Here is a 272,957-nt window from a genome sequence, read left to right on the forward strand (position 1 = left end):
CCCTGAGGTTGGAGGGCCGAATCCCGCCCTCGCCCTGTGTGTGCAGACTTTACATGTTTTCTCTGTGCTCTGGGGTTTCCTCCCCCAGTCCAAAGACATGCGTTGTAGGCTGATTGGCATTTCCAAATTGTCCATGGTGTGTGAGTGTGCGTGCGATTGTGCTCTGTGATGGGTTAGTACATCATCCAGGGTGTCCTCCACCTTGTACCCTGAGTTCCCTGGGATAGGCTCCAGGCTCCAGGCTCCCTGCGACCCTGTGTAGGATAAGTGGTACAGAAAATGGATGGATGGATGGATGGATGGATAGTTTACAGTGATCTTCAGAGTCATCATGTAATATGTAAGTAATTATAATCAAATTATGGACCCCTTCGTTATGATGGACTCCACTTTGAGAACCATGACTCTACACACAAAGCTTTAAACTAGATATAGATTTTGCATTATATTACACAAGAAAAGGTGATGGACAGTATTTTATTTATTTATTTATTTATTTTTGTGCTGTAGAACATCATTACCGAATCTATCGCTGTTAGAGGAAACCAGTTCTGCATATACTAAAAACAACTACTACACACAGCATTACTGTGTATATACTGATGTGTATGGTCAGAGATTCAGTTATATATATTCAGAGATATAGTTGCCATACTGCGTCCCTCAAAACCCCATGCGACCGCAAAGAATGCTAAGTAATGCGTAAATTAAAATGGTATTTGTTGTGGAGCTGAGCATTAAACAAACTGAGTCTTACTGTATAAACACCACCTCCATGTTGCTAGTAAAGATCCGTGAATAAACATTTTGCAACAGAAATCAGGGTTCCACTGGTCCAGTTTTTTTTTTAAATGCTGTGTTCTCTAACACCAAAAACTCTTTACAAAAAGAGTTCTGTACTATGTTTTCCCATGTAGTTAGGCACACAGGCTTTCATTTTCCAGTCCACAGCACCTGAAGTTATTTAATTAAATGGCAGCGCTCCAGAGAACAAAGTGATGGGCAGATCGAGGGAGCGAGAGAGACCGTGAGAGAGGCAGAGAGTGAGAGAGAGAGAGAGAGAGAGAGAGAGAGAGAGAGAGAGAGCAGGTGTTTCCCTCTCATTCTGCCCACCTGGTTCATGCTCATAGTATTGGTGCCCCTCTAATTATCAGAGCTATAACACACACACACAGAGACACACACATGCATGCACACACTCACACACACACACACACACGCAGACAAACATACAAAAGTGCTGAAGGAGGAATTAAATAGAATGACACAAGCAAATTATATGTTCAAGGAGGAAAACATAACAGCCTCTAAAAACAATAAGTGCTCTCTCCTTATTCTAGTGCCACTAGTATTTCCCAAGCTTTACGAACTAAAAGAATACTGTAAATCTATAAATAGTTTAAAAGTTGTCTGTACACGGATAGAAATATACTTTTATAGATTACATGGCACATAGCAGGCAGTACAGTACTGCAGCATATACCATTTCCACCTAACAGCTCTATGATCCCCAGCTCCATCCTGAGCTCAGGTTACTGTCCCTGCAGAGTTCTGCATGTTTCTCTGTACCGGCATGGGTTTCCTCTGTGTTCTCTAGTTTCTTTCCCCCTCCCAAAAACATGCCAGTAGGTGGATTGTGTATGCGATGCTTATAATTGGTATTGCCCTTAGTTATGAATGTGTGTATGGACTGGCATCCTTCCAGGGTGTATTACTGCCTCATGCCTAGTGTTCCTGGCATAGGCTCTGGATCCACCACAAGTCTGACCAGGATAAAGTCGATACTGAAGATGAATTAAAGTAAAGCACATAGTGTTGGACTACCTTAACTCCTAACTCACTAAATGCATTTGCATACATGATTAATGCATTGCAGATAATAGATTTTGTAGTGTAGACATGACTGCCAAAGCTTAACCTACTTCACGTCTCAGCGTTTTGCAGCAGTGACTCCGCACTAACCTGCGTCTGCCCGACATCTGTTGACCTTTGAGCTCTGTTCTTAGAGTGGACTAACGATAAGCATCAGGGGTCAGCACATTATTAGAACTCGGAAGTCTAGAGTCAGTCTGTTAATGCAACACACACATTCACTTATAAACGCGAAACTAGCCCACACAGCAGAGGAAGATATGAGGGGATTGGTATGTCTTTAACAAGACAATGAAGGAAGCAATGGATAGCTGTCACATATTTGGTTGAAAGAAAAGCGAGTGCCCTTAGAGGGCTGAGGCAGAGAGAGAAAGAGGGACGATGTCCTTTTATCCTTAAGAGTGGCCCTCTCAGTTCATTAGTTTAGTTCACTAAGTCTCGGGACAAAGTGACTTCCTGCTTCTTTTATGGGCTGAGAACAGGCCACCGGTTGTCTTGGAAACGCCCTACCAATTACTCTCAGCTCAGTGTCATTTAGTTAATCTCAGTTTTGGATGAAGGGCAACTAAATCACCCCCCCCCCCCACCCGCCCCCTGCCGCCGCCAAATAATAACCATATTGATGCACACACTGTTCTTTGGATAGTGCTACATAGAACCTTTAACAGGGACAGGCTAAAGATTTAACCTTAGAAAAGTTTAACCTTGTTTTAGGCTTTTGCATAGAACCTTTAAGGGGTTACACAAAATCAAAGGACCCTTAGGCTGTTCCATGACATCTTTTTTTAACAAGAGTAATCAAAAAGAAAGTTTAGGTTTGATTTAATTGAATTTAATTATTATTATAATACTTTTTACAGAATTCATAATTGCAAAGTAGTCAAACTTTCTAAGATTTAAATCCAAAGCTGGATCCTTAAGAGATTTGGAGAGTAGAACAAGTTGTTCCATTAATTTAATGCTTACGTGAAGTCTTACAAATGAACCCAGTCCTAATTTCCTAGACAACTTGGCTATGTAAAGTGTCTGCATCTGATAATATTCACAGTAAGCAGAAAGGCAGACATGTTGTGTCTTTTACAAAGCTCTAATCTGAGCACCTGAACACACAGGAAACCCAGCAGGCCGGGCCGGAGAGACGTGAGCAGACAAGCCAGGGATTCAGATCTGCAGAGATAACACAGTGAGGATATTCTTCATCTTAGCACCAGAGCCATGGGGATAAAGGATTTTGGTGATTGATGATTTTACTTGCTTTATAAATCGATATTAGAAATAAAGTAATATAGATATAATCACAAATGATATAAAGACATTTAAAAGGCATACAAACAAAAGAGAGATATCAGATTGGATACTGGATTGGATCCCGTTGTGAGAACATGACCATAATACCTGCACACCTGTTCAGTTCAGTTTCAAAGACACACTACAGCTAGCTCACTAACTTAACTGAATGAATGAATGAAAGAAGTGCAAACTTCTTATGAACCACAAATTTAAATACCTTGAAACTCTACACAGAAACATATTAAACATGTTTATATCGAAATATTTGTGATGTGCTCAACAATTTGTTGGTCAGTGTTGTATTTTGGTGATTCTAATGAGGCGTTTAAGTGATAAAATGTAAATGATCTCAAACATAACTTGTAATGGTCAGGTTGCGACATTAGCTCCCAAAAACCAAAGGGCAAGAGCTTCTTTTCACGTTCACCAATTTCCAGTGACGTTCAATTTCATATCCATGAGGAATCCGGTGTAGAAGTAGTGGAGACAGCTAACATTGTAGACAGCTAACGTTGTTCTCCAAGTTCTAGAATGGATTGCACCACTGTATATGACACACAGTTTTGCTGTGTTACGCCAGAGAGATAGTTTGGCAAGTTGGTGGTCTACGAGATGATTAGCATGATGGTGTTAATGGCTGAAACTTTGGAACCCGATCTGGTTGAGCAGAGTGTACAGATGAGGAGGTGAGAGAGCTGAACAGACTAAAGGACTAAAGCGATGCTGCATTGCTCTGTTCAAGCAGAAAAGAAAAGGAGCGAGAGCACCACTACTGGCAGGCAGTCATATGGCATTATGTAAAACTGCTAAAACAGACCAACATGTTGAAGAAAAAAATTAAATAAAATAAAAAAGTAAACTCAGAATTTCATTTGATGAATATGCAAGTTGTTCAGGGTGGATTGTTAATTTCAATACGTTTAAAATGTTCATCTCCAGTGCATTATTTATGTGCTTTTGTAATATATAGACAGTCATGATGGCTGATTCTGAAGCGTGTTCAGTATTTAAAGAGTTGTGTGAATAGTGATTATACACAGGCATTAAAAGGAAGGATCTATGCTAGGTAAATATACAGGTAGAAATATTGATATGATATTGTGCTTACTGTATATGAAAATCCCCTCAAAACTCTGTCATTTCATGTAAAACAAACAAATAAATAAATAAATAAATTCTTGAGCTGAAGTCATACAGGGCTATGAAAAAATCTACAAACCCCTGATAAAATTGTAAGTTTTTGTGATGTAAAAAAATTAAATAAATAATAAACGAAGACTGATCATGTCAGATCTTTTCCCACCTTTTCTATATTTCTCACCAAAAAAAACCCAGACAAACAAAACAACAACAACAACAAGCTTACCTAAATCACCCCAAACCATGTGACAAAAGGTACATATTATGGTTTGATGAGACCAAGGCAGAACATTTTGGGCATAATTGTAAAATATATGTTTGGCATAAAAACAAGACAGCTTAGCACTCAGTGGACACCATACACACTGTGAAGCATGGTGGTGGCAGCATCATTCTATGAGGCTGCTTGTCTTCAGCTGGAACTGGGGCTCTAGACAAGATAGAGGGAGTCATGGATAGCTCGAAATACCAATGTGTTTGGGCACAAAATCTTCAGGCCTCTGTTAGACAGCTGAACAGGAAAAAGTTTTTCCCTTCAAGCACGACAACGACCCAAAACATAACTCCAAGTTTACAATGAAGCGGTTTCAAAAGAAGAAGATCACTGTTTTGGAATGGCCCAGTCAGAGCCCAGATATGAAATCTCATCGAGCATTTTTGTATGCTTAGGGGCGCAGAATTTAACAAATCAAGATGTATAAAGTTGGTATACTCTTACCCAAAATGACTGAGTGCTGCATTATGAGCAAAAGGTGCTTTAACAAAGTATTAGTTAAAGGGTGTTCACACATATGCAGCCAGCTTATTGCAAGTTTTTTCCTTGCATGCTTGTTTTTCCATTTGAATCTTCTTGTATGCTATATCCGCCTTTAGTGTTAAAGGCGGAAAAAGCTTTAACATGATTCATCTAGGTTTTTTTTTTTTTTTTACATCTCAAAAGCCTGCAAATATAACAGAAGTGTGTAGCCTTTTTTATATCTAATGTATGTGAGAGGACCGAAAGAACTGATGGAAAATTCATTATCTGAAAGAGACAGAAAATACAGGAGGAGGTGAGAGAAATGGACAACAGTATAACAAAACATGACAGGAACACCTGCTGCATCTGTCACACATACCTCATTAACAGGAAACAATAAAACCTGACCTAATATTTACCCAATACCTAATATTAATATGTCATAAAAAAATATTTTTATGGCATTCAGCACTGATAATCATCCCTCTCTTTAGATGCCGAAGCGGAAGCTCCCACAGCAGCCATGTGTAGCATCATTGAACTATGGTAAAAGCTTTGAGCTCTTAAAAGAGGTAGCGATATACAGTAAACATGATAAAAGAGCTTGTTTTAGTTTAATATAACTAAATATAATGTTTATTGCTTTCATGCATCACATAAAATTATGACTAAAAATTACCACTGTTTTTTTTTTGCTTTGAAAAGAACCACACTGAAGGAACCTTAAAGTACATTCTTTTCATCCCTTCATTTGGGAACGGCCCTACAAATGGGTGCTGTGGCTGCGCTTCCTTCGGTGAGCCCTGTGTAGGGTTCATCACTTCAGTATCGACTGCAGCAAATGAGTAGTTGGAGGTATTTCTACTTACAGGAGCAACAAAATAAATAAAAATCGATCAAATAGATTAATATAGCACTTGCAATTCAATTTTCTAAACATGAGTGACTTTGGGAATGGTGATTCAATCCTTTATTCATTTTTAGTAAGCTCTTTATCCTGGTCAGGGTCGCAGTGGATCCCAAGCATTCCCTGAGAACATGTACATGAACATGAACACCAGACCATTGCAGATAACCTTGCAGACACACTTTCACATCGAGAGGCAATTTAGTGTCACTAATCCACTTACTGGTCAATTTTGGGGAAGGATACCAGAGAACCTGGAAAAGAAACCCACATTAAGACAGGTAGAATATACACAAATCCACACAGACAGTAACCCGAGCACAGGATAGAACCAAGAGCCCTGGAAGGGTGAGACAGCAACACTACTCACTATGCCATCATCCCCACAGTTTGCATGTTCTCCCCGTACTTCGGGGGTTTCCTCCGAGTACTCCGGTTTCCTCCCTAATCCAAAGACATGCGTTGTAGGCTGATTGGCATGTCCAAATTGTCCGTAGTGTGTGAATCTATGTGCGAACATGTGTGTGATTGTGCCCTGCGATGGCTTGGCAGTCCGTCTAGGGTGTCCCATACCTTGTTCCTGAGTTCCCTGGGATAGGCTCCAGGCTCCCCGTGAAACTGTGTAGGATAAGCGGTGCAGAAAATGAATGGATGGATGGATGTACCTTTGTGTTTTAAATGTGTTTTAACATCTTAATGCATGGTTCCTTGTGCTGTTGTAGTGGTGTGTATGGTTCATTAGCACTTTGAGCTACAGAGGAAAAAGAGATGGGATGGTGTTTTATGCACCAAGGAGCATTGTATACCCAAAACAAAAGACACTCCACTTGCCCTCTCCAAGACTCAAGTGTCTCACAAGATGTCAGCAAACTGGTTTGAACAACAACAACTTCCATGTAAATTTGGTAAAAATAGCAATTTTAGAAAATCAGAATTGATTATTAAAATGTGGAAGGGCCACACACCTTCCTCACATATTTGATATGTGTAGTTGTATTCATCTTAACTGGGTTTTTTTTTCTGTAGATATGACACTCTGAATGCACAATCAATGAGTTTGACATGTTCTCTGCATATATGAACTCTTTCACTCTCTTTGAAGAGGAGATGAGCTCTAGCTGACTCAGTGAGTGCACACACTCACCAAGGCCTTTTGTCACATTCCCAAATTTGCTTTTGTCTCCTTTCAGATGCATCAAGCTTCAAAGAGAGAGAGGGAGGAAGAAGAAAAAAGAGACAGGAAAGATAGCAGAAGTGGTGGAGGACAAGCACAAAGCCCAAACACAACATGCAGGTACCTGCTCTGCCGGCCAGACATCAAAGAGTCCACACAAGCTACTTCTCACACACACACACACACACACACACACACACACACACACACACACTTTGTTAGAATAGATTTGATGACTGCTGTAATAGATCTCACTCCATAGATAACATGCCATGGTTCCACTTCATCATTGTGTTGATTAATGGTTTAACATAAAATTAAATATAAAATACAATAAAGTCTTGCTATGGAATAAATAACATTGTTATATTCCACTGTATAGTAGCCATAGACCAAATAAAAAGAATAGGCCTATGTATTCTCAGTATATTTTATTGCGCATGTATTACTCACGAATCTCAGAAATTTACGAACAGGCACATGTGCATTCCAAACTGTTAAATTCTGCCAGAAGTAACGCAAGGTTTTGGCACCACAGACAAAAAGTTAGTGTAGAATTTTAGCCTTTCTTATATGACATACACTGTTAGATTAAAGCAAGGAGTGGGGAGTGAGGGAGAAAGACAGGGAGAGAAACACTGTAGAACTTTAAATACAGCTCTGGGTCACAGTGTTCATTCTCAAGTTAATAGTGGTGTACACGTCCACTAGTTCCCTAAACGTAGAACACTTAACCTCATGGTTCTAGTTAATGGTCTTATTTAGTCATGAGAAAAAGAATGTACCCCCTCCTTCAACATTATGTTTTTCTTTATCAGAGCCTAAATAACAATTATGTGGAACTCAACAACTTCTATACACAAACAAATAGCCTCAAGTGACAACCAAAAAAACCACAACAGATTTTAATATGTGAAAATCTCCCAAAACTCAGAAACCAGGTAGGAAAAAATAAGTACGCCCTATAATTCAGTAGTGTTGAATCAATAACTTGTTTTGGATCAGTTTTGGCTCACTCTTCCTTAAAGCATTGCTTCAGTTCATTGATGTTTGAGGTCATTTGTTTATGCACAGCTCTCTTAAGATCCTGCCACAGCATCTCAATGGAGTGGAGGTCTGGACTTTGTCTCTTTGTATTGAGCCATTCAGATGTCGATTTGCTGGTGTGCTTGGGATGATTTTCCTGTTGCATGACCCAATTTCAGCCCAAGTGTAGCTGCTGGATATATGGCCTGCTGTGTTTGTTTTTCACCAAACATGGTGCTGTGCATGAAGATCAAACATCTCCACCTTGGTCTCATTAGTCCAAAGGATATTGTTCCAGAACTGTTGTGGTTTGTTTAGATGCAATTCTGCAAACCCAAATGTGCTCCATATTTATGTTTTTTGGAGAGAAGCCCCCCCCAAGACACTCTTCCATGAAAGCTATGCTTGTTCAGTTTTTTTTAGGTAGGGAACAATGTATCTGAACATTTAACGGTCTGAATTTGCTGGGATCCCCACTCCTGGTAATATTCGCAACTCCCAGGCTCTCCGTTTGTAAATAATATTTCTCACTGTAGAATGGTGAATTGCTTCTCTGAGGTCATGGCGATTTCTTCTTGGCATGATGTAGACACACCTGAGGGCTCCAGAACACCAAACTGCCAAAAGTTCGACTTTTATAGAGGTAGTCACCTTATGGCACTGGTTGCGTTGACAATGAATCCACCAACTGCCACCATAGAGTCCTGGGAAATAGAACATACACCTTCCTTCAACTCTATATTTTTATTTATCAGGGCCTAAGGGTCTGCTTTTATAGAGGTAGTCACATTTCTTGATGATTATCTAAACTTGTGCATTTCATTAGTAACACCTGGCTGCTAATTACTCTCTTAATAACTGTGTAGGTAGGAAGGGTGTACTTACTTATTCCATATGGTTTCTGAATGTTGGTTTATTTTTTATTGACTACATATTGAATTCTGTTGTATTTTGTTGTCACTTGATGTTATTTGTTTGATTATAGAAATTGACGAGAACCACACAATTGTTATTTAGGCCTATAATGCCTGATGAGGTTGGAGAATACATGGCAAGGGATCTGAGACCATTCCTCCATACAGAATCTCTCCAGACCCTTCACTTTTCGAGGTCCACGCTGGTGAACTCTCTTCTTCAGTTCACCCCACAGGTTTTCTAAGGTTTTACAAGTCAGGGGACTGGGATGGCCATGGCAGGACCTTGATTTTGTGGTCAGTAAACCATTTTTGTGTTGATTCTGATGTATGTTTTGGATCATTGTCCTGCTGGAAGATCCAACCACGACCCATTTTAAGCTTTCTGGCAGAGGCAGTCAGGTTTTCATTTAATATCTGTTGATATTTGATAGAGTTCATGATGCCATGTATCCTAACAAAATGTCCAGGTCCTCTGGTAGAAAAACAGCCCCAAAACATTAAAGAGCCACCACCATATTTAACCGTGGACATGAGGTACATTTCCATATGACTACCTCTCTGTGTGCACCAAAACCACCTCTGGTGTTTATTGACAAAAAGCTCTATTTTGTTTTCATCTGACCATAGAACCTGATCCCATTTGAAGTTCCAGTAGTGTTTGGCAAACTGAAAGTTCTTGAGATTGTTTTTTGATGAGAGTAGAGGCTTTTTTCTTGAAACCCTTCCTAACAACTTGTGAAGGTGAATTCAGATTGTAGTTTTAGAGACTTTCTGACCCCAAGACACAACTAATTCTGCAATTCTCCAGCTGTGATCCTTGGAGATTTTTTGGCCACTCGATCCATCCTCTTCACAGTGCGTTGAGACAATATAGACACACGTCCAATTCCAGGTTTATTCATAACATTTCCAGTTGACTGGAACTTCTGGATTATTGCAATGATGGTGGAAATGGGCATTTTCAATGCTTGTGCTATTTACTTATAGCCACTTCCCATTTTGTGAAGCTCAACAACCTTTTGTCGCACAAGGGAATTTGGTCTTCATATTTATACCACTGTGAAAAGGAAGCCATGGTTGAACATTTTCCTGTTCCTCATCACTAAAAAAATGTTAAATGTCAACGCAAATATACTTCAAATTTATTTTTCCCATATGAATCCACAGAGGTGCCAATAATTGTTGCACACCTATATTTAACAAAGATTTTTTTTATATAAACCTGTGCTTTGTTTGCAATTGTTTGATATCATTGAAAGCAGGGTATTTTTTTGTGAATATTTTGAACAAAATATCAAAAGGTTAAACAATAAAGACAATTTTTCACAGCCTTCTTCGCTCATATTTACCAAGGGTGCCAATATTAGTGGAGGGCACTGTATATGTTTTTAAAATAAATTGTTGTGTATGCTAAATTGCACCTAGGTATGATAGACTAATAATTGCACATAGGCTGTTTTCCTGAGCTCATGCCCAGTATTCCCAGGATAGACTCTGGATCTACTGTGATCCTAAACAGGATAAAGAGCTTACAGAAGACTGAATGAATGAATGAATGAATGAATGAATGAATGAATGTTGTAGGGTGCCTTTTACTGTGTCTGCACCTTACAGTTAGTTTTCCCTTATCTCTCCACTAGTCTTTAATATCCACAAAGCAGCTCATTGACCTGTGTGTGTTTAAATCCTGTCAGACAACTTTTTTTTTAATGCAGATTGACAGGGCAATTGGAGGATTGCCACCATTACTCTTAGACTATGCAGAGTTTTGGGGAACAACTGGAAATAACAGTTCTCCAGGATCTTTTTTCACTACTCATTTTGAGTTTGTGTTATCAATGCTTCTAATAATATACACTATATGGCCAAAAGTATGTGGACACCTGACCATCACACCCATGTGTGGACCTTCCGCACACTGTTGCCACAAAGACAGAAGCAAACAATGTCTAGAATGTCTTTGTATGTTGTAGTATTAAGATTTCCCTTCACTGGAACTAAGGGGCCCAAACCTGTTCCAGCATGACAATGCCCCTGTGCACAATGTGAGCTCCATGAAGACATGGTTTCAAAGGTAGGTATGCAAGTACACAACTGGCCTGCACAGAGCCCTGATCTCTACCCTAGTGAACATCTTTGGGATGAACTGGACCGCCGACTGCACCCCCAGGCTTCCTCACCTACTCCTCACTAATGCTCTTGTGGCTGAATGAGCAAATGCCCACAACCACATTTCAAAATCTACTGTAAAGCCTTCCCAGAAGAATGGAGGAAATTATAAGAGCAAAGAGGGGACCACATCTGGAATGGGATGTTCAACAAGCACATATGAGTGTTGTGGTCAGGTGTCCACAAACATTTTGACCATATAGTGTATATAGCTGTGTATATTTCTCCAAATCACATACTAATGTACTAAATAGTATGTAAAAATAGTGTGTCACTTGGTGTTATTTTATGTGGTGGACTATTTTGAATGACAGTATACCACTTAGAATAAGGATGTAGTATCAATACTTCCTAATATAAAAAATATATATAATAATATAAAAATATTAATACTGTGTGCTTATGCTTTATCAAACTGAATGGGACCGTGTCACCAGCTAGTTCATTTTATACACACAAAAGTAATAGCAACTGAGGTATTCATATGCATCTCCTGGTACAAGCTCACTTGTGCTGTATGTTCATTTCAGCCATGGACCAATCACACAAAACTATTCAAATAAATCTCTTGATGCAAATCATAGTTTCCCAATCCTGGTCCTGGAGAAGCTCCTGTCCTGCATATTTTAGTGTTCTTCTGTTCCCAACACACCTGATTCAACTAATCAGCTTATTAACAGCCCTTCCTAAGTTGAAGAAGTGTGTTAGAACTGGAAAAACGCTATGCAAAACAGGGTAGCCATTTAAAGTCTTTTGAAGAGTGTGTAACATTAGGGAAAGTTTTTGTTACTGCTTGAAAGAAGAATCGATTTTTTTCAGTTGGCGCAAGTCATGAACTGGAGTTCGGCACTGTTTAATTCATCAGCTAAATACAGGCCCCTTCATCAGGGCTGGATCTGGTGTGTTATCTTTGTCAAGTTGTGGCCCTCCTTTGACAATCCTGCTACAGACTGTAAGAGACATTTAAAGTGCAGAGCTAATATTGCATGCCAGCACACAGGATGACAGATACTTGGAGGGAAGGAAAGGGAACAGAGAATAACTTTTGGAAAGGTTTTGTACACTAGCCAGTAAACATTACTTAAATTTATTGAAGATGGAGATTAGACGTGGCTAAGTTGTTCTGTGATCCAGCTGTTCTTCCTCACTGATAACTGTTTAGACTTTACATGTCACTGTAAGCTCTCTCATTGACCTCGGAACCCTGCTATTAGTGTGCTCTTGCATCTGCTCATCAACAGCTAGCTCTCTTCCTCACTTTACAAAGAGTTGAGAAAGCTGGAGCATTTTTGTCCCCTGACTTAATATTCTCATTTATACAAAACCTACGTCCAGGTTTGCAAACCAAATCGCCTGATTTTCAAACTGAAGGTGCGATAATGCAGACTTTTACTGCCCCCGTCTGGAAAAATGAGGCTTACACAGCTTACATGAATAATACAGTCAAATCACTAAGGTTTCTACAAAGGAATGCTTTTTTCTGTATTTACTTATTAGGCCTTGTCATGACATGTATTTAATGTGAAAAATATATATTTCTGTTAAATAACATTAAAAACATAACATTTAATATTGTAACTTTTCAGCACTTTTCTGATGCTGAATCATGTTTGGTCAAATCATGCATGCACTATATGGGACCAAAATTAATGTATTGTATATTTATAGCCCATACAGTGGTGGGTGCGAATTATTTTCAAGAAAAAAACACAGACAGGGCATCACTTGTGTATTTGTGTACATTTGTGTATTTTATTGCTTTTCAAATAGAATGTGCATAAATGAAAAACCCCGTGTTCCCTCTCACTCTGCATTTTCTTTTTTCTGGGGAGAGGCAGAGCTTAGCCTGCCTTTTATCTAGCTGTCAGTGCAGACCAGTGTTGCCAGCTTAGTGACTTTTCAGACCCTTTTAGGGACTTTTTTTTTGCACAAAAAAAAGCACCTATCAACAAATCTAGAGACTTTTTGGACAAACCTTAGCAATTTTACAAATATCACCAGTACTGTCCTGCAAGTGTGAGGTCTTGCTTTCCCGCTTATCTCTCACCTCTCTCTGCGTCTGCTCTGTTCAGTGAGGGGCTGAGAGCCGGAGATTTAACAATGTCATGGACAACGAGACGTGCCCTTCATCCCAATTTACATCATTCACATGCGAATGTTTTTAGAATGTAAGACAAATGTAATACAACATGTTTTACGTGTAAAATAGTTCACGTTATTACAGCCTAGTTCTCTTGTTCAAAGTAGTTATAGTGTTCAGAAATATTTGATATCATTCTTGTTCTACACCTGTCCGTTATATAGTTTTAAAAAAGTTATTTTAAAAAATCACAAGTTATGAACAGTAATTAAAAAAGTACAAAAACCACAAAAACCCCCAAAAACCTATCTATCTATCTATCTATCTATCTATCTATCTATCTATCTATCTATCTATCAATCAAAAACAGATTATAGATTAGATAGATAGATAGATAGATAGATAGATAGATAGATAGATAGATAGATAGATAGATAGATTTTATATAGAATAGATAATGATTATACTCGGTATCCTCCAATATGGGGGGGGGGGGGGGGGGGGGGGTCTGCCACATGATAGGGAAGGCTTGGGGGGGCTTTAGTTACAAAAGGTTGAGAACCTCTGGCCTATACATACTCATATTTAGAGCTTGTAGAAGATCTAGTGACAAGCATTATTTCTTGGTTCTTGGTGGTTTGTAATGGTTAGTAACTGTTAGTAGCAGGGTTTTATGGTTTCCACAGAGCATTGATATTACAAGTGTAAATGGTACTAATGCTTTAACAGGTCATCTCTTTGACCCCTGATCTATGCTATGGTCTATTGTCTTTCAAGTCAATCTGATGAGTCAGTTGACACTCAGTGAAAAGTATTCAACAGATAACTGATCCACTGTTGGCTCATCGTTGAGCACCTGTGGTTTAGTCATTTAATTAATTAATAATTTGCTAAATAATCTCTCCTCATATTTCAGTTACAGAGAGAGTGCAAATGTCACTGTAAACAGTCACCATTTATAAAACAATGATTTCAATGAAGTTATTGAGCCAGTGCTTGCCATGCCAATGTTTTACTTCACTAAACCAGTGATATTTTCTTATGATCACTAATGTGGTTTATCATAGACCTCATCTCATGCAGGCCACCTTTTCCCTGCAGTTGTGTCTCATCTGATTTTAACATTAATTTATTTTCTAAACCATGTTAGTGTTGTTATTCTTAAATAAAAGTGAATTATAGAATGTTACTTAGGCCACGTTTTAAGAGGTATTGTACTGTGTTCATACAATATTGGAATATGTTAAGGATGAATTGAATTTTTTTTTTTCAAATCCTACAACTGAAATTTGATTTGATATCATGAATAAATATGACACAAACAAATAATGTTTTTATTTAAATGGGCCATAAAATGGTGTTCAGTCAGTTTTGACTAAAAGGTTAAGCCATGCTTGTTTAGAATATGCGATAAATGTTTTTGTCCTTCGAGTTGAGGATTTCAGAAATGTGTCGTATCTTGGGGATTTTGTTTGATTAATTGCAGTTGGAAAATTGGAAAGTAAACCAAACACATTCTAGCGTAAAATTGGGTTGCATAATAATAATAATAATAATAATAATAATAATAATAATAATAATAATAATAATAATAATATACTGCAAAACAGCTGCAGTTTATTACTCGAAAAAGATCATGAAAAAGATTCATTCATAACTCAGAGGCACCTTGAGTGAAAGCTACAGCACATATAATGTCTTTAAAAAAAGAAAAAAGAAAAACATTTTAATTAAAAACATGATTATTGAGTCTGGGGACAGAAAACACTCTAAATGCTATGAGATTCCTTGACAATACTGTAATAGCAAACCACTGTGAGGGTTATCAGGGCTGTTGGGTTGCAAATAATTTGTACAGGAAAGAAGTCCCAAACTGTTATTCCTGTTAACTCTTAATCTGTATAAAATCCTTAAATACAGAACACTGTGGCTAAACTGCACACTTAAACTTAAACTTAAACTTTCTTGAATGGCTTGGGGATGTGTAGAATCAAGTTTTGCTTTTGCAAAGTCTTTCCCATGACACTCTAACACCATATAATTCAGATAATCATCCTTTAAATATAAAGGCAATCTATTATATTGATGTATACTAAAATATACAACATATACTAAATACCCCAAGAATAAAACTGGAAGAAACTGGATAGATAAAGTGAGCTCCGAGTGCTTGCAAAGTTTGAACTAACTGGTGGGGTACAAGTTTAAGCAGCATAGACAACTGTTTCTTTGTATGTGAAAGAGACGAAATCATATGATTGACCCTCTTAGTACTGGCCTCTTTCATCATAGACCCCTCCATGAGGCACAATGTTTCAGCCCAGAGGCATTTCTTTTCATAGTGAGGCTCTCAAAACATTCCACCAGCACTCCCAGAACACACTGCCCTGTAGGCGTGTGGGTGTATTAGCATTTGACACTGCATGTGGGGTGTGTGCATGTATATCTGATGCACTGTGGCAACACCCAAAGCATGCAAAATAGCATGATTATAAATATAGATATCTGACCTACACAGAGTGTATGCCAATTTTTCCAAAGCCTTAAAGCATCATCATAAAGCACATCTTTGCAGACTATTATCTCGACCATGAAAACATTTGTAAACTCAGCAAAAAAAGAGAGAAATGTCCCATTTTTCAGGAGACTATATTTTAAAGATAAATTTCTAAAATCCAAATAAGCTTTACAGATCTTTATTGGAAAGGGTTTAAACAATGTATTTCATGCTTGTTCAATGAATCATAAAGAATTATTGCACATGCACCTGTGGAACAGTCCTTAAGACCCTAACAGTTTACAGGCGGTAGGCAATTAAGGTCACAATTACAATAACTTAGGACACTAAAGAGACCTTTCTACTGACTCTGAAAAACACCAGAGGAAAGATGTCTAGGGTTCCTGCTCACCTGCGTGAACATGCCATAGGCCTGCAGATGTGTCCAGAGCAATAAACTGCAATGTCTGTAATGTAAGACGCCTAAGACAGTGCTACAGGGAGACAGGAAGGACAGCTGATAGTCCTTGCAGTGGAAAATTACATGTAACCATGTGTTCCCTAGACATGATCGAGAACTTTAGCAGCAATAACTGCAACCAAATGCTTTATATAAACTGGAGATCGGTCTTTCACTTACTTCTATAACTAGCACTTACTCCTATGCTTTGGATCATTGTCTTACTACATAATCCAGTTGTGCTTGAGTTTCAACTTACGGACTGAAGATTAGACAATCTCCTTTAGGATTTTCTGATAGAGAGCAGAATTCATGTTTCCCTCAATTATTGCAAGTTGCCTAGACCCTGAAGCAGCAAAGCATCCCCACACCATCACACTTCCACCACCATGCTTGACTGTAGGTATGATGTTCTTTTTGTGGAATTTAGTGTTTGGTTTACACCAGATGTAACCGCACCCCTGTCTTCCAAACAGTTCCACTTTTGAATCATCAGTCCACAGAACATTCTCCCAAAAGGTTTGAGGATCATTAAGGTGTGTTTTAGCAGACGAGCCTTAATGTTCTTCTGGGTTAGCAGTGGTTTTCACCTCGCCACACTTCCATGGATGCCCAGTGTCTTTCTGATAATAGACTGTGACCTTTATTGATGTAAGACAGGCCTGTAATTCCTCTGATGTCCTTAGATCTTTTGTGACTTCCTGGATGTGTAGTTGCTGTGCTCTTGGAGGAATTTGGAAGGTCGGCCACTTCTGGGAAGGTTCACTACCTAGTTTTTCCATTTGGAGGTAATGGCTCTCACTGTAGTTCTTTGGAGTTCCAGAGCCTTTGAAATAGCTTTGTAACCCTTCCCAGACTGATGTATTCAATCACCTTCATCCTCATAATTTCTGGAATTTCTTTAAATTTTGCCATAGTGTGTTACTGGCTAAGACCTTATAACCAACTTCATGCTGTTGAAAAAGTTCTATTTAAGTGTTGATTTGAGTGAACAGGGTTTGCAGTAATCAAGTCTGGTTGTGTCTAGTCCAGCTGAACCCCATTATGAATGCTGTTTCATAGATTTGGGGAATGAATAACTACGGGGGCAAATACATTTTCACACAGGCCCAGTTGGTACTGGAAAACTTTTTTTAAATTCAATAAATAACATTTATCATTTAAAAATTGTATTTTGTGTTTACTCAGGTTGCCTTTGCTTTATCTTAGATTTTTTTTTTTTTAATTTCTGAAACAATTTAGTATGAGATACACACAAATACTTTTCACAGCACTGTAGCTGTGAAGGGTATTTATGGGTGTGGGGGAATTTTGGTGTAAGGAGTCTTTAAGGTTGTGGGGCGTTTATGGGGGTATTTATGGGTGTGGTGCATTTAGCTTTGGGGTATTTATAGGTGTGGGGACATACAGTAGCTCAGGGGAGGAATGATCAGTGTGGGTGGGTTTGCTTTTGATTCAACAGAGAAAGGCAGCTGTACTTTGTTGATTTTTCTTTAAAGAACAAAGTGGAAGAACTCAAGTGGCCTGCACAAAGCTCTGACATCAACCCTGGTGAACACATTTGGGATGAATTGGAATACAGACTGCACCCAGTCCTCTTCACCCAACATCAGTGCCTGACCTGATTAATGCGCTTATGGCTGAATGACCACAAATTCCCACAACCACGCTCTAGTGGTTCTAGATTTCTAGTGGAAATCAAATGGAAAGCCTTCCCCAAAGAGTGGAGTTTATTATAACAGTATGAAACAATCATTAATTAAAAATGTAATAGTTAAACATTTGTACACAATCACTTCCAGTCAAATAATAGACCAAACTACTTATAAGTGCATTCTAATAAATAAAAAAAATCTCAACAAATCTACATTTTTAAAATATAACTTTCTATAATATAAATATCTAAAATAAATTAGAAAACTTTAAACAAAAGTAAAAAAAAAAAATTAATATTCTAACATTTATCAAATAATATAAATATAATAAGATATAAAATGACACATACACAGTTAAACAGAACATTAAGCACAATTGAGGCTATAAAACATTGTCACGTGTTGGAAATTTGCCAGGAATCAGATCCTGAGCACTCTGTACCCTCACAGTGAGGGGGATTTTGAAGGAGGGAAAATAGAGCCCAGGGATGGCAGTGTTAGATGGCAGTGTTTGTGGTTGTCCAGTATCAAAATCAACAAGCTGTTTGGAAGCTTTGCAAGAAACAAGCTCTTCCTGTGAACATCTCACTAAATGCAAAAAAGGCATTAGAACTGCAGTTGGCCTTTTTGAATGATTGTATTAAATCCACTAAATTGTCTACATTTTGGGGGGAAGGGGTCTTAATCTTTAGCATGTTTGCCTCCCACCTCTGGGGTTGGATGTTTGAATCCTGACTCTGCGCTGTATGTGTGTGTGTGCGTGTGTGTGGAGTTTGCATGTTCTCACTGTGCTTCCAGGTTTCCTCCCCCAAAGACATGCGTAGGCGGATTGACATTTCCAGATAGTGTCTGTTGTGTGTGTGTATGTGCTTTTTGCATTTGTACCTGGTTAATACCTAGAATGTAGGACGCTGTAAAAGGAAGGTCTAGTGTTTTGAGTCATTTAAAAAAAAAAGTTAAATAAATAAATAAATTTGAAAAAACACTCTGAAGGAGGTAGGTGTATCATTATCAAAGTCTATAATCAAGAGATGCCTTCATGAATGGAAAGGCAAACCATGAACAGAAAGAACAGATTAGACTCTTAAAAAAATCTTGACTAGATCTGATGTAAGATTAACTTGTACCAAAATGAAGGAATGAGAAGAGTATGGAGAAGGAACGGAAGGGCTCATGATCCAAAGCATACCACATAATCTGTCAAACATACAGTGGAGGCAGTGTTATGGCATGGGCATGTATGGCTGCTAATGGAACTGAATCACTGGTGTTTATTGATGATGTGACTGCTGATAGAAGTAGCAGGATGAATTCTGAAGCATATAGAGCTTTCCCTCTGCTCAGAATCAGTCAAATCCTGCAAAACTGACAAGAAGGCACTTCACAGTACAGATGGATAATGAGCTTCTTAAGGCAAAGACATCAAATGTTCTTAAATGTCCGATAGCTTCAACTCAATCGAGCATTCTTTTCATTTACTGAAGACAAAACTGAAGACAGAAAGACCCACAAACAAGCAGCAACTAAAGGTAAAGGTGTGGCAAAGCATCTCAAGGGAGGAAACTCAGCATTTGGCGATTTCCATGGGTTCCAGACGTCAGGTAGTCATTAAAAAGATTTGCATCCAAGTATTAAAAAGAACCCTAATATTTATGCTTGTTAGTTTACGTTTAACCTTTGAGCTTGTGAAAATGGAGGGACTCCATTTAAAAAGTGGTTGTAATTCCATGCAGTATTTTTGTTAAACCCCTTGAATTTAAAGCTGAAAGTCCACACTTCATTCACATCTCAAGTGCGTTTTTAAATTATTATAATATTTTTTACCGCAGACACCCTTATCCAGAGCAACTTACAATGATCTCAGAGCAGTTTAAGGTTAAGGGCCTTGCTCAAGGGTCCAGCAATGGCAGCTTGGTGGTGCTGGGATTTGAACTCATGACCTTCCCAATCACAAGTCCATCGTCTTAACCACCAAGCTACAACTTCCCTCATGGCTTCATTTCAAATGGCAGTGTACCGAGGCAAAATTACAAAAATTGGCGCTGTCCAAATACTTATGGAGCTGGCAGTGTATAATTCAAAAAGAGCAGAGACGCAATGGAAAGAACAGCTTATCAGTACACACATGTAATACTGTTTTATTTGTAAGAAACTGATGATGGCAAATACAGTTTAAAAAGGAGAAATTCCACACACCCAAGTACACAAAAAAAGAGCTTGGACCAGAGAAGAACATTGTAAAAATAAAAAATTCAAATTAAGCGGGTAAGTACACAAGCCGCAATAAGCTCACAGTGTAGAAGTCATCTCTGTAGATGATCCTGAAGTCCAAAGAACAAAAAGATCAAGATTGAATATTCGGAGAAGAGAGAGCACCACTGCGATTTGGTTACTTTCCATTTTTAAACCTGGATACATTACACAGCATTTTACCATCATACAGCACAAACAAAAGAGGAACATCAGATTGATTATGTAATATATCCCAGAACGTTTTTTATTTTGATTGCTACTTTTATTACAGCACTCTGTTCTTTGGAGTGTCTTTATCAGCGACCCAGGTTCCAAAAACCACTGCACGTTAGCATCTCATGGTGATACCAAGTTTACTTCACTTTTGACCGACACAAAAACAAACAAACCAACAAAAAAAACAAACCTTCAGTGAACGGAACTGTTTATTCGCTGATGTTGAAGGATCAGTCAAGGCATTAGACTAATAACAGTCAGGCAGTGTTGCAAGAGCAAGAACCTTGACAGTGTTGGACATTGGGCATAACAGTGCCAAGAACTAAAGAAGTTGAACATTTCAGTGTATAAAGCCAAAACCCAAATATATTTGAATAACCAGCTAATAAAAGCAGAAGTTCTGTTCCATTACTGCTACATGAGAAGATACAGTAAGCATAGTGATCAACAATCATCAGGAAAAAGTCTCTACGTTATCTAAGCCCTAGTCCAAACAACTGACCAGAAATTAAATTAATGGATGTGATGTGTTGGGATTTCTTTAGATACAACTTAAAAAGTAAGAATTACATACTACAGGAGGTGCAATGTTCTGCTTGTTTTTTTTCTTCTTACACTAGCAGAAGTGGCCTCTTCTTATTGCCCAACTGGAATGTAATGTAATCTACAATTTGGGTTTAAAAAAAAAAAAAAAAAAAAAAAGCATTTTAAAAATCGATCACAATATTTTTGTAGATATACCATTCTACATAAACATTAACGTATTTGAAAATACACTACAAGGCCAAAAGTATATGGACACCTGACCGTCACACCCATATGTGAGCCTTCCCCAAACTCAACCCCACTGAACATATATCTGATGAACTGGAATGCCGACCGTGCGCCAGGTCTCCTCGCACATCAGTGCCTGATCTCATTAATACTGTTGTGGCTGAATGGGCTAATCCCCACAGACACGCTCCAAAGCCTACTGGAAAGCCTTTCCAGAACATTGGAGGTTACTAAAATAGCAAAAATGGGATGTTCAAAAAGCACATATTGCTGTGATGGAACTTGTGAACTTTTGGCCTTATAGATGAATCCTAGTAACCTACTACCTTCCATGCACAATTTGTTGGGGAGAAAAGGAAGACTGAACGTCTGCACCTGAAAGCCTTACAGTTATTTCAGAACCAAAAACATCAATGAAAAAAATAAGCAAATGTTCAAACATTTCTTTAATTTGATTTAAACACTTGCCAATACAGAATGCGAGTTCTACCAAGGCAGAGATTAAAAGGTGTGAAATGGTAAAATGACATTAAATATTAAGTAGTAAAAAAAAATTAAAAAAATCTATGCACCCCAAGTGCAAAAATGTGGAATATGTCTTGCTATTTCTTAATTTGGCCTGAATCCACCGCTGTAGCGGACAATGAATTAAGAATGATTATTTTTTTCTCCACAAACAAATCAAATATTAAGAATGATTATGTCGCAGAGGATGTTTTTTTTTTTTTTTTTTGCAACTATGCTGATATCACAGTTAGAAAAAACATCCCAAACGACCACCGAGAAAGTTTACGATCACAATCGTGGCAGTTTGCGGCCGATTTTGGAACGATCATAAACGAAATCAACCCTCTTTGCTGCAAAAAACGTACTTCCTAGACCATGAGAAAATTATTCTGACACACAAAGACGAACACAGACATCAGACTGGTCTCCCTCCACTCAGTCTATAAGGCACAGTCACAGGATCAAAGCTGGAGAAAAGGTGACTGCTACAAGCCTTTCACAAAAATAATCGCATAGGAATAAAAAGCAATGTAAACTGATGTGGATTTTTTTTGTTTGTTTTTTTAAAAGGATTTTTCACTAATTCACATCTGAACCCAAGGCAAAAACTAAGATTTTGTGAAGGAAGTACATTTTTAAATATAAAAAAAAATCATTAGTATAGCATTATTATGATGACGTACATGCCACCCATTGTGTGAGGGAAAGAGGACATCCCCTTTATTCACACCCTGGCAAAAAGAAAACGGTCAAAGATGAATATCTAACAATGAAAAAATTTGCAAGTTCCACTGAAGTTGCAGGAACGTTACGCGATACTGAATTTTTAGAGACGAAATGCTCCAACTCTCCTGAACCCAGCGAGATCAGCTGAGCGGCCGCGTTGTGCTCTTCTCTAAGAAGGCATCAGAGGAGGTTCTTCTAATGTAGCTACTTTAACTCTGTATGCATCCCAAATTACTTTCCATACAGTGTTCATTGAGTCCAAAATGCGTAACGTTGATCTGAGACAGCAGGAGGGCGTGAATGTGTAGAGATGAGGGAGGAGACAAGGACACAGCTGGATCTAGTAATAGGCATTAGAACTCCTCCTGGTCCTCTGCTTCAGCATCTGGTATGACAAAGCCCTCCTACAGGAGAGACAGAAGAGACACTGTCATGGAACGGAATGATTCTCTTAAACTACACTATGTTTAGAATTTCAACGTGCTACATACATTAGGTAATGTTTAGCTTAAAAAAAAACACCGCCGATTTGGACGGGGAAATGAAATGTCTTCGTTTTTGATGTGCTTTTCGTCCCTTCGTCAAATTATTTATGAGAAATCTATTCGCTTTACAGTGCTATCCATCTGTCTCAGAAGATATTAAATTACCATTTCAATACAAGAACTAAAGAAAACTAAAACTTAGGCCGCCCAATTGCAGCTCAGCTAAATTAAGCTCTTAGGACAGAAACAAATAAATAAATAAAATCTATCACGTTTAAAACAGGTCAATATTTAGAACTATATACACATTTATTGGTACTATATCCACATGAAAGGCTCTCCCATGTTCTAAATCCCATGCCTCACCCACCACTTTCTCCCTCCAATTTGGTCATTTGCTAATTCCCACCCATTAGTTGACGCTCGCATAACATTTCCCCTGAGACACACGAAGCCAGCCTCCCCATCTTACTGAATAGCTGCATCATCAAATGCTGTGTCAGTGCTGTGTAAAACACTTGCCCTCTTCCGCACACGTGAGCTCACAGACATCGACAGGGGAGAGAGAGCAAGGCCAATTTTGCCCTGTAACATTGTCTGAATTCAAACTTGTGATCTCCTGATGGTAGGGTGAACATCTTTACGTTGCCCAATTTTACTTCGGATGCAAAATCAGTACCACGCTGTGACCGGTTCTCCAAATGAAAACATTTTACAGATCTATGGTAGTCCCAAGAAGAAACTTGCAGGACAAGGCCAAAGACACAGAATAAGAGTCAAACGGTTAGCGTAGACCTTACTAGCTTGGAGGTGTTCGAAATTCGAGCCTTTAGAAAATGTAGTGTAACTTTAAATTCATTGGTCAGCTCATATCGGTTTACGATGTAGCTACTATAAATACACACAGAGCCACAGCTGTGAATGTATTAGTGTCAACAAATTCTGCTCTCTACTCACATCTGTGGCATAGAGAATATCCACAATCCTCTGCAGGGTGGGGTCTCCCTCACTCTCCTTCTCCTGACAGATCAGCTCAATGTTCCTCAATTTACCAAAGTAAAAGTCTCGCTCCTTCTCCATGTCCTGGATCGTGGACTTCAGAATATTCACCTGAGAAAGGGGAGACATGGATATTATGCATTTAAATGAAAAGGGGGAAAAAAAAGTCTCTCCTTTGGTAGAAAAGAACACATACATGTAGTGAGTATCAATATTTGAGAATAAAAAAAAAGCTGTATGTTTTCTTGTATGTTGTGTCTTGGGTTGTGTGCATTACTATTATTATTATTACTACTACTACAAACCACTCCAGTAATATAGGGCTTTCGAGAAGCTACATATATAAATGAAATGTATTATTTTTACTCTAGCATCAATACTTAAAAACACCTCTTGTATAAGCTCCGCCCTTTCGTCGTCACCACCGGCCCCTGGCCTCCGTGCGGAACTAGGAGTCATCTTGGGTGCTACCTTGGCAACAGCTGCTCTTTGCGGCGCTGAAATAAACAAAGCAACAGTTATAGAAATGACAGATATTTGAGGTTTTTAGGGAAGACCAAGAACAAAAATTCCATCTGCGTGTGTGTCAGGTAAAATATCAGAAAATGTAAAACGTCAGACGCAATATGAGAAAAATGCATGATATTTGTGAAAGCTGTCAGCTAACACTACTATTCACCACATAATGCAAAAACACTGTCCATTACACAGTCTTTCCCTAAGGTGCACCCTCACTGTTTCAGTATGATCAGCTGAGATATATATTTTATATATATATATATATATATATAAATATATATATATATATATATATATATATATATATATATATATATATATATATATATATATATATATATATATATATATATATATATATATATTTATATATATATATATTTATATATATATATATATATATATATATATATAAATATATATATAAATATATAAATATATATATATATATATATATATATATATATATATATATATATATATATATATATATATATATATAAATATATATATATATATATATAAATATATATATATAAATATATATATATATATATATATATAAATATATATATATATATATATATATATATATATATATATATATATATATATATATATATATATATAAATAATAGCCTATAAATAGCCGGATGAAAGTTCAGTACATCTGGTGGGAATTCATATTTCAGTTATTGCTTTACATCCGTGTAGGTTCTGACAGATTGAATTGATGAAGTATGCACTATGGGCAGGGCAAGCCATTTAAACACAATTCATTATGGCAAAGACATTTAAAGAAAACTAAATAAACATGTACCTATTTCTGGTTAACTAGTTTCAGACTGTATTTAATCAAAAGAAAAAGTCAGTTTGTTAATCAGAACCTCAGAAAAATACTAGTTTAAAAAAAAACGCACAATACTACAGGTCATGATCACACGTGATAATTATCATTATTATACACTCATGATAAATCCAGTGACCCTTCACTGTACATTTCCACCAAGCGCAAACTGTACTGACTTTAACTATAAGAATTGTACTTGGGGAACTTTTTCATATTTACAAGCATCATGAAGTTTGCTATGACATTTGCTATGGCTATATTTCCGTAAGTAACGCATCAGATACTATGAAAACATGCAACAAATTTATTTCTGATGCAGTGAAAATCTTTATCTATATGATTTATACTATTTTTACAATTATAGTAGCTGGTTGTGTTATCTTTTTAGAAGTGTAACCGTTTTCTGTAAAAAGACGAATAAAGAGTTTATATTTAGAAAAAGAATGGCAAAACAAACAAACAAACAAACAAAAAAAACACCACCCTCAACATCTATTATCAATACATCTACAGCACACATTAGAAACAGTCAGCAGAAAACACCAAGGTGTGGTAAGACACTGTGAGCAAGCTCTGCAGAGTTTCATGAAAATACTTGTAAAAGTTAACAGACGAAACCTTGACCTGTTGCGTATGAGAAAGGAAGGAACTCATTGGGCTGCTGCTTTACAAGTCACAGCATGTTAAAACTCATCCAAATCAACCAACCTGCGTTCAGGATCTTTTTGGGCTTGTTGAGAGCAGGCATGACTGGGTTGGGCACAGGCATTGTGTCCTGCCCTTGGCGTGCCTCCACCGGGTCGTAGTCTTTCCCGTCGTAGTTGGCATCAAAAAACTTCTTAAACCACTGCACGAACTCAAAGTTGTCCTGGAACTTGCCCTTTATCAACTTGTCGACAGGGATGATCTAAAGCAGGGAGGAGATTATTAAACAGTAAACTGACCATGATGCTATGGAATAACGCTAGGGAACAAATTCTGAAGGCGGACGAGTGAAGTGAGAATAACGGACATGCGAATAACGGTTGAGGACATGCGCACTGCACAGCGGCTTAACTTTTATCTGAGGCACAGATAAAGCGCAGACACTTATCTGATCTCTCAGGAAAATTACACATACATTCTTCCTCCACAAAGATGAACCTAGCAACTAAATCTCTAACTGCCGATGCTATAAACAAATACGAGACTGTTTGTTTAGTAATCCACACACATGCGGGTCAATCAGCATAGTGCAGCTATAGCAGGTGTGTATATTTTTTTATATACAGTATCTCACAAAAGTGAGTACACCCCTCACATTTTTGTAAATATTTGATTATATCTTTTCATGTGACAACATTGAAGAAATGACACTGTGCTACAATGTAAAGTAGTGAGTGTACAGCTTGTATAACAGTGTAAATCTGCTGTTCCCTCAAAATAACTCAACACACAGCCATTAATGTCTAAACCGCTGGCAACAAAAGTGAGTACACCCCTAAGTGAAAATGTCCAAATTGGGCCCAAAGTGTAAATATTTTGTGTGGCCACCATTATTTTCCAGCACTGCCTTAACCCTCTTGGGCATGGAGTTCACCAGAGCTTCACAGGTTGCCACTGGAGTCCTCTTCCACACCTCCATGACGACATCATGGAGCTGGTGGATGTTAGAGACCTTGTACTTCTCCACCTTCCATTTGAGGATGCCCCACAGATGTTCAATAGGGTTTAGGTCTGGAGACATGCTTGGCCAGTCCAACACCTTCACCCTCAGCTTCTTTAGCAAGGCAGTGGTCGTCTTGAAAGTGTGTTTGGATTCGTTATCATGCTTCTCAGAAGGGAGGGGATCATGCTCTGCTTCAGTACGTCACAGTACATGTTGGCATTCATGGTTCCCTCAATGAACTGTAGCTCCCCAGTGCCGGCAGCACTCATGCAGCCCCAGACCATGACACTCCCACCACCATGCTTGACTGTAGGCAAGACACACTTGTCTTTGTACTCCTCATCTGGTTGCCTCCACACACGCTTGACACCACCTGAACCAAATAAGTTTATCTTGGTCTCATCAGACCACAGGATATGGTTCCAGTATTCCAAGTAGTCTGCTTGTCTTCAGCAAACTGTTTGCGGGCTTTCTTTTGCATCATCTTTAGAAGAGTCTTCCTTCTGGAACGACAGCTATGCAGACCAATTTGATGCAGTGTGCGGTGTATGGCCTGAGCACTGACAGGCTGACCCCCCACCCCTTCAACCTCTGCAGCAATGCTGGCAGCACTCATACGTCTATTTCCCAAAGACAACTTCTGGATATGATGCTGAGCACGTGCACTCAACTTCTTTGGTTGACCATGGCGAGGCCTGTTCTGAGTGGAACCTGTCCTGTTAAACCGCTGTATGGTCTTGGCCACCATGCAGCAGCTCAGTGTCAGGGTCTTGGCAATCTTCTTATAGCCTAGGCCATCTTCATGTAGAGCAACAATTCTTTTTTTCATTTGCTCAGAGAGTTCTTTGTCATGAGGTGCCATGTTGAACTTCCAGTGACCAGTACAAGGGAGTGTGAGAGCGATGACACCAAATTTAACACACCTGCTCCCCATTCGCACCTGAGACCTAATTGGGCCCAATTTGGACATTTTCACTTAGGGGTGTACTCACTTCTGTCGCCAGCGGTTTAGACATTAATGGCTGTGTGTTGAGTTATTTTGAGGGGACAGCAAATCTACACTGTTACACAAGCTGTACACTCACTACTTTACATTGTAGCACAATGTCATTTCTTCAGTGTGGTCACATGAAAAGATATAATCAAATATTTACAAAAATGTGAGTGTACTCACTTTTGTGAGATACTGTATATTTATATATATTTATATATATATATATATATATATATATATATATATATATATATATATATATATATATATATATATATATATATATATATATATATACACACACACACACACATACACACACACACGCGCAAGATATGTAGAGTACAAACTGGGGATCACTGAAGGCTACTCACTTTGTCAACACCCATTCTCTTGAATCCAGCTTGCAAGATCTTAAAATTGTGAATGTATTCATGCTCTAACTTCGCTGAAAATTTGACTTTCTTCAACGGCACACAGCCAGGAAAGAGCATGTCCATAAACTGACAGTAGGCAGCACCTGTGTGTGTAGGGGGGAATAATTAAGACATTAAAACAATTTTATGCTTAAACTGAAAAAGCGATGCTCTAGATATACGCAATAAACATCTACTGACAAGATAAGGACGAGTATGCTTCAGGAGACATGAGAAAAATTCCCTGCTATTCAGGATACTACACAGGCTACTTTTCTAACAGCGACTAGCACACTGCAACAATTACTCTTAAAATATTCATTTATATTATTTGAATAAGTAGGCACTGAATGTTTTTCTGTATACATAACATGATCAAGCAGCTCATTGTTCTAATATTATACCCTCGCCGCCCACTTTAATAGGAGCACCTGTACACAAGCTCATGTATGCAGTCGTCTGATCAGCCAATCATGTGGCAGCTGTGCAATGCATAAAAATCAAGTCAAGAGCTTCAGTTAATCTTCACATCAAAATGGGACATAAGATTGTTCACAGATGAGCTGCTTTGAGTATTTCAGAAACTGCTCATCTCCTGAGATTTACACACACACACACACACACACACACACAAGTCTCTACAGTTTAAGCAGAATGGTGTGAAACACTAAAAACATCAAGTGATCAATAGTTCTGTGGGTGGAAAACAGCCAGGAAAGCCATAGTAACTCATGTAATCGCCCTTTACAACCACGGTGAGCAGAAAAGCATCTCAGAATGCAGAAAACATTGAACCTTCAGGAGGATGGGATGCTACAACAGGAGACGGCCACATCAGGTTCCACTCCTGTCAACCAAGAACAAGAATCTGAGGCAATCATGCACAGACTCACACAAACTGCACAGTTGAAGATTAGGGAAAAAAAGAAAAAGAAAATCACCTGGTCTTTTTCCAGTCTTCAACTGTCCAGTTTGGGTGAATCAGTTTCTTGTTCTTGGTTGACAGGAGTGGAACCTGATGTGGCCGTCTCCTGTTTTAGCATCCCATCCTCTTCAAGGTTCAATGTTTTCTGCGTTCTGAGATGCTTTTCTGCTCACCGTGGTTGTAAAGGGCGATTACATGAGTTACTACGTCCTTCCTGGCTGCTTAAACCAGTCTGGCCATTTTCCTCTGACCTCTCTCATCAAGCAGGCGTTTCCACCCACAGGACTGTCGCTCGCGCAATGTTTTATGTGTTTTGCACCATTCTGCTTAAACTCTAAAGACTGATGTGTGGGAAATTCCCAAGAGAGTTCAGTAGTTTCAGAAGTAATCAAACAGCTCATCTGGTACCCACAACCATGCCACGGTTAAAGTCACAGAGATCAAATTTCCCCCTATTCTGATGTCTGACGTGAACATTAACTGAAGCTCTTGACCTGTACCCGCAGGATTTTATGCACTGTTCAGGTGTACCTCACCTGAACATAGCAGCTCGATCTTTGTGAGGTTCATCTGTAAAGACTCGTTGATCCATGCGAGCATGTCATGGCGACTCAGGTTGTCGCTCGTCACTGAAGTGGAGTACACATTTACAGCCATGTCCTAGAATTAGACAGGGGCGCAGAAACATTACATTAAACAAACCAGTAATATCTAATCAGTACATGATGGCAAGCTGGAAACATAACAGTGCGAATGGGAGTAAAAAACAGGGGTAGCTGAATCACTTCCTGGGACTCAGGAGGTGTGGCCCGAAGTTTAAAGGTCGCACTGTTGTGATTCAGACTGGAACATTTGAATTCAATTACTCGTTTATTTGATTTCTATATACTTGGTACAGACTCGTGACTTTTGAGGCGAGAGCAGAAAACCGGACGCTGAGTGGTAACTCTGTGGTTACTGTGCTACAGGTCATAAGCTCGTGAGTTTCAGCACCACTCCTGGGCCTTTTAAGTAGCAACAAAATAGCATGAGAGATGCAATTTGATTCTGTATGTTGACGTATTTCCTTTTAAAACAGGAAGTCGGGGGGGCACCCCACCTCCTACTGAATCGAAACAACAACGTAGCAATCTGGATAAATAAGAGGTCACAAGTCGTGTAGGATTACTCTCTGCCGATTTACGTGTTCAGCATCCTAGAGCACAGACGTTCAGCCACCGCAAGTCGGTCCAAGGCCGTGGCTTGTTTGTTTCCCGCAGCAGTGACAGCATTAGGCTCCCCACAGGAGAGAGGGGTAGAAAGACTGCCATTTAATACAAGGCAATATAATAAAACTGTATAGAGAAACAAGATTTTTGCACAACACACTCTCTCTCTCACACACAAAACAGACAAAGAACCTTGCCTTACTGTGTTCAAATGCTTGCTCGCTGTTTCCTGCGCACCCATTATCTGTATCACAACATACAGACCTTTTCAGTTCGTGCAGCCAGCAACGGTTGCACACGCTTGAGCAGAGATCGTGATTTTGGAAATGAGTACAGGCGTGCATAGCTTGAGATTGCTCGAAAGGAGAATAACATGAACGACGCTGCATGACCTCAACTACACCGACGACTCATGTTGGAGCCTTATTAGATGCTGCTGTACAGTGATTTGTCCTGCCCAAGTTATTTAAAGTCCCCGGGGAAGTGCCTTGAAAAGCACAGCACTATTCGATGCGTTACCACATGCGTAATTTCCACTGAAACAGCGAGTCAGGGCGGGACACATTGAATGGCTCCACACAGTTTTTTAAAAATCGTCAATTGCCGAACAACGGCAACTTCGACAAGGTGAATTTAAGAACATCAGGGGCGGGACACTTCAGATTCTAGAGAAGCATTTGATTGGATAGAAAATCTGATGAGAAGCTGACATGCAGAATGATGTCATCAAAACTGTTGATCCCGTTTGATGGTAGAGAAAGACTGTAAATTTTGAACACATATCTTCTAAATGCGAATTTTGTCATTGTTTTGGAGCAACACTAGCTTACAGCAGTCCATAGGACTTTGTGGAGTTTTTTTTGTGATAGTTGTGGCCAAAAGTGCTCGATTTTGCTGAGGCTATATATATTTAAAAAAAAATTATTTGCGATGCAACTGTTTTTTTGTGCTTTTTGCAGAAAACTTCTTGAATTGGCAAAATTTTAGTCGCACAAAATTGGTGTCTTTCGCAGTGATGTTTGTTGGTAAATAAGACTTTGTAGCTGTTCTCATGTTTGATGCCCATGAATCGAAGAGGGCTTTGATTGAATGCGCGTTGTGATGGTGTCACATGACAAGTCTTGCCGCAAATCTACGGAAACTCTGCTGTGATTTTGACGAATACTGCGGCGATCGCTTGACTGTTACAACTGCAAAACCCTGGAGGGACTGCTATCAATAACCCTAAGGCTAACAATCATAGGAAAACCCACAAAATTTCAAATTTGATTTCATAGGGACTTTAAAAAAGCAGGAGAAATGTGTTTTAGAGAATATTTGCTTGGATGAAAATTGGACAAGTACACAACTTTTTTGCATCGCTTCCCTGGAAATTATAACAGTAATTTGTAAATTTTATTTATTTATTACAAATATCTACAAAAACCGACATACTGACCTATTTTTGTCTAGAGCAGCTAGAGAGTAGTACAAAAAACCCTAAAACAAATTTCATGGGGGTTTCTTGGGGACCATGACCTTAACCTTCATCTGCTCAGATGAATTATGAGTGGCTTTGGATAAAAACATGTCTAACAATCAGTACGTTTACATGGACAACAATAATTCGACAATGTGACTAAAACAGGAATACTCCACATCTTAATTAGATTTGTGTTTACTTCGAGTATGACTTTAGCCAGATTAAGGTCATCGATAATCACTGTTTACATGCTAGTTTCTTAATCGGGTTAATATTGGATTAGTGTTATCCATGTAAACATACCCACTGTTAAGGTTGTGTGGGAGTTTTCACCGCATTTTGCGACAGGACACGCTCACACACGGCAGTGTTCAACCGTTTGACGGCAAACGAGAGAGCACAGCTGCGTCCGAAATCGCGTACTTACCTACTATATAGTAGAAGAAATACATGTACTTCGGTAAATATGCGGTTTGGGACCCAGCCCACAGCTTCAAGCAGTCGTCTATTTGCACGTATAGCATGACAAATAATTAAGTGCACTTGAAGCTTTCGTAAAATTAAAAATTAAATACAGAACTGTATACGGGACCATAACGAAGACCGACTGTATGTCGATACGTGAAATTCTGGAGGGATGTCGAACGGCGTGGCGTGGGGACGTAATGACGTGTGTAATCGCTCTATGTTCTAGAACACGTAAAACGGGAACATTAAAGGAATATTCTAAAAGCAACTCATCTAATATTATCTTATGCAGAATAAGGTCAATAATTAGATTACTGCAGTCCACGTACACGTACTGAGTGAGGGTGTGGAACAGAAGCCAGGCCGCTGATTACTCCTGCACTGTGGGCCACAGAGTACTCTGGCTTCCTCACAGTTAAGGATCAGCTCAGAATACGGTACTCAGAGTACTGTACTGGTCACTAGCACGCACTTCATGTCGCGATGCTTTTTGTTCCTCCTCATATTTATTACGGGTGTAGATGTGTACGCTATCGTTTCTTGTTTCCCTGCAGCACAATCACACCGACGTGATATAGCAGGACCTAACGCTATATATATTCAGACATGACTGAACATAATCACGCTTATCGGCAAATTAACCAGTTATGGCGAAATAATTGACTAAATTTCATTATAAATTGCGCTGTAATTCAGCGCTTTGTCGACCGAAGAGCCGACACATCTTCCGACCCCGAGAAAGGGAAGTAACGTTAGCAACGAGCCTAGCAAAGCCGGCTAATACATAGCTGGCTAACTGAACAGACCAGCTAGCTAGCTAATCCTGAGTAAATAACGGGGCTACCGGTTAGCGATATATACTGTTTCGCTCAAGTATCGTACAGTAAGACAAGCTAACTAAACTGATTAAACGGCAATAGGCAAGATTTACGATGATTATTTATTAAAAAAGGGGGGCGTATTTAGTTAGCTAATATAATTCATGCGCGCTTACTATTCGGACTCCGTATAAACGCTTTGTCTCATTCCACCGAGCCGCTAGCAATCTCACAACTTCCTACACCGAGCCGTCTACATTTACACTCACGCATTCTCTCCCGTTCTTCCACGCGCGAGAACATGTGTGTTCTTTAAAAACAGCTTTTATAATCATTTAAAACGCATGTCTGACTAATAAGCCGAGCTCATTTGAAACGTAGTGCTGTATTTATTACCTCCTCTTTGCCGGCGCTCCCTTTTCTGTGAATTTGCGTCGGTTTGTTCAGACAGATGTTGACGTCATGGCGTAACAGTGTGAACCGGAAGTAAAGTGGGAAGAAGGTCGCATGGGGGACTGCGCGCGTGCCAAATGAAAAGACTTTGGCTGCGTCCGAAACCACATACTTACCTACTATATCGAAGGCGAAAAGCAGTACGCCAGAGGGGTAGTATGTCCGAATTCCAAGTCTGCGAGAAATACCCGGATGGTGTACTGCTTCCGTTAAGATTTTGCAGTACGCAACCGACGCATACTACGCGAGTCAAACAATCCCATGATGCAACGGGACGGGTGCGGATGAGCTCAGGATAGAAAGAAAAGAAGAAAACGCGGAAGACATTGTCGGCTCTTTTTTAAGTGTTAAACCTTGGTTAAATATGACTTGTTTAACAATACCCGAATAAATTGTTAACTTATTTAAGATTTTAGTGTTTGTGATGACGTTGAAGGTCACATGATAATGCTCATACGGCGGATGTAGTATGTGCGGGATTGTAGTCATAACACACACATACTGATTAGTACGTACTACCATAGTATGCGATTTCGGACGTAGTACCTTGTAACGAGCCCCGAGGACTCAAACGGGCTCTGTGGATCTCCTAAATACCCTCACTTCCTAAAAACAGTTTATGCTCAAGTTTCACACTTGCTTCAGTTGATAGTCTCACCTGGATACCGTAGACTTTTACCTAAGAAATGCTGCTGTAATCATAAATACTATGATGCTCATACTGTAGCCTACTGAACATCCTTTCAGCACACTCAGTACTGTTTGACATTATAGATAGACAATACTTTTTTTTTATTATTATTATTTTTTTTTACAATAAACCTGGCGTCACTCAGAACAGTTCCCCTTTGAATGTAGTTCCGCTGAAGGGTTCCTTATGCCGTCTCAGGGAGTTTTTCCTTGCCACTGGTGCCTCTGGACACCTGACCATCACACCCAAGCTCCAAGCTATTGCCACAAAGTTGGAAGCACACAACTGTCTAGAATGTCTTTGTATTCTGTAGCATTAAGATTTCCCTTCACTGGAGCTAAGGGGTCCAAACCTGTTCCAGCATGACAATGCCCCTGTGCACAAAGCGAGGTCCACGAAGATATAGTTTGCCAAGGTTGGAGTGGAAGACCTTGACTGACCTGCACAGAACAGAGCTCAACCCTACTGAAAATATTTGGGATGAATTGGAACATGGACTGCACCCCAGACCTCCTTTCCTGAAATCAGTGCCCGACCACGCTAATACATTTGTGGCTGAATGAGCACAAATCCCCATAGACACACTCCAAAATCGAGTGCAAATCCTTCTCAGAGGAGTGGAGGTTATAATAACAGCAAAGGGAGACTAATCTGGAATGGGATGTTCAAAAAGCACATATGGGTGTGAATACGTTTGGCTATAGAGAATATATAAATTTATACATACACACAGTGGTCACTTTATTAGTTACACCTTTTACAAACACATATCAGTCATTTACTTTTAGTCTGCATGTAGGCTACGTGCACTAGATATCCAATTATAAGTATACTATGTTACAGTTTGTAAGCCTCCTCTATCTCATCCATCAGCAGGAATGGACCACCGTAGGACCATTATTTGGGTGGTGGACCATTCTCAGCACAGCAGCAGAAACACTGGCATGGTAGCGGTATTGTAGTGTGTGGCACTGGTATATTTTTCTGTTCCTACTGATAAGAATTCCAACCAACAGCAGTTAATAAAGGTTTAGAGGATAATTAGGACACACTATGCATAAACAAAACAGCACTGCTATACCTGATACACTCACATCTGTGTAACACCAGCTGTCAGTGTCACTGCTGTACTGAGTATAATTCACCACCCAAATAACACCCGGGTAGTGGTGGTCCTATGGTGGTTCCCTTCCAGTAATTAACTGGGTAGAGGTAATGCATAGAGCAACACACTGGCTGAAGTGCTCAGAAGTTATGTACCCACAAAGTGCATGTTTGTTATCAATTAAATGATTAAAATATAGGTATAATATGGGTGTATCTAATAAAGTGACCACGACAACATCTATTCTTGGTTTAAACTGGATAGGTCATGCAGGTAGTTAGATTTGTTTGCTGGTGAGGACTCAGTGGAATATGTTTTATCTATTTGTTTTGCCTGACTGCTTTATATGAAAGAGGGCGGTGTGTTCATGCACACCCATGTTTCAAGAAGTTTGCCACTAGATGTTGCTGTCACTCCATTAAAAGGAGAGCAACATGAAATGAAGACATGATTTGCTCAGGAATGGTTACAGTAATCTTGTCTAATGCATTTAACTGCATGCAATGTGACTGCATGTAAAATGAACACTCAACCCTGATGTTTCATTAAAAGAGCTTTATTTGCCTTTTTTTAAAATTTATTTTTAATTTGTATTTGATTACTGGTTTTTGACTCTCAGAAAGGATTATAGAAATGCAAGACAACTCATGACTTTTAATTTCAGATGGGAGCTGATTTTATTTCTTACAGATAGTTGTCTCCTTTTAATTCTTTAATTATTTACAATATGTAAACAAGTGAAGACCTGAAGTGAAATACAAATACAACATAGATCAACTCTGCTTTTGTCGGCTTTAAATCAAGCAATATCTGCAGGATGAATGACCTCAGTAAGATGGCTACATAGAATGTCTTTGATGGGTCATGTAGTGAGAATCAAACCTTAAACATGTTGCGAATTAATAAATCCCACTGTTTCAAAAGATCCACCATAAAAATAAAAATAACAATAATAACAATAATAATAATAAAGTAACCATCTCTCTGGAGGCACTGGTAAGTGCAGCGGGTACATAAAAAAAAACAGACAAATTAATTTGATCTGCACTGTATAAAACGCAAGTGTGTGTGTAAAGTAAAAATAATAATAATTAAAAAAAATACAGTATTACATGAGCATATTTTATATGAAAGGGTCAGACTTTGTACAAATGAATTTTATGTAGTCTAAAAACATTAAATGCCTTAGAAATGTATATATATATATATATATAAAAAAATGAACCATTTTCTTACATCCTCAGGGTGTTGTGAACTGGGCAGGTGAGGAGCGCAAGTTTAATATGTCTTTGCTTTGAGCTTTGAGAAGAAGAAGAAGAAGAAGAAGTAAGAAGAAAGCACAACTTGCAGACCCCAGTCCAAAAGCATCCAGGTTGGTGACCATGGAGAAATGATAGAGAAGTTCTGGTTAGGACACAGAAACTGTGGCGCTTGCTTTAGTGTTGTCTGCTTTGGGTGAAGGAGTTTTGTGTGTTGGTGAACTTTTGCTGGCAGGAGATGAATGCTGGGCTTTGGGTGATTGTCCTGAGGTTTTTGGTACTGGAACTGCAGAGGCCTCCTCCTCTGGCTCTTGCTGAGATGCTGTGGCTAGAAAGAAAAAACAAAACAAGTTAAATGCTTCATTAGAATGTTTGCGAGTGTTGAATGTATATGTGGAGAGATGAGTGGTTTTGCAGTCAGCGAGTTGTAAGCATGTTGTTATTGTGAATGCTTTACAATACAGCAATTCCCTTGCATTTATATTCATTCATCCCTTCATTTATCTTCAGTAGCGACTTTATCTTGGTCAGAGCCATAGTGGATTCATTGCCAGGTCATTGTAAGGCACTGTGCACACACATTCACACCTATGAGCAAGGAGAAACTCATGTGGGCACATGGAGAACATGTGAAATGCCACACAGACAGTAAACCAAGGTCAGGATTGTACCTGGGACCTGAGCTGTGAGGCAGCAATGTTACCCACTGCACCCCCATGCCACATTTGCATTAATAATTCTGTTTCAATTTATGAGCTTTGTCTCATTCTTTAAATATGTTGCGCACTATATGGCGCAAAAGTATGTGAACACCTGACCGATAACACCCATATATGCTTTCTGAATATCCCATTCCAGAATTAGTCCCTGTTTTGGTGCACACGGTGTTCCAGTTCATACCAAAGGTATCGAATGGGGTTGAGGTCAGAACAGTGGAGTTCCTCTGCTCCAACCTTGGCAAACCATGTCTTATGGAGCTCACTTTGTGTACAGGGACATACTGGAACAGGCTTGGGGCTGTTAGTTCCACTGAAGGGAAATTTTAATTCTACAGCATACAAAGTCATCCTATACAATTGTTTGCTTTCCAACTTTTTTGGAAGGCCCACATATGATAGTCATATGTCCACAAACTTTTGCCCATATAGTGTATATGCTCCATTGATAATTTGGGATAATTATTAGTAATAATTATTAATTAAGGAATGAAGAAAACCAGTTTGTTAAGGTTATTATTTAGAACAATAAAGCAATCATTTTGTTATAATATCCTGTACTGTTAGAAAAGGATAGGCAATTATTGTGATATTGTTTAGCACAAGATCAGTACATGTCTGGTACATGTCTCTCTCATACCTGACTGCGTGCAGGATTTCATGTGTTCAGGCCAGTGTGCTTGTTGGCAGGGATAATCACAGTAGCTGGTATTCCAACAGCAGTAGAAAATGGCCTCCTTCTTACAGTTGGCACACCACTGCTTCTTCTTCGTTTCGTCCACAGCCTGCTGTTTCTCCACCTCCATCTGCTTCTTTACCTCTGAAACGAGCCTCTCCCTCTCTTGCTCCAAACTCTGCCTCATCTCCGCCATAGTCAGTTCTACATGCAGATATACAGCACAATCATGTACCGTCAATACATAGTGAATGTACAGACTAATGTGTGCAGTTAAACATGTTTGCAAGGACAAAATACCCAGATTATGTTTCATCTCTGAAAGCTCTTGCTGATGCAACCACTGGAGCTTCTCAATCTCGATCCTTAATCTCCGTATCTGATTCACAGAATTAATGTAAAACGGGTCATTAGTGAAGAACAATGACTATTATTTGACTGTATGGGAAAACAAAGCTGTATTCAGCAGTGTACAGTGTTGCAAAAAACTTCACAAAACCATCAAAGGAGATGTGCGTATCAATAAGGCCAACCTCAGCAACAGTGTTTCCTGTTGTGCTTTTGGAAAGGTCATTATATATCTCAGTCATTGTTCCTTTAATAGCATCCATTATCTACAAAGAAAAAAAGCATGACTTTAGCTTTAATTTAGGTGTCAGTAACTATAACTGCTGAAAAATAAACAAGCATTTCATGCTGGCTGTGTATTTGGGCTGTTATGTTTACTTACATTGTGTTTACTTACTTTAGAGGTGTACTTGGCAATGTCAGCTGCCACATCAGCAGAGGCAGGTGGGGTGAGGAAGTCCCCAGTCAGGACTGAACTAGAGGACCCAGACAAGGGCTCCTTTTGCTGGACAGCTGGTTAAGAACACAAATCAAATTAGAGAGAGAGAGAGAGAGAGAGAACCCTACATAAAGTATTTACATTGGCATACTGAATGTTCCTACACTGACCTGCCTAATGTAATTCCCATGGAAAATTGCGTTTCTGATCCTTGGACTGTGTTCAGAAAGAATATTAGCAACACAAAGAGCTCTCCCAAGTGGCACATAACATTCCTAATTAAGAGTTTCTCCTTAAAACCCATTCACAAAATTGCTGAGAGGAACTTTCAGTAAGAAATTTCTAGATAAGAAGGAAGCCTAGGTCGATATGCCTTCATTTTTATCAGTGATGTGGTCGTAGATTGTGCAGTAACCTCAAATGAAACATACCCATATAAATTAAATAAATTAAAGAAAATGAAACTGCTGCTGATTTCATACTTGAAAAAAAAATAAAATAATAATCATATCCACGTGAAGTATAATTTTAGCAAACTGTCAAGGTATCGAGTTATATAGTCCCCAATAGCAGACCACACTGTAGTGCATTTATGGCCTTTAAGTTTGTAGAAGAAAACAAACATATTCGACCCGTCAGCCTTTAGATTTTTGTTTCCACATAGTATGAAGTCTTTCATTTTCTTTTTCATTTTCATTTTCAGCACTTTCATTTTCTTTTTGTAATCATAATATGATGTTTTCATTCACAAGTTTATTGTGAAGACCCCAACCTAAACCAGTCACTGTAGATATTGAGTAATGACATCATTGACTATGTGTACATGGACAGCAATAATCTAATTATTGACCTTATTCTGAATAAGACAATATTATGATTAAGGTGTTTTAGAATATTCCTTTCATGTTCCTGTTTTACATGTTATAATATAGAACATAGAGCAATTAACGGCACACGTCATTACGTCCCCACGCCACGCCGTCCGACGTTCCCTCCAGAATTTCACGTATCAACATATAGTTCGTCTTCGTTATGGTACCGTATACAGTTTTGGGTGTTTTTATTTAAAATTTTTATGAAAGCTTCAAGTGCAGTTAATTATTTGTCATGCTATATGTGCAAATAGACAACTGATTGAAGCTGTGGGCTGCATCAAAAACCACGTATTTACCTACTATGTAGTAGCTGAGATACATGTATTTAACCTACTATATAGTAGGTAAGTACGCGGTTTCGGATGCAGCCGTGGTCTCGTTTGCCGTCAAACGGTTGAGCACTGCCGTGTGTGATCGTGTCCTGTCACAAAATGCGGTGAAAACTCTCACACGTCGTTAATAGTGTGATTAAGGTGTGTAAATGTCTGTAATGCACTTCTATAATGCGACTAAAATAGGTATACTCCACAGGTCTTAATTCGATTTATGTTTACTTAGAGTATGACTTTAGCCGGATTAAGGTCATCAATAATCGCTGTTTACATGTTAGTGTCTTAATCAGAGTATCGTCTTAATCAGATTAATATCGGAATGCTGTTGTCCATGTAAATGTACTGATTGTCAGTAGCAACTGCTGAATAGCAAAAGCAGTCTGGAGAGCAATTTTTAAAGCCCTGTTCACACCGGGACGATTTGTCAGTGTGAAAAACTGTCCGTTTAAAGCCCCAATGGCTGTAAAAGAGTGTTCACAACCAGGCGTAAAAACACGTGGCGTCAAAGTGTCAAATTTTTTAACGTCGAGGAGTTCATCTTTTTGGACGCGCCACGTGAAAAACTAGCCAACCAATGAGATTCGTGCTTTTGTTCACATTCCCGGAGCCGCTGAAGTTACGTAAAAGTACGATTTGATGGCGTTCAAGTACACAACTGTCTTAGCGACAAAGAAGATGCCAGCACCCTCCATTTAATGATAGAGTGCACAAGTGACATAGCCGAAGTAAAATCCTTCTGCCTACACACATAAACAAGGTGTCCTCTGAACGCACCAGATTCAGATTTACACACTAAATACTACACACACACACACACACACACACATATTTATTAGTACTTATTATGCTGTGGCTATTTTTTTTTGGATGACACTGAAATGCAAGAATATATTCTAATGATCAATTTAATTCTTTTAGTGTTTTTTCTACACTAAATAGCATTGTTTGTTTCTTTATCTCTTCCCTACAAATGATACTCCGCTGATTGTTAGTCCACTGTAATATATAAGTATTCTTGACCTCTTATTCAAATAGCTAAGTGCCCCATTATTGTGTCATTGTATACAGTTATGCAAGAGAAGAAAAAAAAACTATTCATATTCAACACTTCATCAAAGTGCAGGAATATTAATTTTTTTTTAGCAAAACAATAATTGCCCTATACCCAAACCCTCAAAAACAATGCTATTTTTATTTTTATTTTTTTAAAAACAACAACATTATTTGGGTCTTCCCATAAGCTTGTGAATGCTATTGCTGAGAACTTTATGGATTTAGCTTTAAATAAGTATTTGTTGCAGTGGCCAAATCACCAAATACCTTATATTTCACCAAAGTGCATACGTGCTTTAGCGTGTTTGTAAAAAGGGTGTGAACAGCTTATAGACGTCAATACTGTCTCTCTTCTACTTCTCAGTGATAAGCGGGTGTCAGAAACGGAAAGTTGTGCAGCGCCACCTTATGTATCGGAGTATTTCTGTTTTTCAATTAGCACCATCTACAGTCAGGGAGTGAATCTGCACTTTCATTCAGCGCTTGGCCCGAGTTTAACAGCTGGGTGTGAACACACACACACACACACACACACACACACAAAAACTCAGCGAAAAAAAGTCCGGTGTGAACAGGCCCTTAATCAACAGGCTAACTTTTTAAAGTTCGTTGACATTAAATATATTAAAAACACACGAACACGATCGCACCATTTATATTGCTCACGATTCAGTCATCAGTGACTTCTCTGGACTACCCCTCAGGTTTTATTTAGGATCTGCTTTTAGTGCTAAAATGCTAACATTTCTCAATTAGTCTTAAACTGAAAATATTTTAGATGTCTTAATGTTGGGATTAACACAACAATTTTTAAGATTTACTACTAAATCAGCCAATTAAGGGATACTTAATATTCTTTATGGCTCCTGTCCTGGTATGTACTGTAAAAATTAGGAGGTCTACTTAAGACATAAAATATTCTTAGAAAAAGGCTTAAAGTAATGATCTGTTATACTGTATAACTTCTCAGAACCAATCTTAGAGAGAATTAGGAGTTAATCCTAGGAGTAAATAAAGTGAATGACAGTTCCATCACTGTAACTTGATCAAGGACACCCCATGACCCCATGTCTGTAGTACCTGCTTTGAACCTGCTATTAGTGTTAATAATATTTTTTAAAAAGATTTATAAATGACAAAAGAAGTTTTACTTATTAGATTAACACTCCCATTTTAAAGCATTTCCCCTGAATCAGCTAGTTAGGAGCTACTTTTAACCTTAAAATTCTATGTGAAAGTGTTGTCCAATTTCTTAGAATTTTCTGGAACTTCTTACATCTTATACACCAACCCTGATCTCCTGTGTATCTTATAACTCTTCACTGTCAACATGACATGTATAAACATGAAGTGTTTACTTTAGGGTTTGTGCTACAGACTTTTTAGTCTCGGGTGGAAGTGGAAGTTTCAGTCACCTTTAACAGACTGCCTAGTCTGGTAGCGGGTGCTGGCATTGCTGGAAGCCACTGGGCTTTGAGACTGTGAGCCATGTTGCTGCTTCTGAACCTTCTGCACATGCCACTTTGGAGAGGACGTATGGATCTTATTCCCAGTCTGGTTCCAAACCACTGATGTCTGACCAGACTGTGCTGTCTCCTTGGGCAGCAGAGGGCGCTGTTTCTTTACCACAGTGGACATGGAGGAATTTGTTGCTGAAGTGGTTCCTGGTACAGAGGTGGTGCTGGTGGAGGTGACGGGTGGGGCAGAGGTGGTGTTTGGTGGCTTTAAGACTGGCTGGGTTGAATCTCTTGTGCTGGGGTTGGAGGATGAAGCAGGGGGTACTGTGGATGGAGAGGCTGACGGGCTGGCAGTGGCCAGAGCCTTTCCTGAGAAGAGATATAGAGATATATGAAATCAATTGCTCAAAACACACACACACACACACACACACACACACACACACACACTCTTAGAAAAAAGACAGCACCTTCACTTTTGACGGCTGCATTGGCTTTGGTTATAGAGTTGGAGATTGTTGAAGCCTCTCTCTTTGGTTTCTTCCTCTCTTTGCCTCCCTGCTCCTCACCAAGGTCTATCACAAGTTCTCTTTCCGAGTCTGAATCTGCATCCACAACTCCAGCCTTTCCTTCATGCCCAGCTGAAGGCCTCTCTCTCTGTGACTGCGTCTGCTGGTTTGCCCTGGGCTTTTCCTGGGCTTCCTTCTCTGAAATGCCACTGGCTCTCTTTTTTAGCGGTGGTTCCGAGGCCACCTTCTCGGTCACATTTTGAGACTGGTTCTTATTGCTTTGTGGTTGTGAAGATGTAGGTCTGGGTCTTTTTTTGTTTTTAAAGACAGCATCCTCATGGTCTTCATTCTTTGTTGCGTTTTTCAGTTCCTGCTCCTCTTCACTCGCATACTCGCTGTCACTGGAGTCAGACTTGTCAGAATCATCAGAGTCACTGTGATCCACGCCTTGGTACACATCCTCAGAGATTTCATTGATGCCTATATGCAGTATAAGGAGACAGTTACATCATTTATGTACCTCTAAGAATGAATGTGTTGTTATACTGCATATAGGCATCAATGAAATCTCTGAGGATGTGTACCAAGGCGTGGATCACAGTGACTCTGATGATTCTGACAAGTCTGACTCCAGTGACAGCGAGTATGCGAGTGAAGAGGAGCAGGAACTGGAGTCAGACTTGTCAGAATCATCACAGTGACTCTGATGATTCTGACAAGTCTGACTCCAGTTCCTGCTCCTCTTCACTCGCATACTCGCTGTCACTGGAGTCAGACTTGTCAGAATCATCAGAGTCACTGTGATCCACGCCTTGGTACACATCCTCAGAGATTTCATTGATGCCTATATGCAGTATAAGGAGACAGTTACATCATTTATGTACCTCTAAGAATGAATGTGTTGTATATGATAAGCTACATGTGAAATACCTAGTTGGGCCTTGCAGCTCTCTATGGTCTTATCTAGACTTCTGGTGGGTTTCTTTGGGGAGGTAAGGAGTACAGATGGGCTTTGCTGCTGCTGTTGAAGTACAGTCTCACTCAGCTCCTTTAGGTCCATTTCTGCCTTAATGCGGTCTGAGAGCACATCCAATAATCATCCCCATTTTGCAATAGCAAGCCCCTAATAAAATTGCTAGAGGACTTTGCTAAAGGACATTGATGATCTTTTGACATTACTCAATTAAATTTTATTTGTGTAGAGGTTTTTACAGTACACATTGCCACAAACAAGCTTTATTGGAATCTGGGTTCATAAGCTGACAAAGTGAAAAACATCCATGACATGACTGGACATACAAAGGCATTTTTGTAAAGCTCACCAAGATTTAGGTTGAGGATGCTGGCTGTATGCTGCATTCTCTCCTGTTTAACAGGTGTTGGTGGGATGGGTTTTGGACTACCTGTGGTCTTCAGACATGCTGGTGATGCTGTAGCAAAAAAAATTAAGTGTCTGTTAATGTTCCATATAAAAAGTATTGTGTGCAGGAGATAGTGACATCAGTCTATTAAGCAACAACACAAGATGATCTAGAAGAACACTGTAGGGCTGTCTACCTGTGCAGTCCATAGAGTCTTCCCCTGTACTACAGTGGCTAGATGGGATTCTTGTTCCTTTTTCTGATGCATCCTGCTCAAGGTCTGACCCTGTGTGGACTGAGGAATTGGTGCTCATTGGAGACCTGGGAATGTCACTCATCCTCTGTCCCACACTCTTGCCCAGGGGTGCCCTGGGAGATGCAGTCATGTCAAAGTTTAACTTGATCTTGTCCTGTTTCTCTTGCAGAACTGTACCTTTCCTGGGGTTACTTGGGTCCAGCAACATCTGGAACAGGTTGTTGGGTGTATATGCTGTTCTGAATGGGGCATAATTAAACACGCCATGTTTCTTGCGTACATTTTCCACATAAACTTCCATCTCTTGCATTGCACTGTTGAAGATGCTCTTCGTCTTCTTCACAGAGAAGGGAATCTCTTTTGACATGAGGTAGCAGTTGTTAATGGGCACCCAGGCTCTGAAAAAAAAAAGATAACTCAATGTAATGACAATATATAAAAATAATCCTAGGCTTAATTTCTTTTCAGAGACATTTACACTCAACAACCACTGTCACTGTCTAAGCTTTTAACATTATGTTTAGTAAACTGGACATGCAAATGTAGTTCAGTCTTGTCAAATGAGTTGAAATCATGTGCGAATTTGCCTCTGCAGTAAATACTGCAAGCTCACCTGTCATGTTGGCCAAAGAAGCGAGCATCTACCTGGCCATCTTTGTCTCTCAGTGCTTTAGCAGGCCAGAACGGAAAACCTTTCAGCTTAGCCCACACCAGTGGATGGGGTTGAGACTGCATACAACAAAACAAGCAGTTGTATCTGATCATGCATTCAGTATTAAATTGCCCATTACTTCAAGTTCAAGAACGTTAAACGTTGTAGGTATTTGTGCAAAAAGATATCAGAGTCTGATCTACTCACACATGGTTCACAAAACCAGTTGTCTCTCTTTTGACAAGCGGACAGGTAGCACTCCGGACAAACTTCAATTTCATTCATCTGGAGATGGAAACCAGACAAGGTCTCTCACTGCAAGTATTGTGATCTTCCCTAAACAACTACACTTTAAATAACATTTACTATACCAGTCCCTAAGTATGAAACTCACCTCATGTTCACAGATCTTGACAATAACCTTTGCAGTTGCAGTAAGTTTATGATTCCCTGCACAAGACCCACAAACAGTCAAATACAAACCACATCGTGTTTTAACTCAAACATTTTAAATGGGAACTAACCTCCATTATAAATAATACAGTTGTGTAAGATCCATTTAGCGTCTGCCAAAAATGCCTCGGTGCAGCCATACATCTTCTTTTTGATATTCTGTGGACAAAGCACTGTTCAAGTCTTCTGGGGGTAAGTCATTCAGAGCATCTTCTCAAATTCATTTGTTTTTTGCCTATTGCAAGAATACAATCAAAAGCAGAACTCGTTTTGAGTTACCTTCTCTAAGGTGCATAGGTCCATGGGGTTGAAGATATACTCTGCATAGTCAGGATGCTGCTCCAGAGACACTGGTTTCTGAAATGGCTCTGTCTACACAATGTGAAAGTTGGGAATGATTATTAACTACATATGATCTGGGAAGGTCTGATTCTATTCATGGGTTAATATAATATAATAACAATGGAGATTGCCAAATGGCAATAGGTTTTATTAAGGCCTGAGACACGAATAAATGCCAACCCATGTACCACAAACACAAAAGCTATATTATTCAAAACAAGCACTTAGCCATGGCAAAAGGTACGTCACCATTTTAAATTAAGTAAAGAAAAATTTAAAACGTATTACCCCTGGCTGCTTCATTTTCTGCAGGGCAAACTTCAACAGGTAGGACAGCTGTTCCAAATTTAGCATGGTCATGGCTTTGCTTTGAGTCTCAATGCATTCTGCTACTGTTATTTTCTGAAACAAACAAGAGTTTGTAATATAGCAGCATGGTAACTAAGCTTTCCTTGACTCAAACGCATGGGATAAATCATCTACTGCATTTTAGATTAACAAGGGTTTGCAGTGTGAACCATATACCATGTTTAATAGCATATTGTAGGGTTGACACATATTTAATTTTAAGCTGGATATATATTTCACTGATGCAAAGTAGAGGTAGGAATGCAAGTTTGTGATTTTTATAATCTCTTTAGCAAATTTCTCCCTGACTAAATATCCACTGCATAGGACCTGGCTGGGGGGTGGGGGGTTAATTGACCGTAGCAGTTCTTAACATGTTTTGAATGTTTACAACCAGAAAAGGTGCACAAATGTCCTTGGAAATACCACTGTTGAATCCTACATTATAGGCCTTCCTCCAGACCCTACACGTCACACCCATCTAGCAGTTACCTCACACTCTGGACAGAACCAGTCGCCTTCAGGCTCGGCAGCCAGTTTGAGGCACTTGGCATGGTACACACGTGGGCAGAGCTCACAGCAGAGCACCTGGCCCTCACGGTGGCACATCCAGCAGTAGAAATCATTCCTCCCATCCTGTGGCACAACATCAACAGGGTCTGCGGTGAGTGCAGGCTGCTTGACATAGTAAAAGGGACCATGTCTTAGCTCACACTGAAATGCAGGCAAGAGAGACAGAAGCTGCGGTCAAAAACACACACCATGGCACTGCAGGCAAGAGGGGCAGCAAGGCTTTGCAAAAGTCAACACAGCACAACCACAGGACCTCTCTAAATGTAGTGGGCAAAAGCAAGGGTAGGTAACCTTCATGCTGGAGAGATGTAAGATGGATTTTGCTCAAGCCCTTGAAGGGTAATGTGAGAGTATTGAGAACAGCACAGGCTCAGAACACAATTCTGCCTCTCCAGGAGGAGGGTTGATTACTGATTCACAAAGCCACAGATACCAAGCACAGATACTGATTGCAGGGCTAACAGGGCAGAACAATTGCAATCAATCTGCAAAAGACAATGCACACTCAAAAATGTTAACGAAGATTAATTAAGTTTATAATTATAAGAATCATTTTAATATTTTTAAGTTTGTATATTAGGAATAGCTCTTGAATATGTGGAAATAGTGCATTTTTAAAGAAATGTAATATTAAAATTACGCATTTTAGTAGCGTTAAAAATAACGCTTTGTTAGTTATAGAATGTATCTGACAGTTTCACAGCCCTCAAAGAAACCTGCATAGAAATTCTTTAAAAGACAGAAAAAATAACTATAGTTTATCCTTTCAATTTTTCCCTTTGGGAGAATCTTTAAAGGTTCTTTGTAGAATTCGCCTAGAAAGTATTTTTCTGTCAGAAAGCATATCAAATAGAACCTGTTTAAGAAGTTATAAATCCTTAACTACTCAGAAATCCATTCGGGATTTATTTTTTAAGAGTGTAATTCTGCAGTTCTGTATTTGGTATCGTGCATGGAGATTATAAAAGCTATAACCCGAATTCCAAGGCATCAATATAAGCGATACAGCACACAGGATTTATTCAAGCCCCAGGAATGCTAGTAATAGTTAGGATCTACTGCAAAGGCAAACTGAGTGTCTATACCTACATAGGCTTAAGCTAGATAGAACAAAGGTCAACATGTTGAGTCATGGAGGGCCGGAGTCCAGCACAATTCGGTGATTTCACAGCTCTAAGACACCTCCTATGCCTATTAACTGGGGGTTAAGTCAGGTCTTTTAGAAATCACTAAACTGTGTTGGACCGCACACACTTCTATGATGAAACTGATGACCCTTGATCTAAACTGTGCAAATCAAAAGATAATACAGGGCTAAATTCTACTCCAGTTGTATAATGCCATGGAATTGACCATGGCATTTAGAGGAGAGCTTTCCCAAGCTATAATAAAATGATAGCAGCACAACTATTTCACATGGGTTGCTAAACAATAATGTAAAAGTACATAAAAAAGATTTGCTTACACACTCTGGGTGCAAGAGTTGCTTCTCAAGATGCATAAACAAATTCAAACAAACTATCTTGCTGAATTACAATTCATTAAGCTTTTCACATTAATCATATTTGAATGAAAGAAACGAGATCTTAGGATAGGGTCCTACCTGATCTTTATTGTTGCCCGTGACTAAGCCAGGTTTCTTTTTCTTTTTAACACCACTGGGAGATGTGTCAGATGGTGAATGGCCATTAGAGGAGTGAGGGGGACTGGGTACTTTCCGCTTTTGACTAGCCATTGTTGTTTCTGTTGATCCTAGATCAGGAACTGTGCATAAAATGATACAGACATCTTTAAAGATGATGACAGTTGACAAGGCAGAGAGAGAGAGAGAGAGAGAGAGAGAGAGAGATTCTCTCAGTTCACCCTCTCAGGCCTATCTGTACAACCTTATTAGACTGAAACTGACTCAGTCTTCAATGGAACAAAACATGCAAATGTTCTTATCCCTCATTAGTATTAATCTGTCTCTGTCAGGGAAGGTTATGCCACACCTATTCCAGAAAAAAACACCCAAAGGCAGTAGTAAAATTGACTAAAATAAACTACAGACTGACACACCATTCTGATATCCCACTGACATATCAAATATCTACCTTACCTTTTGGTGGTACTGATACCTCCATCCCTTCGACCACATCAGACACTGTCTTGATCTCCTCCCCAGCCAAGCTGATGTAAGAGAAGATCGAAACACAAGGGAGAAGAAAGCAATGTAAATGTGGGAGTCTCATAAGGTTTGCTTCTGAGATAGAAACCTTAGGTGATGCAATCAAATCCCAAGAGTTTTACTGTTTTTGTTCGCTGCAGCATAGCCAGTCCATCTCACACTAGAACTGGTACTCAAAATGGCATCTTTAAACATGACTGGGCATGAACATGACCATATATGAGAGCTACTTCATCATTTTTTTGTCTGTTTTACTGTATTATGATTAGAGATAGTGAGCTGATGTTACATGCTATTCTCTGGTGACCAGTACTTGTCTCCTCTGTGCCAAGAGTTTTCATGAGGATTACATTTGAGCAAGGCCAGCCACAAGGGTTGAAACGTCTCCTAGCCAACATGTAGTGCAAAATATTTCTTATAAACACCTTAGTCCCTTCAGATAAACAACAACTGAGAGGTTTTGACTCACATTAATGACAGTCTCCTAAATTCAGAAGGATAATGCTGACTAGCTCCTGTCAGTCACTTTTATTGGGCCATAATCTTCACTTTACCTACAAATACTGCTTGATTCATTTCAAACCTGTTGAGTCAGTTTTAAAGTAGGGCTTGGTTATATCCCAGAAAGCACTTTTTGTTATTCTATTAAAAAGAGATGTGGTGATGTAGCAATTGTGGCAGATATTCTCGTTCATTGTTAGCCTTGTTCACCCACCACAGGAAAATCCACTGAGGTCAGATCAACAAATACCAACTTAACCACAGAGGGAGGAGATGGCAGAAGGTAAAGAAAAGAATGTATTGTTAAAAAAAGAAACAGAAGGAGGAACTGGATCACAAGGCAGCTAAAGGCTTAAGGCCTAGGATGCTGATGGAAATCCTTCTTATTCTCGTCTTATCATTAGTGCAACTACTAAAATGAATGAAAATGAAATGCACCCCCCCTCCCAATTTATTTTATTTATCCCAATTTAAAATTTATTTACTGATCAGAACGCATAAACTGTAATGAACATGACTGACCATGAGTCTTAAAAAAAAGTATGTAGGTGTCCGTTCTTCTTAGCCAGATAACCCAGCATTTAAAAACATCCTGCTCAAGTATGAGAAAGTGCGTCATGAAGTCTTGATGGAATGCGAGTTTGTGTCAACATGTTCCCTTTGTTTTAACACCTTGTATAGCAGCAAATGCCCAAGAGAATCTGAAATGTATTTAGGCATCTCAGTCATCATTCATGCAGCTATTACATTCCAGTAGACAACAGACTAATGGAAAAGGTCAACTGAGTTGACAAGGCAAATCAGGCATAATGCATTACCCATGCCAAGGAGTAAAACTCACCTGATCACTAGCAGGCCTCAACTGTCCAGTTGTTGTGTAACGTGTTCTGCCAGATAATAGTACTACCAACAAAGTGGGATTTTGTTGGTGTAGTGTGTTTTTATCACAAAATGTGATACTAAAATGTCTGAGTGTAAAAAATTCATGTCTTGGGAAATCCTGAAGGCTAGCCTATAATACGCCTGGTAGGAGTGCCATCAATATTTCACATGTGGCCAATGGCACCGTGTTTGCAGCCCAACCTTTTTCCATCAAGATTTTCACTCCCTTCTTGAGAAACGTGTGACGTGGTCAGAAAAGTCCACCAGGTCTGCCACCAGGATGGCTAACGGAAGGACCTAGAAGAAGATTTTTGTCAAACAGGAAACCCAGTCCTGGAACTGATCCACAGGCTTGTTAAGGACATGTTCATAGTCGAGAACCGAAACGCCACATGGCCTTCATTCAATGACCTCCACCAATGGAATACACAAAAAAGGGCAAGATCTTCTAGAATGTTCTATGGAGCCAAACGCCTACTCTCATGTCAATAAAGGCCATCCGATCTGCGAGCCCGTCACAGAGAAGAAATGGGGAGAAAGGCAGCTGTGAATGTGGAGATAACTGGTCAGAGAATGAGTGAGCCAAGGTCTTTTTTTTCCCCCTCTCTCTTTCTCCGTTTCTCGCTCTGTCTGCACACAGGAAATGAGAAAGGCTGCTGCTTCCCCTCCCCCAGCGCTATGCTGAACATCCCCTCCCCCTTCCCTCAAGGCCTGATCCTGCACGTCCACGCCACACGAGCTTTACTGTAAACAGGCAGCATGAAAAGCCGTCAATACAGGCAACAATCATGAGCTATGCCAAACAAACAATATGAAGCAGCGGAAAAGCTAATTTGTGAGTGAATCTTTTGGTGGTTGGATAAACTATAACCTGAATGCTCTCACAAAGCCCATTTTGAGAAATATGAGAACCTAATGCCTGGCAGAAACAAATGAGAGCTGTATATAAAAGCTAATCATAGAATACAACTACTATATTATTTTTTATATTTTGCACCCATTTCCTTTTCACAATGAAACACATTACAACCCCAGCTATGGTTTGTTTCCTCTATAGACAAAACCACTAAAAATCAGTTTCCTTGCGAGAAGCAAGACACACAACATCTGCTGTCCCAGTCTGCACAGTAGAAAAATCTCAAACTACACTACACATTTTAACACAACACTTGATTTGTGATCAGTTTGTATGAAGAACAAATGTCTTTGAATAAACCAGGAAAACAGCACAGAAATTACCAGAAAATGCACAATCATACCTTTTCTTAATGAACAAAAAAGACAAATTCTTCATTTGATGACCTTTGCACTGGAATCATGGGTGGTTGTGAAATTTTCCACAACATGCCTTTCTATCTGCTGCTCAGGTTGTGTCTCCCTCTACAACTGGCCAAGAAACTTGCATAAGACTGGCTGATTGGTCGGTGGGGTAGATGGCATTCTATTGCCTATTTATCGTTCATTCTCCCATATAAGAACCAGCAGAAATGCACTGATTCCATGGGGAGGATAAAGTCATGATCAAAGACAGTTTATCCACATAAACTAATTTCAGACATTTCAGTCATATATCTGAGGATTACATTTCTTCTCGGGAAGAACAAAAGGTTACTGAGAACCAACTGTGGTGTCTTGTGGATTTCCACAGTTAAAACAAAGGCTTTAAGAAAATATGTCTTACTGCCTTGTTATAATTAAAATATATAATTATAAAAGGACAAAATCTTCATGAAGGACGGATTATCCAGTCAAATTCAGCACCTATTTGCTGTTGGGTTAAGGTACTGTGTCTATATAATAAACCGATCCATATAATACCATCTACATAATGTTGACTCTCTGCTCTATTCAAATAGACCAGTGAGTATGTCATGGTTTAGTCTGTTAGGTTGCTGAAGTGTGAATGTTTCATTATAACTGACCCACCCATATGGCTGTTTGTGACAGATGCTGAAAATAGAGAACACGGTGTTCATTATGTGCTCTGGGAGAAAGAAATAATCATTTATATTTTCATACATTCTTTTCATAATACAAAAATCCCCCGCAACGACGTCATTATCAACTACGCTGTTATGATAGAACATGTATAAAATGCATTTTTATAAAATTGCTGATTAGAAAAGTTTAATTTGCAGAAGATTGGCAACAATAACAGCTTCTGTTTAATGTGCCACCATTTTCTGTGCCAGGCTCAACGGCATACATGCAGACAAAGGGCCAGGCAGTCAGCTTACAAAAGATACACCATTCAGTCACCCCTCCCCCATACTACAATCCCATTCTCTCCATGTTACGACGGGGGGCAAACAGGGGAAAACAGGGCCTTACTCCCACTCCAGCCCAAGTTCCATGGCAGCACAACATTTGACTGCCATTTGCCATTTCAGAAATGAGTAATGGCTGCCTGAGTTTGCTTTGTAGTCATGTGACATGCCCTGGCCAAAGCTCAGGACACTGAAGAGAGAAAAGCCTGTTTTTCCTCCTTAGGCCACCTCCTCCTCCTCCTCCTCCTCCTCCCCTCTTTCATTCCCTCCCCCTTTTGCCCTGTTTTCAGTGTGAGAGGCCTTGCCAGGCCTTTACTGTAGACTGAAAATAAGTGAAAATGAACAGTGTTAACAGTCAATGGAAGTAGTGAAAGGACAGCATAGAGGAGAATAAAACAGAAAGCTTACCTCTGTGGCTGCATGGCTGAAAAGTGTAATGTCAATACTTATGAAACATGGAAGACAGTCTCAGCCTTTAGACAAGGGAGGGCTCGCCTCTGAACACTCAGCGCTGGAGGCCTGTGTGTGATCAGAGGCGCGCCGTGACTGGCTACCCTCCCACTGACAGCATGTAAAGCCACAGCTGATTGGTCAAATGGCTTCCTGAGTAATTATCTTTGTTCAGCATTGCCAGGAGCACTCCACAGGAGTAAGACCACAGGGAAAGAGACAACTAGGCCTCATTTGTTCAAAAATGCACACTGAAAAGAGTAGCTATGAAACAAAACTGACAGTGTACAATCAAGAGACATGAAATGAAATGTACTGCACCAGAAACAGTGAAGAAAACACTTGTATTATTACTAAGCACAATGGTGGCTATAAATGTTTGAGAAATCCCCTAAAATGAACACACCCCATGTCTTCTAAGAAACTGGAGACATTCCTGTAGTGATATAGAGAATGTGCACCAGGTAAACACTTGTCTGTAGTTCACCAAATGCAACTAGCACAAATAATTCTAATGTACCTCTAATATACTTTACGCATATTATGTATAAACTAGCTGTAAAATCTACATTAGCTGTAAAATTCAGCTTAATGCCTTGTTTTAGCTACATACATTTTTGATTTGTTGAAATGATGGATTGCATACAATTCTATGATTTCTATTTCATGCCTTGTTTATGGGTGTGCCTGTAAGAAAACATCAACCCTAACCAGGAAGAGGGGCATGGGCACTGAGATCACAAGCTCTGAGAGTTTCACCTCTCCTGAATTATTCACAACTTTTACATGGTACCATCAAGCTTCACAAATGTGAATGGGTGTTGCATAATTAGCTCTAACTACGTCTCCAGTGAGTATTATTAAATGCACTCATACAGTATTAGTAGGCCTCAAAATGGAGGGATACAGAGTTCACAAAACTTACCCAATGCTGATCCCTAGTGGACGAAAAGGGAATGACATATAGGATATTTGGTTAGATTTACAAAAGGCAAATTTTTAACAACATATAAATGTTTTCAGTACACTGGACACACCGGAATCCCATAATGGAGTTTAGAATTTATAACTCCTTCAAAGTTTTAATTTTTTTTAGTAACATATATTACTGAGCGAGTATATTCATATATTCAAAATGTATAAATATTTGTATATTATACATTATATATTCTATGATTTTCTATAGCCATTGAGGCCACAGCCTTATTAAGTTATTGTATTTTAATCTCTGAGTAGTACAATATTGTAATTATTCACCCATAATAAATCTATATGTTGAATTAGTTAAAAATCAGGCATCAGTTAGAGAGAGAGAGAGAGAGAGAGAGAGAGAGAGAGAGAGAGAGAGAGAGAGAGAGAGAGAGAGGTGGAAGTGCAGGAGCTGATAAGGTGGGGTGGTGGGGAGAGTGCTAGTGCTAGTAGCAGGAACGATGAACATGCGATCATCTACAACTCTCTCTCAACTCCACACATAGAGGTAAGCCTTATATCATAATAAATAATTACTCTAGGATGCTCACTATACACTACAGGCCAAATTTAAAACACAATCTCATTGCTTTTCACATATATATTGGAATACATCACTGTTATAAAAAAAAAAAAAGTAAACAAATAGTTTTGAAAATGTTTTGGCTTCAAACTTTTGGCCTGTATTGTGTTCTTTTAGCTTTGAATTTTCTTGATCATTTGCATAGATGTTTAATAGTAACACACGTTTTTATTAAATATCTTTGCAAATAAACAAGTTTTCATTTCACAAAGTAAAAATGAATGGAAAGACTGAAAGTGCTCACAAAAATTCTAGCCCACATTTTATTTGAACACAGAAATAAAAAAAAAAAATAAAACAAAGAAACTGTAGGGAATGTTTCATCAGCCATATTACCACTTACTAAATGTTACTTTTTGCCTGTTTGGGAAGTCCCCACAATGCCCTCTGCAACTGCTGCTGATCTAGACTACACTCCTCCTGATGGAGGTTGGGGCTGGGCTGTAGTGTTTGGATCATTCCTGTCCATTGGCTTTTCATATGCCTTCCCCAAATCCCTCACCATCTACTTCAAGGAAATCCAGGAGTATTTCTCCATCTCCTACAGTGAGATTGCATGGGTCTCCTCCATCATGCTGGCTACCATGTATGCTGGAGGTAATGCTATTTATTTAGAAGTATGGCATCCCAGTCCTACTGTATATATTTTATTCAAATCCAGTGAGCCTTAATTATAATCAAATGTAAGCACAAATGTCATATTTTGAATTTTGCTGTAAGTAAAACTAGTGATTTTAGATTTTTTTTAACTTGAGGGTGACATGGTAAAATTAAAAACTAAGTTTATCTTTGCAAATATGAAACAAAAAGTGAGAGCACCTTGATCTCTTACTCACACACACAACTGCCTTCAGGAGAATCCATAAGCATGTGAATGTTGTGCAGTCAAATGTGTTGAATTTTGATCCATTGCTAAACAGAATATGAAGGTTAAGCAAATAATCCATGTATGTCCCCACAGTTGCATCACTTACCTGTGCTGTAGTTTGCTCAATCTTACAACAAAATGTTACACAGACCAGTTAAATTCTCAGTATTAGATTTAAATATAAGTGACCTCCCTTGTGTGACTTTCTCATGTCCTTTAACCCATTACTCTCTGTGCAGGGCCGGTGAGCAGCATACTCGTCAATCGTTATGGGAGCAGGCCGGTGGTCATTATTGGTGGCCTAATGGCTGGGGTCTCCATGATTGCTGCTTCTTTTGGCACAACCATCATGCATCTGTACATATGTGTAGGAGTCATCGGAGGTACTTCAACTATCATTTTGTTATCATCACTAACACTTCCTGTGTTAGAATATCTTGGTCAGTATAGCTCTGATTTGTCATTTTCACCAAACTTGGCAGCCTCCCCTTTGTGTGTTTGTGGACCCATGGGTAAAGATAGCAAAAGTTCAAAGGCAGAACAGGGCACTCTTCCCAAGTTCAGCTTGAATTTTTTTTCTTTTGCCAAGCTTTGAATGCTTAGTATAGGCATAATTCACTTTCTATTAGAAAAAAGACTATATATATGAATATATAGGGTGGAGTGTTTTGGAAAACAGGATGTTTCAGATAGAAGTCCGGCTTCTGATGTCCATGCAAAATGTGTGCTTTTGAGTCATGTTTATTATTCCAGTACTTTAACAATTTCAGCATCTAAGCAGCACTCATTCCCTCGATTGTTATTTCTAAATACCAAGCAAAAGTCCTAGGCACACAATTTTTAAAATATAAGTTTTTTCTTTTATCTTAATTTGATGTCTTCTGTATTAAGATAGACATCTTCCAAACAAAGAGAATTTCCAAACATGAATTTTCCAAATATAAGAAATTACCTTTAGCAAAAAGAAGAAAACAACAACAATAACAACAACTCTGCAACAGAGTTATGGCCTCCACAGAGCAATGACCATGCAATTATCATGGCGGCTGTCTAGGAGCCACATGACATACTTATGTCAAAATGCCAAAGTCTGCAGAAGACTTTGAACAAGTTCTCAAAGATGCTTGGAACAAACTACCAGTCTATTACCTTATAACTGAGATAATTCAGTTATCTTCATAACTGAGATAATTAAATCATTTTGAAGACAAATGTGTGGTCACACTAAGTGTTGATTTAATTATTATTATTATTTTTTTATTTTAATTATTTAAATCTTTGATGCATTGTATATTGTTTTCAAATTCGATTTTTGCTCAGTTTGGTAGCTATTTTATTCAAATAATTTAAACCTCCCCAAACTTTTGCAACTGTGACAAGAATGACATAAAATAATTGAAGCTTATCTCTTATTAATCAAGACAGAAACACAAATAGAAACATGGATTAATAGTCTGACTCTCTCTCTCTCAGGTCTAGGCCTTGCCTTTAATCTGCAACCTGCCCTGACCATTATTGGGAAATACTTTCTTGTGAAACGACCCATAGCAAATGGTTTGGCCATGGCAGGAAGTCCAGTGTTTTTGTGCACTCTGGCTCCACTCAACCAGTTTCTGTTTGACAATTTTGGCTGGCGAGGAAGTTTCTTCATCTTGGGAGCCATACTGCTCAACTGCTGTGTGGCAGGAGCACTGATGAGGCCTATTAAGATAAGAAAAAGGCCATCGCAAAATCAAAACAGTGCTGGTAATGGAGCAGAAAAAGAGAATAGTCATTTTCAGAAAGCTAGCTTGGTTAGTGGAAATCAACAGACAAAGCAGACAGGATGTGCATCATGTGTGAACAAATTCATTGACCTCTCACTCTTCAAGCACCGTGGTTACCTTATATACCTGGTGGGGAATGTTGTGATGTTCTTTGGGTTCTTTGCTCCAGTCGTGTTCTTGGCGCCCTATGCCAAGCACCAGGGGATTGATGAGTATTCTGCAGCCTCCCTGCTCTCTATTTTTGCCCTGGTAGACATGGTGGCTCGGCCAGCAACTGGCCTAATGGCCAACACAAAATGGATCCGGCCAAGGATTCAATACTTCTTCAGCTTTTCTGTGGCATATAATGGGGTGTGTCATTTGGCATGCCCTCTTTTACCTGGGTATGCAGGTCTGGTGGTATATGCCATCTTCTTTGGGCTGGCCTTTGGAATGCTGTGTGCACTGCTTTTTGAGGTGCTAATGGATTTGGTAGGGGCACAACGATTCTCCAGTGCAGTTGGACTTGCCACTATTGTAGAATGTGGCCCTGTTCTCCTTGGCCCCCCAATTTCTGGTGAGTCGCATGTAGTTGCATCAATTACATGCTTACTTGAGGCAATAAAGACAAAACGCTAATGTTTAAAAGTCACTATAAAAATAACTTGTTATGAGTGCATTATATTACACACATATAACTTGTGACTTTAATGGTTTTATGCTTTTGACTCTTTCTCCTTTAGGTGCATTGGTCGACATCTTCATGGACTATAAGTACATGTACTTTGCATGTGGCATAATGATGCTGGTCCCTGGAGTTTTCCTATTCGTTATGAATTTTTTTAACTACAGATGGTTAGAGCAGGAGCAGCATAGGCAGAAGCAGGATGATCTGCAGATTGGTTCAGCCAAAGAACTTGCTGCAATGTACAAGATCAATGATACTGAGCAAGACATTCAGGAAGATTAATTTATGGACAAAGAAGCGTAATGCTATGCACGTAGGTTTTAAGTTGAAAGAGCATTTGTCAATATATTTAGATACAAATTTTATATTGGTATATACCTTATAAGTTATATGCTGCGTAAGATTAGTGTTATATTTACAGTGTATATAAAAAGTCTACACACTCCGTTAAAATGACAGGTTTTTGTGAAGTAAAAGAATGAAACTAAGACAAAATCATGTCAGATCTTTCCCCACGTTTAATGTAAATTTGCAAAATATTCAAATAAAGTGAAAAACAATCAGAAAATTGTACGTCACAAAAACCTGCCATTTTAACAGGGGCGTGTAGACTTTTTATATCCATTGTATATTTGTCATGGACCCCTTCCCAGGCAGCTCACTCACAACACTCAGTCATCCCTGAGTACTAATTCCTGGAGTTTTATTATTTAAACTCTCCAGTTATTCTTTGTGAAACTTTGCTCCTTACCATGAGCTTATCTTTCACACTTCTGTCGATGCTTTCTACCATATTAACAGTGTGTATTTGTTTTTGTTTATTTGCTCTAATTTTTTCACCTTGCATTTTGATCTTTGCATTAAACTTCTTGCACACGTGTTCTAGCTGTGTCTCTAGTGTCTAGACTTCATCATAACAAAATGAACACTGCAAAGGGAATGGCAACACAACAAACAGGAGCAGTTCTGCAACAACATTAACAACTCCAACAACTCCTCTGTGCTGGTGCTGGTGCTATGCCTATCCATCCCACAACCCATGAACAGTCAACTTATCGCAGGGGAGATAGAGAAAAACCTCCCTGCTTTTCCCTGAGACTCCAAAGATGCAAAGTGGATTTTTGTTACAATGCACAGTAATTAAATATTTAATCCCTTGAATGGTAAGCATTATGGAGAAATAATCTACTGATTTCCCCGAGTTTAAATACCACTCCAGAATATGCTCAGCAGTTTTGCATGCTGGCTACTGGCAGGGGAAAGTATGAACAGCCATTATTTGCAGAGTAATTAATCCTCCAGAAAGAGCTTCAAACCAAACTGGCATACTGCAATGACTCCCCAACTCTCGTCAATCTGGTTGAATATTTTGCTTTTTGAACATGATCCCAGAAGAAATAGCAATGAACAATAAATCTGTGAATGTACTGTGTAGGTGCTCTTGTCAATTAAGTTCCATGTGAAGCTCACCCATAATTCAAAGTCACAGCACCATAAACCTACAGTGACTTACAAGCATGTCTTCTTCTGTAAGTGTCTCAGAGTGTTTAAGCTGAAACTCAGTTAGCAGGTATAATTGTCTGTGGAACAGCTGGGAGCCTCTTCATGCAAAATGAAAATACCTACACAGCGTTGTCCACCACCCCTGCTCATCTATGCGATACCATTTGGGCTTGAAGAGGGTCCAAAACAATTTCATTATGTCTGAAAATAGAGCAACATCACTATGAAACCATCTCATGCTATGTGAATTGCTGTCATCCTTGATTTGCCATGGTTGGGGAAACATTATCCACACATTTGTTGTCAGATAGACACTCCCAAAATACATATCAGGTATGGAAGCTTTTTATGGAAATGTTGGGTATTAACACCACTCTCACCTCAGGTCACCAGTGGTTCAACGGCCAAGTGGAGAGACTGAATCAGGAACTTGGCTGGTATCCATAGAGCTCCTTTTGGGCCTGGTGGGGTACTGGTGTAGGTTTCTTTCCAGAGCCAATTATGCCCAGAAGCTACTGCCAATTCTCACCACCTGCATGTGTCACTATTGGCCAGTTGTTGTGGTTGGCACATTTGAACATTTCTCTCACAGTGTGATATTTGAGCTTATTTTATTATTGGGGGAGGGGGAGTGTTGGGGGATGTCTTATAGCCTACTATTCAATGTCTATAATTGTGTGATTGTAAAACTCAAAACAATGGCCCACTCTGTTGTCAACCCTCCACGCTTCTATATAAGTTAACAATCAGGCAAAATGTTGTGTAGGGTTTTGTTGATCAGTTAGCTATAGCACAGTGGCGCTTGAAAGTTTGTGAACCTTGTAGAATTTTCTATATGTCTGCGTAAATATGACCCAAAGCATCAGAGTTTCACACAAGTCCTAAAAGTAGACAAAGAGAACTCAATTAAACAAATGAGACAAAATATTATACTCTTGTCATTTACTTATTGAGGAAAATGATCCAATATTACATATCTGTGAGTGGTAAATGTGAATCTCTAAGATTAGCAATGGGATGACAATCAGGTGTGAGAGCATAACTGTTTTATTTGAAGTTCAAATCTATCAGAGTATGATCTTCACAACACATGTATCATGTGTATCATGTGTATGAACAAAGGAGATTTCTGAGGACTTCAGAAAAAAAGTTGTTCATGTTCTTCAGGCTGGAAAAGGTTACAAAAACAACATCTCTCAAGAGTTTGGACTCCACCAATTCACAGTAAGACAGTTTGTGTACAAATTTAGAAATTCAAGACCATTGTTACCCTTCAATGGTGGTAGGAGTGGTCAACCAACAAAGATCCCCCCAAGAGCAAGACATGCAAGGTTAATGAGTCCACCATCAGGAGAACACTGAACAACTATGGTGTGCATGGCAGGGTTGCAAGGAGTAAGCCACTGCTCTCTAAAAAGAACATTGCTGCCCTTCTGCAGTTGCTAACAATCACATGGACAAACCCGAAGGCTAATGGAAAAATGTTTTGAGACCAAAACAAAATTTTTAACCAGAAGCATGTTTGGAGAAAGGAAAACACTGCATTCCAGTATATGAACCTCATCCCATCTGTGGTGGTAGTATCATGGTTTGGAGCTGTTTTGCTGCATCTGGGCCAGAATGGCTTGCCATCATTAAGCAAACAATTAATTATGAATTATACCAGCAAATTCTAAGGGAAAAAGTCAGGAAATCTGCCCCTTATCTGAACCTCAAGAGAAAGTGTGTCATGCAGCAAGTCAATGACCCTAAGCACACAAGTCGTTCTACCAAAGAATGGTTAAAGAAGAATAAAGTTAATGTTTTGGAATGGCCAAGTCAAAGTCCTGACCTTAATCCAATAGACATGTTGTGGAAGGACCTGAAGGAATCAGTTCATGTGAGGAAACCCACCAACATGCCAGAGTTGAAGCTGTTCTGTACTGAGGAATGGGCTAAAATTCCTCCAAGCCGATGTGCAGGACTGATCAACAGTTACAAGAAATGTTTAGTTATTGCTGCACAAGGGGGTCACAGCAGATACTGAAAGCAAAAGTTCACATATTTTTGCCACTCACAGATATGTAATATTGGATAATTTTCCTCAATAAATAATATTGTACACAATATTGTATAATATTGTAAAAATGTATAATTCATTTAGTTCGGATGTCTTTGTCTACTTTCAGGAAAATCTGATTATGTTTAAGGCCATATTTATTTAAATTCAATGCAGACTGGGCATCACAGTGACACACAACATGATTATATACAGTATATATATATATATATATATATATATATATATATATATATATATATATATATATATATATATATATATATATATATAAATAAACAGGAAATATGGGTTAGCGTAAGGATCTGAGTGACTTTGACAATGGCCAAATTGTGATGTAGACTGATCAAACCACATTAATACCCATATAGATATTATATATGAGCTTAATCATAGTAGGTTTTTGTTTACTAGCCCTCTGTTGAAATGCATGATTTCACTTCATGTATAAGTTAGTGATAATGTTTATATTTCTGTTTATTAAGATAAGCAGAAAAAACATATCATATACACATATACATTTAGACACTCATTGATTGCAAAAGACTTGTAGTATATTATTAAACCTTATCGTCATTTATCCTTGACTGTGTATAAAAAGAGCTGTAATTTCTATATGGCTCATATTTCAGCTGACATTCTGTCCTTTGTTTTCATAGTCCTTGTTCCCTGAGCTGGAATACAAAAACTTCACTGTCTAAATAGTCATAATATGATGACGATTTTTAAGTCATAGAATTTTAAGCACCAAACCTTGTATTGACAAAAAATTGATCCATTCAAACATTAAATTGTAAAAGGTCAAATATCTGAAGGGTTTTAAAGGTTAAAAGGGAATGTAAAGTCACAGTTTCAGCCATGCGTGTTTGAGACACTGAGCTGCTGTCACTCTCCGCTCTGGCAGGAAGTCCAGCATTTGGAGCAGAAGGTCAGAGAAGAGAGTTGCCTCTTGAAGAAGGAAATGATATTTCTCTATCAGGACTTCATACAACCCCCAGCAACGAAGGGTAGGAATTCTCTGCAGGTCTCCTGTGTCAACATGCATAAGTGCCAACAAAATAGGGGCAACTGTAAGATCTTTGTAGTCATTTTATAATAATAATTCCTTAGATTTATATAGCATTTTTCTAGGCACTCAAAGCGCTTTACATTGTATGGGGGAAATTTCCTCAACCACCACCAGTGTGTAGCATCCACCTGGATGATGCGACGGCAGCCATAGTGTGCCTGTATTTGTATTAGCGAAATGGGAAACACTTTATTTGAAGGGTACATACATTGGGCTTTAAGACATTCACAAGCACTGCATAAACATTATTAAGCAGTACTGGAGGATTTATGTAAGGCTTATGTCAAAACCAGTTAGATGACATAAAAGATTTTATTAAGTACTGTATATTGTATTGTCTTTACATGAAGGAGAGAAGAGAGTGAAATACTCAATTACCGTCATTGGTTGAATGTTTGAGACTGTCATTTTCAGCTTTAACCTGAAAGTTATTAATTTATTGACACCATATTTATTGAAAAATCTTCTATACGTTTCCACCTGTCGTCCTACCTTTTGGCACATTAGTTCCGGTGTTTTCTTAAACTTCTCATATGGAATCCATTCATAACTAAAGTGCTGGTGCTCCATTTGCATTTAAAGTTACTATGAAGCACCATTCCAATAAACCTTCACTTATGAAGCCCACTATAGTGTTGGTGAAATTTGCATTTATATCACTGTTATGAAGCACTATGTGTACCTTATACAATTTTCTCAGGGTTACAAATGTGGTGTTAATAAAAACAAATCAATAACCTGCAATGATGGAACAAAACAAAAGCAGCAGTGTGGGTCAATGAACCACATTTGATAATTCACCATAATCGTTAGCTCTCTTTCATGTAAAGACAAAGTCACATACAACCTCTAATATCACCTTGTGTATTTTGATATAAGCCTTTCAAAAATCCTCCAGTATTTATGTAGTGAATTATGAATGTGTTCTAAATGCCCTACCTACCCTTCAGATAAAATTTTACTGGCTGCCTTCTAATAATTAAAACCTTATTAAGTGTTGTCACCTACTTCCAATACTGATCCAAAAAACCAAACCGAACTGAAAAGAAGAAATTCAGATATCTGTAAATTTGGAAAAGTAAGTGTATTTTCTTTCTTGTGCAGTCCTTAGTAATTTCGCCACATACATTATACATAATAGTAAAAAGTTAATCATGAAAATACCATTCTATTTATTAAAACATTTACTCTAATATTTTAAAATAAATAGTATCGTTTGTAATGATTGCTTTTCAACTTACCCCTGCTGTTGAAGTACTTTGACGAATATTTCCCAGACAGAGCCACTGACGCAGGGATATTTCCCAGCAGCTCAATGATATGTGCTAGATGGTCTGAAATGTGAATACTGCATAGTGATTTGTTTTATTTATCATTTGGTGTGTGTGTGTGTGTGTGTGTGTGTGTGTGTGTGTGTGTGTGTGTGTGTGTATAACATTGTATACCTTCTTCCAAAGAGAAATTCTTTCCAGTTTTGGGCTCAAATAACGGGTCACCAGTGGCAAGCTCAAAAGCCTATTGGGGAAAAAAAAAAGGAAAACATGAATATGTGTCTTTGAACATTTGGGCCAAATTCTTACACATTGGAAATGATCGTAGTAAAGGACATCACAAAAATGATTTATCCAGGTTAAACCAGAGGGGATGCATGGAACCATTCAAGAGTTAAACTGAGGTCAGTGTATGGGTTATTTAGCACAATTTTCTACCATACTATTCAATATAGTAATGGAAATAATGTGATTGGGGATGTAGCCAAACAAACTAACCATATAGGTAACAGCTGTTTAATAGCGGTTGTGTTTTTTTAATGGCCATATACATATAAACACAGTATAATGTAAACTAACTGTCTATCTTGTTTCCCTGTTAGATGGTTTTTAGAGTGATGTTGACAGTCTTTATTAGAAGCCTCTATGCACTGAGGTTCAAGTCTGCCGATTGAGCCAAGTGTCATAGCGTGAGTCCTTGGAGATGGATACATATGCAGAATTTTTTTTAATAAACACAAGAGACCACAGGGAAATAAGCTATTGTTAATAATCTAACCATTTATTACATTTCAAATATATGATTTATATAATAGATTTATATCATTATATAATATATATATAATGTTCTGTTTACTTTTACACTTTGACCAGCCTTCAGACATTAGCCAGGAATAGCCTGGAGTCAGTGCAGGAAAATGCAAGATCACACCTGTTCTGTTACCTGGCAAAAATGTGTTACTCTATTACCAATAACATCTGGCAAAAAATACCACAAATCAGTTCAGTTATGGAAGTAACCTTATAACATCACTCAGGAACATAATGAAAAATAATAAAGTAACATAAGCAGAAAAATGTTACTGTTACAATTACTGGTGTTCATTTTTTAAAAACATATAAATCTGTATGGGCAAAATACACTCACTACTTTATATTGTAGCAAGGTGTCATTTCTTCAGTGTTGTCATATGAAAAGGTATAATCAAATATTTACGAAAATGTGAGGGGTGTACTCACTTTTGTGAGATACTGTAGGTGTTCTCTTGTTTTTTGTTTCTTTATCCTTGTACATTGCCACGAGTTCCATAGTTCTTGTTTTGTTTTGGACTTTATTAAACTTTAAAACTTCAGTCTTCATTTGCATCCGCCTCCACCTGCTTTACCTGACATACGTGAGCATAAGATGAGCCCATAGTATTACCATGTCCCCACACGCTAAAGTGTTAATGATCATTTTCAGTCTTTGAATGGTGAGGGATTTGAAAGTTCACTGTTAAGGAGTATGATGCAGCCTAGTTGACCAAAATGTGTTTTTGGCACTGACAAATATCCCAAAACATATTGGGGTCATGGCCATCGGGGACAGTTCCACCCTGAACTTCTTCTTTGGGTGTTATTTTCTCATTAAAATAACTATTTAAGTTCCATATTTTCTCCCTTTGTTTGTTGGAGCATTTTGTTATGTTTGTGTTATGTTTTCTAAAAGCTTGTGTTCATGCCTGAGTTTGATTTCTTGGTTAGATTAGTTTCTGTGTCCACTGTGTATAGATTAGCTCACTAGTCAAACTTATTCCTAGTCCTGGTTTAGCATTAACCTAGGCCCTTGTGCCCTGGTTCTTGGTTGCTTTATTCCTGTCTGTTTATTTCCCTGTGGTCTCTTGTGTCTCCAAGGACTCCCGCTATGAGACTTGGCTCAATCGCCAGACCTGAACCTCAGTGCACAGAGCCTTCTAATAAAGACTGTTGACAAAACATCTACAAAACAAGCAGCAGATGAAAACCGACTAGTGACTCACCATGCAGGCTACACTCCAGATATCAGCAGGAGGCCCGTAATCAGAACCCAACAGAACTTCTAGAGCCCGATACTGCTGGGTCTGGATCTTCTCGCAGAAGTGCTTATACTGAAACATTTTATTTCAATGTATGTTGGATGGGAATGGTTGCCCTTACATTTCTTTTAAATTGGAGGAGTTGGAATGCAGTATTGTCCTACAAAGAATGTATGAAGGATTACACTCACCACCCAGCAGGAGCTGCCCAGGTCTGTGATTTTCACTGCAATGTTCTCTAGGTTTGTGTAATGAGCAGGAAAGACAAAGGATAAAGTTTACTCATTAAATTCATTAATGCAGTAGATGTTTTATGTCATACTCGTTCTTACCAGGATTTACGTGTGTTGTGTGTGCTACAGGCTGCTGCCCCAAACAAAGCAGGATGTTCTCAGGCTTGATGTCTGCATGGATGATCTTACAGTGTGTGTGCAGATAGTCAAGACCCTCAAGCACCTGGGAATAAATTGAAGCAAGGATGGGTATGAGGTCCTGATCCAAAAGGAATGTGTTAGTACCAGTTCAAATCATGTCGATAATGCACAGATAATAATGAAAAATCCACTGCTTCTCTTGTAACATCTGCATGATTCTGCCTTGACAGTTCAGGAGTGGTCAAACGAGTAGCTTGTATGCTGAGCAAATTTACAGTACACTGGAATGGAAATTGACTTATCAGACATTTTCGATCAGTATAAACAAATTAATTGTTTTTTGCTGCAAGTCTGTTATAAGATTAATCAGGACACAGTTGGGTTTCTATGTGTAGAGTATCGTGACGCTGTATACAACTGCCACAATATAGTTATAACATTGAAACCTATTAGGATAGGTAAAAAAATACTTATGGAAATTGCTGCACATTCTTAAAGCCCTGAGTATCTACTTTCATATGAGTCATTAACTACTACTGTCGAGTGTGACATCACAATAAAACTCAATGCTGAACACGGGCATCCCAAAACAGGTGGAAATTTCATTCTTTTGGCCTCTGGTAAAAAGAGTTCAATGTAGTTGCTCAACAGACAAGTAGGTTCAACAGCCTGATAAGGAAAATAAACTCGTCTTCCTTTTGAGGTTTGCAAAACAAAATTTTCCTTTGTTGTGTATGTTTAATGCACTTCACAGTGAATGGTGAATGGTCTGCACTTATAGCGCTTTTTACTTAGTGGTTCTACAAAGCGCTTTACACTGTTTCTCATTCACCCATTCACACACACCAATGGTAGTAGAGCTGCCATGCAAGGCGCTAACTTACCTTCGGGAGCATCTTGGGGTTCAGAGACTTGCTTAAGTCATGGAGAGACATGTGGGCCGGGAAATGAACCGCCAACCCTACGATTATTGGACAACCCACTCTACCACCTGAGCCACACAGTGGTATCAAGCCGCATCTCGATGCTGTTACTACACACTCAGAATTCCACCACATGCTGCACTACACACGTTGGATGAGGCGAGATTGTTTGTGCTAGTTTGTGCTAGTCAGATTAATTAGTGTGCATGGATGACAGATAATCTTTTCAGAATTGAAGGAAGATAGTTTTGTGTAAATACTGTCTCCTGCTAGCGTAATGTGCTCTAGGCTTGGTTTATACCGCTGCGTTAATATGTTTTGCATGGTGATGCGGAGTGAGGTTTTATGGGTAAACATTGCAGGAAGAGACACTTTCTACATTCTCGCACGCAGTCCTCCATGAGTGTGCATCCAACGGCCTTTAGGTGAATGCTGATTGGTAGTTGTGTGATGTGTTCATTTGCACACCTGGAAACATTGACCTTTTTTCCATCAAGGGTTTCAGAATTATATTCTTACAAATACATCTCATATTTACAATTTTTTTTTTTTTTACAAGAAAGTGTAAGATGTAATATTTAATAATAGCTTCTGACAGAAAATTATGGAAAATACTTTCTAAAAATATCAGGCCAGGCCGTTAGTTCTCTGTGTCTAAATGAAAACACTATATAGTAGATCAGGTTTTCCCCCTGTGTTTCATGTTCATTTCACATGTGTAAATATGATCACATAATTATAGAATGGATTTATGCACGGAAAACTACAGTGATGATATTGTGGCATGTGTGAATGTAAAGTTCTTTTTAAAGTTTTTTTTTAAGGATTTTTTTTCTTCTTCTAATAGACTTGCAATAAAGAATGTAGGCGATGTAAACCACAGTAACTCGATAAAAAAAACTGAAGTATCCATCATTCCATGATTTCTAGATTTATGGATTTAAACACTAGTTAGACTGAAGTGCTATGACACATGAGCTGCTTAATACTGCTGGAAACAGTCTGTACTGAGAATTAACAGGGTTTATAATTGATCATGCAAAGTTTCTTGCACCCTGCCCCATCCCCCCACACAACCCCCCTCCCCCCAAAACCCCCGGCACGTTTTCTAATATAAAATTATATTTCCATTTGCTGTTGGTCATGAACTTAGAGAAAATTGTAATTAAACCATGATAAATCATGAATGCAGTTTTTGACCGTTTCCCCCAGTTTTATACAGAGAATGCATCTTGACAAGTTAAAAATAAATAATTCGGTTTCAGCAAACTTGAAAATAGAATTTTCCATGACATGTTCAACTATATTCATTTTACGATCCTTAACATTTTTTATCGATATCGGTCACAAAATCAATCGTGTCATTCTCATTCTGACTCACCTGAGTGATTATTCTTCTGACACATGTGAGTGAGAGGCCAGGTTTGCCAAAACACACCTGCCAACAGCGTAGATCTGGACCCAGCAACTCCAGGACCAGACACACATCTGTATCAGTAAGTCAAGCCTGAAAATTTCACTTCATGCCACATTTGAGCTGCAAAACAATTGAACTGGAATTTATGTTCATGTTTACCTTATTCATGTGTTCAAAGGAGAAATGATCAGAGTCAGTGATCCATATAAATGATTTGCCTCATATGGATATTTGAAGGAGGATTATTGTAGGTTATAAAAGGATACGGATGCCATTAACACCAGCTATTTTGAACTCATCGAGCAGTTGCACAATGCGTCCTCTCAGTGGGTGACAGGCTGAGGGACTGCTGGCCTGGAGGTTCAAGAGCAACAGTCATATAGGGTTGAGAGAGAGAAAGAGCGAGAGAAAGAGCAAGAGAGGCTCACACAGCGCAGTAGTGATAACTCATCTTGGCCAGCCTGCGTGAAGCCAGATCCACTTTTCAGGATCTTCACTGCTACATACCTTCCAGACCTGAAACACACACACACACACACACACACACACACACACACACACACACACACACGTATGATGGCCTGCACAGACATCCTCTGCTAACATGTCTATCCCAAAGTAGCAACCCAGGTCACCTCTCCAGATGAAACCATTTTGCGCGCGCACACACACACACAAACACACACACACACACAGACACACACACCCATAGACTGATACATAGCAAACAATATTTACACATACCTGAGGTCCACGCAGAGCCACACAGTAGCGAAGTAGCCCCAACCCAACTTGGACAGAACCTTATACCTCTTATTAAAAACATCGCTCACTCTTACAGGGTGGTAGCCTCCTATATACAGAATACACACAACTGTAGCTGCAGGGGTTACACACACACACGCACACATACACACACACTCACACGCACACACATTATATATATATATATATATATATATATATATATATATATATGTGCGTGTGCGTGTGTGTGTGTGTGCGTGTGCGTGTGTGTGTATATCTGTATATGTATATGTATATATTCACACTGTGGGGTTAATAAATATTGAAGGTGTCAACATTTTTTCAGTAAATATATTTCCAATGAGGTTATTCACATGAAACTTTCACCAGACATCAGTATTAACTCAAGAAATCTAAAAAATTCACAACTTTAAAGTCCATAAATAAAGTTAAGTGTAATAAAGTGTAATGACACAGGAAAAAAGTATTGAACACGCTAAGAAAAAGCAGTTCTCAAAGGCAAGGTAAGGAACCAGCTGAAATCCATAAGTATTATAAATTATTAGAATATTAATATTATATTAATTAGAAATTAATTTTACATCCTATCTATGTAAATTAATATCAGCTGGGTTAGTAAATTGATGGTCTATAAAAAAGCTTTTCGTTACCAAGGTGTCACACAAGAAACATCTCATGATGGGTAAAAACAAAAGGCTCTCCCAAGACCTTCGCAACCCTATTGTTGCGAAACATATTGATGGAATCAGATACAGACGTATTTCAAAACTTCTGAATCTTCCAGTAAGCACCATTGGAGCCATTATCCACAAGTGGAAGCAACATCACTCTGTCATCAACCGGCCACGCACAGGAGCTCCTCACAAGATTTCTGACCAGGGAGTCAGAAGAATAGTCAGAAGAGTAGCCCAAGAGCCAAGGACCACTCAGAAAGAGCTCCAGCAGGTACCATCGTGACAGAGAAAACAATAGGAAATGCGCTCCACTGCTCACGCTCACACCATTAGACTCCATTACTAAAGAAAAGGCATGTCGAAGCTCGTTTAAAGTTTGCTACAACTCATTTGGACAAGCCTATGAAATACTGGGAGAGTGTAGTCTGGTCAGACGAGAGCAAAATGGAACTTTTTGTATGTCATACTACACACCATGGTTGGAGAAGAAATGGTACTGCACATCACCCTTAAAACACTATACCAACAGTGAAGTCTGGAGGTGGAAGCGTCATGGTCTGGGGCTGTTTTTCATCGCATGGTACTGGCAGACTTCATATAATTGAAGGAACGATGAATGGAGCCCTTTACAGGGAGATTCTTAGAAGAATCTGCTGCCATCCACCAGGATGATGAAGATGAGACGTGGGTGGATCTTCCAGCAGGACAACGATCCAAAACATACAGCAAAGGATACACTCAGTTGGTTTCAGAGAAAAAAAAATCAAGTTGTTAGAATGGTCCAGTCAATCACCTGACTTGAATCCAATTGAACAAGATTTAAAGACAATATGTTTAGAAGAATGGGCCAAAATCAAACCTGAATACTGCAGTCGATTAATTTCTTCATACAGGAAGTGTCTTGAAGCTGTCATTACAAACAAAGGCTTCTCCACTAAGTATTAAATAAATTTCAGTTAGCGTGTTCAATACTTTTTTCCTGTGTAATTCCTCTTTGTTACACATGACTTCATTTATGGACTTTAATGTTTGTATTTCTTTATATGTTTGTATTTCTTGAGTTAATACCAATGTCTGGTGAAAATTTCATGTGAATAGCCTCATTGGAAATATATTTGCTGAAATAAATGTTGACGTGTTCAATACTTATGTCCCCCACTGTGTGTGTGTGTATATATATATATATATATATATATATATATATATATATATATATATATATATATATATAGGCCAAGAACATGGCATTCACACTTATAAAGTCTGTAGAAATGCCATCACCATATTGAACATAACAGAGGTGCAAACCATCGCAATATTCTCTTGGATCCTCCTCCTCTTCTGCATTATCATCATTTCTCTCATCAGCGTACAGCGCTCTTTTAATATGAGACCTATTTTGGGTACACACACACACACACACACACACACACACACACACACACACACACACACACACACAAACAAACAAGTTCTATATCCAGTATTAATATTCATATACAAGGAAGGTTTTTTTTCTTTTTGCATTGTTTATTCCAAAGAGGTGTGACAAATGTATATCAGGTTTAAGGTAGCAGTAGAAGGGGTAATTGAAAACAGTGTACTGTACAGTACAAACCCATTACTGCATTTTTACTTTTGCAAGTGCAAATTTAATGCAGTTTCAGTGATTTACGTCACACTTTTAAGGTTTTCATTTGACTCACCGTCATACAAAAGAAAAAGTATTTACTGCGCATACAGTACTTATACACATGCTTATGTACGATGGATATAAAAAGTCTACACACCCCTGTTAAAATGGCAGGTTTTTGTGATGTAAAGAAAAAGAAACTAAGATAAATCTTCTCACCTTAAATGTGAAATTATTACGTAGAATTTCTTATTTTTCCCCCTAAAATATTTCTGATTGTTTTTCACTTCGTTTTTACACGTTGTAAATTCACATTGAGGGTGGAACAAGTTCTGGCATGATTTATCTTAGTTTCTTTTTTTTTTTTACATCACAAAAACCTGCCATTTTAATAGGGGTGTGTAGACTTTTTATATCCACTGTAATTGAGCAAATACTGAACAGTAAATCAGTAACATACACACAAATGGAGACAAAGGGGGAAAAATTTTGCTTTGTTATGCATGAGAGGCATTTCACTGGAATAATTTCACTGGAACAATTTCACTGGAATAATTTGGCTCCACTTGTGCTCTCAGAGGGAAGTGTCACTGCAAATTAATACAAAGTTAATCTGATCAGCTTTATTCTGTGATGAAACCTTTCTATCCTAATGGGAGTGATTTCTTCCTGGATGACAATGTCGTTGGTCAACTGCTTGCTGATTGGTTTGATAAGGATGAAAGTGATGTAAATCATAAGCTATGGCTTTCAGAGTCACCAGATCTCGATCCAGTGTGTGATTTTGGATTGATGTATTAGACAGTGCTCTCCAGCACCATTATCAGAACACCAACTGAAGGAATATCTTTAGGAACGATGGTGTTCATCCCTCTGTACAGTTCCAGAGACTTGGTGCACTAACGCTGTTCTGGCAGTTTGTTGAAGGCCAAAAATATTTTCCTTTCATTTGTCCGTAGCCTTTATTCTTAGACCATCATATAAACTGCAGTAAGATGGACACAGTGACCTCTCTCCTCTGTTAGTATTGGGTTACCAGGCCAGTAAGCATAGCATGGCTTAGAGACAGACACATAAAGTATGTATTTTCTCCTCTCATTAGATACACACCACACAGAGTAAGAAGGAATCCGCACAACATGCCATATATATTTATTTGACTTATGGATTCATTTTATGAAATTGTTCTGTCTTTGTTTAGTTTAGTATTCCAGTCAATAAGAACAAACTGAATAGGTACATTTTCAGTCCCTATAATATTATGTACCTCAAACATCCTGTACATTCTGTAAGCCTGAGTTATTTACGTTGCACAGTAACAGTTGGATATTTGTTGCTGTTTCCAACAGCATTTGCACTGTGTACAGTGATTTGCACAGAGTTTTCGCATCATTACAAAACTGTGAGCAAGTCTATGTCTCCATTTTGCCCAAAAATAAGGTTGTGATGGAGCAACTTTTTACATGGCGCTTAATTACAAAGTATGTGTTATAACAGGTTTCATGCAGGTAAAACAATTTATTAGTGCATTAATATAATTTGGATAAAATTATGAAGTGAACAAAGATTACTCACTTTTTATTGGGTATGTGAAAGCACTGGCTGCTGCTGGTCTGCATGATGGTGGCTTTGGCTTCAGTTTTTTACAGAGACTTCACTGTGTGCTGTGGATTTGTTCCTGGGAAAGCTCTCTCTCTCTCTCTCTCTCTCTCTCTCTCTCTCTCTCTCTCTCCACTTTACACCTCCTACTCTCTCTCTTTTTCTCTCTCTCTCACACACACAAACACACACACACATTGTGAGGACATTATTCACATAAATATTCATGCAGGTAATTAATTATTAATTTACCTAAATCTAACACTAATCTTAACTTCAGCCATCAAAAGGAAACCTTTGATATTTTAAATAAAAACAGTAGTTTTTGTAAAACAATTGAACAAAGCAGTTTTCCTATGACTGATTCCATATTCTTACCGAATTAAAATTAAGCAAACAAGTACATATAATGTCTAATAATAATAATAATAATAATAATAATAATAATAATAATAATAATAACAATAATAATAATGCGCATTGTCCACTTGTAGGGTGTGTAAACTTATTTCAGTCAGATACTGAGTTATCAGCAAGCTATAAATGGTACTGCCTTCGGCAAACATGACATCACTATCCTTAAACGCACGCCACACAGCAATTTATATCCCATGATGTGGAAAGTTTGGCATGTTGTTCCCAGACCTCTTGCTCCAATTCACATGAGCTTGTTAACACACAATAATGCACAGAGATTAGGGCACAAACAAGGAGAAACTCTACAAATTAACTACTGAGGACACAGAAAACAACACGGTGAAGAGAAGCAGAAAAAGACATGGTTTTTTGTGTAATGATTGAACAGAATGCTAGAAAGGTACAGGATGAAATTGTCCTTTAGGTGATATAAATATATAATGCAGCAACAATGATTAAGAATAAATATAAGTAATGTAGGGGGTTTCCTCCGGGTACTCCGGTTTCCTCCCCCAGTCCAAAGACATGCATGGTAGGCTGATTGGCGTGTCTAAAGTGTCCGTAGTGTATGAATGTGTGTGTGAGTGTGCCCTGCAATGGACTGGCATCCTGTCCAGGGTGTACCCCACCTTGTACCCGATGCTTCCTGGGATAGGCTCCAGGTTCCCCGTGAACCTGAAAAGGAGTAAGTGGTAGAAGATGGATGGATGGATGGATATAAGTAATGTAATAGCTTTAAATATCTACATTTGAAGATTTCATGACAAGACTATGTTGCTTGGGGAGGCATGGTTGATTAGTGGTCAGCATGTTTGCTTCACACCTCCATGGATGGGGATTTGAGTCTTGCCTCCTATGTGCATGGAGTTTGCATGTTCTCCCCATGCTTTGGCGGTTTCCTCCCCAAGTCCAAATACACGCATTGTAGGCTGATTGGCATTTTTAAATTGTCCGTAGTGTATGAGTGTGTGTATGATTGTGCCCTGCGATCAGTTGGTACGCTGTCCGGGGTGTCCCCCCCCAGGTGTCCCAAGTCCCCTGGGTTAGACTTCAGGCTCCCGCAACCCTGTGTAGGATAAGTGGTAAAGAAAATGGATGGATGGAGGGATGAATGTACTATGTTGCTTCTGCAGCAGGTAACAATGCCGGCTCAAAACTACAGGTTCAATCCTTAGCTCGGGCTACTGTCTGTGTGGTTCCTGTGTCTGCATAGGTTTCTCTGAGTTCTGCTAGGTGGATTGACTTAAACTAAATTGACTGAGTGTATGAATGTGTGTATACATGGTGCCCTGCGATGGACTGGTGTCCCATTCAGGTTGCATTCCTGCCTCATGTCTGGGATCAGCTCCGGATACACCACCATCATGGAGACCACTGAATACATAAATGATTATGTTGCATCATATTTGTTGAAATTGACTTTTGTCAGATGACTGTGTGCATAATTATTCCTACATTAGGACTTTTAATAATGATCTCTAACTGAACTTTGTTGGTTATCGTAAATATAAGTGGTCTGACCTTAGTGACATTGTTACCGCAAATAAAAATGATAGTCTTTCACATGAAAACATGTAATCTATGTTACTGGTAAATACACAGTGAAGAATTGAATGCCTATTCCACATACAGCAAATATTTTGATGCTCATTCCAACAATGATAAAAATAAATAAATAAATAAATACATACATACATTTCCAAGTGTTTTTGTTCATTCAAAATTGATTAATGACGTGTAATATCCTCCAAATCCTCCACAATATCTGATATTCTTCAGTATTCTGAACATTGCATTATGAAGCTTCCCTCAAACCGAAAGTAGGCTGACACTTGGACTGACCTGTCAGCTAATTTTACACACGTCAGTCTGTCATGAGGACATATTTTAGTTCAAGGTCCTGAGTGACATGACCTCACGTCTTGATCCCACTCTAATGGAGATTCCTTATATGGTAAACTCAACCTCTCCTTTTTAGTTAAGGAAAACGTATGCTTGGAATGCAGCACCGTACATTTAAGTATATACTGATCTCACACCTCCAAAGTAATTCATATAAGACTGTATGACAGGAGTGTCAATCACATGACCTGATAAATGTCCAGCCCAGCAAATACATTTAGAACCTACTGTATGTTCTAAATTAAAATAATCTTATGGACCATAATTGAGTTGGAAGATCTGCCATGAACATCGACTGTCTAAAAAATTGAGTATTGACAACTTTATGTTTTTAATTTTTCAATAATTTTGCAAAATATATTGCTTTCCCCCCTCACTTTAATATTATGGCTATTTTGTGTCGATTCATGACATACCCCAATTTCAAATCCATTTCACACTACAAAATATGGAAAAGTAAACACTTAAACAAGTGACTTCTGCTGTTGTAGCCCATCCACCTCAGGTTGTACAGTCTGACATGCTTTTCTGCTCACCACAGTTTTAAAGAGTGTTACTGTAGACTTCCTGTCATCTCAAACCAGTCTGGCCATTCTCCTCTGACCGCTCTCCTCAATAAGGTATTTGCACCTGCAGAACTGCTGCACACTTCTGTGGAAATCTCAGGAGATCAGCAGTTTCTGAAATACTCAAACCGTCTCATTTGGCCCCAAGAACCCTGCCATGGTTAAAGTCTCCAATACCACATTCTTCTCCATTCTCATGTTTGATGTAAACATTAACAGAAGCTCTTGACCTGTATCTTCATGGCTTTATGCATTGTGCTGCTGCGAAATGATTGGCTGATTGGATAATTAGTAGTGAGTGTATGTTCAGTCTACTTGTGCTTTCAGAATGTATCTTTCAGATAATGAACCTAATAAATGAACACATTTAAGAGGACTTGTTTGTGTGTTATTGCTCTGCTAAACTGATTTAATTTAATTGATTTGTGCTCATTCAGCAACAAGAGCATTAGTGAGCTCAGGGACTGATGTTGGTTGAGGAGGCCTGAGGTGCCGTCAGAGTTCCAGTTCATCACAAAGGTGTTCAGTGGAGTTTTTCCATTCCAACCTTGGCAAACCGTGTCTTCATGAACCTTGCTTTGTGACAGAGAGGCATTGTCATGCTGGTACAGGTATGTGGCTCTTACTTCCAGTGAAGGGAAATTGTAAAGCTACAGCATACAAAGATATCCTATACAATTACGTGCTTCCAACTTTGTGGCAACAGTTTGGGGAAAAACCACATATGGGTGTGATGGTTAGGTGTCCACAAACATTTACCCATATACCCAGTGGTAGCTCAGTGGTTAAGACATTGGACTACCGATCGGAAGGTCATAGGTTAAAAATCCCAGCACTGCCAAACTGCCACTGCTGGGCCCTTGAGCAAGGCCTTTAACCCTCAAATGCTCAGTTGTATAAATTAGAGAAATGAAAGTCGCTCTGGATAAGGGTGTCTGCCAAATGTAAATGTAAATATACAGTAGTGTATGTAGTAATTCCATCCATATTGTTAAGTTCATGACAAGCTTGATGAGTCATTAGTCATGGCATTGATTATTACATAGGCAGATTATTAAAATAAACAACAGACTGCTAACAGCTTTATTTAATGGGCAGTTTACACACATAACTAACTCAACAGCTCAGAAAGCATATGGTTGATTACATCATTATTTACAATATAAACGCCCGGGGAAAAAATGACCGTGTGAATACATTGTGTATGACACGCTCAAGAACAGCTCGAAATTAGTACATGAACAAAGCACGATTTACAAAATAACTCTGTAAAATAGACTTTCATGTCTAGTACACTGAAATTAAGACATTTGTAATAACTTATAGTCATTAACTAGACATGGGCGTTCAGAGTAATTCAAAAGCGGGTCAGAAATAATTTATGGGAATTTGGTCTTCGCATAAATCAACTGCAAGCAGCCAGCCAGAAATGGTATAAATAAATAAATAAATAAAACAATCTGGCACATCCTTCAGATAAACGGTAAGCAGGATTGACACAGAGTGGCTGCTTCACACATCAATGAACAGTTCATGCATACTACCATGTTCTTCACTATGGCATGCCTAATGCGCTGTGCTTTACTCGGATTCAGGAATATATCATTGGACTGATCGCTAAGAAATTCCAGATGAAACTTTATTTTCATTTCCTGTATAACCTTCAACACAGCAGTAGTTTTCTAAGCGTTGATGATAAGGGGATATCATTTGCTTGTAACCGAGCCTTTGGTTGTACGTGTTACATAATCAAACTAGGTTAGTTATTAACAATTGTTCAATAATTACAGTGCCTAAATGATAGCTGCACAGAATTATATTAGCAATTAGTATGAGAACTACAATGCATACAGTACAACAAATTCATTACTGTAAAATGACATTAAAAACTTTGCTGATCAAAATGTTTGTCTTTTTTTCTGAAACAAGAAGAATATGGATATCATCATGCAGTGCTGTGTAATGGTGTGCTGGAAGAGCTTTATGGCACAAAGCATGAAAAAGTACAGCGCAATGTTGTGTAGGTTAGTGTTTCAAAATTGTGCTCATGGTAACAGTTATGCATAACAAAGTTGTGGACATGATAGAGACACAAACTACATTACAATTTCATTCTAATGCTGTTATTCCTTCCAAAAGTACATCTCAGAATTAGTGGTCTTTCAGTGGGTGCTCTTGTTGCATGTTAAATCTGATGCATATGTACAGTAGTTTTCTGTTAAGTGCATTTTATCATCGAACATACGCTATTTGGCGATATAGTGCCATTAAATATCCTTTAAGCCAGTGCGACTTTTAAACGTTTGCGCCATTTAACTTCACTCTCATTTGCCTAAAAGCTGAACATTTTTATGCCTGAATCTTTTAACATTTAATGGTACAGTATTCTTCTTTACTTCAACATCCTGTCATCTTAAGACTGGATGAGGCTGAATGTAGATTATTGTACATTGTACATCACATTAAACATGTGAGAGGACAGGAGTTCCTCTGAACTCTGAACATACCTTTTATTCTGTTGTCATCAGGCTAGTCACTCTTTAAGCAGTGAGCACTTTCATATGTATTTTATGGTGTGATGCTGTCCAGTAGAAATGCACATAAACTCTGGAAAACAGCATGTGTTACTGTGCAGTAGCAATACATGCAATGTGTACATTTTTTTTTTTTTTTGCAATATTTCAGTTAACCAGGTATGCAGTTACTGTACATTAGAAAGACAAGAAATGAGTTAGGTTTAGAGTAGGTAAAAAAAAAAAGTAAAAAAAAAGAGAGAGATGGTAGGGCTCTTGTAAGACAAACCATGTGCGCAGTGTTTTTTTAATAAGACATATTTTAAAAAGCTAATAAGGAGCTAGATCATTCTTCAAATATGTGAGACATCTTAAGCTCCCGAGTGCAATGAAGAGATTTACAAAAATCAAGATTATATTATCTTAAGATCTTCTGAAGGTGTTCAGAAATAGTCCAAATGGAGAAGCCTGCTAGTATATTGCAAATATGAAATTTTGTTGGTGAGCAGGAAGAATCCATCTGGATTTATATCTCGACCTCTTTTACAGACTAGACTTTGCTGGACAGATGGCTTCACTGAGATGAGATTCACTGTGCGTTATAAATAAAGAACCTTAACCCCATTCCCCCAACCCCCCAAATATCACTGTAGGCACCCTGCCTTTAGGACACACTTGTCCATAGAATTTCTCCCTTTATAACACCTTTGAGTAAATCAGAAGTCCCAGTCAGTGCGTTCATGCTTCCGGAAGTCTGAACTCTATCTCTGTCCTTCGCTCATGTTTCTTTTCCACTCTCCTCAAATTTCAGCCCGAGTTAGCAGGTCAAAGGTCAGTCACTTTATTCTCCACAGCTGCTGCAATCTGCTGAAGCCTACAGCCCAACTGCATCTTCTGAGCAGTAGAGTCTTCCTCTAGAGCAGCAATTATCTGGTAGTGAGAGGGAAAGACACAGTGAAAAATTAAGGCAATAATATAGTTAAAGCAAATGGGCAGTCTACAGATTAAGACCTTGGAATTATAAGGTTCCTACTCAAATGATGTGATGGATCACGAATGTTTGCTTTGGATTACTAAACGAGCACATAGCTTTAAATGAGGCTTGCTCTCTCGGATACAGCTATATACACTGCCCTCATCTAATTGGCTGAGGAGGAGGCATGCAGCTACTTATAACCACACGCTAGGCGTTACCTAGAAAACTTGATACACATTTGTACTGATTTGAAGTACTTTTTTAAAATAACAGATACAGCCACTATGCTTGTGAGATATAATTATTTAATCGTCTCTACATGATTTAACACTACCACAATATCCAGTGAAATTTACTCCAACTATATTATATTACCAGACCTGCCAACTTTTATGCATTTTGCATAGGAGCTCTGCAATTTAACATTGGAGTACGTCAGTATGACTTATCAGCAACAAATAAGCCAAAAGAGCAGCATTTTCTCCCCAATATAACAGGAGATTAGCCAAATGATATACTGTATGTAAATCAGGAATAATCTACACAGGTGTTTCGAACTCCAATATAAACTGACACCTCCTGGAAGCCCCACCCCTTGCCCCTATCTAGGATGCTCTTGACTGAGTGCCTTACAGTAAATGGAGAATGTTTTGAGGTCATTAATGTGAAACAAAATCTACTGATGTTATAATATATAGTTAAAGTATATAGTTAACATCTAGTAACTATATTTATTAAGCATGCCACTGAAATATTTCAGCCAAAAATGAGGGGAAAAAAAACCCTTACTCACTTGTTTTTTGGCCACAAAAAAAAAGTTCTGCAACGAAGTGTCAAATCTAACACTTTACAAATAACTTTTAATAATAATTAATGGTGATAATAATTAGAAAATAATAATTAGAAAGCGATTAAATATTTTTAATACTGGTCAGCAGATGCTGTCTTACATGCCTTCAAACATTCTGAGTGAAGGTTTCTTGACCACCTCTCCGGGAACCGTCACCTTATCGTGGTGGAGAGGTTTGTGTGTCCCTATGAACCTGAGGGCTGTGTTGTCTGGAACCTTGTGCTCCTGGTAGTGTCTGTCAAGGCAAAGTGGTCTCAGGGGAGGGGCCAGACTAAGAATGGTTCCAAAACCCTTCATGGAAAAGATAAAGAGAGGAGGAGTTACCCTGCCCGGAGGAAGCCCGGGGCCCCCGTCTGGAGCCAGGTCCAGAGGGAGGGCCCGACTGCGAGCACCTGGTGGCTGGGTTTGCTCGAAAAAGCAACGTGGCACCCCCCTCTCCACCCTATGGGCCCACCACTCATGGAGTGAACCGTGGGGGTCGGTTGCACTGCTACATGGGTGGCAGTGAAGGTCAGGGGCCTCGACGGACCACACTCGGGCGACAGAGGCTGGCTCTGGGGACATGGAACGTCACCTCTCTGTGGGGGAAGGAACTGGAACTTGTGCGGGAGGTGGAGCGCTACCGGATAGATCTGGTGGGGCTTACATCTACGCACAGTCTTCGGTCTGGAACCATACTCCTGGATAGGGGATGGTCTTTATTCTACTCTGGAGTTGACCAGGGTGTGAGGCGCCGGGCGGGTGTTGGGGTACTCACAAGTCCCTGGCTGTGCGCTGTTACGTTGGAGTTTACACAACAAGAGGGTCGCCTCCTTACGCCTGTGGGTTGTGGGGGGGAAAACTCTGACTGTTGTATGTGCATATGCACCGAACACCAGTTCAGAGTACTTCGCCTTCTTGGAGACCCTGAACAGAGTCCTGTATGGGGCACCAGTAGGGGACTCCATAGTTCTGCTGGGAGACTTCAACGTGCACGTGGGCAATGATGGAGATAACTGGAGAGGCGTGATTGGGAGGAATGGCCTCCCTGATCTAAACCCGAGTGGGCATTTGTTATTGGACTTCTGTGCTTGTCATGGACTGTATATAACAAATACCATGTTCGAACATAAGGAGGCTCATAAGTGTACATGGTACCAGAGCACCCTAGGCCGAAGGTCTATGATCGATTTTGTAATTGTATCATCTGATCTGAGGCTGCATGTTCTGGACACTCGGGTGAAGAGAGGGGCGGAGCTGTCAACTGATCACCATCTGGTGGTGAGTTGGATTAAGGGGTGGGGGAAGACTCTGGACAGACCTGGAAAGCCCAAATGGGTAGTGCGGATGAACTGGGAACGTCTGGAGGAGGCCCCTGTCCGTGAGATCTTCAACTCACACCTCCGGCGGAATTTTTCTGGCATCCCTGTGGAGGTTGGGGGCATTGAACCCGAGTGGGCAATGTTCAAAGCCTCCATTGCTGAAGCTGTGGCAGAGAGCTGTGGTCTCAAGGTCTTAGGTGCCTCAAGGGGCGGTAACCATGGTGGAAACCGGTGGTCAGGGAAGCCGTCCGACTGAAGAAGGAGGCCTTCCGGGATGTGTTATCCCGGGGGACTCCGGAGGCAGTTGCAAGGTACCGACAGGCCAGAAGGGCTGCAGCTCCTGCCGTGAAAGAAGCAAAGCAGTGGGTGTGGGAGAAGTTCGGAGAGGACATGGAGAAGGACTTTCGGTCGGCACCAAGGTGTTTCTGGAAAACCATCCGCCACCTCAGGTAGGGGAAACAGGGAACCATCCAAGCTGTGTACAGTAAGGATGGGACGCTGTTGACCTCAACTGAGGAAGTAATTGCACGGTAGAAGGAACACTTTGAGGAACTCCTGAATCCGACTAACACACCCTCTATGGTAGAGGCAGAGGTGGAGGCTGATGGGGGATCATCGTCAATTTCCATGGTGGGGGTTAATGAGGTAGTCAATCAACTACACGGTGGCAAAGCCCCGGGGATTGATGAGATCCGTCCAGAAATGCTGAAAGCTCTGAGTGTGGAGGGGATGTCTTGGATGACATGCCTCTTTAACATTGCGTGGAAATCGGGGACAGTGCCCAAGGAGTGGCAGACCGGGGTGGTGGTTCTCCTGTTTAAAAAGGGGGACCAGAGAGTGTGCGCCAATTATAGGGGTATCACACTTCTCAGCCTCCATGGTAAAGTCTACTCCAAGGTGCTGGAACGGAGGGTTCGGCCAATAGTCGAATCTTGGATTGAGGAGGAACAATGCGGATTCCGTCCTGGTTGTGGAACAATGGACCAGCTCTTTACTCTCTCAAGGATCTTGGAGGGAGCCTGGGAGTATGCCCATCCGGTCTACATGTGTTTTGTAGATCTGGAGAAGGCGTATGACCGGGTCCCCAGGGGTCTACTGTGGGAGATGCTGAGGGAGTATGGGGTGAAGGGTTCCCTTTTTAGGGCTATCCAATCGCTGTACGCCCAAAGCGAGAGTTGTGTCCGGATGCTTGGCAAAAAGTCGGACTTGTTCCAGGTGGGGGTTGGTCTCTGCCAGGGCTGCGCTTTGTCACCAATTCTGTTTGTGATATTCATGGACTACAGGATATCGAGGCATAGTTGTTGGGGGGAAGGGGTTGTGGTTTGATGACCTGAGGATCTCATCGCTGCTTTTTGCAGATGATGTGGTCCTGATGGCATCATCGGTCCGTGACCTCCAGCACTTACTGGATTGGTTTGCAGCCGAGTGCGAAGCGGCTGGGATGAGGATTAGCACCTCTAAATCTGAGGCCATGGCTCTCAGCAGGAAACCGATAGAGTGCCTACTCCGGGTAGGGAATGAGAACATAACCCAAGTGAAGGAGTTGAAGTACCTTGGGGTCTTGTTCACGAGTGAGGGGACATTGGAGCGGGAGGTTGGCCGGAGAATCGGAGCAGCGGGAGCGGTATTGCAATTGCTTTACCGTACCGTTGTGACGAAAAGAGAGCTGAGCCAGAAGGCAAAACTCTCGATCAAACCAGGCAATTTTCGTTCCTACACTCACCTATGGTCATGGAGGTTGGGTAATGACCGAAAGAACTAGATCGCAGGTACAAGTGGCTGAAATGGGTTTTCTCAGGAGGGTGGCTGGCCTCACCCTTAGAGATAGGGTGAGAAGCTCGGCTATCCGAGAGGAACTCAGAGTAGAGCCGCTGCTCCTTTGCGTTGAAAGGAGCCAGTTGAGGTGGTTCGGGCACCTGGTAAGGATGCCCCCTGGGCGCCTCCCTAGGGAGGTGTTCCAGGCACGTCCAGCCGGGAGGAGACCTCGGGGAAGACAGGGGACTAGGTGGAGAGACTATATTGCCACACTGGCCTGGGAACGCCTCGGGATCCCCCAGTCAGAGCTGGTTAATGTGGCTCGGGAAAGGGAAGTTTGGGGTCCCTTGCTGGAGCTGCTACCCCCGCGACCCGATTACGGATAAGCGGTTGAGGATGGATGGATGGTTTCTTGACCAACAGTGAAAAATGATGACCATGTGGACATTAGACATTCAGTATGTGAAAGGCTTATATAAACAATGTACTGGTATTTGTTCCTCCTACAGTTTACAGTTTACTGCACTTTACTGCGTAATTACCTTAAAATCTACAAATCTTAAAATCTAAAAATGTTTTGTCCAAAAACTATTTGAAATGTTGACTCGTCAGACCACAAAACACGATTCCACTGTGCTACTGTCCATCTCAGATGAGACCGAGCCCAGAGAAGTTGGCGGCGCTTCTGGACAGTGTTGATGTATGGCTTCTGCTTTGCATAGTAAAGCCTTAACTTGCATCCGTGGATGCAGCAGTGAATTGTGTTGACTGTCAAAGGTTTACCGAAGCATTCCCAAGCCCATGTCAGAATATCCATGACAGACTCATGACGGTTTTTAAGACAGTGATGTATGAGGTATTGTAAATATTCAAAAGTGGTTTTTGGCCTGGCCCTTTACGCACCGAGATTTGACAGGATTCCTTAAATCTTTTAATTACATTGTGCACTGTAGAAGGTGAAATGCCCAAAATCCTACCGATTTGACTTTGGGGAATGTTGTTTTCAGAGTGTTGGATTATTCGCTGACGCATCTCTTGGCAGGTTGGCGAGCCTCGACCCATCCTTGCTCTTGAAGGACTAGGCCTTTTTTGGAGGCTCCTTATATACCTTCTTATTTCAACTTGTCACATCACTATTAGTCCTAATTTGCCCCTTTTTTGGAACTAGTTGTGAGCATCAATTTCAAAATAAACCTTTATCTTCAAAAAACTAAGCAGTTGGTAGGTAGGTAAAACATCAAATACCTTGTCTTTATATGTTTTTTTGTTTAAATACAAGTCAAAGTACATTTACAAATCACTCCTCTTTGTTTTTATTAGCAGTTTCCATACTAGTCCCAACTTTTTTGGAATTGGGGATGTACATACACAGGCTCAGTAATGCTATCACAGGGAGAACAAGGCTGTGCGATGGTAAGTAAATAAGGAAGTAATGAGCTACAGGTGAGATAGGTGAGACTGTGACAGCCAGAACGTGCATTATTCATTTTTGATGAAACCAAGGTTTCCGCAATGATGGTTTATTAAACAAACGTATGCAGTGTGAAGAAGCAAATCACTCCTGGTGCTTAGCTGAACAGTCATGAGCTGAACACTAACACTCATGAGCTCTGTGGTTGTAAACACTCTTTACGATCATGTCTCTTGTCCGATGCCAAGTTACACTATCTGATAACATGTCTTCATTTGAGGTCTTCATTGGTAGCTTGGAAGGCAACAGGATTCTTGCAAACATATGTATTCTGGGTATTCAGTGCCATTAACAGCTGCTTGGCTCTAACTTGGCGCAAGTCCACACAATGGATATGACTACCAAGTCTATTTCATAACTCTTATGATCATCCTCCTCATACAGGATTGCTGACAAGGACATGGCCCTCTGAGAGCAGCATTTATTTCTGTACTAAACTCAGTGTCTATAAAGACAATAACAGAATATAATGTGATGCTCAGTTCCAGGACACACCCTGCCCCGGTCTGAAACTATTTTACTAAGTCAATTTGTTCAAATTTTGTCTTCGCCTCATTATAGCATCAACTATATAATCATGTCAGCTAGTGGACACGTATTATTGAAAACCTTCCAAATTGTTCCACTTTAATGGGTTTGCCATCTGATCACTGGATGATAGGAGTCAGCATTTCACTCTACAATAGATAATGAGAGAAAAAGCTAGCACGCTTGTAAATTGAACAGATTCACATTTTAACACAGACCACTAAAAGGTTAAAACATAAATAACATCAAATTAGGACTATTCCAAACTGCCTGAAAGGACAGTCTTAACTGAAAAGCTCTTAGATATGATTAAAACTTATTTCACAAACAAGAATAATCCTGCATTTTAAGATGCACAATTGCAAAGTTAATACTCTAGACTCGCACTTCCTACAAACTGCTGCTGTAATCATAAAGACTGTTTTACTATAATCCCAGGATTATAAAATCATATAGAACATTCTGGATCATTTTAATCCACATTGTACTGTTTGCCTTTTCTCTACATGACTGTATACAGCAATGATATAAATTATAATCCCACTATCAATCCTACTGTCATCCAAAACAGGATGGATTCCCTTTTGAGTCCCCTTTGAATCCTCATATCAGTCTTTCTTGCTACTCTTGTCTCTGGCTTGTTCAATATGGTTCTGGATTTATTTAAAACTGTTTTCTGATAATGTCTGTTGAATTTAAAATGGAACTGATGTGATTTTAAGATTGTGAGCCATTAACCTTTGACCTTCAATTTGGTAAAAGCAGATACAACTTTAAACTTTACATAACATTAGTTACACAAATTCCATTTATGTAATGAAATTACATTAAATTGCAATTTATATGTACTTCAAGTTTTTCTTGCTAAAGGTGGGTCTACATGTTACTGAATTACAGGGTGTACTTATTTTCTCCCACCTGCTTTATGAATGTTGGTTTACTTTTGGGGGAAAAAATGACTACATATTGACATCTGTTGTGTCACCTGAGGTTATTTGTTTGTTTATAGACGTTTGTGAGGACCACACAATTGTTATTCAGACCCTGAAAAACAAAAACATAGAACTGAAGTAGGGTGTACTTTCTTTTTCCCTTGACTGTTGTTTAGAACAGGTTGGATGCCAAAATGTTCTTACCTGATCATAATATTTGTTGATGTACTTGTATAACTCATTCAAGGCCACTAGATGATTCACTTCACTTGAGTAATTCTGCAAGGGCATAATGGAAGTATGGTCAATGACATGACCATATAGGCCATAGATACAGGTAAACAGATGCACTAGGTAATTAATATTTTAACTAGAGCTCAGTGCAAGTGACAGCATTCAGATAAATCAAGTACCAATATAGTATCTATAATATTAGAGAAGGATAAGAGGTCTCGCTTACCCTGGACAGCTCTGCCAAAACAGAGTTCATTTCTTGGTCACTGGCAGAAACATTATGCTTTATATCTGCATAATACCTGTATAATAATCAGAATTTTCTTGGTCACAAATATGTTAATTAACATGTTGATTCATATTGGTCATTGAGGGTTTAATTTTACTTAATGACTTAATACTTTATTTATGACTGCATGAACACTGGTAATAATGCACGTGCTGATTATTTGGCTTATAATTTTTTTTTAAAGCAATTAATATGTGGTACTTTGTTAATGTTACTTATGGCGTATTAATGCTGATCAAAAATACTGCAATAAAATGTTGCAGCCTTAAAAACATCCAAAATGTTAGCTAGCTTGTCCTTGTTGAATCCACCTAATCACAGTTCACTTGAAACTGGGGTTAATGGACATTAGGTGCTATGCTGAATTCCTACCTAAGACTACTTAGCTCATAAACAACTTTATTAATGGGCCAAAGCAGACTTATGTCAAAACCAGTGAGATGAGAAAAGTAGAGTTTTTTTGTTAGTTTTTTTGTAATTAAACATTTGTAGTTATTCAAAAGTTTTTTGAATCCTCAGCTACCATCATGGGTCGAATGTTTGAGACTGTTGTATCCATATTTTTTTTTTTTGACTTTTCCCTGTTTTTATTTTGTTTTTACAAACAGCACATTTATGAAGGATTGAAAAATCTTCTATTAAGTGTCCAACTGTCGTCTTTGTCATGATTGCCCCTTGAGCTAGTGCTGTAGCACGCAGCGTGCTCGGAAACCTGAAGCATGAGCTCAATGCAGAAGCTCGAAGCGCGAGCCTGATGCGCGAGCTCTTAGCGAACGCACGCTTTTTGGTCTTCAGTGACATTGACTTTGTTTACTTTCGACACGTGCTTTTGTTATGGTTTATGTCCTGTCTCCGCCCCTGTATTGTGATTGGTTGTTTCCAGTATGTGTGCCATCATTGTTCTCAGCTGTCTTGTGTTTCATTGATTTTGCTTCTTGTTCCTCGTTCTGGATTCTTGGCTTGCCTAGTTTATGCCTGTTTACAGATCGCCTGACCTATTACCTGTTTTTCGACCACGTTATTGTCTCATGATTTGGATTTGTCTGCGTGCCTCTCTTTGTTAAAAGCTCTTTTCTGCACTTGCATCTGCCCTAACCTCCATTACGTTCAGCTATGTGACAAAATCAGCTTTCCCCTTTTAGCTAAATGGTGCTAATAATTCTGGAACTCACTACACCCACACAAAAAACCCCCAACTGTCTGAGTGAGAAGAATAGCAGAAATCATTCACCTTTCCACCATCTGTTTGTAGCGTGGGATATCTCGAGCATACAACAATTTGTTAATAGGAGAATCCTGCATAAGAAAATACACATGCAAGGAAAAAAAAGCAGTTTATAGCATTCATGCCTTAAAAGGCTATGAAAGTCGAATATATATTCTGTTTTTTTTTTTGCTAGTTGTGTAAAGCTTCTCCTCTGGATTGGCTTACCCTGCCCAGTTTGTGGTCAGCGATTGTGCAGGAGTCCATGAAGGTTTGAGCGATAACAGACAGCACTGCGTCCACATTGTCTGAGGTCGGAACATCAAAGATGAATTGCGGGTTCTTCAGAATATTGATCCAGAACCTCAGAGGTAGACTGCAAACCATTGACACACAAGTAACTTGCTTCACTATCAGCTTGTCTTCATCACAATGGGACAGACTATTCCCAACAACTGATAGCAATGTATTATATTATGGAACAATTACCTATTTGTCTTCCAGATGTGGATGGTTTCAGGGTCAGTAATATTGTGTTGTGCTGCCTGGTCATCCAACAGATCAAAGAAATATTTCACAGCCAGAGGAACTGGCTGACTGGTGCTAAGAATCACGGTGAACAAGTCGTCTACAAATTTTTGCAATGTGCCCTGCAACACAGAGACAGTCATGTTAGTGTGCGTATGGGTTGCTACATTGCTAAACTAAGTTACTTTCAGACACTACTTTAATCTACATTTGGTTGCAGTCCATGGTTAGGTCATGCTGGCAAGCATTGAGGAAAGATGGACTAGACAGCTACGGTGGTGCAAATTATGGAAAGAAAATCCCACATAAATTCTGACCAATCCCGCCCACTCTTGCAGACATGCTTGACCACTCCCACCCGTTCCCACTGTTATTATTTTCATTTGTAATACTTTTTTTTCCCAAAATAGAAACAAATTAGTTTCCAAAATAGAAACAAATTAGTTACAGTGAACATGGTAAACCCATCATGGAGCACCATTCCACATCCAGTACGTCCTCATGTTAATCAATATGGCCTTTCTTAGTCTTGTGAGCTTCATATCACACAGCCTGCTCCCAGGCACATGAGAGTAAAACCTTTGTAGGGACTAAACTTTGAACTTTCCACAAAGTCGAGAGTAGAAAGATGAGAAGACACCATACAGCTAGACTGCTTGTGGTTTGTGTGTGTGTGTGTGTGTGCACGTGTGTACTACCTTCATAGACAACAGGCGTGTGAGGTAGATCTCTGGTATGGCTTTGGCTCTCTCTCGCTCTTTTTCTCTCAGACTCCCTCGTCTGTGTTTGGACAGCTCTGGCTCTTCACTGGCTTTCTCCAGATGCCACAGCCTTATCCCTTCGTCTTCCCCATCCTCCAACATAGGAGTCTCTGGCAGACAGACAAACAGATTATGAAAGAGAGTAACCTGGTTATGTGGTAATATTCATATAAATCTTCTTGCCAGAGCAGTGTACTATAAGACTCACTCTCTCCTGGTATGTAGTCATGACTGTCATGGTGGATGTCTTTGGACTGTCGTGATACCAGTGTTACGGTGGCACCATCAGGAACCTGACACAGTAATCAGAAGCAAAGTAAGAACAACTAAGGATCGCAAAAAAGTCAGCATATCAGTTGCATCAACAACATCGAAAATATGGCTATATGAACCTATGTCGGAGATGAGCACACAAACACAACAGAAGAGATTTAGCTATCACCTATAGGCTGAAAAAGTTCAAGCTGTATTTTATTTATGTGAGACTGATCTACTTCTGACACCAGGGACATGAATGTGATTCTGAAGGAATTAAGCAGTGAGTCCACCTCCATGGTGGTTTAGTGTTAGCACGTTCGCCTTACACCTCTGGGATTGGGGATTCGGAGTGTCCCCAATCCCAGATTCCGCCCTGTGCACGTGAAACTTGTATGTTCTCTCCATTTAATCTGGGTCTTCCAGTTTCCTCCCCCAGTCCAAAGACATGCGTTGTAGGCTGATTGGCATTTCCAAATTGTCCAAATTGTGTGTGAATGTTTGCGATTGTGCCCTGTGATGGGTTGGCACCCCGTCCAGGGTGCCCCACGCCTTATGCCCCGAGTCCCCTGGGACAGGCTCCAAGCTCGCTGCAACCCGGTGTAGGATAAGCGGTATGGAACATGGATGGATGGTTGGATGTCATATTTATAGTGTTAAAGTAGATAATTCACTAAAGAACATCAAACCGAAGCTTTATTGAGTAAAAAATTAATCATTATTCGCATTCCTATACATAACATTATACTAAAATACACAGATTAGACCTTGTAGTGCTGCAAAGTGTTTAGGCGTTTCCATGAGCCCTGCACCACTGAGGTCAGGTCTTCATCCGACAGGATTAGGTGTCCCGCTATCCCAGCCCTCCATTCTACATTAGCAATGAAAAAGAGACAATATTAACTTCTCCTTCCTTGAAGACACTGTACAACAAATCAATGCTAGTAATTAAGGAAAGATTTCACTTTACGATATGCCAAAACATAAGATTTCTTCATTAGCATTCGACATCATAACATGCTAGTTATATAATTTAAGTATAATTTTCTTTACCTCTAACTGCTTTAAGTCAGAGTTCACAGGGCTGCAGTGTTTTCAGTGTGTCTAATGCAAGTGGCTGCAGGAGCTCTTACCTAAGTGCACTGAGTCCGTGGAGGGTCTCTGAGAATATGATGTGCCCTTCCATGTATGCTCCAGGATCTTCTCCTTCACCTGTGTGATGGTGTCACAGTCCAGCACTTTTACAGGAACTGTCTGAGACTCATTTGGGCCTCCACTGGTTACCAGGACATTCAGTGTCTGAAGACACAAATACAGAACAGGGTGATGTACTACAATGTAATTTATTCCTCTGAAATAGTGGCCTGGTTATAGTCCTTTAAGAAGAACTGTCTGTAAAACCTTGATAAAATAATTACCTGTGCCTCTATATAACACTATATACAAATACACAAGGAAAGACAAGTGATTATATGACCAAAACTTTTACACTGGATGTATTTCTTACCAGTATGTGGTACTCCACGTCATCACGCAGTAGCCGGTTGTCGTTGAGAGTATATTTGGCCTTGCTAGTTACAGCATCCACAGGGCCCTTTTCCACCTGGTGTTTTATGGCTCGGAATAACATATAGAACGACTCACCTGCGGATTCCTGCATTACACAAAGCAACCGAGTGAATTACTAAACAAAGCTAAGCTCACAATTCTGTGTAGAACAGTTTCAATCTAGGTAATTACATTAACGATTCAATTTGACTTATTATTTTTTTTGATCTGAGATTAGGTATGCAGGTTCACTGTGGGTGAGAGTGTAGGTTAATGTGTGGACGTTACTCTGAGGAAGGAATAAAGGCAGATGGACATCCAGTTCGTAAGCAGCTTCTCCACCACTGACTCGGTCCTGCAATTGCAAGTGAAGAGCAGCTGAAATGCAGGGTGCACTGCTGAAGTCTTCTAAAAGTTGAGCGTTTCTAGAAGCAAACTCACTGACTCCAGGGGTAGTCTGCATCTAATCTTTAAAATTATTTTGTAAAGTTTGGATTTTATTTGATTGCTTATTATTTTTGGATATAATATTTTTGCTTACTGCTGACTATGTGAGCATCATGGTGGGATTTGTGGTTAGTAATATACTTTAGACTGTGTTTTGTTGGTCTTGAGAAAGACGTTTTCTGCTTAGTTTAAGATTGAGATGCTGGGCACTGACCTGCGCAGCATGAGTTTGGGGTTTTTGGTGGTGTACTGCTCCACCAAGTGACTCAACAGGGTTTTCAAAATGTCAGTGAAATACTCCAGCTTTTCATGCAGTGCCACTGTAAGGAGGGAGGCCACATATGCACGGTCCCGCGGAGAGAACGTCCTCTGGCTCTCCAAAGTGTGGATGAACTGCTCATACACATACACACACACACACAGACACACACACACACACACACATTCAACATCACTATATGACAAGCATGATTTTCCATATCATGTCAGCATTACAAATATTTTTTAATATGCAGAGGAAGCTACCTTGATGAGGAACAGCTTGCTGTTCAGTAAATTGGAGAGCTGGACGAGGCCCTGTTCCACAGTAGTCCGACGACAAGCTGGCACATCCAGATCTCGCTTCAGCGGCGACTCCCGGTGGCCAGGGAAGAATATCCTCTCAGCGTAGTTGCGGTAGTCCAGGAAGGGAATCCCTGAGCCCACCAAGTCGCTAGACATGTCCATCATCTCTGTCATCAAATCTATCAATAATGACAATATTTAGATTTATAACATGGGCTTTGCCAACGTTTTAAAGAAAAACGTATACAGTAAGCTATACATTGTTGAAAAGAGTATGATACCGGTGAACTCCTTTTTACAGCGATCTCTCACGCTGGTCTCTAGGTTCTCTAGCTGAATCTGAACTTTCTTGTAATCCCTCAGAGCCTGTTTACTCTTCCTCCTGATAAACACACATACATATAAACATATGCATAAGAATGCACAGATGAACACAATACTATCAAAAAAGGATTATAACTGACTACAGTTACTCTTGTTGTGTGTTGTACCTGTATATAAGCACGATGACCAGTACAATAAGAGCCACAATAGATGCACCGACTCCAACACCCACTTGAGCTTCCAGAGGAAACAAGGCCTGGCCCAGAAAGTCATATTCCACCCTTCCCAGGGAGAAATTCAGATTCCCCATCCGTACCTATACACACATACCACAAGATGAGCTGTAATTGGAACACTGTGTTCTACTGATGTGGCTGTATTTATATCTTTTTTCATTTTGAAAAGGAGCTTGAGTTATTTGAACCCGAGTTATTTAGATAATAGTAGTCAGTTGTGAAATTTATAGAGATCGAAGGATAATCGGTTTTACCAGTATTTTCCCCGATATTTAAGCATTTTTCCATAATCGGATATCGGTTGTGTAATATCGGATCCACCGATAAATGGCGCCATTTTATGGACGTTTTTACCGCCATTGCAGCACTGCAATCTGAGGGGTGCACACAGGTAAAATATACTTGCTTTGCTTTAATTAATAAATTTTATTTAACATAACAGCCATTAATGCACAAATGAGATGTTACATAAATGGTTGATATGTAGTTTAAGCAGCTTGGTACCAAGAAATAGAGACTAACTCACAGAGTCATGTAATCGCTCAAGTCATGTCCCAAAGACGTAAGTTGACCTGAATTAAATAAAAAAGCCTTGAACGTTCACGTTGGAAATAAAACCACTTAATTGAATTCTCTCTCTGTTGTCTATGCTCATCATTAGTCTTGTAAAATGTCCTGTTCATCATTAGTCCCGTTCACTCATCGGGTTGATGCTCATGGATGTCCCAGCATGACCACCGTATGTGGCGTTTAACAAGATCCACTCGTTTAAAACTCCCTAAATTATATTAACATTTACTATATAACCTTCATTTTGCTAATAAAGATCTAAATAACTATGGAAATGATTTATTTATTATCTCTGCTATCTTTGTTAGAATTATTTCATGAGCTTTATTTGTTTAACCTGTTTGTTTACCTCATCGAAGCTTTTATTTAAAAAAAAGAAAAGACATAATAGTAACTTTATTTTTTTATTTTTTGTAGTCTTTCAGACCCCTCTATTTATTGGGTTGTTTTGTTTTGTATGCAAGGAGGAAGTGAAATTGACAAAATTGTTGTAAATAAAACAGTTTGTAAAGTTCAGTCAAAAACAGAAGTAAAACAATAAATAAAAATCGGCTCTGCATATCGATTTATCAGGCACATAAACATGCCAATAATTGGTACTGGTATCGTTTATAAAAATCGTCCGATCTCTAGAAATTTAACACATGGAAATGAATAGTACACAGTCGAACTACATTTTAAAGACTCATTATCACAAAATTAATAATTGGAATCACTTATTAATAAATTGTTAATAACTAATAAATACGCAGCTTTATTCCAGTGAACGTGCAGACAATTCCGAAAATTGTTGGCAACCTTCGAGACAGCAGGTAGAAATGATTGTGTAACATCAAACACAATGATTTGCATCTGAAACAGCTTAGGAAACGGGGGCTCTGGTGAAGACTGATGGCGTCATGAAATACTGGAACATTTTTGCCCAAAACCATAAACCTTCAGATGAAGCACTAAACAAGGTAACGACCCTAAACACACACTACATCTAAACATACACTGAACCCTACTGAGAACCTGTAGTCTGAATTAAAGTAGACAATCTACATGCACAAACCTAAGAATGTAAAGGATTTTGAAATGAAGGAGGATGAAGTCCAAGATCCAATTATAACTGTTCTTTAATCTTGATAGACATTATGAGGGTCAGTGGAGTTATTCTCTCTATGGGAGGCTTTATAATTTCAACAAATATAGTAATGTTTGTAATGTTACAACTCCAAGAACTCAGTTCACTCCTGAGCTCGATCCTGGTCAGTGGATTGGTGACACTAAAACTGCCCTCAAGTATGACTAAGTGAATGTGAGTGAGCGAATGGTGCCCTGCAATGGACTTGCATCCCATTCCGGGTGTGTTCCCGCCTCGTGCCCAGTGTTCCTGGGATAGGCTCTGGATCCACTGTGACCCTGACCAGGATAAAGAGGTCACTAAAGATGAAGTAATAAATTAATAAAGGATTTATTTAAGGATTTATTAAAGGAAAACTATTCATATCCCCATATGCTTCTTGCTAATGTTCAAGAAGGGTGCCAATAATTCTGTAGTCTGTTTGAATATTCTCATGAATCAAAAGCAAAAAGGATTTCAATGACTCACTGTGAACTCCAGCAGAGGATCTCTGGACTCTCGTTTCTTTGTGGTAGACACTGAGGGCTGCTGAGCAGGAGGCTCACAGTACAGGTGGTTCCTGGTGAGTGTTTTTACAGCACACACCACGTCTCCTATCAGAGCCACCACCTCCTCCTTAAAAATGGCCAAGTCCAGATTCTCTCCCTACAGCAGTGTCAAATTGTAGTTGCATATATTTAATTAATTCATACATATACACTACCGGTCAAAGGTTTGGAGACACTTGACTGAAATGTTTCCCATGATCTTAAAAACCTAATCATAATTCCCATAGTTCCATTTTTGTTGCTCCAGAGTTTTGATGACTTTACGTTTATTCTAAAATGTGGGGAAAAAAATAAAAATAAAGAATGAGTGTGTCTAAAATTTTGACCGGTAGTGTACGTTAATAAAAGCTTAATAAATGTTTGAAAAAGGAAAATAAATGATATCTGCTAATTACATTACGTTACAGCACAAACTGAACACATCCTTATGTACATGTACGTGTATAATGTGTATTTTCAGACAAAAATGTAAAAATTATAATAGGTCAAAATTAATATGTATGGAATGCATGGAATAATATGTATTCCAGCTCAGTGCGCTGTGTTAACAGGTGAAGGATTATGTGTAACCTCAACAGAGATGATGCTTCCAGGTTTGTGACGGTAGGGTTTGCTGTGGTCTCCCCGGTTGAGAGGGTGGAGGATGGGGTTTAGCTCATAAGTGAAGGGGCTGCCTGTAATAGCCTCAAAATTGAAGTGAAGGTTATCCAGCAAGAAATGGACGCTAACGGTGGCATGGCGAGCCTCAGGGCCCAGCGCAGGTGTGGGACACAGAAGCAGAGTGGAGCTGTTGATCACACAGTGCTTCTCTGTCTGAATAGGAAAAAAACATGTACAATTTAAATGCACTGCAAACAAAGACACTGTTGTTTAAAATGCTATAAACAATTACTGGATTACGTGACTACGAACTCATTGACGAGATGTCCACACACAAACCTGTCTACTCAGACATATTTATTAAATCCATACCTGCTTCACATCACAGATGCTGTCTTCAGGACAGCGTGACTCTGGAACTATACGCCGCTCCCTTTTCCGAGGCCAAAGCTTCTCCTCCCTCTCAGTGTGTCTCTCGCTCTTTCTCTTCCTCCTTTTCCTCCCCTGGAACTGTGGCCCCAGAGGGCTCAGGGTCACTCGGATGCGAGGGTCCTGGACCACATCCAGGTTCTGACCAGAAACTCGAATCACACGACCCCCACTGGGAAAAGTGATAGAAATTAAAAATCAAGTTTGATCATGATAGACAGAAAACTAGGGAAGCAGACAGTGTCAGTATGTGACACTGTATGAGAACCTGGTGAGCTAAGGAGGATGAACTAGTTCAACTTTAAATCCTGTAGTGTGTTGGCAGGGAGAGATTTGGCTTCAGAGAACAATGTGTGAAGAGAAACCCCCAATTTTGGTGTCTTTTATTGACTTTTATTTGGAGTCTCTCTAATAAACATATACACCCTGTCCAGACTACATCCCTGCTTCTTGTGTTATTAATTATGGGGGCCTGGAAACGGACCTAGTCACACAGTGAGGAATAAGTGTATAACACAATGACCAGGACTTTCCTATTACATCCAAAAACACCATAAATTCTTTGATGTATGGAAACAATAAAATACTGAAGGACATATTAATGTAAGTGTGAGCCTATTCTGACATCTGAATGTAATCTGCAGCACATTTAGCCATATGTTGCTAAAATGGAATTATATTAAAAATAAAATAAAATAAATAAAAACCTACTTGTTTGATGGTGCATTTTCTTACAAATTGGTTTATCGGAAATCTTGAAACATGAATATACCTGAGGAAGCTTTTAGAGGGAGCAGCACTGGTGATGTTTGGGTCTGGAGTATAATGATAGAAAGTGTCCTGAAGATGGCGCTCTGCTCTACCAAACCACACAGTTACTGCATGATTTCCTGTTCTGTTGCTGCCACTGGTCACACATGCAATTTGCTCATCATCCAGTTCTGGAGAGCTGCAAATTGAGTATTTGATTCACACCATTTTCAACATTACACATCTGTGTTAAAGCTCATTGAAACATCGCTGAAAGGGAAATGAAGGGCTGATGAAGTTTAAAGATGAAGAATCAAACAATTATGTTGAATTCTTTATCGTTCATTTTTGGTTGTACATAGTCAGTTTGAGCAAACTGAAAGAGTTTATACCTAGTTAAGATACAGGGCACTCCACCAATCAGGATTCTGATTTCATTAGGCTGGCCTGTTCGTAAATCCCGCCCCATGATGATGAGTGAAGAGCCTCCTGACACTGGACCTTTTAGTGGGAACATTCCCAGTAACGCTGGGTCCTGAATTTTAAAGACAGATAAAAAACAACAGGCCTAAATACTAAGATTAGTATATTGACAGAGAGCATATTCTGGCTGAGATTTAATTATCTCTTTGTGTCTTTTGTTGACTTTATACATCTCATAACTGTAAAGTAATAATTCACATACAGTATATACATGTATCTGCAATGAAATGATGAAATGTAAATAAATTAAAACTGTCTTTTAGCTTAGAAAGGAAAAGATAAAACACACACACACACACACACACACACACACACAGGTTACTGAAAAATAAGCAATTTACTGTATACACAAAAACATAGTTACAAATACTTAATTCACAAAAGCTGATAGGAATAACTGAAATATGATGGAGATTTGATTATATCAAGAAACGAATAAAAGATGAAGCTGCTACCGTGTTCTGATTAAATATATCACATGGATACTTAGACGTGTGAAAACTAATCAATAATCAGTCAACTCAAATAACTGAGATCAAATTGTGATTTTGAAGAATTGTGATTCTGTAATAATTGGGACAAGCATAACAAAGGCCATTAAAACCATGAATTGCTTAATCTGTTATAATTTATTGACATCACGCTAAACATGTGAGGGAAAATTCTAGACTGAACGATCTGTGGAGTGAAATTGACCTGGTAGTGGAAGTCCTGGATAGATTTTCCAATACCTCCTCCTTTAACCTCCACAGAAACATGTCCTTTTCTCTTACTTCCACTCGCAGTTGTCTTACACACGATGCTGGCCACACACACACACAAATTAATCACATTAATCACTTTTTTTTTTCTTTAACACAAATGTTACTTTTGTTCTTTGCAAATCTTATATGAAACTGTTCCCCAAATATTTAAGGAAAGAAAAAAAAAAAAGGTTTTAAGCACTGACTTTGTGCTCATTGAGGGATTTAATATGGGTCTGACGTTATTTAAAATAAGCATTAAAATGATAAATAAATAAAATTGGTAGGACTATAGTTTACCTGGACGAGATCTCATATCTTGTAGGAATAACAACGCAGGGCACTCCAGCTACATAAACAGAGTGCTGAATGTCCTCTGCTCTCTGGCCCAGGTTCGATCCCGAGATAGTGATCACAGTACCGCCCTCTACTGGACCAGACCGAGGCTCTATCTACCACAGAAAGCAAAAGCTGGATACCAATAGATAAAGCTGTAGAGTGTTGCACACATAAAGAAAACTCACGAACCTTAATGAACACCTGACACAAAAAGCTATGCTTATTAAGCTTTATTGTATAAACTCCGTATACACACCCGGTGTATGTGGGGTGCAGGGCAAGTGTGCTGGATGTGATCTCTGCAGGAGTTGTGGAAGACGCAGCTGGATTGGGCTCCTTCACACCACACGCATCCATAGCGTGGCTCTGCCGTGTGACAGCGGCTGCAGTCTGAACGGCCCACCGAGCAGTTATACAGCTTCACTGAGAACCAAACACAAGCCTTAGTACATACACACACAACAACTGAATCGTATTTAACTCATGGGGAGAAGTCTTAGTTGACATTGCATTATGGTCATGTGTAGCACACTGAGTAATATCTTCTCGAGACCCTGTCAACGTCAGTCTTACCATGCAAGCCCTGAGGACTGTCGATCCGAAAAGAGCCTCGTCTCCTCACTGTGATCGCTGCATTGTATTCTTCAACAGCCACTGAGTAGGAATACTGAAACACACACACACACTTTCAGACTTTGATGTAATGTGTAATCCATAAATGCGAAATAGTAATGTAATGAGCTGAGTGTGCTGGTGAGAACTGTACGAAAGACCTGGTGAAGCTGACACGTGATGTAGAACAGGAAAGGCTGTGAGTCATTCCTTTCGACAAATGCAGCCACTACCACGGACCTGCCCTCCATGGCCAACACGCACTCATAATCCATCCTGAGATCCGCATCCTGAGAGCATACAACCACACACACACACACACACACACACACACACACACACACACACACACACACAAGATAAGTTCCACATTATTATGAATCTCAGCACAATGTTTGAGATTCACATTTTTTTCTCGCTTTACCTGGTAGAGGTGCAGGTTGCGTCCTACCAGCGTAATCTGCCTCGCAACGTTTACAGGTAGGAGAGCGGAACCTTGAACTCTCTCCACACATGGGCAGGTGTAGGACGCTTCACTCAGCAGTGAGCCCTCATCACCCTGTGCAAACACAACCAGAATGCATCACAGAATAAATGAAAGAAAAGAAAGGTGTCTACACAAAGCTGCATCTTACATTCAAAATAATAGAATAAAAGACTGTTTTGCTGAAACAGTCAAAAAATACTAGTCCCTCTTCTTGCTGGAAAGCTTTTTTTAAAATCAGGTTGCAATGTAAAAGAAGGGAAAAGCTATTTACTAGAGCCATAATAATAAACCAAAGAAAGAACCTCATATGCTTTAAATGTGTTCATATGTCAAATGATATCAATGGCTGTTCACTAGCACTAGCAAACGTGGACAGATTTCAGAATTGTGGTTAATTTTGGATTTGCTTAAGCCTGCTTAGTCTTATCTCATGTTAATCGAAGCAGCCAGAGGATACCGACTCACCAGGGTGGAAAAGTCAGCTGGATCAGACTGGTAGTCCACTTCTGAAGAGTAAGGAAAACTGGGTGACACATGCGCTGTCTTTACGTCCCCAGACAGAGGAGAAGCCGAAGACACTGATGACCCAATTTCAAGAGATGCTTTTCCATCATCAGTCTCCCCAAACCAAAGGTACACCCCAGCAGTAGAGGAGGTAGGATTTGCTTTATCTGACAGTCCCGCATCCAGAGTAACCATTCTTAGAGTGGGAACTGTGACCAAGCCTGCAGCTGATCCTTTATGGGACAGATCGCCCATGTCTTCACCATTGCCACCAGGAGTCAGTACTGACACATGTACCTTCTCTCCACCTACAATGCTGTCTTTATGTAGAACCAGAGCTTCATCAACTATAGTTATTGCCTGTTGGGTTGGGGAAGGCATGGTATGCTGGAAATTGTTCTGCAGATTGGTGAGGTTTTTCACAGCTGTTCTAGTTATTGCAGTTGGCTCTGGCATGCTGGGAGGTATCGCCAAAGCAGTAGACATGGCTATAACTTTGGCTGGAGCAGATGCTTTGATTGACTCTGTAGTAAATTTATCAAAGTCTTTTGTTGCTGAGAGAACAGAGGTTGATTGTTTGAACTTGTGGTTGTAAAAATGAGGAGGAAAAAGCACAATAGGGAGATGAGCGATTAATGAGATATAACCAGACAGACATTTGTACAATATATATTTACATTTATATAACATAATATAAACAAAAAAGCAAATGTTTGCTAAAGTTTACAAGTGAGCCAAACAAAACTAGTAGATTTTCAGAGCACTATATTGGGACTAACCAGAACTACTGTATTTCAGTCATTAACTTACATGCTGATTATAAATGATCACGCCTTGGTCGCATGTGGCCTTGTGAGAGCAAATGTGCTGGTGAACGCACCAGTTACATCTCCAGAGACTAGTCACACACCCTATACATCTGCATAGTGAGAACATAGATAGAGAAAAAAGAGAAAATTAACTTGTGATAAGACAGGGGCGAAATGATATCCAATACCCCAAGCAGGAAGACAACCCATTTCCATAAAGCCCAAAGAGACTCATACTACTTGGCAAACATTAAATTATAGAAATTCAAGCCTATTACTTCCAGGACATTAATGCTCAAATCAAGGCAACCGGAGTGGTACCTGAAGAATCAGTGCATGTTTGCTGGGAACTACTGGTTGAGGATGAGAAAGCAGGAAAGAAATATAGTGTCTTGCCTCGAGGAGGAATGTACAAGGCAGCTGCTATATCATCAGAGAGACATCTGTCATTGAGATGTGACCGGGTCAGATTCTCTAATACTCTCACTGCCCTGACATTCTCAAATCCCTGACCTCCTACTACTATACGCCCAGAGTAATAAAAAAAGTGAAAGCTTCCACAACAATAAAAAATGTCAACAAGTATATGTTGAGAGTAAATTAACTAAACAAAGGTTCTCAGGTCCACAGTGTCATTCAAGCACTTCAGCTCTTTTTATCTCAGGCATTGTGTTCTCTAAAACTCCACAACTGAAAAACTCAGAACCACCAAAGTCACTGCATCTGTATGTCATACTATAACCATTTTTTTATTGTTGTAACTGAACAATTTCTTTATATATTGCTTTTCAAATAGTCATAGTTATTTTCCAGTTTGTGTAAGTTTATACTTTCTATACTGCATAACAAAAGAGGCCAAAAGCTATACCAGCAATATTCTTTGTAATCTCTATGTCAGGAGAACAGTAAACACTCCTGAGACATTGTTACTCATCCAGTCATAATGATGCTTTCTTCTGATTAATAATATAATCAGGGGTTAATGTGGTGACAGCATGCAGGATCAGAACACTTTTATTATATGTGAGCTGAGCTCTGGTGCTGTACTTTGATAGAAATGTAAATCATTTCCAGTACAAACTTTATGAAACATGAAATGTGATAAATCACGTTAACAGACAATCCATAGACAGCTCAAAGCTAGAACAATGCTCTCAATTCTTTTTTCATTTTTTTAATTTAAGTAAAGAAGTACACTTCAAATCATTACGCAAATCAGTTCAATATGGCTCAACATTTGAGTACCCTATTTATTTATGATCAAATACAGTAAGTAATTATAATTATACATGCACTTCCAAAACATTCAGATAGAGAGACTATCCTACTTTGCATAGCCACATGAAAGTATTAACACTGAGACTGCCAGCTAAATGAAATCACATGAAGACCTATTGTATGTCAATAGATTTGTATTAAATTTGATAAGCAATTTGATGCACGTATAAGGGTCAGGCAAAATAGAGAGATAGATCATTTTAGACACTTAAATGCACTCTGAGGGCATACTCGCAAATCCAGGAAGTTATATAACAGTAAAGATTTGCTGATCACAATCTTAAATCAGCGTGAAATCAGATTTGGAGTTAGAGAATTGAATTTGGAATTAAGAGTTGAGAGGGATGTGGATGGCCAGAGGAAACTATTAACTGACTCAGAAGACGTGTGGCTTGCTGGTATAAAATTTGTACTGTATTATTTACTGAAAACTTAAGGTCTGTTCATTACAGTAAATTGTAGGTCAGAACAGAGGACAGAACTAAAGAGATCAAAAACTTGCTGTAATCAATTGTTCCAGTCCCTGAGTATAACCTTACAATCGCAAACCCAAACTCATCTAATGCTAGCCGGAGGAGCAGGTTTAGCATATTTAGCTTTTCTTGTAGCCGTCATATAAAATCCTTTTAAATCACTACATATTTTGTGAGACTAAGGTAGTGTAACAACTATAATGTAATGTAAGAGCCTTTGTTTATTTGTAATAACCCAAGGATTGAGGAACTTACGGCATGGTGCCTGAGAGTTGCTGCACAAGAGAACAGTCGTAGAATGTGAAGTCCTGAACTGCCACAGTCACATTCAAGAAGCGCAGAGACAGAGTGACAGACACTGAATCTGTCAGGAGAGATAAGTAACTAGTAAACACAAATAGTCCTTGTTACAAATAAAGCTTTCTTGTGGCTGGACGGCCTTACTATTATTTTCCAATTGCATTACTGAAATCAAATCTTAGTGCAATATGTCTTTGGGAAAATAACTGAGGGACTGCCTGAAGACATTTAATGTAAGTCTTGTAAGATTTGATCTCTTGAGCAGGTCAGTCATGTTTTGTGGGACATTTTATGATCAATTTGTATAAAAAAATTGACTGCTATCAGTTTCCATTAAAATAGAAAAAAGCCCCGGGCTCCTACGTGATACAACAGAAAAGATTTTGCCATCCCTGGCCGAAAGCCTAAGAAAGCTAAGTTTGCCGTTCTTTCTCGGTGGGAATGACGGTATTACTCTCTCAATCAGAGTGATACTGGCCAATCGTCAGTGTCTAGACAGCAGTTAGCAATTTCCTCAGAATGTGTTCAGCTTCCTGTGAAATAGCATGGGCACCAGTTTGAAAAGGTGTGGTGGCTGACTTCATGTGTTTCTGAGGAAGCACATGCTAGCTTTCACCCTCACCAGTTGGTGTTATAGGGGAGAACTAGCAAGTCGGTGGGAATTGGCAAATGACCAAACTGGGGGAAAAAAAGAAAAAAAGAAAGAAAAAGCACTTGGCAATACTGTTCAACTACATACACTATACGGCCAAAAGTTTGCTGAAGCTGGACCATCACTCCCATATGTGGGTTTTTCCCAAATTGGTGCCACAAATTTGGAAGCACACAATTGAATTGGATGTCTTTGTTTGCTGTAGCATACAATTTCTCTTCACTGGAACTATCTTCCAGCATGGCAATGACCCTGTGCACAATGCGAAGTCTGTGAAGACATGGTTTGCCAAGACTGGAGAGGAAAAATTTGAGTGGCCCGCACAGAGCCCTGACCTCAACCCCATTGAACACCAACTGCTCCCCAGGACTCCTCACCCAACATCAGTGTCTGACCTCACTAATGCTCTTGTGGCTCAATGAGCAAATCCCCACAGCCACACTCCAAAATATAGAGGAAAGTCTTCCCAGAAGAGTGGAGGTTCTTATAACAGCAAAGGGAGGACTAAATCTGGAATGGGGCATTCAAAAAGCATGTATGAGTGCTGTGGTCAGGTGTCCCCAAATCTTTGGCCATATGGTGTATCTTGTGGCAAATATTGGACTAAGAAGGAATATACAGTAACTATGATTTCTACAACTTAATTTAACAGACAAAAATAATTTGAACATGAAGTAGTGACTATAAGTAGGACTGTTGATCTATGTATGATCTATGGATCTGCAGTGTGAATCCTGCTACATCCAACCTCATTGCTACTGCTGAATGCAGCAAACCAGAACTGTGATGACTGCGTGTCCTACCCTGTCCATGAGGTACAGGAGGCACCATGTGGGCTGGAGGAGTGAAGCAAGTGACTGTAATTTCCTGAACAATCACAGCGCTTTGTGTCTCATCAAAGAAACATGAGTATGCCTCCCCCTCAGAGAGACTGGGCAAGCCTGGTATATCGAGTGCCACCTACAGAGACGGAATGAGCGCTATAATTATAATTATGAATAAGTGCTTTCATATTATTGTTTCATCTGTCATTTTATCAATATGATCAAATCCAGGATATTAAGGTTTCACTCTGTGTTAGCATACAGTGAATAAGAGAAATGATGTCTTGTTTGCACAAACGCATACATTTTTCTGTTCTCCGAGGCTAATGTTGGACTGGGTCAATGATTCCACCTTCAGACACTTCTGCCCCATGTCAAAACTCCAAAGCCAATGGCCTTCCCTCGAGCCACGACTACAGTCAGACCGCAAGCCACACCTATGAGAAAACAAAGAAAGAAACTCCAGTTTCTTCAAATTAGTATACAATCAAAAGTAATTTTCATTACTGAGAATGGTTTGATACACACTTGCCCTCCAGGACACACCAGCCACAATAAGGATCCCGAGCTGTAAGACAGGACTGGCAATTTATGTGTTTCTCACACTCTGCCACAGGCCTTTTCTCTACCTGCACACATTAATACAGACCGAACACACAGAGCTGAACTAACACATCATGCTTTTCCAAGTTTTTAATTTTTTTTTTTTACTATTTATATATTGTCTAGTGCGCTAGATGGGCTAAAGGACTCACAATATTGCTGGTCATAATGTAGAGGTGTCTCTGGGAAGAGTCAAGTTGCAGGTCTCTGTTAATAGCTGAACCTGGCTGGATGGGAAGACTGGAGTAGCTCTTCACTTCTCTGGAGCTCCCCAAAAATACCTAGCGATGACACATCAGAACAAAAAGAAGTAATACATCGAAACTCTGAAAGCATAAAGAAGCACTTCCTGAAGCAGCTAACCAGCTATTAATATGTGGTCCAACCCACAGCAAAATATCCTAACTGCTAAACAGTACACACTTAAAATCTTACATTTAAAATCTTATATAACTACACAAAGTGTCTTTTGGGCTTTCCGAGCATTATCCTCTGCCAAGAAGTCCGGAGAAACTGTAAGGAGAACGGCAACAGAATACATCCGTGAAAGGTCCTTAATGCCTCTTGAATCACATCAAGAGTGGAGTGGATTTCAGAAAATCAGATTACTGGCCTGAGAATCCCATCAGCAAAGCAGGTGACACTGCTAAGAGTGTCAGACACCTCATTCTAAAGAGCTGCACCGACGCTTGCATACTCAGGTTAGGCAGCTTTAACTGGATTAGCATCGACTAACTGCCAGTTACGGTAGGCTGTGGGAAAAATCATACAGACTTACGGTACAGATCTGTGTAAGACTGACTAAGACAATAGGTGTGTTTGTGCGGGATTTGGAGAATTTTGTATGAAGTAAGTGTGTATATGTCTCATTGGTGTGTGCCTGTGTATCAGGGAAACTCCACCTTGAATGACTTGCATAATAATCGTTAATCAACAATGTCCAATATTTATTTTGTAATGAAATTCTGAGTTGACTTTTTAAGTTTAAACTACTTTCAGTAACTTGGTCTATTTTAACTCTGGCTTTTATACTTCCTGCATTACCTACAAGGCTATTCGACTGACTGAACAGCAGTCCTGCTGATAGTGGTGCCAGTGGGAGTTCTCGCTTCCTCTCTACTTAAAAAAAGGGATGCAGCAGCACTTTAGTCCTTTAGTCTGTCCAGCTCTCCTACTGCCTCATCTGTACACTCTGCTCAACCAGATTATCATGCATCTCATCTTGTAGATCATCGTCTGCTGTAACGCAGTGCAACTCTACCTTATAGCTGCAGGAATTTTGAGTTCAACTTTTGCTCAACTATTCTACACTGGACTAACATATCATTGACCATAGCTGGAAAATGATGAATGAGAGAAGAAGCGCTTGCTATTTTAGTTTTAGGAGCTAAAACCTGACTGTTATCCCTTATATCTGAGTTCTCAAGGAAATAACAAAAATACAGCATCAAATTAGCACCAGAATAATTAAGCACATCACAATTATTTGAATATTAACGTTTTTTCTGAGTGGAATCTTCTTTAATTCCAGCTATAATAAGGGGGCTTCTGTTAAACTGCACACAGGCCATTAATCTAAGACTAAGCAGGATTCATTGGAAAATAATTAACTGTATTATGAATGCTTATTCCTGTCTGATTATATAATTATATACTAAGATTAAAATGTATTATTTAAGTCTGATGTACGTGATTATACATCCTGGAAAATAGCTTGGAAACCCTCAAATTGTAGAGCCATGGCAACAAACTCTGCAAAGTAGCTTATCACCATGTTCAAGCCCTGCATGTTCAACTTGCTGAAACTGAGAACAATACCTATCTACAGTCCCCTCCGAAACTACTGGAAAGGCATGGCCAATTTATTTGCTTGTGTTGTACACCAAAGACATTTGGGCTTGAGATCAAATGATGGATATGAAATGAGAGTTTAGGATTTCAGCTTTTATTTCCTGGTATTAACATCTAGGTCTGTTAAAAAACATAAAACATAGAACCTTTTGTATCAAACCATGCAATTTCTAGGTGAGCAAAATTATAGGAACAGATAAGCCTTGAAGTAAATTAAAGAAAATAACACTTAATAATTGGTTACATATCCCTTGCTTACAATAACTGAATCAAGCCTATGACTCATTGACGTCACCAAATCTTTGGTTTCTTTATTGTGATGCTTGTAGTGTGTTTTGGATCATTGTCTTGCTGCATGACAAAGTTAATCCTGATTAATTTGGATGCATTTCTCTGTAAATTGGAAGACAGAATCTTCCTGTAAACTTCTGAATTCATTCTGCTGCTGCCATCATATGTTACATCATCAATAAAGATTAGTGAACCTGTTCCAGAAGCAGCCATGCAAGCCCAGGCCATGACACTACCTCCACCATGTTCCACAGATGAGCTTGTATGTTTTGGATCATGAGCAGATCTTTTCTTTCTCCGCACATAGGACTTTCCTTCACTTTGGTAAAGGTTAATCTTGATTCCAGAAATTTTGTGGCCCATCTCTGTATTTCTTTGTGAATTCCAATCTGGTTTTTCAATTCTTACTGCTGATGAGAGGTTCGCATCTTGTGGTATGGCCTCTAAATTTCTGCACTTGAAGTCGTCTTTGAACGGTGAATTGTGATGATGTGGAGATTGTTGGTGATGTCACCGACTGTTGTTTTTGGGGGTTTCTTCACAATGTTTCTGTCATCAGCTGTTGTTATTTTCCTTGGCCGACACATTCGATGTGTGTTGCTCAGCATTATAAATTGTATCGGCTAAGCCCAATGTTTGTGCAATGCCTCTGATTGATTTTTCCTCTTTTCTCAGCTTCAAAATTGCTTGCTTTTCTCTGATAGATAACTCTCTGATCTTCATGTTGACTTATCCTTTTTTTTTTAACAACAAATGCAGTTTTTACAGGTGAAACTGAAGGCTAAAACCAAGAGTAGATGTTCAGAGCTATTTATTGTTTAAACAGGCAATCTAACAGGACATACCTGGGTAACAAGAAACACCAATATTTTTGCTCGCCTAAAAATTGGGTGGTCTAATACAAATGTGCTATGTTCTACACAACTACATATAAAAACCGGGATATAAAAGCTTAAACTCTCTTCTAATATTCATCTTTTGATCTCAAACTCAAATGTCTTCAGTCTGCAGCAAAAACAAAAAATTGGCCGCCTCGTTTCAGTAGTTTCAGAAGGTACCGTTGCTACTATAACATACTACAATTAGCTGGCCAAAATCTTGCTGGCCACTTGGCTTGTAGTTGTAACTTTATGCAGACTCCCCATTAGTTACCTTGTGTAAATTTCCCTTGGAATCTCCCAGAAAAGCAATAGAGTGTCCATCTCTCACACTGACAGCCACAGCAGTGAAACGAGCAGAAGGACTCTCCAAAACTGCTTCAGCTTCCACTGGCTCCTGGCTGGCCATTGGACTTGGGGTGTGGTCTGAGCCGCAAGGATAGGTAGTGAGAGTGTCCTAGAGAGGGTGAGAGTAGTAATAAAAAAAGTAGTCGTCTTACACATAAGCCACCGTCGTGCAGTATCTAATGCTGGATTGTTTCATCTTCATCCTCCCATTTTACCATACAGATCAAGGCTATTTTCCTTTCTATACTCTTCGCCCAAATAAACAGAATTAGCTGAGATCAGATTAAATAATTTAATAACTAATTTTGTATTCTTTGAAGTCCACCAACTGTAGATTGCAGAAAAAGACCAAGATTAGATACACCGTAAAGTCATCTGTCCTGCCATGTGGTTTAATCAGGACCTAAATTTAAATATTATTCCACTGCTTTTGTGTGCATGAATAGAAATGGGTACAAAAGCTATTTCTGTTACTGCTCTGCCTCTATTTGTGCTTTCAGGTCATATCTTTTGCAATCTTAATGCCTAAAACAAGTCCCCCAGTTGAAGTAACCCGAGTTGTAGCAAACCTCGATGGGCTTAAAAAAATTCACTCAAGATCAGATCTGATATGGGTGTCATGCAACTGCCAGGTTATTCTAAACTTTGGAGTATGCCTACTCTATCCATGTCAAACAGCATAAACATCACTCATTTAACTGGTGATGTAATGTTATGTCTTGGATACAAAACAATAGATCTACTTAGTTCATGTCAGATGGCAACAATACAAGCCAGAGATCTGGCTATCATTTTTCAGTCAGTATAAATAGGTTACATTATATCAAACCACTTGACATGATAATTTACTATTGTTTTAGGGGTGAAGATACTTCTACAATATACAATATGTATCATGATATATAGGTTTGCTGTACTGTTGCATAAGAAAATATGAAAACTAATTTATTTACATATCCAGCTTTTGGATGTAAGTCAGTGACTCTGAATACAGTCCATGTACCTTTACTGACATTTAGAAAATTTTATTAAAAAAAAAAGTTCTCACCGTGGGCAAATTGGCACAGCTGGATTTGACCTCATACTCTATATATGCCACCCTGATGCCCTCTCTCTGGCCAACTTGTGTGTAACACAGGTCTCGTGTGCCATCAATCCAGCGGTCAATTTCATCCAGAGTGTAAACGCAAAGTGCTGATTCCTCGCTCGGCTTGCTGGCCCCATTCAACGATGTGGAAAACACCGCCATCAGGACCTGCTTATCATCCACCTCTCCACCCACTTGTGCTCCCTGGAGGAGGTTGTAATTTTTCCCTGTTAAATGAGAGTGGCACGCTAGTGGAACTTCGATGTAGGAATAGTACGCATGATCATCCAGGCACATCCGTGCAATGTATGTTCTATATTCTCGAGATGTGGCCTTGAGGTTGCGTCTGAAGAATAAGAAGTAGACATGGCTGTGTCGTGCAAAGCTTAGTATAAAATTGTGGTCATACTCTGATAGGCGGCCAGCTACACCAAGTTTTGCTGTCTCCTCATAGGAGAAGATGGGCTCAGAGGAAAGCTGGCGGGTGGAGATCGGTGGTAGGCTACCCCTTCCAACGTAGCCCCTTCCCACGTATAGCAAGGGTGGAGCCCCATCTCTCGGACTTGCCACAAGTCCAATGGTGGAGACGGTTGGGTCATTGGCGGCCACGTACTGAGTGTCCATTGGTCTTTCGGCAGAGAACAAAACTTGGCTGACGTTAGCAAGGCTGCGCTTCTGGCATGTGCCCTGGTGGACACTGCCGCATGTAATAAGCGTGAGGGAATAGGGCTCCACCAGCAGCAGCTTGTTGTGGTTATTCACTAACCGGGCATGTGGGCAGTTCTCTGGAGTTACAGGAGGAAGGCAATCCTTACTGTCTCTCATAGGACCCATCATCTCTTCGACCTCTAGACGCAAGTGGTCCAATCCAGACAGCTGGTAAAGCCGATCCTGTGCGCCAATGTACACCGTGCCCACAGTAGGGTCAGGGTGCAGGGCCAGGTGTTGGAACACAGTGTCATTAGAAGAGAAGCGTGGATAGCGGCAACATACCAATGGGCTTTCCAGAATGCCCAGAATGAGGGAAGAAAGCAGGGTGGAGACAAGCGCCATCCCACAATGCACTGCAAATGTACTAAACAGAAAAACATAAGAAGAACAAGAAAAGAAATCACTGATAGTAGCACAAATACTTGTGGTGGTACTGCTCTACAGAATATATTAAGAGCCTTAATATGTAATAGAATATTAATATGTAATAATGGACAGTTACATCTCTACAGTAATGTAGAACACATGAGTTTGACTACATTTCTGCACCAATAGCATACAACTAGCATATTATTGATTTGTTTTTGCATGCTGCACTTAAAATGTAGAGTTATATTGCAACCATAATAATACACAGCTGAATCTCACTGCTTGCTTCAATAATAATGACTTGCAGAGTATGTTGTTAATAGGTTATTTAAAAAAAAAAAGAAGAGATACATCACCACACCAATTAACTAAGGTGACGCAATCATACTTTAGTACTTTGCAAAAGTCTGATGCACCCTTCATTTCTATATACAGTACTGTGCAAAAGTTTTAGGCACATGCAAAGAAAAGCTGTTGACAAAGATGCCTTCAAAATAATGAACTTAAATGTTTCTACATAAAAAACCAACATAAACAGCAGTAAACAGTAGTAAATGAAACAAAGTCAATATTTAGTGTGACAAAAAAAATAAAAAAAAGAGTAGTCTCCAGTACAAATAGTGCAGTTTTATAAGGAAATTATCTGGGAAGTTTTATTGAGCATCTTGCAGAATCAGCCACAGTTCTTCTGGAGACTTTGACTGTCAGTTCGTACTGTCAGCAAAACCCAGCAGCCTTCGCTATGTTTTTTTTCTGGGAATCTAAAATGTTTTTTTGTACTGACTTGATAACGTAGAAGTCATAAAATAAACGTCTATAACAAAGCTTGACTGTGCCTAAAACGTTTGCACAGTCCTGTATATGTTGTACTAATTGCCATTTAATGCCTTGCATCAGTGTATCCATAAAGAAAGACAGAAAAGTTACTGAATTGTACAGAAATGGAACAAATGAAGTAATAGAGCATGTTTCTGTTAAAAAAACAAAAACAAAAACAATCTGGTCAGCAGTGGTGTACTGTGCGTGCATATACATTAAATATATTTTAACAAACATTCATACCATTGGCAGAAACAATATGTTGGCGTGGCTTTGGTCCTCTTGGTTATCATGTAGTATGGAACATGTTCATGGGTCCTAGAGGAGAACAAAATTGTTTGTTAAAATGATGTTGTTAAAGTAAGAGCATTAGCATAACTGCCAATAAAGGAAATGAAATACTATAAATCACCATGAAAGCACTACAACGCTCCCTCCTCTTGTGTCATGTTTTATTGCTTTTCATCAGTTAGATGTAATGAATAGCAGCTTAATAATGTAGAGTACTCAATCATTTAATCGACTGATGGGTCTGGTTTTTTTTTTTTGTCTTCTATGATGTTACCCACATATCACTTTTATTTCTAAATCTAACACCTCCACCCATCTCTCTCTCTCACTTTGTTTTCATCATGAACTTTGTTCAGTTTCCCTACACTGAAAGATATATCATCTGTTCACACACACACACACACACACTCACATACACACAGAGTCCTGCTTCCTGCTCATTCTCTCTCACTCCCATTCTGTTTTTGTGCTTTTTCCCCTTGTTTTAATAGTGCGGTCTTGTTTAGGTTTCATTTATCATTTAATGAAATCTTTATCACTGATATATGCTGTCATTTTAAAACCACAGAGTATCCAATGATCAAACCAAAACATTTTCGATCAAGTACACAAAAAAAAAGCCATTTCTGTCTGGCCAGCTGAGTGACTACAGACTAAAAGGCAAGCATTGTGGAGCCAAGGCCACGGACGCAGGGACTCACATGCTGTACCATGCCAGAGTCATAGAGGGGAAGGACAGACACTAATGTCAGTTGTTGAAGGCTTGGTACTGACTCCACATTTTTACAGCCTCAATAGAGTGTCACGTCTCATTGGGCATGACAGTGAACATGAGAAGTTGCCACTCTGGGTGATTAAGAAGCCTATTTATTATTCCTAGGGGACAATGTGACCATTCACCATGTGAAAGAGTGTTGAGACGTGTTTCACGCTGTGAAAAAGGCTTTTCAGATATCAATTTAATGGCATTAGGAGCTGGAATGGAGCTGATTTGTCTTTAAATTACTAGTTCTTGCAGATGGACGCCATTTCTAATGTGGTTGTAATCTGGCAGCTGCTTAAGGCTTGCAGCTACAAAGAGGGTGAGAGACAACAATAGAAGAAGACCAACAACCGGCAAAAGACAAAGAGTTATAGAGACAACAAAGGTGCAGAGAGAGAGAGAGAGAGAGAGGTGGAACAAGAGAAAGGGAAAGAAAGTGTGTGAGGGAGGCTACTGATAGGGTCTTTGGATAGACACGACCATAGCTTACTCATCATATAACTACCTTTCCACTTTAGGATAATGGCCTAATTCACTCATCTTTTAATCTTTCTTCATAAATATAGTTTGAAAAAATATGATTAAAGAACATGGGGTATGTACTGTAAGAATATCTACAGTGAGAAGAAATAAGCATTCATTCACTTTTGTTTTTGTTATTTAGTATCCTTCCAGCACATATCTCCACTTCACATTTACACATGCAATATCGTTGGACTACTTAATACATAAATCTGAACAAAAAAGGATGTTTTAAACAAAGATATGTTTAAAAATGAAACTGATAGGGGAAAAGTATTGAGACGCCACAAATGACCAACATTAGTACTTTGTTGTAAAGCTGATGTTGGTAATATTACAGCTTTGAGATGTCTACAAGAACAGTTCATTAGTTGTTTTTTTTTGTGCAGCACTGTGGCTCAATTTTGGTTTAAAAATGTCTTCAAGTCCCCCAAGGTTACAAGGGTTCCTCTTATGGACTTGCAATATCGGAATTGCAATAAATGTTGAAAGAGATTCAAGTCAGGAGATTGTCTAGGACATGCAAGGCCTTCTCGACTTATTTTGGCTGTATGCTTGATGGCACTGTTTTGTTGCAATGTCCATCTTCTTCCCAGATTCAGTTTTTTGGCCAACAAGATTAAATTCTCCTCTAATGCTAATCCATTCCATTCACGTTTTCTTCAATAACGTGTAATGCCCCAGTACCAACTGCAGAGAATCAGCCTCAAATCATGATGCTCCCACCTCCACTTCGCTGTGGGTATCATGCTCTTGGGATCATACATGCAAACCCTTCCTTGTGCAAACACAACAAGCTGAATTATTATCAGAATTCTATTTTTATTTCATCTGACCGAAATATATTGTTCCAAAAGAGTTTTAGTCATGCGTCTCTGTGCTTCTTTTTAGCAGAGGAGTTCTGAGTAAGATGAAGGAATGGAGATAACTGCAGTGTACTTCACTGCTTATTGTTCTTGCTGCTTTCAGGTCATCCTTCAACTCTTTTTGTGTGACTGCTGGCTTCTCTCTTACCTTCCTTATCATTAGCCTGAGAGAGCTTTGTGAAATCATGCATGGCGCACCTGTCCGAGAACAATTAGTTATTAGTTATGGTTCCATGGATATCATGGGCGGCGGTGGCTCAGGTGGTACAGCGGGTTGCCCACTAATCGTAGGGTTGGCGGCTCGATTCCCGGCCCACATGACTCTACATGCCGAAGTGTCCTTGGGCAAGATGCTGAACCCAAGTTGCTCCTAATAGCAAGTTAGCATCTTGCATGGCAGCTCTGCTACCATTGGTGAATGAGACACAGTGTAAAGCATTTTGGAAAAAAGCGCTATATAAGTGCAGACCATTTATCAAACCAATTGTTCTGACATGGATGTTTTTGCTCTTTGCTATGGCTCTATAGCTTCTTCCACTCAAATATTGTTTAATAATATTGTCCCGGAGAACTTTTGGAAGCTTTTTTTTTTTTACCCTTCAAGGTGATTGCTACTTGTTGCATGAAATTTTCCTAACCAATGGTAACATCTTTTACAGTGACACTTTTTTTTTTTTGCAACTTTTTATTTTTGCAGCATTTAACCCAAACTTGATTCATTTTTATGTGACCTTTACAAAAATTTGTGTCCAAATATTTTTCTCTCTATCAATTTCATTTTTTTTAAACATATCTGCATATGTTTATGCTTATGAATACATATACTCAACTTTTTTGTTCATATATATATATATATATATATATATATATATATATATATATATATATATATATATATATATATTTATACACACACATATATATACATATATATACATATATATACACATTATAGTTGTGGACACCTGATCATTACATCCATATGTGCTTGTTGAACATCCCGTTCCAGAATTTCAGAGTGTGTCTGTGGGGATTTGTGTTCATTCAGCCACAAGAACATTAGTGAGATCAGGCACTGATTTCGGGTGAGGAGGCCTGGGATGCAGTCGGCGTTCCAGTTCATCCCAAACGTGTTCAGAGGGTTGAGGTTAGGGCTCTGTGCAGTGTGAGATCTTTTACATCAATCTTGGTAAACCATGTCTTCATGGAGCTCGCATTGTGCACAGGAGCATTGTCATGCTGGAAGAGGTTTGGGTTACTTAGTTCCAGTGAAGGGAAATTTATTTACTGAATAATTATTTCCCCTCGCACTGACATATACAAGCTGTATAGAGGAATGACAAGAGAACCCTCTTGACTTGATAATATACATGATTCGAGTTTCCACAACTGTAGTGAACCATTTTTGTTTAATCACTGCTTACCAGCAATTTGAGAGAATTTAAGAGAATCAGCGTCAAACAGCTTCATGTGCAGTTAATGATCAGTGACTACGTAATATTCTTAGGGGTCTCAAAGCCTTAGGAGTAATGACAGCAATAGCAGATACATGAATTAGTTAGAGCTGTTGAGGGTCTAGCATGCCTAATTGATATCAAGCTTGACTTGTCTCTAAGTTCTCAGGCTCTTCAAGGCATCTCCAACAAGTACCCAAATCCTCATACACAGAGTTCCCATGACAACAAGACCCTCAGCACTATAAATAGGTCTAACCCTCACCCCAAATGTTAGCCACTGAATGGGAACATGCACGGTAACACAAAGGGGTGTATTTCTGTTGCAGAGTCCCTCTCTTCCTCTCTTTCTTATGAGATTTTTGTTTTTGTGGAATTTAATAAAGTTACATGATCTGTAAGCAAATTATTAAACTATAACAATTGAATTATAAAAACAATATAATTTTACAAAATGTTTGCTTCTACAGTGTTTTTGTTTCTACACGTTCTTAGAAGTAGGCCTTGTTAAATATTAATAATCGGCTGAGGTTAGCTGAAGTGCCCTCCCCCTTTGCAACACTCACCACTCACTAAGAGAATGAACCATGACAAATCACCCAAAAGAAGAAAGAGCTGCACCAAACCAATCCACAAGGTAAGGAATCATAAAATAGATGCTAAAATATTAAAGGAATTATTACTTCTTATGTAATATAACTACACAATCTGCAAGTAACAATTTCAGGATCATTACACCATGCTGGTGGGCATTTCATCATTTTATGACATCTAGTGAAAACTTTGCCACTCACATTCTAGTCAAGAATTTAAGATGCACTAGCAAAATGACAACAAAGGTTATACAGTTGATGGCAAAGAATAAATAGATTATTATTATTATCATATTATTATTATTGCATATACAGTGGATATAAAAAGACTACACATGCCTTTTAAAATATCAGGTTTTTGTGATATTAAATTTAAAAAAAAATATAAATAATCAGATCTTTTCCTGTATTTTAATATGATATAACAACCAAAAAAATTCAAGTGACAACACTTGAAACTCCCCTTGTTGATGATGGCCTTCACTGTGTTCCATGGTGCATCTGATGTTTTGGAAATTCGTTTGTACTCCTCTCCTGAGCAATGCATTGTAAGCACTTTGCAAACCATGGCTTCAGCAGGCGGATGAAACCAAGGAGATGTCAAGAAAATCCTACAGAAACTGCTGATCTTTATTTGGGTTTAATCAGAATCACTTCATTGATGATAGCTGTATGATAATTACTTTTGAACATGAGTTTGAATGTGATTGGTTCATTCGGAGCAAAGCCACATTCCCCATTATAAAAGAGTGTGCACACTTATGCAAGCAGGGTATAATAATTTTTTTAAAATGTTTTTTTCTTTTTTCCCCCAATAGAATGTTTGTTTGTTTTTCACTGGAATTTTGGTTAGAGGTTTGATGAATGTTGCTATATCACATTAAAGGTGGAAAAAGATCTGACAAGATTCATCTTGATCTCATTTATGTTTCAAAGTTTCAAGTTCAACTTTATTTGTCATGGGCACAAAATGTCCGTGACAGTTGTACATTGAAATGCTTGTTGTGAGGCTCAGGTACTCTACAGCTGTGTAATACAAAAATATATACATCAGAAGATAAAGGGGGAGGAGAGGAAAGAAGGGGAAAGAGATTATTTACAAATACAATATATATATTAAAAATATGCAGAATATATTAGTATGCTAGGAGGTACGTAAAGTGCAGATCCTAACTGTAAACACCGGAATATGTGCAGTCACAAATATGAACAAAAATAGTAGCTGTGTGCAATGTGTAGTGTCTGAGCGGTCCTCTGTAGACATAGGAGAGTATAAAAAGCAGATGAAGCAGCAGTACAAAGTAACATTTTAACATTTAAAAATGTACAATTAAATTAGATGTAGTAAGTAGTATGCGTATTGTGTAATAAATAGGATCAATAGATCAATATATTGCACAGTGACAGGACGTCCTCCACAGCGGGTTGAATGGTTTGATCAGAAGGTGTGAATTATTTTCGCACAGATAGTTCTGACTGTAACTTGAACGATAGGTTAATAATAATGCACTTGTTAATTGTTTCTATAGTAACAGATCATACACAGGGACTTGTAGCAGATGCACCTCATGATCTAAGAATAAACTTATATAAACTTAATAAACAAAGTAAAATTTGTATTTGTTGGTGTGGTGATTTTTTTTTAGGAGACATTTATTTAACATTTATGGAAGGAGTCTCGGTTGTAAGTAGGCTGCGCCTGACCATCACACCCATGTGGGCTTTCCCCAAGCTTTTACCATAAAGATGAAAGCACACAATTGTATAGGACGTCTTTGTATGCTGTGGAATTAAGATTTCCCTTCACTGTAACCAAGAGGCCCAAACCTTTTCCAGCATGACAATACCCCTGTGCTCAAAGTGTGGTCTTTGAAGACATGGTTTGCCAAGGTTGGAGTGGAAGAACTTGGCTGGCCTGTACGGAGACCTGACCTCAACCCCACTGAACATGTTTGAGCTGAACTGGAAAGCTGACTGCACTCCAGGACTCCTCCCCTGTCATCAGTGCCTGATGTCATTAATGCTTTTGAGGCTGAATGAGCACAAATCCCCACAGACATGCCCCAAAATCTAGTGGAAAGCCTTCCCAGAAGAGTGGTGGCTATTATTACAGCAAAGGGCAGACCAGCTTTGGAATGGGGTGGTATGTGGGTATGATGGTCAGGTGTCTACAGATTTTTGGCCATATAGCCATCCCTCCAGGATTTAATGATTTTGTGATCACAGAACTTAACACAAAATCAAGCAAACTCCTCAATATTCAGAGGAGCTTGCAATTTTTTAAAATTACCGCAGTTATGGGCCAAGATGCATCATGCGACGTCATCACAATACACATTCAGCCAAAGCCCTCTTCGATTCACGTGCGTCGAACAGGAATATTGCTCAATATTGATAAAAAGGTCTCACTTACCAACAATCATCACTGTGAAAACAATTAAAACATGCAAAACAATTTTGTGCAACTTCAAATTTAGCCAACTCACGTAGTTTTCCGCAAATTTTGAAAAAGGCACAGCAAAATCAAGCATTTTTGGCCGCAACAATCACAAAAACACTCTGCGAAATTCTGTATGGACTCCTGTGTGTCTGCTTAAACTAACTCCTCCTCTCATTCTTCATTATTGGTCTACTCAGTCTTCAATGTGATCTTACTGTACACATCTTCAGTATTATCTATAGGAATACCCAATATCATCCTCTTCTTTCCCTGTCCATGTTCTGAACAAAATTTCGATATACATACTGGACCAAAACCTAAACATAACAGCTGAATATCCTGGTCTTTTATTCCAGTCTTCAACTGTGCAGTTTGGATGATTCTGTCCCCATGATAGCCTTAGATTCTTGCTCTTGGCTGACAGAAGTGGAATCTGATTTGGTCTCCTGCTGTTGTAGCCTATCCACCCCAAGGTTTGACGTTTTGTGCATGCTGAGATGCCTTTCTGCTCGCCATGGTCGTAAAGAGTTATTATTTAAGTTACCATAGCCTTCCTGTCAACTCAAACGTGTCTGACCATTCTCATCTGATTTCTCTCTTTAAGAAGGTGTTTCATCCAGCGGAACTGCCACTCACTGGATTTTTTTTTCCACACCATTCCATGTAAACTCACAACAATAAGCATGCAATTTCAATCAAATCAGCAGACCAGCCTATACTGGCACCAATAACCATGCCATGGTTAGTCACTGAGATCATATTTTCCCCATTCTGATGTTTGATGTGAGCATTAAATGAAACTCTTGACATGTTTCTGCATGATTTTATGCAATACATGCAAATACACTTAGCTAAAAGTGCACTTTAATGAAAATGTAATATTAATGGAGTCTTGAACTCTCTGAAAATCCTGGAAAATGGAGAGGAGGAAGGCAAAAGGATACTAATTAAAGCCAAATTTCAAAACCTTTTTCTTATAGTTTCTTTTCTTAGAAAAAAAAATCTGAAAGGATCTGTAACAGGAAAAAAGCTTAGAAATCTGTAAGGATATGAAAAAAAAAAAAAAAAAAAAAGCTTAGAAATCTGTAAGGATCTGTAACTGCTGCTTTGATGGCCTTTATTTTGCTAAAATGCAGTCTAGTAGGCCGAAATCCAATGCTCCCTTAGAGGAAAGCTTTCTTCTGACTGATCGTCAAAAGACAGCTGAATAATATAAGATGGCATACAGAGGAGAGGCACACCTGCTTCTTAAGCCTGGCAGCCATTATCGCCCTTCGCCACTGGGCCCACAATCAAAGCTATAGAGCCAAAGTGTGGCCAGACATCCAAGGGAGTTCTGGCAAAGCCAAGTGGTTTGGGCGCCTTTCAATAATTCAGCATGTTTCCTTTATATTGGACTCCAACCAGTCATTGTCCACTAGCTCAGTGAAGTGTTAAGTCACGCTTCAACAGTCCCAGATGTGAGTACAGGTTAATTAGACTATCAGTCTAATGCTGGATTTTATTTCACAAATGTAATGGCTTTGTATTGCAAGACAAGCAAATAAATATTAGTTAAGATTAAAATTCTCAAAATTCTATCAATTCTCTCAAGTTCTTCCAAATTTACAGAGGATTTGAGGATGGTTTATTTGCTTTAAGCTGTGGCGAATTAACCATTGACTGATTTTTTTTTTTTTTTTTTTTTCCAGTTAAGAGATTTCTGAATTTCTTCTTTCTGATGTTTTCTGATGGTTTTGGTATCAGTGACATCAGGTCTACCTAAGTACCAGAAGCATTGGAATGAGCTGCTTATGTGGTTTAGTGTACTCTATTTTATTACAGTAGTTTAGTGTAGTTTTACCCCAAATTAGGCAACTTAAGTCCTAAATTTACAACAATATATACACAAGTACATTTGTGCATATTCAGGGTATGAGGTTGCCTGATTTTTCTTGAGTAGAAATGTCAGAGATGTGGTTTTCAATATTGTCTAGCCCACCAGTTTTAAACAGAAGCACAAGCATTTTTTCTTAAAAAAAAAAAGAGAATAGAAAATGCAAAATAATAATAATCATAATAATAATAAAAAATTTTTCCCTTGCTCTAAAATGTAATAAGATGCAAGATAAACACTAGGGCTGCAACTAGGGATGTACCGATACCACTTTTTTTCAGACCAAGTACAAGTACAAGTACTTACATTTGGGTACTTGTCGATACCAAGTACCAATGTGAGTATGTCACACTTTTTGGAATGCCCCACGTCTGAAGCATGTCATCAAATGCACCTGCTATGGCTTGGCCAGTGTGTGAACCCCTAAACTGCGTTGTTTGTAAAACGACTCTCTGGGGAGTATAATCCTCATCAATCCACTGTGCTGTTAAACTTATAAGAGACATTGGGCTGACACTGCTAGTCCAAATATCAGTGGTGAAGCTGAAGGCCGAAATGTCCTGCAACAGGTTCCTGATGTGCTTTTTCACCAAGTCATGCAGCTTTGGTAATGCAGTATCTGTAATGTGGTGACGGCTGGGAATCTCATACTTCGGCTCAAATACACCAAGAAGATGACAAAATCCTGTATTATCTACAACTGACAACGTTTGGTCATCAAGAGCAATGAACTGGGTAAGAGCTTCTGTTATTTCAACTGCCCGTGGGTTGTCTCTGGACATTTTCTCTCGCTTCTCCAGCGTTTGCTGCAAAGTTGGTTGTTGCTGTTTCCCGCTGCTAGCATTAGCAAACTCTTTGCACTCGGCGTTATGTTTGTTCTTTAGATGTTTAATCAAATTGCTTGTGTTAAATTAGCTATTTTTTACCCCTCCTCTTGACAGTTTAGCAGAGCATAGTTTGCAGTCTGCTCTACTTTTATCATCATCACATATCTTAAAATATCTCCAAATTGCTGACATTGCTCCTCTTCCGTCTACCTGCTCAACTGACGAGAGGTTAGGCTATGTCACGTTGTCATAAAGTGGTATCAGTGCGGTTGTATCGGGGTAGTTTTACGAGTACGAGTACGAGTACATGAGCACAGTATCGGGCCGACACCTGAGTACTGGTATCATTATCGGTGCATCCCTAGCTGCAACTAACGATTATTTTGATAATTGATTAATCTGTCGATTATTTCTTCGATTATTTCTTCGTTGGATTAAAAGGCCAATTTTTATTTCCTGTATTTCGAAAAAAAACAACGTTATTTCACATTCTGTCCTTCAAACATTGTGCAAATTGAAGGCTATGAAAAAGGTATTAAATGGATCTTTGTGGGCCATGCTATACATTGCGCAAAGGATTTAAAAAAAAAAAAATTAACATTATATTTTGAAAACAAAAAAACAACTGATTGTACACAACTTTTAAAGCAGAATTTAACTCACGATATTAAAAATGCTAAAAAAGAAAAACAAATGAAAAAACTGTGTTAACTGATAAGAGGTTGATTGTTCTGCAGTAACACGCACATTCACTTATCTGAACACAGTAGCACACAAACTGAGTCACATAGAACAAGCTTTCTAACAAATATGTCTGAAGATTTCGACATACAAATTCGCATCAAGAAATACTGCTCTCGCATCAACACAACACGCACGCGTTGTGCTTCTCTCGTGAACGTGGGTCGGAGATCTATGTGGAAGTGAAGATTTGTTGTGAATAAAGACTTAATTTTAGGTTTTTTTGCACACACAAAGCATTCGTATCGCTTCAGAAAATTTGGCTTAAACCATTGGAGTCACATGGATTTCTTTTACGATGTCTTTATGAAGTTTTTGGAGAACGTTTTGGTTACTGGACTGTAAATGGAGGGACAGAAATCTAACAGGTTTCATTTAAATGTCTTCATTTCTGTTCCAAAGATGAAGGAAAGTCTTATGGGTTTGGAATGACATGAGGGTGAGTAATTGAGGACAGAATTTGAATTTTATGCGAACTATCCCTTTAAGTACAGGGCAGAGACAGGGTAGAGACTTTGGTCCAGGATGCACTGATGCACAATTGTCCAAATCTAAAGCTGTAAGTCTTTGTATCACTGTCACAAATGACACTGCAGCACATTCAACAAACCAGTGTTACTGATAGTCTCATTCAGGCCAAAATGACCATGGTTCCACCTTTTGAAGTTACTATCGAGCCCTCTGTGCCCACTATAAACCGACCACAGACATACAGTCCCAGATGAATGAGTCACTGTTGTAGAGCAGACCACACACACCATAAAACTATGGGTATAACCCCTGGGAGAAAACTCAGCATACTGGAATGTTCACTCTCATGATAATGCTTGCTCCATATATAAGCTGATTGTATGCAAGCAGGTTTTTTCACTATGGTGTAAAGACACTTGGCATAAACCCTTTATCCTGCATTGTAAATTATGTTTAGGATATTTTGCAGAGTTTACTAGAAGCATCTCTTTTATTTCTGTACCATAAAAGTCCTACTTTGCCCTACTTCTGGTTGGAGTTCTCATCATCTGAAAACCACTCGCTAAAATCAATGAGGTTACTATGGATGGTACCACTTAGAAACCATAAAGATGGCTGTGGATGTTCTTCTTTAGATAGCCTTAGGACTGCAATTGCTATGAACTGTTTTGCACTCAAGTCTCCATCATAGAACAGTTGATAACCTCAACAAAATTGGCTTCAAGTTACAAAAGATAATGTATTCAGAAATTACTCTGATGCTCATATTCCTAAGTTGCTCACAAGTTCCTGTTTAATTCAATTTTCAATTCAATTTTATTTGTATAGCACTTTTTACAACGGGCATTGTCTCAAAGCAGCTTTACAGAAACATATAAACACAGGACGCAGATTTTAAGTGTGCGAATATATTCCTATTGAGCAAGCCGGTGGCAAATGTGACAAGGAAAAACTCTCTAAGATGATATGAGGAAGAAACCTTGAGAGGAACCAGACTCAGAAGGGAACACATCTTCATCTGGGTAACAACAGATAGTGTGAAAATAAAAGAAAGTTCATGATGGTTTAAATATGAAGTCTGTTTATTGAACTAGTCCACCGTTCACTAAAGGAGACTTGACTGAAAAACTGTATGTGGTAATTACAGTCCTAAGGCCATCGTAGCAACCGTAGTCCCAGCAACCACAGTGAGAATGTCCATGTGGAATTGAGATCCAAAACTATTTCATGGTACTTGAAGCAGTAAATTGTTTACACAATTGCAGTTATTTTCTGACTACATAGTATAGAAGAGAAATTATTTATAATCACACTATCCAATGTCAACCAGATGAGGATGGGTTATCTTTTGAGTCTGCTTCCACTGAAGGTTTCTTCCTCATGTCATCTCAGGGAGTTTTCCCTTGCCACCGTTGCGTCTGGCTTGCTCTTTAGGGATATGTATACTGTATATATACACACATGTATACATACATACATACACACACACACACACACACATATATATATATATATATATATATAAATATAAATACACACACACACACACACACACACACACACACATATATATATATATATATATATATATATATATATATATATAGGGATATATTTAGGGATTTATATATTTAAAAATGTATATCTGGAATTTATATAGTTCTGTAAAGCTGCTTTGTGACAATATTCATTGTTAACGGGCTATACTGATCAAATAAAATTGAACTGAATTGGAAAGTGTATGTGGCAGCTTTGTGCACAGTGTACAGACTGACGGTTTACCAAAGCAAAGACATAACCTAGTCAAAACATTTCTCTGACCTTCAATCAAAACAGGATCCCACATGAGATGCAACTTGTCATATGAACTAATGGAATATGCAGACCTAAAGTGCGTTTCTTTTTTCTTTTTTACACTGGCCATCACTACAGCGAGACAAGTAAGAGAACTGTATTTATTATCGTTCACACACTGTGTCAGTGTTGGTGACACAGTTCAAGCATCTCATGCTGTAGTTGAAGCCAGAATTAATGTCCAAATATACTGTATTTATACCATGCTATATTCCATCCATCCGTTTTCTGTAGCGCTTATCCTACACAGGGTCACGGGGAGCCTGGAGCCTATCCGGGGTGGGGGACACCATGGACAGAGTGCCAACGGAGTGCGATACATAATTTACAATCGCTTACACACTCACAAACCCATTCACGCACTACGGACAATTTAGAAATGCCAATCAGCCTATAGTGCATGTCTGGATTGGGGGAGGAAACCGCGGTAACTGGAGGAAATCCACAAAGCACAAACTCTGCACACACAAGGTGGAGGTGGGATTTGTACCCCCAATCCCAGAGGTGTGAGGTAAACATGCTAACCATTAAGCCATTAACCATTAAGTGTCCCCCACCATGGAATATTAATAACATTAGTTATAATAATCAACCTTTCTGCTCTTGCAGTTGATAATGTGCCCAGGCCAGCTGTGTCCAGTGAGAGCTCTCAAATGCTATGCAGAAGTGACGAACAGAGGGTGGTGTTTATGTGGTTTGGGGAACACCATTAGGGGGATCTGCTGAGAGAGATCTATAGACAGATTAGTCTATTGGGTAAAGGATGTGATGCCACTGATTAATTCCAACCCTAAACAGTATCAGTATCAACATCAGTATCAGCACGTGAGTGATTCTCATCCTCAGTATAGAAAGCAGTATCAGCACTTGATTTGGGTAATTCTCTGTCTCAATATGAAACTTCTGAATTCGCATTATTTTTGGCTGCTCTGTTATTATCTGCCGAGAGGCGCCTTCAGGACAAATCCTTACAATGACTTTGGTCCTGTTCAGACTTGTTACCAAAATCTGTCCCAGGTGTTCCAATCATGAGTGGACAGTCGAGACAGATAGATGCCCGCACCTGCTCTAATGCCCTACAGTCCTGCTGTCTGTTACACAACATGCCACTAGGTGTGCTTCATGACTGGGCTATCCCCAGACCCAACATAACGCTGCAAGCTCCAGACAGTTTTACGAATGTGATGCAACGGGGTGATCAGAAATAAAAATCTTGGTGCAAAGAAAGACTGCACACGATCAATGTGCTGTTTCCTTCAGAACGAGGAGACCACAGCATGCTTTTGAAGATGCCTTCCCCCAAAAGAGTTATGGACTATGCATGTCAATAAGCGTGTTCATAAATCTAACTCTTGACTGACTCATTAACTAATTTTCTTCATGCAGGTAGCACAGCTCTCCACAAGATAAATCTTTGCGAGACTTTGAGACACAAAACATGCTATGAAACAAAGATAAGCTCGCATGCTTATTCATCTCTTCTGCAGATAAAAATGCATACATTAACACCCACCCACAGCGCCACGGCCATGCACAAAAGCCCCTCTCTCTCGTGCCTCTGAATAGGACTGAGAAGGCTCTTTGTGGTTTCTGGTTGTCTTGACGACATGCCCTGGTCCAGAAAGCAGAGGGACTCTATGGAGGTATGGTCCATTTAGGAAAGACTATTTATATTTAGATCACCGCCAATATGATGAGCACTCCACTACACCCGTCTAGCACTGAACTAACAGAGTCACTCCTCCCTATACTAATTAACAACCTGCACTGCATGCCTGAAAATCACAGCCATACACCACTGTAGCATGACCTGGTAGACCTCAGAAACTTCAGACTAAGCTTAGACTCTTAGGGGGCTTTCACACTGCAGTTTAGTCCGAAACAGAACAATGTCAAAGCTGTCATGGAAGCGCACCGCGGTACCAAACCCGAGAGTACCTATAGGTAACCTGCGTGTGTGTTTTAGCTGAAGACGACATAGTTAGTTTCCACAACACACGTGTACCATGAGTGGCAGGGGAACGCTGTGGGTCAATAAAATAATAAAATGGGGAATTGCTACAGATATAAACAACTTCTACACTGAGGTGTCTATTCCAGCGGATCTCTTTATACAAAAGACTTGCAGAGGGAGAACGCAGTTTTGCTGGAGAAGGTGCGCTAATGGAAATGATAACGCAGATTTACGCTGGCCTCCGCTAGATCGAGAGTGGTTCTCACCCCACTGACATACCTCAATTTTACTCCTACTTGGTGCTAATGAAACTGTGGCACATACTGACACACTGGGAGCTTGTGGAGCAGCCACTGCCATATTTCCTCACTGGCTGAATGTAATGGCCCATTGACTTAAGTGCCTAACCTACTGACCCACTGAGGAGGAGCTTAAAAAAATGTGCCAGACATTTCAATTCCCACTGCAACTGGGATGTCAGGACAAATGTTGCTGTTCAAACCCTATTTGAATGTTCAAATATTCATTCCTGCTCAGAATAATTTCACAGCTGAGAGAAGTTTGAGGGAATTGGTTAAATTAGTAGATGTTTTTTTTTTTTTTTTAACAGACTATAAAGCTTAGAAGATTTTTTCATTTTTTAATGTGTATAATACTTTCGAGTTCTTCATCTTGTAATAAGCAGACTGAATTGGTAATAGAGACTCTATATTGAATTGTATTCTTCTCAATGAGGTGTGACGGTAACATAATAGGAGCATAAAAATACACAACATTCAAATTTGATATGAGACAATAGAGTGGTGCAGGAATGAGTCCTAAAACCCGGAAATGAGTTCACATTTCAGCACTTCCGGCTCCATCGTCCCGAAGTCAATGGGTTTTTTGAATGGATTTTTGGATAAATGCCTGAAATAAGGTCTGTGGTTAACACAAGCTCAAGATAATTTCATGTTTAATTCTACAACATAAAATACATCACCACTCGTGATTTTTTAAAAGCTTTTACATGTCTTGAAAAAGGTGGTTGTTAACAAGTGGTTAAATGGGACTACAGAGGTTGTCTGGGACAATAAACATCTTCACGCTTAACAGGAGAACTCATCTACTACAGCCTTGTTGTGTTTATACTCACACTCTTGCAGACAATTCCAATCTGTAGATTTATCAATTTATAGTATTTTCCAATCGTGTTGTTTTTTAAAATAAAGATTGAAGGAGTTGTCGGAAGCTTGGTGATGGTGATGTTGTGATGTTGAGTCATGCGACCGTGGTGCCGTTCATTTATAGCCTAACTTTAGCTTTTTACTTCTGCGTTTGTATGTAGGCTTCAAAATTCATAAAGTTGTGTTCATTTATGAAGATTATCATGATGAAAAAAATGTGTAAGAATCCTAAACGTTTCTTGGTCACAGAGTTCATTTTCTGCAATAATCCAATGGAAACCAATGGAAAAATCCTACTGGGTATTTTTTTCCGAGGGAACCAGGGCGATGCTAAAAAATACGTCATCCCTGCAGCACTCTATACGGCGATGTCTCGATAAAATTAATTTTTTGATACATTAAAAATAAGTAGTGCCTGTAAATGTGCCTTGGGTTTCCATTTTCAGCTGGTTAAAACATTAACCATTATAAAAGTACAATAGTTGAAAAATGAATAATGACACACTGTTTGTGTGATCCATTTAGACTCTGAGCAGCATATAATTGAACAAAAGCTGAGCATTAGATTTAGAATGTAACAAAATGAAACAGTGCAAATTAAACATTAGCTCCCTGGCCAAGAGAGTGCTAATGTGCACTGGTGTGCAGGGTTGCCACGCCTTAGCAAATTTTCCAAATGTCACGCAGCTCTCGGTGACTCAAACATGTTTTTGAATCCTGTGTTCTACACTATACTGAGTAGATGTTCATACCATACATTTCATAGTTCATGCAGCTATGAAATTCCCAGTCGCCGTGGTGATTTCTTTAACCTACATTGAATCACCTGAGAGAGAGAGAAAGAGATAGAGTAATGTTTGTTACACTTCACTTAATATAAGTGGTGTTTTATGATGGACAGCCAGCTATTGTCAGTCAGACTATTATTCAGTCTGTTGATTGTATCGTTCGATACGCAGTGATTCGAGAGCCTCGTCATGAACAACACGATACGACTCGTCATATCGTCGCACCCCCATGAAACAAGCGTGTGAAATGCTCTCCTTTCCTATAACAATCACGCAGGACAATCTCCCTTAAAACCCTAAGCGATCTCGACATTGCGAGACAGAAGAGCACAATCGCAAACTTCAGTTAAATCGAATAACACTTCTGTCACATCAGCAATTCTAATGAGCTTATGAAGACAAAAGACCTGTCTCTCGCTTATGTGTGTTGTTTGATCCGGTGCCAATACTTGTTGTGAATTCGTGCAGAAGTAATCGCTTCCAGTGTCGTGTCATCAACTGTCAAGCACACCAGGCCCTCTGATTTATTTATGTCTTTTGGGGATTAACTGAAAATGAATTGAAACTAAGTGTCTGCCAATCAAAACCCTGGTATTATTCCTAAGAAAAAGTAACACACATTACTAAAACAAACCATCCCTTCAGCAGTTGGCATCGTGAAATATTCTGCTTTGTGTGCTTTTCTTGGCATGTAGCCAAATTAACAGAATTGGGACAGATAGCATCTGTGTTTCCACAATAAAAAGGCCATACAGTCACATTCTGTCTGTTAAACCTGTCTGTTACACTGCTGTATCTGTAAAATATTAGGCTTTTCACTAGGGATGTACAGATCAAGTTTTTATTTACCCCCGATTCCGATCCGAGTCGTTTAATATTGAGTATCCGCCCATCTGTCCTGATCCGATACTTGCATTTTCTTAGTGCTAGGTGCACACTTCAAGTACATTAAAGTTATTACAATCAAGCCAATGTATATACTAGACAACTGAATAGCTCTGCAATGCTTTAAGAAAAACAATGGCCTGAATCCAAGCTGTTCCTTATAGTTAAAATATAAATTATATAAAAAATATAATTTAAAATAAAATATAAACATAAATTAAAATATTTCTATATGGCTCATCAATTAATTAATCGTCGCTGTCAAGAGGAAATTTCTCTCTGCATACAAAAATATCCTCCAGTGTGTGTTGCTTCGGTGCAGCCTTTACCCGAGTTACCAGAGTGAACTCGCTGTACTCTGCTGTCACAGCGGTGAGCTCAGTTCAGACTATCTGTCCACCGATGCAATCATCTGAACACAACAATATCTTGCCACTTTCTCTACTTGAGCGCTAGCAAAGAGAACGTGGCCACAACCTTCTGTTCCACATTGGGAAGATGGACAACTTCATTTGAAAGATAATGGGCTACCAAAGAATATGTGCATTGTCCTCACTATAAATGACACGGATGAACGTAACCTTCAGGAGTGAGAGGTCAGCACTTTATAAACCACTTCTTTTTCAATGACCCACTCACTCACATACAGACAGAGCACAAAGCGCACACACACACACACACGTATGAACAAACACATTTACCAATGCTAGTGATCTATCTTCAAGTCTACTGACAGGAAATCGTTGGTGATCATTGCCTGCCAAGTTGAAAAGCCCCAGTGTCACTGACAGTGGGCATGAACGCGGGCCTGGACACAGGCTGCAGCAGGAACAGCGCTAATGAGTAGGTGGAGAGGTCTGCAGGTGGTGGAGAAGAAGACATCTGTCTGTTTGTTCCTCTCCCTGAGCGATGGCAGAGGAATAAAAGGATATGGGAACATGAAGAGGTGACAAGTTCCGCTTGGGCAGAAAGAGAGCGAGCCGGGAAATGGGATGTGAAACGGAGGGTGGGGGTGGGAGGTCTTTGAAAGACTGAGCAGATGCTGTCCATCATGCCACATGATCTGGAATTAGAAGACAAAGGGGCACGCCTGAGCATTTGCATCTGTCTGTCAAGCATACATGCCAGATTTGGACTTCTGTAAAAAAAAATTTAAATGTAATAATCCAGTTAATAATGATCTGACAACACACTTTGCTTTTTTCTTTAAGGCATATACATGACAAATGTGAAATAAAAAAAAATTGTAAATTGCAAATAAGCAAAGAAATTAAAATAATAATAAACACACAAATAAATAAACTCTTGGTTTTTTTTTTTTTTTGAAAGAGCAGCATGGGTGCAAAAAAAAAGGATTTCAAAATGGTGGTTAATGACTTATGGAACCCTGCAGTTTGCTTAATTGAAGCAATCTTTCCAAATTCAGCGATTGAGAGATGGAGAGCAAGCAGCCTTAACTCCTCAGCTGGCTGGAGTGGCCTCGGGAGATTACAGAAGAGAAGGAAGAAAGAGAAGGGGGGAGAGTGGAGGAGAGGAAAAGCAACCGGGCTCACCCTTCAACATCAGTGCCAACCGAATAACAGCTGAAACACCTGGGAACCCCATTAATGATTAATATGAGTGGAGTCACTCGCAGGCCAAGTCCCAGCGGACCGTGTTCACAGAGACGCACTGTTCAGCCTCTGAGCCTCCGGATTCTTCACTGCCCAGCCCACCAGATAAAGAACACATCACAGCGAAGACTCGGCATTCTCCACAGAGACCGAATCGAATCATTTCCTTTATCAGTAGGAGCTTTGATTAGGGATTATTTTTAACCTAGACATTCAGGCTAGTATTCTACAAGAAGTCTTATGCACTGCCTAGAGGCTGTATTAACTCACACATATATAATAATTATTATTATTATTATTATTATTTTTTTTTTTAAAGAAACATTTCTGCTTTTAGTTTATATTAAAAGTTCGTATTAAATAACACATTTCCCTTAGAGTGAACATAAACCAGACATGTTCCAAGTCAAGTCTCACACCTCTGAGGTGGAGTCCAAGTCAAGTCTCAAGCCTCTGAGGTGAAGTCCAAGTTAAGTCTCAAGTCTCTGAGGTGGAGTCCAAGTAAAGTCTCAAGTCTTTGTTCAATTTTTAGCAATAGTTCTTTCAGCTAGTGATTGTAATTAACAGTGTATGAGGCTAAAACAATTTTGAAATATTAAAACTGATTCCTTCTACAGAATGTCCGTCATGGATATCCCGGAGGGAAATGACCACCTGCACCTGAATCCCATTCATGTTAAAGAGCACCATGTGTACAGCCACAGATTGCTGATTACTATTACTGATATGGAATGAATGAATGAGGAATGAATAGAAAAATGTGGTGTTTGATGCTGTCATGCAGGGTAGTAAAGAAAGAACGTAATCGGGAATGCCAAACCAAAATGACTTGTGTTTTTCAGGAGTCTCTGTCTTCAAGTCCAAGTCTAGTTTCGAGTCAGTTGTCCATCTCTGACATAAACAGAGAACTTGTCAGATTAATGCAGCACTTCTACATTCTTCCTGAGCACACGGTGGCAGGGGAGATGATACACTCGTTACTGCCGCTGGTTTGGTCACTATCACTTTTTCTCTTCTCCTCACCATTCTCTTTTCCACTCCAATGAAAAAATAGAGAAGACGTTAAGTCAGAAATCTGAATGACTGGATGCCCTAAAAAGCCTTCCAGGATGTGTTGGTTAGTTTACACGAGCCCTGATTTTCCTAAACCTTAAAGTTTTTTTTTTTTTTTTTAATACGCACACAAAGGTCAGTGCTTTTAGTGACCAGTCATTTAATTTGAGCAGTTCAGGAATAATTTATACAGTCTGCAGTTGCAGAGGCTCTGACATTTCCAGTGTGCGATCTAGTAGTGGGAGTATACTGGTATAACTAAAACACCAGTAGACATTTGTCAAAACAACAACAACAAAAAGTGAATGAATTGTAAATGTATGACAGTTACTACAACTTGTCAAAACTTTATTCAACTAAATAAATCCCAAGTCTAACAGTAGACCAAGTTAAATAAGTCTTAAATAAATCGGTTTAGCTGGAAACAGAAATACTGATAAAACTGAATAAAGTTCACCACAAAGTTTTATGTGAATTTTTGCGTAAACCAAACTGAACTAAAGATTGCTGCTGGATTTACAAAAAAGTTTCTTCATACTTGCAAGTGCACAGACAGCTGTGAGCACGAAACGATCAATAAGAGTAAAGCCTGAAAACAGGAGTGGAAATTATTTTGACTCACTACTATGTCACGAAAAATATTTAGTAATACATATTAATAATAATAAAACTTCCATTTGACGGCATTTGTTTAGAGTCCTCTGTTTATGATGTTTATATGAATGGTTTTATTTTGTCTTAATATATGGGTATGTGTTGGCTCATTTTCTTTCTTTTTTTATATCCTCTAATTAATGCCAACAATATAAAACGGCTGGTTTTCACTAAATGTTCTTCATGGTACTCATAGTCCCTGACCTAGTAAACTAGCATGAGGACGTGTTTACTTCTGTAAGTAGCTCTGGATAAGGACATCTGCTAAATGCAGTTTAAACTTGACAGTATATTCCAGATATAAAAGTGCAGTAATTCATGCAAATGATATGATCTGAAGTCAGTCAAGTTGGGGTTTACATTAGTTAGTCTTCTTATGTGTAAATATAGTAGGATTATGATATAGGATCAAGATAGGAACATTTTGCAGAATTTATGGGATTTTCATAAATAGATAATTTCTTGTGTAAAAGCTTGTACTAGCGATTTACACACATATATCCATTTGTATCTAGCTTGATAATTGAGGCCCATTGAGAGAAAATAAATACACGGGCCAGATTCAAATAATATATTTTACATGTGAAGAGATCTCATAACCACTGGCCAGTAGAGAGCATTTGCAGTAGAGAGTATTAGAAACTTTTTAAGAAGAAGTTATGACTACACAAGGACTATGGCTACTTAAAGTTAATTTCCTTTAGTTTGTATTAATGCATATAACTAGACAACCAGCTCAGCATGTGTTATTACCTATGCTACCACTTTTAGCCTAGCTGATTAGGGTTCCAAGTAGCTTTCACTGGTCCAGTGGTGAGCTAATGTCACAAATTCCCTGTCACCCTGCAGCGTGGTTATGAGTATGACAAGCGGTTTTCATGTTGTTTTGTTTTGAGTCCTGGTCATGTGCTTTTGTTTACATTTACCATGTGCTTTTGTTTCTAATTACAGGACGTCTTTGCCTCTGTCCTGCCATTGGTGACCTTGCTAAGCTTTTAATTAGTTTGGCAGACATGTTTGTAATGTAAATGTAATTAGTTTGTCTGTGTACACCCTGCCATTTCACTGTCTCCTTGCAGAGTCAGAATGCATTTCGAACATTAATTCCAAGCCATATTTCCTAGTGTCTTGTTTACAAATAATCCTGTACCTTCCTGGTTTTTACCGTCACCAGTTTTCCCTATTTATGAATATATATTATCTTGTTTCGTAGCTGTGCTCTGACCTCCACTACAATCTCTATTTTCCTAAATAAAACACACCCATTTTTTGCACATGCTTCCTGCCATTTCTAACTGCACATTATGGATTTATGAATCGTCTACCCCTCCACGGAGCGTAAAACCACATTCAAGGGTCAAGTGTAGTTCAATTTCTACCTTCATGGCTATAGGTGTATTTCATATATTTCAATATTTTAAACGGTAATGAATATCACTATGTAACACAATTTTTGTTCCTGTTCCAAAATATAGAAAGATCGATATAGAAATACTATTTTGTTAACATTGAGTAATCTCCTCCTGCGGCTGCTGGCACTCAGCCTCAGTGTCATCATTGGTTCCTTCAAGCTCTAAAGAACAGTTCTTGTCACCAAAGTCAGGTACAGCTGGAAAGGGTGAGTCTCTAAAGGCATGAGATTTAATTAATCTAAACGAATTAATCCAGCCAGCATTATATGCCAATCAATGATCTCTCAGAGCTCCCATAGCTGGCACTGTAGAAGGGTTTATGTTACTGCTAACCACTACTATTAATACTGTTATGAATCTTGGGGTTTACATGGGGTTTCAACATCATGGGTCCCTGCAGTGAAGTTTCAAGTTTATTTGTCACGTGCAGAAAATGTCCCAGATAGTTACACTTCAGTACACTGAAATGAACACTACACCTGTGCAATACAAAATATATACAATAAGCCACTGTTGGGTCCTTTAGCAAGGCCCTTAACCCAATCTGCTCTAGGGGTGCTGTATTATGGCTGACTCTGCACTCTGACCCCAGCTTCCTAACAAGCTGGCATATGCGAAGACAGAATTTCACTGTGATGGAATGTATATGTTACAAGTAAAGGCTGCTACTTCACCACTGAAAAATTCGAAGGTTCCTCTTACAGTAGAGCTGCTATGAACACTACTTTAAGTTTGGCACTATGATGTTGCCATAGCAGAATGTACATATATGTAAAAGAGATATGTACCAGGAATGTATCAGGAAGTTGGAATAAACCAGCCATGTTTTTTAGACTTGTACCGTGTTTATGTCGTATAGTTGTGCCAGAATACACAACACACAAGTAATAGAATTCAAACTTCAAGATGCTACAGAAACATACATCTAGGAACACAAAATACAAAAGAATGCAAAGAATGTAAAGCATGAAATGCTTCTACTGAGTAAAGAACAAATAATTCCAGTGAACATAAAACCATCAGTTTTTGATCAATTTTACTTGCACTTAATGCCAAATCAATCAGATAGTTTCAATCAGGCTGCGTCCACAAGGATCCGTCAAAAAAATGCATTTGTCACGTTTAGAGTTATAGTCAATTCTAAATAGCAAGTAAAGAATATATGTCCAGCTCTGACTTTATATATCACGACAAACCAGCAACACAGTTTAATACATTTTCTGATGGAAGCCAAAATTCCTTTACTTACCTCAAGTAGATAAACACAAATACTTAGCTTCACTGCTAAGGCATAGAGGAAAAACTCCTAAGAGCAAAGAGAGACACAGAAAAAAAATAACAAAAAAAGGCCAGCCAAGACAAATATTTCCACACTTCGAAATATTTTCAAGTAATGCAGGTAGGTATAGCAGAAACCTAGCTTCACAGCTATAGGTGCTTATACTAGCTAAATGAAATCTGAACACACCTATACACAGTGGCGGAAATAAGAAATAAGAATTGAACGCGTCAACATTTTTTTCATTAAATATATTTCCAATGAGGTTATTCACATGAAATTTTCAGCAGACATCAGTATTATTCAAGAAATCTGGAAATATAAAGAATTCACAACATTAAAGTCCATAAATGAAGTTATGTGTAGTAAAGGGGAATGACACAGGAAAAAAGTATTGAACACGCTAACTGAAATTTATTTAATACTTAGTGGAGAAGCCTTTGTTTGTAATGACAGCTTCAAGACACTTCCTGTATGAAGAAATTAATCAGCCGCAGTATTCAGGTGTGATTTTGGTCGATTCTTCTAAACATCTTGTCTTTAAATCTTGTTCGATTGGATTCAAGTCAAGTGATTGACTGGGCCATTCTAACACCTTGATTTTTTTTTCTTTGAAACCAGTTGAGAGTTTCCTTTGCTGTATGTTTTGGATAGTTGTCCTGCTGGAAGGTCCACCCACGTCTCATCTTCACCATCCTGGTGGATGGCAGCGGATTCTTCTCAAGAATCTCCCTGTAAAGGGCTCCATTCATCGTTCCTTCAATTATATGAAGTCTGCCAGTACCATGCAATGAAAAACAGCCCCACACCATGATGCTTCCACCTCCAAACTTCTCTGTTGGTATAGTGTTTTAGGGTGTTGTGCAGTGCCATTTCTTTTCCGAACATGGTGTGTAGTATGACATACAAAAAGTTACATTTTGCTCTCATCTGACCAGACTACACTCTCCCAATATTTCATAGGCTTGTTCAAATGAGTTGTAGTAAACTTTAAACGAGGTTCGACGTGCCTTTTCTTTAGTAATGGCGTCTTGCGGTGTGAGCGTGAGCAGTGGAGTTCATTGCCTATTGTTTTCTCTGTGACGATGGTACCTGCTGCCTCCAAGTGTTTCTGGAGCTCTTTCTGAGTGGTCCTTGGCTCTTGGGCTACTCTTGACTATTCTTCTGACTCCCTGTTCAGAAATCTTGCGACGAGCTCCTGTGTGTGGCCGGTTGATGATGGAGTGATGTTGCTTCCACTTGTGGATAATGGTCCCAGTGGTGCTTACTGGAGGATTCAGAAGTTTTTAAATACATCTGTTTCAACATCTGTTGAAATACATTTAAATTAATAACAAAAACTCTCTTTCACTGCACCTTATGGTTTCTGTTACTCAGTGCCTTTAGGCATATTGTTTTACTTATGTTTACTTTGATTGTATCATTTTAATTAGATATTACAGATCTTATTTGCGTTACACTGTTTATCACTGCATCAACATTGCAAGTGAGGAGCAACGCGACCTCGTTACTAATCGAGTGCTCCCGTTATAATAAACAACAGAAGTTACACTGCAAGTGCACAAACACAGCATATAATGACAATAAACTTTAATCTAAACCTTTTAAGCAACTTCCACCAGTTTCCCCAACCCCCTTAATTTGTGCTTGTGTGTCACTGTTGTGTTTCCGTGCTACACAAGCTCTGCTTTGTAAAGTTTGCAGATTACAGTCTTCTTCGTAGCATCTAACACAAAATGCTCACATGCCTTAGCTATAAAAGGTAATGCTGACAAACAGTAAACTGAAGAAATTCTTTTTCATTGACTCTGGGTTTTCTGCTAAAGCTAGCGCCACAATACATACGTTTGGTGTCATGTACCATCGACTGGGAAATGGCTTATCCTTCCAGTTAGAGTACGTAGTGCATAATGTAAGTGTATAGAAGGTCATTTGGGACAGAACTTTGTTCTAATAATCTCTGCCCAATTTCCGTTGCATAATCATACCCCGTGCCATGCACAGACCAACAAATCGATAAAGAGATTAGTTTAGAATTATTTTCATAATTGATTATTCATAATTGAGGTTGTAGCTCTACACTAATGTAAAGTACAACACTATACCAGTACACCGCTATACCCTACATCTTGCTAACATGTGGGACTTGCTCAAGTTTCTTTTGAATTGTTGTGATTTTTAAAATGAAGGGAATGTACCTGTCTGGAAGCTAGAAAAGAACAAGAAAACAAGAAGAAGAGAAAGCGGAACTGTGGTAAATGACAGAGATAATATATAAACAAAATTATTAAGGATGACAACTATATGGCATAAGGTAACACTAGCTAGTTAGGAGTTAGTGCTCAGTGTGGAGCATGTAATATTAAGGAATTAGCTGGCTTGTCATTTTTGTCATGAGGCTTGTGATTTGTTTTTTTTTCCCCTTGGTTCTTAGATCGTCATGTACAGAGCTCCCTAGTTTTGATCTTGGTCTGATTTTCCTGGTGAGAACAGTCTTTACATTTACACATTTGGCTGATCCTATCCAACGCAACCTACCACCAAAACAGGACACATCTGAGCAGTAGAAGTTTAAGGGCTTTGCCCAAGGATCCAAAACTAAACAGCTTGAACTAACTATATTCCAGTCAGTATGCCAATATTCTTGACCAGTCAGCCACCACTGGTCTTATTATAAGCATGATCAAATTAATCTATGCTAGTATTATCAACGGTGCTGTTGAAAAAAGCAATCTTGCCAGTGAGGAGCTATTTTGACAGCAGCTACAGGAAACACTGCTTCACCATTTCCTGTGATATTCATTGCTCCAGCCCGAGAGATATGATGGATTAACATGATTAACATTTTCCCCAAATCCTCATGAAATGCTTCTTATATTTTCTCCTTCACTTTTTATTCTTTCATGTGAGGATTTGGGGAAAAAAAGTTGTTTTTAATGTTTGAATGATTTTGTTAATTCTAACCGTGAAAGCATTCTGGCTTCTCAATTTGATTTTGCATTGTTGTCATGTTGTGACTGGCAGGCTAAAGAGCAGGGTACTAGCCCAATGCCCAGTGGGGTCCACTCACAGTGTTGGATCCTTTTCAGGCATCTGTGCTGGCTGAACAACCCAAGAGTATGATGTTAGTAATTCTGGGCTCGCCCCTCCCACTCTGGACCCTAATTTTTCCACTTTGTCGTTCCTTACATGGTCTTGTTTTCCTGTTCTCTCCAGTAATGCCATTATGTGTTTCCCTTTTTCAACGAAATTAAATATTCTTTACTAAAGACAAGCTGAAGATGGAGGAGTTACATGTGACTTGTGGGTAGTGTAAAAATAATGTTCACCTTCTCACATGAAAGCCACAGAGAAACGGCTGAATTTATAATTCCCGAATTCAATCGACTAAAAGTTGAAGTCAGCTTGAACAATTTATCAGTTTTAACTGCCATGTCAGTGAATGGTTAAATATAAAAACGTTTACTACTACCACTAGTCTCAGCGGATTGTGTCCATTGATGTAACCGAAATATATTGTATGTCAAAGTACTCAGGACCACAGGTCAAACCCCCTCTCTAGTGGCACGTGACATGCTAGTTAATGGATTAAAGCTGAGAACAGATGCAGCTGTCACGAGCCAGACTGTGGCCCTACTGCACTCCTGCTACTCCTTATACACGAGGAGCCATATTTCAAATAGCTGGCATACCCCAGATAAACCAAGAGTGTCTTGGTGTTAAATCTCCCCTCGCCCAACACGACAGGAGTCACTTTAGCACACAGAATGGATGATCTATTTGAAAAGTTTCAGTACACATATTTTTGAATAGGCCACAGGGACAAATGTGATTTATTTCCCCAAACAACAATACATAAATATGTAATGTAATCTGATTCACACGTGTGGTTTAGATGATAACTTATTCTGCATGCTGCCTGTAACAGAACAGGAAATGAAATTGAGTACAAATCAGTTCACTTATCAACCACTCGGGTATTTTTAGCAGTGCATTTCCCACTTAGTAGGACATAGCACAGAGGGTGTCTGTGTGGCAATCCATGTCTTTCAGCATGGCGCACACATTAGTTTTGCGGTAATACACCTGTTCACAAGAGCAACAAGTAACAAAGAATGAGGACAAGACAAGACCAGTTTAACTCTGTTGCTCTAAATGAATTGCTCATTTTGAGAGGTACAGGGTGGTGCTGTAAAACAGCAGCTGACAGTTCTACACCCTGTCTCCCCTACGCCCAAGTCCACAGACCAATGAGACATGTCTTTCCAGCAAATTAAACACTTCATCTTAGCTCTAACAAAACAGTTATTTATGGAGAGGGCCAGAAGACAAGCATTAGTATAAAAGTGTAACATCTAAACATTTAGCTACTGAATGCTGGATGAAAAAGTGAGGAATAGCTGAAGTAGTCCAGGGTTGGAGGTTTGATTCCCGTCTCTGCCCTGTGTGTGTGAAGTTTACATGTTCTCCCTGTGCTTCGGGGGTTTCCTCCAGGTACTCCGGTTTTCCCCCGCAGTCCAAAGACATGCATTGTAGGCTGAGGTGCATTTCCAAATTGTCCATAGTGTGTGAATGGGTGTGGGAGTGGGAGTGCGATTGTGCCCTGCGATAAGTTTGGACCCCATCCACAGTGTCCCCTGCCTTGTACCCCGAGTCCCCTGGGATAGGCTCCAGGCTCCCCGAGACTCTGAGTCGGAAAAGTAGTACAGAAAATGGATGGATGGGTTAAAATACAAAACTCTCTGATCTTTTTGGATTAAATATGGGATATGGGACGGTGGGTGTCACTCACATGACCGTCGCTTTATGGAATGAAAGAGAAGTATGCAAGTGACTATAACTAATGAAAAGAAAGTATTGAGTCAAAGACTAATACCACAGCACACATAAATCCTACACAACACCATTAGACATTCAGCAAGAGTAATTTAGACAAAGGCTCAGGGATGAATAATGTGATATTAATGTTACAATAGATTAAAATCATAATCTACTTTACAGAGCAGGACAAAATCACTAGCTCAGATGCTTGGGACAAGCAGAACATACACCCGGGCTATCAGTTTCTCGCTGGTAGTTGCCCATTATGTGTTTAAATGTCTGCTGATACAGTCTTTACCAACCAGAGAAAGAAGAGATCCTACTACCTACTCACTTTCACAAAACATTATTTGATTAGATTTTTTTATGGACCACCCACCACCCACTTAATTAGGAACATCTGTACACCTGTGCTGAGCAGACAACTCGATGTATTTTGCATTCTGAGATGCTTTTCTTCTCACCACAGTTGTGTGAGATAAAGTTCTTATTTGAGTTACCGTAGTCTTCTGACCTCTCTCATCAACATGGTGCTTGCACCTGCAGAACTGCTGCTCACTGGATGTTTTTTGTTTTTCACACCGCTCTGTGTAAACTCTAGAGACTGTTGTGCGTGAAAATCCCAAGAGATAAGAGATCTCAAACCATCTCAGGACATACCCCAGACAAAGTCACTGAGATCAAGTTTTTTCCCCATTCTGATGTTTGATATGAAAATTAACTGAAGCGCTGCCACATGACTGGTCAACTGGACCGCTGCATGAAAGAGCAGGTATACAGGTGTTCCTAATAAAGTGCCCCTTGAGTGTCTATTATTTACTTTCTTCCAGTCTGTTCATATATTTCTTGGCACTGTGATGTTTGATGCTGTAACTAGTGCAGGTTATTTGCTCCTGAATCCCACTGCCTTACAGCAGCTTTGCTCACCACAGTATGCTACATCAGAGCTTCACAAACTTGTCTTGTTCCCTTGTTCTTGTTCCATTGTCTTGTTCCCTGGATTGGAATACTCCTCAAGAAATGCTACATCCCTGTGAACAGCTCTAATCTGTATCACTTTGGATACATTTAACTTGAATCAGGTTATCTACCACTTTATGTTAATTTTGAGTAACTAAAACATGGGACTAGGCGAGGAGACAGGAGTTTTCGCTTGTCTCGAGACCTAGCTATTAAATTTATCATTTGTTGACCCCTAGTTTCCATGTTGTAAGGGTAATGTGGCAAAACATGAGTTGCTGCCTCATAGCTCGAGATTCTACCTGTGTAGGATTAGGCAATAAATTGATATCGATATTTATCAAAATAAAATAACACAACATCGATAATATATTTTTTTCTTGATATTTAGCCTTACATTCTCAGTAAACAGTACACACTTGCACTTTTTCACGAATCACAGCGCTGTTGTGTCCGCAGTCTTTCCAGTAAAATTACTGTCACTATAACATTTCTATAATAAAACAGTGGTCAAGTCTTAGCTTTTAAATAAAATATTGTCAATAAAGATGAGGTCATTCATTTAACTGTTCAATGTAATGCCATGTCATGTTCACTACGCCTTTAGAAATCAATGTTCGTGTCACAAAGAATGTGACACGACTTCCAGCTAACGGTCTTGTCTCGCCAGCGCTGACTGACTGAGCGATATACTGCAGCGTACCACAGGATCACGTTCTCTTTCTCGCTGATTTGTAATGGCTGCATGTGTAAGGACGCTACAGCAATTTACGATGAATTTGTAGCAAAAAGCGTTCACACAATTTCTTATGGAATGTCTTATGGAAGTGGTTTGGATTTCAAAATCTGGATATAGAGCAGGCCGATGTTTATTGCAGAATGTGCAGGCGACATGACGGGAAACACAACAAACCTTCTCTAACACTTGAGAAGGTATCATTCTATTGAGTATACAGAGAGCCAAAGTCTGTGAACCAAGACTGCTAGCGCTAGCATCCAAACTCGTAAACAAGCCTCTTCTGCTCATCTGGCAGCAAATCCCCCGCATCACCTTTTCAACGAATACTCCATTTGAAAGGAGTTCACAAAAGAAGCAAGCACGTAACGAGCATAATTTTGTATTTTATAGCGAAAGACATGCTTCCGGTTAGAACGGTGGGAAAAAAAACAGGGTTTAAAAGACGAATGAAAGTACTTGATCCCAGCTATGAAGTCACTGGACGAAAAACTGTTTCAAAAACAGTGCTGCCTCAGCTTTATGCGGAATACAGCGGGAAACTGGAGATGTTACAGATGTTAAAGATGTTACACATTTTGCCATGACCATTGGCATGGTCTAGCTGCACTTCTGCTTAAAAAATAAATAACTGTTCAGAACCAGATCAGACCTGTTGTGATTTATGTATTAAATCTTAAACTGAGAATACTTCTTGAACTTCAAATAAAAAGGTAGCTTATGAATCAAGTTATGATTCATTCTTGAGTTCTAACAAACATGTGGAATGCATTTCCTTCCACACTAATGAATACCATGATAAATACTGATATCAAGTTTACTGTGATAAATACTGATTTCTGATATCTGATATAAATACTGATATTTACCGTAATAAATACTGATGTCTGATATACTGATATCTGATATCTGACATAAATACTGATATCAAACAATATAAAAAAATACATATTGTGATCATATTTTTGGCCATATCGCCCAGCTTTATTCCTGTGGTTTCCACCACATTCTCTGGGTTCCTCCCACCTTTCAAAAACATGCTCGTCGGTAAACTGGCTACTCTAAATTGCACCTAAGTGTGAATGGGTGGTACTGTGTGATGGACCGGTGTATTCCAACCTCATTCCTGGTGTTATCAGGATTGACTCCGGATCCACCACGACCCTGACCAGGATAAAGCAGTTACTGAAGATGAATGGATGAATGGCTAATCTAGATTAGGGCTGCATACTACGTCTTGCTAATCACTGATTAGTTAGTGCATTTTAAGTCTTAGAATGCTGTTTTATCAAAAAGGGCAATACAGTGACTATCACGAGGAGCACACATCCTCACAAACTCGTTTGAATAATCAAATTTTCCTTGAACTTTTACGCTTCGCTGTTTGTGAAGATCATTTGCCATGCAAAACCACACAAGCCTTTGGGACACTTATTTCTCTGAATAGCAAAAACCTGATAAGCCTCAAGAGCTATTTTCCACGGCTCATCATTATCCAGATGATATAATGAAAAGGGAGTAGCGTGACTGCTAGTGTCCAGTTCGAAACCATCAACCACAAATCAATGCCTTGTTATTACAGCTAAAATACAACACATTTGAACGCAGACTTGTGCTTCTTAATTTGCTTAACTGATGTCTTTGTCACATTAACACACACTTTTACATGCAAACATAGCAAAAAATGAATGCACTTCATAGAGCAGCAGCTGCTTTTTCTGTGTTTCACACATTCTCTGTAACTAAGACCACACCCTAATCTCTCATAACCATCACTCCCACAGCATAGTGATTTTTATCAGCATTGGACATCAAAACCAACGCCTAGCTGCAGCACAATCGGATTACTTGGGCATTGTTTAAACCGAACTGATAATCATCATCTCAGCTACAAGAAATCTGCCGTGCATAGTAGCGCATTTTAGTTCAAAATGAAAAATAAACATTATCGAGGATAGAGAGAGAGCAGAAAAACAATCATCTAAACCATGGTGATAGAGCAGTCTGTGCAGTCAGGCAGGACTTCTGGTTATCATATCATATCATATCACTGGGCAGTTCCTCCAGGATTTTGTGATTGTGCAGAATCAAGGAAACTCCGCAATACTTGGAGGAGCTTGGCATTTTTCAAAATTACTGCAGATTTTCAGCAGGTTTGGGCCAAGACCCGTCATGTGACGTCATCACAACATGCATTCAGCCAAAGCCCTCTTCAATTCACGTGTGCCGAACATATATACAGCTAAAAGGTCGCATTTACCAACAAACATCACTGCAACACAGTTTCGTTTAATTCCAATTTCGCCAATTCAAGTAGCAAAAAAAAGCACAAAAAATTGCAAGCTCCTGAGAATACCGCGGAGTTTCTTTGATTGTGTGTTAATTCGTCAGCGGAAAATCCTGGAAGCAACGACTAATTTGATTGTACAAGTGGCGTTACAAAGAGTGCTGTTACACTATATGGCCAAAGCTATGTGAACATCTGAACATCTCATCCATATGCGGTTCTTCCTCAAACTGTTGCCACAAAGTTGTATAGGATGTCTTTGTATGTTGTAGCATTAGTGTAGGATTTCCCTTCACTGGTACTAAGATGCCCAAACCTGTTCCAGCATGACAGTGCCCTTGCGCACAAAGTGAGCTCCATGAAGACATGGTTTACCAAGGTTCATGTGGAGTGAGGTCAAGCCTGAGCCTTGGAACGTTGACTGCGCACCAGACCTCCTCACATCATGGCCATATAGCGTATTTAGTAGAACAGCACTGGTACTGGTACATTTGTATCACTTTGCTTGTCTGTGTTCACACCATGATTGCTCTATCCAGCTCTGGCTTCTTTGGGAACTATTTTCATTAATGGAGCAAAAAGAAACAAAAGATTTGGTCATGTTTTCTGAAATGTCAGTCACTCATTTACATTTATATTTACGGCATTTGAAAGATGCCCTTATCCAGAGCGACTTGCATTTATCTTATTTATACAACTGAGCAGTTGAGGGTTAAGGACCTTGCTCATGGGACCAGCAGTGGCAGCTTGGCAGTGCTGGGATTCGAGTTCATGACCTGCCGATCAGCTGAACTTTTGTAGGACAGTAATATTACGTTCGCAGTCGTGCCGTTGTACTGAATATCAGCATGGCTGTGATTACATGCGACCCAAATCACAGCTGTCCTGATATTCAGTACAACAGCACTCTTGCTCGTGTGATACTGCTTCATTAAGGATGTACACTTGGGAACAAGAATAGATTTAACAAAAAGTGAGAGGACCAGCAACTTGGACTGTTTTCTAATATGACATTATAGGGGATACGCTCCGGGTCTACAACAACGCTGACCTGGATAAAGTGGTTACTGAAGATGAATGAAGGAATGAATGAAGGAACGGTTTCGCACAATACCAGCTGTGAGCACAGTATCTAAAATGCAAGCTAATACATAAATAATTCAATATTTCCCCCTTTTCCCAACCATCCATCCGTCCGTTTTCTGTGCCGCTTATCCTACACAAGGTTGCAGGGAGCCTGGAGCCTATCCAAAGGGACTCGAGGCACAAGGCGGGGGACACCCTGGATGGGTTGCCAACCAATCGCAGGGCACGATCACGCACACACTCACACACGACGGACAATTTGGAAACGCCAGTCTGCCTACATCACATGTCTTTGGACTGGGGAAGGAAACCAGAGTACCCAGAGGAAACCCCCGAAGCACGGGGAGAACATGCAAACTCCGTCAACACAGGGTGGAGGCGGGACCCCCTTTTTGTGTTAACGAAAAATTTATTCATATTCATTGTTGCCCAAACGGCTTAACTGTATATAATATTACTCCACTGGCATGATTAGGTACAAAGCAGAGCAAGAGATTCAGCTCAGGGACAAAGGATGAAACCAAGTAGGACTCAAGTAGAATTTAATAAACTATAAACCACATTCAGATGTGAGCCAATGTCATGCTGCTTAGAGGCTTGAGTTCAGTGTGTGTGCTTCTATTACTACATTCAAGTAAGGGGCGCAAATGCCCCAACCCCCCAAACACACACACACACACACACACACACACACACACACACACACACACACACACACAGCCAGTGCGGCTGAACATGCATATCCATTACACTTTGAACTGATGGGTGTGAACACTCATTATCCAATTTCACCAAGTGACAGCAGGAGAGATGAAGTTTAAATTAATAAACTGTATATTTGTGCCATTTTAGCTGTAATGAATATCCTGAATGTCCATGCACACTTCATGCAGCACTTTGTTAAGCCCTTAACTTACTTATAAGTAAGGTTAGTTACATGGTTACAGGTGCAGGAGATGCAGGAGTAAACCTTTGCTATATTAAACTCCAAACAAAACAAAAACAAAAACAAAAAACTAGAATTGTAAAAATTACACAATGTATATTGCATTTGCTATGAAGTTCCTCCCTGAGGTCTAAATAATAATAACAATAAATAAACAACTCAGTATAAACAAAACTGTGCTATATGTCACTGGTCTAGAAAGTGAGAGTTTTATTGTGAATATGAAAAGAGCTTTTGGTGAGGTGAGGTCAGGTGAGGTGAGGTTAGAAGAGAAGGCACTGAAGAACTGAAGTACTAAATCTCAGCATGGTGAATGTCATATTGACGCCAGTCAGTACATTCAGGGCGTTGTTTAACACTATCAGGAACAATGTGAACGCTCTGAAACGCTCCCTGCCTCAGTGTTTGTTTGTTTATTATTATTATTATTTTTATTATTATTATTTTTAGAAAACCTTTGTTTGTTTGTTTTCTTTTGATGAAAGCTTAGAGAAATCGAGAAGTACTTACCCTTACATCCCGAAGCGGAACTTGTGATTGTCCACTCAGGCGCTTTCAGGAGGAACTCCCAGTTAATCCAGACTAATCCTGAAAGTGGAGCGGGGAAACGGCCAGAAACACAGCGCGCGCTCACAGTTCTGCTTACTTTATTACTTTTACTAGACTACAAGCTCGAACTATGAATGGCTGAGAATCGTTGGAAGTCTGAACAGAGCTGTGTGCATGGTCCCCTCCTGATAGAAATGGGATGATGTGAATAACGGGAGAGAAGCGCTCATCCTCATCATCACACCGCCGTTACTGTCCGCTACTGCCACCCTGCGGTCAGTGAGAGGAAGTGACGCAGTTTAGGACTCGGTTCTACTGACGTCTTCACTGTTTATTATTTTATTTTATTTATTATTATTTATCTTCTTTCTTCCCTCCGTTGCTGTATCTCTATTCTTAAATACCCGAACGAAGCTTCACATCTTCATACAGTCTCTGCCCAGTTTATTAGGAACACTGCAAAAACACCATGTGATTTTTTCCCCCTATTGTTCAGGTGTGCAGTTTGTGTGAGTCTCTGTGCCCAGGATCGCCTCAGATCCCTGTTCTTATCTGATAGGAGTGGAACCAGATCCCTGGTTCCCATCATCCCATCCACTACATGGTTTGATGTTTTGTTCAAGCTGAGATGCTTTTCTGCTCACCACGGTTCTAAAGAGTGATTATTTGAGTTACTATAGCCTTCGTAGCAGCTCAAACCAGTCTGGCCATTTTCCTCTGACCTATATTATCAACAAGGCGTTTCCACCCACAAAAATGTCGCTCGCTGAATGGTTTTTGTTTTTTTCACACCGTTCTGTGAAAATCACAGGAGATCAGCAGTTTATATACTCAAACCAGCCCATCTGGTACCAACAACGATGCCACGGTTGAAGTCACAGAGATTACACCTGTCCCCCATTTTGATGTTTGATGGGAACATTAACTGAAATTCTTGACCTGCAACTGCATAATTTTTTGCATTGCGCTGTGACCATATGATTAGCTGACTAGATAACGGCATGAATGCGCAGATGTGCAGGTGTTACGGTGAGTGTATCTTGAAGGCAAATCAGGATGTCCCCAATAGGTTAATGCTAAAACATTCAAATTAACAATATACCACACACTTGAAGGAGAAATCCACCCTGAATAACTTTCACCGGATGCCTAAGATTTTTTTTTTTATTCAATCCTAAGTTGCCTTTTTTTTTGTGTGTGTAGCATGTTCACTTTTATGGTTTTCTACATTACCCACAATGTCATTTGACTGCCCAATGATAGTGGCAGCAATAGGGATTCCTTTGAACCTAAAGTGACCTCTGTAGCCACTGTTTATTACTTTAGCTAATAACTGATCATCTTTATACACGACCTCAAATGCAAATGGATCCAAAGTTTCAACTTTCATCCCAGCAAACATGCCCACATTGGGCCATCATCAGCAGCCAACATCGGTCCACTGTGGATTTGCACATCAGCATGACATTGGACCTACAGCATTGTCCTGATGTGGACAACCCACAGTGGGCCAATGTGGGCATGTTTTCTGGGGTGCTAATACTACCATCAACACCATCATTAAAATCTAGTGAAGCTGAATCTCTGCTGTAATTCAGCACAACTTTAAGTCCAATGTTTAATGTCTCCATTATTTCTAGATTGGATTTCTGATTAGTATGACGTTGAACATCGCTGGAAAACGGTGAGTGAGAAAAGAAGCTCTTGCTGGAGCTAACAGCAAAACCTCATGATTATTTCTTATGTTTGAGACATTTCCTCCGTTGTAAGTGCACTAACAGTGTCCCCGGTGATGTCAGAGTGGCACACAACACTTCTCACAGGAACATGAAAATATGCAGGAAGAAACAGATTAGCACCAGAACTGTTAAGCATATAGCAAACATTTCACTATAAACACATTTAATATGTTTCGGGGTGGATTTTTTTCCTTTAAAGGCTTCAAAGTACTTTATTGATCCCAAAAGGGAATTCTACAGTACAGTACTACAGTAGCTGAAGAGTTCAGAAACTTAAATATATACAAAATGCAGAACCACAACATCACATAAGTGAGTGAAACCTTTACTTTCACTGGGTGAAATGCAAGGTCATGGGTTTCATTTGAAGGAAAATTCTCATTTGTGCAAAATCAATCAATCAGTATGTGCAAAATTAAGCAAGAAATTCAAGCAAAGATTTGAATTGTGAATGATAATTATTTTATATTGACATTTCAATCCAATTCTATTCACTTCAATTGTATTTGTACAGCACTTTTAACAATAAACATTGTCCCAAAGCAGCTTTACAGAAAAAAAATAAATTCAGGATATAGGTTTTAAGTGTATGAATGTATCCCTAATGAGCAAGTCAGAGGTGACAGTGGGAAGGGAAAACTCCCTGAGATGTCATGAGGAAGAAACCTTGAGAGGAACCAGACTCAAAAGCGAACCCATCCTCATCTGGGTAACACTGGATAGTGTGATTATAAATAATTTCCCTTCTATAAATGTGCTAATACTACATGGTCAGTTAGGGCAACTGTGTAACCAGGAAATTTATTACAGTTTTCACATGCAGTCTGTTTTGCTGAACTTATCCACTGTTTACTGAAGGAGACAAAACTGTTTGTGGAATTGCAGTCCTAAAGCTATCCCTCTGTCCTATACAGACAGAGGGCAGCAGAGCATATTAGGAGGAGGTGCTGCAGAATGCAGTAGTCTCAAAAGATCCCCAATAGCACTTCTTCAAGCATTTTGGTGGAAGACGCTGATGGATAAAGGCATTTCTGGATATCCGGATGTCGGTTTCTAGTCAGTTTAGAATGAATGAATGAACGAATGAATGAATTAATGAATAACATGGTCAACTAATATAACCTGAATTTCATTTGATCCTCCTAATCATTTATTTGTTTCATTGTCAGATAGACATCCTCCTACTGCTCCTCTAACACAGACTTCAACCTTAGTTTTTGTTTTCCAGCCTTTTACCAGTTCTCGGCTACCAGTCTCTTCTGTGCCGTATATTATCTAATGCAAAATTATATTTTCATTCTGTAGCAACTTATTCATTAAATCTTTCAATTTGCACAGTTTGAAGTGTTTAAAAAAAAGTGTTTAAGACTTGGATGGTGGGTAGCATTGCTGTCTCACAGCTCCATGGTCTATGGTTCGATTCTGAGCGCAGGTGAATGTTGGTGTCCGTGTTCTCCCTGTGTACATGTGGGTTTCTTCCAGGTTCTCTGGTTTCTTCCCACCTCCCAAAAACATCAATAAGTGGACTGTCTAAGATAAACTGCCCATAGATGTGAATAAGTGTGTGTGTGTCCTGCAATGGACTGGCATCCCATCCATGTTGTATTCCTGCTTCATGTTCAGTGTTCTTCCTAGGATAAGGCTCTGGATCCATGACCCTGACAATTATAAAGCGCTTACTGAAAGCAGGTGAAAATGTTTTGCGGGCTATCCCAAAATTCCACCTGGAAGATTGCGGTTTCTACATGATGTGGATAGTTAGGATGATAACAGTTACAGGAGGAAGTAAGAAAGGAATGTGTGTGTGTGTGTGTGTGTGTGTGTGTGTGTGTGTGTGTGTGTGTGTGTGTGTGTGTGTGTGTGTGTGTGAATGTGGGTAGGTGTGGAGATGGAGATGTCACTGGGTGTGTCTGTATTTGGGGAAACTTTTCACAGAACTTTGTATTTTCTGCAGGAAGAACACACAAACACTTTCAGGCAAACACAGCCAATCCCTCTGCCCTGCTCTGTATGCCTCATAAAAGGTACAAACAATTCCTTTTCACCCTGGCCTTTGCATGTTAAAACCACAACTAATCCCTCTGAACTTTTTACACTTTGACCATGGGCAGTCGTCCTCACACCTCCAAAATGAACTCCAAAATCATTATTCTGTACAAACACAATATACACACAGTCCTTTGATATCCTTTATAGAATTGAGAGTACATTGAGAGTACAAGGTGCTTTATGTTGTGTTATAATGATACTGAGATTAGGATATGATTCCTGTGAATGGATCTCGGTTGCGGTTTCATAAACTGTTTGAATGAATTAAAATAGATAAACGAATGGGCAAATATTCAAAAGCTGATTGCCCATTGTAGGCTATATGCATTTGATTAGTGATTAAAAACAGCGCCAATCCATTGAAATTTCTATAGAACCCTGAAAGAACATTTAGCAATTTATCTGGGTTTTTTTTTTTTAATTTTTAAAATTATTATTTTTTTTTTACTGGAGCGTATTGATGAAATTATATATTATATATTCGTATAATATCATATAATATCACCCAAACAATTTTGCCAGGATATAAACCAGGTATTCAAGATTCAATAATTTATTGTACAGGAAACAGTCTGTTACACAGTACAATGAAATACTCTGCGAATCCTAGCAGCAACCTCTGAATACACAGGACATAAAGAAGACACAAAAAATTAATCACGAATAGTGCAAAAAAAAAAGTGCAAGAGAAAGCGCATATGTGCATTGTAAACATGAGGCTTAATGTGCTATAAAAAGTAATAATGTGCAGTGTAAACATGCAAAAAGGCCTGCCTGCGATGGAGCTGGTGAGGATGCTCTCAAATGTACACCTATAGAAGCTGCTGAGGATTTTGCTTGGCATGCCGAATTTCCTCAAAATTCTCAAGAAGTACAGGCGCTGCTGAGATTTCTTCACTAAGCGCGTAGTGTTGTAAGACCAGATGGGATCCTCTGTGAACACAGAGGAATTTGAAAGTGTCACGCTCTCCATCTGTGTCTCGCCAACATGCAGTGCTGAGCACTGCTCCCTTCATCTCCGTGGATCAACAATCATCTCCTTTGTTTTATTTAACCTTTAGTTAGAGAGTGTTGTCCTGCCACCACTTCACTAAGTCAGTCACTTCTGTCCTGTACACTTCAGTGTCCTGCTGAAGATCTTCAGACTCTTCAGGTCAACACGACAGACCCTTAACTGATGGAATGGAATGTCTTAGTCATATATTTTGTTCATTAAACACACGTTCCTTTAGTTTACAGTTTAACACCCTTATTTTATGTCATGTGTAGTAGAGTGACACAAGTATGATAACTCCGTATGATGTTTATTAAACATAGTAAGTGCACTAATGACGGTGAGGACAATAAGCAGAGTGTGAATGTCTAGATGAGGGTAGAAACAAAATACAAACTAAAAGTAAAACAGGAAACATGCTGCACTATTTCCATGACGCAATATAGAGGAGAGCAAGTTTGTGACCGATCCAACTCTTTACATGCAGCTCCTAACGCACATTGACTAAAGGAGAATGGAGCTAGGCAGCAGGAGTGCAGGAATCCAGCACTGCAGTATAGGCACAGAAACAAACAGCTCGCAATAAGGTCACCTTGATGATGAGCAACAATGTCCACTAGAGTAAAGCCTGAATTTTGAATTTGAAGGGAAGTGCCCCAATACTAAGATCCAGTGAAGTAGCTGTTCATATTAGATATATTTAGTTATATTGTTATAACATTTACCTTATTTGGCTGATGCTTTTATAAAAGCAGCTTATGACGGACACAGGATCTAGTATATGAAGTGTAAGGGTCTTGATCAGGGATCCAACAGTGGTGGCTTGGCATTGCTGGAACTGGAACTGACCCTCACCTTCTGATCAATAGGCCAGTGCCATAACCACTGAGCCAGCATTGCCTTCTATAGAAAACTAAGAATGACAAGAAATAGTTGTAGCTGTGAAAATCAAATAGAAAAGCATTAAGGATGATTAAGGCAAATTTTAAATGTAGATGTTCAAGGTTAAAATAACATGGTACAGCATGCATATATAATATATTTACAAACTGTGCTAGAAAAAGAACAAAAAACTCGGATTATACATTCAATTATTGTGATGCTATAATCCAGTGGGGAGAACAACCTTAAATAATATTAACCATTTCATGCATGAATGGTGTCAAGCTGTCTCAAGATTTAAAAAAAAACAAAAAACAAAACTTCTATAAGGATGATTAAAAACTATCATGAAAGTTTCTTCTTCTTCTTCTTCTTCTTCTTCTTCTTCTTCTTCTTCTACCTCTTCTTATTATTATTAATTGATATTATTTATATTATTATTATTATGTATTATTATACATGAAAGTATTTTTTCAGTTATTCATGTGTCCACTCTGGAGGACACCATGCATTTGTGTGTTCAGTTATAGCGAATGGACTAATGGTCAAACAGTCAATTGTTTGGAAATCAAAGAAAGTAAAGTACACATGTTCATGCTGGAAAACACTGTATAACATTTTAACGCTCTGGACTATTACAGAAACTACAACCGCTACTATAGTGAACTTTCTGCACTTAAACCAGGATAAAGTGGAGAGATTAATTTCAGGAGATAAACAAAACAGGGAATACTAATTGATCTCTGTTTTCTTTATCAGTAAAAACAAAGGTTAGAAAGAAGAAAAATCCATGTAGATTAGATTACTGTAAAGCTCTCTTTTATGGATGCCCCCCCCCCCCAAAAAAAAACCCCCCAAACAAACGAACAATTTATTAATCCATTACAGTTATTACAAAATGCAACAGCCTTCTGATAAAAACTAAAAAAAAGAGACCATATTTCTCCTATTCTGAAGGATCGGCACTGATTACCTGTGACATCCAGAAATGATGTTGAAGTGCTCTTATTAGTTTTTAAATCTCTACAAATAATAATAAGAAGCTTGGTGAAACTGCTTTCAGTGTCCATGCTCCCAGGATGTGGAACTGAATCCCAATATTTATCCATCAGCCACCTTCACTAATATAAAAAGCATCTTAAAACACATATATTTACTTGATTATATGCTTGAAAATGCTTTTTTCTTTATCTCTTAATGATCTCTGTAATATTTTATTTTCCTAAAGACTTTTTAGGTTGTAATATTTATTTTATTAATAATGTGTTACATTATTATTGCTTTTTTTTCTTCCAGAAATGTATCATTTTATTATTTCTTTTCCATTGTGAAGCACTTTGAGATGCATTTTATGTAAGAAAGGTGTAAGAATGTTACGATGTAACATTTTCGGTAAAAATTTTTTATAAATAAAGTTATTATTATTATTATTATTATTATTATTATTATTATTATTATTATTATTATTATTAAAATATATATAAATAATAATAATCATGATAATCATAATAATAATAATAACAATAAACCATTGTATATTCGTAATCCACCCCCCCCGCCCCCCCCCAAAAAAAAATCTAAAACAATAACGAATACACTCCATTTACAACACACTGTAAACTATAAATATAACAGAAAAAGACAAATATAAATAAAGAATAAGCATTTTCAACTTCATATGCACTTTATTGCAACCTGGGAGTTAATTGGTAGTATTATTGGCTGCATGATGTTCAGTTTAGTGGACACATGGCTAAACGTAATTTGCTAATTTGATGTTTGTGAGCATATTTTATTTACCAGCAAGGTTTATTTTGCATGTAAAAGGGTTGAACAGAAATCTCTTCAGGAATTCAATCAACGAGTTCATGACTTCTGTTGCAATTACAGTTACTTTCTAGTAGGTGGCGATCTGCAAGATCCTAGCATGCAACTTTGACATGAAAACCCATGTGTACACAAAAGAAAGACCACTATGCATGAAAGACAAGGCCAGTGAAATAAAAATCTATACTTCATGAAAGGCTGCATTTATTCCTGCAGGATTCATCAGATTTTTTTTTTTTTGCTTCACACTGAGGCCATCAGCACTCATCTGCAGTATTTGGGATAACACTTGAGTGTGAAGAACATGCAACAGCAGGTTGTGCAGCAGGTTGTGTGTGCATGGAGACATTATCAGAAAAGAAAACATTCAATGTCAAAGTCCAGAATTGAGCCAAATGTGCAAACATCTTATAGCAGAGGTTCTCAACCTTTTGTAACTAAAGCACCCCCAAGCCCCCCCCCCCCCCCCATTGGAGGAGACAAGGTATAATGATTATCTATATATTATCTATATAAAAACCTATCTGTATATAACCTACATTTTTGCTAAAAAAGTCTTTAAAGGGGTCGAAAAGTCGCTAAGTTGGCAACACTGGTCTGCACGGACAGCTAGATAAAAGTTAGGCTAAGCTCCGCCTCTCAGCAGCAAAAAGAAAATACAGAGGGAGAGGGAATGTGGGGTTTTTCATTTATGCACATTCTATTTGAAAAGCAGTAAAATACACCAAGTACACAAATGATGCCCTGTCTGTGTTTTTTTTTTCTTGAAAACAATTTGCGCCCCACTTCCGATCTCTCCTCGCCCCCCCCGGTTGAAAACCACTGGCTTATAGGAATTTTTCTCAATCACAGGCAGGTATGTGACAATTGATTCCAGCATTTAGCAAATTACACTTACATTTATGCCATTTGGTATATTACTACTGATTATGGGCTATTAATTGATTTAGATTAGTGATCATCCCGCTCCTGAAGAGTAGAAGATCCTGGGATCTACCCTTCTATTAATTCTTAATCCAGTTCCACCCTCTGGATAATCAGGACCGAAACTGGCTTAGTGATCACTGATTAACAGGACAGCTATGATTTACCGTTTTACGTGGCCTTTAGTGGAACAAACTCCCAGTATTGACATAAGTCATGTAGGACACCTGTATAGGAAACAGGGAGTGGTTTGAGATTGTAAAACAAACCATGTGACCATGCTAAGGTGAGTTCTGAGGTGGGCGTTTCTCCACCTGGGAGCTGAAGGGCCTCAGAAACATAGCTCAGTCAAACACCGCTGAGCTCGTGGACTTACTGGGATCACATTGAGTTGTTGTTATTGTTATTCATTTGATTTATTTCATGGCTTCCCCCTTGAGAGCGGGCTTCCACAGATTGGAGGTTCAAAAAACCTCATGGGAAATTCCGGACCGATACACAGCATTAAATCCTGTAGGCTCTGGGGCATATGGGACAGTATGGTAAGGGGAATATTTTAACTAACAATATTGACAGTTCAGGTATACAACCTGTGTGCATACTTTACACTTATTTTACACTGTTGTACATGATATAATTATAAGCTTATAGCAAACTGTGACAGCAAAAATGTTGGCTGTGCATGCTATGCACAATACTATAGCCTTAGGCTATGTTTTTCCTTAGCCTAAGTGTTTTTCTTTCTTTCTTTCTTTCTTTCTTTCTTTCTTTCTTTCTTTCTTTCTTTCTTTCTTTCTTTCTTTTTGTCGTGAAAAGGTAAACCCGTCAGACTTGAGTCTTTTTAAGGTTCCATTATGTAGAATATAAACAGGCTTGTATGTTGTGTCGCATTCCAGAGGAGCAACAAGTTTCAGCAAGTAGCCACACGGGCTTCGATAATGTCACCAAGCAATGTTCCTGTCGTATGTTGAACATCATTGGTTTCTCTAAAAAAAAAAATGTTTCTCCGATAAACACATTTGATGTAATTTTACATCCCCCTTAAGATGTTATAAATGTAAAACTGAGGTTTCAGGTGCAACAGCAGGGCATACCCTGTTCCCCTTACTGTGTAGCAGTAAGATAGATTTATTTATTTATTTATAATCAGCAAACTAGCTTCATCTTGTAACATAAATGGGAACAGAAACCTGTGTTATACAGAAACACAATAGAAACCATCATAGAAATTCTAATGGTTTCAACTACAAATACCCTTACAAACAACCAGCTAACTATTAAAACCATTAACATAACCAATATTGGTTCTTAATGTTATCCATTAGACATAACATTGGAAGTCAACAAATTACCAGTAGAGACCCACAGGGATCATTACAGTTTCCATTAAACCAATACAATTCCCAATATAACCATTAAAACTGTTACATGTTGTATGAGGGTTTCTATTGGGTTTATTTTCTCCAGCAGGGCAATCACCTTGGCTCGTGAAAAAAAAAAGAAAGCTGCCTCCTGCACTTACACACTAACTGTCTCTCCCTCTCCTTCTCCTGGACATCCCTTACTCAGATCATTTCAATGGCAGTAAAATAACTATTCCAACCACTCACGGTCTTCATATTGTATGTGTATCTAGCTCCGCTATTGACCAGAAAACAAAGGAGAAGGTGGCCATTAAAAAGCTATATCGACCGTTCCAGTCTCTGATCCATGCGAAGCGGGCCTACAGAGAACTTCGACTGTTACGCCACATCCAACATGACAATGTGAGTTAGATACTCTTACTGAACCCATGACAAAGCTTGTTAGTATTGTAGTAACCATGTTATTACTCAAAATGAATAAGTTAATTTGTGAAGTGGCATTGACATGAAATATAAGCATAGTGTTAATTATCGAGGGGTTTGTTCCTAGTGACTCAAGCTTGCTTTATTATGATCAGAAATGTCTAAACAAAACTTATTTGTAAATCAATTAGCTATACTCTGTGTGTTTAGACTATGTATAGTTATAGTTATAGATTACCATCATTGCAAGCCAGAGTTTGACGAAACGCTGAAATATTTCCGCCTCAAAAAACCTGTTTGGAGTTTGGTAAATCGTCCAATTGCCCCAAGTTTCTTTGTGTTCTGCAGTGTATGGGATTAGTTTCATGGATAACACACATACACAGTGTACAGTTTGTCTTTATCTGGCTGTGATTGCCAAACCGGAATTTTACACACACTCCATCATTATTATCGGTCACACTGATAATGACTATGGGAGCAATTTTACAAAAGCCTGTGACATAGAGTGACTTGAAAAATCTTGAGGTTTTTTTTTTTTTTTACATAAAAATGTTTACATAAGAATGTAAATGGATTACTTTTTACATACAGATTGCAGTCATTAGGTCAGATTTTCTAAAGCAGTTTGCATCATTAATCCCTTTAACTTGCAGAACCCATTAGTAGGATCAGACCTAAATGATTGATTATTTGTAACTGCACACCTTTTCTATTACTTTCATTGTAGTTACTGAATAATCTGAATGATCAACTGGGATTAAGGGGTTAAATATGGTAGCACACTCAACTTTACTCATGTATGTATTATTGATTGTTCAAAAAGGTGATCTGCCTTCTGGATGTTTTCACTCCTGACTCCTCACTGGACAAATTCCAGACTTTGTAAGTAACAAGATAAGCAGAACTCATACCTGAGCAGAAATTCTCTGCTTGTCATGACAAGTTAAATAGCTGAGAAGTGTGTGTTTGTGGCATGTGTTGGGGGGCAGGGGGTGGGGGGGGGGAATATGTATTTGTGCAGGCTTAAATATCTGTGTTATTCTTTATTATTGTCATTTTGTCGCTTTCTTCTTCTTCTTCTTCTTCTTCTTCTTCTTATTATTATTATTATTATTATTATTATGGCCAAAGGTATGCGGACACCTGACCATCACACCCATATGTGAGCTCCATCAAGGCATGGTTTGCACCTTTGGCTTTGGGATGAACTGAAATGCTGACTGTGTACCAGTCCTCCTTGCCAGACTTCAGTGCCCGACCGCTTGTGGCTGAATGGGCAATTCCCCACAACCATGTTCCAAAATCTAGTGGAAGCAGGAATTGGATCGAAAAGCACTTAAGGATGTGAAGGTCATGTGTCCACAAACTTTTTCCTATAATGTGTATTTTGCTGTAGTTTCTTTCTTTTTTTTTTTTTTTTTAACAACTTTTATACAATTGCCTTCCCAGACAATTGGAGGTTATTATAACAGTGAAGGTAAACGTCTGTATATATACATACTGCCTGGCCAAAAAAAAGGCGCACACTCTAAAATTTCATTGCACCACCTTTTGCTTTGATTACTGTGCGCATTCATTGTGACATTGTTTCGATAACCTTGTACAATGTGACAATATTTATTTCCATCCAGAGCTGCATTATTTTTTAGCTGAGATCTTGTATTAAGGACGGGAGAGTCAAACCACTCTGTAAAGTCTTCTCCAGCACATCCTAAAGACTTTCAATGGGGTTAAGGTTAGAACTCTGTGGTGGCCAATTCATGTGTGAAAATGATTCCTCATTCTCCCTGAACCACTCTTTCACAACCTGAGTCTGATGAATCTTTTCACGGTCGTCCTGGAATATGTCTGTGCCATCAGGGAAGAAATGACAGGATAACCTGATCATTCAGTACATTCAGGTATTCGGTTGACTTCATTTTATTGTCAATAATGTTGCTGAACCTAGACCTGACCAACTGAAGCAACCCCAGATCATAACACTTCCTCCAGAGGCTTGTACAGTAGGCGCAATGCATGATGGGTGCATCGCTTCATTTGCTTCCCTTCTTACCCTGATGCACGCTTTGGAATACGATAAATCTGGACTCATTAGACCACAAACTTTTTTCCATTTCTACACAGTGCACTCTTTATGCTCCTTAGCAAACTGAAGTCGTTTTTATCTGATTAGTCTCACACTGATTAGGCCACACAGCTGTTTAGTCCCAAACCCGTATGTTCTTGTCACATTGTGCATGTGGAAATGCTCTTATTTTTACTATTAAACATAACCATTCTACTGTCGATTTTTTACGATATGACTTCACCAAGCATTTTATCTCTGATCATGATCATTCAAGATTTTCAACGTTCATTTTTCCGATCACATTTCACAACTATACATCCGGGTTTGATGCAGGTCAATAATTTGCGCCTTCTGAAACAAAGTAACATGTTTTCCTCAGCCATGGAATACGTCTTCCGACATGCTTGTTTAAGGAATGAAAAGCTACACACTGCATCAGTTAGGGTTAAAACAATTGTTGCCAGCTGAAACATTTTGATCAATGCAATAATGATCCTATCATAGGTTCTTAAGTATTTGCTTATTTAAATCGAAAGAACAACCTTATTTTGGCCAGCCAGTGTGCCTGTATGTATGTATGAATGTACGAATGTATATATAAATGTGTGTGTTTGTGCTTAACAGCTATTTGGTAATGCCATTTGTGGCTCAGGATCTTGGCCACATAATGAAGAGGAGGAGGCTCACTGAAAAAGTCATTGTCTATTTGTTCTACCAGTTACTCAGAGGGCTAAAGGTCTTGGCTCTTATCTTCTTTTTGTCTTTTTTATATTCCACTGTTCACTATAGCAAAGAAACCAGCAAAGTGTTTGCGATCTTTCTCTGCTTTTAAACTAACTGCAAGCTAATAGTAACTGAAATCTTTCTCTTTAGTACATACATTCCGCTGGGATCATTCATCGGGTATGAACAACACTCCTCACATTCTGTACATCCTGCCACCAGTGATTACAATGATTGGAAATATGAAATTTTCTTGAATTCATCCATTTTAAAGTTTATATAAGTACTACTCTTATAGGATAGAGACTGTAGTGATATTAAATTGGATTTATGCCACAGCACTGTTGAATTCTCTAATCTTATGGATCAGACAAATCAGAGGTTTACATCAATGCCACATAACTAATCTTTGGATATTTTCCTAACATCATGCCCTGTTGTGTCATATATCTTACTTATTCTTATTTATCGTTTATTAATGCTGAAGCTTATGGTTTGTCCACGTTAAGTACTGCAGAAAATAATATTAGTTAAGGGAATCTTACTTTTAGTTCAATTCAGTTCAGTGTGACACACAACATTTTGAGTTTCAACATTTATGATACTTCTTCACTAGGATCTGAAGCCAAACAACCTTGCTGTTGATGAAAACTGTGAGTTAAAGGTAACTGACATATTGTACACAGTTGCATTGCAGGATGATTTTGTGGCTGAATAAATGTCTCTTGAGCTAATGATTTATCTCTCTTTCTCTCCTGAACACTTATCCATACACACAAGCACAGATATTGGACTTTGGATTGGCGAGACATGCAGAGATGGAGATGACTGGCTATGTTGTGACACGGTGGTACAGAGCCCCTGAAGTCATTTTCAACTGGATGCATTATACTCAGACAGGTGACCTTTGGTCCTTTTAGTTGTTATATGACCCCTCAAAATATATAAATAATATAAGATTGGAGGTCTGACCAGTTTCTGCTTTACTCTGGTCTAAATGTGAGCGTTTTAACAATATTGTTATCTTGGATAAGATACCATAACTATCTCTTTCAAAATGTTGCCTAATGTAGTAAAATAATACAAGTTAGCAGGCTGAAGTCTGTATGGTTAACTGTTATCAGTGTCCCAAGTGATCTGAATTCTGTTCCATGTGCAGTTGACATATGGTCTGCTGGTTGCATCCTGGCTGAGATGATCACCGGTGAGGTGCTTTTCCCAGGAAATGACAGTATCCTTTCTTTACCATTACATTCACATCTCGGGTGAATGACTTTTTCTGTATTTGTCCTGCATACCAAATTATTTGGATGATTATATTTACTGTGCAGGTGTTTAAAAAGGTTAAAAAAGGCAGCCCTAATTCTTTCGTGTGTGGTGGGCTGTAAATACACACTGGATATTGCTAAGGCTGAACTCTGGAAAACAGTCAAAATGTTGAAAAATTGCTTGTAACCAAAACCGAGTTTTTCTCTTGAGTATTAAAGTCTGGAAGCAATGGTGAGCAAATATATTGATCTGAATACCCTGAGCACAATCAGCAAAAACATGATACAGAAGCTGAAAAAATCTATAGAGCATAATAGTAAACATGTAGAGCATATGTTGCTGTAAATGATAAAAACAAAATGAGGTATATGTAGTACGGATGGGCATTTTGGTCATTTTGTTCACTCAAGCAATTACTCGAGTATTCATCGAGTACTTAGAAGAACTACATTGTTGTCTATGTTCATATACTATGTAACACAGACATCTTTTGCTTCTGCAATGCATTTTGCTGTTTCAGTGTCTCACTTGTTCAATATTATAGGCTGTTATATTGTTTGTTACAAAAAAGTACAAAAAAACAGCATAATAAATACAAGCACCATAAATTGACTTAACGTGAAGACCCCCTGACCAAAATCAATAAATTATTGCTGATTGTCTCTGCTTTCCCTCCAGTTACCATAATTACAGTAGTATGCACGCACTGCTGTTTGCATGGCTGACAGAAATGTGTAAAAGCAAAAGCGGATGGTTTGATCAGTGTTGTACCGCAGAGTTGCCATAACCAGCACATTTTTCTTTAAGTTGAAAATAGTTACTTAAAATTACCAGCCATAAACGCTTTTAAAAGGTGAGAGTCACACCAAAAGAACCTATGTCCTGTTCCATACAGTAGTGCTTCATCTGGTGTGTGTGCTTCTCCATGTTGAACGTCTAGGTTGTATTGGAGCAGTTTTTTCTCCATTAAAATGGGCATTTTGGTCATTTTGTCTACTCCTGTACTTGAAGTAATTTCTCTTCATATACTATGTAACACAGACGTCTTTTGCTTCTGCAACGCATCTTGTTGTTTCTGTGTCTCACTTGTTCAATGTTACAGGCTGTTATAATGTTGTTTATTACAAATAAGTACAAAAAACAGCATAATAAATACAAGCATCATAAATTGTGCAAGCTCCATTAAAATGGAGAAAAGAAACTGCACGATCATTTTAATGATCGATCATTGATGTCTCTTCTGAGTATTCGAGTACTTGTGCCCATCCCTAGTATGTAGTTTTACTCTCATTGGTTCCTGACTGTTCAAACACCCTGTACACTTGTACTTTCAAAAGACATTTTACCAAAACAATGTGAATGTTTTTTTATTAATCAATTTTTACTACTTAAGGAGAATGCTCTTGCATTCTGCGCCGTCACATCATCAAAGTAAAAAAAAAAATTTTTAATGACCCAGTAAAAATAAATTAATAACAAGCATTTTAGCCAACAGAAAAGAACCGACTGAATTAATCAGTGATTTCCCACTGAATATAGCATGAGCAGAGATCGGTCAACTGAAGGGATGAAGATGATTCTTATGTTTAAATGCTGTGAATGAGATTTCCTCAGGTGATGAGACAGAGGCTAATGTGAATGATGAATGTGAATCAAAGTGACAACTAATTTTCCAGTGTAAAATTGTAATATTAATTTCTCAGTAATGGTTCTCCATAAGTCAAACATGCTGGAAATGTAGGTGGGGCATCATTCATTGGGATTGCAGTGAAAAGGAAATATTTAAATGTGATTTTTACCCTGTTCACTTTTGAGGGTAATCACAATTGAATATGTTAGAACTTTACTTTTTGTAAAGGAAAAAAAAAAAAAAAAAAAGCATATTTCAATGCAGGAAAGTCTGTTGTTTTCAGAACTATAGTGGTCTTGACCATGTGAAAGGTTTTTCCAGTGTCTGAACATTGATATAATCAAAATAAGTTAGAACAAGTTAAAATAAGTTTATATCATAATAACTCTGATTGATCTGTTTCTGTCCTAAGAGCTTATTTCAAAATTTCTTTGGATTGTTTTCTGGACAATCTACACAACTACACAATATTATAAAGCCTATAAACTACCAAAACAATCAATTATACTGAATTATACTTAAATGAAATGAAAGCATTTCTTTAGAAAGCAGTGTAAAACTGTATTACATTGTTATCTCCATTATGCAATTATTTATATTTCCATCAGATTATAGTACTGGCTTGCCATTCACATAGGCCAAAGGTTGCAAAGCACTATTCCCCTAAATCGCCCCCATTTTAAACCATGTGTACAGGTTCCTTAATCCTATTACCTAGGTATGGACCAGCTGAACATGATCCTCCGTCTGACGGGAACACCACACTCATCACTGGTGCAGAAAATGCAGAGCAAAGATGTAGGAATCCATTATGCTTAATTCAGTTACTAGTAATGTATTTTTGAGGCTAATTTTATTTTAAAGTTTGATTTCATGATGTTATAGCTATACTGTACTTGTCTACTTTGCCATCTGCTTGCAGGCAAGGTCATATGTACAGTCTCTGCCAGTCCAGAAAAAGAAAGTTCTCAGAGATGTCTTCCCATCCATGGATTCCAAAGGTCTGTCTCTGCCTCTGCACTAATTAGTTTTACATAGCTTAACATTACACATAACTGTATAACTGTGTTGATGAAGGACACATTTTGAATGAAACCAAGAGTAATGTGAGGGAATGTTATTTATTTGGTCATTGCTGACATTATCACTTCAGTCCTTGTACACTAGATGGTGCACAATCAAATGAAGTAGAAATCTTGCACGAGTCTTGGGACTGGGTGTAGGCTCCATTTGGGAACTGAGGATTTAGCTTACTGAATGATAAAGAAACTTCTGGTGGTACAATTATGTGAGGAAAGTAAGGGTCTTTTTGCTAACATTATTTTCTGCAGTAGTTAACATGGACAAACTATAAATTCAACATTAAATAACCATGAGTCAAGTTAACAAAGCAATTCAACACATGTATGTAACTGATGTTTGTTTAAATGTTAACAAAATTACAGTGCGATTGTGGGATAAATTTTACTCATTGATGGTACTAATATTGATTATTGCAGTTGATTACTTGCCATATTATTGAATTAATACAAGTATTTAATATTGCACATGGTGTATTGATGCTGAAGTTCATGCTTTGTTCAGGTTAATTGGTATAACATGTCAGTTATGGGAATCTTAATGGAAAGCGTTACCGTATACAATAATGCTTCTTCATCTGAATGGTGTGTGTATAAAATGAGTTTCATTGGAATGCCCATAGCCATAATGTAAAGTGTTTTGTGTGTCAAGCTGTGAATCTGCTTGAGAAGACTCTGATGTTGGACCCAGAAGTCAGACTGACAGCTAAAGACGGACTGACTCACCCCTACCTCTCGGACTTTCACGACCCAGAAAACGAACCGGAGTCTCCCTCTTATGACGACTCGTTTGAGAGCCTGGAGCTGGCTGTTAGCGAGTGGAAGAGTGAGAACAAACACACACACATGCATGCATAGACTGCAACAATCACATATTTTCCTCCATATATTATCACCCAAATCTAACACTTAGTAATACCTAAAATAATTATTTAAAAAAATAATCTGGTATATACTAGACTAATTTTGGTGTGTTTTCTTTCTTACAGGTCTTATACACATGGAGATAATGACCTTTGACCCTGACAATCCTAGACAGACCGCAATATAATACCTCATCAGACCTGGGAATATGTTGAAATAAAAAGTTACTAACGATTAAGCTACATGACTGTTATCCAACACACCAGCAGTGAGGGAAAGTGAGTGTATTTAAGTAGCAATCTTGGAAGGTTATAGTTCTTCTGTTTTCATCTCAGTATACACTGTAAAATTGTGATCCATGAATACCACTTTTTACTCAGTTGTTTTCCAAATATTTGTAGTTACATTTCAGAAAAAAATGAATCACTGCATATTCAGTGAAAGGAAAATATGTTTTTGTACTCTAAAGAAGCTATGAATATTCAGTTGGTGGACATTTTTTGCCATACATGCGCACTCTGTATGTATAAATTTACTGATGTAGAAACATCTGTTGTTATGCACACTTTTTCAGCCATTTTATTAGACACATTTTGTGACACATAAACTGGTCAACATTGCAGCTGTACAATTTATTAAAGCCATCTTTGACACCCTCTAACAATTTGGGGAGGATTTTATACAGAACAGAACATTGTAAATGAGGCAAGGGTGCTGACATGGGTTAAATACTGGGTTCTAAAAAATTTATACAATAAAAACAAACAATTAAACAACACCTCCCACTGTCTTTTAATAAGCACACTCACTAACACTGTACTCAGATTGGGCACTCTCGCAATGATAGGGTTTAAACACAATAGGTGTTGATATAGAAATGGGAATTATAGCTGATTATTTTAACTGTCTATGGACTATTGTTTGGGTTGTTTTTGCACTGGGTTGGGGGATGGGGGAATGACCCAAGACCCCCCCCCCCCCAACACACACACACACACATGAGACAGCACCTATTAAATGACATATTTTGCATTACACAAATATTGTAAATATGTTTCCATTTCAGTGCTTTCGCACTAGCAAATAAATAGTCTGTGGTCCAGTAAGGGGCAGCAGTTTGTTGTGGGAAGAGAATAGCAGATAATCAGGTTGGTCCTTTGTGATGTCCTATACATTTACTGTCACTGTTAGAAAAACTCAGACAAGCCTGGCATGATGCATTGTTGCATTGCTAAAATTAAACATCCCTTTGATTATAAGCAAAATTCCCAAGTATATTTCAGTGCCATGATTGAAAAAAAATATGCTCCAGCAAAACCAGCCTTGTAAATTTTCTATAAAAAATTTTCATTATTGAGAGTTTTATTTCCAAAAAGAGACAAACAGATGATTGTTTTTCAGCACAACGTTTCTTTAGGCATTAAACCATTGCCTCTAGCAGCTCTTTAAGGTTGTAGGGTCCCTTGGGAACTCCTTTGAATGGCACTTGGCTGATGTTGATCTGTTTGCCAAACAACTGTTTTATTCAAAGTAGATATTTATAATATAGCTGACAGGCATTACATTTGTTATTATGTTTTGCTCTTAAATTTGTAGTTACCGTTATTTATTTGACAAATGAATAACTGTATCCAAATTGTTTTTATATATATATATAACTGCTAACATGCATTTTTTTGTAGCACTATTTCAGATGTTTTCATAAAAGCCTCACACAGAAACACACAGTTTGGCTTAACAGCTTGTTTTATGCACTACAGCAATCAACACGCTGCAAACACATCTCAAAACACACTCCTTATTATAACATTAACAAATGCTGATATTAATGCATAAATTTATAAAGTAGTAAACAATTGTTTGCTCAATAGTCTGTTTATTATTGTAATTTTTTTGTTATTCTATGGTCTTTGATCTATCCGGTGCAAATAATGTATTTTTGTACATTACAACAGAAGAATACAAAACTGTAACAACAATAATAATAATAATAATAATAATAATAATAATAATAATAATAATAATTGTATATACAGTGAGCTGAAATAAGTGTTAAAACACTATTTTTGTTATTTATGTAATGTTCATATTTCCACTTCAATATTTACAAACATAATGTCGGTTGACGTTGTACTTATAAATATGAACAAAATGTATGTACTCATAAACATAAACAAAGAAAGGAAGTTGATAGGGAAAAAAGCATTCAGACATCACAAATGACCTACATTAGTACTTTGTTGCACAGTTGCTCATGGCAATTACACCTTCGAGATGTCTATGGTAATAAGTAATTAGGTAACAAGTCATTTTTAAATTTTGCCCGTTTCTCTTGACCAGTCGTCTTCAATTCCCCAAGGTTACAATGGTCCATCTGATGGACTTGCAATTTAAAACTCCTCCATAATGCACCTTCACCTTCTTTTTAAAAACCATCTAGTTGTCTTGTTGACATCTTCTCCCCAGATTCAGTTTCTTGGTTGAGTAACTTCTCCTTTAATATGTACATTTATGTTTCTATGTACATTGATATATTTATCATTTTTATTTCTATATATACGCCACAGCTCAGTGAGTAACATTATGGCCTCACAGCTCCAGGGTCCTGGGTTCGATAATGAGCTTGTGCAAATATCTGTGTGGAGTTTCTGTGCATGTTCTCCCCAGTGTCTGCTGGGGTTTCCTCCCACCACCTAAAAACATGCAAGTAGGTGGACTGACTGTCTTTATAGGAAGATAAATTGCCTCTAGATATGAATGAGTGGTCGCATGCATGGTGCCCTGCAATTGACTGATGTTCCATCCATGGTGTATTCCCACCTTGTGTCCAGATCCACCATGACCCTGATCAGGATAAAGAACTTAGAGAAAGTGCGTTTTTCTATATAAACATATGAATGTAAATGGATTTCTACCTAGTATAACTTCATGCTTTTGAAAGTTCAGAAAATGTGCACAGTATGTTTCAAATGTTAATAAGAACACTTTAAAAAATAAGTAGGTTCATTTTTCAAAATGATTTAACAAGAAAAACACGAACATGATGTTATTTTATCAGTATAACGGGCTATTTCTTTTTAGAGTATGATAATTGTTTTTTTTTTTTTGTAAAAGTGATCACGTATCACACTCCAAATATAACTAAATAACCATGTATACAAGAAAAATGCTATGAATATGTTCCTGCACAGGACGGAAAGATGGCATAGCTGTTACCATTGCTTTCTCACAGTTCCAGAGTTTGGTCCGGAGCTTGGATTACTGTCTCTACCACTCACAGACATAGTAATATTGGATCATTTTCCTCAATAAATAAATGACCAAGTATAATATTTTGTCTCATTTGGGTTCATTTGGGTGTTAATTGGGTTCTCTGTGTCGAATTTCAAGACTAGAAAATGATTGTGAAAATGTACTCAAGAACTTTGATAACTAAAAGCGTTTAAACAATAAAACAGTGTTGTGGTAATTGTACGAAGAGTGAACCTGGAAGTGGCTAATACTTCTTAGCAATTATAATCCAGTCCAAGAATAGCTGTTAAAGGATCGTACAGTCAAAAAAGTAGCCACTGTAAATTATACATTGTATAATTTATATATTATAAAGTTCGTGAGCAAATTTACAATATATTCATGGCATTTGGCAGACGCCCTTATCCAGAGCGACTTACCGTACAGAAGTACTTTGAAGTCTCTATAAATATTTGCATATTTGCAAATACATGCTGATACGTGTTCACTAGGTCATGAACTAAGAGTACCATCAGTCTAAAAACTCTGTTGGGGAGGTAATATACTATGAAATAAACTAAAACTTGAATCTTAAATATGCAACAGCACAGTAAAAGAGAGCACACCTAGGTAGACATATCATCCCATAAACACATCCTCTGCTGATCTTTAGAGGTTGCTATCTTCCAGGTCGGAATTGTCTGTGAGCTCATCTGTGCAGCCCAACAACCATGTCTTGGAGTGGTTTCACGTTGGTTCATTTTAGCATAAGGGGTTTCAGATCTCAGCATTGTTTGTGCATAAATGAACACAATAAATGAACTCAGACCAGCCTAAACAGCCTAAAAGCCAACTGTACCTAGACTCTAAAGATGGTCTGAGTATGGCTCATTTGTGGTTCATTTCGTGGTCCATTTTTTTTTTGTTTTTTTGTGAAAACAAAGTGGTCCCAATACACATCACATTTTGTTTTATGGCTAAATGATTTGAGGCCTGCCATACATAACTGCAGTTTTCTGTCACTTTGCAGACAAAAAAAGCAAACAAACAAACAAACAAAAAAAACCCTTGGTGTCATGTGGTCCCATGATAATGGAAGCAATGTTAGGTAGCAACATGACTACTACTACTACTACTGCTACTACTACTACTATTACTACTACTAATACTAATACCACTACTACTACTACTACTACTACTACTACTAATAATAATAATAATATGATAATAATGCATATGGTTGTTATGATATATGTAGTGCATGCATGTATTTTTTTTCTTTGCCAGCCACTTATATTGAAGTCAACTCATGGCATAAAGCATAAGTTGGTTTTGATGGTTCTATACCAGAAACCCTTTCCTGGTTGCTTTTTTAGCCCAATAAGTTTCTGGTTTATTTTTCATCCATAGCCAAACAATCGTATCATGTAAAATAACGCTTTTGAGTGATATTGTCCATAATTCAGTCTTACACAATTGGGGTCTGTGTTCTAAATGTTGTAATATGAACATCAAGTGATCTTTTCTTACAGCTGATATTTTTAGTCAGTAGCTTCTGAGGCTATTTAAGAGCACTAATGGTGTGCTTGTGTGTAATTTCAAGACTGTTGGTACTTGGTTAAGTGTTTGGAGTCTTTTTCCTACCACTTTCCTTGCAACACAAATGCTAAGCAACTGAACTGCATCAGCAGAGTTTTTTATTTTTTATTTTATTTTTTTTTTAATATTGGAGAACAGCTGTCAGAAAAAAATGGTGAATTGAAACCACCAATACAATCTTATAGTTAATCACATAACCATGGTTTGAATGAGAGAGTACAGGGCATTACACCGCACATTTTGCACCTTGAGTACGTTAAAAATGCAGAAACCTGTTGGCAGGGTTAAATGGAATGCCACTTTGGTCAACTAATTTAACTAACCTTTTTACTTAAATTTTTTAGACAAGTATTTGTTTTTACTTTTAGCAACAGAATGACAGGTATCAAAAAGACACAAGCTCCTTACATTGTTTCTCTTTAATTCTTTTATTCTTTATACACTTGACCTCATCATGCAATTCTGTAGATATAAAACATCCACTGTTCTTATGTTGCATTGAGATAATATGCTATGTGTGAGACACATGTAAACATATTTGATACAGGTCAGTAGATGCTCTATAAATACTAATAGCATGGGCTGGACATGATAAATGGGGGTGTGGTGAACGACAGATGGCGGTGTTATGGCTGTGGGCAATTAGTGGGATTTTTCCCTTTTTTTATTACTTTAGGCAATTTAGTAAAGGGTGGATCTGGAGGTAGTCATGGATGGACTGGGTGGACAAAGGATGCTTAGTAACGGCGGCTAGTAGATACCACAGAGGAACGAGATGCGGAAAATCCACCACTGCCTCCACCCAAACTGATCCCAGAGCCACCTCCATAGCCAATGCTAGAACCACCACCACCACCACCACCCAGCAACAAGCCCCCACCCAGGGACAAGCCACTACCCAGGGACAAGCCACCACCCAGCCCATAGCCGCTGCCACCGCCGCTGCCCCCGCCGCCACCACCACCACCACCGTAGCCGAAACCACTGCCGAAACCACCGCCGAATCCAGATCCTGAGAAAAAAAAAATAAAAATCATGAATTTTAAAAAATGGGCTTCGCATTCTGGATATGAACTGTACAGCATATGTCTTTCTTAAAATCATAGTAACACAGTAACAATATGTCATAGTAACAAATTGCATATAATACATACCACCGCCACTGGAACTTTCCTGAATATGGACTGTTGTAGTTCCACCACCAGAGGCAATCCTGTGGATGGATTCATACCATGCACTTTAGAGACAAAACAAGCACACAATTTTAAGGCATAATATCTTCTTATCAAATTACTGACCTAGTCTCCTCTCCTTCCAGGAGTTTTCTGTAGGTGGCGATCTCAATGTCCAGGGCCAGTTTGACATTCATGAGCTCCTGATATTCGCGCACTTGTCGGGCCATGTCTTGCTTAGCTCTCTGCAGGGCGTCGTCTAGTTCCTTGATACGTTGCTTGGCATCGTTCACTGCCAGCTCACCTCGTTCCTCAGCCTCTGCAATCTGTGACTCCAGGTTGGCACGCTGCAAAAAAAGAAGAAACCATCTACAATTGAAACAGCTCTCTGAGAATCATGAATTATACCAGAGTAGAATTTCACAAGAGCATCACTTTAAACTTTGACTTTGTACAACTAAATTAGCCACCTGAATCAGAAAAGCTAAGACAATAGCTCACCTGTCCCTTGACTCCCTCAATTTCATTCTGGATTCGTGTTATCATGCGGTTGAGCTCTGCAAGCTCAGACTTGGTGTTGCGAAGTTCATCGCCATAGCTGATGGCAGACGTCTGCATTTCCTCAAACTGGTAAATGAGATGAAAAAAAACATAAACTCAGGTTGCTCTGAATATGATATACTATTTTTCCCAGTGTCCAAGTTCTTGCTCTTACCTTCTGCTTGTACCATGACTCAGCTTCAGCACGACTGCGATTGGCAATGTCCTCATACTGAGCACGGACCTCACCCACAATGGCATCCATGTCCAGGGTGCGACTGTTGTCCATCTCAACAATAACTGACGTATCCTTGATCTGTCCCTGAAGTTCTTGCAGCTCCTGAAATGTGAAACATTGATAAAAACAAATGCACACACCACAAAGACTTTTGATCACATCACGGTGAAAATATAATTGGATCCTTCTCTTACCGCCTCATACACAGCTCTGAGAAAGTTGATCTCATCCTGAAGCGCATCAACTTTAGCTTCAAGCTCAATTTTTTGCATGTAGGCTTCATCGACACTCTGTTGGAAGGCAGGTATGGTTTAACATGATGTTTCAACAATTGAATAAATTTGGACAAATAGAATAATAATGGCTCTTGCCTTCTTTAGGACAACAAATTCATTCTCTGCAACAGCACGCTTGTTGATTTCATCCTCATACCTGCAAAGAAACAAGTGAAAAAGTTTGGCCAATGAAATGTTGTAAATATGACATACGCATTTTCACCAGCATCAGTAAACTACAGGTTAAATAACCTACTTGTTTTTGAAGTCCTCCACCAGGCCCTGCATGTTCTTCAGCTCTCCCTCCAGCCTAATCCTCTCATTTCCAAGACCGTCCAGCTGTCTGCGCAGGTTGGAAATGTAGGCCTCAAACATGGCATCAATGTTGGAACGTGATGTGGTCTGGTCTTGAAGGAGATTCCACTTGGTCTCCAACATCTTGTTCTGCTGCTCCAGGAAACGGACCTACAGAAAGGGTGAACCCATATATATTTGGATTAAAATCTTTAGAAAATAACTCGTAATTTCTCTGGGGATTTTTTGTAGGTCAATTTAGCTCATTCCTAGCCCCCTGTATCTTACTGTGTGCCATCAAATAGGCTAGAATGTTTAAGGCAGAAGTAATACAGATAAAAGTACACTGTCTTCCTCAGGCCATGTTCTATCTATCTGGTGTATGCTTTTAACACATTCCTGAGCAAGCTTCTTGGCAAGGGCCCTAGGAGCCCTTTGGCAACAATATTGCCAGGCCTAAACAGGCATGATGAGACACTCCTTGCCCCAAGGGCACAGACTTATGACAAATACAGTGGTTTTGGGTATTCAAAGCTGAAAAAACATGGGTTAATATGGATATTATAATAAACACATTAAGGCTTCTATGAATGAAGTTTCATCCAAATATGGAAATGGATCTTGCTAGGACCAAAGAAAAGGGTGAAAAGGACCCACAACTATATTGTAAAACTGTGCTTCTGCCTAGTCACCACCCAAAACACACAACTACCCCCCTCCCACACACACACACTTACTCATACTTACACAAACTGCTATATAAACTGCTTTTTAAATGACATCAAATTCTATTTAAAATGTTTGCTTCTAACATTTCATCTCTTTAAACACAGCAAGGCCAGATTTGCCATATCTACTGCCTGCAAAATACTCAATAAGAATGACTTGAAACCCCTGACAGTCATTCAGAGATGTGTGAATGGCCTCCTCCAAGACTGTATTCAATGGAATGGGCACCACTGTACAGTTCTCTAAGATCTTACACATATAAATAAGTTACATAGACATGTGCACAAGGTGGTGAGAATGCAGAAGACCCACCTTATCAATAAAGCTGGCAAAGCGGTTGTTGAGTGTCTTGATTTCCTCTTTCTCTTGTGTGCGTACGATCTGGATGTTGGGGTCAATCTCCAAGTTAAGGGGGGTAAGGAGGCTTTGGTTGACTGTGACAGCAGTGATTGGGGGTGGCAGAAATCCTCCTCCACCGAGGCCAAAACCAGCTCCTGCGCCTAGTCCTCCTCCTCCTCCACCAAAACCAGCACCTGCACCATAGCCACCACCTGCACCATAGCCACCACCTGCACCAAAGCCACCACCTGCAGCAAAGCCACCCCCACCACCTCCACCAAGACCATAGCCTCCTCCATAGCCTCCTCCATAGCCTCCTGCACTGCTGCCCAGGCTGTAGCCTGAGCTAGCTAAGATGCCGCCACCACCACCACCACCACCACCACCACCACCACCACTGCCGTAGCCGGCACGGCGGAAGCTACCGCCATAGCTTATCCTGGAGCTGCTGGGTGCAGAATAGGACTGGCTGGAGAAGCTCTTCCTGACAACTCCACCTCCATAGCTACCTCCACCACTTCCCTTGGAGGAGAAAGAGGTGCTCTGAAGCCTGACGCTCATTGCTGCTGGTGAAAGAATGAGAAGGTGGAGAGGGCTAGAGTAAGAGAGCTCACTAAGAGGTTATTCCCTCTGAGTGCCTACTCTATGGAGGTGCACAGCTTTTAAAGTCCATGCTGACGGCAGGAGGAGTCACATAGTCCCTCCCACTCTGCCTCTGGCGCATCCGCCCCATCTAACCTGTGCAGGTACTGACTAAACACGGATCATATTCAACAGATAAGATGGTTTTTAGGGGTGGGGAGTTGGGACACCCTGCTGCATACACACTAGATAAAGTCAGTTCTCATGCACATAAACTTTTGCCAAAACTTTTCAAGTTAATTGTTTTATAGGCTTTATTGCAAGCTGCTTTAAACGGCAGACTGCAAGCAGGAATTTTGAATAGGTTAATATTTAATGAAGGCTTTTGCAGACAATAGTAGTGCATTCAATGCATTCATGCACGCTCATGGAGTCTATTGCCCAGTAAAACAAACTGGCTTCTGTTCACTCATGCATTTATGCATTTATGCATTCATGCATTCCCTACTACTGAGCACACCAGGTTATTTACTGGTTTATGAGACAGTAGAGTGAATTGCATGCAAAGAGCCTCATATTTAGAATATATCACCAAACCAATATTTTATAGAGGCTAATATTTCAGTGCACTTGATTTTAATAGTTGCCGTAATTTTATAAGCAGGGATTGTAGTTGGTAAGTGTTTGTTTAGTACAGTACAGTAGTACAGTAGATAGTAAGTATTGTAGGTACACACGCTTGAGAGTGTATCAGAGAGCATTTTTTGTGCTATCATTACCATCTTTACCTACAGCTGGCATTATCCAAAAATGTTTGTCCTAACTTGCTTGACTGTAAATTATCAGTAGGTCTTTATATCTTCAAGGATACTAGACTACATGCTATATTCCCAATATACTCTGATTCTAAAACAGTGTTTAAATCAGGCAGTATTTGTTCTTGTTTCTACATCATTAGTAGCACTTTTAAGTGTAAAATAGGTTGAGATATATTATTATATATAACCACAATGCCATGTGAATTGGCAAAGTGAAAAGTGAGCCAAACGTATAACAAAGTGACTACAACTAAATAATGGTATAATGGGGCACGAGGATAGAATAGGTATGAGTGTTCATTTACTCAAAAAAAACCACACCTATTATTTATTTATTTTTTATTTTTTACAGGCATCCACATTTCTGATAATTTGATTTAGAAATTAGGGGAAATAAAATCAAGCAAAGGCAGGTAACCAATATTTATGTGAATTTACATAGGCATGTTCATTTGTACACATTCATACACAGTGTTTATACACAAAACCAAGTGCAAGGTTCTGTATACTACTATTAAGTTATGTTATATTTCTATATGTGTGTTTACCCTGTGATGGTAAACTAAAATTAAGATACACGGCATTCTTTCTGCATACCTTAAATTAAATGTGTTATCTTGAGAGTAAATATAGCACCAGGTTATGTTATAAGTAACCACAGTCCAGCATGACAGTAGGTGACTTTTACACTGTTTATGGCCCCCAAGGTATACTGTGGTCTCCGTGTGATTAATACTGTACATGCTACTCTGTAACACGTACTTCAAGTACACCAAAACATAACACATAATGCCTGCAAATAATGAATAAAGTCAAATCCACTTTATTTATTCAAAATTAAAGAAGAAAATCAACCATTAAATGCTGACTCCATTTAAAGAGCAGTGACCCACACTCGTACCACTGCAAAGGCCTGCAATCCTAAGAGCTGAGCTCAGTGCAGTCTTCTCACTGAGTTGGTCATGAATCTCAGCACACTTACACACCAACACTTCTCTAACACATACCGACGCTGCAGCAACACACACCAACACTATGCTAACACGTACCAACATTGTGCTAAAAGGCACCTACGCTGCACCAGAGTCACGATAACACTGCATTGCAGCAGAACCAGCCTAATCTTAGAACAATCAGAGCCAATGAAATTATGACAAAAACAAAATAATATCACTGTCCTTTTTCATATTGGTAGTCTTATAAGTTATCGGTTATCACACTGTTTTCTTTGTTCTCTACAATTTTCCACTGTGTGTGTGTGTTTTTTTTTAAACTCCACTTAATAAGCAGTAAAACCTTTCATCCAATTGGTTTCTCCCATGGCATTGCCTGTCAGAGTGTTCTACAAAACCTGCTGCCTACTTAAGTTGGTGAGTTAGGTCCAAATGTTATGCCAGTATTTTTGTGGGAAAATTTGTGTATATCAGAGTTCAGTTACACAGGTACTTCAGTCGATTTTCTGGGAGTGTCATTCAGATTATGCAAATCACCTGCCTGTAGTTAATGCCCCTGAGTTTGCTTGATTTTACCTGTCCAAGATTGGGTTTTTGAGGAATTAATTATTATTAATTTAAAAGAATGCATAAAAGGCAGAACAATAGGTATCGGTATACTGATACCAATAGTTCTGCCTTTTATGCATTCTTTTAAATTAATAATAATTAATTCCACAATTCTAAATGCAAATAAAAACTTCTTCTCTCCATTTCAACAAGTTGTTTCACAGTAACTGGTCTCATAAACAGAAAAACACATTACTCAAATTAACATTAACACATGAACTAAATTCTGAAGATTAAAGTAAGATTTCTTAACTTATTGAATGTTATTAATTCATATTAACATTGACCGAATTCTAAAAAAAAACTCTCCTGTTAGTCTCACATTCACTCACCACAAACAAAAGCATTTCTACTTCATCACTGACATCAAACTGGTAATATATAATATCAACTTTTTTTATATATTAACATTAAGTGGATATGAAATATACTACTCTACAAATATATTTTTCTGGCCGATACATCGTTGTATCTCTAGTCCTTTGGTTGTTATGACAGTAGATGTGCGGAATGCTGAAGAATTTCACTGTGCAGTAATTTATAAGTGACAAATAAAGGCTTCTTCTTCTTCTGTGTTTGTATATATATAGTGCTCTCCAGTAATATTGGCATATTGGCACCCTTGGGAAATATGAGTAAAGAGGGCTATGAACATTTGTTTTATTGTTTAACCTTTTGATTTTCGTTAAAAATATTCACAAAAATACTCTGCTCTCATGGATATCAAATAATTGCAAACACAACACAGGTTTATATATATATATATATATATAAAATTGTTAAATATAGGCGTGCAACAATTATAGGCACCCCTATGAATTCATGAGAGAAAAATATATTTGAAATATATTCCCACTAATATTTTACATTTTATGTAGTACACCTGTGTGACTAAGAACAGGAAACTGTTCAACCATGACTTCCTGCTTCACAGGGGTATAAAGGTAGTGATTCATAACATTGGTAAGACCAAGGAATGTAGCTGTCACATACGGCAAAAGGTTGTTGAGCTTCACAAAATGGGAAGTGGCTATAAGAAAATAGCACAAGCATTGAAAATGCCCATTTCCACCATCAGGGCAATAATCAAGAAGTTCCAGTCAACTGGAAATGTTATGAATCAACCTGTAAGAGGACGTGTGTCTATATTATCAGAATGCACTGTGAAGAGGATGGTTTGAGTGGACAAAAAATCTCCAAGGATCACAGCTGGAGAATTGCAGAAGTTACTTGGGGTCAGAAAGTCTCCAAAACTACAATCCGAAGTCACCTACATCACCACAAGTTGTTTGGAAGGGCTTCAAGAAAAAAAAGCCTCTACTCTCATCCAAAAACAATCTCAAGCGTCTTCCGTTTGCCAGACGCTACTGGAATTCAAATGGGATCGAGTTCTATGGTCAGATGAAACCAAAATAGAGCTTTTTGGCAATAAACACCAGAGGTGGTTTTGGTGCACACAGAGAGGCCCACGGTTAAATATGGTGGTGGCTCTTTAATGTTTTGGGGCTGTTTTTCTGCCTTAGGACCTGGACATTTTGTTAGGATACATGGCATCATGGATTCTATCAAATATCAACAGATATTAAATGAATACCTGACTGCCTCTGCCAGAAAGCTTAAAATGGGCCGTGGTCGGATCTTCCAGCAGGACAATGATCCAAAACATACATCAGAATTAACATAAAAATGGTTTACTGACCACAAAATCAAGGCCCTGCCATAGCCATCCCAGTTCCCTGACTTGTAGCCTATAGAAAACCTGTGGGGTGAACTGAAGAAGAGAGTTCACCAGTGTGGACCTCGAAATGTGAAGGATCTGGAGAGATTCTGTATGGAGGAATGGTCTCAGATCCCTTGCCATGTATTCTCCAACCTCATCAGGCCTTATAGGAGAAAACTCAGAGCTGTTATCTTGGCAAAGGGAGGTAACACAACGTATTTACGAAGAGTGCTTGTTATTGTTGCACACATATATTTAACAAAGATAGTTTTGATAAACCTGTTTTTTTTTTTTTTTTTTTTTGCATTGTTTGATACCTAAGAGAGCAGAGTATGTTTGTGCATTTTTTGAACAAAAGCTCAAAAGTTTGATTTCGCAGCTTACAGGACTTAAAGTATCTGCTGCTAAAGTCTTTTCATACAAGTCCTAAAAGTATGCAAAAAGAACCCAATTAAACAAATTAAACAAAAATATTATTCTTGGTCATTTATTTAATAAGGAAAATTATGCAATATTACATATCTTTTGACCGCATATATATACGCATACACACACACACACACACACACACACACACACACACACACACACACACACACATAGTGGTGCTTGAAAGTTTGTGAACCTGTCTGCATAAATATGACCTAAAAGATTAAAATAATTACAAAACTATCTCTAAATAGTTTGGACTCCATCAATCCACAGTCAGACAGATTGTGTACAAATGGAAGAAATTCAAAACCATTGTTACCCTTCATAGGACGTCGACCAACAAAGATCCCTCCAAGAGCAAGACGTGAACCCAGGGTAACTTCTAAGCAACTAAAGGCCTCTCTCGCATTAGCTAATGTTAATATTCATGAGTCCACCATCAGGAGAACACTGAACAACAATGGTGTGCATGGCAGGGTTGCAAGGAGAAAACCACTGCTCTCCAAAACGAACATTGCTGCTCTTCTGTAGTTTGATGAAGATCACATGGACAAGCCAGAAGGCTATTGGAAAAATATGTTGTTGACAGATGAGACCAAAATAGAATTTTTGGTTTAAATGAGAAGCGCTATGGTTGGAGAAAGGTAAAAATTCCAGCTTAAGAAGCTTATCCCATCTGTGAAACTGTGAATTAAATCTCAAGAGAAAGTGTGTCAGCAAGACAAGGACCCTATGGGCACAAGTCATTCAAAGAATGGTTAAAGAAGAATAAAGTTAATGTTTTGGAATGGCCAAGTCAGAGTCCTGACCTCAATCTGATAGAAATGAATGAATGCCTTTTTATTGTCACTATACACATGTACAATGAAATTAAGAGTGTTGTGGAAGGACCTGAAGCAAGCAGTTCTTGTGAGGAAACCCACCAATATCCCAGAGCTGTTCTGTACTGAGGAATGGGCTAAAAGTCCTGGAAACATTTAGTTGCAGTTAAGTGCTGCACAGGGGGGATCACACCAGATACTGAAAGCAAAGGTTCATATACTTTTGCCACTCACAGACATGTAATATTGGATAATTTCCCTCAACAAATAAATATCCAAGTATATTTTCCCCTCATTTGTATAATTGGATTCTCTTTTTGTCTACTTTTAGGACTTGAGTGTGAAAGTGTGAAAATCTGATGTTGTTTTAGGTCATATTTATGCTGAAATATAGAAAATTAGAAAGGGTTCACATACTTTCAAGCACCAATGTATATGATTTGTATATATACAAATTCTGAAAAAGTTGGGACAGTATGGAAAATGCAAAAAAAAAAAAAAAAGAGAGAAAAGAGTCATTTGAAAATTTAATTCACCTTGTACTATATTGAAAACACATTATTAACACATGATTCAATGTTTTACTTTGTGAATTTATTTTAATTTTGAAAATATACACTCATTTCAAATCTGATGACCGCAACACACTCCAAAAAAGTTGGGACAGTCGACTGTTTACCACTGTGTTACATCACCATTTCTTTTAGTAACACTTATTAAGCGTTTGGGCGCCAAAGACTCCAGTTGGTTAAGTTTAGCAAGTGGAATTCTCCCCAATTCATCCATTATGATTTTCTTCAGCTGAACAACTGTACGGGGCTTTCATTACCTTACTTTGTGTTTCATAATGCAACACACATTCTCAATCAGAAACAGGTCAGGACTGCAGGCAGGCCATGCTAGCACCCGCATTCTCTGCTTACGCAACCATGTGCTTGTAATCCGGGCAGAATGTGGTTTGGCGTTGTCCTGCTCTGGATGGCAACATATGTTGCTCCAAAATGTGTACATATCTTTCTGCATTAATGTTGCCCTCACAGATGTGAAAGTTACCCACGCCTTGGGCACTGATACAGCCCCATACCATGACAGACGCTGGCTTTTGGATCTGATGCTAACAGCTTCGAAGGTCCTTTTCCTCTTTGGTCTGGAGAACACGATGGCTGTTTTGTCCAAAAACTATTTGAAATGTTGACTCGTCCGACCACAAAACACGATTCCACTGTGTTACTGTCCATCTCAGATGAGACCGAGCCCAGAGAAGTCGGCGGCGCTTCTGGACAGTGTTGATGTATGGCTTCTGCTTTGTATAGTAAAGCCTTAACTTGCATCTGTGGATGCAGCGGTGAATGGTGTTTACCAAAGTATTCCTGAGCCCATGTCAGGATATCCATTACAGACTCATGACGGTTTTTAAGACATTTATGACTGAGGGATCGGAGATCACACTCATTCAGAAGTGATTTTCGGCCTTGCCTTTACACACTGAGATTTGACCGGATTCCTTGAATCTTTTAATTACGTTGTGCACTGTAGAAGGTGAAATGCCCAAAATCCTACTGATTTGTCTTTGGGGAATGTTGTTCTCAAAGTGTTGGCTTATTCATTGACACATCTGTTGGCAGATTGGCGAGCCTCAACCCATCCTTGCTAGGCCTTTTTTGTAGGCTCCTTATATTCTATGATTACACGATTTCCTCACCTGTTTCACATCACCTTCTTGTTTCAACTTGTCACATCACTATAAGTCCTAAATTGCCCCTGTCCCAACTTTTTTGGAACATGTTGCATGCATCAATTTCAAAATAAACGTTTATCTTCAGAAAATTATGCAGTTGATTAGGTAAAACATCAAATACCTTGTCTTTATAAGTTTTATATACAAGTCAAAGTACATTCACAAATCACTCCTCTTTGTTTTTATTGCCATTTTCCATACTCTCCCAACTTTTTTTGGAATTGGTGTTGTACTGTGATATTGTAAATAATTGTGTTAATAACTGTGCTATGTATTCTGGAAAAGAACAAATGCCCCAAACTAATGAAGAATATTCATTGAGTCATAAGGATAATTTCTTTGCCCTGACAGGCTGTATGTCTTATAGGTGTAGCTGGGATAAGGAGTAATGGAGTTGGCTTCTTATCAGGAATGCAAGCTCTGGTCTGCCTATTGGAAAATATTAATTTAATAAACATGGGTATTTGGATAACATATCAGTAAAAGTACTAAAAGGTACTAAAATGCCCAGTTTATCTAAGGAGCTGAGTTAACAATGCAGCTTGTATGTATTAGAAGAAGTGCTATTTGTCCAAATCTATAATTCTTTTCTTTTAGAGAATGCAGTCCTGTACAGCATAGTTGTTTGTACAATTTGACCAGAACATTTTCATCCTTTAATCAACCGCAAAACAGAATCAATGTGTATAATAACTTTGGCTGTTTTTGTATAACCAGACTTTATGCCAAAACCTAAACCCACTGAAATAAATTTTGCATTAGTGTTTTGAATATTATACTACTTTATATAGATCTGATTTAAAAAAAGAATGAAAGTGTGTGCATGTTTTTTAAAAAAAATTATATTTCGGAAATTGAATTAGAAGGAAACGTAAGAAAATCTGTCCACGACTGATTGCTTTATGCAATTCTGCTGGGAATACAAGACCAGTTTATGCACAGAGGTGAGTTTGACAAGGATTTAGAAGTTTTCTTTATAATAATGCCAAAATCATTCAAGAAAAGGAGTGAATTCTTCACTTAAAAAGGATAAATTCATACTTGTTCAGACACATTATATTTGTAAGGAGAGCACAGGAGAAAACCTATTCTCCACCACTGTACACCCTTCCCTCCAGGCCTAAAGAACCCCACCTATCAGATCAGCCACATCCCCTAAAATGTTTTTTCATGTCAACCACACTACTCCATACTCTCACTTCCAAACATGGTTATGACTACTGAGAGGAATATGATCTGAGAAATCCCCCTTATCATTGGGCATTATGATATCAAATATCAACCTAGACTGAATACTGAGGCCCACATTTGAATAAGCATACTCCAGTGCTGCCTTGCTCTTATAGTAATGTGTTACACTTACCCACCTCTTGTACTGTATTGTAAGCTGAAACTTGGTCGGATTCACTTGTAAACTGAATCTTTTTTCTCAGTCTCATAAAACAACTTCATTTATAAGGAGAGCAAGGTTTCTCAAAGAGACTCAAAAAGTGTCTCATTAAGGTTTACAACTTGGTTATTTGTTCAGGCACATTACTGAATGTGGTGTGTGGTATTCATGCTATAAAATCTGGTTTATTCCACGTCAGATCATAACCCAGAGTCTTCAGAACGGAGAAAAGTTTGATGTGATAAAGATAAATCGGGATCCTAGTGAATTCAACTGAATGAATTATCAATTAATTGTATTAAATGCAGGAAAGTATTTATCGTCTTACATGCATCTAACACTGTTGTGTATTTGCACTTTATGTAGTCTTGCGTACTGTTCTGTGGTGCACCATGGTCCTGAAGAAACGACATTTCGTTCCAGTGTATACGTGTAAACGTGGTGGCTCAGTGGTTAAAAGTGCTGGGGTACTGATCAGAAGGTCAGGAGTTCAAACTATCACTTCCAAGCTACCACTGTTGGGCCCTTGAGCAAAGCCCTTAACCCTCAGTTGCTCAGTTCTATAAATGAGATAAATGTAAGTTGCTCTGGATAAGGGGATCTGCCAAAATGCCGTAAATGTATACAAGCTATATAGAGGAATGACAATAAAAACCCACTTCACTTGACTCGATTTGAAAGAAAAGTTTATCCAAATTTATCCTATCATTCATTTATGATACGATATTGCTTGCAAAATTATCAGCCTTTACCATGCACAGCCATGAGAAGGGAAAAAAAATCTGGTGAGTAATTATTAATAAGTTGATTTATGTTGTTTCTTTGAGAGAAACATAGAGACACTCCCACTGTCAAGTGGGACTAGTTAGTACAGCTCTCTCTCCCTCTCTCTCTCTCTCTCTCCCTCTCTCTCTCTCTGCTGTTCGGAAAAATGTTGAATGTGAGCTGTTGTGCAAAGTAAAAGATATATTCTAAGCCTGTAAAAGTTTTAAAACTGTAGCAAACAGTGCATGTTATGCACACTATAGGATAAGACAGACAAATATTTGTGGATTTGAAGTAGTAATATGAGTTAGAGGTACATGCAGTGCTGATTATGATAAACCACTGTAATTTTCCTGTTAAAAGCTGACCTTCTGTTTTTCTTTTTTGTCTTTTATTTGTTATTTGAACACACCTTAATACCCTCAAATCTGAAATAAGAAATGAGTAAAAATTACAATCACATAATATATTACAGCTAGTCCCTTTTGGCATTTGTCATTACACCACTAAAACTTGTATATGTTTACCATTTAAGTCCAGTTTGCCAAAAATGAAGTTATAAGTCACTTTTTAAAATAGCACACTACCACCTTACACCACAATCATTTTTCTGGTGTTACAAAACCCATTTAGATACACTTATAAGGAATTGTGTTTTTAAACTTTTTTGATTACTTCCAGAAACCAACAACCAGAGTGAATTCAAAACCTGCTAACCTAACAGACATTACAGATGTGAAATACGTGGATGCATTTAAAGCGAACGCATCTGAAGGGCGAGGTCCTTCACAGAGTCGTGTGTCAAGACTGAAAACATGATCAAAGAAACAGAAGAACAGACAACTGTGAGAAAACACACATTTAAATTAGTATTATTTAACGGAACTTTTTGTTCTTGCCCGCTACATGTTTCACACACAAGCTACAAACAAAAAAAATTTACATATCATTAAAGGATTGCATCAGTCATTTAGTAGTAATCAACTGGTCCTCCAAGTTCATAAATCAAAGTTTTGAATAGCAAGTAAATGATAAATGAAATACATAATACAATTTGCTATGTTTTTACTGCAAATCTGAGGTGAATTTCCCAAAAGCATTGAAGCATGAAGTACACACTTGAAATATATCAGAAATATATAGAGTATAACATGTAATTACAGTGGTGCTTGAAGGTTTGTGATTCTTCTACATTTCTGCATAAATATGATCTAAAACATCATGAGATTTTTACACAAGTCCTAAAAGTAGACAAAGAGAACCCAATTTGAACAACAATGATGTCCATGGCAGGGTTGCAAGGAGAAAGCCACTGCACTACAAAATGAACTTTGCTGCCCTTCTGCAGTTTGCTAAAGCTCACCTGGACAAGCCAGAAAGATACTGGAAAAATGTTTTGTGGATAGATGAGACCAAAATAGAATGTTTTGGTTTAAATGAGAAGTATTGTGTTTGGAGAAAGGAAAACACTGCATGCCAGCACAAGAGCCTTATCCCTTTTGTGAAACAAGATGATGGTAGTATCATAGTTTGGTCTTCTTTTGGTGCATCAGGCCAAGATGGCTTACCATCATTGATGGAACAATGAATTCTGAATTATATCAGTGAATTCTAAAGGAAAATGTCAGGACATCTGTCTATGAACTGAATCTCAAGTGAAAGTGGGTTATGCAGCAAGACAGCGACCCTAAGCACACAAGTCGTTCTACCAAAGAATGGTTAAAGAAGAATAATGTTAATGTTTTGGAATGGCCAAGTCAATGTCCTGACCTTAATCCAATAGAAATGTTGGGGAAGAACCTGAAGCAAGCAGTTGATGTGCAAGCAGTTAACCAAAATCCCAGGGTTGAAGCTGTTCTGTACTGAGGAATGTGCTAAAATTCCTCCAAGCCGATGTGCAGGACTGATCAACAGTTACGGTAAATGTTTAGTTGCAGTTATTGCTGCACAAGGGGGTCACACCAGATACTGAAAGCAAAGTATCACATTCTTTTGCCACAGTATCACATACAAAAGTTCACATACTTTTGCCACTAACAGAATATTGGGCCATTTGCATCAATAAGTAAATGTCCCAATTTAATTTCTTTTCTCAGTTGTTTAATTGTGTCTACTTTTAGGACTTGTGTGAAAATCTGATGATGTTTAGGTCATATTCATGCAGAAATATAGTACATATTAAGTCAACATAACCATAGACATCTAGAGCAATACTTTTCCAGAAAGCATTGTAATCTGCTATAAATATATGTTCAAACAGTGCAAAAGGAGAAACATAAAGAGGAAGCAATAAACATAATATTATTATATTTTAAAAAGAAAACATTTGCTCCATTCAGAATAGACTTAAATTGTGACCCTGACCAGAATAAAGCAATAAGTGAAAATGAATGAATTAATGAAATTCAGTTTATATAGCCAAAAATTGTTCCATATATATATCAATGTATAGAACCGTATTAAACTTTATCGTAAATTCAGGCCAAAATCAGCAAATCAGTAAATAATACATACAACCATAAAATGACGGTTTTTAAACTGCATCAAAAAATCTGTCTAGAAACCATGCTCATATTCAGCAGTTGCTGTTTTTTGTGCCTGCTGTGAGGGTGCGGTGCCCTTGAGGCTTTTAGTGCTTATACTAATAAACTCAACTAGGGAGAAAGAAAAAAAGATACTACAGCAAAGGGAACACTGATTCTGTTCTGCTTCTAACATAGAATGGAGTGTAAATTGCACTGACATTTGTGACCTGTAGAAAAGACTGCCAGCCAGCCAGTATCAACCTGTACTGTTTGCTATGTGTCCCTATGTGTTTTGCTACAATAACATGTATATATTTTATACTAAGTCCTTCCTCATAACACAACATGCAGGCTTATGAAATGCTTTTGCAGTGAGTCAACGCAATTTAATATTTTATGGGTGTGGATCTGTGGCCAGGTTAAAATTGTTGAACCAATCCTATAAAAGGATATTAAAATCACATAACTCAAAAGTAGTGAATTTAGATTAACTCTAGGGGGTTGCAGTTATTTGAAATTTTACATAAGTATTTCACTGTGCATTCCATATATGCAGTATAATAATGCATGGATAAGCAAAAGTTGTTTTTTTTTTTGCAAATTACTAGATAGTTGAATCTCTTGAGTAGTGTTTGTTCTTTCATCTTTGTTTTTTTTAAAACTCAAACATGCGTAAAAGGGCCGTCAGCTATACACATTGGCCTGTCGTTGCCTCTGCAGGGCATCTGGCACTGTAACTGTATCGTGGTGCTTTGATCAGGCCACACCTTGAATTGTGTTTATGTGTGTGTGTTTTGTGTGCAGGCGTATGTGTACATGAGAGCATTGTATATTGTTCAGACAGCCTGCTGTACTAAATAGGGCATTATTTACTACCTACTTACTGAAAATGGCACTATATAATTAATGAAGTAAAAAAAGAAACATTAATATTGCTGCAATTCAAATTTGGTACCAAAATTATTTGTTTATTCATTGTTCGGACCAGGTGGGAATTACTTCAAGCAGACAAGTAACTTCAAGGAGTTTTACAGCAAATTTTGGTCTAAATACTTAACTGCAATAATTAGTTGATTTTTATCGTGGTTATACCAGCTTATTATTTATAGTAATTATAAATAGGCTATGGATAAGGGTATTTAAGAGCAGCAAACACGACAGCAGACAGATCATCAGGAAAAACTTACTAATACAATTAATGCCATTAGAGGACAGATTTCATTGCAAACATGTTATCCCACCAAGGCACATACTGTATATGACTGGGTATTGCAAGGAGTAATAAAGAGTTATAAATATAAATGCTATGTTTATGTGGGGTGATATTCAGGTGGGGGGTTTCCTCTGGGTACTCTGGTTTCCTCCCCCAGTCCAAAGACATGCATGGTAGGCTGATTGGCATGTCTAAAGTGTCCGCCCTGCGATGGACTGGCACCCCGTCCAGGGTGTACCCTGCCTTGTGCCCGATGATCCCTGGGATAGGCTCCAGGTTCCCCGTGACCCTGAAAAGGAGTAAGCGGTAGAAGATGGATGGATGGATGGATATTCAGGTGATATTCCAGGTTTCCCAAACCTGGCACTGGAGTAAATCTGTCCAGTATGTTATTGCTTAATCCATGCCAACAAGTAATTAACAAGCTCTTGACAGTTTAGTGTATGGCTTAGAACAAGTGCAGGGACACTCTGGATGTCAGAGGTTTCCCCTCACACTAAACATCGGAGCAAGCAGCATGCTCAACAACCCGTAGAGTGACAGTGCGTGCTTCCGGGTTGTCAAACTGTGTTTACTGTTACATGTGTGTTTTGTTTTGGTTTCTGTCCTGTCTCTACCCCTGTTGTGTTATTTGTTATTTCCTAAGGTCTCAGCTATTTTGCGTTATCCCTGTTTGATTATGTTTTGTATTTAAACCCCTCGTGTGTCTTTGTTCAGGGCGAAGTATTGTTTATGTGTTATCCACCAGACCCACACTAAGCCTTGATCTTTGTTCCATGTTTCCTGGTTTTGATCCTGTTTTGTCCTCACGTTTATGATTCTTGTCTATGCCCTGTTTATACCCGTTTACCTCTCTTGTTTTTGACCATGCTTTTGCCCATTGTTTGGATTTGTCTGCCTGCCTCTATTCAAATAAAGCTCTTAATTGCACTTGGATCCGTCTGATCCTCCATTACATGACACTGGGGAGTGTTTTGGCTACACATCCCTATAAATGATAAATGATGGGCTTAATTATAAGTGAATATGTAGATGTGTCATTTTGACATTTGGTCTTGGAATTTATTTGAAGCAACACACGTCCTGGGAATAAAACATAGACTTTGGTCCTTGTGTCTTAAACATACACCATATGTTGTGGACACCTGACAAATGCTGTAGCATTACAATTTCCTTTACTGGAACTAAGTGTTATGACCCCTGAGATGAGGGGACTCAAACGCAGAACACAGACACAGGAATTCATAGTTGAGTGGGTTTTATTTAAGGGTATCTTGAAGAGGGGGTGTGTAGGAGAAGAGTGTGGAAAAAGTGCAGTTGAGTGCTGGAATCAAACCCAGGTTGGCAGCATTGGGCGCTTAGTCAGCATGCCACAAGTGAGGGGGGGGGGGGGGGGGGGTAAGGCAGAGTTTGAAGTAGAGCATGAGTGGGTGGCAAACCAGGAACAGTGAACCCACTGGAGGGCCTGGGAATGTACTCAGTCAGGGATGAACAAGCAGCCAGGAGGCCTGCTACCTGAGTTGTGTTGGGTGCATTGACTTCTCAGTCCACAGACTCAATCTCCCATGTGTTTCCCCCACCACACAGACTGGAGGGAGGATGGTGTCGGGACGCAAAGCATCTTCTTCTGGGGTGAACTGGCAGGAGAGGGCATTGGGCTTAGCATTCTTAGGGCAGGGGCAGTAGGTGATAGTGAAGAAAAAAACTGGGCCCAGCAAGCTTGGCAAGAGTTGAGGCATTTGGTGTTCTGCTCAGACCCCTCAAGCCAGTGTCCCCATTCTTCCAGGGCTAATGTCACAGTAAGCAACTCATGATTCCCCAGATTGTAGTTACTTTCCCTGGGGGAGAAGCGATGGGAAAGGAAGGTGCATGGGTGAAGTTTCTGGTCGGGAACTGAACGCTGGCAGAACACCACACCCACACCTGAATTGGAGGCGTCCACCTCCACAAAGAATTTCCATGAGGGATTAGATTGGATGAGCACAGGGGCAGAGGTGAACAGTGAATGCAACCTATGCCTCAAGGGTCCATACGAAGGAAGTGGAGGTGGAGGTGAGCCTAGTGAGGGGTGCCACTACCTGGCTGTAGTCCCCGATAAAGCAGTGGTAAAAGTTGATGAACCGTAGCAAAATGCTGGAGCTTTGGGGACAAAGAGTTCACTTTTCTCTGCTTTAATAAACAGGCAGTTCTATAGGAATTGCTGTAGGACTTGACAAACATGGCGGATATGCTTGGTAGGAGTTCTGGAGAAAATCAGGACATCTTCAAGGTACACAAAGACAAAGCAGTTCAGGAAGTCCCAGATTATCTCATTGACCAGGGCTAGAAACACCACTAGTGGGGCTGAATGGCATGACCAAGTATTCAAAGAGAACTGAGCCTGGCCCAGCTGCATGGGTTCTTCTCCAGGCAATGCGAGCTCCATTAAGACATGGTTTGCCAATGTCAGAGTGGAAGAACTTTAGTGGCCTGTACAGAGCCCTGACCTCAACCCCACTGAACACCTTTGGGGTGAACTGTAACACCGACAGCACCTCAGACCTCCTCCTGACATCAGTGCCTGACCTCACTAATGCTCTTTTGGCTGAATGGGCAAATCCACACAGCCATGTTCCAAAATCTAGTGGAAAGCCCTCCTAGAAGACTGGAGGTTAATGTAACAGCAAAAGAAAGACTAAATCTGGAATTGAATATTCAAAAAGCACATACAGGTGGGATAGCCAGGTGTCCACAAACATTTGGCCATATAGTGTATCTAACTTGCATAACAAACTTGCATTTATACAAACACAATACCAAAAAAGGTGGGACGCTGTATAAAATGTCAATAAATGTAAAAAAAAAAACAAAAACAGAATGCAATGATTTGTAAATCTCATAAACCCATATGTTACTCATAATAGAACATAGAAAACATATCAAATGTTTAAACTGAATAAATGTACAAAGTGTTACTAAACAGAAACAGCTGGAGGAACATTTTGCAACTAATTAGATTAATTGGCAACAGGTCAGTAACATGATATATAAAAATATCATGTTATAAAAATATAAAAATAATATTTTAGAGAGGCAGACTCTCAGAAGTAAAGATGGGATGGAATCTGGATGGAAGCATATGTTGCTCTAAAACTTGTAGATACCTTCCACCACCTTTCCAGATATGCAAGCTGCCCATTCCATAGGCACTAATGCACCCCTATACCATCAGAGATGCAGGCTTTTGAACTGAGCTTTTGAAATTAGTCCTTGTCTTTGGTTTCCAAAAAGAATTTAAAATTTCGATTCGTCTGATCACAGAACAGTTTTTCACTTTGCCTCAGTTAATTTTAAATGAGCTTTGGCCCAGAGAAGACAGCAGCATTTCTGGATCATGCTCACATATGGCTTCTTCTTTGCATGATAGAGCTTTAACCAGCATTTGTGGATGGCAAGTGAACTGTGTTCACAGACAATGAGTTCCGAAGGTGTTTCTGAGCCCATGCAGTGATTTCCATTACAGAATCATACCTGTTTTTAATGCAGTGCTGCCTGAGGGCCCGAAGATCACGGGCATGCAATATTGATTTTCAACCTCATCCCTTGCACACAGATATTTCTCCAGATTCTCTGAATCTTTTGATGATATTATGTGCTGTAGATAATGAGATATTCATAGTCTTTGCAATTTTATGTTGAGGAACATTTTGTAGACACAGTTTTTCGCAATTTGCTGCCCTGTCCCAACTTGACATGTTGCGGCCAACGAATTCAACCCTTTTTTTTTTCCTTAAAATGGTATATTTACTCACTTTAAACATTTGATAAGTTTTCTATGTTCTATTGTGAATAACATATGGGTTTATGAGATTTGCAAATCATTGCATTCTGTTTTATTTACATTTATTTATATTTCACAGAACATCCCAACTTTTTTGGAATTCAGTTGATTGAAATAATGTGAGTAGTCTAGTGGAATGCCTGTACAAAACTCAAAGATCTGATTATTTTCTTTTTAATCCTGAAAACAAAAATGCTGGGTTCTTGTGGGGTCATGCCAGTCTGGTCCAATAGCACAAGTTTCACTGCTAATGAATTTCAAATTCACTGTTGCGTGCAGGTAATAATAGTGCAGCATCTGTTCAGTGTCACACCCCATCTTATAAAGCACCTGTTCCTTCCATGAAACCTTGTAACAATACACACAGTGAGAATTGTCGCTGTGAATGAATACAGAATACAGAATAGTTCTCTGCCATTAAAATAAATAAATAAATAAATATATAAATGGTAAGCCTTAAAAATCCTGGCTCATTTCTAATAACCTATTTTTGCACTGTGCCCTCCACTAATATTGGCACCCTTGGTAAATATGAACAAAGAAGGCTGTGAAATTTTTTTTTATCTTTGTCTTTATTGTGTAAACTTTTGATTTAAAAAAATCACAACAATACTCTGTTCTCTTGGATATCAATCAATTGCAAATAAAACACAGGTTTATGCAAAAAAAAAAAAAAAAAACTTTGTTAAATTTAGGTGTGCAACAATTATTGGCACTCTTTTAGTCAATAATTTGTGTTACCTGCCTTTGCCAAGATAACAGCTCTGAGTTTTCTCCTATAATGCCTGATGAGGTTGGAGAATACATGGCAAGGGATCTGAGACCATTCCTCCACACAGAATTTCTCCAGATCCTTCACATTTCGAGGTCCACGCTGGTGAACTCTCCTCTTCAGTTCACCCCACAGGTTTTCTATGGGTTTCAAGTCAGGGGACTGGGATAGCTATGGCAGGGCCTTGATTTTGTGGTCAGTAAACCATTTTTGTGTTGATTCTGATGTATGTTTTGGATCATTGTCCTGCTGGAAGATCCAACCACGGCTCATTTTAAGCTTTCTGGGTAGAGGCAGTCAGATTTTCATTTAATATCTGTTGATATTTGAGTACATGAAGCCATGTATCCTAACATATTGTCCAGGTCCTCTGGCAGAAAAACAGCGAAAAACAAGAGCCACCACCATATTTAACTGTGGGCATGAGGTACTTTTCTATATGGCTACCTCTCTGTGTGCCAAAACCACGTCTGGTGTTTATTGCCAAAAAGCTCTATTTTGGTTTCATCTGACCATAGAACCCGATCCCAATTAAAGTTCCAGTAGTTTCTGGTAAACTGAAGATGCTTGAGTTTGTTTTGGATGAGAGTAGAGGGTTTTTTCTTGAAACCCTTCCAAACAACTTGTGGTGATGTAGGTGACTTTGGATTGTAGTTGTTGAGACTTTCTGACCCCAAGATGCAACTACCTTCTGCTGTGAACCTTGGGGATTTTTTGGCCACTCAAACCATCCTCTTCAAATTGCATTGAGACAATATAAACACGCATCCAATTCCAGGTCGATTCATAACATTTACAGTTGACTGGAACTTAATAACTTAATAACTTAATAACTTAATTATTGCCCTGATGGTGGAAATGAGCATTTTCAATACTTATATATTCTAATAGCCACTTCCCATTTTGTGAAGCTCAACAACCTTTTGCTGCACATCACAGCTATATTCCTTGGTTTTACCCATTGCTATGAATGACTAAAGGAATTTGGCCTATGTGTTACCTCATTTTTATACCCCTGAGCAACAGGAAGTCATGGTTGAACAATTTCCTTTTCCTAGTCACCCAGGTGTACAATTTTTTTTTAAATATCAATGGGAATATACTTAAAATATATTTTTCTGATATGAATTCATAGAGGTGCCAATAATTGTTGCACACGTATATTTAACAAATATTTTTTTGGATAAACCTGTGTTTTGTTTGCAATTGTTTGATATCCATGAGAGCAGAGTATTTTTGTGGATTTTGTGAACAAAAGATCAAAAGATTAAACAATAAAGACAATTTTTCACAGCCTTCTTTGCTCATATTTACCAAGAGTGCTCATGTTAGTGGAGGACACTGTACACTATGTCACCCCACTTCAACTTACAAGTAAATACCTTGATCATGCCTTGCTTTGATCAGGCCTAAAGGAAACCATAGAGTTTTAAGGATCCTTGTTATTCCAAGAGGAACCGTTTCTTCAAACTACACACAAAGTTAAAACATATCTGAAAGTTATCACTTAGACTCTGGGAATGTTTACTCTTGGTGGATAAATAGAAAATTGTTAGAATTATTTACTTAAATACTAGTTGCTGTGCTATTTACGCACACCTTTTTTTATCACTTCTCTCTGGGAATCTAATAAATATATTATTGCATTCCCCAAGGCCCTTCTCCTGAGAGAAAAATCTAATACCAGTACTATAGGAGAAATGTGATCTGCTTTATACAGCACAGATCTGTATCTGCATGTTTGCTCTTGAACTTCATTCACCTTGCTTTTTCAAACATCAAAACCAGTTCATTAATGGTCTATTTTATAGTTATTCTTGGTCTTACCAAGAATTTATTTCAAACCATGTTCAACATTATGCACAGGACACCACCACACAATAGTAACATCTCATTAACAAGGTGTCTTTGCACTCTCAAAGCTCAGTAAGTATTGCTAAAATTTTTATTGTTTAATGCCAGCTGAAACTGTGGTGCAAAAATATTGTGCAGTGAAATTGTGTTTGGAATAAAGATGAACCTAAAACCTGCTTTAAAGCAACCTAAATAGCATAACTGTGCTCTTTTACAAAAAGAGTTTTACAGCTGTGACACATATGAAATTACATTAGACAAGATCACTCTCATGTTTTCTTTCATTGGCATTCTTGTGTCATGAGCACACATCAACTTTCTTTACTGAAAAGAGAAAAGTTTTCTTAGTCACTGTATGTTTTGATTTCAGAGGCGTACGTCATTATACATGCTAGATTCAACACCAGGCTTTTGTGTTTTGACAAGAGCATCACTCCACTTACTACCATCTACTGCATTCTTCATGGTCAATGTCAGTTTATGTGTAGTGAGGCAGGCTAGAACAGGTACTCTTAATAACACCCTTTAGCCACACGGTCACTTAAGCACATGAAAAACTGGGTGCAGGTATTTAAAGAAAATGTGTGCTGGCATAAGGAAATTTACCTCAAACCTCTGCTGCACTGTACTGTATTTATCATGTGGAATAAACACATACTGTATTTATCTTTCTGTCATGTATCTGATCAGCCAAGGAACTTAGGCGAAACTAAGATTTACTTTGTGCACACAGAGAACAAAGTATTGTCATCAACTTTTTGCTCATGACAAATAAAGCTGCTTCACTCTTAACTGTATGACATTGGTTCAGTGCCACATTAGATCCACATATCAACATAACTGACTGGTTTAAGATAAATGTTGCTCTACTACTACTACTACTACTAATAATAATAATGATAATAATAAATAATTTATATGAAACCTATTGTTGTTTTATGAATTCTTTTCCACACCTTCTTTTGGGTTTTATAATAACATTACAGGTCCAGTAAGACTTCATGAATGTGTGATCAGAGAGCAATGCCATTGGCAAACCATTAATCTTGCCTCTAACTTTTGCAACACAGCATTTTATTAAGGAGCAAAAAATACATACAAGAATAATGCAGCATAGCTATGTAAGAGCAATGATAGATGATAACAGCAGTGTTAAAAAAAAAAAAATAATAAACATAACACAAATTGTAGTGTGATACATGATACACTGCAAATTCCTTTGGGTGGCATGATAATGTTAGTGCCTCACAATGGCTTGTTCATGAGAAAGGTCAGAGGAGAACAGCTATACTGGTTTGAGCTGACAGGAAGTCTACAGTAACTCAACTAGCTACATTTTGTAAGCAGAAAAGTATCTCAGAATACACAACATGTGAAACCATAAAGCAGATGGGCTACAACAACAGAAGATTGGGTTCCACTCCTGGCAGCCAAGAACTAGAATCTGAGGTTACAGTGGGCACAGACTTTTCAAAACTGGACAGAAACTCTAGTTGTGTGATAGGCAGATGGTAGGGTCAGAATTTCACATCAACAGCCTTTGTACTGGCTAGAAGGAGCAACGTACTGAAGGAGAAAATTTACAGTGTGTGCACAAATCAAGAACACAAATCAGAATCTACTTCATAACACATTTACCGAACATGAATGGTTTAATACACAATGGGGTCTATATGTCTGAGAACACATTGAAATTCTGGATTTTATTTATTTTATTTATTTATTTTTTCATTTTAAAGTTGGAAATAAACAGAAAGTATTAGAATTTTGAAATTTAAAACAAAGAAAGTGAAAGGAAAGTTCAATATCCTGACTAATATTCAAGATTCTTCACTATTTATAGGTCCCGATTTAAATCTAAGTGAATTTGTGATATTGACCATGTTAAATGCTTTGTACCAAAGGTTAGATTTTCCTCACACCTATCTCATTTATTGAAGCATGTGTTCATAAGACACTGTGATGGATTTGATCTAAAAACTTGTGGAGTCCATGCCAGCTTGAGTGTACACGGTCATTAAAGTAAAAAGGGGACACACCAAATGCACTTATAAGAAACTCTGATATTTATGCAAATATTCCAAAGGGTTTACATTTCACTCAAGTTGTTGTCAATAATATAATTTGTAATGAAAATTGTTGTATTATATTAGAAAATAATGCAAAAAAGACCCATGTATGGGTGTGATGGTCAGGAGTGCACAAATGTTTTGGCCATATAGTGTATTTGAATAGGCAGTGAGTGTGATCTCCAACAAAAGGCTGTGCAGAACATGAACAGCGACAAAATACATGTGGCTAAATCTATTGCCATTAATAGAGGTTACACACATACATACAGTAAATATAAGGCTTTAAGTACAGTATGGTTTCATTAACATTTATTGTTTAAACTCATTTATACAAAAAACTACAAGCCCTAATTTCATGATCATAACCCAAGCACAAAATAAGGCATAATAGTGTAACTTTGGCATGTATGGGTGTGGCAGAATTATTCTCTGGGTTAATCATGACCAACACTGCACTGGGGATCCTGGCAAAGATACAGTAACTGTAAAAAAAGAAAAAAGGGTTGAGGTATAATGAACACATTACCAAGAGGTGTGGTTACGCATGCTGCAATGATACACAATTCTATCAGGTCCTGACATTGTCTTTAAAATCCGAATGTGCTCTGATGGTGCACTTGGCAGAGATAATTTAGTCTCTGACAAAACTTTGTCAAAAAATTGTCTTCTTCTGTGCACATAATGTGGACACAACATTCATATTGGCTAATTGCTTGTCTCTGTGATATAGCTGCAATAAATCTGAAACTTGACCTGGAGGCTATCCCAGAAACACTGGACTTCACCCACCCACTACATCAGTCCATCACAGATGATTGTGTATTCCATCAACTGTCTGATTTGCATTTAGAAGCCACAGTTAAATTTGTACAATAACAAAACTGAGCTTGAAGTCAACATTAGTAAAAATGTTTGCCTCCAGTAGGTTTGAAAATACTACTGCTGCTGCAGATTTCTAATCTTACACCCCTCTCTACCTTGCTAGGCTGCTCTTTTCAACTGGTTTCAAAATTCAAACCCTACATTAGTACTATGTTTAGAATACTATACAAGCTTTTCTCTGGGCAAAAAAATAATGAAAAAAAACCACATGGGTAAGCTCAAGGATATTTTGAAATCCCATATCCCTGAACCACATCTGGGTGGCTGTGGATCAGGTGGTAGAGCGGGTTGTCCACTAATCGTAGGGTTGGCGGTTCGATTCCCGGCCCACATGACTCCACATACCGAAGTGTCCTTGGGCAAGACACTGAACCCCAAGTTGCTCCCGATGGCAAGTTAGCGTCTTGCGTGGCAGCTCTGCTACCATTGGTGTGTGAGTGTATGGGTGAATGAGACACAGTGTAAAGCGCTTTGGATAACAGTGCTATATAAGTGCAGATCATTTACCACATTTACCATGCCTACATGTGAATGTGCTATTAAAAACAATGAAACATTGACTGCTCCCCTATGTTGGGGAGAAAAGAAATGGAAAACTGGAAACACCTTAAATCTAGACCAAATCTAAAACAAAATGCATTCACCTAGCACACCACACCCCTAGAGTTGCCAGATATGTCAGTAAGCTGACATATGTTTGAGAGCTAGTTATTTACATAGTTTTGATTAATAGCTTTCCAAGGATAAAATCGAGATAGACAGTCATTTTGTCATATATGACAAACTTTTACATGCCAGCCTACAGATCTGCACTGCAGGAGTTACATAAGATGCATTTTATGATAAATGATCTTTCTTAACAAACAATAGTGCTAGTTATTATAGATTGTGTTATCTATTAAATATCTATTTACTTGAAATTAAAAGAGAAATGCATTAATGCAATAAGGATTTTTTAGGTGTTATATTCTAAGTATGAGTACCATTGCACATGTGACTACATCTGAAACATTGCCCATCCCAATTTTTTTGTTGTTGCCATTTTTAGGGAATTTACAATTGTACTCCTTAGTAAATCGCAACTAAGGTTACATTTGAACAACATTCATTTCATGGTACATGGTATATATAAAATAAAGTAAATAAATAATAATTTGGCAGTAAGGGATGGGCCCATTGTTACCGTGATCTAGACTTTTGCAGGGAGCCCCTAGTGGTCTGCAAGTTATGACTGCAAGAGAGGTATTATGGGGTAATGTGGGTAAGGAGGTCCCAAGTAGGCTGACAGGTTCAGAAACAGCCCTGAGTATATCAATACCCACTAACTTTGCCTTGCTTTATTACATTCCAATGTATTGTTTTTCAAACAATACATCTCCATATATTTCACTCACATAAAATGTTGTTCTATAGGATGGAATAATATAGTCAGAGTATAATTTAGAGTTACACCTCATTGACAGGTTCAGTGGAAGACTGAGTTGGTCTTTGTTTTTGGTGCTGACTTAAATTTTTAAATGCATGGATGTTTCACCAACTAATAATATAAGTAGAAAAGCAGCACTTGTATCTAACACAGACTGAGCTACAAATTTCCACGATGACAAATAATAAAATACAAAGATATTAACTTATCTGTTACTTATCTATCACTTAACACAGACTCCAAAACCCAATTAGAGAATGTGGCATTTTACTACTTATTGTAATATTGGAGACTTGACTTGGCTTTTTGGCTCAATGTACTTCACTCAAAAGCACGATCAAAAAATCAGAATCCGTGAGATAGTTCAATAAATCCAAAAACACTGATGAGCCACCGAGAAAACCAGAACAAAAGGTAAATACAAAGAGTGTAGTCAGAATTCAAGGCCAGGGCCATACACAGGAAATAGCAAGTAAGATACAACAGCTCAGAATTTATGCAATATAAATATCAGCAAGTTCTCATAACATGACTTTGAATGAAGGAATCTTGAAATAGTCCATGAGCAGAAAACTAGCAAACAGGAAGTGTGTGTAGCAGTTGAAAATTTAGGGGAAGGGCACCTGGCATGGAGGTGCCATGACGTGAGTATGTACCAGACAGATATTTGGTCAGCCACTATATTACATTAAAAACACTGAACTACACATTGCAGAATGCTGTTCACAATTGACTGCATCTGGTTGTTTTGTCACTTTTAACAGAAAACTCAAACAACTGGCCAGATAAATTGTTTTAAAAGAAAAAAGGAGGAGGGGTCAATCAAAAAAAAAAAAAGAAAAAAGAAAGAAAGAAAAGGGAAAATATGAAAATTAACTATTGATGTTGCCCAGTTAAAAGCCATGGAATAACTAGCAGCTTTATGGAATAAAAAGAGCCTTTAGTGTCTAATGTGCTTTCTGTACATACTTTATTCCATATAAAATGGCTGGATAACTTTGATGTGATTTCTCAGATTCATCAGTTATTCTCAGTTTTAATCCTGAGGATCCTCTGCTCTACATGTTTTCGTGTTTTCTCTGCTCATACACACTTGACAGGCATGATAGTTAAATGACTTGAGTTTAAACAGGTAATACAGTGTAGAACACATTGTAAGGAGAGTTGCTGCCCTCCTGTGGCTCCAGCACACAAAGAACTGAGCATCTTGTGAAGTAGACATACAAGTGGGGTCCAAAAGTCTGAGACTACTGGAAAATGCTTCTATTTTGCATTCTTCTCAAATTTAATACAAGTTTCATTACAAATTATATTATTGACAACAACTTGAGTGAAAAGTAGACTCTTAAATATTTACATGAATTTCTTAGTAGTTGGTATGTCCCCTTTTTACTTTAATGACTGTACGCACTCGAGCTGGCATGGACTCCACAAGTTTGTGCAAAAGCTCATGATCCATTTTAGATAAATTCATTGGAGTGCTGTCTGAACACCTGCTTCAATAGAAGAGATATATTGTACAACTTAGACATAGATATTAAATATTCAAGATACTGAAAAGGTACTTTCTTAGTTTTAATTTTATTTCTCAAAACCTTTTGTTTATTTTCAGTTTTAAATGGTAAAAAATCCCAGAGTTTGGACCCCACTGTGAGTGTACACACACACACACACACACACACACACACACACACACACACACACACACACATTAATATTGCCACCCTGTCATATCACATCAAACCAGTGACTACAATTCCCATCCTGCACTATGGCCTACAAACATGGCCGTCATGGACCGCAATTCCCAGAACACAGCTTCATTCTAATCACGCACACCTGCATCTCACAGCACAATCACAACCACAGTTTAAAAGGACTTTGAATGCATTCGTGCTTTACGAAGTATTTACTCATTTGCCGTTTGTCTCTTTCATTTACCAAGGCTTGATTTTGTGTCTGTTTATTCTGGAGTTTTGATTTTGCTTAAGACAGAGAGTTGGTAGATGTCAAAAAGTAACTAAATTTTATTGAAACAATATAGTGAGACAGTCTGCAGAAAGTCTAAATTATGCAAACACACACAGCCCTTTTGATACCCTTCTCCACAGCGAACTCATCTTAGGCAGGGTTTTACCTTTTCTAATTAAAAACAGACCAATCTTCTTCGCCACAATTAATTAATCATGTATATATGTTATCTTAAATTTGTGGAGCATGTCAGTTAGTTGTTTTTCTTGAAAAGGTATTATGGGGGGAGGGGGGTCCCACTCCGGCTGGGACAGACGCGCCTTTACGATTTATTTGTTGGAACATCAGAGGTAATCCTGTCAAGAGATCTAAGGTTTTTACTTATTTGAAACGTCTTCCACTCAAACTTTAATTTGAAAGTAGGAGGGGTTGCTATTTTAATTGACAAAAGGTTACAGTTTTCATCCACTAACGTTATCGCTGATGCGAATGGTAGATATATTATAGTTGCTGGTACTCTAATGCAAAGACAGGTATTGTATACAATCCTAACTTAGATGAATTATTTATTTATTTATTTATTTATTTATTTATTTATTTAACTGGCATCCCTTTATTGTATACTTTATGGAGTTACAGACACTTCCCACTTAAATTTTTGTGCCTGTTCTTCGGTTTTATAATATTTATATAACTAGTGACAGTTATTGAGTAGCCATGATGAGCCGGAGGTGGGGTGGGGAGGTGGTTGTTACTTTTAATTTTGTTTTCCTTTGTTTTTTGGGGGGGTTTTTTCTCTTCTTTTTCTCAATGAAATATTTGGGAAAATGAAGGGAGGAGAGAAGAGAAAAGGTAAATGAATCACATGAAAATGAATCACATGAAAATGAATCACATGTAAATGTATCACATGTAAATGAATCATATGAAAATGAATAAATAAATTAAAACGAAAAGGTTTTATGAGGACAGTTTTTTTTTTATTATAAAAAGGTTTCACTCAGACAGAGTCCTGACTTTGACCAACACTCCCTTCTTATGTCTCAATGAGCTTCTCTCTGTTTCTATCTGTTGTCCTAGCTCATATCTACCTCCCTTCCTCAGGCCCTAGCCTAATTTCTAACTCCTTAATTGGTATCTGGCCTCAAGTTTATTTACTTACAAAAGTGAATGTCTAATTCCAGTTTATTGCTGTGCAGAAAAGTGCTGGCTGATACAGAAGAACAATAATTGTACAGTAAGACACAGAATTCATCTAACTCAATACACACTTAGACTATAACTTGATCAAACATTGTTCTGTGGATTTAAATTATGTTTCTAAATATTGATTATACATACATATTATGCTTGTTAACTAATATTAATTATTTGATTATGCTTAAGTAATAAAGCACAGGGGGTGGCTGTGGCTCAGGAGGTAGAGCGGGTTGTCCACTAATCATAGGGTTGGCGGTTCGATTCCCGGCCCACGTGACTCCACATGCCGAAATGTCCTTGGGCAATACGCTGAACGCCAAGTTGCTCCTAATGGCAAGTTCACACCTTGCATGGCAGCTCTGCTACCATTGGTGTGTGAGTGTGTGTGTGTGAATGGGTGAATGAGACACAGTGTAAAGCGCTTTGAATAAAAGCGCTATATAAGTCCGCCATTTACAAGTAATAATTCTAAATGTTGGTTATACATATTGAATATACTTCATTAACATATCCAAATGTTAGTTACACATATTGATTACACTTCATAAATATTTTCTATAACGTTTACAACTTCTTCTCTTTACCTTGCCCTGTTTGTGCTGTTTGCCTGATCGCCTGACCTCTGCCTGCTCATGATTATTGTCTTCTGCCTTAACCTTGGGACGTGTTGTTGTTTGATTAAACTGCCAAACTTGCTTCCATCTCAGCCTCCATTACGTGACACACCCTTCGCAAATATGAGCAAATATGGCTGTGAAAAATTGTCTTTATTGTTTATGCTTTTGATATTTTGTTAAAACTATTCACACAAATATTCTCTGCTCTCATGGATATTAAATAATTGCAAACAAAACACAGGTTTATCCAAAAAAATATAATCTTTGTTAAATATTTGTGCTACAATTATTGTCACCCCTATGAATTCATATGAGGACATTTTTTGAAGTATATTCCCATTTATATTTTACAATTTTTTAGTACACATGGGTGACTAGGAACAGGAAATTGTTCAACAATGACTTCCTGTTTCACAGGAAATAAATATGAGGCCAAATTCCTTAAGTCATTCATAACAATGGGTAAGACCAAGGAATATAGCTGTGATGTGTGCCAAAAGGATATTGCACTTTTAAAAAAATGGAAGTGGCTATAAGAAAACAGCACAAACATTGAAAATGCCCATTTCCACCTTCAGGGCAATAATTAAGAAGTTCCAGTCAACTGGAAATGTTATGAATCAACCTGGAAGAGGACGCATGTCTATATTGTCTCAATGCACTGTGAAGAGGATGGTTTGAGTGTTCAAAAAATCTCCAAGGATCACAGCTGGAGAATTGCAGAAGTTAGTTGCATCTTGGGGTCAGAAAGTCTCCAAAACTACGATCTGGAGTCACCTACATCACCACAAGTTGTTTGGAAGGGCTTCAAGAAAAAAACTCAAGCGTCTTCCGTTTGCCAGACACTACTGGAACTTCAAATGGGATCGAGTTCTATGGTCAGATGAAACCGAAATAGAGCTTTTTGTCAATAAACACCAGAGATGGTTTTGGCACACACAGAGAAGTAGCCATATGGAAAAGTACCTCATGTCCACGGTTAAATATGATGGTGGCTCTTTAATGTTTTGGGGCTGTTTTTCTGCCAGAGGACCTGGACATTTTGTTAGGATACATGGCATCAATAACTCTATCAAATATCAACAGATATTAAATGAAAACTTGACTGCCTCTGCCAGAAAGCTTCAAATGGGCCTTGGTTGGATCTTCCAGCAGGACAATGATCCAAAACATACATCAGAATCAACACAAAAATGGTTTACTGACCACAAAATCAAGGTCCTGCCATGGCCATCCCAGTCCCCTGACTTGTGGGGTGAACTGTAGAGGAGGGTCCACCAGCATGGACCTCGAAATGTGAAGGATCTGGAGAGATTCTGTATGGAGGAATGATCTCACATCCCTTGCTATGTATTTTCCAACCTCATCAGGCATTATATTAGAAAACTCAGAACGGTTATCTTGGCAAAGGGAGGTAACACAAATTATTGACTAAAAGGGTGGCAATAATTGTTGCACACCTATATTTCACAAAGATATTTTTTTGCATAAACCTGTGTGTTGTTTGCGATTGTTTGATATCCAAGAGAGCAGAGCATTTTTGTGAATTTTTTAAACAAAAGATCAAAAGGTTAAACAATAAAGACCATTTTTCACAGCCTTCTATGTTCATATTTACCAAAGGTATCAATGTTAGTGGAGGGCATGGTGTTTTATATATATATATATATATATATATATATATATATATATATATATATATATATATATATATATATATATAGAGAGAGAGAGAGAGAGAGAGAGAGAGAGAGAGAGAGAGAGACATTTTTATCTAATACTTTCCACACAAATTCTCACATAAAATCTCAGACATAATTGTCAGATCTATAGCTGAATACCTTCTTTTGGATATATCTATCCTAGCGTCGCTCCCATCATCAATACACACTAGGTTTTTCAGTTCTAGGAGCTCTTCCACTACTCTTCCTTTGTGATCAGACCCCATAATGTATTGTGTGCATTAAAATCTCCACAGCACACCTCACTATGACTACCTTCTCCCCCTATCTTTATCAGTGTACCCTATTTAATCTTTCCCATGGGTTATAAAAATGGATTATTCAAATTTGTTGTGTTCCTGTCCAAACTTCTACTATCACTGATTCACATTCCTCTTTCACATCCACTTGCTTATTGGCTACCCCAATTTTAATGAACGTTACTACCCCACCACCATTTCCAACTTTCCTGTCCCTTCTAATTGCTGTGTATCCTTGTAACATAAATTTCAAGTGCAGTTTGAGCCATGATTCCTGAATCCATACCATACAGACCATTTGATATCAAACTTCTAGCATTCCACTGAAGTATGAATAAAACCATTAAGATCCGCCACATGCTGCCTGTGTATTTACTATCTGAACCTTTAATTTCTCATTTACATGTTCCACCGTTACTCCTTCTGCATCCAAATATTTTCTACCTGTACTTAGAATTAGTCTGATTCTTTCTGTACAGCTTTGCGCTGAGCAATTGACCACTTCTGCTATAAATGCAGTGAACGATATCTTGTCAGTCAACATTGTATTTTCACTTATTCTTTGGCTGCTTACATGTTCATGCACTGTAGAGGATTTTTCCACCTTATCTGCTTTCCTTGTACTTGTCTTTGCATTTTTCTCTACACGCTTTAAAGCTTCCATGTAGGTTATTACTTCTGACACTCTTACATTTTGCACTTTCGCCGAGTTCCTTTCTAACCTTACAGTCCCCATAACCCGCACTGTGGCTTTCTCCACAATTGCAACATTTTGGGTTAACTCCATGCCCACACCTTCCGTACTCATGCTCTCCTCCACACCTAGCACAACATTGTTTTCCATTACAAACTGCAGCTATATGACCAAACTTCTGACACTTGAAGCATCTTATTGGTTGTGGTACATACGGTCGTATCACGTAACTTAAATATCCCAGATACACTTTCTCAGGCATCTAAATGAATCATTACAGAAAGGCTTTCCATTTTTGGTTCATTTTTGACATATTTCAATCTCCTCACATCCATCACTGCTGTCCCTGATAGATTCCGGTTGACTGACTCAAATGAAACATCAGTTGAAATCCCTGTTATTACTCCTTTCAGCCAGTTCTTCCCTTCCATTGCCATACAAGATACTTAAATTCGTAGCAGAGTCTTTAGGCCTACGGCTGCTTTTTGCTGCTTCTTGTCATTACAAAACAACAGTAGTCTGCCATCTCTCATCCCTTTGTCACTTTCAATTTTGCCGACCACTTCTTTCACTTTTGGGTTTCGCACACTAGCTGATTCCTCCTCTTTCTGTCTTTTACCCTGTTGTCTGTCTCTTTCTCTTTCATTATCGGATCTGAATGATTGATTCCTCATTTTCTTTCTTTTATCATTTTCCACTCAAGTCCAATTACTATTTGCTGTACTTTCTAATTCCGGATCACTTCCTGAATCCACGCAACTTCCTTCCATCTCCTCCTCATGCACACCCCAGTGTTGCCAACCGCCAGCATGTGCCAACAACCAGGCATCGTGTAGCCAGTGAACTGCTGAAAAGAACGATATATTGCATCATGGGTGTGTTTCAACAATTCAACTTAAAAGTCCCTGCATAAAGCTCTGTAACCAATGGCACAAGAGTGCGTAAAAATACACAAAAGTTTCAATTATGAATATACATATGAAAATACATATAAATCTACATTTTGTAGATTGCTGGATATGTGATATGATAATTATAAGAAAAATCAAGAGTAGCAGTGTTTTTATCCTTGTTATGTGTACAGGGTTACCAAGGGCTCTTTGGAGTCTCCAAAAGGTTTTGGTAGAAAACGAGTGGACATACCCTCAGAAAAACATGTGTAAAACATTCATTTTATTTGGCATTGTTATCACATTTGAACTTGGACAAGGAAAGGCTTCATGCTGTGGTCCAATTGTGTTTTACAGCTAATAGCTCCCAGCTGTGGGAATGCGTAGGACTCTGTATGAAAAAAAATAAAAATAATAAAAATGAGGCGGACAAAACCCCTCAAAACACTGTTTCAGTGTATTCAAACTTCTATTACTCAATACCAGTAGCACTTACAGTGATTACAGTAAAGACTGAGCTAAAATTTCACCACAGTGCTGTGAAAGACTGATCTCCAGTTATAGGAAGTGTTTGGTTGCAGTTATTTTAAGTTTACATCCATGAAGTTTCAGTAAAATTAGCCTAAAATGCCTATCCAAGGCATACCCAAATTAAAACTAAAGCTGTTTTTGAACCATTTGGATTACATGCATGGTTTTGGTCTCTTTTGAAAGATGACACTCTGAGGTTTTGTGCCCAGAAGATGCTCTTTTTTATACCCAATCATGTAACTAACCTGTTGCCAATTATCCTAATTAGTTGCAAAATGTTTCTCCAGCTGTTTCTTTTTAGTAACACTTACTTTTCCAGCTGTCCCCCGTCACTTATTTACCGTCAGTTAAGTTAAAATTCAAAATTACCTTATTTTTTCTTTAAAATGGTACATTTCCCCAGTTTAAACATTTGATAAGTTTTCTATGTTCTATTGTGAATAACATATGGGTTTATGAGATTTGCAAATCATTGCATTCTGTCTGTATTTACATATACATATAAATGTATATGTGTGTGTGTGTGTGTGTGTGTGTGTGTGTGTGTGTGTGTGTGTGTGTGTTTGTATATATATATATATATATATATATATATATATATATATATATATTTATATATAAAGTGGCTTTATTATTTATTAACTAAATGTGTGCAGGAGAATACGCAGTGCAGTGCAATGCAGCACTGACCAGTACACAGTTCTTGTGTGGAATAAGGTGCAAAGAGATATTACAATAGAGTAATAAATGTAACTGTAAACATAACATACTAATTAGCAGCAAAAGTGCAAGTGGTCGATAGAGTGTTATTGAGATTTAGCAGCAATTTAAGAAAGAAATTCTCACCATTGGCAGAAAGTAGAGATGCTGCTCGGCTCTACACACACACACACACACACACACACACACACACACACACACACACAACCTCAATTCCAAAAAAATTGGGACGCTGTGTAGAATGTAAATAAATGTAAATAAAAACAGAATGCAATGATTTGCAAATCTCATAAACCCATATGTTATTCACAGTAGAACGTAGAAAACGTATCAAATGTTTAAACTGAGGAAATGTACTGTTTTAAGAAAAAAAATAAGGCAATTTTGAGTTTCATAGCCGCAACACATCTCAAAAAATTTGTGCCCGGGGCAAGAAAAGGCTGGAAAAGTATATATATAAAGGTTGATGCCAAGATACTTAATGTTACCAGTGGAAAGTGGAATTGTTAATAGTTCAGTTGCTTGGTCCCAGTTATTTCCTTTAAGTGGTAAGACTGTAGATTTTGCACAATTAATGGGATATTTTGATAGTTCTGATAATTCATTTCTTTATGTTTTTTCTGAGTGATTTATGTGGGTCTTTCAAATGTACTATATCATCTGATTTTGCACATTGGATTGTTTATTTTAATACCTGTAACACTGTGATATTATTAGTTGACTGTTCCAGCTTCAGTGAAAGTTTAACACTCTGCCACCTAACCACGTCTTTCATGTTGACCATGACACCAATACTCTGACACTTCACTCAGGCACGTGGTCACCTCCCCACACAAGAGCACTCAAACTGCTTTTGTGGTTTGTAGTCTTCACCTTATTTTGAATTTTAAGATGATGTGTGCTTTAGAAATACAGTATTTGAGCAAATCTGTACTTCCCAACCAGTAATAGATGGAAACTCAAAGAATGACATGATACAAACGTTTTTAAGTAAACACTTTATTAATGGTAGCAAAAACAGCACCTTTTGGTACTCTGTGTACTTTCCTTTTGCATCAGACAGCATACATTGGGGAAGACATTTTCTAAAGAGCAGGTGCATAACATGGATCTGCCACAAACATGATTGCCTTCAACACAAATACGAACCCTTCATAATCAAACCTGACTACTGTCACAGGGCAATGAGTATAGTCACAGGAGTAGCTCATGTTGGTGGCAGATTTAGCATTCTCCAGCTCATAATAAGAGAACATGTTGTGCAAGACAGTACAGCTTGTGTGAGCAGACTGAGAAAATTTCTTTTAGTGCACTATGCAGAAACAAGCCTAAGGCACAATGTGAGGTGATATTGTTTGGTCCCTTGCAACCCTTTGGTCAGAGTTAAGGATTTATTGATTTACAGCCTGCTTTATAGTTGTATCCTTCTGCAACTAATTACTTCAGACAACTGTTACATGTTTAGATGAAGGATGAGGAAGGGAAAAAACGAGACAAAGTTAAAGGGCAGAAGTGGAAAGTGCACTCTCCATTCAATCTTGGACAATTTCAGAAGACTCGGACACGACTCTGCCATCCTTGGTTTCAATCATCTTGATGACGATGTTCTTCTTGCTCTGGGTAGAGCTGCTGTCGCCAAAGCCACCACTATAACCAGCAGAATAACCGCTAGAGTAACCACTAGAGTAGCTGCTGTAGGCACTGCCAGCACTCTCCATAGGGAAGGGGGTGTAGCCCGCTATAGGGATGCAAACAAACAAACAAATAAATAAATGAAAATGTACAGTATATCATATATCAGGTTTATTCTAATAAAATGATGAAGATTTAAAACTTACAGCTTTGTTTTGAGATGTTGATTGACTTGATTCCACTGGAAAGTCTGTTGGTAAATCAAGAAAAATGGTTATTTTCTTATAGCTAGTACCATATTAGGTCGAAAACAGGAAAACTTGCTTGGAAATTACTTTATAATGAACTCACCTGTCCTCCTCTCCTTCCAGGAGTTTCCTGTAGGTGGCAATCTCAATGTCCAGGGCCAGTTTGACATTCATCAGGTCCTGATACTCTCTGATCTGGCGTGCCATGTCTTGCTTGGCTCTCTGCAGTGCATCCTCCAGATCCCTGACACGAGCCTTTGCATCCCTCACTGCCAACTCTCCACGCTCCTCAGCCTCGGCTATCTGATTCTCCAGGTTAGCACGCTAAAGGGCAAAAGCCAAGACACTATGAGTAATAATCCTTAAGTGAACCATTTTTTTTTCATTTGCTAGCACTTTAACTTTTCTTTGTTAAGCATGTCAATGGACATCTAGAACATGTTACAGTTTGGTTGTTGAAATCTTACCTGTCCCTTCACAGCATCAATCTCAGACTGCAGTCTCTGGATCATGCGGTTGAGATCAGCAATCTCTGCCTTGGTTGATCGGAGATCTTCTCCATACCGGCTGGCAGATGTCTGTATTTCTTCATACTAAGGCAGAAAAGAAAGATAAAATTGTTGAGATTGGTTCTATGAATAGCCTATTTAGCCTATGCAGAGTTATGTAGTCAAGATCATGTAAATCAATCTGTATACAGAAATATACCTTACCTTAGACTTGTACCATGTTTCAGCCTCAGCACGGCTGCGGTTGGCAATGTCCTCATACTGAGCACGGACCTCACCCACAATGGCATCCATGTCCAGGTTCCTGCTGTTGTCCATCTCCACCACCACTGAGGTGTCCTTGATCTGAGACTGAAGCTCACGGATCTCCTACAAAGCAGATAATGTATGATATAATGAGTGATTATTCCATAAAACATTAAATAAAATAAAAATAATAATAAAACATGAAGGTTTACCTCATCATAGATCTGCCTGAGGAAGTTGATCTCATCTGTAAGGCTCTCCAGCTTGGCTTCCAGCTCGACCTTATTCATATAGGCCTCATCCACATCCTGGAAAACACAACAATTTAAATTTAAATGTAATATTAGTGTTATAAGCTCAATCATACCTGTGTGTCGTAACTGTAAAAAAACAAAACAAATGCATTTATCAGTTTGTATACAGAAGCCATCTGCACTAACCTTTTTGATGAGGACAAAGTCGTTCTCAGCCTCTGTGCGCTTGTTGATCTCATCTTCATACCTGAAGAAATGTTATATTATAAATATGTCAGAAGGCACTCCAAGATCCATTTTTTTATTGTATTGTTTGCAACACATATTGAATAGAACTAAACGACACTATTATTTCCTAAGAACAATAACATGTGTGTACACTAGAGGGAAGCAGTGTTGTATTGGATCTCATGCCTCAAGTCTCAAGTCAACATTCTGTATATAATGTTTCCATGTAGAAAGTTTATGAACCTATCAGTTTTGCTTTTAGTTGCTGGAGAGGTGGGAGGTCAGTTTTGCTCAGTTGCCTTGGCATAATGGTTGACATCAGTGTAATTTATGGCATGCAGTAATGTTGCCTAAAATAATGTATCTTTGCATATCATGAGGAGTGGAGACTGCATTTTCTTTCGTTTTGCAAGGGCTATGTTGGACACATGGTTTTGAAATCTATGGAGACCTGTTTATACTGGAACACTTAAGTGTACCACAAAAGCATGCGTTTACAAAACTTGGGCACTGTCCATTCACCGTAATCCAATAGTGGAAAGAGTCCAGCAAAGGTAACGTGTGGAATAAAACCAAATACTAACTTATTCTTGAAGTCCTCGACCAGGCCTTGCATGTTGTGCAGGTCAGCCTCCAGCTTTATCTTGTCATTGCCCAGACTGTCAAGCTGTCTTCGAAGGTTGGTAATGTAGGCCTCGAACATGGCGTCAATGTTGGAACGGGTGGTAGTCTGCTCCTGGAGTATGCTCCATTTGGTGTCCAGCATCTTGTTCTGCTGCTCCAAGAAGCGTACCTGAGTGGGGAAAAGGAGAAAGGAGTTATTGTTTTAGTCTGAGCACAAATCAATGCCATATTCGACACTTCAAAGGGCGCTGTGCCCAGACCACAGTTACAGTCAGTAAATGAATGGAGCAGTGGTTTCTGGGCCAAACCGACATTTAATGCACCAAGAAACAACCAAATGCCAAGAGGCACCATGTGAGCATCACGGGAACCTTGTTGGCCCAGTGTTGTATGGAATGAGTTACTGTTTGCAGGATAGCGGTGTTTTTTTCCAAGGAAACTGTGACACACATTCTAATTGAAAACCAAGAGGAGGGAGTGGGTGAATTCACAAACGCTATGCCCACCTCCCCGTTTTTCCTGTCTGTGTTTTTTTATGAGTTTTTTTTTTTTTTTTTTTTTTTTGGGGGGGGGGGGGGTGTTAAAGGAACAAAGAAAAAATTATGATCTAACACTGGACCACTGCATTAAGAAAGAGATTTTAGTATGAGATATGACTGATTCTTTCACAGGAGTGAGTGAATGTGTAAGTAGTGATTCATTAATGTGAAAATTATGTTTTCATTTATGCTAAGCTACAACACTATTTGTCTTCACTGACACTACATTAAAATGTTGGTGTAATACCAAACAGATTGTAGCTATAATATAAGGAAAACCAGAAACATTTCTAGGTCGTAATGTTATGTATAATCAAAAGCAAATTATTTCTCGTCATCAGTGCCCCTAGAGGGCTTGTTATGTAATGTGTTCATGTGTTTGCAAGAACATGACACCACCTCTCCTGATTAAATATTAACACTGGAGAGCAGATCCCGTAGGTTCAGGCGACAATAGTCTTTTGTCTGATGGCACAAAAGTTCTCAGCTGAAGATGTAAACTAAGTTGTAACATCATTACTATGACGAAACATTTCACAGTACCAAGACAATATTAAAAATACTGGTGTAACAAAGGGTATTTTAGATACAAAGTTTAAAAGTTTCTTTAACTTTGGGTGTGAGCTTTGAGCTACACCCTCACGGCAGTCTGCTTCAAAGGTAAACCCATTTTATTCTGACCAGTGACACACCCAATTCCCCTCCCAACCACACAGTTCTTCTCCGAGGCAAGGAAGTTATTACAAACATCAAAGTGGGAAGCAGCTACTTTTTGCAATATCTTTTTCTCAGGATACTCTACACTTATTGTGAATCAGTCATTTTTTGTAATGTGTTTGTCAGAATATATTATTTGTAGTATGAATTAGTCACTTTTTCAAGCCCCCCCCCCCCCCCCCTCCCCCCAACGAACCAATTTACTCTTAGTGGGCATCACTTTTTGAAGTATATCCACAGTACAAATTACTCTCTATTTACCGTTTTTTCCCCTCATTCCTAACAGACTTCATCAGTTACATCATTCAGTTAATTTCTTGCTATTTGTTCTCAGTCATGACTATCTGATAGTCACTAGTATGTCAGAATGCCTTATTTCACATTTTCTTGAGAGCAAAAGACACAGATATATTGAAATGCTTCAGTCACCCACCTTATCTATGAAGGAAGCAAAGCGATTGTTGAGGGTCTTGATCTGGTCTTTCTCCTGTGTGCGGACAGTCTGGATGTTAGGGTCGATCTCCAGGTTCAGAGGGGCCAGGAGGCTCTTGTTGAATGTCACTGCTGTGATGGGTGCCACAGCCCCACCACCCATTCCCATACCGAGACCCATGCCACCTCCATAGGCTGCGGAGCTACTGATGTAGCTCCCACTTCCCAAGCCACTCCTGGTTCCTCCATAGGAGCTGCGTGCTGTGTAACTCTGTCTGCCCAGGCTGGGGCCTGAGTAGGAGAGACTGCTGAAGCTGCGTGGTGCAGCCACGGAGGAAGAGGACTTCACAGAGTAGGATGTTTTCCTTGTTACTGACATTGTACCTGCAGATCTTCTGCCCTGAAGCGGCTGAGAGTAAGAGAGTGGGAGTAAGAAAAGAACACAAGGGGGAAGCGCGTCTGCTGTGCTGGAGAAACCCTAGCAGATGAGGCAGAACAGCCAAATATGCCCTCTTAGTATAGAAGCACAGGGCTGGGGAGGAGCTAAAGGATAGTTCTGATTGGCTAGTGGACTTAGGTGTCAAGTAGAGAGTGGGTGGGGCTGAAACTCAACACCCCTCTCCTTGCATTCTTCATTTAATCATTACCTGCACCAAACCCACCCTCTTTACTATCCTTTTTTTTTTTTTGGCCAGTTTCTTAGATTAGTGTCTGTGACAAAAAGGCCATTTTGAAAGGTGACATAAACAACAGGATCCAACTCATATCAAATTACTTAGCTGTTCAATGTCATTCTTTAGAAGAATAAATGAAACATTTTAAACAAAAAAACAACACCTTGAGCAAAGATATAAACAGAGGTATAAAGAAAGACAGCTATTGCACTCTTACTTATGATCAAGTAAATATAAATGCAATAGAAAATGATGGACAGGACACCCAACATCCTCTACCTGCTTGGCAATGCTGTATATTCTACAGCCCTAGGATATTCAAATAATCACCTGACATCGAAATGGCTTTAAAACTTTTTGCCTATTCAAATAAGGTATGAGATGTCTTTGCAAGCTTTTGCACAGGCAAACAGCGTTGTAGCTCTTGGCACTATAAATCAAGCAACAACATATTTGTTCAACATGCCATATGAGTGTGTTGTGATAGGTGCCTTTGTTTTGGCATTACCTTCAGCACACCCTTTAACCCTTGTTTTCTTGTGGTGTTTTTTTTTTATATATACCCTTAGTAATGGAATCCTAAGACCTTTTAAAACGTGCCTTTGGGATTTATAATGAATTTATGGATTTATGCTTAGCCTGCTTCTAGGTTTAGACACATAAGAATTGTTTGCATGTTTCACTTATATAGTTAGGCAAATAAGTAGTAATGAAGCAGGCACAGGTAGAATAAAATACTTTGTGAAAATAATCACATAAAGAGACACATAATGTTGCAATGTAAAAATATTTCAACTAAAGCATTACACTATTGTTTGGTTTAGTTTTTCCTCTCATCAAATGTTAGTGGTACAGGAGATGTAGTTATCTTGAGGTCATGAGCCATTACTCTGTATGACTGTATGACTGAAGCAGTTGGGGAATCTTATCTATTAAGATAAGATTTTTGTGTGTTTCTTAAATGAAATCACTCCACCTCTGCACTGATACTGCATTACTTGCAAAACCTGTTGTTTGATCAGCAGAATTCTGAGAGAATTCTTATGCAAACTAACACTACATGTAAAGACAATATAATCGCAGCCTGGACATAATGATAATGAGTCTTTGTTGGTCACATATACATATACACAGTGAAATTCTTTTCTTCGTATACCCCAGCATGTTAGGAAGCTGGGGTCAGAGCACAGTGTCAGCCATGATACAGCGCCCCTGGAGCAGAGAGCAAAGAGGGTTAAAGGCCTTTCTCAAGGGCCCAACAGTGGCAGTTTGGCAGTGCTGGGAGTCGGCTTGAACCCCCGACCTTCCGATCAGTGACCCAGAGCCTTAACCGCTAATTCTCTGCTCTAATGAACCAATTGCTGATACTAAAAACTCTTTATTTGACCTACACTGGGCCTTAATAACACATTAATAAGCCTTTCTTAAATATTTTCTGAAGCAATTTTTTAAATAAAGGATTTATATAAGGCCTAGGTCAAAACCTGTGAGATGACATAAAAGTTTGAAATGAGTAGACTGTTATGTATTTATACAGAATGGAAGAGAAAAGAAGAGAAAGAGAAAAGGGTGAAATGTTTTACAAACAGGTCAAATGTTTGAGAATGCAATCCCATCCTTCTTACAGAACTGAAGTGCTGATGCTTCATTTGCATTCAAAAACATTACATTCTAAAACCTCACCTCTTTATGTAGCTCATATGCCAGCCCAATGAATGATTTGTAAAAGCCCATAAACTTAAATGTTAGTCAAATTTCCATTTATGACACTACTACGTATGACGCAATATGTGCACCATACACAGTACAACAATCTCAAAGTGTTATGAATGTGCTGTTAGTGACAACATACCAATAACTTTCAAGAAAAGGACAAAAGGGTCATTGTCTCATAAAACCTCTAATGTCAACTCATGAGTTTTGAGTTAAGCGCTCTACTTCTAAATTATACAGCATACTTAATACTTAAAAAAGTATTTATTTTGTTTTATTTCCAAAGTCTTATCAAATTTTTCATGATGATACAATTGCCTAAGCCTTTATCACAGTATGCAATATTATCAATATATATATATATATATATATATATATATATATATATATATATATATATATATATATATATATATATATAAAATTTAAAAATACCACATTATTAAAAAAAATTTGTCAGTCAAAGCTGACAGGTTTGAAATGTTTTTCAACATTTTTTCAGGGAACCTTAGAAAACATAGTTGTTATACAGCCAAATGAAACACAAATGAAGTAATTATACTTAATTTCTTCTTCACAATAACAATACTGTGCCGGTTAAGTAACCTAATATTATTGTCTCATGCACTCATCACTTATTTTTCTACATTATGCCAGTTCCTGCTACCCAATCACACACTTACAACAGATGTATACACTGATTTCAGATGCTTTTAATGGATAAAATTATTATAATTAAAACATACTTTATCTGCATTGCTATAGTTTCTGTCCTAGTGAGTAATGTTGTTTTAATCAGACTGGTCTTTCCTTTGTTTCACTGCAGAATCCCGGCCTTTGTTTCAGAAACAGGAACCTGAAGAAATAAAAATATAGTTCTCTCATTTCTTGATCCAATTTGGACGTGAGCCAACCTTTCCTTAAATCATAGACAATGGCAACATCCACAAATTAATTCACTTGAAGAAACATGAAAGTTATGGAAGAATGGCTACGGTGTCCACCACTAATATTGGCTCCCTTGGTAAATATGAGTAAAGAAAGCTGTAAAAAATGGTCTTTATTGTTTAACCTTTTGATCTTTTGTTCAGGTCACAAAAATACTCAGCTCTCATTGATATCAAACAATTGCAAACACAACACAGGTTTATAAAAAAAATCTTTGTTAAATATAGATGTGCAACAATTATTTGCACCCCTATGAAGTCATATGAGAAAAATCTTTTTGAAGTATTGATATTTTACATTTTTTAAGCACACCTGGGTGACTAGGAGCAGGAAATTGTTCAACCATGACTTCCTGTTTCACAGGGGTATAAATATAAGGTAGCACATAGGCCAAATTCCCTTAGACATTCATAACAATGGGTAAAACCAAGGAATATATCTGTGATGTGAGGCAAAAGGTTGTTGAGCTTCACAAAATGGGAAGTGGCTATAAGAAAATGGCACAAGCATTGAAAATGCCCATTTCCACAACCAGGGCAATAATTAAGAAGTTCCAGTCAACTGGAAATGTTATGAACCAACCTGGAATGTGTCTATATTGTTTCAACACACTGTGAAGAGGATGGTTAGATCTCCAAGGATCACAGCTGGAGAATTGCAGAAGTTAGTTGCGTCTTGGGGTCAGAAAGTCTCCAAAACTACAATCTGAAGTCATCTACATCACCACAAGTTGTTTGGAAGGGTTTCAAGAAAAAAAAGCCTCTAATCTCATCAAAAAACAAACTCAAGCATCTTCAGTTTGCCAGACACTACTGGAACTTCAAATGGGATCAGGTTCTATGGTCAGATGAAACCAAAATAGAGCGCTTTTTGGGGAAAAAAAACACCAGAGGTGGTGTTTTTCTGCCAGAACACCTGGACATTTTGTTAGGATACATGGCATCATGGACTCCATCAAATATCAACAGATAATAAATTAAAACCTGACTGCCTCTGCCAGAAAGCTTAAAATGAGCCATGGTTGGATCTTCCAGCAGGATAATTATCCAAAACATACATCAAAATCAACACAAAAATGGTTTACTGACCACAAAATCAAGGTCCTGCCATAGCCATCCCAGTCCCCTGACTTGTAGGGTGAATTGAAGAGGAGAGTCCACCAGCATGGCCCTCGAAATTTGAAGGATCTGGAGAGATTCTGTATGGAGGAATGATCTCACATCCCTTGCCATGTATTTTCCAACCTCATCACGCATTATAGGAGAAAACTCAGAACGGTTATCTTGTCAAAGGGAGGTAGCACAAAGTATTGGCTAAAAGGGTGCCAATAATTGTTGCACACCTATATTTCACAAATATATTTTTTGGATAAACCTGTGTTTTGTTTGCAATTGTTTGATATCCAGGAGAGCAGAGTATTTTTGTGATTTTTTTTTTTAAAACAAAAGATCAAAAGGTTAAACAATAAAGACAGTTTTCACAGCCTTCTTTGTACTTATTTACCAAGGGTGCCAATATTAGTGGAGGGCACTGTATTTGCAACAATCACAGAAGACAGGAAAAGACCTAAAGTTTTTCCACTGCATTCTTTTTATGTGTTTGCTTTATTTACAACTCCTCCTCCTCCTCCTCCTCCTCCTCCACCTCCTGCTACTACTACTACTACTACTAACAATAATAATAATAATAATAATAATAATAATAATAATACACACAGAATAGTCTCTCTCTCAGCTATTCACTTTGTGTTTCAAAATGTGGAAGTGGTTAAAACTTTTTTTTTTGATAAAAGCCTAAATCCATGACTCATCTATCCATTTTTGCACAGAAATGGACAAAGGTTTGTGCCATAGAATTTGAAACCCATTACTGTAGACTCCATTGACTTGAACCAGCTTTTCGTATTTTAAGGGTCAGCCAGCTTTGAAGTTGGATGAAGAGTGTTTGCGTTATTATTCTTCCCACCTTAAAATAGGTGTGTCTGTATGAGAATATTTTACATTCTTATCTTATCTTGTGATCAGGGAACAACACATATCTAGTGTGTGTCCCTCTTTACCTTGTGTCATTATTTGTAGCTAACAAACCTCCATAGCTCGGCAGTGGAATGTAGATCACTGTTGATCTGGACAGGGAAGTACGCAGATCTCTTTCTCTAGTTTAGCTTCATGCGTCAGTCTGTCTTAGGGTCATAAAACATCTGCGAGTGTCATAGGCAAAGCAAAGCAGCTAAATGCAAGTAATTTGTGTAAGTGTGTTTATTGCTGCTTTAAGTGTATCACCAAGGAAGTGTTTATCATGTCAAGATATTTTTCAGATTTGTGCATATTATGGCCATATCAGAATGAATGGTGTGTCTCTTGTATATTTGGATTGGTGCTATAGACTATAAACAAATATTCTGTCTATGACTCATAACAGACTAGATCAGATCTGATTCCACATCCTTCCCCATTTGGTGCTGAGTACAATGCCAGACAACTTGTGACTGTGGCACTCAAAAAAAAGGGGGGTTGGACTACTGTGGAACGAATAAAGAGGGCATTTCACGTGAAGCATTTCTACTGAGTTTAGGAACAGTTTTTGGTGCTTATTACTGTCAATGCACACGGTTAAAGAGTTCCAGATGCATAGTGTGTTTAGTTAGCCTGTAAAATTTACCCTCAATAAACCAAACACACATGGTAAGCCTCATGCCCATACAGTGAAACCTATCATTTTCACTAAAATGTCAGCAAATATCACTAGAAACTAGAAAAAGACATTTCTCTCAAGACTTCATAATTACTGCAAATTCTTTTAGACTGCCCATTCAGTATATACTGTCTTCATTTTATTTGTGCCTTTTTGATCGTTTTAACCGCCCCCCCACCCCCATTTTTTAAGAGACCAGTCAGGCAGCTTTTTTGCATTCTAATCTTTCTGCTCTCTCTTATGAGTCACCATGCAAAACATTTGCTCTGTTTTTCTAGCAGTTAAATCTGTCCCGTCTGCAAGGTAAAAATCACTAAGTGTTGAATTTGTCACCTCATTCATCATGAACCGAAAATGATCATATGTGTGTAAGTGAAGCATAGCCATTGCTGTGGAATGTTGCTCAGACTATGTAGCGCTTTCCGGCACCGCCTCTTCTCCACAGAACTTCCCTCATGGTCGCCTGGGCAGCAAGCCACACCCGGTGTTGTCATAGCAATAGGGTTACCAGAGATCACACACACATGCATACAGGCGCTGCCACATGACTACTAGTGGTGGAAAGTTTACACAGTTGCTATGGAAGTGAGGGATAAGAACGCATGCACCATGTCATTACCAGGAAGTGTATATATTCATAAAGAAGCTATATGCAGTGTGTGTGTGTGTGTGTGTGTGTGTGTGTGTGTGTGTGTGTTTAGTATGGGGTCCCTATGGTCTTTAAAAACAAATACATACATATATATATATATATATATATATATATATATATATATATATATATATATATATATATATATATATATATATATATTAGAAATTGTTATAAATTGATTAATTGTTACAACTGTTAATCGTTATAAATTGAAAATATTATATTGTGTGTGTTTTGTATGCGTTCCTTACGGTCTTTAAAAACAAAAACAAATATATATATATATATATATATATATATATATATATATATATATATATATATATATATATATATATATAGAGAGAGAGAGAGAGAGAGAGAGAGAGAGAGAGAGAGAGAGAGAGAGAGAGAGCGCCTTGGAGCAAGATCATCAACTGCTTCAGTTCCATGCTTGGATTGTCTCAATTACAAGTTGCTTTGGCTAAAAGTGTCTGCCAAATGAATACATTTAAATTTAATCTACAGTTCTCAGGTTGGTCATTTAAAATCCAGGTCAGATCAGTAATTCTGCAGATTCTGGGTCGTACTTACTTTAATACAGGAGTTAAGAAATACAGCTATCATCAATCCAGTCAACCCAAGTTATCTGCAGCACCTTCAAAACATTCAATATCAACGTTCTGGCACAAGCATACATATCAAACTTTCCTTCGAATGCTCTGTATGAGATGTTCTGCACCATCGTATTTTAACCAAGCTAACCTCTAGCACTACACTATTAGAATAAGATAGAATAAGATCTATATGTAATAAATAATTTCACCTCTTGTTTTAACATTTTGTGCGTAGCCCATTTCATGCATAAAGTTTGTGCTTTTCACGACATATGCGTCGACTTAACATTCTCATGAAACGTCTGATCTTCTCTGACTGCAAACACAATCAGGCTTGCAAGTCATGTGTAGACGCAGTACGGTAAAGTGGGTATTTTCAAAATGCGAATAGTTTTGAGGTGGTAAATTCTTTAGGCTTCCGTGAATTCAGAGACTTTCCACTGTTTGAATATACCCTCGATACCGTCCAGCGTTAACACGTGACTTGCAAGCCCAATTCTGTTTGCCAAGAAGAGGAGAAGCTTCATGAGACCAGTAAGTGTTATTGCTCAATATGTTAAAAAAAAAATTATTACAAATCAATCTTATTCAAATAGCCTAGTAGAGGAATTCTTGGTTAAAGACATTACAGCAAAATGTCTTCTACAGAGTATTTGAGTGAAAGTTTGCACCAGAACATTGATATTCACATCATTGGCTATTATATATGGGCTATACTAGATAGTTAATAAACTGTATGTGTAATTCCCTAATTGTAGCAACATCCAAATTAAGCATATCAAAATGGCTGATTACTTATACATGCACTCTTAGAAAGAATGGTTAGATCTACAACTCTAAAGGATTCATTGGCTTGTCCCTCTCAGAAAATCTACAGTATAATGTTCTATATAAGTAGACGCTCTTTATGCTTTTTACTCTTAACTAACTATTTAATAACCGCTTTTTTAATCTAAGAGTGTGTTTCTGTTGTGTTGCTTGTCTGCTCGAGTTAGCATGAGTTTACACTGTCAGTCAAAAGTCTTTGAATGCATCGTATTTTAGGCTTTTTTGTTTAAATGACTTCAGTATAATTATTCCTAAGTTTAAAAAGTCTAACAAAGTGAATCAATTTATAATGAATTGAAAAATGTTAAGAAATGACCTTATTGGAACAATCTAGTGAGAAAAGGTCAAAATCTTTATCACTGCATCACTGCATTTAATAAAGATCTGAGAGTGACCAGTTAATAAGTTCCCAATGATATACTGTAACTTCCATCCATCAATCCATACTGCTTATCCTACGCAGGGTCACAAGGAGCCTGGAGTCTATCCCAGGGAACTCAGGGCAAAAGGAAGGGGACACCCCAGATGAGGTGCCAACTCATTGCAGGGCATTCACATACTACGGACAATTTAGAGATGCCAGTCAGCCTACAATGCATGTCCAAAGCACGGGGATGTCCTCATGTACTTATGAGGGTGACAGAATTATTTTAGTGTGTGTGTGTGTGTGTGTGTGTGTGTGTGTGTGTGTGTATGTGTGAAAACAATTTTGCTTGTGCTTGTATGGAACGCCACACTCACTGGTGTCTAATTTTCAGTGGCATTAAGTTGAGCATGTATCCGTAATTATGACAGTTAATTTTATTTCCTGTTTTCACAACCTGCTCACATCCCTATTGTTATTATGCTTAGACATGTGTACACCCTGAAAAAAAACCATGTAGAGCATGTTTAATAGTGTCTCCTTTTTGTGTTCTGACGAGTGAATTACTGCGTTGTGCCTAGGGCAAGCTCACGTCAAATAACTCAAGTCATGCCAGACATGTTCCAAGGATAGTAACCGAATAATGACGAAGCAAAGCAGTTGAGCCAGAACCTCATACTTCATAACACTCAAAAGGAGGATGTTCAATTGATAAGTGAATACAGTTGAATACAAAATAAGTTTTTACTCCCTTGCTAGAACTGTGTACTGGTCATCGCTGCACTGTCCTTTACTGTGTCTATTGTCCTGTTTTGAAATTACTGTACTGTCTTGCACTGTTGACACACATCTGCACACACATAGTCCTGTGAAGGTAGATCTGTGATGTTTTATGTCCTGTAGCAACATAGTCCTGCAGGAAAGTTGTTATGTTTACTGCGCTCGTTTTCGTTTTAGTGTACTGTACCAGCTGTATATGGTTGAAATCACAATAAAGCCTGTTAACTTATTTTTTTCTAATAACAAAAGAGTCTGTGTTCATGTACTGGTGTTTTCCCATTGAAACTTGCTACAACTAAATACTACATGTCAGCAGTTATCTTAATGCAAGCGCAAAAGTTAGCATCATCATCAACTGCTCAAATGCTCAGTTTCAACTCAATTTTATTTCTAGAGCACATTTAAAAAAGCTGAAAATGATCAATGTGCTATACAGCTTTGAGGAACTGAGGTTAATAACAAGGGACAACAGAATTACAGTAGAGCACAAGACAGGGTAACATAAAACAAAAACACATTAAAAGATAATAAAATATACAAAGTATAAATTCCCTTAATAATAATAATGGACACATGCCATGAAATACCAAGGGTTAGATACAGTTATATGGCAAGGAGAAAAGATGTCTTGTCGTAAGGCAAGATTTCAATCCGTCAATAGAAGCACTCTAAAAGTAGTGTATTCCACAGTCTAGTGGCAGCTACTGTACTAGAAACTGCACAGTCACCTTTGTGTTTTAATCATGAACATGGCACTGTTAGCAGTAATTTATTCGTAGATGGAAATGCCCTGCCTGAAGTATAAGGACTAATCATATTGCCAATGTACTGTGGAGCCAGACCGTGTGGTGCCTTAAAAACAAAGTAAAATTTTTCAATCGATCCTATACTTGAGTGGAAGCCAGTGTAGAGACATTATGAATGGGGAACTACTGTGTCTTATTCTTGAAACAGTAAAAAGTCAAACAGCGGCATTTTGAACAAGTTGCAGATGGAAAAGTGAAGACTGACAAACTAGCATGTAAAGAGAATTGCATTTCAAGTGTCAGTTCAAGTATCAAAGTCTAATGCAGTCACTGAAAATCAATAGAATCAGGTAAACAGCTCTCATATGACATAAAAGAAGAACTATATTTGACATGTATAGTGCTGGAGAAGTGTGTAAATATATTATATTGTTTAAAGAAACAATTACCAACAGTGAAAACAAATGATTTACTGTGATTCACTACTAATATACTAATGCACACATTCCGTTGCTATCTAGTCGTGTTTCTTGTTGTAATTAAAGAACGTGTGAAAATCCAAACTTGCATTACAGGTCCTTTTAAGTTTGTTGCTTTAAAGTAAAGATTTTCCTCTGAAGTCTGAATTTTCCTCTGAAGTCTCAATGTCTGAAAAACAATAATGAAATGCTCCTTTTATTTCATGCCAAGATCTACTTGAGTTGGGCATCATTTGCACCTGGTGTTCTTTCTGTTTCACTTCATGTATGATTGCGTTATTACGAGCAAAGTAGCTTTCAGAGTACACTGCAAAAATGACAGCATGAAAATATGAATATGGGCATTCATCATCATCTTTAATAACTGTTTTATCCTGGTTAGGGTCAATGTCACCCTAGATGCCAGTCCATCACAGGGTACCACCCACACACTAAATATGGACAAATTAGTGGTTAGCACATTTGCCTCACACCTCCAGGGTTGGGGATTTGAATCCTGCCTCTGCCCTGTGTGCGGACAGTTTGCATGTTCTCCCCATGCTTCAGGGGTTTCCTCCACAGTACAAAGACATGCATTGTAGACTGAATGGCATTTTCAAATTGTCTGTAGTGTGTGAATGTGTGTGCAACTGTGCCCTGTGATGGGTTGGCACCTTATCCAGGGTGTCCCCTGCAATGTGCCCCGAGTTCCCTGGGATAGACTTCAGGCTCCCCACAACCCTGTGAAAATAGATGGATGGAGATTATTATAATAACATATTATCTGATTCATTCCGGTTTTAGGTGCTTAAATAAGCTTTAAATAGTCTAAATGTAAATATTCTATTGGCTTCTTTAACATTGTTTAAAATTACCAATAGAACATGACTATTTCAAGCATGAAATTAGTAAAAATGTCTTTCAAAATTAAATGTAAATTTGGTTTGTTGTAAACTTGTAATAGTAAATACAAGACAAATTTGACCATCATCGAGATGTTTTCACTTGCTAAGTTGTCTTTTTTTTCCGTTTTACCCTTCTACAGCAAAGTTGTTCGTTAGTGTTGTACCACAAATGGAATTTTGTGGCCAAAAGATATATATAAAATACCTTCTTGTTTTTTTTGCAGCTTCTGACAATGAGATTTATGACATATGGCAAAGCAGATGGCTTTTTTTATAGCATGGAAAATGGTGGGTTATATTTGGACTGAAAAGGAAAATGGAAACCCAGGAAAGAATTTTGACTGTTGAAACTGCAGTTTTCTTGTAACGTATGCAGTCATGAGTCAGAATTTCTACAACTGAGTGCACTATGCAGTGTGTGTGTGTGTGTGTGTGTGTGTGTGTGTGTATCGGGGGGGGGTCTGCTTCTCTAAATCATTGGAGTAGAGAATGTGAGCCATCACACTAGTGAGGAAAAGCAAGCAGAAGAGGAAGTGCAGGTCAGTGTGTACAGCCCCATAAACATGTCGCAGTAGCCAGTTTGTCAGCCGTTACAACTGGACTCCATCTCATTATCTTTCCTCTAAGACTTGCTGTTTCCTGTCCATTCATGAAATCACGTCACAAAGTCTCCTCCTTCTTATGAATTACTAACTACTGTCATAAACCCATAAAGCTCATGTAAAGCAGAAGTGCTAATATACTCCGCCTTCTCACCAACATAACCATAGAGTCTGTTCTGGTGCAGTTCACAATATAACAAACTACGTAGCACAAATGTGCTTGCTGAGATCCAGTGGCAATTATAATTTTCCTCATAAGCCAACTAATATAGATTTTATACCTACAGTGCATCCGGAAAGTATTCACAGCGCTTCACTTTTCCCACATTTTGTTATGTGACAGTCTTATTCCAAAATGGATTAAATTCATAATTTTCCTCAAAAATCTACAAACAATACACCATAATGACAATGTGAAAGAAGTTTGTTTGAAATCTTTGCAAATTTATTAAAAATAAAAAACAAAAAAGCACATGTACATAAGTATTCACAGCCTTTGCCATGACACTCAAAACTGAGCTCAGGTGCATCCTGTTTCCACTGATCATCCTTGAGATGTTTCTACAACGTGATCGGAGTGCACCTGTGGTAAATTCAGTTGATTGGACATGATTTGGAAAGGCACACACCTGTCTATATAAGGTCCCACAGTTAACAATGCATATCAGAGCATAAACCAAGCCATGAAGTCCAAGGAATTGTCTGGAGAAACATTTCTGCAGCATTGAAGGTCCCAATGAGCACAGTGGCCTCCATCACCCGTAAATGGAAGAAGTCTGGAACCAGCAGGACTCTTCCTAGAGCTGGCCGCCCGGCCAAACTGAGCGATCGGCGAAGAAGGGCCTTAGTCGGGAAGGTGACCAAAAACCCAATAGTCACTCTGACAGAGCTCCAGTGTGTCTCTGTGGAGAGAGGAGAACCTTCCAGAAGAACAACCATCTCTGCCGCACTCCAGCAATCAGGCCTGTATGGTAGAGTGGCCAGATGGAAGCCACTCCTCAGTAAAAGGCACATGGCAGTCCACCTGGAGTTTGCCAAAAGGCACCTGAAGGACTCTCAGACCATGATGAAACAAAGATTGAACTCTTTGGCCTGAATGGCAAGTGTCATGTCTGGAGGAAACCATCCTGACAGTGAAGCATGGTGGTTGCAGCATCATGCTGTGGGAATGTTTTTCAGCGGCAGGAACTGGGAGACTAGTCAGGATCGAGGGAAAGATGAATGCAGCAATGTACAGAGACATCCTTGATGAAAACCTGCTCCAGAGCGCTCTGGACCTCAGACTGGGGTGAAGGTTTATCTTCCAACAGGACAACAACCCTAAGCACACAGCCAAGATTACAAAGGAGTGGCTACAGGACAACTCTGTGAATGTCTTTGAGTGGCCCAGCCAGAGCCCAGACTTGAACCCGATTGAACATCTCTGGAGAGATCTGAAAATGGCTGTGCATCAACGCTCCCCCTCCAACCTGATGGAGCTTGAGAGGTCCTGCAAAGAAGAATGGGCGAAACTGCCCAAAAATAGGTGTGCCAAGCTTGTAGCATCATACTCAAAAAGACCTGAGGCTGTAATTGGTGCCAAAGGTGCTTCAACAAAGTATTGAGCAAAGGCTGTGAATACTTATGTACATGTGCTTTTTTGTTTTATATTTTTTAATAAATTTGCAAAGATTTCAAACAAACTTCTTTCATGTTGTCATTATAGGGTATTGTTTGTAGAATTTTGAGGAAAATACTGAATTTAATCCATTTTGGAATAAGGTTGTAACATAACAAAATGTGGGAAAAGTGAAGCGCTGTGAATACTTTCCGGATGCACTGTATATTATCTAGTATATTGGTGTTTGTAGAAGGAAGTACACTGTTTATAAGCAGTGATGCTTCTGTTTCATGTTACACACCTTAGACGACAGAGATAAGGCATTGATTCACTCTCCAGAGTGTGAGTGTAAAAGCAGGAAGGGCAAAACAGGGTGTTACTGATCCGTTCATGTGAGAGTTCCTGCATCTAGCCGTGCAGAGCGCCCGATGAAGGTGTGGCTCTCGTATACAAATGGCCCATAATCAACCTTCCTCTAAGCAAATTATCTAGGGATATTCTTTGTATTACAGGAAAGGATTAATGTTGTTTTGTTAGGAATCATGAGTTACAAACCAGTCACTCAGGCTGTGTGCAATGACAATGAGAGCTCATAAACAATACATAGTGAGAACTATTTTGTTGAATTTGGAACAATTACAAAAAGCTACAACCACTAACCTAACACTTTAAAGTCCTAGGATCCATTGGTAGGTCTAGTCAAATTACTCACTCTCATAACTTCATGCTTTATCTATTAGGTTCACTGTATTTACTCAGTATATAACGTTTGGAACTTTTTACACAAGCTATCTTGTACTGAGTCTGTTTTAATGAGCGGAACATTATGTTTTCAGCTTGATCACAACTTATCTACCTTTGACCTTTTGACCCAGTTCTCCTAAGACAGGAACTGGACCAATATCCTTCCGTACCACAAACAAATAACTGCTTGACCAACAAGCTGATTTCCCTCTCTGGCCAGTGCAGTGTCATAGCTGATAATGCCAATGTCATCCCTCCTCTTATTAACTTCCGTAGTCCTGTTTGTCTTCTAAATTATTGCACTCTGTGCATTTGTGTAGCTGCACCCCATTTTAGTCATACAGACAAGAATTTGAGAATGAGATAATGGGCGTAGGTGCACTGAACGGTGCTTTGCAGTCATCCATGACATCATAGTATACTTGAGAATTCATTACTACAGATATTTATCACAACATGGCTTCATAAATGTTTATTCACTATATGAATATTGTTGTGCATACATCACCACTTCTCTTCACCTGAAAGATTGAACACCGGTTCATCATCATTTCCTGTCAAATGGACTAGACAGATAAACAGAGAACTTTCCACAGGACTCTACAAAGTCCTGCAGTTGCAATATTTTTCTCTATTTTTTTGTATTCTGGTTCTCTGTTTTATATATATATATATATATATATATATATATATATATATATATATATATATATATATATATATATATATATATATATATATATATATATATATATTTTTTTTTTTTTTTTTTAAAGATATAACTAAATGCGACAGAGCTAAAAATAAAAATAAAAGTTGAACAATAAAATAAAGAGCATGATTTCAAAACACACTTGGCCTCTTTTACAGGGGAACTTAAAGGAATAAGTTACTATTACATTTGTTACAGTGACCTTTCACTCATCTCCTTTGCAGCCTGCTGTCCCTGATTAGCCAATAATTACATTTAAGAACTGAAACACTCATTTTCATTGAGAAACAGTTAGCATATGCATATGTTCTGACTGGCTCACATGGTGGTCATTCCCAATTAAAACAGAATAGGTTTTGGAGCGATTAATGTAGGAAGTGTTATTGCCTATCACAAAATTGCTAAACATTCATTCATTCAACTTTAGTAACCGATCATGAGGTGTGTAGCACTACTATGCCACCTGTTCGCTAGCACTGAATGTTAGTTTTGTCTGTTTGCTAAGCAGTAAATGTACAGTTCATTTATGTTAGCTCCTGTTTATACTTTATCTGCATAACCAACAATAAATGGAATTTCAAAGACAACATTATGAACATGTGAAGCTTAGTTTAGATTTGCTATATGTTCCCTAGTGGAATAATTATATTATAATTCACTTTAAATGTAAAGTTGTAGTCAGTCTACTTTTTAGTGTGAGGTGGTTAAAATATTCTGTAATTTTTATTTGGTAGGCATGTTTAATGTATTTATTTTATGATGCATTTTCCATTGACTGTGGCTCTGTGGGTGTGTGGGTGTGTTACAATTTAACACCTGTTTTTTATTTTTATTTTTATTTAATAAAACTAAAAGAGCCAAAAGTCTTCCTTTTGGTTACTGAGGTTAATGTTAGGGTTAGGTTTAGATGTAGCATAGCATTGTTAAGCACATTAATAAGTGTATAATTATGTTAAGAGGTGGTCCAGACAAGAATATTAAGACAAACACCTCTGTGTGTGTGTGTGTGTGTGTGTGTGTGTGTGTGTGTGTGTGTGTGTGTGTGTGTGTGTGTGTGTGTGTGTGTGTGTGTGTGTGTGTGTGTGTGTGTGTGTCTGACTGGGCTTGCTCAGGAGTTTGTCAGTATGTCTTAGGATGTCATTTACTCTAAGTCTCTGTAACAGGATCCTGAGTCTGTGAAGTGGAGAGTGCACCCAAGCACTGATGTGTGTGGCCAATTTAATTTACCTTTAGGTGTGTCTGTGTGGAATTGTCTGTGTGTGTTTTTCAGCTATAATGCTCTGCTGTTGACTGAGCTGTTATAGAGAAGTTGTGGCATGCCTGAGATGGACTGAGTGAAAGGATTAAACTTCTCATCTGCTGAGGTCTAAGTGCTGAAGATAATTCTGTTTGTGTGTCTGCATTTTTGCTCGGATCTTGCATTCATTACATGTGTCACATTCCTGAAGCAACAACCACTAAATCAGGTTTTCATCCTGGTGCACATGCAGATAGCATTCCACACTTTTACAGACATGAGTCTAGAGAGAGAGAGAGAGAGAGAGAGAGAGAGAGAGAGAGAGAGAGAGAGAGAGAGAGAGAGAGAGAGAGCAGAGACAGAGAGAAATGTAGATGAAGTTTACTAGGCTTCTTAGACTTGCAGCATGCCAGTTTGGGAAGTTTGTGGTAAGCAAATACAGTAAGTCAGTTGTTAAAGCAGCCAAACATGCATTCTCTTCATCCTGCAATGTGGACAGATACACTAGTGTTTGAAAGTTTGTGAACCCTTTAGAATGTTCTATATGTCTGCGTAATTGTGACATAAAACATCATCAGATTTTCACACAAGTCCTAAAAGTAGATAAAGAGAACCCAATTAAAGAATTGAGACAAAAATATTATACTTGTTTATTTATTTATTTAGGAAAATGATCCAATATTACATGCAGTCATATGAAAAAATAAGTACACCCCATGGAAATTGTTGGCTCTTTTGACATATTTGGATAAACAAACATTTGATCATCTGTGAAACAGTGCCTATTAATGAAGGTGATATACTTGAACAAAACCACAGTGAAAAATCATTTTCAATCATTTATTTAACAGAAATATCAATAGATATTCTTCTGTGGAAAATGTAAGTATACCATTGGCCTCAAAAGCCAGTATTGCCCCCATTAGTAGAAATAACTTTATGTAGGTATTATGCATAATTGTCCACCAGACAAATTTTGACCACTCTTCCATGCAATATCCTTAAATCGCAAGATGTTTGAGGGTTTTATTGCATGTACTGCCCACTTCAAATCCCAACACTGTCATGAGATGGAATGGACAGACAGATGCAAATGTAGTAAAAGATGTTTATTAATATCCAGGCAGACAAATACAAAACGTGGGCAAAACTCAGAATTGTGAAACAGGCAAAAGGTCGGGTGATGAGCAAACAGGATGTCAAAGGCATCCTTGTTGGATTTGCTAGTGTGCTTAGGATCATTATCCCGTTGACAGGTCCACTTTTAATTCAACTTCAAATTTCGGAGAGATGGCCTTGCATTATCTTCAAGAACTCTTTGATATGACGCAGAATTCATAGTTGAATCAATGAATGCAAGCTGTCCAAGTTCCTGAGGCAGTGAAGCAACCCCAAACCATAACATTTCCACCACCGTGCATTACAGTAGGTATGAGGTGCTTCTCCTGAAAAGCTGTCTGTATACTTTTTGTGGATGTGTATCATGGCCCGAACAAAGCACACTTCTGAGGACCTCAGAAAAAAAAGTTGTCGATACTCATCAGGCTGGAAAAGGTTACAAAAGCATCTCTAAAAAGTTTAGACTCCACAAGACAGATTGTGTACAAATGGTGGAAATTCAAGACCATTGTTACCTCCAAGGTCGCTTCCAAGAGCAAGACGTGTAATAGTATGTGAGGTCACAAAGGAAAACAGGGTAACTTCTAAACAACTAAAGGCCTCTCTCACATTGGCTAATGTTAATGTTCATGAATCCACCATCAGATCAGGAAAACACTGAACAACAATGGCAGGGTTGCAAGGAGAAAACCACAGCTCTCCAATAAGAACATTGCTGCCCTTCTGCAGTTTCTAGCAAGAAAAATATTTTGTGTATGGATGAGACCAAAATAGAAGTTTTGGTTTAAATGAGAAGCATTATGTTTGGAGAAAGGAAAACACTGCATTCCAGCTTAAGAACCTTATCCCTGTGAACTGAATCGCAAGAGAAAGTGGGTCACGCAACAAGACAGCAACCCTAAAGACACAAGTCGTTCTATCAAAAAATGGTTAAAGAAGAATAAAGTTAATGTTTTGGAATGGCCAAGTCAGAGTCCTGACCTTAATACAATAGAAATGTTGTGGAAACATTTCCTGAAGCAAGCCGCTTATGTGAGGAAACCCACCAACATGCCAGAGTTGAAGCTGTTCTGTACTGAGGAATGGGCTAAAAGTCCTCCAAGCTGATGTGCAGAACTGATCAACAGTTACTGGAAATGTTTTTCTGCACAGGGGTGTCACAGCAGATACTGAAAGCAAAATTTCACATACTTTGGATCATTTTCCTCAATAAATAAATGATCAAGTATAATATTTTTTTGTCTCATTTGTTTAATTATGTTCTCTTGGTCTACTTTTAGGACGTTTGTGAAAATCTGATGACATTTTAGGTCATATTTCTGGAGAAATATGGAAAATTCTAAAGAGTTCACAAACTTTCAAGTGCCACTTAACTGTGAATAGAGCACACTATCAGGCTTAGATTTCTTGGAAAAAGTCTGTGGCCTGTTAGTGGTTCTAAAGACTAGAACCACTAAGACGCCAACAAAACTTCAGAGCGTTTCCAAGGACACTGGAAGTTAATTGCAGCCTACACGATTGTCAAACATTACTGCTTTCACTACTCATGAGATTTCGGATTTGGGGAGTGAATTTGGGTGGAGCCATGGTGTGTAAAACATTTTACCCACATGCAACAGAGAATTTCACTTTAAGCCACGTGCAACAGAAATGTTCACTTTCAGTAAAGCATGAGTTCTGCAAAAATGACTGTGGAGGGAAATTAGAGCCCACTCTCTAGAGCTAATATTTTCCTCCTGTGTTTTGTGTGTTGCCAGCCATCTCTCTCTCTCTCTCTCTCTCTCTCTCTCTCTCTCTCTCTCTCTCTCTCTCTCTCTCTCTCTCTCTCTCACACACACACACACACACACACACACACACACACACACACACACACACACACACACACACATACACACACACACACACACACACACACACACACACACACACACACACACACACACACACACTTTTGCTGTCTTTCAGGTTTGTATGACAGGCCGGTGTGTGGGCAGAGGACTGAGCAGAGGTTGAGAGGTATGATGGAAGGAGATAGGAATGTTCAAGGCCAGTTGTACTTCTGAGGAAGGGTGGAGGGGTGGATAAGGAGAGAAAAGAGTAGGAGTGCCAAAAAAGCCAAAAAGAGCAATTTATTAAGAAAGGTGAGTGAGAAAAATGAGGCTTGAGAAAAAAATGTTGCGTGCTCAACTCCTTACCTCAGCTCTGTCCACAGAAATTATTTACTGACAGGGAGTTTTCCCCACACCTGAAACCTGGAAACACAGAACACTGAACACTTTACTGATACTGTACTCTGTACCCATTAATTGCTAGATCACAGTCATTAAAGTAATTGCAGTTTTGCAATTTCACATGTCCTAAATTTATGCCACGAATCCAGCTTCTTAACGACTCTCATGGTTGCTTGTGCGCCAAGAAAAGAGAACAAGTGAAAGAGAGGGCACAGCTGCTCAACGGATGTTCGTTGTTATGCAAACCCTTTTATTCGGTTTTGATTCTCTCTCTCCCCCATTTGTCTCTCACTCTTATGCATTCACATTGATCCTGATTATGTAACATTACTACACAACTTTCTCAACCAATAATTGTGCGAATCCACAGTGAGAGCCAGAGCAAAAGTAAAAACGAAAAGAGAAAAAAAAAATCATGAGAATATTTCCCAGGACAGTTAGGAAATTGTGTTTAGTCTGGCAAACATGACCAACTTTTTCCAAACCGGGTGACAACTAAATGAAATGACAGGAAATGCTTGCCTGCTTTAGTCATCACTGTGCACAGACTCAGTACAGCGATTTACAGTCAGTGATACAGATTAATACTGTCACTTAATCCATTGGTGCTTTGAACTTTTTTTTCTATATAAACGAGTGATTAGAATTGAAAATATAGGTTCTCTTTCCATTACCTGCTACCAGTTTCTGAGTTCTGAGTTTGCATCAGGCCCATTTGCATTTGCTCCTCATCTTGCTACTGATGTACCGCTACTAACTCATTTATGCCAAGCACATCAACCATAATAATATGAATACTATAAGTGCATTTGTTAGGTTGGCCAAGCACCAAATGAATTATCAAGCTGCCAAAGCTGATAGCATGATTGTTTAACTTCTAGAACATTCAACATTAACACAGAGCTGCATTATTGATAAGGCCAACCCTGCTGCACCACACCCTTTTTATAGTGTCTATGAACTTTAGGCAGCAATAGAAAGACAATCGTCTACTCTTTTATTTAGCATGAGTTATTGTAATCATATATTTGCACTGCTGTATCAATCTCTGTACATCATGGAGCAGTTCCTGAATCTGTAGAACTAAAATCCAGTTTGGAGTAATTTGTCATTTGTTTGCAGTTTCGTCTGACACAGTTTACTGCATTGTGGGTAGAAATATGTGGAGGTCTCTGATTATGTATTCTTACTGATTATGAGGTCTCTGATTTTGTGGGTTGGCTATGCAAGAGATTAAGTGCAAACCTGCTTATTATACTGTTTTAGAGCGATGTACCAGAGAGCCAGTTTCCATGTTCAGTGGATAAGATATAAGAAAAGGAGGCTGGTGGAGTCAGGCACAGAGAGGAAGTGGGGAACTCCCAGGGACATTTTCCAGAATGTGTTCAGGACCCTTGCAATTTGCCACAGAGAGTTGCTAAACAGGAGTGGAAGGTTATTAAATTGTGCAAGGCTCCAAAGAAAAGTAAGGGGAGGAACAGTTAAAGAATGTGAGAGAGAATAAGAGCATTCTAGAGTGATAAAGGAGAGAGGTGAAGACTGATATCTGATAATGGTTTTGGAATGGAGAGCAAGAGAATAGGATAAAGACAAAGCCAGACAGAGAGAGAAGGAACATATGGAAAGATGAAGTCACAGCATCATTTCCTCTGCAGTTCGAACACATTGTCGAGATAACAGCTGGCTGAGCTTTACAACCAACATGGCCTAGCACCTCGCCTACTCACCCCTCCCTGCCGCTTGGCTTGTTATTTTGGAAACGGCTCCAAATGGTGTTTGTTTGTCCAGGTCTGAGGGAAGCTGTAGATAATAGAGCGTTGGGTAAAATGCACTCACTGATTACATTTCAAAACCATTTTAAAACTGACAAACATCAGGGAGGGGCACACATAACACACCAAACTATTTTTCATTTTGGCAGAGGGCAGTGCTGGACTGGATAAAAAGAGATCAAAGGTGAAGAGTTGCAAAAGGAATGTAAAGAGGACAAGAAACAGATACCGTAGAGCCAAGTAAAAATACGTGATGAAGTACGTGTGAATACCTGCAGTTAGACGCCTGCCCTCTACTGCTTTACCAAGGAACTCATTGTTCTTTTTTTTTTTTAGATTTAATTAAAAGGCAATCAGCTATGCACGGAAAAATGCAGAAGTGATCAAAGTGGGTTTATTTATTTATTTATTCTTTATTTATTCTTTTTTTATTTTTATTTTTACAAAACCGTGGACAATACACTACTTGTGAATAAAAAATTGTAAGATTTAGTTTTGCATTAAAGTGTATGTGTAGGTGTATGCCCATTTAACACTGTGCAGGTGTATGCAGGTGACTTCTCTTTGGCTCATAGCAACAATAGCGCTGGCGATGTTGGGTTGCTAAAAGACGGCTGACCTTCACTTCATGTTTGAAACAGTAGTCATCTAGTCATCACTTGCTCATTACAGCAGAAAACCAAATAAATACACAGAACTGAACTTGAATGAACCAAAGCTTTCATTGTGCTCATATCAAGATGCAACATGCCCCTGTAGTCTCCCTGAATTCATCTTTTGTGAAGTATTGGTTGAACACAGCATGGACCACAAACAAAATAAATACTAAACAAAATAAGCACAGACAAAAAATGTGTTTTATTTATACAATTATGCCAAGCTAAATATGATCATAAGATCACAAATATAAATATAGAATATAAGACGAATGGACACTCACAATAATACCATTATAATATATTGTAAAAAATTACAATACTATGCAAATTATTGTAGCTTAATATTTGTCAATTATATTGACAATTGCTTATATGTTTGCAGTACTTTATATAGGTAAATACTTACATATAAATAAAGACAGGGCTGTAGTCCAAATAATTCCACTACAGGTCATTATTTTATTTTTTTTAATTGATAAATATCTAGGTTGCTAATTACTTCTGCCAGTCAATTCTGTATCTAATTTCATGTGCCACTGATATATTACAATAACAAACTATTTAAAATACACTATGTCGCCAAAAGCTTCTAGACACCTGACCATCACACCTGTGGTTCTTCCCCAAACTGTTGCCACAAAGTTAGAAGCACACAATTGTATAGAATGTCTTTGTATGCTGTAGCAATTTCCCTTCACTCTAAGTAAGAAGCCCAAACCTGCTCCAGCCTGACAATGCCCCTGTACACAAAGCGAGCTCCATGAAGACATGTTTTGCCAAGGTCAGAGTGGAAGAACTCGAGTAGCCTGTATAGAGAGCTGACCTCAAACCCACTGAACACGCTTCAGATTAAGTGGGATGCCGACTGCACCCCAGGCCTCACTAAAGCTCTTGTAGAGGAATGAGCACAAATCCTCACAGCCACGCTCCAAAATCTAGTGGAAAGCCTTCCATGAAGAGGGAAGGACTAAATCTGGAATGTTCAAAAATACCTATGGGTGTGATGGCAATGTGTCCACAAACTTTTGGCCATATAGTGTACATCAGTGGAAATGTACATACATTGATATCCGTATGTACAGTGGTGCTTGAAAGTTTGTGAACCCTTTAGAAGTCCCGAAAGTAGATAAAGAGAAGCTCCTTAAACAAATCAGACAAAATATTACACTTGGTCATTTATTTATTGTGGTACAATGATCTAATAATACACATCTGTGAGTGACAAAAGTATGTGATTAGCAGTTAATTTGAAGGTGGAATTAGAGTCAGGTGTTTTCAATCACTGGGATGACAATCAGAATTAAGTGAGCACCCTGTTTTATTTCAAGAACAGGGATCTGTCAGAGTCTGATGAGGTTTTAGATCATATTTATGCAGATACATAGAAAATTTAAAACTTTCAAGCACCGCTACATATTGGAAATATCATTTCCTAAACTTTACTATGTATACGTATATTTTCAATGAAATGGCTGTAAAGAAATGAAATGTAATAAATAAAACGAATGCTTGAAAAGCTCATTTAACTTTGGAGCAGAGCTTTTAAACAGGTTGAGCAGTGTGAAAATGGTATCTGGGCTAATTCGTTTGATTATGTCACAAAACAAATTGTTAGGAGACCAAATAGAATGTCAAACTGTTACACAACTATTAAAATGCTATGTGATTTTTATGCAACTCCTGGTCTTCTAGTTTTCTTTTTTCAAATTACAAATAAATATTACTGCCACCTCATGAAATGGAGAGCTATTTTCTTTCACACAGGATGTACAGTATATACATGTCAGGCATCATCAGTAGACCTTGCTTTACTGTTGTTTCTGACTACAGGATATGAGACAACATAGGTTTGGTCTCTCACGCTCATGAAGGTTAATGTTTGTTTGAGTCTGGATTCCACAGTGGTTTGGATTACATATAACATTTGTTTCTGCAGACTGGTCTTTAGAATTCTCACCAAATCACAGGTCTATAAAGGAAATTATTTTCCTTTTTAATGCATTTATTGCGAGTGTTTTGATCTCCAAGTCAAGGAAATCTAGTTCATAGTTTTAGGTTTTCTTTATCCCTAGCATACTTAATCCAGCTAATCTGTTAATCATTGCAGACTTTATGGAGTAAAACTTGAACCATTAGATATGGGACTCAAAGTGAGACTGAAAGTGAAATCTTAATAGGCACCAAACTGGTGTAGCACAGGGGTTAAATAACTACACTGTAAGCTGGAAGGTTAGAGTGATACTGTCCAACAAAAGGCATTTCTAGATAATAATTTAAGATGTTGAAATTGTGGTCATTTACTTAACTAAGTTAGGTTGGTAGAAATATGGCCATAAAGCAGCATGAAACTTAAATGTGGTTAAACAGATATGTCATCAAAATGACTACTGAGTGTTTTATAAGGTTTGGAGTGGCGACTGTGTGTATATTGTGCAGTAACAAGGAAGGAAGATAGGATAAATCAAAGCTAAGGGAGAAAAAAGGGAAAGCTGAAGTATAAGGTCACAAATGCATATCAAGAAAGCAAATATAAACAAGAACTGATTTCTGCAAACACTTTTTTTTGCCAACAAATTCTTGAGTTTCAGACTTGGTTGGAGGGATATTCTGCTACAGATGTGCCACATGCTATAAATGAATTGTGTTGGTTTTTTAGCTCATTCAGTACTATGCAAAAGTCTTATCAGCACAAAGAAATGCTGTTAAGCAAATATGCCTTTATTTTATTTCTTTTTTTAAAAAGCAGTATCTATAAAGAGCAGTAGACAGTAATATCAGCACTATTTAGACTGAGACTAAATAAGTAGTAGTAGAGACTAAATAAGTAGTCTCAGTCATCAGCAGTTTCTGCTTATTTTTTTTTCATGCAAAACCCAGCAGCCTTTATTATGTTTTTTTTTGTCTGAAAAATAATCTGTTACATAATATGTTGCGGTCTTTATTGATATGCAAACATTTTTCTTTAACATTTAACTTTTTGCTGGAAAAGTATTGTTTGGAAATATATATATATAAGGTTTCTTGTACTGACTCAATAATGCAGAAGTCAAAAAATAAATTTGTACCAAAAAAAGGATGCCTAATACTTTTGCATAATTACCCACAATGTCCCATGAGAGTCGAAAAGACCAGATTCGCATATGAGTCACCACATGGCTGTATCAGCAGTAGGTTGATCAAATAAACCCAGTGGGACAACTAGGACAAAATGTGGACACAAACAAATCCATGAAACAAAGGTGGTGGTGGTGGTGGTGGTGGTGGTGTGTGTGTGTGTGTGTGTGTGTGTGTGTGTGTGTGTGCGTGTGTGTGTGTGTGTGTGTGTGTGTATGTATGTATGTATGTGTGACTGAGTGAGAGAGAGAAAGGGTGCAATTTGGTTCATTGGCCTCGAAAGCCACCTCTTAATACAGAAAGTCTTCTGTCTCCCCTGTCTCTGCACATGGGCTGTATTTAATCCAGTTTAAAAGATACGGTGGAGAGAAAGAGAGAATAATGGGGTGAGGGCTTAGGAGGCTTTGAGCTGGAACGTAAACCAGTAGGCCAGGAGGTGCCTAGTCAGTACTGCTGGGAAACACACAGCAGGAAAGTTTTTCCATTATTTTGGTCATCACTGACACACCTTGATAATGGAAACACACACAAAGTCACTGATGGCTTGCATTTACAAATGTGAACACACTAGAGTTGGAAAATAGTCAATCACTCTCTTAGAACACTGCAATGTATCTAGTGCAACTACTAGTATACAGTACATCCAATGACTAGTATAATTAGAAGTAATGATTATATTTGTAAATATGTTAATGAATCCTTAAATCCATTCCGAGTTCATGTTCACAATTCAAAGGAATTCAATCACATTCAATTCTCTGACAAAAACACACTTACAATAAACTCTGTATTACTATGATGTAATAAACCATATATAATACGGTTTGTTCATCTGAGTAATGTGCAAAAAATGTTTGTTAGTTAGTTGGTTCGGCTTAAGGCAGCTTGTAATCACTGAGGGAATAAACCATTGGAATCTAGCATAAAGAAATTTTACAGGAGAATGTGAGAATAGCAGCCTATTATCCGAAGCACAATAGAACTTGGATGATACCACAAGTACCGAAACCAAAAGTCGATCAACAACAGAATACTTGCAAAGATTTGCATTTTGAATGGCCAAGTCAGACTCCAGACCTTAACCCAACTCAGAAGCTGTGGCATGACATGAAGCAGGCTGTTCATGCAACATATGCCAGAAATACTGATAAGGAATCAAAATAAAAATTCTTCCTTTTTTCCTGCAAGTCTTATCAGCAGCCACAGGAAACCTTTAATGGAGGCATTTGCTGATAAAGGATATTATTAAATCATTTTTTTTTTTTAATTCAACCTTGACTGTAGATAATTAATCACTGATTTCAATAAAGACATTTAACTTTGACATTTAACTCACTTAGCTGGCACTTTTATCCAAAGTGTTGTAAAACTGTTGTTGTATACAACTGAGCATTTGAGGGTTAGGTCTCTTGCTCAAGGATCCAACAGTGGTAGTGTGGTGGTGCTGAGATTTGAGCTCACCTCTTTGTGATAAGTAGCACAAAACCTTCATTCTTGAGCAAAAGTGTTCGTATGTTATTAGTTCAGGCATATAGCATTTGTCAATTATTATGACTTGGATGAAAATCAGTCCATATTTTACAGGTAATTAATGTACTGTTCAAAACCTTCTTCTTTTTCCTGTTTATTTTAATATATATATATATATATATATATATATACACAATCTACATATATATATATATATATATATATATATATATATATATATATATATATATATATATATATATATATATTTAGTCGTCTAAATAAATGGAGCACTTAAATACGTAAAAGAGTACTTAAAATTTGACGTACTTAAAAACCAGTCTCTGACGACTTTGCCTTGAATATCCTAGCTCTTCAGTCTGCACACTATTTCCTGTCTCCTGCCTAGGAGGAACTTCCTGCCAAAACAGTGACAGGAACATGGCTTGAGAAGGGGAACCCCACTTTCCTGTGGTTATGGAGCCAAACATGCTCTGTCACACATACCCACCCACACATATATCCTAACCCTCATACACCCATATGGAAAAGCAGTTACCTGGCCAATTGAAAACAACAACAGGCAATTACGGAATGTTTCAAAATAAGCTGGCACCTAAAACTTTCACAGAAGTCTCTCTTCTTCAAAAAGAACAACCACACACAAACATATGCACGCTCTAGCTATAATGTGTACACAGTCCATATTCTCCAGACAGCTCCATCATGTCTTAGGCAGACTTTAGCTATAGCTTTCAAGTGTGAAAAGGCTCTCACACTATCTATCTACTTTCATACACTTGTGCCACCCTCCACAAACACATGAGATATTTCGCTAACCAGGGTCAGAGCAAGGGAGAGAGAGTGAGAGAAAGAGAGAGAGAGAGAGAGAGAGAGAGAGAGAGAGAGAGAGAGAGAAAGGTCATAAGGGTTGCCAGATCAAAGCGTGTGCTTCCAAATGGACGAACATGAATGCTCAGCATGGTGTAGGACTGTGACTAAGCCATTGTTCACAAAGTTTTTGCAGCTGAGACGACTTATTTAACATTTCTCAGATGGTTACCACCATTACAAAGTGTTGTGAAGCACATTTGTGTACAGGTTGTGATGTTCCTGGTGTTTATATAAATTCCCTCAGGTATGCAATACCAATATATTTCGCACGTCTTCCACGAAATCTGTTTAGAGCCTGTAAATCAGCTCTGACCTTTTTTGGATGTGGGAAACTTAGCAGGAAATCCTTTCAGAGGAATTCATTCAGACGTGTTAGTCGTGTCATGTTGAGCTCTGTAAGCATGGCTGCTCTGATGGGAAATAGAACAGCAGCTTTTGGGCTGAGAAATATGCTGGACGCTATTGGAATACCATAGTCCTTTTTTCGAAATGTCACAGACATTAACTTGACACAAAAGACAGCTAGATGAAGGATGTTCTAACACTTACTCACACAAACTACTTTCTACAGACACGCATACACATACAGTAGTCCTCCTTCAGTTAAGCGCTGCTCAGCGTGGGAGGCTTCTCAGACATGCTGGCATGAAAACAGAGACTCTTTTCTTCCAGTATGCTTTTTTTTCACCATTCTGTCTTTTCTCTCCTCCCCTCAGTCCATTGTGAGGGACTTGTATTCAGAGAACTGAACAACATAAATTAGCCATTGCATTGCTGCTCCTCTAGGAGACGTGCAGCTGGACAAGTGCCTCAGTTGCGAAATGTGGTGTGTAATTTTCACGAGGGCCAGAGGAAAAAAGGGAGGGGTGGCCATGAGAGCAATAAAAAAAAGAAGACTTTTCCTATGGAGGGGGATTGTTGCTTCCTGACATATGGTAACCAAAGTTTTAAAGTTTGTAAAAGGTGTGTGTATGTGTGTGTGTGTGTGTGTGTGTGTGTGTGTGTGTGTGTGTGTGTGTGTGTGTGTGTATTACTATGTGATACACAAGTCTCTGCACAGCATGGAATAAAGGTTCACATGAAACTCACTAGAACACACACACATACACACACACACATCCCCCTAGGCGTTGCCCTCCTGTGGTAGGTAAAATATGTGGTGATTGAATCAGACTCATATTGTAGTTAGCAAAAGTCTCACCATCATGAGAGTGAAATCTCCCATTCCATCACAATCACTCATCCTCTCTTTCTGCATTCTCACAGTGATGAGTCTGATGACTAAGCACTGCATATCTGTATTAACTCTATCATCTTAGTTTGGAGGAATTTAATACACACCTGTTGTTTGTCTTATAAGATATCTGAGGACTGCCCTCATCACCCACATCACCTTTTCCTGATGTTTTCTTTGTTTTCTTTGTTTTCTTTGTTTGTATGACTGTGGTCAGGTGTCCAATTTCCTTTCACAAGCAGCCGGGTGCACTATCGAGATTAGGATAGTACTTATGGAAGGTATACAGTATGGTAGTGTTGTCTGTAATTTTCCAAAAAATTATTAAACACAGCTAAGTTATATCATCAAGTACTTACATCAGTTTGAGGATGACAAAAACACAGAGAGCCGTGAGTAGGAAATAGCAAGGGTTTATTGCTGCTCACCACACGAGATCCGGACATCTCAGAGTGATCAGAAATCCTAGAGTGATCATCCCAGAGCCCCTGAAACAGGGCTCCCTTTTTATACAGTTGAAACACCCCTGGTTTGCCCAAAATACCATTACATCTGATGTCTGGGTGATGTCCTGTCTGGGTTTTTTAGATTCTTTCCAATCTGGTTATTTTTGCCTCAGACTTTTTGAGACCTGTTGAGTTTGCATTTACTCGATCCGTTCTCCTTTTGTTTTTTAAAACCAACTTCTGAATTTTATGGCATTTCTGAGCTGACTTTGTGTGAGAACATTTATCACGTGTGCTTTTTCTGCTATATCATGGTTAAGTCAATGATTTTTCTGCATTGTCATTATCATATGTACAGTATGATTTAGTAAAATAATCATTAGCCATTACTTTGTTATTCTGACTACTCTGGGTCTGTGTGCTCTTGGGTGTGTGTGCTGTGTGTTGCACGTCCTCTTTTTGGTCAGGCCATAGGCCTTGCTATAATTACTTTTTAAGAGACGTTGTCTATATTCTCAATAAATTCTCTTTCTCCATATTTTATTGCCCTTGTGTTTTGTGTCTATCAAAAATCTTATCCAACAGTAGCTCAGTGATTATGTTCTATATTAGTGATCAGAAGGTTGTGAGCTCAAATCCCAAGAGCTGTGCCGGGCCATTGAGTAAAACGCGTAACCCTACACTGCCAAGCTCAGTGTTTGGGTTGTGCTCTGGATAAACGTAGATGAACAAACGGGATTGTGTATAACTGAAGCAGAAAACTAAGTGAAACCTTGCCATAGGGTGCTAGGGTCAGTTGATTTATGGAAATATAGCCATAAAAGTAACTGTACAGTGTTCTATTTGGCACAAACTGAACAGCTGTGTTAATCAGGGTTCAACTATAAACTTTTTACAACTGGCACCTCATAAAGACCTGAATGGGCGCAATTGTATGACAGGAGCCAAATTAGTTTCAGTAAGTTCTGGACATGGCAGGTCGTTCTTCTCCCTCCCACACAATACACATTGGCATTATTGAAACTCTGCTGAAAGTGCAACCAAGGCCAAAGCATTGAAGAGAATAGAATGTTTTAGTGCTGCAGTGAAAAATGAAAATTGTAATTGTCTTCTGCCTTTCCACTCCCAGCCCACTCCCAGTCGAGTGATTAATTCAGTGGTGGTGATGCTTTTATTGCTATGTCAATGCTACAAGTAGTATGTTATCTGTGTAGATTGATAAGCTGGTGGAACACAAACAGACTTTGTTCCATGACAACATAGCCGTGAGCACTGCTGCTATGTTTTCAGGATGGGATTGCTGTAACTCTTCCTGTTTCTTAGCTGATTAAATCATGTCTAGTTGAGGCTAACATGGTGGCAGTAGTGCTATTACTCATAGGTACTCATGTCTACAACTGAGACAGAACAGGTGTGATAGAGATCTTTCTCACTGGGACATGATAGAGTTTTTTTTTGATCATTTAAGACTTGAGTCCTACACATGAATCGGACCTAATAACTTTGTCGCTTGACCAACTGTAGTAGCAAAAACACTGATACAATATTCTGCAAGTTAGACGTCTTCCTTTCTTATACTGTACATATACTGTATCTATAACAGTAGTAGTGTGAGTGGGACTCAGGTGTCATGAATTATTAGCTTTCTGAAGCAATTTTTGAAAATTAAGAATGATGTTCAAATTACTAACTCAGTTCAACAGTTTGAAATATTTTTTTTTAATATCACCCATATGTGGGTCTTCCCCAAAACTGTTGCCACAAAGTTGGAAGCACACAATTGTATAGAATGAAACTAAGGGGCCCAAACCTGTTCCAGCATGACAATGCCTCTTTGCACAATGCTCCATAAAACTCCATGAATACATGGTTTTCCAAGGTTGCACTCGAGCCACTCTCCAAAATATAATGGAAAGCCTTCCCAAAAGAGTGTATTATAACAGCAAATGGGGAATAAATTTGGAATGGAATGTTCAAAAAGCATATTGGTGTGATGGTCTGGTGTCCACAAACCTTTGGCCATATACATTTACATTTTTATTTACGTTTGCATTTATTCATTTAGCAGATGCTTTTATCCAAAGCAACTTACAAATGAGGAAGTACAAGTAAAGCAATATGTCAATCAGAGAACAATACAAGTAGTGCTACAATACAAGATTTTTAACTAAGACGCAAAGTATGCAGGGCAGGTGTGTAAGAGCCAGTGTAAGTGTAGAATGTTTTTTATTTTATTTTTGTAGTTGGGAGGCAGGGGAGTTATTTTGAAGGTTCTGGCAAGGGACCTCGTGCCTTGCTGAGTAGGGCACTACCAGGTGTCAGTCGTTAACTGATTGCAGGTTCCATGAGGGAACATAATTTTCAAGGAGAGTGTTGAGGTAGGAGGGTGCTGTTCCAGACAAGGTCTTGTAGGTGAGCATCAAGGCTTTGAATTTGCTACAGGAAGCCAGTGGAGGGAGATGAAGAGGGATGTGAATAGGGTTCTTTTGGCCTGGTTGAAAACAAGCTGTGGTGCTGCATTCTGAATCATCTGAAGGGGTTTGATGGAGCTGGCTGGAAGGCCCGAGAGTAGTGCATTAATAGTCCAGTTTGAGATAACAAGAGCCTGGACTCGTAGCTCTGTAGCCTGTTCGGTGACATAGAGTCTGATTTACAGATCTGTGCAGTTGTAAAGGAGAAGTGGTCATCGAAAGTCACCCCAAGGTTTCTGTCTGTCCTGGTTGGCATGAGTGTGGTTGAGCCGAGCTGTACGGTGAGGTTGTGGTTGATTGACGAGCAAGCAAGAATGACAAGAAGCTCTGTTTTTGCCAAGTTGAGCTTAACGTGGTGTTCCCTCGTCCAGTTTCAGATGTCAGACAGGTATGCAGAGACGCATGCTGAGATGGATGGATCTTCAGACTGGAAGGACAAATAGAGTCAGGTGTCATCAGCATAGCAGTGATGTGAGAAGCCATGAGACTTAATCACAGGCCCCAGACATGTAGTATAAATAGAAAAGAGCACTGTACCCAGAACTGACCCCTGGGAAACTCCAGTTGTGAGTTGCTGAGTTTCAGATACCCCCCTCCCCTCCATAATACCTTGAAAGATCTCCATATTTGTAAAAGATCCATTGTTAGTTCGTGAATGTTGCCTGTGCCACTCACATGCTGTATGAGCATTGAAAAATATCAAATGTATTTGTTTAAACATCGTAATTGTGTTAATAATGTAAAACTGTTGAAACTACTTTTTGACCAATGTGATAGTTCACTATAATTTTGTCATTTATGATCAATGCAGAATTTTAATCATTCCATCAAGAAAACAAATTAATCACTACACACCTAATCAACACTTTGATCCAATCACTGCAGCATAATCCTTCACGTGATGTCTGCATTGCTACATAATATGCTTTTTGTATTCCTTTGTCTTGTAATACATAAAGCTTTATATGGCACAATGTAGCTGAATACTGCTCACGTGAGTCTTTCATCACTTAGACTGCTCAGTAAATAACAGGAGGGATACACCCTCCTTCATTTACCTGTATGACACACCTATATGCCACATCACAAATGCGTTTTTTTGTTGTATAGCATAGAGAACACCTTGAAATTCTGACCAGTTAATACAGGTAGTTCTTTTGCGTATTTTGGTGTGACATTTGGCTATTTGCTTTCGCTACTTTGTTACTTTGTGGATTCTGTTAGTATATCAGGAAACCATCAGACCTACAACACATAAACAATGAACAACAGTCTGTTTTTAACTGGACCGAGAGTCCATGTCCTGGGTTAAGGCTAATAAACAGACTGAACAAATAATGCAACACGTCATTAAAATGTTCGAAATATTTTTCTTGGTATTTGCAAATAAGGACATACAGAACAACCTTGTGGAAAAGAGTGAGCTCTTCAGCATGAAGCGGAATTCTTTCAACCTCAAGTTCTCAAATTCCTATCTCTACCCTTCCTGTCTCTCAGAACAAACACATTCCACTGGACAGGACATGTTTCACCCTTAACCCACCTCCCCCACCAACACACACACACACATACACACACACACACACACACACACACACACACACACACACACACACACACACACACACACACACACACACACACAGACACCTAAATTGTCCGTAATCACTTAAAAGCCGTTTCATCACTGTTTACATAACAGTTAAACTAGATAAGTCAGTTAAACTAGTAATGAATGAAGATTTTAAAATTTACTCAAAGCCTGTCTAACCTTTTGTCTCCTTACAAATGCATGCATTTATGACCTCTTGAAGGGTTGTGGCCTTGAGTTAATCCCTGGGTATTCACTTACTCTATATGTCCCCATTGAGTGAAAACAGAGAATTTGGGGTGCATGATTGAGCAAGTCTGTGTGTGTGTGTGTGTGTGTGTGTGTGTGTGTGTGTGTGTGTGTGTGTGTGAGCAGATATTTGTCCCTGCATGTGTGTGTACTTTCAAGTTGCAGTAATTGTTTCACTCATTTCAAGCGTACATACATATCTTCTTACAGGTGAAACGGACATACTCACTGTTTTTCTTTTGCTTTAATCTTCTGGATATCTGAAAATGATTACAACAGAATGAGCATGTTCCAACCTGAATTTAATTTTATTCAAGGTGTGTTCCGCTTTAGGAAACTTGACCAACCATTAATTTCATCACACTTCCATTTCTCAATAAATGTATCATCCATCATATTGTACTGTAATAGGAGAAAGGGGGCCTCTTTTTTTAACACTTTTATTTATTTATTTACTTTAAAGATGTGGGAAGTTTTATTTATAAGTTTTATAAGTTTGGTTCACTTTAGAACATACTTCATAAAAATTATATTAAAATGCCTTGAAGATATAAATTTGTTTAAGTCAGCCTGCATGTCCTTTTATCATTAAGACTATTTCAAGTAACAAAATTCATACTAAAAGTTAAAATAATTCACACACATCTCACAAGCTCAAGACATTTAAGCTTGATTAAAGGAATGAAAAAGGAGACTGTTGTAAAAACAGTAGTACTGGTTAGATGCATTCCATTCACTGACAAGCCACACGAAAGAAATCCGACATGGACGGATATGATTGGTCTGAGGGAGGGGCTTTGGGCGGGATTACAAAGGCTGGAGTTGCTTATAAAGCTGAAGGTCTCCCTCACTATTGCCCTGTGCATTCATTTGGCTGCCTTCCTGCTCTCTGTCTATTCTTCTTTTTTCTCACTCACTCACACTCTGACCAAAATGAGCTATTCAGTGCGTTCTTCTAGGCCCATGACTCAGGTGTCCTTCCAGCGCAGCTCTGTGGTGCCTGTTTTCCGGGCAGCCAGCATGTATGGTGGAGCTGATGGTAAGGGCACTCGTATCTCCTCAGCCTCCTATTCTGGTATGCAAAGCGGGCTGGGATCTTCCTCCTTGTCCAACTCTTTCCAAGTAAGTGCCTCCGGGGCCACAGGAGAAATCATGGGCAACGAGAAGATGGCCATGCAGAACCTGAACGACCGTCTGGCCTCCTACCTGGATAAGGTAAGGACCCTGGAGAAGGCTAACAGCAAGTTGGAGCAGCAAATCCGTGAGGCTCTGGAGAAGCGAGGCCCTGATGTACGTGATTACAGCCGCTATCAAGCCATCCTGGATGACCTGCGCAAAAAGGTGAGTAGCAAAAAGTTGTGCTATTACTTTCCATAGTGCTGGTCTTCTTCTGGTAGAAGACCAGACTGGCCTCTATGAATGGCAGCTTATTCACAGCTCTGGCCTTCAGACTGGAGCAAAATTTCACAGGGTCTCTTTGTCCTCCACCACTTTGACTTCTCTTCCACCTAGCAGTGCCTCTTCTTTTTCTTTTTTTAATAGTAAAATGTGAGAAAGGTGATATAAATTATTCTTCTTCTTCTTTTTGACTGTGATTAACTGTGTCTCTTTGAATGTCTCAACAATACAGAGGTCATTAAACATATATATATATATATATATATATATATATATATATATATATATATATATATATATATATATATATATATGCAGGACTAGGCTTGATTATCTGAGAATTAAGGATGGAAAAGAAAGGGAGCAGTGGTTTCAAATGAACTACTAATGGCCTTAGTAGGGCCCATAATTCTTTCTTGAAGCAAGCATGCTTTTGAATAAGCATTTCTATCCTGGGTTTATTTTTCACTACATACCAAAACATTTCTGTGATTTCCTGCAGACTGAAATTCCAGGAATGGGGAGTAATATGTGCTAAGCCTGAATGGAATGGAAAAAGTTGAGGGAGTTTAGACTGAGCTTCACTACTACAAAACTTGCAACAGAGAGACATTAACGATGAAAATGCTATGTTTTAACACATGTCCCAAATCTTACATTTGACAGATTTGCCTTGATCATATCACAAATGTGATTAAGCACTGATGAGTCAGTGTTAAGTTCACACCTCTTTGCTGTAATCCCAGATAACTGAAGTAATAGAAAGTAAATATCAAGTAATGATGAGTCATTCATATGGTTGTCAATCAGCAGACAAGGCCAGGAAGCTTGATCACATATAAATGAGCCTAAAGTTTGCATTTGTCACGGTCATTCAAGCAAGAATACGTCATGCTATGTTCATTTATGTGACTTACAGGGATAAGAACATTTTGGATTATTGCAAATGCACAAATGATAATCATGACCATAAATATTCCATAAAATGTTTTATAATTATGACTATATCAAAGAAAACTCACAACACAGTTATAATATTATTTAGTTCATATAATAGTAATATTAATAATAATAATAATAATAATAATAATAATAATAATAATAATAATAATAATAACTATTATTATTTAATTTGATATTATATGATTTATTATTATTATAGTAATATTATATTATACTTAAAATGCCTTTATTTTAAAGGATTTAGACATACAGAAAAGTGAATCAAGTCTGTTTGAACTTCATACCTGCATGTAGTTAGCATTAGCCATTGCAACTAACTGACATTAGATCACTGGATTTTTGCCATGACTGGTTCCTTCTCGTTGCAATGATTATAGGATATGTTTGCATTCTAACATACAAACCTAACCTCCCAGGCTAGGAAAAACAAAAAACCTGAAATAGACTCCACCCTGCCTCCATCACAAGCTTTAGTGTCCCCTTAAACAGGCTTTGCCAATGAATTAGTTGTTTGTTAATGATTATCCCCTGGACTCTTGCACCTGCTGTTCTTCTACTCTTATCTAAGCAAACTAAACCTGCAGAACAGAAAGGACACCTGCTGCTCTGGCAGATGATAACAGCCAGTCATTTTGGCTTTGGCGTTAATGTTTAAAATCTTACTCGACTGTTCTTCCAAATCCTGTTTTTCAATCCTTAGATTTGCTAAAGTTTGCTAACTCATATCTTTTGATTGTTTGTAGGTTTTTGATGCTACTGTGGATAATGCCCGTCTCGTGCTCCAGATCGACAATGCTCGCCTGGCAGCTGATGACTTCAGAGTGAAGTGTGTACACAAGTTTTTGGCATAGAAAATCATATTTTCACTAGAACTGTATGCATAATAAATAATCACCTGACTCCAGAATTGAACTGGCCATTGGAGAAATGCATTCAGAGACTGACTTTTCATTTTTGGTAGGTATGAGGCTGAGCTGTCAATCCGGCAGTCAGTGGAGGCTGATATCGTTGGCCTGAGGAAGGTCATCGATGATACCAATATTGGCCGCATGAACCTGGAGAGTGAGATTGAGGCCCTCAAGGAGGAGCTCATCTACCTCAAGAAGAACCATGATAATGTGAGTGAAGTCTTGCATCTCCAAAATACACACTGAAAATCTAATGCACAAAAGTATTTGCATCATTTTTGACCTTTGCATTATTATTATTATTATTATTATTATTATTATTATTATTATTATTATTGTTATTTGTCTTCATAGGAGGTAATGGACCTGAGAAACCAGATTGCTCAGTCAGGAGTGCAGGTGGATGTTGATGCTCCTAAGGGACAGGATCTGGCTCACATCATGGCGGAGATGAGAGCCAAGTATGAGAAGATGGCCCAAAAGAACCAGGAGGAGCTCAAAGCCTGGCATGAGTCACAGGTACAATAAAGGAAAAGCTATAAAAGTCAGAAGTTTTGAAATAAAAGTTTCTTACTAGTAAAATAATAATTTTCAATTCGTAATCTAAAAAGTCTTGCAATATTTACAGATCCAAGAAGTGCAAGTACAAGTCTCACAGAACACAGAGGCCCTCCAGGGAGCACGAACAGAAGTCAACGAACTCCGCAGACAGATTCAGACACTAGAGATCGATTTGGAGTCACAAAGGAATCTGGTGGGTTCCTTTGAATTTCTCCATGTGGATGCTGATTCTATCTGATGGATGAACAAATGAGAAATTTCAGTTTGATCCATTACTGCTCCAATTCTTTACTTAACAGTGGCCAAACATTCAAACACCCTTCTGAGGGTAGTTTGGTTTAAACTTGTTTTTGGTGCTTTTTGCAGAAAGCTTCACTGGAAGGCACACTGCGGGACACAGAGATGCGCTACAACATTGAAATCGAGAATCTGAATGCCATCATTATGCAGTTGGAGGCTGAGTTGACGCAGCTGCGCAACAACATTCAGCAGCAGACACAAGAGTACGAAATTCTTCTCAACATTAAGATGAAGTTGGAGGCCGAGATTGCCACCTACAGAAGACTTCTGGATGGTGGAGACTTCAAGTAAGTCTAAATTTGAAACTTATAGTCGTTTTAGTGTCCAAAATTTGCTGATTCAAGAGTCCTTGTTCTCAGTTATTAAGAAGTTTCTTTCTTAGGCTCGAGGATGCAGTTGATGAACAGAAAAAGGTCAAAGTGATGACCGTCACACAGACACTTGTGGATGGAAAAGTGGTGTCCTCAACCACAGAGACCAAGGAGAGGAAGCTGTAATAATCAGTCACCAAGCCTTCACCAACAACACAACACTAGCAACTCATGAGCCTGTACTGACAACCATTCAGACAGTGGGTGGTGTGGAAAAGTTATTTATTGCCTCTTTAGTGCCTTACTTAAATTGGGACAGTGCTAATATATTTTAGCATTAATTCATTTGATGGAAATCATGTCTAAAAGCAACAGGAATCACAAGAAATGTTAAGTGCATACAATATTTGTTGAATATCACATATATTGTGTACATTGTTCACACTGTGTACAGTTACTTGTTTGCTTGTTATGTTGTGTCCAGCTGGTAATGTCCAATAAAAACTTTTTTTCTTAAAATAAATTTCTAGTGTAGCATTTTCAGTGTTCTCAAATATCAAATTCAAATTTTATTTGTCACACACACACAACCATACACAGTACGAGGTGTAGTGAAATGACATAAAATATAATTGATATAGACCAGATTTACTTGTATAGAGTTAGAAAAAAGGAAAAGTATTTAAAAAGTATTTTTAAAAAGTATAAAAACAATATAACATAAGATATAAAAATGGCTGGTAGCAACAGTCTGACTATAGCTGGGATAAAGTGCAGATATATGCAATTATTTGTGCAATATAATGCAGTGCAACATTAAGCTGAGGTAGTTGCCCCCATATATCCTTGCCCCCAAATATCATAAATATTTATAAATACAGGGTAAATTGGATATTGAAGATGAAGGAATAGAAGATGTTTTAAGGAATGCAGCTGGTGTAGGTGTTGTGAAAGCAAGCAAACCAAACTCTAGTTCTAGGTGTTGTCCTGGTTGAGGGCCTGAATGGCCTGTGGGAAGAAGCTCCTCCTCATTCTCTTTGTGTCAGTTCCCTGACCACAGCAGAGAGAAGAGTCCATTGTTCATATGGCTGAGGTCCTTCACGATCTTCCTGGCCTTAGTCCAGCACCACTTGCTGTAGATAGACTGCAGGTCATGGATATCAGTGCAGATGGTGCTCTCAGCTGATTGTACCACCGCACGTCTCTCCTGATTAGTGCCGTTCATGAAGCAGGCTATGATGCTCCCCGCCGGTATGATAGTATGAAAACTTATGAAAAACAACAACAACAACAAAAAAGAACACTACAGGGGGTTAAGTACCAAATGTGGAGTCATACTCACGAATGATGTACTGCCATTTGGAATTAATTTATTATTCTAGTCCCTACAGTTGATATAACTATTTGCATGAATATTTACTAAGCAAAGTTTGGCCTGGCCTGAACACAATGTGCAAGGTCGCATGTTATTTACTGTAAATGACACAAGGAAGCTTTTTAATTGTTTAAACCTTGCGTTTGATCAGCTGAAATTTTCCACCTATTCTTCAGTATATACTTTTTGCATCATATAAAATGTATAATATATACATCATTTAGTATCATTTTATCATATAAAATATGTTAATATATAAAACACTACGTGGATACATACAGTACTGTGCAAACGTTTTAGGCACATGTTTTAGAGCAAAGATGCCTTCAAAATAGTGAACTTAAATGTTTCTACTGTACAAGAAAAAAAATACCATAAAGAGCAGTAAATGAAACAAGTCAATATTTGGTGTGACAAATAAATAAATAAATAAATAAATAAATAAATAAATAAATAAAAATAGTAGTCTCCAGTACAATTGCAGTACAAGTGCAGTTTTATAAGGAAATTAGCTGGTAAGTTTTATTGAGCATCTTGTAAAACCAGCCACAGTTCTTCTGGAGACTTTGACTGTCGCTACTTAGCAGCCTTCCTTGTGTTTTTTGGTAATATGCTGCTTTCTTTAATGACATTTTTTCTGTAACATTAATTTTGTGCTAGAAATCTAACGTTTGGGAATCTAAAATGATTCTTGTACTGACTTGATAATGTAGAAGTCATAAAATAAAAAAACTATAACAAAGTTTGTACTAAAAAAATAGGGTGTCTAAAACTTTTGCCCAGTACTGTATATGAAAAATTTTATATACTGATCATTCCCTATCACAGACTTACATGATTTGTGATGTAACAAATTTGAATACAAATAAATTAAGGCAATATTTAATCAAAGTTTTATAGCCATTCGAAATCAAGTAAAACCAGTTATATTGTTTTTGCAGCAATACAGACAGCATTTTGTGTTCTTACTTGTAATTTCATTTAATTGAAAATAAATATATAGCACAATTGGACAACAGATTTGATCTTGGAATACTCCTTCATGCAGAACATTTCAAGTCCTCGCTATTTTTTGACCTCCTGGCAGAGGCAACCAGGTTTGGGACCAAAATATCCTGATAAAGGGATATCTTTACCACAACACAAACAACCCTGACTAAACTGTGCAGTACAGAGCCTGTAATCTTTGGTTGTTCTTTTCTTCACTCACAATCTTCATCACTGTGTGTAGATCAGTACATCAGGTTTAAAAAAAAATATATATATATATATATATATATATATATATATATATATATATATATATATATATATATATATATATATATATATATATATATATTATGGCCCTTTTATTATGGCTAGCTTGCTCTTATGTTAGGAACACAGTGTTTTTGTTTGCTTTGCTTTAAAAATGTACAAGGTCAGAATGGAGAAAAGAAAAAAGGATCATACTGTAGAAACATTTACACAATACAGGACTGAAGGCCATTGTGGCATGGTAGTCATACTACTATAATGGATTTTCAGTCGTATGCCAGAAAGACATCACTAGCTAAAGTGTTTACACAATCCAATATAGATTTTCTATGACAAGATAGATCTGACGAACCCCATTATGCTCAAAAACCCTGATAAGGCTCCCTAACTATTAGGAAGCTACTAACTCTAATAATACTCAAGTAATATAATAATACTAATAATACATTTATGCATTTCATCATTATAAAACCTTGCCTGTAATAGCAAGGGCAGGGTCACATCATGTAAGGATCAACTTGATGAGTAGTGGATTTCTCCTTCAGCCTTCATGAGATCATCATAAGTAAAGGCATGTCTTTAACATACCAAAAAAGATTAACAGCTTCTTCTTTGGCTAATGAGTCAGGATTGCTATGATAAGCTGTGGGTTGCTATGATAATCCTGTATTACAAATTCTGTCTGCGCTGTGTTATAGGTGTTGGGTTTGAATTGACTGGAAATTGATACTCGTACACCAGCTCAGATACACCAAACATCATCACAATCACAAAAGAAGTACCACTACATTGTGACAGACAGAAGCCAGCAACCAATCACAGTGAGCAGGAGTGTGACAGATCACAACACCATAATAAGTGGGGAAATGTCTCAAGAGTGATGGAGGTTAGCTTTTTTTGTTCCTTGGTGAACATTTATTTATTCTCTTTTTGTTCTCTAATTTGTTGGGAAGTAAGTGAACGATAGTCATTCCTTCAGAAAATCTCATAAAGGTTGTGATGTACTGATCTGAGGCCTGATGTGTAAGTGCTGCATGCATACAAAGTCATCATTAAAAATCCATAAAGAATTTTACACACAAACACATGCTGAGAAATTTAGATACGTTTAAAGTGATTACTGAAGTTGAATGAATGAATGAATCATTTTACACCATACCAATTGTGAGACCAGTATCTAATATACAAGCAAATACATAAATAATGCAATATCAACCCTTTTTAGATTAATTTACCATAGTCATGAATAGATTTGACACGTGGGAAAATTTGGTAAAACTCTTTAGAGCTTTTGACTTTTCCACTACCCCAATGTATAGGTTTTGTGTGGCTTGTGTGTTGGCTGTCCCTAAACATCAGAGGCCATAAATTCCCCCTTTAAAGACCTTGTTCGTTGCAAAGGCATTCAGTTCAACAGACATTTTTGTGACTGTAGATTTTTGGTGGTTAGCAACCATTCTGTTAAATATCTATTAAATGTCCTATTTCAGGAGTCTTATTCCACTTGTCCACTTGTTGTGTTTTCCAGGGCAGTTTGTCTCCACCTCCGTGTTTGGCTCTTAATTATAGAGAATAGCATTGTTGCCTCACAGCTCCAGGATTCTGGCTTCATGTGCTCATGGGAAGATTTTCACACGTTCTCCCCTAGTTTATGTGAGTTTCCTCTGGGTTCTCTGGTTTCCTCCCACTGTCCAAAAACATGCAGGTAGGCAGATTGGCTACGATAATTTGCCCCTAGGTGTGAATGATGTCTCGTATGAATTCTCCCAGGGTTCTTGTGTCCAGGGTTTTAGGAGCCTGGAATTGGCTCTGGATCCACCACGACCCTGACCAGGGTAAAACACTAACTGAAGATGAATGAATGAATGAATTCATTCATTCATTCATTCATTCTTTAATTCAGTAATATACTACTTGAGTAAGACTCTTAACACTTAGGTAATCAGTTTTATCTCTGAATTATGTCAAATGAGTGGAAGTGAGAGAACAAGCCCTGATAATAACGTAGTTACGTCATATTACTTTGAATGTCATAACTCTCTCTAAGCATCTCCAAGTGATGATTGTTATCCCTCTTTTTAAAGTCGTCACGCACTGTTAAAAGGTTTTCAACCTAATATGACTCACCTGCTATATATACATTGCTATTTAGTTACTTCAAAGTAAGATTACCTTTTCATGTGCTGTTTCATGTTCATGGCGTTTTTACTACTCAACATACTACAGTATGTATACTCTGAACTCACAATATAATTCTGGCTAAATACAGCCCAAATAATGGAGAGTATTACTTGATTTAATGAAACAGTTATATGTCTGTCCCAAAGTATGAGGACAGGGAGCACAGCAGGTAGGTGCCCAGGGTTCCAACTGTGTATTCCTGCCTTATGTCCAGCGTTCATAAGGCTCTCAATCCACTGTGACCCTGAGCAGAATGGTAAATGGTAAATGGTCTGCACTCATATAGCGCTTTTATCCAAAGTGCTTCATAGTGTGTCTCATTCACCCATTCACACACACACTCACACACCAACGGTAGTAGAGCTGCCATGCAAGGCACTACCTTGCCATCGGGAGCAACTTGGGGTTCAGTGTCTTGCCCAAGGACACTTCGGTATGTGGAGTCATCGAACCGCCAACCCTACGATTAGTGCTCTACCACCTGAGCCACAGCTGCCCATGCCCACTTGTGGCCCATTAAATAATGCTTTTTTTAACCTTAGTTCTACAAAGCGCTTTACACTGGTTCTCATTCACCCATTCACACCTACACTCACACACCAAAGGTAGCAGAGCTGCCATGATAGGTGCTAGCTTGCCATCAGGAGCAACTTGGGATTCACATGTGGAGTCATCTGGGCCGGAAATCAAACCGCCAACCCTATGATTAGTGGACAACACGTTCTACCACCTGAGCCACACCCCGTAATACACTTTTGTCTGTATGTATACTTTTGACTTGAACCTGAACCATGAATGATGTAGGGGTAAGCAGATCCATGCAATGTCTGATGAAATCAGTGTGAGGGAGACACATTGATTTGAGACATGAGAGGAAGCATCTGGGTGAAAAGTTCTTTCCACAGGTCTGCTTGAAATTTATGCAACCAAGAGTCAGACAATGTATTCTCGCAAATTCTCAAACCTGATGCTTTTTAGGTAGCAACAGAAATGCAAAAAGTTTTCCCTGGCAGGTAAGCAGAAAGTGTTGATTCACCCATGAGAAGACACACTTGTGGACTCAAACCTATGAGTAACACATCAACTGCATGCTAATTATATTAGCCATATTAATTTTTACATCTGCATGTGTCCTGTAGAAGGCCTGAAATAGAATATGCCATGTTTTTGTTGCTGGTGATTGTTTGTATTTTTTCAAAGAAGCCCCATATCAGATGTCAAGACGGAATAATAGATCTATGCGAAAGTGCAGCAGGTCAGGTCCTCCTTTCAACAAGGCTAACCACCACAACTCTGACTTATATTCATGCTGCATTCTGCATTATATTTTTTATTCTACATACCTTTTTCTTTTTTCTTTTTAAGAAACTCTTGGCTTCGATATTATACAGGATCAGGGAGATGAACGTGATGAACTGATTCGTGAATAGCAGACGTCTGTTGGCAATGCGCAGTTATTACGTACAAAAAGTTCCACTGTGGTTTCTTCTGAAAGGAGTGCTTGTGGCAGACTGTGATGCAGATTTTCCACCTATGTCGTCTCCCCACTTTCACTGCTGCTAGAAAGAGCCCATTTGGAAGAAAATGTCAGAAAAAAGTTGCAACAAATATTAGATATGGATTATATATCGCAGTAATAAATACACAGGAGTGATAATATTCTATATTGAATGACTAAACATTCAAAATATTTTATGTTTAAGACAACCTTTATGAGCCATTATGTTTAGTAGTAGCTGCATTCCAAACTGTATACTACACATGTCGAAAGAGTAATGACACCATGTGTGTACTACTAGAATATGGTAGAAAACAGTTTCAGTATTTAAGTCTGAGGATGTTATTATCTGATCCTATTATCATCATCCTGACAACAACTGGTTATCATCCTCCGTATAATTTAACTATTTTTATTAGAGATGCACCGATACTAAATTTCTTAGCCGACACCGATAACTGATACTGATAGTTCTGCCTTTTATGCCATCTTTTAAATTAATAATAATTAATTCCACAATTCTGAAGGAAATGCAAATAAAAACTTTATTCTCTCCATTTCAACAAGTTGTTTCACACTAACTGCTCTCATTTCATGTTCTGTTGTTAATAACATATGGATTTATGAGATTTGCAAATCATTGCATTCTGTTTTTATTTACGTTTTACACAGCATCCCAACTTTTTTGGAATTGGGGTTGTATCACATTGGTTTCTTCCATGCTCTTATTCCCATGTCCCTGACCATGGTTATCTTACCTTTGTGCACAGGGCAACGTGATGTGAGGGATAGCCAAGAGGACATGTGGATATGAAAACTAAAACACTGAATAAAGAAATGAAGATAGACTGCACTTCATGTTCCAGCACTGGTATAATACTATAAAAGCTCATTCATTCATTCATTCATTCATTCATCTTCAGTAACTGCTTTATCCTGGTCAGGGTCACAGTGGATCCTGAGCTTATGCTGGCAACACTGGGTACAAGATGGGAGAATTCACCCCAGATGGTACACAAAAAATCACCATGCATGCACACACACACACACACACACACACATTCACAAAATCAATCACATCTAGGGGCAGTCTTGCATAGCCAATCCACTTACTTGCATGTCTGTGGACGGGGGGAGGAAACCAGAGAGCCCAGAGGTGAAGACGTCAAATCTTATAGGCAATCCAAAGATGGTCTACTGTAACAACATGAATATAAATATTTGTTTACATTAATACACTGTGTGTATTCTTTACAGGTTATTTCCTTTGTTTTGTGCCATTTTCATCTCAATCCACCTCGCTATCTAGTTCATTTATCGCTTAAAGCTCTTTGTATTCTGACAAAGGTCACACAGCCTCCATTTATTTTCTCATGGCCAACTGACATATTTGGGGGTATTAGGCATATTATGGTCCTGTTTTCACCATTTCTGAGGGTCACAAACAAAATTCAAAGGAATTTTATATCATAAAAGAGTCTTTTCACAATCGTCAGACTTTAATTAGTCATAGGAAGAAACTGTGAAAGCAACCTTTCTCTTCATACTGGGCTATTTCACTTCATGTTAAATGCATGTCTCTCTCACAGTAGTAATTAATACATTACTCTTCTGACAAAATAAGTTTAAATCAAATAGAATGTCCCGTGTCAAACTGAAGGGTGAGAGATTTTGCTCTTTCAAGATGCCATCATAGCTCCCTTTCAGTTGCTTCATTTGAATTTATTAGGGATGCAGTACCTTATATTTTGCATCTGGATTTGGTGAGATTAGCAGAATAACTTTCTGCACTCATATGTGAATGATGGATTAAATTCAGCCACCAACACCCAATTGAAAACTCTGTATTATCTGTAACGACGGAATTTCCCCAGTTAAGTATCAATAAAGTTTTTATCTTATCTTATCTTATTTCCTAAGGGGAATTTTTTTTTTTTTACCAAAACATCTTTAAAAAAAAATTTAAGTAATCTCTGGAAAGTGTCAAAATCTATCTATCTAGCCTTAAGAGTTGTCAAAATGTATGTTCAATGTAAAATTGATGAAAGCAGTTTTATAACAGCTTATTCCTGCTGGAATGAGTCTACAATCACTGAGCACTTTATTATTAATACCTGTACACCAGAGCATTTATGTAATCATCTAATTAGGCAATCATGTGGCAACAGTGCAATGCGTAAAATCATGCTGGTACAGCCAGTAGTTTCGGGAAACGTTCAACTCAACCATCAGAATGGGGGAAAATGTGATCTCAGTGATTGTGCCCGTGGCAAGGTTGTTGGTATCAGATGGACTGGTTTGAGTATTTTAGAAACTGCTGATCTCCTGGGATTTTCACACACAACAGTCTCTAGTGTTTACTCAGAATGGTGTGAAAAACAAAAAACATCCTGTGTTCAGAGAGTCTGCAGGCTTGTTGATGAGAGATATCTGTGGAGAATGGCCAGACTGGTTCGAGTTGAAAGAAAGGCTACAGTAACTCAGATAACCGTGCTCTATAATTGTCAAGTCAAGTCAACTGTGTTGTTATTGTCATTCCTCTATATAGCTTGTATACATTGGAAGGAAATGTTGTTTCTTTTGTGGTGAGGAGAAAAGCATCTCAGACTGCACAGCACATCGAATTTTGAGGTGGATGGGCCACATCAGCAAAAGACCACATCGGAATCCACTTCTGCCAGCCAATAATAGAAAGCTGAGGCTGCAGAGGGCACATCCTCCCCAAAAATTGGACAGTTGAAGACTGGTTTGATGAATCTCGATTTCTACTGAGACACACAGAAGGTAGAGTCAGATTTTGGCACCAACAATATGAATTTATGGACCCAATCTGCCTTGTGTCAACGGTCCAAACTGGTGGAGGTGGTGTAATGGTGTGGGGAATGTTTCGTGGCACACTTTGTGCCCATTACTAACAGTCATCGCTTGAATGCCACAGCCTATTTGGGTATTGTTGCTCACCAAGTGCATCCCTTCATGGCAACAATTTACCTAATCTAATGGCTACTTCCAGCATGATAATTCACCATGTCACAAAACAAAAGTCATCTGGTTACATGAGCATGACAATAAGTTCATTGCTCTTCAGTGGCCTTTCCTCTTCAGTGGCCTTTCCAGTCACTGGATCTGAATCGAATAGAACACCTTTGGGATGTGGTAGTATGGGAGGTGAAAGTGAACTGAACTGAAAAAGCTGCTGGAATTGACATGATTGCATCATGCCAACATGGACCAGAATCTCAAAGGAAATCTTGTGTAATCCATGCCGTTAAGAATTGAGGTTGTTAGAGAGCAAAGGGAGGCCCTACCCAGTGTTAGTATAGTGTTTCTAACAAAGTGCTCAGTGAGTGTATATATGTAGGTTGATGTCAGTTGTCAACCATTACATAGTGTTTCCAAATGTTCTCATCCTTCCTCTGATCAAATACCATACTCAAAGTCCATAAATACATGAAGTGTCATAATGGGGAAAGAAAGTGATAGTGAAAAAAAGAAATGTTCTATTTAACCACTGCACCGCTGGTCCGAAACTTCATACTGTACTGTATATCTCTTTTGTTCCTTGGTGTTCCTTTTGTTTTTGCAGTAGGCTGTCCTCACTTCCCCTTATTTTGTGAAAAAAATGACTAACTTCCTTTCTTTTCTAGAGGCTTCTTCTTAGTAAGATAAGCTAAAAGTGGCTGAGAAAATAAAGTAGTAGTCAAGAACACTGCAGGCTAGCTGTTATATTTTCCCCTTGCCATGTGTTAGTCATCATGGTGTGGTGTGTGGCATTTGGCCCCACCGTTCTGGCATTTTCCACGTTTAATTTCGGGAAAACCCAGAGGAATGCTGAATGGAGTTGCCATGGTAGCCTGTAATAAAAACACCTAAATTTGGGCTTCTCCATGGAAACCAGACTTTTGGTTTGACCTGGGAGGATAAGCAAAACCTTATGCTATGGCTGGAACAGCTTACTCATTCCTTACACCAATATACAGTCTTACAAAAGTAAGAAAGTAGTCTCTTAAGAAAGTACCCTGTATCTGTAATTTCTTACAATGTTTTATTCATTGTTACAACAACAGAAAAGAAAAGAGAACAGGAAAGAACATTTCATTGCATATACTGTATGAATTAAATCCTGAGAAAAAGTAACAACGACTTTCTCTGCCTTGTTTTATAAACTTAGTGAAAAAAATGTAATGAGAGCAGCTGGGTCTGTTTTGTGCCTTGGGGCTGTAATGTCATATCCTTGATTATGTATGAATTTGTTAACAAACTGGAAATTACAAAATGGAAAGCAAAAATAATAACTGCACGGATGGGAAAAACAGTCCAATGCACATCTCTAGCTGAGACCAATTATGAACTCAAGTGATGTAGCCCAAATTCACAGATCATGCTGACACTGCTGCCATTTCTACCTCTGGGGAGTTTCCTTTTCCAATCTTTCTGGCATTGTTCATATATGTTAAAAATCCTAATAATAAAAATAAATAAATAGCACACAGTTTAGGCCGCCACACCCACATCAGTCTGAATTCTGATACAGATACTGATACTCATCACACTAAACAGATACAGGTGTTGTGTTACATCGCTAGTGTGTGTAGTGCCAGTAATCAGCACCCTCTTATGATATGTCTCTACTTACACACGCTCTGAGAGCACCTCAAGTTCTGACTTAAGCCTTGAGTGCCTAGCATCATGTTCACATTCCATCACACTTCAAAGCATACACAGACCGCTGCTCTCTCTCTTTCACACGCACAAACACACACACACACACAGACACACACACACACACACACTCACACACACACATTACTATGAAGATTACCCAAGTGTCTTTTTTATGAGATAGTAGTGGAGTGGTGAAACTTTAACCACTTTCGTCTTTATTAACCATCAACCAGCATACATTTTCAAAGTGAAAGGCCACAAAGAAATATCATTAAGAGACATTTCAACATAGTAACAGAACTGAATGATACTTTTTCAGATAAATGATTACTACAAACTATAACAGATTTCCATGGAAGCACTTTTACGGGTGAGTTCAGCTGAGGAATTTTGCAGATACGAAGGACTGCAGGTTCTGGCACAAATCTTATGCAGAAAGAATCTCAGGGACAGAGAAAATATTATCCAGGAAGACAAGTCGACTGAGCCCAGCCCTGATTTTAACGAAGCATGGGAGCGATATAAACTGTTTTGTTTCAGCGTCACGAGATGGGGGCATTAAAAATGCCTGGGCAAGAAGTGAAATAACATGCATCCAATATCTTGTCTGGCCTTAATCTCTATTTTATAAGCACTGATGCCTTGTAAGGGCTTTCAGAATCCTCCTGATACCTTCAAAGACATTTCTAAATTTGTTGGGCTTATGAGTGATAAAAGTCATAACTACTTATGTATTACTTTATAGGCACACAAACAAAATGACTTATGTATTACTTTATATGCACAAACATTTGGTTTCAAGCTGACATTTCTCCAAAAATTTTACTTGCCAATTTTATTTTATCCATTAAACAGAGGTGTCTTTCTAACATCTTCAAGAAGACAGCACCAACGCTCCAGCCAAAGACAGTGAAAATGAATGCTATGTGTAGAGGAAGCACTGTTTCTTGCACTGACACTGTTTTGTAGTGTACACTGAAAGCTACACTGATTGAATCCAGAGGTGTCTTTCACATGAAAGAAGCCCTTCACAATACTGACATTATTGGAAAACAACCACACACAAAAAAATGCTTTCATGCAGCTTCACAAAAAAGAAAATAAAAGAGCTGAGAGGAAAAAAAAAGAGGTTACTCTTCAGAACTTTTCTTCTTTTTCCTAACTGGCCTAATAAGAACACTGCTCTGCTGACCAATTCACATAGTAGGAGGTTCAGAAGTCACATTGTGATAATGCCCCTGGATGACCAGCTTTCTGACTTTCTCACTGGTTGGGCTGATCTGAAACCCGGGTTACTTCAGTTCTGACCAAAAAAGGGATTTTTAGAGCTACTGGGAGTCTATCTCCCCCACCATCTGGGGGAAATGACTGACATGTTATGTAGCAAAAGGAAAGAATTTTGCAAATATGGTCTGGTATTAACACAAATCCCATAATGAGGGAATGCCAAATCTCAAGGGATAAAGAAAACGTAAGCTTGGAGTAGAGGATAGGAGAGACTATGTAATATAACATTTTATAAAGTATGGAGCAATGGAATGAAAACTGATGGATGGCCATAGCTCCCAGCCTGTAAGTTGGATTTTACCCTGATGTTATCATCAGTTACTGATGGTAAACATCATTTAAACATGGGTGTGCCAAATGACCTCAGTGCAAACATATGCAATGCTTAATCTACCCAGGATAGAGACAACAATTAGGGTGTTTGACTTCTTAGTTGTTTAGTCTCATTATCCTCTGTTGTTTTGTCATCATTAAACTTGTGTACTTTATCATCCTTGATCACTGTACTGAATTATCACGTCACAATTTGTCGAGTCTTTGCTCTTGTCTGAAGATGTATCCGGGTGCAGTACAATAATCTAAAAAAAAAAAAGAGAGTCCGTTTCAGTTGACAACATTTTGGCATTTTTGATCACCAGGTCTGGTCTAGCCAAGTCTTAACTTTATGAATGAAAGCTGTCTGAGTGCTTTAAAAGGGATACAAAGAGTGTCTGAGCGATGTGTAAAACAAAATAAAATTAAATAAAAAAAACCTTACTCATTGGGTATCTGACTCCAATATATGTAGTGGCAGTGGGTACAGTATGTATCACTGTACCCACTGACTGATATTCTATTCTGGCAAAACCAACACGTCTGATCTCATCTGAGTTACTTGCGGTAAATCATGATAACGAAAACAAGCCTGTTTATACAATTATGTTTGTAGTTATGCCTTTTGACAGATAATGTGTGCTGGCATACTGAACAATTCTGATTATATCAGTGGTTCATAATGGCCAACATGCAAAAAAAAAAAAAACAGAGTGGAATTCCTTCAGAAGCCTAAATAACAAGGATTGTGTCAGGGAAAGTCTATGCCAGTCACAAAAGTTGAGATGGGTGAGATTGCCAGGGCCTGATGCAGGGCTGGTATGGTTGCCAGTTTTCATTACAGCCAAACAGGAGTTACACCCAGTGGACTTTTGGAGATTATTTGATTAAAGAAGTGTAAACAGTTGAGACTCCTGTTTACCTGAAAAGGAAATGTGTAATCATACTGGCTTTTTGTGGATAAAACTAAGACTTGATAGCTTGATAGAACAGCTATATTGAAAAAATATAGGTTTTCTCACACTCATATGCTGTGCACAAAATGGCTGGATTAATTGAACTTGAACTAATTGAACTAACTGAACTTGATATGAGGCATTAATTGCCTCTGCCATCATTTGGTGAACCTTTTTCTTATCCTGACTAGCCAAGCTGAACCCAAATAGGGTTCAGTCGTAGATTGTGTATTTGGGCGCAGTGGGACCCATATTTAAACCAAGAACATTTAGATGTTATCGCTTAAACGGGCAAAAATCTCAAACAAACCCTGTAAAGTAAATACTGTATTTTGTATAAGTATTCATCCTTTGAACTTTTATACACTGTATACTGGAACTGATATAGACTTAACTGGGGTTGTTACTATTTGATTTACACAATAGTGTGATGGACAGGTATTTAGCATCCTGTGTGTATTCTCCTGCTTTGCACCCAGAGTTAACAAGATTGACTCAGAATCAACCACGACCCTCACCATCATAAAGCAGCTACTGAAGATGAATGATAAATGACTGTCTAACATTTGAATGTGCAAAACATTTTTATTGTGACACAAAGGTCAATTAAACAAACAAAAAAAAAAAAGCAGAAATTTGTTGGTTGCCTCAGTAATTACCCTATATACTTGGTATAACCACCTTTGGCTACAATTACAGCTGCTGGGATATGTCTCTGTGAGGGTTTACACATATAAATCCTGATATTTTGCCCATTCTTCTTGGCAAAATTGCTCAAATTTGTCTGATTGGATGTCGACCACTGGTGTACAGCAATTTCTAAGTCTTGCCACAGATTTGGATTAAGCTCTGAATTTTGTAGCACTGTAGCTTTGGCAGTATACTCAACACATTTGTCTTGTTGGAAAGTGAACCTAAACCCCAGTATCACATCTCTGGCAGATTGGAACAGGTTTTCTTCTAGAGTTGTCCTAAAGTTGACTATCTTGCCCTCAGCATTGACGAGTTTCCCAGTCCCTGCTGATGAAAAAGATCAGTATAATGAAAAACATGATGTTACTGCCACCATGTTTTACTGTGTGGATAAAATTTTCAGGGTGAGGAGCAGCATTAGGTTTCCATCCAACACAGTGTTTTGCACCAAGGCCAATAAGTTCTGGTTAATCAGTCCAGAGAACCTTTTTTTCCACATTATATTGGAGTGCTGAGAGATGGGATTTAAATAGGCCTTTTTTTCAATATTGGCCTTCTTCTCACCACTCGTTTATAAAGGCCAGCTTTGTGATGTGCCTGGGCCATGCGTTTCCTGTGAACAGTTTTTCCCATCTCAACTGTGGATATCTCCAGCTCCTTCAGAGTTACCCTTGGCCTCTTGGTTGATTTTTTGTCTAATGCATTCCTCATCCATCCACTGACAGTTAGTGGATGGCCTCCTGTAGGCAGAGTCATGATGATCCATATACATTCCATTTTAAAATAATGCCAATAATGGAATTAATTGGGATATTTTTCTAGAACTTTGTCCAGTACTTGTTTTGATAGCATTCTGGTCTTAATGTTGTTTGTTCCCATACTACTCTCTGCATACTCAGGGGGCGTTCCAGAAACCGGTGTATTTACTTATAATGAGATCACATGACACTAACTGCACACAGGTTGACTCCATTCAACTAAATATTTGACTCCTGGTAGCAACTAGTTGGACCAGAAACCAGAAAGCAATGAGGGTAAATGAGCGTGGCAACACTGAGTGCAAGACAGGAGAATTTACCCTGAATGGGATGCCAGTCCATTACAGCGCACCATGCACACATGTTCACACAGTAATTTACACCTACAGTAGGAGCAATTTAGTATAGCCAATCTTCCTCACTGCATGTTTTTGGACGGTGGCAGGAAACCTGACAAGATCGAACCTATGATACTAGAGCTGAATCATAGCTTATGTTTTTTATGTGTGTGTGTGTGTGTGTGTGTGTGTGTGTGTGGGTGTGGGTGGGGGGGGGGGGGGATACTTGTACAAGGCACTGTATTGAGTAACTGCCATTGGATGCCCTTAGTGGAAGTGCAATTAAATCCATAATCATTAAGACTTTAGCTTGTTACCCTAGAAACAAATTTTCTAGATCAGGGTTGGCCTGATTTTTTGGCCCATATATGAAGTGAATGAGTTGTGTATATGAGACAATAAAGGCTGTCTTCCTCACATTTCTGCAAGTTAGCCACATTAGAGGCTGACATGGATCACATTTGGGCCTCATGAGTAATGTTTATATGGCTCTTATATGGTCCACATACTGTCTGGCTGACAGTACAACAGCCAGTGAAACCCAGGTTATGTCCAAAATTACTATATTCTTTCATTTAGCCTACATCTTCCACAACATAAAAAGAGAGATGGGCCACATGTCTCACTTTATCACCTGATAGCTTTCAGATTTCTATAAGATTGCGTATTTGAGTGTGATGTCAGGTGACTCTATACCTCTGAGTTTCACAAACCAGTCTTTATGGCCTCCTATATTTTTGCCATCTTCCAGCTCCTGTCACACCTATACCAAATGTTCAACAGTCCTGACTGCTTTGTTTAAACACTGTTGTATCTTACATAATATATGACTTAAAAGACACTATGCAAGAAAATGTAGTTAATAATTCTTCACACTGTCCATGCCAAGCCATTAAATTGGAATGTATGCTATGTGGAAATTTATGGAAGTTAATAGCTAACCTAGACACAAGGTAGGGCATGGGCAAGAAAAAGGTCTCCTTTTCAAAGTTCCGTCTCCAGATCTTTGTTATTGATCATTGCTAGTGTCTGTGTCCAGATATGCTGCATTCTGAATCATGCATGTTGTGTCTAGATTCTAGAGTGTGTATTGACTTTGGTTTCCATGATTGTTTCTGAGTGCTCCTAATCTAAGTCATGCATCTGGGGTTTTCCAATGTGGATAGTATCTTGCCTGTTTTATAGAGACTGATATTGAATTTTGCATGTTAGAACCTGATTGTTTTGCATCAGGGTCTCCTGTTTCATCCTGTTCTCCTGTGTCTGTTTGGATTTCCTCCCATCTCCCAAAGACATGCCAGTAGGTGGATGGGCTAAGATAAATTGCCCTTGGTTTTGAACGAGTGTATGATTTTGTGTATCCATAGTGTCCTGTGATGGACTGGTGCCCCCTCATCTGGGGTGTGTCCCTGCATCACACTCAGTGTTCCTGAGATCCACCATGACCTTAACTAAGATAAAGCAGTTACTGAAAGTGAGTGAGTGATTATTATTATATGTATATACCTAATGCTCAGACATGGCAGGTAAACCAGTTAAACTGGTTAATGGTAATTTACATTACATCAATACAATAGTATACAATAGTATAGTAAATACAATAGTAACAATAGTAATTTACATTACATCAATATATTATATTAGTTAAGAAGCTAGACTGTTTTATCATACATACATTTTCCGTACCGCTTATCCTACACAGGGTCGCAAGGAGTCTGGAGCTTATCCCAGGACCAAAGTGGCGGACACCCTGGATGGGGTACCAACCCATCACAGGGCACAATCGCACACACACATCAGAAAATTTAAAGATGCCAATCAGCCTATAACACACGTCTTTGGACTGGGTGAGAAGAGTGGAGTATCTGGAGGAAACCCCAAAGCACAGGGAGAACATGCAAGCTCTTCACACACAGGGCATAGGAAGGAATTGAACCCCCAACCCTGGGGGTATGAGGCAAACCTGCCAACCTCTAAACCACCATATCCCCTGGTTTCACTAGTTATATTGTGTTCATTTCAAAAGAATACTTCTGCTGTTGTGAGTAGATCGTCTAACAGAAAATAACATCAGCTTGAATATAGGCTAATTTCTAATGTTCCTGGGATAGGCTTAGGATCCACCAGGACCCTGACCAGGATAAAGCAATGTTATTGAAGGGATGTGAGAGCTGGGCCCAAATATATGAGCTACAATCCAATAAACCCTATGATATTTGTTTTCAGAATTAAAAAGTCACATGGAACCTTAAAATAAATTGTGCCCAATTGATTTTTCAAGATGAGCTGCTATGTACTGTTTACTGTGCTCTTCCTGTGTGCTTAAGGACATGAGTCATACTTCCGAGAGAAAACATCTGTCATGGGAGAAAAAGCTACAGCTGGGACTCTCCTAGAATACAATTATCATTTAGTGTCTGGCCTGCCTTTCCACACACTTTCTAAAACTCTTTAAAGCTGTGCTAAAATGAATGACAAATATTTCACTTATTTATGCAGGGTAATACAGAGAGAAGCGACAGACAGAGAGAGGGTGTGATGAGTCACTGCTGTAACCTACAAAAGTCCTACAAAAGTCTCCCTCTAGTGTAACAGTAAATAATGTAACAAGAAAGTGAGGAAAGTCGATAATGAAACCATAACCTGGTGTAGATTATATCTGCTGCTACTGCACAAGAACACTTTTATTTGTCCTTCCACACAGAAACTATTTGAAAGTAACAGGGTACTCAGATATATGATGTTAGAATGCTAAAAGCGGCAGTGGCGGTCCCAGCACTGCCAAGCTGCCACTGGTAGGCCCTTGAGCAAGACCCTTAACTCCCTCCTCTCCATATCATGGCTGTGCTCTGACTAAAACCTATGTGAGGAAAAAGAACTTCACTGTGTTGTAAAGTTTATGTGACCAATAAAGACTCAATATCATTCAATCACATGAATCTGCAGAAACTACTGGCAACCACCAGACTGGGAAGAGTGTCATATATTTCTATCCTGATGGGAGTGAGCTGTTCCAGGCTGTTCCAGGATGACAATCTCTCTGAATGGTTTTGTATGTAAATGATGCAACATATGCATCACGGTTTTTGCAGTTACCAGATCTCAACCCATTCTGAACACTTATGGAACATTTTGGACCGATGTGTTAGACAGGGCTCTTTACCAACTTCATCAAAGCACAAATTAAGGGAATATCTTTTGAAGTACAGTGTTCATCTCTCTAGCACAGTTAAAGATAAATGTAGAATCAAATTTCCAATGAAGCTCCTTGGCACCTGTCCGTTGGGTGTGTGTGTGCCTACTTAAGACTAAACAAACTACACAACATTCTTCTCAGCTAATGATCCCACCAAACTAAACATAGGTACACAACGTGTGAAAACTCTCCCTCTAACAAAACATGCACACATCTCAAAATAAACACTGTATAGGTGAAAATCCATCATATAATTGACTTTTTCTTTTTTAAACACAAACTTGACGCTTATAATGATGTTTACTTTGCAGTTACATTTTAAGGTGGTGCAGAGTTGGGCAATATTTGATTTGTTTAAAAGTTAAAAGATGTGCATGTGACGACTACTCCGTGTGCTTTGACTGCTCAGTGTGTATTGTGTATTATTCTCTTCCCTTTATTGCTCATGAGCTTTATGAACAGCTGTTGATGTACCACAACTGAAAAGAGCACTGAGAAAGCAGGTGAGGATGCAGTTCAATATAATCTGAATACACAGACGCAAATTTCAGCCCATGAAGACAATGGTATATTGTTAATGGGTTGAACCAGGTCTGTTAAATGGGGGACAAAGATAAACTCTACCTTTATATGGGCTTCCAGGACTGGAAATTGACACCCCTGTCTGACTAAAACCATTGATCTATGGCCTGTTCTTTTATTACTATTATAAAATATAACAGATAGATCCATAGGCAGGGTGTCATTTAGATAAGCTCAGAGTCATCAAACTCATTTCTCACACATGACCACTCAATTCCTATCATCAGCACTGTCAGCGCTCTCTCAGGCATTTGTAAATCCCCCAAAAACAAACATTTCGCTGACTCACCAGTCTTGAACCTGGCAACCACAGAACTGCTACACAGGCAGTGCTACACATCAGGGTCTATTTTGATGAGAGTCTCTGGAGAGTGTGAAAGGAGCTGATCAAGTTGTGTGAGACCTGGCAACTTTGGAGTAACCTTGAGTTTCTTCTATGTAAAGGACAGATTGAGAGGAGAGTAATGTATAAGCAAGTTTTGCCACCATGTGATCAGTATTTATAGACCAACAGTGCTTTCAATATACCGTGTTCAAACCTGTAAAGTGTTTACTGTTTTAGTGATTACAGTGTGGGAGATTAAAGAAGACCATGTGTCAAATGTGGTTTGACACAGTGAATTTTCGAATGCAGACCTATCCATGATTTGAAAAGGAACTGCAACAAAAACTAGTAAGTAAGGCACAAAATCCCCTTTTGTAATTGCACTGTGTGGAAAGTGCACATGTGGGCTACTGTTTGGAATGCAAGGGGAGGCTATCTGTTGCCAAAACAAAGAATGAGCAGCTTGGCAGTTTGTGAAAACCTTGGGTTTGACCATGAGGAGGGAACACATGGGAGAGGAGGGGTGAAGGCCTCTTAACGGCTCTCCTGCGCTGATTTGTGGGACATTTGGACGCCTCCCAGTCTTCCAACGCGTTCTGGCCCTGCCCTGCAGTGGCCTATCAGCATTGAAGAAGCCGTTTCCATAGCTACTTCTTTCAGATTTGGGAAAAAACAAAAGGCCAAAATGGGGAAGTGTTGAGGAGTGACTCACAACCAAGTCAGGAAAGGACCTTGTGATCATGAGGGGGAAAAAATAGGCAGAAAACATTTGCTAATTAATACATCTTAAAATTGCCCTTTGAGTCACATAGCAATTTTAAATATGATTAAATGTATTTCAGCCAAGAGATGACAAAAAAGGGATGATTCCTCTTTTTGGACAAGTGACTTGTGTGTTGCCTAAAGAAAGCGTAACCTCATAGAGCGCTAGTGAACTCTGTTCTTTAACAGTTCTTTGAATTCAGTCATATCTCGCTGCTGTCATCCCTCTGCACACTGAACTGAAAGAGGAAAAGAGAGTTATACCCTGGTTATGTCAGCGTAAAAACATTGGGCTCTTCTCAATCTCATTTCCAATGGAAAAATCTCTAGTCTACAAGCACCCAGTTATTCAGCCTAGTCAGGTAATGTACACGATTAAACTAATCTCTAATGCCATTCCTATCAAACAGAATGAACTGTTGGCCTGTAACTATAACATGGGTTTTAGAACCAAAGTTGGTGCTTAGTGATCTGCTTTCAGAGACAAAACTGCCACCCAGTGGACAGGCAATAATCTGGCTTTTTTTTTCCTGTAAGAGTGCTCAACAGCCTAATAAATTCAACACCCTTCCTGAAATAAGCACTCGTAGCATTCACAAGAGTTTATTACAAATTTATGTCAAAAGCTGCATGAGTGTCTCTAACAAAGTCAAGGGCCAATTTTAGTAATAAACTTGGTCCTAAAAAACGCACAACCAATACTGGGTCACATTCTCAAACTTCTCTCATTCTTTCAGCCTGTACGTGGTATGATCTTCAGTGGAAACTCAGACCACCAGTGAGGATCCTTTTTTGGGATCTTTTTTGTTTTAATGCATATACTGTACTATATGTAGAACTGTATGCAGTACTTTCCCTAGAATGAATATAGCAATGCACATTGTAAAGCGTACAAAAAAGTCCTTTTTCATATCAGAACCTATATGTAACAAAAATAAATCACAGTGATTCACTAGTCTGATTACATGTTTGCTATCCAAGCGAACCATATTTTGGGTGTATTTTAATGTGTCTTATGAAAAGTTGAATAAACAAGTTACCTCGTACACCTGCAGGTGATATGTGTCTTATGAAACCTGAAGTTATTTTGTCAATATCATTTGCTTTGTTGCACCATTTATTGTGCATGTCTATAACATTGAAAAACAGTGGAACTGAATATTATATTAAAGGTTAATTATTTGAAGCATGACATTCCTAGGATTACAAAAAGAACAGCACAACATCCAGGACATGTAAGGATCACCATTCAGCAAGTAGATGAGCCTTGACAAAGTCTTCTTAATTAACCAAGTTGCTTGAGACAATCCTACATTTTTACCAAACATATTTTGATCTCCATCTAAACCTGGGCCGAGGTCACCTTCCCCTGTGATGTCAGAGTTGAATTTAAGCATCATAATTTATTCTGCCTAAGAAAATGCATATTTTGCAGATTGGTTATTTTCCAATTTCAAGTCTTATTACTTAAAAATAGCTCAGAAAAAAACTGATGGACACCACAAGAAGTCTGTACACTCAAACCTTCCTTTAGTGGAGGGTCTTCTATTGGTCATGTTTTTATCATGGTTTGTGGGTAATAAATTTAATTGCTCGTTTCTATATTCAATCCTAATCATACAAATGAATCTGTTTACAAAGTGAACGTGTGACTATAACCAACACCTCAGGAGCGGTGTTAAATTTGTAATGATGCATTCACCATCCATATTGTAAGGATAAACAGAACCCATCCTTGTGTAGTGTGTTTTGGATAGAGTTTTAGAAATCTGAAATTTTAATGAAATTAAACTGCTTCACACAGGGTGTACGGTGGCTTAGTGGTTAGCATGTTCATCTCACACCGCCAGGGTTGGGGGTTCGATTCTTGACACTGCCCTGTGTGTGCGGAGTTTGCATGTTATCCCTTTTTTCCCCCAGGTTTCCCCCAGTCCAAAGACATGCATGGTAGGCTGATTGGCATGCCAAAGTGTCTGTAGCGTATGAATGTGTACATAATTGTGCCCTGATTGTGCCCTGCGACGGATTGGCACCCTGTCCAGGGTGTACCTCACCTTGTGCCCAATCCTCCCTGGGATAGGCTGCAGGTTCCCCATGACTGAGGAATAAGCAGTATAGAAATTGGATGGATGAACACAGCTTCACTTTTTTTTTGGTTTAGCTTTTAATTGCCGAAGAGCAATTACTGTATGTGACAGTAATTTAAATTCTTCAGTCACAGAATTTGTGTTTGTTCAAACTCATGTCAGTCAAAATGCTACTCAAATGTGGCAATAAGGGGGTAATTCTCAGGCTTCCACACAGGATACGGTCCAGATTCTTAAGGCAATTTTTCAGTATTTGGTAGTACCACTGAATCTGTTACAATATGATACAATTCAATTTAGTAGCCTCCAACTGATGTGTCCAACTTGGTTCAGAATCTGGGGTGTGCCTGCTTTTAATTCAGGAATCACATAGAGAAGGACTATTTTAAGTATCAGAGTTAAGGGTAAATCCCCTTACTAGCCTATTTACACATCACTTTACAAATATAAATAATGTTTACATACCACTTGTCGGTCCCTTTTTGATAACTGATTTATAATATAAAAAAGTTATTACACTTTTTGAAGCCAGGGACTCTTAACTGTAAAATAAATCCAACAGACCCTTTAAGTAAAGATTTATTTTATGAACATTATTTAAAAGGTTTCTAATCATGTACAGAGCACATTAGGTCCAAGCTGACATTGTTTATAGGGCTACTTGTTTTTGAGTTACTGTGGTTTGAATTAAACCCATTAAATTCTAGGGAGCAGTCAAACAGACTAGGACCTATAAAAATTGAATAATAAATCATTAATAACAGTGGATTTTGACTTTCAGTATTTTAAATCATGGATCACATTGTGAGAACCTCACGCTTATACGATACTAGATCGTATACCCCATAAATAAATTATAGCCCATAGTATTCTGGTAGTGATGCTGGATTTGGACTATTTTGGACTGCATTGTCAACACTGTTAATAATAAAATCACACAAATTGTTAAACATGTTAGTCAGACCAATTAGCCTATCCATTTTTGCCAGGACAATTCTTATACAACCAGAAGACAGATGCAACACAAAACAATAATGTTTACCAGAATTATATGATAGAAAAGTTACCCACTAGGCCCCATTATTATATACACTGTAGTGTATACTACAATAAATGTCTATCAGTCAGAAAAATAAATGGCAGACTTGTCTCCCTCAGTGATCTGGAAAAGCATGTATTCTTGCAGCTTGTCACTCACAGTCCTTCTTAAATATCAGTTATATAACCATGACAAGTGGTATTATAACCACTAAGCATTTTTTTAAACAACGGGCTTTGAATAGCTCAAGGTCAGTACACTAGACCAAGGCTAGTCAGCTCAATGAAAAAAGTTAATAGCATTTTAAGTGACTATACACAATGTGTCAGTCCCCCTCTACTCCATTCACAAATGGAAACAGACCATAATAAAATCATTAACAAGAGCACTACAAGGACATTATCACTGCTGTGGTAAAAATAAACCACCACCCAAATAATATCTGGTTAGCAGTAGTCTATTATGGTCCATTCCTATTAACATGT

The 272,957-nt window shown here is 38.6% G+C and overlaps 9 protein-coding genes and 1 long non-coding RNA gene across 21 annotated transcripts; 3 read left to right on the forward strand and 7 right to left on the reverse strand.

Moving 5' to 3' along the window:
* Positions 1-20,037: 20,037 nt before the first annotated feature.
* Positions 20,038-33,884, reverse strand: mapre1b (microtubule-associated protein, RP/EB family, member 1b). 3 transcript variants are annotated; one of them, XM_017486281.3, is made up of 7 exons: positions 33,764-33,884; positions 29,775-29,898; positions 28,272-28,417; positions 25,964-26,162; positions 24,277-24,383; positions 23,845-23,997; positions 20,038-22,806 (listed from the first exon to the last, which is right to left on the reverse strand). In XM_017486281.3, exons 2-7 carry the CDS (start codon positions 29,893-29,895, stop codon positions 22,756-22,758), a joined length of 777 nt encoding a protein of 258 aa, XP_017341770.1. In that variant the 5' UTR covers positions 29,896-29,898; positions 33,764-33,884; the 3' UTR covers positions 20,038-22,755.
* A 2,099-nt stretch (positions 33,885-35,983) lies between these two features.
* prkcbp1l (protein kinase C binding protein 1, like) lies at positions 35,984-54,288 on the reverse strand. Its single transcript, XM_053686206.1, has 20 exons — positions 53,318-54,288; positions 49,191-49,261; positions 48,696-48,856; positions 47,012-47,233; positions 46,460-46,573; positions 46,109-46,201; positions 45,901-45,988; positions 45,771-45,826; positions 45,584-45,661; positions 45,338-45,453; positions 44,665-45,122; positions 44,430-44,537; positions 44,038-44,184; positions 43,069-43,587; positions 42,557-42,967; positions 38,840-38,955; positions 38,628-38,708; positions 38,395-38,473; positions 38,059-38,298; positions 35,984-37,030 (listed from the first exon to the last, which is right to left on the reverse strand). The coding sequence occupies exons 1-20, from the start codon at positions 53,329-53,331 to the stop codon at positions 36,852-36,854; spliced, it is 3,351 nt and encodes a 1,116-aa protein (XP_053542181.1). The 5' UTR covers positions 53,332-54,288; the 3' UTR covers positions 35,984-36,851.
* A 418-nt stretch (positions 54,289-54,706) lies between these two features.
* Positions 54,707-59,097, forward strand: slc16a7 (solute carrier family 16 member 7). Its single transcript, XM_017487405.2, has 5 exons — positions 54,707-54,836; positions 55,284-55,508; positions 56,019-56,162; positions 57,253-58,101; positions 58,268-59,097. Exons 2-5 carry the CDS (start codon positions 55,292-55,294, stop codon positions 58,492-58,494), a joined length of 1,437 nt encoding a protein of 478 aa, XP_017342894.1. The 5' UTR covers positions 54,707-54,836; positions 55,284-55,291; the 3' UTR covers positions 58,495-59,097.
* Positions 59,098-62,222: 3,125 nt separating this feature from the next.
* On the reverse strand, positions 62,223-75,824 carry si:ch211-220i18.4 (SRSF protein kinase 3). Of its 10 annotated transcripts, XM_047160288.2 has the most exons (15): positions 75,669-75,824; positions 73,533-75,347; positions 71,606-71,718; positions 69,627-69,735; positions 69,311-69,398; positions 69,149-69,236; positions 68,847-68,953; positions 66,501-66,624; positions 66,360-66,406; positions 66,133-66,240; positions 64,289-64,358; positions 64,085-64,177; positions 63,852-63,882; positions 62,924-63,001; positions 62,663-62,803 (listed from the first exon to the last, which is right to left on the reverse strand). In XM_047160288.2, the coding sequence occupies exons 2-14, from the start codon at positions 73,574-73,576 to the stop codon at positions 62,944-62,946; spliced, it is 1,080 nt and encodes a 359-aa protein (XP_047016244.1). In that variant the 5' UTR covers positions 73,577-75,347; positions 75,669-75,824; the 3' UTR covers positions 62,663-62,803; positions 62,924-62,943. The 10 variants fall into 10 exon arrangements, with proteins under 10 accessions (XP_053542429.1, XP_053542428.1, XP_017341892.1 ...); XM_053686454.1 differs by lacking the exons at positions 62,924-63,001; positions 63,852-63,882 and having other exon boundaries at positions 62,223-62,803; positions 73,533-74,648; positions 75,255-75,347; XM_047160287.2 differs by having other exon boundaries at positions 62,661-63,001.
* A 1,644-nt stretch (positions 75,825-77,468) lies between these two features.
* On the reverse strand, positions 77,469-146,714 carry plxnb1a (plexin b1a). Its single transcript, XM_017486363.3, has 38 exons — positions 146,490-146,714; positions 111,885-111,959; positions 109,704-110,817; positions 108,582-108,764; positions 105,440-105,568; positions 105,213-105,313; positions 104,989-105,121; positions 104,664-104,820; positions 103,164-103,272; positions 101,159-101,267; positions 100,310-100,930; positions 99,782-99,916; positions 99,519-99,647; positions 99,319-99,412; positions 99,002-99,168; positions 98,707-98,858; positions 98,360-98,465; positions 97,573-97,715; positions 97,203-97,379; positions 96,374-96,602; positions 95,972-96,214; positions 95,322-95,498; positions 93,089-93,237; positions 92,879-92,979; positions 92,559-92,776; positions 92,248-92,426; positions 91,875-91,941; positions 91,546-91,692; positions 91,172-91,337; positions 90,806-90,909; positions 89,992-90,076; positions 89,721-89,893; positions 88,984-89,144; positions 88,723-88,870; positions 88,522-88,586; positions 87,228-87,303; positions 86,972-87,046; positions 77,469-79,884 (listed from the first exon to the last, which is right to left on the reverse strand). The coding sequence occupies exons 2-38, from the start codon at positions 111,932-111,934 to the stop codon at positions 79,780-79,782; spliced, it is 6,477 nt and encodes a 2,158-aa protein (XP_017341852.1). The 5' UTR covers positions 111,935-111,959; positions 146,490-146,714; the 3' UTR covers positions 77,469-79,779.
* Positions 146,715-155,248: 8,534 nt separating this feature from the next.
* zgc:171775 (STKc_p38 domain-containing protein) lies at positions 155,249-165,930 on the forward strand. The gene is made up of 12 exons (XM_017487444.3): positions 155,249-155,485; positions 156,580-156,709; positions 157,557-157,615; positions 159,426-159,537; positions 159,675-159,704; positions 160,141-160,188; positions 160,310-160,424; positions 160,684-160,755; positions 163,142-163,221; positions 163,346-163,424; positions 164,155-164,328; positions 164,492-165,930. Exons 1-12 carry the CDS (start codon positions 155,367-155,369, stop codon positions 164,551-164,553), a joined length of 1,080 nt encoding a protein of 359 aa, XP_017342933.1. The 5' UTR covers positions 155,249-155,366; the 3' UTR covers positions 164,554-165,930.
* A 3,675-nt stretch (positions 165,931-169,605) lies between these two features.
* On the reverse strand, positions 169,606-173,429 carry krt5 (keratin 5). Its single transcript, XM_017487443.3, has 9 exons — positions 172,757-173,429; positions 171,678-171,886; positions 171,518-171,578; positions 171,341-171,436; positions 171,084-171,248; positions 170,870-170,995; positions 170,495-170,715; positions 170,351-170,409; positions 169,606-170,208 (listed from the first exon to the last, which is right to left on the reverse strand). Exons 1-9 carry the CDS (start codon positions 173,342-173,344, stop codon positions 169,934-169,936), a joined length of 1,800 nt encoding a protein of 599 aa, XP_017342932.2. The 5' UTR covers positions 173,345-173,429; the 3' UTR covers positions 169,606-169,933.
* Positions 173,430-206,762: 33,333 nt separating this feature from the next.
* krt8 (keratin 8) lies at positions 206,763-211,704 on the reverse strand. Its single transcript, XM_053686331.1, has 9 exons — positions 211,210-211,704; positions 209,481-209,689; positions 208,855-208,915; positions 208,627-208,722; positions 208,373-208,537; positions 208,127-208,252; positions 207,763-207,983; positions 207,618-207,661; positions 206,763-207,517 (listed from the first exon to the last, which is right to left on the reverse strand). The coding sequence occupies exons 1-9, from the start codon at positions 211,585-211,587 to the stop codon at positions 207,312-207,314; spliced, it is 1,506 nt and encodes a 501-aa protein (XP_053542306.1). The 5' UTR covers positions 211,588-211,704; the 3' UTR covers positions 206,763-207,311.
* Positions 211,705-242,138: 30,434 nt separating this feature from the next.
* LOC108275991 (uncharacterized) lies at positions 242,139-247,537 on the reverse strand. The gene is made up of 3 exons (XR_001814810.3): positions 247,363-247,537; positions 244,947-244,977; positions 242,139-243,304 (listed from the first exon to the last, which is right to left on the reverse strand). It is a non-coding gene; the product is annotated as an uncharacterized LOC108275991 (long non-coding RNA).
* On the forward strand, positions 245,560-249,681 carry LOC108275990 (keratin, type I cytoskeletal 18). The gene is made up of 7 exons (XM_017487218.3): positions 245,560-246,058; positions 247,822-247,904; positions 248,040-248,196; positions 248,341-248,505; positions 248,615-248,740; positions 248,914-249,134; positions 249,230-249,681. Exons 1-7 carry the CDS (start codon positions 245,651-245,653, stop codon positions 249,342-249,344), a joined length of 1,275 nt encoding a protein of 424 aa, XP_017342707.2. The 5' UTR covers positions 245,560-245,650; the 3' UTR covers positions 249,345-249,681.
* Positions 249,682-272,957: the final 23,276 nt, after the last annotated feature.

This window comes from Ictalurus punctatus, chromosome 15 (genome assembly GCF_001660625.3).
Source record: "Ictalurus punctatus breed USDA103 chromosome 15, Coco_2.0, whole genome shotgun sequence".
In the NCBI taxonomy this organism is placed as follows: Eukaryota; Metazoa; Chordata; class Actinopteri; order Siluriformes; family Ictaluridae; genus Ictalurus; species Ictalurus punctatus.

Coding starts and splice junctions, on each gene's coding strand:
- si:ch211-220i18.4 (XM_053686454.1), bottom strand. CDS start 73,576: ATGCAGACCAGCAGCAGCCAGTGCTTTCACATACCCAATAAAAA. Junction 69,736..71,605: donor CCTCTGTTATGTTCAATATG/GTGATGGCATTT, acceptor TTCTGTATATAG/GAGGCTACCACCCTGTAAGA. Junction 69,237..69,310: donor AGTTATCACTACTGCGCTGT/GTGAGCCTCTCT, acceptor TTGAACCTCCAG/GCCAGCAGTCCCTCAGCCTG.
- slc16a7 (XM_017487405.2), top strand. CDS start 55,292: ATGCCCTCTGCAACTGCTGCTGATCTAGACTACACTCCTCCTGATGGA. Junction 55,509..56,018: donor GGCTACCATGTATGCTGGAG/GTAATGCTATTT, acceptor CTCTCTGTGCAG/GGCCGGTGAGCAGCATACTC. Junction 58,102..58,267: donor CCTTGGCCCCCCAATTTCTG/GTGAGTCGCATG, acceptor TTTCTCCTTTAG/GTGCATTGGTCGACATCTTC.
- LOC108275990 (XM_017487218.3), top strand. CDS start 245,651: ATGAGCTATTCAGTGCGTTCTTCTAGGCCCATGACTCAGGTGTCCTTC. Junction 248,506..248,614: donor AAGCCTGGCATGAGTCACAG/GTACAATAAAGG, acceptor CAATATTTACAG/ATCCAAGAAGTGCAAGTACA. Junction 248,741..248,913: donor TGGAGTCACAAAGGAATCTG/GTGGGTTCCTTT, acceptor TGCTTTTTGCAG/AAAGCTTCACTGGAAGGCAC.
- zgc:171775 (XM_017487444.3), top strand. CDS start 155,367: ATGGCTTCCCCCTTGAGAGCGGGCTTCCACAGATTGGAGGTTCAAAAA. Junction 155,486..156,579: donor GGGGCATATGGGACAGTATG/GTAAGGGGAATA, acceptor ATGTGTATCTAG/CTCCGCTATTGACCAGAAAA. Junction 159,705..160,140: donor CCGCTGGGATCATTCATCGG/GTATGAACAACA, acceptor CTTCTTCACTAG/GATCTGAAGCCAAACAACCT.
- plxnb1a (XM_017486363.3), bottom strand. CDS start 111,934: ATGATAACCAAGAGGACCAAAGCCACGCCAACATATTGTTTCTGCCAA. Junction 95,499..95,971: donor GAAGCATCATCTCTGTTGAG/GTTACACATAAT, acceptor ACACTGCTGTAG/GGAGAGAATCTGGACTTGGC. Junction 87,047..87,227: donor TTTTGGCAGAGCTGTCCAGG/GTAAGCGAGACC, acceptor ATGCCCTTGCAG/AATTACTCAAGTGAAGTGAA.
- krt8 (XM_053686331.1), bottom strand. CDS start 211,587: ATGTCAGTAACAAGGAAAACATCCTACTCTGTGAAGTCCTCTTCCTCC. Junction 208,723..208,854: donor ACTTTGTCCTCATCAAAAAG/GTTAGTGCAGAT, acceptor TGTGTTTTCCAG/GATGTGGATGAGGCCTATAT. Junction 208,538..208,626: donor TCAGGCAGATCTATGATGAG/GTAAACCTTCAT, acceptor TCTGCTTTGTAG/GAGATCCGTGAGCTTCAGTC.
- krt5 (XM_017487443.3), bottom strand. CDS start 173,344: ATGAGCGTCAGGCTTCAGAGCACCTCTTTCTCCTCCAAGGGAAGTGGT. Junction 171,437..171,517: donor AATTTGTTGTCCTAAAGAAG/GCAAGAGCCATT, acceptor GCCTTCCAACAG/AGTGTCGATGAAGCCTACAT. Junction 170,209..170,350: donor GGAAAGTTCCAGTGGCGGTG/GTATGTATTATA, acceptor TTTTTTTCTCAG/GATCTGGATTCGGCGGTGGT.
- mapre1b (XM_017486281.3), bottom strand. CDS start 29,895: ATGGCTGTAAATGTGTACTCCACTTCAGTGACGAGCGACAACCTGAGT. Junction 26,163..28,271: donor AGAGAATGGGTGTTGACAAA/GTGAGTAGCCTT, acceptor TCCCTGCTTTAG/ATCATCCCTGTCGACAAGTT. Junction 22,807..23,844: donor ATATTCTCTATGCCACAGAT/GTGAGTAGAGAG, acceptor TCTCTCCTGTAG/GAGGGCTTTGTCATACCAGA.
- prkcbp1l (XM_053686206.1), bottom strand. Junction 45,454..45,583: donor ACTGGTTTTGTGAACCATGT/GTGAGTAGATCA, acceptor TGTTGTATGCAG/TCTCAACCCCATCCACTGGT. Junction 37,031..38,058: donor GAAATCCTGCACGCAGTCAG/GTATGAGAGAGA, acceptor TTTTCTTTCTAG/CCACAGCATCTCAGCAAGAG.